General features: G+C 35.2%; 19 protein-coding genes, 1 long non-coding RNA gene, 4 other non-coding genes and 6 pseudogenes across 25 annotated transcripts; 20 read left to right on the top strand and 10 right to left on the bottom strand.

Annotated features, from left to right (window-relative positions):
• Positions 1-3,840: 3,840 nt before the first annotated feature.
• On the top strand, positions 3,841-9,592 carry LOC143600494 (serine carboxypeptidase-like 17). The gene is made up of 12 exons (XM_077078172.1): positions 3,841-3,992; positions 4,096-4,241; positions 7,034-7,110; positions 7,204-7,326; positions 7,405-7,545; positions 7,621-7,722; positions 7,841-7,927; positions 8,015-8,185; positions 8,265-8,336; positions 8,434-8,582; positions 8,666-8,837; positions 9,367-9,592. The coding sequence occupies exons 1-12, from the start codon at positions 3,862-3,864 to the stop codon at positions 9,448-9,450; spliced, it is 1,455 nt and encodes a 484-aa protein (XP_076934287.1). The 5' UTR covers positions 3,841-3,861; the 3' UTR covers positions 9,451-9,592.
• Positions 9,593-21,213: 11,621 nt separating this feature from the next.
• On the top strand, positions 21,214-23,255 carry LOC143601883 (uncharacterized). Its single transcript, XM_077079166.1, has 3 exons — positions 21,214-21,331; positions 21,402-21,583; positions 22,124-23,255. The coding sequence occupies exons 1-3, from the start codon at positions 21,214-21,216 to the stop codon at positions 22,637-22,639; spliced, it is 816 nt and encodes a 271-aa protein (XP_076935281.1). The 3' UTR covers positions 22,640-23,255.
• On the top strand, positions 23,036-26,099 carry LOC143601893 (uncharacterized; the record flags this gene model as incomplete). Its single annotated transcript, XM_077079175.1, has 4 exons — positions 23,036-23,152; positions 24,610-24,946; positions 25,764-25,963; positions 26,025-26,099. Coding segments are annotated over exons 1-4 (729 nt in total), but the record flags the coding sequence as incomplete, so codon positions are not given.
• A 2-nt stretch (positions 26,100-26,101) lies between these two features.
• LOC143600503 (uncharacterized) lies at positions 26,102-27,257 on the top strand. The gene is made up of 3 exons (XR_013147484.1): positions 26,102-26,279; positions 26,351-26,537; positions 27,183-27,257. It is a non-coding gene; the product is annotated as an uncharacterized LOC143600503 (long non-coding RNA).
• A 1,333-nt stretch (positions 27,258-28,590) lies between these two features.
• On the top strand, positions 28,591-30,712 carry LOC143600509 (oxoglutarate-dependent flavonoid 7-O-demethylase 1-like). The gene is made up of 2 exons (XM_077078183.1): positions 28,591-29,141; positions 30,129-30,712. The coding sequence occupies exons 1-2, from the start codon at positions 28,600-28,602 to the stop codon at positions 30,703-30,705; spliced, it is 1,119 nt and encodes a 372-aa protein (XP_076934298.1). The 5' UTR covers positions 28,591-28,599; the 3' UTR covers positions 30,706-30,712.
• Positions 30,713-32,718: 2,006 nt separating this feature from the next.
• On the bottom strand, positions 32,719-32,791 carry TRNAE-CUC (transfer RNA glutamic acid (anticodon CUC)). The gene has a single exon. It is a non-coding gene; the product is annotated as a tRNA-Glu (tRNA).
• Positions 32,792-38,374: 5,583 nt separating this feature from the next.
• On the bottom strand, positions 38,375-41,953 carry LOC143601912 (INCREASED PETAL GROWTH ANISOTROPY 1-like protein 1). The gene is made up of 5 exons (XM_077079198.1): positions 41,429-41,953; positions 40,859-41,175; positions 40,667-40,778; positions 38,591-38,722; positions 38,375-38,489 (listed from the first exon to the last, which is right to left on the bottom strand). The coding sequence occupies exons 1-5, from the start codon at positions 41,951-41,953 to the stop codon at positions 38,412-38,414; spliced, it is 1,164 nt and encodes a 387-aa protein (XP_076935313.1). The 3' UTR covers positions 38,375-38,411.
• An 11,719-nt stretch (positions 41,954-53,672) lies between these two features.
• On the top strand, positions 53,673-53,744 carry TRNAP-CGG (transfer RNA proline (anticodon CGG)). Its single transcript has one exon. It is a non-coding gene; the product is annotated as a tRNA-Pro (tRNA).
• A 3,615-nt stretch (positions 53,745-57,359) lies between these two features.
• TRNAP-UGG (transfer RNA proline (anticodon UGG)) lies at positions 57,360-57,431 on the top strand. The gene has a single exon. It is a non-coding gene; the product is annotated as a tRNA-Pro (tRNA).
• A 70-nt stretch (positions 57,432-57,501) lies between these two features.
• On the top strand, positions 57,502-57,573 carry TRNAP-AGG (transfer RNA proline (anticodon AGG)). The gene has a single exon. It is a non-coding gene; the product is annotated as a tRNA-Pro (tRNA).
• Positions 57,574-58,461: 888 nt separating this feature from the next.
• Positions 58,462-60,682, top strand: LOC143601922 (endo-1,4-beta-xylanase 5-like). Its single transcript, XM_077079202.1, has 4 exons — positions 58,462-58,513; positions 58,602-58,651; positions 58,789-58,869; positions 59,495-60,682. The coding sequence occupies exons 1-4, from the start codon at positions 58,462-58,464 to the stop codon at positions 60,662-60,664; spliced, it is 1,353 nt and encodes a 450-aa protein (XP_076935317.1). The 3' UTR covers positions 60,665-60,682.
• Positions 60,683-61,172: 490 nt separating this feature from the next.
• Positions 61,173-62,234, bottom strand: LOC143601932 (uncharacterized). Its single transcript, XM_077079211.1, has 5 exons — positions 61,896-62,234; positions 61,644-61,808; positions 61,496-61,561; positions 61,349-61,414; positions 61,173-61,265 (listed from the first exon to the last, which is right to left on the bottom strand). The coding sequence occupies exons 1-5, from the start codon at positions 62,232-62,234 to the stop codon at positions 61,173-61,175; spliced, it is 729 nt and encodes a 242-aa protein (XP_076935326.1).
• Positions 62,235-67,441: 5,207 nt separating this feature from the next.
• On the bottom strand, positions 67,442-71,378 carry LOC143601943 (uncharacterized; annotated as a pseudogene).
• A 15,774-nt stretch (positions 71,379-87,152) lies between these two features.
• LOC143600519 (zinc finger protein ZAT10 pseudogene) lies at positions 87,153-87,837 on the top strand (annotated as a pseudogene).
• Positions 87,838-95,225: 7,388 nt separating this feature from the next.
• On the top strand, positions 95,226-95,923 carry LOC143600530 (LOB domain-containing protein 37-like). Its single transcript, XM_077078194.1, has 2 exons — positions 95,226-95,409; positions 95,634-95,923. The coding sequence occupies exons 1-2, from the start codon at positions 95,226-95,228 to the stop codon at positions 95,921-95,923; spliced, it is 474 nt and encodes a 157-aa protein (XP_076934309.1).
• A 5,808-nt stretch (positions 95,924-101,731) lies between these two features.
• On the bottom strand, positions 101,732-104,891 carry LOC143600537 (QWRF motif-containing protein 2-like). The gene is made up of 6 exons (XM_077078201.1): positions 103,833-104,891; positions 103,617-103,736; positions 103,265-103,381; positions 102,411-102,506; positions 102,174-102,281; positions 101,732-101,921 (listed from the first exon to the last, which is right to left on the bottom strand). The coding sequence occupies exons 1-6, from the start codon at positions 104,889-104,891 to the stop codon at positions 101,868-101,870; spliced, it is 1,554 nt and encodes a 517-aa protein (XP_076934316.1). The 3' UTR covers positions 101,732-101,867.
• An 11,570-nt stretch (positions 104,892-116,461) lies between these two features.
• Positions 116,462-117,372, bottom strand: LOC143601344 (small ribosomal subunit protein uS14z/uS14y/uS14x-like). The gene is made up of 3 exons (XM_077078783.1): positions 117,216-117,372; positions 116,677-116,776; positions 116,462-116,586 (listed from the first exon to the last, which is right to left on the bottom strand). Exons 1-3 carry the CDS (start codon positions 117,275-117,277, stop codon positions 116,578-116,580), a joined length of 171 nt encoding a protein of 56 aa, XP_076934898.1. The 5' UTR covers positions 117,278-117,372; the 3' UTR covers positions 116,462-116,577.
• Positions 117,373-118,595: 1,223 nt separating this feature from the next.
• On the bottom strand, positions 118,596-120,258 carry LOC143600548 (leucine-rich repeat protein 2-like). The gene is made up of 7 exons (XM_077078209.1): positions 120,072-120,258; positions 119,818-119,950; positions 119,651-119,722; positions 119,191-119,334; positions 119,041-119,112; positions 118,870-118,941; positions 118,596-118,774 (listed from the first exon to the last, which is right to left on the bottom strand). The coding sequence occupies exons 1-7, from the start codon at positions 120,148-120,150 to the stop codon at positions 118,708-118,710; spliced, it is 639 nt and encodes a 212-aa protein (XP_076934324.1). The 5' UTR covers positions 120,151-120,258; the 3' UTR covers positions 118,596-118,707.
• A 4,574-nt stretch (positions 120,259-124,832) lies between these two features.
• On the bottom strand, positions 124,833-125,483 carry LOC143601954 (putative F-box protein At1g55070). Its single transcript, XM_077079223.1, has one exon. The coding sequence runs from the start codon at positions 125,481-125,483 to the stop codon at positions 124,833-124,835; it is 651 nt and encodes a 216-aa protein (XP_076935338.1).
• Positions 125,484-139,619: 14,136 nt separating this feature from the next.
• LOC143601961 (DNA-directed RNA polymerase II subunit RPB2-like) lies at positions 139,620-145,303 on the top strand (annotated as a pseudogene). Its single transcript, XR_013147751.1, has 23 exons — positions 139,620-139,889; positions 139,975-140,264; positions 140,330-140,592; positions 140,679-140,765; positions 140,858-140,978; positions 141,074-141,118; positions 141,201-141,338; positions 141,440-141,512; positions 141,665-141,741; positions 141,976-142,074; positions 142,142-142,258; positions 142,330-142,485; positions 142,577-142,681; positions 142,952-143,077; positions 143,166-143,243; positions 143,329-143,424; positions 143,498-143,613; positions 143,703-143,772; positions 143,916-143,969; positions 144,063-144,197; positions 144,264-144,563; positions 144,632-145,054; positions 145,160-145,303. The product of XR_013147751.1 is annotated as a DNA-directed RNA polymerase II subunit RPB2-like (transcript).
• A 3,668-nt stretch (positions 145,304-148,971) lies between these two features.
• Positions 148,972-151,277, top strand: LOC143600559 (photosystem I subunit O-like). The gene is made up of 3 exons (XM_077078215.1): positions 148,972-149,126; positions 149,282-149,461; positions 151,074-151,277. The coding sequence occupies exons 1-3, from the start codon at positions 148,972-148,974 to the stop codon at positions 151,168-151,170; spliced, it is 432 nt and encodes a 143-aa protein (XP_076934330.1). The 3' UTR covers positions 151,171-151,277.
• A 5,611-nt stretch (positions 151,278-156,888) lies between these two features.
• On the top strand, positions 156,889-161,343 carry LOC143601970 (DNA-directed RNA polymerase II subunit RPB2-like; annotated as a pseudogene).
• A 3,675-nt stretch (positions 161,344-165,018) lies between these two features.
• LOC143600569 (photosystem I subunit O-like) lies at positions 165,019-167,305 on the top strand. Its single transcript, XM_077078224.1, has 3 exons — positions 165,019-165,173; positions 165,329-165,508; positions 167,117-167,305. The coding sequence occupies exons 1-3, from the start codon at positions 165,019-165,021 to the stop codon at positions 167,211-167,213; spliced, it is 432 nt and encodes a 143-aa protein (XP_076934339.1). The 3' UTR covers positions 167,214-167,305.
• Positions 167,306-172,955: 5,650 nt separating this feature from the next.
• LOC143601325 (protein DWD HYPERSENSITIVE TO UV-B 1-like) lies at positions 172,956-178,226 on the top strand. The gene is made up of 10 exons (XM_077078769.1): positions 172,956-172,987; positions 173,053-173,119; positions 173,214-173,467; positions 173,855-174,434; positions 174,580-175,191; positions 176,076-176,516; positions 176,602-176,796; positions 177,762-177,818; positions 177,922-177,984; positions 178,058-178,226. Exons 1-10 carry the CDS (start codon positions 172,956-172,958, stop codon positions 178,142-178,144), a joined length of 2,388 nt encoding a protein of 795 aa, XP_076934884.1. The 3' UTR covers positions 178,145-178,226.
• Positions 178,227-179,673: 1,447 nt separating this feature from the next.
• On the bottom strand, positions 179,674-181,619 carry LOC143600581 (putative indole-3-acetic acid-amido synthetase GH3.1). The gene is made up of 2 exons (XM_077078230.1): positions 181,309-181,619; positions 179,674-181,153 (listed from the first exon to the last, which is right to left on the bottom strand). The coding sequence occupies exons 1-2, from the start codon at positions 181,617-181,619 to the stop codon at positions 179,674-179,676; spliced, it is 1,791 nt and encodes a 596-aa protein (XP_076934345.1).
• Positions 181,620-208,770: 27,151 nt separating this feature from the next.
• LOC143600592 (uncharacterized) lies at positions 208,771-212,242 on the top strand. The gene is made up of 5 exons (XM_077078238.1): positions 208,771-209,067; positions 209,172-209,318; positions 209,442-209,510; positions 211,055-211,165; positions 211,832-212,242. Exons 1-5 carry the CDS (start codon positions 208,771-208,773, stop codon positions 211,994-211,996), a joined length of 789 nt encoding a protein of 262 aa, XP_076934353.1. The 3' UTR covers positions 211,997-212,242.
• A 1,773-nt stretch (positions 212,243-214,015) lies between these two features.
• Positions 214,016-221,252, top strand: LOC143601981 (DNA repair protein REV1-like). Its single transcript, XM_077079244.1, has 21 exons — positions 214,016-214,239; positions 214,566-214,710; positions 214,787-214,902; positions 215,008-215,084; positions 215,178-215,572; positions 216,159-216,299; positions 217,058-217,190; positions 217,259-217,347; positions 217,431-217,481; positions 217,559-217,762; positions 217,976-218,095; positions 218,253-218,345; positions 218,520-218,579; positions 218,666-218,752; positions 218,881-218,961; positions 219,040-219,112; positions 219,176-219,244; positions 219,416-219,484; positions 219,572-219,823; positions 220,448-220,970; positions 221,132-221,252. Exons 1-21 carry the CDS (start codon positions 214,016-214,018, stop codon positions 221,250-221,252), a joined length of 3,123 nt encoding a protein of 1,040 aa, XP_076935359.1.
• A 26,710-nt stretch (positions 221,253-247,962) lies between these two features.
• On the top strand, positions 247,963-249,509 carry LOC143600601 (cinnamyl alcohol dehydrogenase 1-like). Its single transcript, XM_077078244.1, has 5 exons — positions 247,963-248,096; positions 248,167-248,280; positions 248,388-248,615; positions 248,697-249,136; positions 249,251-249,509. The coding sequence occupies exons 1-5, from the start codon at positions 248,008-248,010 to the stop codon at positions 249,454-249,456; spliced, it is 1,077 nt and encodes a 358-aa protein (XP_076934359.1). The 5' UTR covers positions 247,963-248,007; the 3' UTR covers positions 249,457-249,509.
• A 3,541-nt stretch (positions 249,510-253,050) lies between these two features.
• LOC143601990 (uncharacterized) lies at positions 253,051-262,703 on the bottom strand (annotated as a pseudogene).
• LOC143601666 (threonine synthase, chloroplastic-like) lies at positions 253,499-254,646 on the top strand (annotated as a pseudogene).
• Positions 262,704-273,572: the final 10,869 nt, after the last annotated feature.

The raw sequence follows: 273,572 nt of genomic DNA on the forward strand, positions 1-273,572 counted from the left end.
ATTCATCTACTGCTATTTTCTTTGTGTTAGCCTAATTACGACATTATATGTAGGCATGTAAATGAACCAATCGAAAACGAGCGTGTTCGTAGGTGTGTATTTAACTTTTAATGAAAACGAACACTTAATCGAACAAAATTTTTGAGTTCACGTACGCTCGTTTTAAAATTGAACATGTTCTTGTTCATTTAAAAAAATGAACACATTCATGTTCGTTTATGCTCTTTTAAAAATGAACGGTTTAAAGCATAAATGGCTTTATTGGAATAGACGAAAATATCCATCATGTGGGGGAGGTTTTAACGGTTTGGTTAACTCCGTATGGAACTTGTATACAAATGGATATAATTGGAATTAATATGTATTTAAAGTGTTAAAGGTTTCGAATTTGTATACAAATGGATGGAAGCAACAAACCACAGGTATACAAACAGAATTTTTTTCAATAATATAATTAAATCATTTTGCTAAAATATTTTTGCTTTTGTTTATTATAATTACAATTATCTAAATTATGTATGAGTAGTGTTTATATTCTAGGAACCATTTTTTCATGCCCAGAGAATTTTTTTCAATAATATAATTAGATCATTTTGCTAAAATATTTTTGCTTTGTTTATTATAATTACAATTATCTAAATTATGTATGAGTAGTGTTTATATTCTAGGAACCATTTTTCATGCCCAGGTCCTGGATTTTATTCCTTTATTTATTTATTTATTTTTTTATTTTTTTGTATTTTTGGGGATGGGCTTGACCCTCCAATGTAAGAATAAGCGACTAGTTTTGAGTAGATAAAATAAACATAAAGGAATTAGAGAATATATTGTGATTATCTCTTTCCTTTTGCCATGCATGGGTTAGAACGAATCATCAATAGTTCTAATTGAAGTAGTTAGTATCATTGTTGGATATGAGCGGTCCTCTTTGAAGAATATTTTCTGAGACATGTCGTCATCTGTTATAGTTTCGCATTATTAATAATCTGGCAGTTGAGGTCACGCCTTGCACATAACTTACTAGGCTCGCCCTTGTTTAATTGCATACTTTTACGCATTCCATATTACATGATTTGTCTGGTTGAGACGTAACCTCAATAGTAAATGATACTCATCTTGACTTAGAATTTTGAAAGCGACACCTGTTAAATAACCTAATTATATATATATCTACCTATTATAATAAAGTAAAATAAATTGTGACACTTGTCATGTTTTGGTTAATTCTAACAATTTTTTCCCTCCAAAACTAATATACCCTAATATATATAATAAATCAATAATTATTCACTTTTTTCTTTTACACTATGTTTATATAATATCTATATATATTTTTATAAATATAAATATTAACATGCTATTTTACTCTATATTTCAAAATACTTGGCGAATTCAAAAAATCAACAACAAATCATGTTTCTTAAATGAAAATTGTTTCAGGTTTTTTGTGGAAGTTAAAAAACTTGAATTTATGGGTCAAAAGATGGTAAATAGATTGTTTGGTATAAGTTAACTATATTTATGTCAAAATTTGTTACGGGTCAAAAATGAAAATTTTGAGTATTTTTAAAAGTTTGATAATGCAAAATATATTTATCGTCAAATTTGTTATGGATTCAAAGTGTTAACTTTAAAATGTCAAAAGTATGAAGGTTAGAATTTTAAACATGATTCGGGTTTCAAGTTTATTTTTAAGGGTGTTTTTTGAAATAATCAAAAGGTTCGAGATTTGACAGATTGACTATTTTTCCCTCAACTTTTAAAATTTAAGAAAAGATTGCAAACACTTTCGACATGCCACCCCCATACCTATCAACGCTTCTAACTTTTATCAAATTTGAAATATTTATGTCAACATTAATTTTTCCTTCAATGGTGATCAGAACGTTGTATGGGAAGCATGTCATGCAAAACTATGCTAAAATGAAACAAAATATTCAAAAAATTGAATGGGGTAACATATTATTTTTTATGTTGTTATTATGACAAAGTCGATAAGCCCTCTGAAACTTATCAAAATCTTTTTTATGGTGTAGCTCAGAAAAACATAATTCTTAAATAACATCCATTGCTACAATTTAATATCCTACTTTCCTTTGATGGGTGGTAAATTGATAAATATATCAATAAAGGTAACGCCTCTTTTGTATTTAGGCTGAGTGGTTAGAACTACTATCGTATTAAAAGTCTTATTTTCGAAATTGGTTCATAACCAAAATTCTTTCAATTATACATATATGACACCGAGAATGAATTGTTCAATAGAAAGAAGCATTATCGGGTACGATTTTGCACGGACATTTTTTTATTAAGTTCATTTAAAAAAAATCATTTTGTGATATAAATAAAATAAATTTATGTACACATTGTATAGATACAAGTATAGATGTAATACATTTTTTTCATATACGCTATGTAATTATTTGTTTTACTTGTAATTTTATAATTTGAATTATCACGTGTGTAACATGAGCTCTAAAACTAGTATATATATATATATATATAAAGGAGGATTTCTTTCTCCTCTCATATTTACTATTCAATTTATTATTCACTTAAGTTTTTTATTTTTTTAAGTCCACTATTGTATTTTAATTTTTTATTACTTAAGTTTTACTTTATTATTTGTAATTTATATATGTTTTAACTTTTAAAAATAGTATAAATCGGTACATTATTAGATGGTTCTTATTCCCTTTATTTTACCTTGTGTTTCAACTAATTATAATATTTAACAAACTATATTTCTTAACCTCAAATTTGGGCAAGTGTCGGCTTTACATGTTTTATTTGTCGGTTGAATTTTTTCTTAAACTTTGCTTTCGTCTTTGTTATGGTTGGCCTTTAAAATAACCGAAACTTTTCTCATGATTTAAAATTATCCAATCGTCACATGTTTTTATATCCGCATTTCAACTTTGATACAAAGCCCAATATGATTTTTTTGGCTTACTAATTCATGTTTACCAATTTGTGCTGGTACTGCTGATATTAACCGAATTTGCGTTAATTCGCAACTGTAACATGCTGGTTTTTTTGTTCCACGTATGATAATTTGTTTTATTTTGGCATTGACATGTTTATTTCTTTTGTTTACTTTCGATGTCATAACCCGATCCAAGCTGATTTTGCATCGACTCACAAAGCGTTCGTGGTTTAACGTTTTTATATATGTTTATTTGTTCGGTTTAACGGTCCTGTCGCGAAACGGGGTCCTAAATCCTAGTTAAAATCTAACTCTAAATCCTAGTTAAAATCTAAATAGAATCCACTTTAAACATCACAAACTTAAACTTGATTTTATTCTTGTATCCTGTGCTCCCCAACCACAGATTCTCTGAGCTAGGGATGGGTAAATTCGGTACTGGTACCGGTACCGGTACCGGTACCAATCGGCACCAAATTTTTGAGTTTCGGTATCAAAACCGGTACCGGTATTTCCCGAATTTTTTATCTTTGGTACCGGTACAAAAGATTTACGATTTTCGGGACCGGGACCTATCAATACCGGTACGGTACCGATCACATCCCTATTCTGAGCAACTAAGAAACTCAACAATCTTTGACCCAGCTAACAAAACATGTGGGTCGGGACTCGGGTCGCCATATAACTTGTCTTACAATTATATACAACTTAAAGAAAACAAACACGTTTTACTTGGGTATAAACATTTCATTTTTGACCTTGAAAAACACAGCAGCCAATATATTTTAAGTTTGGTCCAAGGCATACCTAACCCCAAGGCATACCTAACCCCCTCATGAGTCTCATTTATTTTCCCCTTATAAAACCAACCAACCAACCAACCAACCAACCAAACATTGCCACTCAAGAAAAAGAAAAAGAAAAACATTACAAAGATGCAGAAACAAAACATTTGTGTCCTCTTCATCCTCGTTTTGGCTTCTTCCACCATCCTTGTATCCTCTCAAACCATCGTTAAATCCTTACCCGGTTATCCTGGTCCTCTCCCTTTCAAATTAGAAACCGGGTACTTACAATTATCTTATCTCTCTCTCTCTCTCTCTCTTATATCCATATTCATATGTAGAATGTGCTTCTAACTAATAAGGCATGAATATATGATGGATCAGGTACATAGGAGTAGGGGAAGATGAAGCCGTGCAGCTATTTTACTACTTTGTTGAGTCCGAAGGGAACCCGGATGAAGATCCACTTATTATTTGGCTCGCCGGAGGACCCGGTTGTGGCACTCTCCGGGCATTCTTTTTTGAAATAGGTACGTACGTATTTCTTACGTCACTGCTACCTTAACTAGATCAACGTTAATTTAAGTATTAAACTAAAATACGCAAAAGCTACGTACTGTGCCCCATTATTGTATTTTGGTTTTAATCAATTATTTTATTAGCCTACTTGATCATGCATTCTATATAGAGATGGCCAAAAAAACCGGTTGGGGAACCGGTTTACCGGTTTAAACCGGAAACCGGTTTTTACGAAAACCGGTTTTTTAAAAACCGGTTTGACCGGTTTACAAACAGTCGGTTCGTCTTTCGGTTACAAGTTCTAGATCCAAAACCGGTTAACGAACCGGTTAATGGAAAAACCGGTTTTTTTTAAAACCGGTTATTATGAAAAAAACCGGTTATTAACCGGTTATTTTAAAAAAAAACCGGTTAACCGGTTATTAACCGGTTCTAACCGGTTTCTAAACCGGTCCTAACCGGTTAGACCGGTCCGAGTTTTGCACCAAAAAAACCGGTTAATAAACCGGTCCGGTTATTTAAAACCGGTTTTTTTCCAGGCCAAGAAAAACCAGTCCGGTTATTAACCGAACCAGTTTTAAAAAAAAAACCGATTTGTGCACCTCTAATTCTATATAGAAATCATTTTGTTTAATAATGCCTGCCTTGACTTTACAACGCTTACTTCCAAAATAAACGTATCTGTCATTAACTCATTTGACATGTGCCACAACTCACTAGTGCTAATTATTTAATAAACTAAACTTATAAAATTAAATTGTAATTTCATTTTTATTTAAACGAACCAGAAAAATTGTAACTTTAAGTTATAGTTTTCTTGCTATGATTAGAAACCCATATATAGATTGCGATCTATAGATAACGTTAGAAATGGAAACCCTCTCTTCTGTCCATTTTTCATCATCCGGTGATATTATTGAAACCCGGCCTTACTTATAACATGCCAAAACCATTTATACCATGGGTGAATGATGGGGTCCACCGTCCTCCATAAAAATAAAATATCCACTAAATTTCTGATTGCCCCATAAACTTTTTGTTAAGCCCCAATGGAAAAAATCCTACATCAATCGGTAAGTGATCTTCTCGTAGCACTCAAATAACATTGATATAGCAAGAATCTAAATATATAGTTTTTAACGTACAAGTCTAATTACAAATTAATAGTTGATTTAGCATTTACGTGATCATATGAATCAAACCTTTACCGTTTGAATGATATGCATCAAACATGTGCGAGACAGCAAGAGTATATTATATTTCACGTCTGATCACTATATATCCAACCTTTTGAATACTTTTGCATCCAACTATGTACTATTGTACGTGCGTAGCGTTACCCATAAATATTATTAAAAAGTTAGCCTTTTTCAGATATAACGTAGCAAGTTATTTATCAAATATTTAAGTCTATAGCGTATAATAAATTTGGTTTATGTAACTGTTTTTAATAAATCTATAAGTGCTCTCAGTGATATTTATTAGTTTATATAGCTGTTTTTAATAAACCGATAAGTACTATCAATGATATTTATTATTTTATATCAAACATAGTTATTGTAAATTTATTGTATTTAACAATCAAAATTTATGGGACGAAGACGTGATCTTTATCCATCTCTGAAACATCAGCTACCTCACGTTTGTTTCTTACAGCTTGTGTGACACAACTTGGTGGAAAAAAATCAACTAATATAGAAGAGCAAACTGCAGTTTTTATTTCTATGGTTTGTCTAAATTTGCGGTTTTAGTCTAATAGTTTCAAATTTGCGTTTTTCATCCCTGTGGTTTCATTTCACTTGCAATTAAACCCGATCACACTAACCCCGTTAAGTCTGGCCGTTCATGTGAGGGGCAGTTTTGATCTTTTTCTCCCCAAATAAACCCCAATTCTAATTCGCACGTCCCCTCACATAAGAGGCTGGGGTGTATTTGAGAAAAAAAGGACAAAAATGCCCCTCACGTGATGGGCACGCAGATGGGTTTAACGGTCAGACTTAACAGGATTAGTGGGATCGGGTTTAATTGCAAGTGAAATGAAACCACATGGACGAAAATCACAAATTTGAAACTATTAGACTAAAACCGCAGATTTAGACAGACCACAGGGATGAAAACCGCAATTTAGTCAATATAGAAAGAAGCATCGTCATTATTTAATGCTATGTAAATGGCAGCCTGTCTTTCTTCTTCAAGTTACCTTACCCCACCCTCTAGCACTGAGTCATAGCCAACGCATAATGAAAAATAAAAAGAAAAAGAGTCCATTTTGAAACAAGTTATGGAAATTACAATTATAGAGAATACTGTGAAGAGAAAGCGTTGAGTTATTTTGGGTACGGTATAGACCGAAGTTGTCAAACCTAACATGGGAGAGGATGGTGTGCGTTTAATTTTAATTTGTTGTAATGGTGGGGATTTAAGGTAGATGTGGCGTAATAGGCTTTAACGGTGGTTATATTGTCGTAAATCGTAATCATTAGCTCTAGCAACGTGTTAGGGGTGACTTGATTTTGTTATATAATAGAACTTTTTATTGTCGCTTAAAAAAATAAAATAAAATAATATTGTTAAAATGAAGAGGGTCATAGAGGTTAGAATTTTTGATAAAATTGAAGAGAGAGAAGATTTATTGACATTGTAATTTGGTGGGGATTTTATACACTGGTTTTATTCCTAAATTTGTTAAACAAGCACATTTATTATCTATCTGTTTAACCAAAACCTAAGATAACTATCTTAATCTGAAGGATAAGTCTTTCTAAGGATTAATATTCATATGTTTAACTTTGTGTATACATAGGTCCAATGCAAATTAAGTATGGGAGCTATATGGATAATGTCCCAGCATTACAACTGGATCCAAATTCTTGGACAAAGGTATATATGTTTCTCATTTAATTAAGATGTGATCGACCTGCCTTGTGCTGCACTTAATAAAATCATGTTTTTTTGTTATGCGATTTGTGAAAGGTGGCAAATATTATATATCTGGATGCACCAACATTAACCGGATATTCGTATACTACAACTCCAGATGCCGTGCGTTCCAGTGATACAGATTCAGCAGCACAAACAGCTGAATTTATGAGAAAGGTTGGTTAATTATATATACAGTATAATTTAATTAAAAATTGATTTTACTAATTAATTAAATTGTTATCGCGCATGCAGTTTGTTAGGGATCATCCAAGGTTTTTGAAAAATCCCATGTATATTACTGGAATTTCTTATTCAGGGATTGTCATTCCGATGATCACCGAGAACTTATATAGAGGTAACGATGAAGGACTACAACCAAAAGTGAACATTCAAGTAAGTAACAACCTAGCTACCTAAATAACCTACTTACTTTTATGCCAATATATCGACTAACATGCGAATTCGCAGGGATACATGGGAGGAAACCCGTTGACCGACAAAACTGGTGACATCAACTCTAGACTTGAATACGCTTATCGCGTGGCACTTATTTCTCGAGAATTATACGAGGTAACATGATCGATCGATATATTTAAATTCCCATTCATCCATTAGTTACACGTACCGTTTCATTCGTATATGTGTTTAATATAACTCATATTTTATGTACATGAACTTTTATATGTAGGCAACCCAAAAGGATTGCGATTATAACTACGCAGAAGCCAACTCTAACAATCTGCAATGCATGTTGGATATTGATGAAGTTAACCAAGTAAGCGTCCACAACGTATTGTTTTATAAATTATAATAAATGCTATCAATTTATTCGACGTTATTTAACTTATCTTTTTAATATTAGCGTGTCGGAGACATCAACATTCAACAAATCTTGGATCCTGATTGCGATCCAGCAACCAATTTGGTTAGAGGTGGAAATCCTCTTACAAAGGGTAACCGGAGAATTTTGAAGGAGAATGCAATTAAAATGCTTCCTGCACGATCTACTCTAACTGATGATACCTTTTGCCGAGTAAGTAATTTAACTCTTTCACTTTCCATGCAATTGAGCTGAGTATATGATTGATGAATATGTTGTTTTGTTTTGTTAGGGTGCATATTATGACTATGCAACTCTTTGGGCTAATGATAAAAATGTAATGAAAGCACTTAACGTACGCGAGGTAAAGTCAATATTGTTGATTACACTACATGTGTTTAGTTTGCTATATGAGATGAATATATAATTAATTAAGGATGAACGTGATTATATACTATTAGGGAACGGTTAAGGAATGGTTGTTGTGCAATCTGGACATGAAATATAATTACGGTAAACCTTCAATGCCGCAATATGAATTCGATGTCCAAAGCAGTGTTGTCTACCATCAAAAGTTAACACAGAGAAACTGTAGAGCTTTGATTTTCAGGTAATTATGTTTAATTAAATTAATTATTATACATATATTATATATTTATTTGCTTAATTAAAATTTACGTCCATATGATACAGTGGGGATCATGACATGATGGTTCCACATGTGGGCACACGCACGTGGATAAATTCTCTGAATTTGAGCATCACAGATAGTGACTGGGAGGCATACTATGTCAACGGTCAAAATGGAGGATACAAAACCACCTACGCCCGTGATAACTATACTTTGGCATTTGCTACCGTAAAAGTATGTATAATTATAAATAACTACGGTTTTATCTGGCGCGAGCAAGTCGGATATATTGATTAACATATAAAGAATTAAAATAATTAAAACATTTATTCGGTCAGTAAAATCCGGGCATTGGTAAAAAACCAAGCGTTGGAACTTGGGCGTTGGTAATACCCTGGTGGTAGAGAACATGTATTACGACGACGAGTCGACACGAATTCGGTCAAGATCAATTACGTTCATTACGATATCAAACAACATTTATTCAGTCAGTGAAACCGGGCGTTGGAATAATTCAAAACTTGATAAACACTGAACGTTGTTTGTCCCAGGAGTTTCAGTGATGAGTTGGTACGAGTACCCGTTTAATCATCAAATTAAAAAAAATGACTGTGACCACTTTGACGTTGTCACATGATTCAATAAGAGCTTAGCAGCACCAAAGTTGCCAATTATACTTATTAGTATACTCATAAAATTACTTATACTGGTAATCAATAGAGACAAATCGACAATATGTAATATTCTCTTGTGATCTACGCAGGGTGCCGGTCACACAGCTCCAGAGTTCAAACCAGCAGAATGCTTCGAGATAGTTAAAAGGTGGTTTGCTCATAGACCAATCTAGATTCTAGCCTAATTTGTCACCTTTTTATTTTTAATATTTGTGTTATTTCATCATTCATGCCGTAGTTGGCACATTTAGTTCGTTTTTATGTTTTGGATTGGATTATATATTGTAAATTATATATCCAGTCTTATTTAATACATTTATTGAGTGGGTTCTATGTATTTTTATATGGTTAGTTATAAAAGATTGTATAATGCATGAGAACACGTTTTTATTTTTATAAGGTTAGTTATAAACATTGTATATTTAATTTTAATTTAACTTTATAAAATCTTAAATATACAATAACTAAAATTATATAATAATAGTGTTAACGAAAAAGAAGGCCAAGACCAAAAGAGCCATGGTCTCTTTACAAAAACTAAACATCTCCTAAATTCTAAGCCAACAACTTTTGAACTTTTTTTCGTCCACCCTTTCACGAAACTGATCCATTCCTTGGACTTATGTCCCAACTATCTAAATGAATTTCTAAATTCGTTAAATCTAAATGAATTGCTTGACTAGTTAAAATTTTCAACTAATCATTCATGCCGAGTACAATTTAGGTTTATTGGTTTCATCATGAATTGAACTTATAGAAAAAACGATTATAAATCCTTGGCAAGTATGTGTTAGACAATGGTGAATATCGAATTGATCATCTTACTATACTATTAAAGCAATATAAATTTTTCACATAACATTCAACTAGCATGCCTACATAGGTTTCTAACTCATCAATTTTTCATTTATATAATTTTCAAATGTTAATTTGAACATTAATTTTAAACATTAACTCTTAAGTTGAAAAGAGTTTCAAAATAAATTATTATAATCATCATTTATTAAGTAATAAAAAGAATTAATTGTTTTCATTGTTATTTTTTTAAAATTTTGTGACTTTGTTATTTATTTATTTATTTATTTTTTGAAATTTGGCAAATTATTAATGAACGTTTGGGCGGATTGAAATGGTGGTTTAAGTTACGAGTTTTGAATTATATTGTTGTTTTATTAAACGCGCGGTTTAATAAAAATTATAATTATATCTCATTGTTATATTCATATTTTTAGCATCTTTTATGTTGTGTACTTAAATGTTTTATAATTTCAATAAAAATAGTTTTTATAACACACAACATATGTTACAACATTTACATGTTTACGCTTCATAGTTTACAACATATAAATTCAGTAGATGATGAAGTTTAACTAATATGTCTTTTTTTTGTTTCATATAAATTAGAAATATGTCGCATAACTTAGAATTATGTTTTAAATTGTTATTTTTCTCTATTTGTCTTTGCATGCTGGGTTCCTTTAATTAAATTAACAATGTGATACCTTATAATAATAATAATAATAATAATAATAATAATAATAATAATAATAATTGTTGGGACTTATATTTTAGACCGACGCATCGAATTATTATAATTATGGGTGAAAAATAATTAATATTTTTGGTCTCAACCAAGGATGGATGGCTTGAAGACCAAGACATGCTAGACTAGTATAAATAGATGTATTTGTTAATTTTTCTAGAAATGAGTGTATTGTGTGAGATCTAGGGTTTATCTCTTAGAGAGAGCCGCCGCCTCCAGGATGCTCCTGGAGGTGGCTGATCTTTATTGTATGTATGTGTGTATGTATGAGTGCTTTGTATGACAATCTTTTGGTTAATGAAATCATACTGCCACCTCTTTATCTTTGTGAATCGATTGCATATGTTTGTTCATCCAGTCTATTGTTAATTGTAATCGATTCAGGCTCTCTCCCAAACACACTCATCCGTCCAAAACCCCCTTTCAAGAGCGAATACGATTCGATCATTGCTCAGATCCGAGCTCCTCCGTTAATAACGACCATTATTCAAGCTTCCGCACCGGGGCTCGGTTCTTACAATTGGTATCAGAGCGGGTCGCCGAATCGTTCAGACTAACCGCTGAATCTGATTCATCTCGCTCTTGAATCCACCATGGACGTTAAGCCGATGAGGTTTGTTGAAAATTTTTTTAGGGTTTTGAAATTATTTGATGATTTGGGTAAAATTTATGTGGATTGATGTTTGGGTTGATGACTCGTTCGGAGATTCAACATCAATTTCATGTTTATCTGGTCATATCGGTCTAGATTTGATGTAACAGTGTTTTTAGCTCGTTTTGGCCTAAAACTGTTATTGAAGATGATTCTCAGATCTATAATGGCTGTTGATAGATTGAAGATAGATGGTTGATATTGAGATGACTGGGATATTGCTACAACAATTAATTTTAGATGAAGAAGCTTGGTTCTTGATCTGAAAATTAGGGTTTTATGTGCTTAAAATTGTTTCTGATATGAGTGTGCTGCTTGAACAGTAAAGGGAATGTTGAAGAACATTGCTGCTGGTACAATCTGATATGCAGAAGTCAAGAATGAATAGGTACCAGGAGCAATCTAATCATTGTTTGTAGCAGCAGATGGAAGATGCAAAGGGAATATTCAAGCAGGTTCTGTATTGGAAAATCATTGATTGATGATGATGCAGAAAAGAAGTCTGGATGTCTCGAGCATGATAAGAATGGTCTCGAGTATGTAAAATGACTAAGTGTTGCTTCGAGCACAGCTTATCTCGAGCATATCTTATATCGAGCACATCCTGGTTTATCTCAAAATCTATCTTTTGGTCTCGAGCACACTTTGTTCTACTCAAGCAAACCTTCTTCGAGCACACTTTACTTTTGTGCATGCTCAGGAAAAGAAAAGAAAAACTAAGTAATTTTCGAGCATGGCCTCGAGCATACTCGATGACAGAAAAGTATTTTCGAGCAAGGTCTCGATCAAGCTAGAGTAAAGACAGAAGCATGCTCGAGTAACAACAGAAAAATACAAGTGTTTTCTCGAGCAAGGGCCTCGAGCAAGCCCTCGAGCATGCTCTCCAGCATGCTCTCCACAGAAAAACTAAGTATTTTCTCAAGCAAGGGCCTCGATCAAGCCCTCCAGCATGCTCAATGAGAGACTTATTTTCTCAAGCAAGGGCCTCGAGCAAGCCCTCCAGCATGCTCGATGTGAGAAAAAGACCAAGTATTTTCTCGAGCAAGGTCCATGCTCGAGCAAAAAAAAATTGCTCGTGAAGGGACTTTGACTTATGTGTGCTCGTGAACCGATAATCCATGTTCTTGAATGAATTACACTTGAGATTTTTGGTGCCGTTGACCGTTTGACCAAGCTGATCTTTACGGAAGATATATACCAGGGGTATTTTGGTAAATTTTATCCTATCATCAACAAGCAAAAGGAAATCAAAGCCTTATCAATTTTTCACAAACTTCATCAAAGAGCTTTACAAGAACAAGTGTTGACCAAGCTTACGGATTTTATCCCTTATGCGTGTCAACCAACATAATGTTTTGTTTATCTTTGTTTATTACAGAATCAACAATCTTAATATGGATGGTCAAGGTTGTTTCACCCATACTTGATTTGAAGACACAATTTTCAAAGACAATTGCAACGAAAATGGGGGAGTAAAAATTCTTGAATTTCATTGCAAATTGCTTGCTTCAAATCAAGTGAAAAGATTCAAGTTAAGGAAAAGTTGATCAATAATCCAAGATTCTTTAGAGATGTTTCTTTGTTTGTGAGTATGGTACGATCGAGCATGGTTTTTACTACTTTGAGCAAGGTTCTGAACCTTAAATGGTTGGTTCTTCTAAGTGTTAAAGGCTTCGAGCAAGCTACACTTCAACAAGCAAGAGTATTCTTCTATCAAGCATGGATTGCCAATCGAGCAAACAGCTTGATCATACAAGTTCTAACCAAGTGTTACGAGCACAGGATGATCGAGCACATGGGGTCGAGCATGGATGCAATAAGAGGATGTCACGTGAATCAAAGCAAATACTTCGACCACAGTTCAGTTACCGAGCAAGATTTACATCCGAGCATGCTAAATATTGCTGAATAAGAAAAGCTGAAGACATCAAGAAGAATGAGCTTGCTCGATGGACTTATTCGAGCAAAGCTTGAACAAGTCAAGAGGAACGAAGCTTACTCAAAGGGAATATGTATTCTTCGAAAGAGAATATATTCCAAGCACAATCTGCTCGAAGACACTCATCGAGCATACCTAGCAAAGGAAAGGTTTGAAGATGACTTACAAGGAAAGAAACAAGAATGGAAGATTATTTGCTGATCACATAGAGTTGAAATTCGATGGCATCGGTCTAAGGGGGAGATTGTTGGGACTTATATTTTAGACCGACGCATCGAATTATTATAATTATGGGTGAAAAATAATTAATATTTTTGGTCTCAACCAAGGATGGATGGCTTGAAGACCAAAACATGCTAGACTAGTATAAATAGATGTATTTGTTAATTTTTCTAGAAATGAGTGTATTGTGTGAGATCTAGGGTTTATCTCTTAGAGAGAGCCGCCGCCTCCAGGATGAGCTCTCCTGGAGGTGGCTGATCTTCATTGTATGTATGTGTGTATGTATGAGTGCTTTGTATGACAATCTTTTGGTTAATGAAATCATACTGCCACCTCTTTATCTTTGTGAATCGATTGCATATGTTTGTTCATCCAGTCTATTGTTAATTGTAATCGATTCAGGCTCTCTCCCAAACACCACTCATCCGTCCAAAACCCCCTTTCAAGAGCGAATACGATTCGATCCTTGCTCAGATCCGGGCTCCTCCGTTAATAACGACCATAATTCACGCTTCCGCACCGGGGCTCGGTTCTTACAATAATAATAATAATAATGCTAGATTATCTGACGTTTATAATTCGTTAAGATGTATATAACGCACACGCGCGCGTGTACACACACACACACATATACGTGAAGTTTTATATATTTTCCGTCCGTGTGTAACACGAGATCTAACCTAGTTATTGATAATAATGCAATATAATATATAGAGAATGATATGAAAACCCTAATTACCTAAGACTGGCACGTGGGCTCACACTTATAATACCTAATAATATATAGTACAATACTCCCTGCAGTCGGAGTGGAAGGAAGCCGAAAGCTCAGTCTGGGAAAACAAAAAAAACATTAAACAATAATACTTAGATAAGCGTGCTTCGATCGACTTAAAATTCAAAACTTTTGCCAACAATCCTTATTTTGCTCGATTTTATCATCCATAGTCTTTAATAACAAATCTTGTAATCATGCAAGAGGCGTGCTATGCGGCGTCGTGGCAGGATAGAAATCTAACTAAATATTAGTGCAATGGCGGACCGTAGTCTACAGACAGCGCAACGGAGGACCGAAGTCCAATGTGCAGCAAACCTCAGCAGCAATTAGGGATGGAAATGGGTCCGGTTTAGCCATTCCCAAACCCATACCCGATTATGAAAGCTTGTCCCAAACCCGTCGGGTTTTAACTGGGTAATTACCCGTCGGGTTTTCCAATCAGGTTTCGGGTTTCCAATCGGGTTTTGTCAAAATACCCATTAGTTATACCCGGCCCAAAACCTATCGGGTTTCTATCGAATTTTGACAAAATATAACTAATCGATTACAAATAATAATTACCGTAAAATAAATGTCTCAAATAATTGCTATAACAAGTTTCAACAAATAATATATTTAAAATTAAAGTATACTATATATAAATATAGAAAAGGTTATGTCGGGTACATCGGGTATATAATCGGGTAAATGGGTTAATGTTATCAGGTAATCGGGTCGGGTAATCGGGTAAATTACAAACCCCAAACCCGTCCCAAACCCACGAAAAATTTCAAAACTAATCCCAAACCCTAATGGGTCGGGTATTACCCGTCCCATTTATCTTGGGTTTCGGGTTTCCCATCGGGTTCGGGTTTCATTGCCATCCCTAGCAGTAATATGAAGGAACCATTGATCAATAAGCGGCAGACCGAAATGGGCGGCAATAATAGGGACAGTAGTCCAATAAGCGGCGGACCCAAGCAATTCGCAATAATTAAAAAGCTAAGAGAGCGACGACGCGGTGAACCGTAGTCATGCAGCGGCTATGGAAGACCTGGCCAACCACGGCCACACTTAGGCAAAAAACCCAGCGGCGGACCAGATAGTAACTTGTGGTGGTAATAATTATTGAACGTAATTTCCAATTTGATAGGCACGTCACGTGCATATGACCAGGTTTGACCTATTGGGCCCATAGGAGTCATTAATTTGTAATGGGTTTATGGTGTTTCAATTAGGGTTTTATTATATTTGGCAATGTCTTGACTAGCAAGTTATGTTAGTCTATATAAAACGAGTTATGGTTAGACATTATAGATTGTGTACATGATGTAATCAAGTTAGGGTTTATCAAGCGTCAAACCGAGTTAGGGTTTGAGAGCTGTAATCAATTTTTTTAGTTAGATGTTTTAATTAATATAAACGAGAGTTATTCGTTAATTCATGTTTAATTATCGATCCGGGACTTGAATTGGTATCAGAGTCAATTTCAAGAAATTGATAATCGGTAGCCGGCTGGTGGTGACTTGAGGAGAAGCTATCATAGTTGCATTTTTCATTGTACTGTCATTTATCGACTTCCAACAACAATCAAAACGAGAAAAAAAAATGCTGGTGATCCTTTTCAAAGAATTGATCTTGAGATTTTTTATTAAAAAAGTTTTATTTTACAATAATATAATTAAAAAAAAAAGAAAAATAAACTGCATAAGTACATTAACTCATATTCAGAAATTACATTGGAAAAGACAAAAATTTTACAAATATATTAAACTAAGATGATTCTCTCGACATGTCCTTATTTTAGCCTATCCACATAGGATTCCATGTAATCACATTTCCATATCAATAATTTTCACATATTCACAATTATTTTTAATTCACTAAATTAAAATCAGCATTCTAATTTAATTCAGTTAATTCTACAATTAAATCTATTTATTCAAATTAATGCAATTAATTGCATGGTTAAGTCTATTTATTCCAATTAATAACCACATTGTCAAATGTATGTATTTCTTTTTAAGTTTTTGTTTCATTTAAATCTATTTATTCAAATTAATGCAATTAACTCAATGATTAAGTCTATTTATTTCAATTAATAATCACATTGTCAATGATTTAATTTACTCTTGAGGAAAGAAGAAGAGCCGGTGAATGGTGATCAAACCGAATGCTCTTTAAGTTTTATTTATTTATTTATTTATTAAGAAATGACATGAAAAATGCTATAAAAATATAGATATCTCTGAAAATTATTTATAAAAAACACTCTAAAAGAAAAAAAGAAAAAAACGTTCTTTAGAACAATTAGGAACATTTAAAAAAAATTAAATAAAGCTGTTTACAAAGAGATTTTTGGAAACTTAATTTGATACAGTTTAAAGCTGGTATGTATTTGTAAACTTAGTTTTCAATTAATATTACAAAATCTTTTACTAATATGTGTTTTTTATTTTTTTCAGGTCTAATGGTTCATTTATATTATATTATTTCTTATTCATTGTATTGTTTATTTATAAAGTATTTTCTTTTTATGTTACAGACATAGTTTAGCATCTTTTGTGACATCTGAGGGTAAAAAACTTATGTCAAATATTTGTGTTAACCAAATGCGTAGCACGGGTTATTATCCTAGTAATAAATGAGGCGGTGTACCTTTCCTTTTTTCATTTGTTTTTTTTAACGGGGAAAAGGACAAAATTAACAAATGAGGCAAGTGCACCTAACATCAATATTCTTCAGGAAATACTTTAATGTAACATTTTCTGTTTTTTAAAAAAAAAGAACAACTGGCTCAAGATTATAAATTTTGAAAACTTATTTCATACCATTGTTAAAAAAAAACTCTTAGCATGAATTTTCTTAAATCACCTCCGTTTATAAATGAGACGAGCCAAACTGGTTTGGTTTCGTCACGAGCTAAGCTCGAGCGGATGCTGGATTGTTCGAACAATTTAGTTTTATTTTTCTTAAAATATTAGGAGTCCAAAGGATCACATATTCCCATTTATTATTAGCCCAAAATATCCATAAACCAAGCCCAACAAAGCACTAAAAACCTACTTATGAAATCCAATAAGGCAAATCTTAATTAATAATGCTTGGTATTGAAATTGAATGACTTGAGGCGAGTAGATAGTAGCTTCCAGGTTCCAAGGATGAGAGAGATTAATTTAGGGTTTCTCTATTCAGACACCCTTTTTGCTATTCATATACCCATTTTACACATATTTTCTCTTTTGCATACACCCTCTTTAAAGAATGAGAGGGTGTCTAAATAGCAGCATTCATTTATTACTCTTTAATGTCATGTCATGTCAAACCAAATGCACAACTTTAATTTTAGTTTCAATATCAATTACATGATACACGAGAGAGGTCTTGTCTGACGATACAAAGTGTTAGATAACGCGTTGCCCGTTCAAATATTGAGGGTTCAAGTCATTTGGATGTAAAAAATATTTAATTTAGGAGTGAAATTAGACATTACGTGACTTCTTGTTTCTGAAAAATTGCATAAGATGTAAATGATCATGTATGACTTTTCCTGAATAAAATATTCATCCTAGACCTTGTTGTCTCTCTATCTGCACGATGATATTGTTTTTTCCATAATCATGCTAACCCTTTTATTTTAGCTTTGTAACTGTTATATAGAATGGTTTACTCTTAACTTAGAATAATCCTCGTTTGGGTTGCACGCCCTCTTAGTGATCTACCTAACCAATAACCTTTGGATGCCCATGAGAAGATACTTCTCAGTTTCCAACCGTGACATCTCGCATCCCAGAATCAATTTCAGTATCTGTACATTCATTTTTATCTGTCAAAGTTGTAAAAGAATGTTAATAAACATGGTCGTGGTGGGAGAGAGAGAGAGAGAGAGAGAGGGGGGGGGGGGGGGGGGAGGGGGGCGGTGATAGAAACTACTTGTTTAGAGAGAATGGGAATTACTAATGATATCATTTTATTGACCAACCAAACTAATACACATACCAGATATACTTGAGAATTATAGGATAAATCATAATCAACATATAATTATATAATCTTACACTAAATAAACAAAAATAAAGATCATGATGTGTCATAACCACATTAAATCTTAATTTATAATCTTCATTCTTCTTAATTCATGCTATCCATGAGTCATTCGTTGAAATCATTTTGCTAATTGGATTATAAAATAGTCAATTTTCATTCTAATATTCTAATATATCATCTCATTCACACTAGCTATCAATGGGTCATGGGTCACACCATTTTTGCAATTGAGTTATAAAATAGTCACGAAATTAAAAGTAACATATCGATTGAAGATCAAACAAGTAGAAAATAGTAAAGAACAATTGTTGTTTTATTCCTTCGATGTTTTTTCTCCTGAACATTAATTGTTGTATTATTCAGGGGTAACAAAAGAAATGGTCTAAATTTGTTTATATTGGATGACGATTTGAATACTTGTGATAAAACAACAAATGCTGTATATAAAAAGATTTTATCAAATTTATAATTTTGAGATTTCAGATTTCTTATTGTTTGTATAACACATTTCATTTCCTTTTTACATTTAATTTTGTTCGTTTATGTCAAATAACAAACCTTATTTTTTTGTCATTTAACAAATCATGTGTAATACATGGGTTCAAAAGCTAGTTCTATATATTTGGTATCAATTACAAACACTTTATATTTTTATTAGGGAAAATTCCCAAAATAGCCCTTTTTAGAAAGAGAGTCACAAAAATAGCCCTTTTTTCCTCAAAATTTTTTAAAATTTGGACTGCCAAGACGCATTTAGAAAAGATAAAAATAAAGAGGTAGGAGATCAAATTTCGAAAGAAAGTCAGATAGGAGACGAGATTTGGGGAAATAATGAAGGTAGAGTCCAAATTTTTTTGTAATCTTGGAGCAAAAGTTCAGATTTTTCCAATTTTTTTTTCAAAAAACCGTCTTGAGAGACTGTTTTTTTATATTTCATATCTTTCCCGTCCATATTTTCAAATTCTTGGAAAAATATATTTTTTACAGTTATACCCCTGAACCACCACCACCAAATTCTAAAAAATTTTGAGGAAAAAAAGGATACTTTGGGAATTTTCCCTTTCTATTACCTTGTATAAGTTAAGTGACATTTCTTTTCCTCCCTCATAACTTAATACTAAGCATTACCTTATTATATTATTTTCTTTGCTAAGTGGCAAAATTTGTTTATAGTCAATGTTTGACTAGCAAATAGCCCGATGCTTCGTGACAGTTTTTGCCTTGTGCAGTTTTCAAAGCATTTTGCTAATACACTAATAAATACCCTTCAAGCCCCATCATAATCTCAACCTGCAAATAATATTAAAAAAAAGAAAAAAAAGAAACAACTATGTCATATAAGTTTAGGTAAAATGGGCCCAACTGAAGCATTGTATGTGCCAAACAATCTGGCGGCCCAGTATCAATGGCATTTTTCACAAACCACGGAGCCCAACCCAAGCTCTTTTTCCCATCCTGAGATGTCATTTTCACCCGAACTAACATGCTTCATTGTTTCTTTCGGCGGGAAGCCTGGATGTCAGGCCCGTTTCACTTTCACCAACAACAGACTTAATTTAAAGCACATTTACTTTTTCATACTTTATCAGTCACATTCAAACACGTTTTCCCTTTTTGGGTCTTTTGTATTTTTATGAAACTACTTCGGTAAGAATGGTTCATACGTCTCCATCCGCAGATAGCCTAAGCCCAATATCTCATGTTCCGGAGTAAACCGTCGCCTGAAGTCCTAGTACAGTAAAACATGGTTGTGATCAAATTCAAACCAGAGACCTTGCGGCCGGGTATTAACTTTCAATATAGGGCTGTAAACGAACGTTCGGTGAACCGTTTGTGAACCGTTTGGCGGGAAGTTCGTTTAATAAATGAACGAACAGAATAAGAAATTTCGTTTGATTAGTTAAACGAACAAACATAAACAAATGTTCCGTTCGTTTATGTTCGTTTATATATGTTGTTTATGAAAGTTTTTTTAAATTTATTTATTTTATCCAAACATGTTATGTTTTTCTTTTTAATTTATTACCCCTAACATAAAATAAGAAATCAGATTCTCACATTGTTATTGCAATGTTCACATTTCCCGCCCAATTATTCAGATTGATGAATATGTTGACCTCAATCTCTAGGCTCCGTCAACTTTATTCGTGTTCGTGAATGCGTTCATTTCCTTAATGAGCGAACACAAACATAAAATCTCGTTCGGTAAGTGCTTATGAATCGTTAGTGAACACATTATTTCCTTAACGAATGAACATAAACAAGACCTTGTTCGTGTTCGCTCGATTTGTTTGCAGTCCTAATTGTATATATCTAATAAAAACAAAGTATAAAAGTATCTTATGTTTTATTGTAAATTTTTAATAAAACCAATATATATGGTATGGTATATTTGGAAGTTGGCTGCATGTGACACGTGTAAAGAACCAGCTATTACAAGTCTAGATTATTTTATAAAAACTCTACATATTGTAGAATATTTTGCAATTGTTTATAGAAAACCACAAATCTCGTACAACAATCTGCACGCTGTTGCTGCAACCTCTGCGTTATGTACAACCTTTAAGGCATCTCATTCCCTTTATATATATTTCAGCTTTTGGCACAACTTTCTTACGGTTAGTAACTTAGTACATCAGGTATGTTTGTTTCTTAGTTGTTCTTTTTGGGGGATTAATGTTTGATATATTTATGTTGTTGGGTTTGCTTTCATGTGTATTTGATTGTTTCTTACGCTAAGTGTTTGTTAATTATATTAGTCAGAGTGTGGATTAAGATGAGTAACTATCCTGGTCCATCAAGTGCTAGAGGTTTATGCAAAAGTCAACTTGGTGGTGTTATTTTTGGCTGCAAACAAACAACAATCAATGAATGCCTTTGCAAGAAACTCTTTGGTTAGTATTTATTTCAAATTATAATTACTTTTTTTCTTGTAAATCTGAGTTTTTTTTTTAATTGTGGCAGGTTTGCCAAGTCCACATTTTATGTATGTGAAGAACATCGAACCCGGTCTGCCCTTATTTCTTTTTAACTATACGGATAGAACACTACTCGGGATATTTGAAGCTGTTAGCTCAGGTCAAATGAACATTGACCAGTGTGCTTGGAGTTGTGATGGTTCACATCAAACAGCATTCCCTGCTCAGGTACACAAGTCTATTGTGACATGTTTGGACTTTTCATTGTGTTTGACAAAAATGCAAGTTTGACCACTTATTGACTTTTAGGCTGTTTGGATATTGTATTTAGAACTCATTAGTTATCTCATAGTTAGTTTAGGTTTGTAAACGAGCCCAACCCAACATGGCTTGGTTCGTTTACAAATTACAACCCTAAATTAGTTTTGGTGTTTGGATAAATAGATTTAGGGGTTGAGGCTGTGTTTGGGACGAACTTGTTACTTATCAACTTTTCTCCTCACACAATAAACAATCTTAAACACCTTTTTAATCTTTTAACAATTTATGAGTTATATGTAGCCTAAAATACCTCTGAATAGATGACTTTATAATTTAGTCAAATAATTGGTTTTCGTTGATTATGTATCTAATTTCATCACCCAATTTATTAGAGTTGTTTTCTTATTATGTTTATTAATATCATATGATAACTTTCCAAACACACTCTTACATCTATGGTGCTAAAGTGACAACTTACATATTTAAAAACCTTGATTTCTTAAACAGGTTCAAATACGAGCGAAGCTACAATGCAAAGAATTAACTGAGAATCAATTTAAGCCCATCATTATTGGCAATTATTATGCTCCACAACATTTCTGGTTCGAGTTAGACCACCCCCAAACGAATCATCTGTTGTCCCTAATGGCATCGCAAGCGTTATCATGTCCATGGACACCAATTCCTCCACATAAATCAACAAAGAAAACAACTTTCTTTCAATTGGTTGAAGCAAATAATACTCGCTTAAAGAACACCAAAAGTTTACCTTTTAGTACAAGACAAGTTAACACTTTCAATACACATACCGAGAAGGATGCTATTTGCATGAGGATTAAAGAATTGGCACTAAAGCGTAAACTAGCGACCCAAAACATATCATCAAATGAAAGCTATGTGGGACCTAAAGTTGCTGGCCGGGCCCCACTTTCTGCTGAATGTGAAGGCAAGTTTGTCTTGAACAATAACGATGTGAAAAAGAAGGGTGCTACAAATGATCCTATGCTAGCTAAGGTTATATAAACTTATAAATATTCGTATTTTGTAGTATATAAAGATGGCAATTTGGACCCACTTACTTATGAATGGGTTTATTAGTGTTGTGCTTTTTTCTCAAACGAGTCAAATACATAAGTAGCTAAAGGAATGGGTTAAATGGGTTGAAAGTTAGCCGAAGCCACATTTCTTATTATTTTAAAATATATTTATAATGATGGGCAAAATGTGATTGTTGGTCAACCCAACCCTCACCTGTTTTAACATGTACTAAATAACAACCCGTTTTCACTCCTTACTCATCCTTACCGAGCCTTATTGCCACCTTTCATGTTTATGTATAATCCTTGTACTAAGTATTAATATACAATTTCTTTTTGCTTTTTGTGTACGTATTAGTGGATCGAAACATTCAAAGGGTTGATGACATCTAATGCGGCGCAAAAGGACAAGATTGAAGAGTTAAAGGCATCTAATGCGGCGCAAAAGGACACAATTGATGATTTGAAACAGAAGATAGCTTTTTTGGAGAAGAATTTGGTATGGTTTTCCATTGTTAATGAATGTTGAAGTTAGATTTAAGTTTTTAAATGATTAGACATACAGGGTAGGGAACAAATAAAGACAACCTCGTGAAAACCACTTTTAAACATATTTTTTTTATTCTTTGTTGTTTTTATATTTTTTAGTCTTTGTCAAACCGAAAAGAAATAAAAAGGTATATATCTGGCTCGTAATCTACATATATTTACCTCGTATGAGACATATATATATATATAGGAGAGATTTCAATTAAGAACCCCTTTGAGTTTTAAGAACTCGAAAGAACTTAGTGTAACGATTTTTTTTTTTTGAATTTTTTTTACACATGCGTAATATATGTAAGTTACATACACGTAAAAAAATTACAGAATTTTTTACGCACTGAGTCGACTTTTTACACATGTGTAACGGATGTAAAAGTTAATGTAACCACCTACATATTTATTCTCTCTCCAACTTTGACTTTTTTGTCAGATTTAATCTCAACCACATATTTCAATCCATTTAATTAAATGTGTGGTCTAGAATTGAGTTCTTAAGTTCTTAAAACTCAACATAGTTCTCAAAATATCCCTCCTATATATATATATATATAATTTTTTATTTTGTCAAAAACTAATAACATATAAAAAGAATGAAAAAAATTATTGGTTAAAAGTGGTTTTCGTTGGAACCCGAAACACAACACGTACATGAACAGGCTTTGGGTAGGCTCACACAACCCGTTTTTTAAACACACCAACTTGAATACGACTTGTTTAAAAAGTGAGCCAACTTGAACATGGCCTGCTAAAAAGTGGGTTGACTCATTAACCCGTTCTAGGGTTTTTAAAGAAGTTAATTTCCCTTTGGAACCAATTTATTTCTTCACTACAACAGTTATATTTTATTACTTCTAACTTTCAATTCATAGGACGCCCATTCGCTTATTCTAATCTCGAACTAAGAATATAAACCCGAGTTTGTTAATAGGGAATGACAAATAAATACACTAAACAATTAAAATAGCACAAGTTACAAAAAGGTTTCATATGAATCGGAGTACTTAATTGTTTAAATGATTACACAAGCCAGTATGTGTTACTCATAACTCATTGGTAAATGAACATAAAACGAGATGACTTGAAACACGAACACGTCACGATTATGAACTTGTCAAAAGTCAACGAAACTGGATTTTTATGGCAGACAGTGTTTCTTTTTGAAAACATTAGACTGTAGTAACATAGCTTTCGTGATAAAATCTAATGCATTAATATTTTTTTATATATAGTTTAAATATCTAACAAAAATAATGGTTGGGTCAATGGTCATCCCAACCCGAATTGACCTGATTAAGAAACTACCCATTTTAACCAGTTATTCAACCCGCAAACCGGCCTGCATTACCAGATATAGTTTGGTTATCTTAACCATCTTTTTATTGTTGAAAGAAAACAAACTTACATGATTGAAGTGGTTTCAAACTTTTGACTTTTCAGGCTGAAGCACAATCTGAAATCAAGAATCTAAAAGGCACGTGTGTCACGTCAGAGTTAGAAACTTGTGTGGAAGTCAATGATATAGAATTAAATGAAGTTAGCTTGCCTGATGACCCGATACTTTTAATAGGAGGGTATGAATATGATGGTGAATCATGGCTGTCATCATTGGATTGTTACTCTCCGTCACAAAATCTGACCAAATCTCTTAGTCCCATGAATACGAAAAGATGTAATGCAGCCGTTTCAAAGTTAGATGGCGAGCTTTTCGTGTTTGGTGGTGAGTCCCATGGTCATTGGTTCGATACAGGTAGTCATTCGCATCAAAACTGGTTTTGTAAGGGTACTTTAAACAATATTACCAATTTACCCTTTCGTTTATCGTGCAAACGAATGGTTGACAAACACATGACCAAACGGAACTTGTTAATGAAATAACTTTGTTCGTGTCCGTTCGTTAATTTCATAAACGAATAAATGGACATATATTACCCAGATCAACATTCTTAAACTCAAGTGTTAGGTATCCAAAATAAATATAAGTTTAAGTACGTGACATAATTATATGAAGATAGTTCGACATAATAATAAACACAGTATAGAAATTATTAAGGTGTTAACGCTAATAAAAAAATAAAAAATACAGAAAGTTTAAGTGTTTGGATAGTAAACTAAAAGATATAAAATGCAAATTACAAAAGACCTTTAATAAGAGCACATAAACAAATATACATTAGTGAATGTATACGAACAAATCATATTAAACATAAACAAACACATTACCGAACGTTTACGAACATAGTTGAACGAACTCAACATATGTTCATGTTCATTCATTTATTAAACAAACGAACATATAGAACTTCCAGCCAAATGGCTCACGAATTGTTCGCTGAACGTGCAGTTCTTTTACTTACAACCCTACATATGTCTCTTTTTATAAAATTTTATATTTGTGATTTTGTCATTTTACATATTAATTCTACAAATAGACAGGATATGTCAAAAACTCAAAACATCTTATTATATCAACATGAAACAGCATTTATTTTGCAGCTGGTTATCATTTCATTTTTAAGTAACATTTGTTTTTGTTATTATTTATTTATTTATTTATTTTTGTGAAGTTGAATCATACGATCCAGTGGATGATCGATGGACAACATGTCCTCCTCTAAACAAGAAAAACAGGAATCTTGCGGGGGCCACCGTGAAAGATAAAGTTTATGCGGTCGGTGGTGGGTATGGTGAAGATTTCTATTCATCGGTAGAGGTGCTGGATTTTGATGTTGGAGCCTGGATTCCCGCCCGCTCCATGCTTGAAAAGGTTAGATGTTTAAATTACTATATATATCTTTTCTGGTTTGTTTAAAATTATGTTGTTGCAGCGGTTTGCTCTCGCTGCAGCTGAGCTCAATGGAGCACTTTATGCTATTGGAGGATATGACGGGACAAATTACTTGCGGTATTTAATCATACTTTTAAACTTTATTATTCATAAAAAGGTAAAAACATAAAATAAAAAACTGTTTTTGTTGCAGGACGGCTGAAAGATTTGATCCGAGAGAACATTCTTGGAAGAGAATCAAGAGCATGAGTGCAACGAGGGGATGTTCTTCAATGCTCGTTTTGAATGAAAAATTGTAAGTATAATAATATTTGAACAGTAAATAAAAAACTGCTACTTTAAGGCTGAAAAGTTGTTGATTTGCAGATATGTGTTGGGAGGATATGATGGTAAGGAAATGGTTTCAACAGTTGAAATCTATGATCCGAGACGCGGGTCATGGGTATTTGGAGAGCCCATGAACGAGGCTCGGGGTTTTTTGGGTGCGGCGGTGATTAAAGATTCTATCTACGTCATTGGTGGAATCAAAAGTGGTAATGAAGTTAATGACACTGTAAGTTGACCTGGCGCTTACTCTTTAATATCAATTAAAAATTTAGATCATTAGGCTTTTCATGAGCTGAACTGAGCCGAGCCGAACTAGCTCAGCTTGTAAACGAGCCGATTTCGAGCTGGTTTTTTCAAGCTTTTTTCAAACAAGTTTCAAGTTACGAGCTATTTAAACACGTCTAAACTTATTATTTGCAAGTGGGCAGCAATTAATATTGTGTATTGGATTAAAATTAGGACATAAAGCATATATAGTTATTGCTTTTACAGAGTGTCACAACTCACAAAGCATTTATATATATATGCAACTAAATTAAAAAATAAAATAGTCAAGACGAGTCGAGCTGGCTCGTTTTGTCAACTAGCTGATTTCGAGCGAGCTTTCTACGAACGAGTATAGCTCGAGCTTAGAGCTATTTAGACAGCTCCAATTCCAATTCTATAGTTTCTTTAAACATATTTAAATCATGAATGATTTATATAAAGTTAACAAACATTGCATATGGTCGGGTGGCCCGACCCGTTTCACATGTACTAAATGATTTTCCGTTCCACATCCAGCGTTGATTTTAGTTCTCAACTTAATCTAGTTTCTTTACTAATTGCGGAGTATTTTAGACATTTTACTTACTTTTTCCACCGGTGATAGGTTGAATGCTATAGGGAAGGCCAAGGCTGGGAGATGACAAACACCAATGTTGGCTCTCGAAGGTGCTTTTTTTCGACTATTGCGCTATGAGCAAGTGTAGGCTAATCGTCAATAAAAGGAGTTTAATCATCTCATGAACTATTATTTTCAAGTTGTTGTATGAAAACTATTATTGAATCTTTACTAGAGTAACATCTTAAAGACACTTTACTATATTATGTTTTATTTTCGAGTTATCGTATGAGAATGATCTAATTATCTAATGAATCTTTACTAGGATAATTAAGTTGGATAACATCTTGTAGACACTTTACAGTAAAATTTATCTTTATTCAAATGGAAACATGAAATTCTCTTAATGTATACATGTCAAAATCCATTATTTTCTTGAAAAATTAATACAACTCGGCCACTCGGGTGCTTGTGTCCCCAAGCTTGCACCGCGTAATCCACTCCAAATCTTACAACCATTGATCTCTTTTTAACCAAATCAACAATCTTTACCACTTCATCCATTTTAAACACATCCCACACCTAAATTAAGCCAAAACAAACTTAAAACATTTTTTAAAAGTATATTTGATATCTAAAACAGAACTTGGCTAACAAATCTTACTCCATCAGTAGCTAAGACCACAAATTCATCTTGGTCTGTAAGTTTATGATAATATACATTCGATATGGATTTAAGTCCATCATCTTTCAAACAGAAATCCCCAAAAGCACGTGACATTGCAAGTCTGGGGCAATCCCGACTTCCCGTACTCTCCCGCCACATCTCTTTATTCTTTCATATTCACCTACCAATGATGATGATGATCGACTAATAATCTTACGGATAGTTTGGAATGTAACAATTCTAGTTTAGAGCACGATGATATGAGCATATACAGACATGACATGACACTACATGATTTGTAAGTATTTCATTCTCTTCATGTGAAAAATACATATGTCAATCCATAAATATTTCTAACACCCAACAATTACATTTCTGTTTCGATGTAATCCAAACATTTTGAAATTAAATGAGAAATTGATCATGTGTAAAAAACTAAGTTATGCATTAGCACATGTAAATCAGCAAACAAACTTGAAAGTAATGGCACCAACCCTTTATCAAATGATCATTTTCAGTTGTCTTTTGTTCAGACAAAATGAAATTTAACACAACTCATTAATCCATGCAGCCATCAATTACATTTCTTAAGTCATTATAAATAATACACACATATATAGTTTAAATAAAGTACCAATAAGTGTCGTACCGTTCATTCATGCATGTGTGACTATTGGCAAATTAAGTTGTCATATGACTCATATTCAATTATGCAATGGGTCCCTTGGGATGCCATGACAAATTCATAATAATAATAATAATGCATCCCACTAAAACACATACCATCTAATATCAATCATGTCTACCAATGAAGCTTATCCCTGTGCTCACTTTCATGAAGCCACTTTTATCGACCAAAATGGTCAACTCAAAACCACAAAGATTCCAGTGGTTCAAGAACTAGCACGTACCAGCCACTTCCCCAAGAGGTTCATAGCCTCATCACCACCGGACCACCACCCCACCACCCTCCTGGAAACCCCGCCTGTGATTGACATAACAAAACTAAAAGGTAACGGCAGCCGGACGACAGAGCTGCAGAGGCTGGCGGAGGCTGCAAAAGAGTGGGGTGTGTTTCTGATAAAGAATCATGGGGTGGAGGGTGTGGTGTTGGATGGAGTTAAGGATGTTGTAAAAAGTTTCTTTGGGTTGAGTTATGAGGAGAAAATGGCTAACGTTGGATCGTATAAGAGTGTGGATAATATGGGATATGGTAAGAACTTTGTCAAGTCTGAAGATCAGCCTTTGGATTGGATTGATCGGTTGACTATGAAAGCAGCTCCTGTTGATGAATCAACTAATGGGATCTCTATTTGGCCTAAAAAACCAACAAATTTCAGGTAAAATTATAACCGATTGGTTTATTTAAAGGCATCTATGAGTCACTTTGGGTTGATTTTGGACTAAAACCGAACCGAAAACTGAAATTCGGGTTTCTAGGTTTTTGAAAACCATTCGGTGTTGGTTTTTTCGGTTTACACAATAAGATTTTTTGTAATTAATGAGTAATTGATTATTACATGTTTGAATATAAAATTATTGGGTTACACCATTTACTAATCTTATAAACTACTTAAAATAAAATTTTTCTGCTCTCGGTTTTTCGTGTTCCAATCGGCCCAGGTCGAGGCTTTTTTTTTAGCTTAACGAAACCAAAAAATCATTTTATTAAAAGACATAAACCAAACCGTGGATTTTTTATTTGGTACAGTCAATGCTGTAAAAATAGGTTCACAACCGAGTACTCGCTACAAGGTATGTCGTCAAGGCGAGTTTCTATAACCCCGCCTAGTTACTAAGAATTGGTAAAAGTTGGTCAACTATAGTCAGAATCACATATAGTCGGTGAACTTGAGCTAATTTTGACTTAGAAAAAATTGAACATTATTCGTATTTCTATAATATTAAAGAACAAATATCATTTTCTTAATTAATGATTAACAATTTCTAGAATAATTTATTATTTAAGAATGCATTTCTCTTATTTATATTGATATTCACATATTTTGTTATGAGTATTTATAAACTTATGATATTTGGCGTATACATAATATCCAAAAATTAATTTTCTTTATATTTGCCACGTCCGAGTACACACAATTCCCAATTCGGCCGCCTAGGTTCCGCTTTGTGACTTTTTCAACCTTGGGTACTGTTATCTCAGTTCAATCAAGTCGGTAATTCCTGTTATAGTTCGATGATTTCGGTTTCATGAGCATCGATCCCTAGCTAGTTGCATCTGTTAGTTTGTTTGTTTGTTTGTCTATGTTGACATAAGTTTATATCAGAATGGTACAAACATTGTATGTAATGCAAGTGTTAAACAGGCAAGCTATAGAAAAATATGTGGAAGAATCAAGAAAGGCACTTGATGATTTGCTCCAAGATCTTGCAGAATCTATATCACTAGATCGAAATGCTTTCTTGCAACACTTTGAGCCCGAACAAAGTGAAATCAAGGTTAGGGTGAATTACTATCCACCATGTCCCAGACCAGATCTTGCGATCGGATTAATGCCCCACTCGGATTCAAGTGGGCTTACCCTCTTGCTTGAGTTTGGGGCCATGGGAGCCCTACAGGTCAATAAGGGCTCGGGCTGGGTCACCCTCGAGTGGCCCAACAATAATAGTTTGCTGGTGAATATTGGTGATTTGGTGGAGATTATGAGTAATGGAGTGTTTAAGAGCATGTGGCATCAAGTGAGGACACAACTTGATGTGGAGCGGTTTTCACTTGTGTATTTCTATAACCCGCCTCCCCAGTGCGCAATCGGACCGGTGGTAGGAGGTAGTTTAACGGAGGAGATGTATAAGAAAGTGGTTGTGGAAGACTATGTTTCTAACTATTATAAAATCAGCCCAACAACTAGCAAGGAGGCCATAATGTATGCAAAGGTTAAATGATGAGAAAAAAACACACATTTTATGCGCACTGAGTTTAAATAGGTCAATACTAATGACAATCATAATACTTTAGGTATGTTTGGCAACTACCTTTTAGAAGCTTCAAGCTTTTAAAAAAAAACTCATACTCAATAAAAAGCTTTTAAGTTTTGAGAAAAGACTCATTTTTTAAACGCTACTACTATTACTAGCGTTTGAGAAAAATCTAGAAGCTTTTACATTTAAATTTACAAGTTTGGTACTTGAACTTTCATCAACTTTTGTTAATTTATATGATAGTTACATATTTTACACTTATTCAAAACTAACTACCCCATGACTCTTTAAAAGTTCATAACTTTTTCACACGCTAATATTTTTTTAAACAAATTAATCATAAAAAAGAGCATTTTATTCTCTTTAATTTGAGTATGATATTGCTATACTTCTTTACCGGTTATGATTGGCAACAAGTCGAGTCAGACGAGCTCGGGTCATGTGTAAGACCAAATTAGGGTCGGAGCGAGTCGATAAAAAAGGGTTAATTTAGTTCGGTTCGTGTCGGTACGGTTTTGAGTCGAAAGGGGCCAGTTCAGAACATGTTTCAGATTAAAACGATGTCGGGTCGGAAAGGGTTTCAGATCAAAAGAGGTTAGTTTAAAAAGTTATCTATTTGAAATCACTGTATATTTTAGCTTTGTTTCTTGATTTTCGCCACCGATTACACGCTTACTGCCTTTGCACGAAGTACACGTCTGCATTCGGGTTATGCGTGCAATATCATCAAGTGAATCACGTACCGACATTGATTATGCGGTTGATGTTAGGTTGCACGCACACTCCGCCGCATCGCGCTGGCACCCAATTAGTTTTATTGCCAAATACCTAAATATATCTAAAAAGCTACAGCTACTTTGTCAAACACCTAAATATATCTAAAAAGCTACGGCTAACAGCTTCCGGCTAACAGCCACCATCTAGTTTTGCCAAACATACCCTTTAATGCCGTATATACAATTTAGGGATGTCAATAGTAGAGAAAGAATGAGTATCGCTAATCTCAGTCTCCTTCCGGATTATAAAAAGGGGTCTTGTACCCAATTATAAAAACATGTATCTTATTAGATTACAAAACATGTCTCGTGTCCTTAACTCAATACCAATCGGGTATTCGGGCATACCCACAAATATCAAAATCTACAAGTTTATGATCTTATGTGGTTAAAAACTTCTCGGTAGAGTATACATTACCCGAAACAGCTCTTAAACTCAACTCAGTAACTGACTTAAAACATTAAATCCTTAACTACAGTACTCTAATAAAAGTAACGCTATAATTCTATGAATTTTAGTTTCTATAAACGTTAGCACGCTATTTGTTATATGTTTTATAAATTATATACTATATTGATATATTCGAGTAAACAGGTTATAGAATTTCATTGAAATTAATCAACAAATACAAACTAAAAACATTTACTTTTCCTAGCCAAACCTCACCGTCAGTCTTTGGCATCGGAGACCGTCAGTCTTTGGCCTGTCTCCGATGGGGGACTGTTTTTTTTTTTAAATTATATACATAAAGAAAAACTATTTTATACAAGGGTATGAGTTAATATAAAGAACCTAAAATTTATCCAAAAGGCCAAATGCAAACAAGATAATAGATTTCGGTTTTCTAAGTTCTAATAGATTAGTGATAAATAAGCCTGAATAATTGGACCTAAGTCCTGACAGTTCAAATAATTTGATAAATGGTCTTGGCCTATCCATTTGCAACATTCATAATGGTAATAAGACTTCTCATATTTTTCTTGGACACTTGAAATATCGGAGACGGTATGCCCGGGAATGTCAAAATCTTCCTTGTGCCTTACAAATTTGGCTTATAAGCCCAACCCCAAGACTTCCTAGAATTTCTTGTTGCGGTTAAAATTAAAAGGTTAATAGCTTTTTTAATGAAGGATGTTAATGCTAAAAACTCCAAACTATTTTAGGCCGGTTTTTGGTAAAATAAAAAAAAGCAAAAATAAATTCCGTTGCCGGGACTTGAACCCGGGTCTTTCGGGTGAGAGCCGAATATCCTGACCAACTAGACTACAACGGATTTATTATTATTTTAGCATGAAACTCTAAAAATACAACTCCTCTAGAAACCATACTAGGATTAATAATACTCCGTTGTAAAATTATTCCAACAATATTCAGTGTACATGATATCAAATCAGTAAAAAATTCGGGCGAGTTGTGCCATCACGATCAAAAATATACGTACGCAACACTTTCATGAACACAATCATCATGCAACAATTCTAAATTTGTCAATAAATAATTCAGTTCAATGTTATGCTATGTTTGGTTGTAATCTGGTTCCTGATAAAAAATTACAACATCAAAGGGCGGTTCGGTTGATCTTGAAGGGGTGGTTTGGAGGAGATCGAGATAGTGATTTAAATAATTGTTATCATTATGTTATTTAGTTGTTTGTGTTTGAGTCAATTATGTTTGCCTATCTTTTTGGTTACGAGATAAGGCAGTTACCAAAGTCCTAGTTTGCTTAGGAGTCAATTTGTATGGGTATATATATAGCCCATGTTCTTGTTTATTTTCTATGTATTCTGCTTTCTGTTTTTTGTTTTGTTGAATTAATAAAACAAAGAGTCGCTTGTTGAGCAAAACCTACGGTTTCTATTTGGTTGTGATTCTTGATCCACTTGTGAAAGTTGAACAAGTGGTATCAGAGCCTTGTCGATCAAGACTCGGTTCTCGTAGTACACCCATCAAAGTTCGCAGATTGATACCGATCGAAGGCAGCAGACTACCGATCGCAGAAAGTAACCATACGAGATGGCAGAGATGCAGCTAGTTGGTGGAATCAAGAAACTAAACAACCAGAACTATAATGTATGGTCTACCTGCATGATGTCCTATATGCAGGGACAAGACCTTTGGGAAGTCACAAACAGGGCAGATGTTATTGAGCCAAGGATCGACACCAACGGTGCTATTCACAAGTGGCGGGTTAAGGTCGGTCGAGCTATGTTCCTTCTCAAAACAACGATCGAGGAGGAATTGCTCAATCATGTTCGCAACCTAGCGACCTCGAAACAAGCTTGGGATACCCTCGCGTCATTGTTCTCCAAAAGAAACGACACAAAACTCTAGTTGCTAGAAAACGAGCTCTTATCGGTAAGTCAAAAAGAACTTAGTATACCACAATACTTTTACAAGGTGAAAGCATTGTGCAGAGAAATAGGAGAGTTAGATCAACAGGCCCGAATTGGTGATGCAAGAATGAAACGAATAATTGTCCATGGGTTGAGACCGGAATTTCAAAGTTTTGTAGCGGCTGTTAACCGAACTCGGAATTTCAAAGGGTGGCCAGCCCCGTTAACCGAACTCGAGAACCTTCTTGCGGGACAAGAAGCTTTGTCCAAACAGTTTGGTACAGTCACGATAAAAGCCGAAGAAGAAAAGGCGTTGTATGCCGGGAAATCCAAGAAGTGGCGGTATAACAAAGGAGGGTTCAAGAATCAAGAAAAGCCATGGAAACAAGATTACAAAAAGAACCGAGAGAACCGGGATATCTGTGATAACCGGGATAATCGAAATTACCAGAAAGACGAGGCATCGAGTAGCAAAAAGGGGAAATTTAACAACCAGTTCCCGTACCCTTGCTATAATTGTGGTCGAAAGGGTCACATAGCCAAGTATTGCCGCCAACCGACAGAAGAAGGAAACGCGGCTGAGGCAAAGGAAGAAGAGCCTTGGGATGTCGAGGCTCATGTCGCGTTTCTCCAAGATGAGTTCGCCTTAACAGCCACCACCGAAACTAAAGCAAACTCGTCTGTGAATGGATCGTTGACTCCGGGTGCTCGAACCATATGACCGGAGACAAGGATCAAATCATAAACCCGGAAAAATACAGGGGTAGTCAAGTGGTGGTAATCGCCGATGATTCGAGGCATCATATAGCACACGTGGGAGGTGTAAAACTTCCACGGGCACCGAACGAGAGGGAGTTTGTTATGGAAGACGTTTTTCATGTTCCCGGAATGAGAAAGAAGCTTTTCTCGGTTCCGCAGATTACGGCCTCCGGGTAGTACGTTTTGTTTGGACCGAATGACGTCCAAATTTTTGATGAATTTGAAACGAAATCAGTCCCGGTTTTACAAGGTAAAAGAAACGATACCATGTATGTTTTATCTACTGAAACTGCTTATGTGGAGCGAACCAAACAAACCCAGAATGTTGATCTTTGGCACAATCGGTTGGGTCATGTGGGGTATGATAAACTCGAGCTGATGATGAAAAGGAAACTAGCTGTCGGGCTACCGCAATTAGAAGTAAACAAAGAAGTCGTTTGTGCGGGATGTCAATATGGAAAGGCAAAGCAGCAACCGTTTGAAGAATCAAAGTTTCAAGCCTCTTACCCATTGGAGCTTATTCACTCCGATGTCTTTGGGCCCGTTAAGCACCCATCGATCTTAGGTACACGGTGTATGATAACATTTATCGATGATTATTCACGTTATGTTTGGATTGATGTTATGAAAGAGAAATCTCAAGCGTTTGAGAAGTTCAAAGTGTTCAAAAGCGAGGCAGAGACGGTAACGGGCCAAACCGTTAGGTGCCTTCAGTCAGACAATGGAGGCGAATACCTAGCCGCTGATTTTTGTCAGTATTTGAGGGATCACAAGATCAAGAGGCAACTCACCTGCTCCAATACACCCGAACAGAATGGTGTATCGGAAAGAAAGAACCAACACTTAGCCGAGACGTGCAGAAGTATCATGCATGATAAAAACGTGCCTGGGCGTTTTTGGGCCGAAGCCATGAAGACGGCAGCCTATGTAATTAATAGGTTACCATCGCAAAATCTTTCACCCTATGAGAAGTTGTTTAATATTAAACCGAACATAAGCCATTTAAAGGTGTTCGGGTGTGTTTGTTACGTGTTCATACCGAACCAACTTAGAACAAAGATGGAGAAGAAAGCTACAAGATGTATTTTTGTAGGGTATGATCAAGAGAAAACGAGGTGGCGGTGTTGTGATCCAAATACCGGAAAATGTTACGTGTTGAGACACGTCGTGTTTGATGAAAATTCATCATGGTGGTCAAGTGAAAAAGAATCTCTACCAGATTCTAAACACCTAATCGATAAACTCGAATCGTCTAATGTATTCCTCAATTTCAATGAAGAGGAATCCCAAACCGAGGAAACCGAAGCACCTCCAGAACAGAACCGAAGCCCATGGCGAACCGGGGTTCATCATCACCACACATCGAACCAAACCGGTGACTCGGAACAAGAACCGAGACGTTCTGGAAGAGATAAAAGACCTAACCCGAAGTATGTTGCTAACGTAGCTATAGTTGGGGATGATGACATCGAACCAGAAACGTATGAAGAAGCAAGTGGAAAAGATAAATGGGTCGAAGCCATGGAAGATGAAATTCGAGCACTAAACCGAAACGAAACTTGGGAACTCGTACCAAAACCAAGTGATGTAAAGGCTATTACAAATAAATGGGTGTTTAAATTAAAGTGAAAAGCCGACGGAACAATCGATCGGTATAAGGCAAGGTTGGTAGCTCGTGATTTTTCTCAACAAGTCGGAATCGACTATGATGATACGTTTAGCCCGGTAGCAAAGTTGAGCACAATACGAGTCGTTTTAGCCATTGCAGCAAGTAAGTCATGGAACCTTTGGCAAATGGATGTTAGTACGCTTTCTTATATGGCGACTTGGATCATGTGATTCACATGGAACAATTGAAGGGGTTCGAGAGCAAAGAATATCCTAACCACGTGTGTAAACTAAAGAAAGCTTTATACGGGTTGAAGCAGTCGCCGAGGGCGTGGTTCGGAAAAATAAGCGAGTTTCTAGTTCATAATGGTTTTGGCATGGCATCTGCTGATGCAACTTTGTTTGTCAAACTAATCGGAACCAAAGTGGTAGTCGTCCTCGTGTATGTAGACGACTTAATTTTAACCGGAGACGACGAAGAAACGATTAACCAATTAAAAGAAAATCTCTGTACTCGGTTTTGTATGAAAGACCTTCGTAGATTAAGCCATTTTCTAGGCCTGGAGATTGATTACAAAGTTGATGGGTTTGTTCTTAATAAAAAACACTACTGTTATAACTTGCTAGTCAAGTTTGGAATGCTTAATTGTAAACCTTTAAATATTCCTATGGACACAGTAGTAAAGTTGTGTGCAGATAAAGGTAAAGAGTTGGAGGATGCTACTATGTATCGGAAGATAATTGGTAGTTTAATTTATCTTACACTAACGAGACCGGATCTAGCATTTGTTGTAGGCGTCTTAAGCCGATATATGCAGAAGCCGCGAAAACCGCATTTGGAAGTTGCAAGACAAGTTCTGAGGTATATTAAATCTACTCTAAATTATGGAATTAAATTCAAGAAACACTCGAAACTAGAACTTGTTGGTTATAGCGATGCGGACTACGCCGGGGACTTAGATACGCGTAGGTCCACAACCGGTTATCTATTTATGTTGGGCGGTAGTGCTATTGTTTGGTGTAGCAAAAGACAACCGACCGTGTCGTTGTCTACTACCGAGGCGGAATACCGAGCGGCTGCTATGGCTACTCAAGAATTGGTGTGGCTAAGGTTATTAATGAAAGATCTGAACCAGGAGTTGGAAAATGATGAGGTAACTTTATTTTGTGATAATATGTCATCAATTAAGTTGGCTGAGAATCCAACCTTTCACGCGAGAACGAAACACATCGAGGTTCATTACCATTTTGTGAGAGAGAAAGTGTTGTAGAAAGAAGTGAACGTGGAGTATGTTAATACTCAAGATCAAGTTGCGAACATGTTTACTAAAAGTTTGCCAGGACCAAAGTTAATCGAGTTATGCATGAAATTGAAGATGGAAGTTGATGCTGAGAGGGAGTGATAAAAAATTACAACATCAAAGGGCGGTTCGGTTGATCTCGAAGGGGTGGTTTGGAGGAGATCGAGATAATGATTTAAATAATTGTTATCATTATCTTATTTAGTTGTTTGTGTTTGAGTCAATTATGTTTGCCTATCTTTTTGATTACGAGATAAGGCAGTTACCAAAGTCCTAGTTTGCTTAGGTGTCAATTTGTATGGGTTAGTTTATTTTCTATGTATTCTGCTTTCTGTCTTTTGTTTTGTTGAATTAATAAAACAAAGAGTCGTTTGTTGAGCAAAACTTACGATTTCTATTTGGTTGTGATTCTTGATCCACTTGTGAAAGTTTAGCAGTTCCATGGGTGAAAGATGTAGATTATATAATCTGGTTTTAATTGTGGTGTAGATTTTTGGTAAAGAACACATGAGAGACAGGGAATAAAGAATAACATGTTGATTTAGGGCACTAGGGGCGTCTTCTTTCGAGTAGTCCATGCGAGTAAGCTTTACGAAGCGGGTTCACCGCCGCCACCGTTGCGGGTACCCGCTGAAATTTACGATTTTGAATAATTTATTTTCAAGTACGTAGTTAAAATATTTAAAAGCTTTTGAAATTTATTTATTTTAACTTTAGTGTAATCTATAAAAGTATAATGTCCGAGCTATAAAAGGATTTATCTAAAATAAGTCAAATATATATATATATAAATAATCCTATGTATAGATCACAAGAAGTGACGTCGACGATATATATAGAATGTCACCTTTTCCACACAATTAAATTAAAACAGTACGTAATTTATCCATTTTTAACCGCAATGACTGCTTCCAATCTCCTTTAGTTCTTCAAAAGCATGCATTGTCTCTGTGTCAAACCCTCCTGCAAACTACAAGTTGAACCTCTTTTGTTATTACAATGTTGTGTTTAGACTATAGGCATTATGATCATGAAAGCAAGTTACATAATTACACTCTAATTCTTAATTACCTGATGCACTCGAAAAGCAAACCGAACGCCTTGGAGTAACAAATCCCCGTCTCGTGAAGCTTCGTTGCACTCGAGTTCTTTTGCTATCCTTTGCATGCATTCTCGTGCTAGCGTCAGTGAACTTAGTTTAATCTGTATTTGGCAAATCCAGCAATTTAGTCCCATGCACTCCATCTCATTCCCTAAATTAAGGATGAAACCTAGAGACTCAACTCACATTATCTATATTTAGGAACTCACTATTTATTCTCTATTTTACATTTTACAAACCCAGTGGGAGGAGAAAATAATAAGACTAATATAAAGATATTATTTAGGTAAACAAAAATAGATATAGGAAAGAGATGTAAAAGACTTTTAATGAACAAAATTAATATGAATTTAGTTAATTCATAAAGTAATAACCTAAATGTGAGTGCTCTTAGCCAATTGGTGAAAAATAGATCGATTGACAAAGTTAAGTTGGGAGAATCGGTGGTGTTTAGTTTGTAATGTTTGCTTTTATTTGAGGTGTTCTCTTTTTGTAAGTTTTTGTGGACTTTTTTTTGTAGTGGTGATGGGCCTGATGGCCCAGTTTCTTGCTGGGTTGGGCTTGTGTAACATAAATCACTTTGTTGGTTGTTGAAAATAACAAAAAAAAAAAGAAAAAAGAGAGGTGTCAGGAAAAGGAAAAGCATCAAATTAATTTTTTTACGACAGTCATTAAATTAATATTATTTTTTATGCATTGTGAGGTTTGAACCCTGTCCTCTTATTTATACTTTGACAGCTAAATTCTTTCCTCTACCAAGCATTTTTGTTCACATTTCCTATTATATGTTTTCAAGTATTAAATATTTTTTAATATTTTAAAAATTAAATTTTAATATCTTTAAGTGTTTAAATACTTTTTATAAAAATAACTTTCTAAATATTCTTAAAACTGTTTTAGTTTTATATATATTTTATAAAAAAATAATATTTTTAAGTTTCTAAATACTTTTATGTTATAATCATTTTAAGTATTTCACTATTTAAAAGAAATGAAGATATGATATATTTAAATTTTTAATTTTATAAAAACCAAGTTTTTATAATTTTTAAAATTAAAGTTTTAGTAATGTTGCGAAATAGTTTTGAAAATCAAGTTTTAATTATTTTACGTTTTTATTTTTGTTTAAAAATTATTTACTAATTTTAAGTTTCTATTTTTAATTAAGTTTTAAGAATATTAAGTTTTTAAATATATTATAAAACTAATTAAGTTCAAATTTTATTTTATTTATCTTAAATATATATAAGCGAAATCTTTAAAAGTTCTCTGGTTGCTTCCTACATTATCTTAAACTACTATATTGTTTATTTGTAAATGAAAGTTTCTCATACATGTGACCCGAATTCACGGGTATGGGTCTCACTAAACCCATATAGCCCTTAAACGGGCTATAACATCTCATTAAATTAAAATTCAATCTTACCAAATATTTGATATGAAAATCCTATAAAATATAGATATACTAAAAATTAATATTCGATTTTTTTATAAATATATTATTTATAATTAAGAAAAAAAAATTATATTAAAAAAATAAGCGGGTCATGGGTCTCATCAAACCTTGGTAGTTTTTAAACCGGGCTATAACATTTTATTTATTTGTGAAACTCTTTCGTACGTCATCAAACCCTAAGTATATATATATTAACTTCCAAAAATCCAAAAAAATAAATAAATATTAGAAATAAATAATGTAAAACAACCATACGGGAGATAAAACCTATTTATTTTGTAATCACGTATCATAGTTTAATTATATTAACTTTTTCATACCAAAAAAAAAGAAAAGAAAAGTGTTCAATGATTACTATTGAAAGTTAAAATAACCTAGGGATTTTTAGTAAGAAAAATCCAATATTCAAAATGTGGACTTCTAATTTTAATTAGCTTAATTTACAATCAAGATTTGTGGTTAACTAATGCGCTTTTTTTTTCTTTTTTCTTTTTTCCTTTTGTTGTATATTGTTAATCAAGTTCTAAAAAAAAGCCTTTGCTTGCTAATAAAGGAAACAAATTAATTGATGAATTTGCACCCACTATACCTTTCCAACGACTCCTGTATCCATCAGCCATTGCCATGGAATCTGTAGTTCTTTGTACCTCTTACTTGTTGCTTCTCTCGTTCTTTCCAGTCCACTAATACTTGACTCTAATCTGTATCATAATTACCAAAAAACATATATAACTAATTAATCCAGTTATATGAATATTAACTTTGGTCTAATCATATTTACCTGTCTTGAAGGGCTTGCATCTTCCTTAATGATTGAATCAAAGGTTGTTTCAACCCGATTTTGAAGCCTAAAACTTCAGATTCAAGACTCTTTAAATCTCGATAACTAAAAGCAGCCTCACGCAATGCGTCCGCTTTTCTTTCGGGCCATTGCGGGAAGTGTTTTAGCACCGCCCGCTCGTCCACTAGACATGATAGTTCGCCATCAACCCACTTCACAAACGCCTCAGCATCCGAAATCTCCGTAAACGCTGCACTTTGGACTTCCCGTATCAAAAACTTTAGTTGGGGACCATATTTCTCCACATCTGATTTTATCTGTCACAATAATTTTAAATATTATGATAGTTATTAGCGTTTTATTATCTTGCACGTGAACTATATTAATTATTATTATTATTATTTAATAGTACTTAATAATACACTTTTTTTCCAATTTGTTTAAAATTTCGAACTTTTTAATGTTTTCAACATATAAAATTTCAGTTATTGTGTTAAAATAAAGTTGTTTTACTACATGTTATTATTGTTCAAAGATTGTATACTTAACATTAGTGTGTTGAGAGCTTACAGAACTAAGATAAGTCGACCGATTTTCAATTTCTCCAATCATATCTCGAGAATAAGCCGGCAGGACGAAACTAGTGACCCCGTTTTTATTCTCTTTTTGCGTATCTCTTTTCATAAGCGATCTATAGAACTCCATAACCGCTGGAACCCTCCGAACCGTCTTTGATCCAACCGGTGTCATTTGAATAGGCGGTGGCGGCGGCGGCGGAGCCGATACCAGTCTTTGCAGCAGCTGCGGTGGCGAAGGTGGTGGTGGTTTTGGTAGACTCGCATTTTGTGTCTCCGGTACGTTTATTTGAAGCTTCGGTTTTTGCGGTGGTTCGTCTATAACTTTCCTGGAATCCATCGAGTTTTGTAGCTTCTTCCATAATAATGATTTCCTCTCGAGATCATGTGCTTTTAGTGTGGTGATTTGTGTCTTAAGACGACTTATTTCTTGTTTTAGTTCGTGGTTTTCTTTCTGTAATGAGCCAATCTCGAGCAACGCAGTCTCGAGTTCTTTTTTAATGTCGTCACCGGACGGCATTTTGTGGTGAGTGTGTAGAGATGGTGAAGGGTTAATGGATGGGGATCTCAAATCTTACCAAAGTGTGATGTTTGCTTCTGATATAAGGTACGAGGGTTTTCACCAACACCTATAGCCTATAATAGGTTGTATTTGACAGATTTACCCCTAGGATGTCTTGGAATGTCGGAAGTGAGACATGGGTCTTCTAGGTAATTCCACCTGATGATAATTTATCTTTTGAATTGTCCCTTTATTTATATTAAGTTTCCGAAATTACCCTTAGGTACTGAAAGTTAAACAAATAGTCTCCGTTTTAGTAATGACAATTTATTGTTTTTGAAGACCATTATATGATCCATAAGTGGTTAAAAAGATTGAAAAATAAAAACTAAAGAGAAAAAATGGCAACCTCCACTAAGACATAGTTGCATGCCCACCATTATTTAAAAACACACAATCATGTTGCATGTTATGCAAGGATAGGGAAACATATAACATTTAAAGGCAACATGTATGTAACACCTATGCATTTTCATGCATGAAATCACTATTCTTTTATACTCGTATTTAATAAGGTCCATGTATTAGTTCACCATCTATATTATTATGGAATCATATATTATTTATTTTTAGTTATTAATATTATTTTCATATGCACAATTACATGTTTCTATGTACATTTATTTATACATGGTTAATCGTTAACGTGACACGTTTAACCAGGAATGCCTAGATTTAATATTTGTCATTGTCAATTTTATCCTAAAGTAATTTTATTTATATCCTTAAATTCAAATTAAGAATAACCTTCTAGAATATTCTATCCTTGATCTCCAAGATTAGCCTTATCCAAATTTGAATTCAAGTCCTGGTCAAATTCTATCTCTAATTCATCATAATCTCTTCTCTAAACACTCCTATAAATAGAACTCTCTAGCACCCCTAAAATTCATTCCAAACCTGCATATTCCAAAGCCCCAAGGTTGAAAATTCGTGATCATCATCCTCTCAAAGATTCACAACTCGTTTCCTTCCTAGTAAGTTCTAATTTCCGTATAATGTTTTGTTCTTTCATTCTGCAGAAAAACCTTTTATTTCAACGCTTAGATCTCGGTCATAATATATCCAAATCACGAATTTCAAAAGCCTAAATTGGTTCTTTAGGTGTCTAGTATCTCTGTAATTTTTGGTGTAAAATTTTATAAACTTTAAAAACGTTTTTATTATTTTTCTTTAACAAAGGGTCTTGCTGAAAATCTTAACAGATAACTTTAGCCTCAAAACGAATGTAATAACTCACTCATGTTTACGAATTATGACCCAATTTTTTGGATATATTGTAGACCTTCTAATTATAAAAATTATCTAACTAGAATCTCCTCAATTTGTTAAAGTATCGATTTTTAGTTATTTTTCTACTAAACTGACTCAGAATCAGACCCCTCGGTAGTCTATGAATTTTATATTTTTTTTATAAACACTGAAATCTTATAAAAAATATACATGTTAAAAAACTCATACGGTTACACGATATAAAATTTTCGTAATCTAACTCAAAGGTTTACTATTTTTAAAAATTCGTGTCTTGAACAGTAAACAACATATTCTTTTCTAGAAAAGATAATCTAAAACCCTAAACCATAAAGTATCACTTGAAACCCTAAAATCCAATTGTACTTCCAAACAAACACAAAGTCTATAGATATTCAACCAAGGGTTCTGTCACCAAGGCTACGGCCTAAGGAAAAACCAAGTGGCGTGTCCGGGCGTGAATGGACCCACTTACCTTTTCCTGGGAACCTGAGGTCGGAGATTCTATTCCACCGAAATAGGGTCACATTCTAACAACTTTCTTGATCATTAGGGCTCTAAACAAAAGCGTTACAAGTCTCAATTCATCAACGAAGGTGAGTTCATAGCCCCTTTTACATGCTTTTAAACGTTTTATACTTCGGGGTGGAAACATGCATAATCAATTTGTTTTACATGTTATTTGATTCAAGCTTTATTTCATAATATTCGTGTGTGATCATTACAAATGTATACTTAATCGCATGTACAACCATTAACTTGCTAAGCCCGTGGTAGTATGATGATAGATCTATTGGCCCGACCCGCCCACGTAGGCCTCGGGTAGAGGCTTGTGTGTTCAAAATCCGAAGATCGTTAAACATTAAACATAATAGTCTAATCGTGGATTAGACGACTCGCTAAACGTGTCAGATGTTTGGTTGTAATCACAAAGTATACAAAGTAACTTAACACATATGGATTGCTTTCAACTTAAAACTTATTTTATTAAAACCTATGTTCTCATCAACTATTTTTAGTTGACACTCTCGCATGTTTTTTAGGTATTGGAAATTTGTTTGTTGAAGATTACTTGATGCAAGATATATGATTGCATGATTGGACCTAGATGACTATAAAACAATTCATTGTATCTCTGTATTGCTTGATATTAAATTAAATTTAACGACTATTGTAACACGTAGTATCATGTGCTATGAACAATCACCGTCTCACCTCGACGTATTCCGCCGTCAGTTGGGGTGTGACAGATTGGTAGCAGAGCCATGGTTATAGGGAATTAGGTTATTAGAATTTCACCGACCTAGTCTATAGCCGTCCCCTTATCTGTTTATATTGCATGATTGCATGTGTTACATTGTGTAGTAATTGCCATATTACTTGATCTATATTATATGCTACATGTTATATTATTTGGTTTGATTACATGCTTCATTATTCATTTTAAGTATTATATACTTCATTACTTACAATTGATTTTATGCTAAAAACATATGTTACAATAGGTTTCTTAAATCGTATTTGTTAAATTTAAAATTTGATGCCATATTATTTGTATTAAATTTTGAATGCTACACTATTAGAATTAAGATGACACTTTATTTGTGCTTAAATGTTACGCTTCATTAAATAAATTATATGCAACATTGTCTGTTCCAAATCGTATGTCATATTTTTAATTCAAATTGTATGCTATTTTGGTTAACTTAAATTATGTGCTACTTACTTGTGCATTATTTAGATAATAATCTTTGCCTAAATTTTATTCTTATATGTCCAGCACTTTCACTCATCATGCTAATTTTATTCTTAGTTTTAATACCTTCTACCAATTTCTTTAACCCTCATCAAAGTTTTAAATCTTAATAACTAGTAAAGAAAATGAGAAATCCTTACCAAATCTACCGAATGATCCGTAATGCTTTCATTGGATTTCCCGTAGTGAGTGTTTATATATAGGCTAAAGTAGGTCTTCCTGAACTTTAAATAGATTTAATTACTTTGATCTATCCAATGCATTTCCTGTTAATTATTTCAACTAAGATAATTTTTTTTTTCATTCTATCATGGCACAATTTGCGAAGTGTTTGTTTTAACTCATCCTTACCTTATCATTTTATCTGATTCTCAAATCTCATTAACACTTTGTAACTCTACTTGTTCATTTATTTTCTTATTCGTTAATATAATCGTTTATTGAATCTTGATTGTTTTCTTGTTTATTTCATTAGCATAATTGTCTGTTTAAGCTCGATTGTTTGTCTGTTTATTAAATTAACATAATCATCTTTTCAACCTTGATTATTTAATTGATTATCCAAAAACTTGATTGCTCACCAAAGAACTTAGTTGTCTAGCTGTTATATCAAGGAACTTAATCATCTATTTGCTTATCTAAGAACCTTTCCCTTTACTTACTTATTTAACAACGTGATTATTTACTTGAACTCGAATGTCTATTTGTTTACCTAAGAATTTGAATAACAAATTGTCTCTCCAAATTATTTATCTAAATACTTGATGTCATACTTGTTTATCTAAAGAACTTGACTAACTGCATGACTACCTAAGAACTGAACATCTATGAACTTAATTATTTTTATGATTACTCATGAATTCGATTTTGGTGTATCTGATTACACATGAACCTTTTTCAATGATATTCATTTATGAACCTATTTTAGCCACTGCTTATATATGAACCTATTTAACTGATAATTACTTGGGAGCTTACACGATTGATAACCTGTGAACTTATTAAATTGTGAAAACATGACTATTACTTATGCTTATTTGTTTCTTCCATAAAAACGTGAAACTAAATCCTACTTATGTTTATCTATAACCACTTGAAACTTGATTATTGCTTATGAATATTGTCTTCTTCCGTGAACATATGAAACTGGATTATTAGTTATCAATATCTCTTATTTTAACTCTTTCCATGAGCATAATTTCTCATAAAAACCTGATCACATGCGTGTTTACATATGACTATCTATGAATATTGTTTGATCTTGAATCCCTTCCATAAATATACTTCTTCATGAACTTGACTACATACGTGCTTATATTTTATTACCTATGATTGCCTGTTGGTTTGATGCATTCCATGATCATACTTCTATACATATGAAAACTTGAATAATACATGATTACGCATGATTACTTATGATCTCAATTCATTACACACGCATATTTTCTATAAAACTTGATTACATATATGTTTATAGCAGAATTGTGTATATGTGAACCATGCTTATATGTAAACTCTATTTTTTTTATCAAATCTTATTTACCCATAAAGTATTATTTTATTTACTTAGTGCAATTTGAGTACTTACAAGGTTATTGTCTAAGGTGGTTAGTCGTCTATAAACTTGTCTGGCTATAAATGTAATTGCCTGCGTAACTCGAAATCTATAAATCTATTTTCATGAACTTGATTTTCCAATATGTCTATTTCTTTGCATAGTTATCTAGTAGAAGAATTTTGTGTACAATACTTTGTGTTACGTTTCAAAGCATGATTGCATGCAATTTGGTAATTCAAATAACTAGTCATTCAAACTTATCATATTGTACCCAAATATTTTCACCATCTTTAATGTTTTCATAACCTGGTGCTCGTGTTTGTGTATTCTTATTCAACATCTCGGGGTTGACGTATTCTTGTTCAACCCGAGACAGGGCTAGATTATCATTAAACTTGCATTTAATATTCATATTGAACAACATTTTTATCATAATGATTATTTTATTTATTATTATTATTTTACATTTTTTTACCATACATAATTGGATGAACTATGTGGACCATGTGGTGAACAGAGTAATTGCAGGTGCACACGTAATTATGAAATTCAACGCATGGAACCCATAGCAAGTTCTGTTGTGTGTTATGGCATAGAAGTCTTTTAGTGATTAGGAAAACGAGACGACTGGAATATGGTAAGGACATGGTGGATACGCCATTGGTAATTCCTATACATAGGTGTCCCTGCAATATCGCCAATCGTAGTGTTTTTCGTGTCACGGGGAGTTTTGTGTTACCCTGAAACTTTGACCAACATTATTAAGATTTTTTTTTGTAACGAATTTTAAGCATGCTCAATTATTTTATAAGCATCGAAGTTTCACATTTCAGGTTCAAACCACTAATCGTTAGAATTGTTCTTTTCCCAGAAACTTATCTAAACAATTCAACTCTCCCTTATCGTTTACACTTAAACTCTCTATCTCTCAATCAAATTCTTGATCAAAAGATTATCGCTTGATATCAAAATAGCCTTTTGAATTAGTCTACACCGTTACTCAAATCTCTGGAACTCAACACATTAGACCATAATTTTTTTTATCATTTCAAATCTTCCTCAAGTATTCATAATATTATTCAACAATTTTCTCTTATAAAATTTCGGGACGAAATTCCCTTAAGTGGGGGAGACTGTAACACCTATGCATTTTCATGCATGAAATCACTAGTCTTTTATACTCGTATTTAATAAGGTCCATGTATTAGTTCACCATCTATATTATTATGGAATCATATATTATTTATTTTTAGTTATTAATATTATTTTCATATGCACAATTACATGTTTCTATGTACATTTATTTATACATGGTTAATCGTTAACGTGACACGTTTAACCAGGAATGCCTAGATTTAATATTTGTCATTGTCAATTTTATCCTAAAGTAATTTTATTTATATCCTTAAATTCAAATTAAGAATAACCTTCTAGAATATTCTATCCTTGATCTCCAAGATTAGCCTTATCCAAATTTGAATTCAAGTCTAGTCAAATTCTATCTCTAATTCATCATAATCTCTTCTCTAAACACTCCTATAAATAGAACTCTCTAGCACCCCTAAAATTCATTCCAAACCTGCATATTCCAAAGCCCCAAGGTTGAAAATTCGTGATCATCATCCTCTCAAAGATTCACAACTCGTTTCCTTCTTAGTAAGTTCTAATTGCCGTATAATGTTTTGTTCTTTCATTCTGCAGAAAAACCTTTTATTTCAACGCTTAGATCTCGGTCATAATATATCCAAATCACGAATTTCAAAAGCCTAAATTGGTTCTTTAGGTGTCTAGTATCTCTGTAATTTTTGGTGTAAAATTTTATAAACTTTAAAAATGTTTTTATTATTTTTCTTTAACAAAGGGTCTTGCTGAAAATCCTAACAGATAACTTTAGCCTCAAAACGAATGTCATAACTCACTCATGTTTACGAATTATGACCTAATTTTTTGGATATATTGTAGACCTTCTAATTATAAAAATTATCCAACTAGAATCTCCTCAATTTGTTAAAGTATCGATTTTTAGTTATTTTTCTACTAAACTGACTCAGAATCAGACCCCTCGGTAGTCTATGAATTTTATATTTTTTTTATAAACATTGAAATCTTATAAAAAATATACATGTTAAAAAACTCATACGGTTACAAGATATAAAATTTTCGTAATCTAACTCAAAGGTTTACTATTTTTAAAAATTCGTGTCTTGAACAGTAAACAACATATTCTTTTCTAGAAAAGATAATCTAAAACCCTAAACCATAAAGTATCACTTGAAACCCTAAAATCCAATTGTACTTCCAAACAAACACAAAGTCTATAGATATTCAACCAAGGGTTCTGTCACCAAGGCTACGGCCTAAGGAAAAACCAAGTGGCGTGTCCGGGCGTGAATGGACCCACTTACCTTTTCCTGGGAACCTGAGGTCGGAGATTCTATTCCACCGAAATAGGGTCACATTCTAACAACTTTCTTGATCATTAGGGCTCTAAACAAAAGCGTTACAAGTCTCAATTCATCAACGAAGGTGAGTTCATAGCCCCTTTTACATGCTTTTAAACGTTTTATACTTCGGGGTGGAAACATGCATAATCAATTTGTTTTACATGTTATTTGATTCAAGCTTTATTTCATAATATTCGTGTGTGATCATTACAAATGTATACTTAATCGCATGTACAACCATTAACTTGCTAAGCCCATGGTAGTATGATGATAGATCTATTGGCCCGACCCGCCCACGTAGGCCTCGGGTAGAGGCCTGTGTGTTCAAAATCCGACGATCGTTAAACATTAAACATAATAGTCTAATCGTGGATTAGACGACTCGCTAAACGTTTCAGAGGTTTGGTTGTAATCACAAAGTATACAAAGTAACTTAACACATATGGATTGCTTTCAACTTAAAACTTATTTTATTAAAACCTATGTTCTCACCAACTATTTTTAGTTGACACTCTCGCATGTTTTTTAGGTATTGGAAATTTGTTTATTAAAGATTACTTGATGCAAGATATAGGATTGCATGATTGGACCTAGATGACTATAAAACAATTCATTGTATCTCTGTATTGCTTGATATTAAATTAAATTTAACGACTATTGTAACACGTAGTATCATGTGCTATGAACAATCACCGTCTCACCTCGACGTATTCCGCCGTCGGTTGGGGTGTGACACCGTACAAATGCATACAAGTTTTTTAATTCTCATTTAAGTGAATTACTTGAATCATAAATCTTGTATGTAGTTGTAATACAAACAAACTGTCTTTGTGCACACTTAGAGATAAAACCAAATTCGACTTGAAGTATACTAAAAAATTGGTATAATTTAACTTTTATGTTACAAAAATAGTTGTATTAGACTTGATGCAAACTTTTTGTTACACGGCATAACTGTGTTTTTCACATATAACATTTTCAAGATGTAACTATTTGGGAAGATTTTCATTACGTTACAATAACATTGCATTAGGTTTAATGCAACTTTTTTTTTTCTAAAATAAGGGTTGTGTTAGGCCAATTGTTTAGTATACTCTAAGTTAAACCTGGACAATATAGCTTATAATACTTAAGATATTACGGTTTCGCCTATTTGTGGACTAGCGTTATAGACCATAAGTGTCATCTTAGAGAGTGACAAAAGAAATAAAACAAAAACAAAAAGATATTAAATAATCACTTGCATTAATCAATTGACTAAGAAGTGACGAGTTTCAAATTTTAAATGTTGATACTTCGTAACTACTACTTGGGCCATTTATATAATTTACCCTTTTTTTATATATTACACACCAAATAAATTAAGAGATGACATGCTTGGGTTAGTATTATTTGAGAACTCAAAAAAAGTTAAGAACTTTTTGAAACTCTTAAAAATCAAATAGTTTTTTAACTTTTTTTTATATTTTAACATTATTTGAGACTTGTTTAATCATATTTTAAGAAACAAAAGTTTGGTTACATATATAAATCACAAGTTACACATGTGTAAAATTTATGTGATAAAAAATTTACATATGTGTAAAAAAAACATAGATATATGTAAAAAACTAATTTTCAAAATTGTAATCGTAAATATAGATATCAAAAGTGATAAAATTACACTCATATAACATTAACATACAAAAAATTTTATAAAAAACGTTAGTTAATAAGAGTTCTTCAAGTTATTAAATAATTTATGAGTTCTTTAATGATACTCATCCTGACACTATATACCTTTTTTTTTAGTTTATTGTTTGTCTGCCGATTTACTTATAATAGATATTTTCTTTTTAACAGCCAACACTTCAAATTCTATAAGAAGTACAGATAAAATTCTTTTTTCAAGATTTAAACTCCCGAACTCTGTATAAAGAAAAGAAAACTTTAGAAAAACATTCATGAGGACTATGACCGTCCCATCAAAGTAATGATGGCTACTTTTACGACAGTAACTGAAGGTTATCACAATAACTATATTATTTTGAAACCATAAAGGAATGATATACATGAGCATCGTCTATATAGAGAAATTTTCTTTTCCACTATAACTATCAATATGTTCAAACTTAAATATCTGATTTTATTTTTTATAATTTTAATACTATATATCAAATGAAAGAAAGTTTTAAAAATATCTATAATATTCTTTCACTTCTTGTGAAGCAATAACCTATAAAGTGAAAAGGTGGAAACAAATTTATAAGCGATTACGATGTTTTATTAGAAAAAGGAGCCGACCTCGATTCATGGATCTTAACCAACCCCTAAATAAAACTATAAATAATATTATACTTTTAACTTAAAATCGTAATTAGACATTAGATGTTGAAGAAAAGTTTTTCAAAGAGTAGATCCCTCAAATAGTTCGCTTATAATACGAGACATGCATGACATTGTAGAAAATAGGATGAAGATTCTATTTGACCAGTGCAGAAACTATAAGATATTGATCAATGGTGTCACAGGTCGTCATTGTAGATGACTGTTGCATCTCAACAAATTAGGAATCACTAATAACAAGCTAGCTAATAGTGAACGATAAAACAACAATATTTGGGTTCTTATGATGGACCACATGCCATGTCACCTTAAAAGCTTTGCTCACATCTATTGCATGTGTGTGATCAATCCATAGATTTATTACACGATTTACAAGGTTAAAGAAGGTAATACGGTATGATGTTTTGATCCACAAATTTCTCTCACATTTTAATACAAACGCTTATTATCATGCATGTTAGAGTTTGATCGTAGAGAGACCATATTTACTGTGGCTAAGGCTAGCTAGTGCATATAACATGTGCAACTATTTGTTATCGGATCCGAAGAATATAGTGCACTTGAAGAGCACTCGAAGCTACACAAGTTTTTAGTAGACCAAATCTTGAATATGGTTTGATGCTTTATTCGTTTTTAATATAAAAACCAAGTATTACAACACCTAAGTTAACGATTATATAAAATCAGGGTCGACTCAATGATGTTGGAGGTCTAAATCAAAATGAGATTTTGTAACTCTTTCCAGACAATTGTCTTAAAAAAACAAAACAAAAGAAAATTGTTAATAACCATTCTTGAACTTGTGACCTACCAATAAGCAACACACGTTTATCACTAGACCAATAGTTATTTTTGTTTCTAATCCGCCGATTAAATGCATATCTATATATAATGCTTTTTTATATAATTTAGATGTTTTAATTAAGTATGGGTCTAAATCTCTATATTTATTTTAATGGCCCATATAAAATCCTAGATGTTAATTGTTTAACTATATGTATATATTAATAAATGTTAAATTGTTTAAACTTTTTAAATTTATTGGCATGTATCATTATTACAATATTCTATACCTAAAAGTGAACTTTGTTTTAGGTGAAATAAGGATTGATTAACCAAAGTAATGACCTTCCCATGTGCCTCAAAGTTTGTCAAAGCCACGTGATTTTATTTTGTTCCTTGTAAAAGAAAAGATAAAGTGAAAGAAGAAAATAAAAGGAGAAACTTGCACAAAACGTTTCTCGGGAGTGTAAAACATAATTTCATAACTTCTTGGCTGCGATAGTACTCGAGTTGTGGAGCTGATCAGAGAGAAATCGTTACTCTTTTTAAATAATCGTTCAAATTCTCTATTTTTATTATAATTTTGTCTGTTGTGTGTTTCATCTTTTTGTCTGTTGTGAGCTTAAAGCTTTTACGGTCCCTGTTATTTTGGCCTGGCTTTTGGTTCTGTTTATAATACACATGCCGATCAAACAAAATTTATGTTTAGTCCTTTCCAAATTATTTTAAATCGTATTTTCTTAATAATTATGCCTCTTTTATTATTATTTTTTTCTAGATAATTTGTGCGACAGTTTTTCAAATTCCAATTGGAAGTCAAATTATGGTTTTAATGCATGAGTGCTATGGGTCACCTTCCTAACATGGCCCATTATTTTGTGCCTATCATTATCTTGACATGAAATCAATTGCCTTGTGGTGAAGGAAACTCTTGGTAGAGTGATGCAAGGTCAAGTCTCCTCTATTTCTGGCCCTTGATTTGAATAGGGTATTGTTAGAGGGTTGAGCTAATTTATGAGGGACATTTAAGTGCCATATGCCCCAAGTCCAAAGGAAGGGCAGTGGCCATTCTTTGTCTTATGGTATATTGATATACTAAATCACATGATACATCATCACATCAAGCTAGTTACAACTAGAAAGGTATACTCAATGAGTTACAATCCCATTTAAGATTGGAGCATATAAGACAATCACACCGTGGGCTCTCTAAGAAACTTTGAAATTATAGATTGACGCTAGGACTTTGTGTCATATTTGAGTCTACAAGTTAGTGGGTTCCTAAAACACACAAACTATAAAGATTTGAACACTCCGCTAGAACATATAACATGTTGCAAAACCTAAAAACACAAAGTGTAACAAATATTTAAGGTGGTCACGTTCAAATGTACGTGTATACTTGAAACATGAGGTTTTTTCATAGTGAACCATTAATATTTAATTATTCATATCTATTGGAATAAATTTCTACATAACCTGACCAATAAAACCAATCTCAGTTGTTCTTATGTAAAGACTCGACGATTATATATACGTCCAGATAAAACAAGCACTGTCGGGCATTTGGTCTAGTGGTATGATTCTCGCTTCGGGTGCGAGAGGTCCCGAGTTCGATTCTCGGAATGCCCCAAAGTTTTTATCTTTAATTTAAATTATATTTAACTTCAATTTATGTAATATATTTTGTATTTAAAGTTTTTACTAGGAGAAAAAGAAATGAGATGAGCATCACTCCATGTCAAAAACACATATAATTGTGTTTATTAGTTTTATTTTTCTTCATATACTTTTATAAAGTTAAAGCTAGTGTTGTAAATTTGTATAATGCAGCTTGTTGTCCGTTTGCCAGCCACTTTATTGTAATTGTTTTGATTTTAATGAGAAATAGCAAATTTAAACAAAAAAAAAAGTTAATAAATAAAATTATAAATACAACATATTACAACGGTCAAATATATATGCACTATCAAATTTCCTAGAAATAAATCATAAATGTGTGCTTAAAGATAAGTAGTTAATTTATCTACCTACTAGTAGACGACAAAACTAAAAACCATCTAATTTTGAGTAAATATGTCATTTTACAATGAGTCAATGACAACTGACAAGTTGGGCAACATTGGACCACAAATAGTCAACTTCTCGTTTTTTTAGTGGGCGGAGCTGAGGTGCACTTTCGGTTTGAATTCGAAATAGATTCAAAACCTCTTATGAAACCGGTTTGGGTAGAACTAGCTTGAAACCGACTTGATTCGTTGGATTGGAGCTACTTTGGAACTTTTACCTATGGAATATGCTTGGTCAACAAGCTTTTAAAGCGGTTTGCGTCATTTAGAAAACAGAAAAATATTAATGAAAGCAAAACTATAAAATATTTTAAAGGAAATACCTCCCGTTATTAATTGTGCCACCACATTGAACTAAACTGTAAATGTTGGCGGGTGATATGCTTAAAATTACACATATTTATTGCTAGAATACACCCCCGTTTTATTGATGATCATTGGAAATTTCATGAGATTATACACTTATTTGTTTTGGTTGTGAAATTCTAGGTATGGGAGTCAAATTGTTTGAATTATAAAGATTTATGAAGAAAAAGAAATAAATTGAAGAACACATATCTTTTGTAGTCTGAAAGGTTAAAGAACAATCAAACAAATCATGGGACATGGTAGGATAGCTTAAGTCAAGACTCAAGATCTCCTGAATTTCAGGAGATGGGCATGTTATTTTGATTGATAAGAGAAGCATGGTCTTGCTTTATAGAAAGTGTTGCCATGCTTGATAAGAAGCGTGGCCTTGCTAAAACATAACATAAGCATGGCCTTGCCTATAAGAGCATGGTCTTGTTAGATTAGAAGCTAGGCCTTGAAAAGATAGAAGCAGGGCCTTGTCAAATTAGAAACATGGTCACGTTTAAGTTTTTCTTTATAATCATTAGCACTCTTCAGAATAGTGGGATGCGTAAGAGGAGCTCCAAGGGAGCTTGAACCCACTGTTCTAGCTCCAATATTTGGTGATTTCCATCCATCTTCAAGCATCCACCAAGGGTTTCAAAATTAAGAAGATCATCATTCATCAACCGCATCATCTAGCCTGGACTTTTGGTTTGATTTCTTGTTAAATTAGACATGAACCTTGTTATCTATTCAAGCTTGTATGTTGTTCTTGAGCTCATAATGAGCTAAACACTTTGTATCACTTTAATTTTAGGTGAAGTTTAGTAACATTTGATGGCATTTATGGGTTATTGGCAAGGATTGTGTTAGTGTTATAGTAATTTCATGATTATTCTTCAATGATATTTTGCGTGCAAAAGTTTGATTGTTGTTCAAGACTTGTAGATGTATGGTTGTGTTATGTTGAAAAACTCATGATTTATGCATCTATCCATGGATTTGTATGTCTTTGTGCTAATCTATACTAGGAATGGTGAATAAAGTCTTGTCTATTTATGAAAACTCTTGTATGTGTATCCTTATAATAATGTTTGGAAAGACATAGTATGTGTTATGTTTTTGTCATATTAGTAATTAGTATTATGCTTGTCTAGATTTGTTGACACGAATTGTTAGCTTGCACAATCTTAATATGAAAGATATAAGTTGAAAGAGTGCACGATTTTGCTTACTTTAAACAACTTAAGATGGATTTTATGTTTTTCATGTTATCTTTCCAAAGAGTTGTTAGAGTAGTCAACCGTGATTGAAAACTAGTCTATATCTTTATAAATATTGACATAATCATATCATTTGTTTTACTTAAATGGCTTCAGGTGGTTAGTTTGTATCTTTCATTCTAAATTTCCGATAAGTCACATGATTAGATATCTTTAGCGAGATTCTAGTTACTTATCCGTTTTGTGATATTGCCATGTATTCATGCTTATCATCATTTGTAGCTAAATTAATTCGATACTAAAGTGATATTTCTCTTTGATTGTTGTGTTTGTGTTCGTTGGCTTAATTGTAATATTTTGCATGTTAATTTAGTTAAACCCAACCAACTTCAGATTTTTAACTGGTTAAACGTTAGCAAAGATTTAGTATCGAAAAATCCATCGTATCCACAGATTGATATCCAGTTCTTTCCTTACTATAGTATACCCGATAGCTACACTTGTCTTTCGTGTGTGGTTTAGTCATAGGTGAGAAAACCTCTTATAAACCCGATTTGTGTGGAATTTTTCATTTATATATATATTCACACACGTCAACGGGGTTGAAGCTTCATTTGAGAAATAATTTTACGATTTGGAGTTATTAGATGAACACATGAATTTTGCAACAAATAACACTAAACTTATCTATTTTATTTTTCAAATATGTTTGAAATCTATCTGGCAAAATAAGGTTCAACAACAATTATACATGTCTCATTGAGAAATGCAAGAGCATCCATATGACTGTATCCAGTAGTCATAGTAATAACGAAACAATCCGACTTTATGATATTTTAAAATTGAAACTACTAAAGATGCTCGGGGTACCACCCGTTATGGTGAACTCATAAGGATATTGAAACTAAGTTTTTAGCAAATTTATATGTGATGCATAGGGAATGCTATTGTCGGTCAAAATAGTGCAATTGCTTGTCTAATTTTATTTAAAAAAAAACTCTGTTTTCACTCATACCCATTTTGATTAGGGCCATTCAAAATCGAACCCGATATGACTCCATACCACACCCAACCTAATTTGTATAATTGTATGTTTTGCCTGGTATTGTTACTAGGACCTTTTAGCAAGTGAGCCATGCCTAGCAAACTTCAGCTTAGGCTTGAAGTTAAACGAGTTAGCTTGGCTTGGCTCATTTATTCTTAACAAGTCTATGTTTCAGCTTAAGCTACTCGTTAACTTTTTCAAATTTAAAAAAAAAACTATATTCTACCTATATGAAAATTTTATAAACAAATCTAATACTTAAATCTAAACCAAACGAGTGAGCTAACAAGTATACATTGATATAAAACTCGGCCTTAGATTAACATTAGAAGTCTTCTTGGTTGTAACTTATAAACAATAAGATATATACTCAAGTTAAACAAGCGGTTCTTACCTTGACCCTTGATCTCTGCTCGTTTATAGACAAGCCTTTTAAACATCCATAATAGCTACTCAGCATACCTAATTTAGCGACACCCTTTGTTATGCGAGTAAAACAAGAAACAAAGCAAAAGATATGTAGTTTGAACTAAATGTGATAAGTTGAGGTAATTGGCTCATCCGGTGATTATCAGATGGGCATTTGGTCTAGTGGTATGATTCTCGCTTTGGGTGCGAGAGGTCCCGAGTTCGATTCTCGGAATGCCCCATACTTTTGTTTCCTTTTTCTTTTGTTAATGTTGTTCTTAAGAAAGTATGTATGATTAATCTTCATAAATGGGCATTTGGTCTAGTGGTATGATTCTCGCTTAGGGTGCGAGAGGTTCCGAGTTCAATTCTCGGAATGCCCCTTGTTAACTTCGCATTCTATTATATATATCTTGGCTTGCTTACTAAATGATCAATGATTCATTTCACTTATTAATTGCACTGTTTATACTAACGTCAAAGCAGGTACTTAAATGAATTTAATCAATTCTAGATGCATTTATTGTTTCAATTTACTCTCTGCCCACAAATAGATGAAATTTACACGTAACTTGTCATTTATTCAAGTGTCCATGGACTTTCTAAAATGTTAATATGTTGTACTCCTATGAAATTACATTCTATATGTATAGAATTCCATAACTATATTTCATTTTCCGCAATTTGCACTCTAGTTTTACACACACTGGTCATTGTTAAGCTACTATTAATCCCCCCACCCCCACCCCACAAATTTAAGCAAAATCACGGCACGGCATCCTGAAGTGTAAACATTGTATGTGTAAGATATTTACGTAATGAAATCATATAGAAATTAGTAACTTTGTTTTTATTGAGTTCATGCCTATAATTTTCAATATGAGGGTTGCGGAGTAGCTTGCTGCTTATTTACCTGCCATTTTATTGTAACTAGTTTGTTTCGGAACGGAAATGAAAATAGAGTATATCTCCAAGACTTCCTATAGTATGTAGAAAATTCTAATTACAATATATCTATACTTCCCATTCGGTCACATGTTTTTATGAATAAAAAATGTAATATATATTTTTTTCAAACATTAATAAATGTACAGGTCGTTATGGTTTGTAAAAGGTTTTCATAGTTCACATGCTGCCTTGATCTGGGGTCCAAATAATAAGAAAAAGTTGAGAACGAGGACAAATAAGCTGCTAAAATAATTCAAGTAAAAGATTCTTTCATAGAGATAAGATATTGAGGTACCCCATTGTCTTTGGATCACACTCAACTAATGAAAACACTCATCAATTTCTTTCTGCTTATATGCTTTTTGCTGGCATCAGGTATTACTTTGTGTCTGTGTATGCGCGTAATTGCTTCTTGTTTTATCATTCATTTATTGTTATTGCAATTATTCACTTTCTTAACCAGGTGATATAACTCGAGCCCTGATCAATGAGGATAGCTATGCAACAACAAAGGCAAGTTCAAGTTTTCTCTATCACTTCCAAGATATGATGTGGTTATAAGTTTTTTTAATAGTTATCCTGGTTTTATCAAGTTTTATTATTGTATAGTTACTTCAAGAATCTAATTTTCATATATTTCAACAATGCAGGAAGAAAACACGGTTAAAACGTTATTTAGTCCATACACCAAACAAGAATGGAGATCTTACCAACAAAAGAAGATAAATGAGGTAATATTCAATCATTCTAATCCTAGCATTAGTTTAGACTTAATTTACATTTGTCTTTCCACTTTTAGCAACCACATTCAAGTCCCGGATCGATAAAAAAATAACACAAATAAACGAATAACTCTCGTTTATATTAATCATAAAATCTCACCAAATAAACTGATTATACTATCTCAAACCTTAACTCGGTTTGACTCTTGATGAACTCTAACTCTATTACATCCAGATGAACCCTAACTCAGTTACATCTCGTCATGTGTCTCTAGATGACCCTAACTCGGTTGCATCCCACACCCCACAATATATTATGTCTAACCATAACTCGGTTTATCTAGACTGACCTAACTTGCTAGCCAATACATTACCTATGTTAATTACAATACAATTAGGAAACATATTTTAATTTGGAAACATAACCAACTATGTCCGACTTGTTAATATTGGTCCCTCAAGTTCACCGACTTGTAACTTGAAGTCTGAAATTACTTCCAACACACATTTCATAGAATACAAATCAATTTATATCACATGCTATTACAACTTATGTTTTTTTAGAACAGAGACTTTCTTTTTGTGTTTAGGCCACCGCACTTTACTTATGTTAATGTTACATTCCATTTATTAGGGACGTAAAACTCAGTTAAACTTCATCATAACTTACCCGAACAAAACCGCGGTTAAAGGCGCTAAGCTTTACATAAAGCAACTAACCTCAGATTTCCACTGGGGTTGTGGTATGACTCACAGGATCCTCAATAATTTGGCCTACAAGAAATGGTTTGCCTCCAAATTCACAGCTGCTGATTTCCACAACGAGTTAAAATGGTACTACACCGAACCAAAACCGGGCCAAGAAAATTACTCTGACCCGGACGCTATGTTAAAGTTTGCAGACGAACACGGGATCATCGTTAGAGGCCACACAGTTCTATGGGATGATGTTAAATACCAACAAAAATGGGTTAGAAAACTTCCACCCGAAAAGTTGTTACAAGCAGCAAACAAACGAGTCGACTCGGTAGTTAAGCGTTACAAAGGGCGTTTAGTCGGTTGGGACGTTATGAACGAAAATTTACACCACAACTTCTATGAAAAGAGACTCGGGAAAAATGCATCGGCTTTGTTTTATAACAGAGTTCATAATATCGACCCTCACACAACGTTGTACATGAACGAATTTAACACGACAGAAAACGTGAACGACAAGTGGGCCCGGCCTGAAAAGTATTTAAGAAGGCTTAACAAGATCCGGGCTTACCCGGGCAATAGTGACATTAAAATGGGAATTGGGCTGCAATGTCATTATGGTGCCGAGCCGATCGATCTTCATTACGTTAGAAACGTGTTGACTTTGTTAAGTCAAACCGGTTTACCAATATGGCTAACCGAGTTGGATGTTAAAATGGACCCGGGCCTCGATAATAAAACGAGAAGTGAACTTCAGGTTATTTATTTAGAGGAAATACTTAGGGAGTCGTTTTGTCACGCGTCTGTTAAGGCGATAATAATATGGACGGGCGCATCTATTGACGGGTGTGATGTCATGTGTATGACCAATGAGAAACTAGAGAACACACGGGTTGGGGATTTAATCGATCGGTTAATGGAAGAATGGAAAACTGGGAACACTGAAGTTGTATCGGATAGTAAGGGGATGTCTCGAGTTTTGGTGTTTAATGGTCAGTATGAGGTTACCGCGGTCGACCCCGTTACAAATGTTTCTAGTAGTGTCACTTTTAAGGTAGACAAAGTTAGCGTACCGGACAACATTGTTCATCTTCAAATCCTTGGTTAAGTCATGTATTAATGAGAATCAATTGTTTTTTTTTCTGGTTTGATTTTCAATAATGAAGCCCTAAACACAACACAGTTCGGGTAGGGCCTGAACACATAAATAATGATACCTTGTCGTTGCAACTAGTAAACTAAAAGCTACAATGAGGTTATGAGGTAATCAAGAACATAAAAAGGTAAACAACTTTTCAACAACCATTTAGAAAAGTAATAAATCAAATTGAAACTCATTTGTATTTCAGATGCGTCGTATACAGATTAATCTTTTCCAAGTAAGTTTAAAAAAAAACTCATAATCATGAAAAACCGTAATATATATGTTACATATAAAAATAAAGAATATGCAGGGTCGGTTGACGCCGCAAACTATATGGTGGGTCCGTCCATGCACATAAACAGGCTACCGTTTGCTAACCATTCTTTAAAGATGATTTTAGACACTATATGTCAACCAAAAACACTCCAAAAAAAGACAACCTTAAACATAATATTGATTCAAGAGGTGTGCATCATCTTGGTGAAGGTAGCTTCACATCGAGCCCGAGGTTCAGCCCGTTATACGCGATAGGAGCATACATCCATAAATCATCAGAGCTCAAAAGCTGCAAATTAATATCAAAAGCATTTATTTAACAAGTTGTTTCAGTTTAACTTATTTAAATTCAAATCAATATTGTTTTCTCACCTTGATTTGAAGTTGCAAGAATTTCACATACTCAACAGCTTCTTCAAGCATGGTGCTAATATCAACCTTCATAACCCAAAATTTAATTAAAAATTTTTCTTTCCAAATAATTATATTTTATAAAATATAACTCAATTAGCTGTTTACCTTCGTGCCATTAGGAACAAGGCTCTGTAAAATTCTTAACCTCTCATTAATTCTCTCTCTTCTTTTCTGCAAATGTTAAAATTAAACTATTAGATTAGCTTAAGAATAAAACATTTATTCATATGAAATTAGTTAATTAATTACCTACCTTAGCATACACGCTTTGACTATCATTTGCTGACCCGTTACATGCTCGTTTCTTGCCATTCGTGTTCAGCTTTGTAACATCATGATCAACTCCAGATACATTGGCTTTCGATACATTGGCTTTCGAATTCTTACTCAACCTTGGTTTTTTCCAACTCGTGTGAACCTACATTACACAACATTTGTCAGAACTCGTTACAAAATGATCGCATTTATATTAGTAATCAAGAAAATAAACTTAATTTAAGTGAACATACATCTCATCATTACAAGAATGTTTCCTTGTATTCGGGGACAAAGTGTTATATTCTGCAGACGGTTCAGATGCTGCTGCGATGAAAGGCATTACAGAAACTCCCTTTTGGGTGCCACTTGAAGAGGAAAGCGAGAGATAGCTTTCGCCACTTGAAGTGGGAAACATCACATTACCGCCATCTGAAACGGATAATGAAGGTTCATCATGGTGTGGCCAAAATGCAGAAGAATCTTGAGAAGTGGAAACATTTGGTAATTTAGTTGAAAAGGAAGAAAATAAATGTGACATAAAATTAGCTTCTTCTTCACTAGAGTATGTTCCACTAAAGAATTCCATTACTTCTTTTCTTGCAAAAAAATGGAAAGTGAAAAGAATTATTGGAGTTGATGTGTCAAAAGAAGCTATGCTTGAAGCACTGTAGATGGCTAAAACAGGTATAGAGATGTATATATGCAACGAGAATGTGGCAGTTGATTGGTTTTGTCTTTTACTGTTGACTATATGATGTATAATAAAATAGATTAGTATCAGACGTTTGATAAAACAATGATTATTAAGTTTGGTTACAGCTATCATGGCCTTCAAAATAGATTATTGGGCACGTTGACAAGGCTAAGTGTCAAAAGGTCATCCTTGACAGTTAATTATTAGTTTGTCCAGAAACATTGATTCTTTATTAAATCTTGTAACTAAGAACTTTGAAGCACTTGTCTATGTTTGATTAATCCATTATCGCGTTTGGATAATTATAATCATGTAATATGATTAAGAGTCCTAAAAATGATCCCAGTAAGTTGTGGTTAATGAAGGAAATTAAGTAGTTCTAGTTCCAAAGTATGAATAAAATACATCCATTAATGGATAGATTGAAAATATAGCAAAGATTGTATGTAGTATGAGGTAGGTGTAGATATTTTCTAGAACATACATTAAAAAGCACACCAACCATTGAAACCGCGTATTCTGGTCTGAGACATTTGAGATGGATGACCGCCCTCGTGCAAAACTCTGGCATTGACAATAACGGAATCTAGGGAGACCATGGCACGATCTCCATATAATATAATAAATAAATAATGTTTTGCAACTACGAATCCAACATAAGTTGTATGAGATGAGCTGATCCCTAATTCTGATTGGAGCCCAAGATGAGTATGTATGTATTCATTCATCCATCGCAGGGTTGTGTTGGCATGTTTTCACAAAACGACCCTTAGACAACAAATCTAACCACTCGTCCGTTATAACTTAAAAAATAAGTTCATGGATCCGAAAAGAAATAAACTACAAATGACAAAAAATACTCCTACCTCAAAATATTTATAAAAAAATCTTACCGAATTAAAAAAAAAAAAAAAAAGGCAAGGACGGCGGTGGTGGTGGTGGCAGCGACGACGGTGGTTTGGCTGTGGCGGCGGTGCTCAAGCGGTGGTGGTGGCGGCGACGATGGTTAAGTGGTGGTGGTGCGCAAGCGGGTAGCGGCGGCAGTCAAGCGGTCACAGTGATGGCGGTGGTGGTGATGACCAGGCAATTTAGAAGGTTGTAGGATACCAAAGCTCACTTTGAAAGACCTTTCCGGTTGACCATTTTTACTAGTCTATTTTCTTTTATTTATTTTTTTTTGATTGAACTCGATATATTTTTACGCTCAATCATCCCAATTTATAAAAAGAAGAGTTTTAACTTTCGTATGACTCTACGTTAATAATTTTCCATGATTTATCCCTTAAGGTGGGCAAAAGTAGCATAATCAAATTAAGGGCTATAATTTGTGACACGACAAGAACCAAACACGATATGTGTGGTTTGGGATTGGTCTAACACATTTTATGTAACCACTTAATGGCATCTTTTATGTGAAAATTTTGTTAGTTTTTAAAAAATGGCATAGTTTATACATAATTGCTCAAAAAAACATGTACATAAGTACATTTGTATATTTAAAGTAATAAGACGCAAAAACAAAATTAAATTATTAAACTTATTTTTGGGTTAAACGTGTTAAGTTCGTGTCAACCACAAATACACTTATGGTGCTTTGGCTCATATGCTTGACATGAAATTTGCATACGTGTGGTGTTTGCCCCGCCAACCTACAATATACGGAGCATATGGAGCGGATACTCATAACCGTGCCTTTCATGTCAAAAATTACTTACTTATTTGTTGCTTAATTAAGAACTCTAGGCACATTGAAGCTTCTTTGGTTGATCCATATGACCCCTCTTAATTTTCAACCAATCAATATAGTAAAAAAGAAGGTAATCATGCACAGACTCAGCCATGATATGGAACCATGATTCACGAAACTAACTGTAGTAATAGTACGTAACAATAGTTCATCTATAAGATGCTGTCATTTATTGTGGTTTTTGTTGAGTTATTCAAAGATTATGTTTCCCATTAGGATTTTACCTGTACTCTTTAACCCTGTTCATTTGAAGCCACAAGTGATTTGCATACCAGACGTCAACCTTAGCCATTTCACGGTATTGAACAAAAGATAACAGTTGTAAGGACAAGAAAGAACACGTCCATAGCCAAATATGCCACAGTCAACCTGCCATCATTTGGAAACAAAGTAAGAAAAAAAAAAAGAAGAAATTTAAACAACACCCAAAGGTTTTTGGACTGATATATCCTCTCATTGTTTAAAAGAAACACAAATTTCATTAGATTTCCCAAGAGACAAGAACCAACACATACATGACTGATCCTACTATTTTCATTATATTAACACCATAACCCCTACATGATCTCTCCTATTATACAACCCCTGTTGTGTCGAGCTTAAGCTCGGATCATTCATTGGCAGTAATTCAGTCCTAATATTTTATGAAATCCTCAACCACTACTTTTTTTTTTATTTAGAAAAAAAAGGCTTCTTAAATCAAATAGAAGTGTTTATAATAAGTTGTGAGAAACTAAGGCTGAAATAGCTTAAAGCATGCATCATTACAAACCTTTCTTTAGACTGTTTATGAAAGAATACAAAGCTATAATATTGGTTCAAGACATACCAGAATAGACATGGAGTGGCACTACTATTGTAACACATCATCAAAATGAATCCAAGCACCCACCACAAACAAGAGACCCCTGTATTAAGCAAATCCCATCTGAAAATATAAAACATCATTAGGCCTTAGGCATTTCAATCATAATAATCAACTGCTTCCATAAACTTTTGTATAGTGTCAAATAATGTTGTGATTCTTGTGGGAAAAGAGATTATCTATTTTTGCAAAAACATCAAGGATGACAGTTAATTCAAAAACCAGATTAATGGCCTTGCATAAACATTTAGCTTGCTTCAAAAGGCTAGGCTAAGACACAAATAGCTAGACTGTGAAGAGAAAAACTTAAGATATGCATCTGTTCCCTTAATCCTACTCAAATAATTGTGTTTCCTATATAAAATTCCTCCCATCTGATTCACTATATGACACTTGAAAACTCATGCTTAAGATCCCATTTTAAATTGTTTAAACTCAGCATTGTTAGTAAGACTTGACAAAGTAAACAGATGCATTGGGGTGCAAATATATTACTTTTCTAGGACATGCCTGAAGCATCATATATGCAATAGCTTACCAGCTTAAAGTGTTACTCTTACCACAAACACGCCTCTTAAATTAGTTTTCTGGCTTTATGAAGCATGTAAAATCTTAAGCAGTTAAACATGTATCATATTGAGAACAGAATGTAGCTTCTGAACAATAAACAATTAGCTTACTTATGCTGATCTTAACCAACCTGTTAACTTGGAAGACACTTAGTGATCAAGTCAGGAGTCTACAACCTTCTACTTAATTATTTCCTATATAAAATGACTTCAACTATTTTTAAAGACATGATTGCACTTTAACTTATGGATAATATTCAGATTTATGAAGAGTTAATCACATTAGTAATATGTGCAGTTGACAAATTATTACTTATTCTGAAACAGTTTCCATCTTAAACTAACCTTTATTCCCTGGCTACACTAGGAAATTATTCAATCTCAGAATCTCAATCAGCATAATCATCCATGGATGTTGTTTAATCCAATACATGTTCTAGCTTCTAACACAATCCTCTCTAATTAAGCGTAAATTATAAGCTTAACAATCTATAGTAGACCTAACAATCACAATCATATTATTGCATAATTACAAGAGATAATATCTCAAACTATTCCTAGAACATAACTTCTGAGATATACACTTATATTTAAATGAAATTATAACATAACTGTGATTGTATTCAATTAATCAGCATGTCATACTTCTAATTTCTCCAATAAATAGGAACAGAGTACACTTAACTACAGCAGGCAAATACAAATAGCAATTTCACATTAACTAATAACGCTAGATATGAAATATAAAGCAGAGTTAACTCATTATACTTAAAATAAACGGAATTAAGTTAACCTAGTCGGAGAAACTGCAGGAAGATCTCCTCCGTCACTGTTGGTCGAATAACCACTACTCATACCAGGAACTGATGCATTCGGATCCGTTGAGACTCTCCTCACATTCGTATAATTCCTCTTCACATACTCCATCACCAAAAGCACCACATTAACCACACAATGCACTGAGTAACCGCAGATCCAAACCCTAAGCATCACATTACTCTCTTCCCGCGCAATCCAAAACAACGCAACAACAGAATGCACCACAAGCAGAATATTCCACAGCGTCTCAACAACAACAGCCGGAAACATATAGCCGTAAGTGTTTCTGTAGTCCTTCATCTGCAACGCAGTGTTCTCGCTCACTATCAGCGACAAATCACGGCGGCCGGCGAGAAGAGCTCGAAGCATCGCGATTATGTTTAGGCCGGCGGGAACGATAGCCGGAGTTGAGAGTAACGGCGCGTCGTAGTTGGTGATTTCCGGTGCTGAAGCTTTAATTCCCGCCATTGAAGCAAAATGGTAGCAGCAGAACTGAGAACTGTTTGTAACTGATTCTGTTATGAAATGTAACCGCCTATTTAGCGAGAGGTGGGAAAACTATATAGTTTCAGTTTGCCCCCTGAGGTTCAGTATATAGTTTCAGTTTACCCCCTGATTCTGTTATGTCATTAGTGTGTTGATTTCTTTTTAGTGTGGTATAGATCTGTTAAATTTTTGGAAACAATAGTTTTTATTTACTTTGGTTTTAATAATTTTACAATTTAAACACATTTTAAGCTTACTTTTTTACCGTGTGTGATTATTTAAACAGTTGTATAATTATTTAATTTTCATAAATTTTTTTCTATAGAATTTGCCATTTGAATTATTTGCATTTCTTGCAACTCTAATTCGCTGCGTATCACATGTACGTCAAGGTATTTTTACACCATTATTAAGTTTGTATAGTTTTTTAAAATATATTTAATATTTTTATTGATTTATGTAGTATGTGTTGTGAGTTCAAAATTTAAAAAGTTATAAAAATATAGAGGGCAAATGCTATGTATTTTCATTGTTCTGAAAATGAAAATTAAAGCATTTGCGAACTAAACTTAAAGTGCTCAAATTGGTTTCATCATTACTATCACCATCACTATCACAATCTATAGTAGCCAAGTGAATCACTACTATTACTATCATCATCATTAGACCGTGTGTTGTGGAACCCCCATAACGCCCCCACGCTCCATCCCGGATCCGTTTGATTGGGTTGTAGGACTCGCGGCGGGTTGCAAGCATTTGGTGTCTTTACTCCAATGGCACTCAAGACCATTGCCCTTGGCGCCCTCTTCCTGCCTTCATGCTGGTGTTTAGTGCCTGGTGATGTTTGCGTGGACAAAAATGTTGTCTCCTTGAAGCTCCGTGCACATAGTCTTACAATCAACATTTTCAAGATCACAACTACCATCATGTATTGATCATTGTCAAAAATGATTACAAATACGGAATTTTGCAATTATTGTGATTTGGGATATAATAACTACTTATTTATTTATTTCAATTTCCGCAATAATTGTTTAGTTGATTTTTAATTTTGTTGTTGCTTGCTAGTTGCTATATTGTTATTTGTAGGGGAAAGTTATTGTACAAATTAAATTAACCTACTAAGCATACAAATAGCATAGTGTAATTCTTTCAACTAGAGTAATTATGTCATAAAAATAAATAGTGTGATAATAATTACACTACTAACACATATAATTACACTATACTATTACACCAAATTACACTACTTATTTAAACTAGAGTAATTGTTGTATCTGCTTCTTCTTCCTCAAATAGCATGCTTAAAAGTTACTCATTTAACTACAAACTGATTGGCAAATCACACCCTTTGCTGTTTCAATTGATTGATTTCTCATCTATGTAACTACAACTGATCAATTGAAAATAATTTCAAGCTCATCTTTGTATGTGAAATTGATTGCAATCGTTAATCGCTCTTCAATCTTTGTAATGAAATTGATTGCAATTGTTGATGATTCTTCAAACTCTGCAATTGAGCAAAGGTAATTGAGCAATCATTTACCGAAGTTGAAATGCCGCAGCACCTCCTCCTTCATCGCAGCCCGTCGCCGAAATCAGTAACACTCCAGCTACTCGTAAACATGGAGGTAGGTTTATTCAGTACAACATCTTCTGGGTTTTTGTTTTTGTATTGAATTGATTCTAAGTTTTTTGTTTTTGGTTTGCACGGTTAGTATGGAATTTCTAATTGTATTTGATCCAACCCTGTTATTTGTATATATGTAAGTGTTGTGTTAACATTAGAAAATATGAAAATGATTTATATTGAACCACCTTCGGAATCCTATACAAAATCACCCTTGGGCTTCAAGGACCCCACCATTAGTTTTTACATCAAATGTCACTCATACCAAAATACTAAAACTGCCATTAAAAACTCATACCAAACCTATATGAAAATCATATAGGTTTGCAAGCATTTGGTGTCTTTACTCCAATGGCACTCAAGACCATTGCCCTTGGCGCCCTCTTCCTGCCTTCATGCTGGTGTTTAGTGCCTGGTGATGTTTGCGTGGACAAAAATGTTGTCTCCTTGAAGCTCCGTGCACATAGTCTTACAATCAACATTTTCAAGATCACAACTACCATCATGTATTGATCATTGTCAAAAATGATTACAAATACGGAATTTTGCAATTATTGTGATTTGGGATATAATAACTACTTATTTATTTATTTCAATTTCCGCAATAATTGTTTAGTTGATTTTTAATTTTGTTGTTGCTTGCTAGTTGCTATATTGTTATTTGTAGGGGAAAGTTATTGTACAAATTAAATTAACCTACTAAGCATACAAATAGCATAGTGTAATTCTTTCAACTAGAGTAATTATGTCATAAAAATAAATAGTGTGATAATAATTACACTACTAACACATATAATTACACTATACTATTACACCAAATTACACTACTTATTTAAACTAGAGTAATTGTTGTATCTGCTTCTTCTTCCTCAAATAGCATGCTTAAAAGTTACTCATTTAACTACAAACTGATTGGCAAATCACACCCTTTGCTGTTTCAATTGATTGATTTCTCATCTATGTAACTACAACTGATCAATTGAAAATAATTTCAAGCTCATCTTTGTATGTGAAATTGATTGCAATCGTTAATCGCTCTTCAATCTTTGTAATGAAATTGATTGCAATTGTTGATGATTCTTCAAACTCTGCAATTGAGCAAAGGTAATTGAGCAATCATTTACCGAAGTTGAAATGCCGCAGCACCTCCTCCTTCATCGCAGCCCGTCGCCGAAATCAGTAACACTCCAGCTACTCGTAAACATGGAGGTAGGTTTATTCAGTACAACATCTTCTGGGTTTTTGTTTTTGTATTGAATTGATTCTAAGTTTTTTGTTTTTGGTTTGCACGGTTAGTATGGAATTTCTAATTGTATTTGATCCAACCCTGTTATTTGTATATATGTAAGTGTTGTGTTAACATTAGAAAATATGAAAATGATTTATATTGAACCACCTTCGGAATCCTATACAAAATCACCCTTGGGCTTCAAGGACCCCACCATTAGTTTTTACATCAAATGTCACTCATACCAAAATACTAAAACTGCCATTAAAAACTCATACCAAACCTATATGAAAATCATAAAAGGCATTCTAGTTCTATCAAATGAGAAAAGCAAATAGGAGAGGTGGTGAGAAGTTTGATAGAAATGGAAGATGGTGATCAAACTTGATCTAACCTTTGAAATGGAAGAAGTTTGATAGAGGGGGCTGACTGTGCACCGCCACCTCCTCCTGCTGCCCTCCTAGCGGCTTTTGTTTTGTGCAAGAATCTCATCATAGTTCTAAACGGTCAAAAAAGTGAAATACCAATCATCAAAACGTAAACTGTTCCGTGACACTTTTCCTTGTTAATAATTGAAAAACCGCACCACAAACAATAGACCCTACCAACTATTTATACTTGACCCAACCTACCTAGGAAGATTTAAACTACTAGGTAACTATCACATTTATAGACAAACAATAATAAACAAAATAAAACTCTTAACAGACTCTAAAATCCCAAACAGTAACTTGCACCATAAGTGTTTCACATCAGCCCACTTCACATGTGAATCCCATAATCAATAGCTTCTTGTGCGTAAAAATACTCTGGCCGCATAATATCTTTATTAATTTCATCCTTTCGTTTTCCAATTCCTTTTTCTGGAAGCTCCAAGAAGTAATCCGTGTTTGTATCCAGCTCTTTAGGTAGATATAACTTTGCTGCAATACAAAACACAAATGCAATTAGATAATACAGATAATCCAAGACCAAAAAACATTTAAAAAAGATAACATACTTGATAAATTTGGCTGTAAGGCGCGATAGCCTTTAGTTCCAAGGGATAATAACATTGCTGCTTGACCAAATGCCATACCACAGTTGACTGTGTACACCTCTGACTTGCAGTACTTGAGGTGGGTTGGGAAAATAAAGGATAAATATTTTTTTTAATTTTAATTCTTAATTACTATAAATTATAAAAGAAGTGCAAATAATGCTTACAGCCATAATGTCAGCAATCGTGTATGCCTCTGTTACAGATCCAACTGTTTCCATATTGTCATTCTAAGTTTCTAACCAATACATCAAAGGAAAACATCAAATCATGTAAATAAAGTTTTGAACTTCTCAAAATCATCAAAATAAAAAAGAAGAAAAAAAAAAGAAAATACGAAAGAGGAAGCACCTATGTTCCAGATGAATTAATGTAAAGAAATATAGGTTTAGACGGATTATCATAGCCAACCACATAAACCGAGCAACAAGAAGCTCGGTCACTGCTGGAACAATCTAGAACAACAAAATTGATTTCCTACAAAAATAAAGTAAATGTACATAAAATAAACTGTAAATAACTGTAATTCAAGTAGTTTGATTTAAAAAAAGAAGCTGCAAATCATACAAATTACAGACCTCTGTCATGAACATATCCATTTGTGAAGGACTATGACCATATAGATATTGAGAAACATTCTTGTAATTGTCCATCACTACAAACGTAGATTGATTAACTACTGATTCAAGTTCATAAATGTATCACAAGTGTAAAAACTTAAAACACAATTGCATCTTATATATATATATATCAAATGCAGATGATATGTAACTACAAGAATAAAATCCCAAAGTTAACTTTAGTTTATTATTCTATTGATATGTTATCTGATTACTATTCAGTTTGGTTTGTTTGAGTGTGACGATTGATGATGATGATGCTGCTGCCTGGTTTACATACAGTTAATTGCTAACGGACTTACTGTCTGTCATTATATGGGCTTAGCCCGAACTGGCCCTTATGCACTAATCAAATCAATGCAAGGCTTTTGTAGGATCCTATCCAATGATCCATTTTTTCTGAGGTTGTCAATGACTCAATCTAAAAGCCTACTGTACTAGTTGAGTTGCGAGAGAAAAACAAAACAAAAAAACTGTTCTAAATAAATAATATCAAAAAATAGTTTTAACTTTTAACGGAGGAGCCTGAATAGTTCAATGTGATAGCCCCAACTAAGCCAACCATAAATTTTTCTAATTGATATGCGCTACTTTTTAAACTCAATTCAGCGAGCTCACAAACCGCACCGGCCAAGGATGGCATGGCTTGTTCAAAGTTAACTCACTGACTAAGACGGTTAGGATTTAATCTACCCTTTGGCTAAGACAACCATGATCTAATCTATGCTTTGGTTAACTTTAACTATTTTAATACGGTTGACTTATTTTAACCATGAAGCGACGTGTTACGGAAAAGGACGTCAACTTTAAAGTTTGTGCTCGTTAAAAAGGTTGAGCCATTCATGTATTGTTATAGCCAGTACCTGAAATATTATATAGTGTGGAAGGACGAGCAGGGCCGGCTCAAGCTTTTTAGAACCCAAAGCAACTAACACAATCATGGCTCTTTTGGTAAAAGAAAATAAAATTGTTTTTGATCCTTTGGTTAATATATCATCTGTCATATGTCATAAATATCAGAACCAACAATCACAAGCCCAGTTAATCTAACCTCAATTTTTTTTTCGTTTTTTCTATAAAAAATTTATGAATTTTAATAAAGTGGACGCCTAAAGTTATTGCTTTATTCACTCCCTATTAAGCCATACCTATAGAGTATAGACGAAACTTTCTATTATACACTTATGCGTGTGTGGGGGTATATAACGAAGAGTGTGAGGAAATTGAAAGCAAGAGAGACAGTTACGTAAGGCATGACCTCAAATTACTTGTACCTCAAACCATACCTTTACTAAGGATTTGGTGTTACAACTTACACGTGCAACATACAGTGTTACCAGTCTTTGACCAAGCAATATATCATTTTTGACTTTCTTTGTAGACCAAATGCCAAATGAGATCCTTTTCAATTTTCCACATAAAGTGGTAGTAATATTCCAAGTATATTATATTTGTTCTTAAACTCATCAATTTCAATCAATATCCACAATGGTAGCCAAATATTAATCTTAAGTAGGCAGGCGCGTTTATAAATGATATTTACGAGGATAGTAACACTTTGAAGATTAATATAAGATTTAAATATTTCAAAAAATCATATAATACTTAAATTGGTCTCGACTGTTTATGTCCCGTAATTTTAAAGAGAGATAGTATTAATATTATTAGGAATGACATAACTAGACGGCATCATGGCAAATGCGACAGCAAAATCTGGTGATAAGAAAAGGAAAGAAAACAAAAATAAAATAAAGAAGGAAGCTAGGGACGTCAGCAAGCGTGTAGTACAACCAATAGGTTGCCGCCAAACAATCGATCGGCCTGCATGCTACGGAACTCATATGACGTGCCATTTTCTACCAAATTATACCTCCGCGTGTCATTGCACTTTTTCTCATCCTCCATACTACTATACTAGCATTTGCTTCCCGGTTCACTTTCTCACGTTAAACAATAACTAGTAAGTTACCTTCGCGCGTTGCGGCAGAAATTCGAACGATATCTACTCAATAAATTACAGTATTGATACGGTACAAAACTCAGTATAGCAATTGAAAGAGAAAACCACCCAAAAAATAAAGTTGTGATATATGCCACAATAAAAAAATAAAAGAATATCTTATTTATATTTCAAAGAAAAACGAAAAAAAAAACTCAGAAAATAAAATCCTGGTATACAAAAAAATATCTTGGCACGTGCTCGGTTTGTGATAAAAGGTAAACTAAAACCAAAGAAAGAGAATAATTAAGCAAAGACAAACAAAAATGAATTAAACTAGAGCCATAAGAAAACAAATAATTAACTAATGGCAAACAACAAAAATTAAGTTAAAGTTTGACAACTCTCATTGTTCAACTGTAGCAGTTACGTTTGCTATAATATATAGCTAGAGATTGCCCTCAACGCGTTATGGCGGTTTCTTTTAAAACTAGCTCAAGAAATTGAACACTACTTTACGCTTTTTACCACCACATCACCTTATTTTTCCGTTGCTTGATTAGTATGGAATATATAAATACATAGATCTTAAAAAAAATTAGTATGGAATATATAAATACATAGACCACAGGAAAACTAAAAAAACTAAAAACCAGCCAAGGCCAGATTCAAACTCAAGACTTAAGCATTATAACATCATAGCGAGACCACCAGACAAACTTTTCTTTTGTGTTAAACTATAGTCTCAAATCAATAAATAGTAAAGTAATACCATAAATATATAAAAAAAGGGAATTCCGTGGCTATCATGATTGGACCTCACCAAAATCACTGTAACAGCACATTTTCCTTTAATATATAGTATAATGGGTAACAAAATTCTTTTGCGTGAATTTGATTGATATCAATTTATTACGGTGAAAACAATAAATCCAAAAAAGAAAATTAGTAAACACTCAAAATAATACTAAAACTTTATAGCTTATGATAAAAAAATAAATTAAAATAATGTGTATTCGGTTGGTAAAACCTACACAGTGTTGGTATCGTGTTAAGGCGGAACAAATGATTTTCAACTGTTTGACCCATCTAAATAATTGTGTAGAATATGTTTTTTTTTCCTACTTTAACGGTGTTAGCTCGGTGGCAACGACATCTCTCTCACGGAATCATTACAGTTACCCAAATTAGATCCTAAAACAATGATGTTCTCTCTCTTTTAATAGCATATATTTATTGGATTTGAAACTAGGACTCCCGAGGAGGAAATGTAAAATATGTTAATGTGTCAACCGGACACGTTAAGATCTATAAATCAACTTGAGATAGTTTTAATTTTATAGATAATAAAAGTCAATTGAGGTACTTATAGACTTTGGAGACTGTGTAAAGTCAATTTGAAGTGCGTTAATAATCGAGCAAATTTATTCGTATTATCAAACGTCTATTTAAGTGTGTTAAATGTGGCATGACATTCATGCTATTTAGTTGGTTAAACTTAATCGTGATAAACCTATAACATCACATAATGCAATTATGTTTGAGTAAATGACACATTTAGCTAGTTATGTTGTTTTTTTTTTTTCCAATAAATGTGTCATGTGGGCACACCAAATTTTTTCACCTCTATATAAAAGGGAAGCTAACCCTCCCTTCTAAAGACATTAATCTCTCTCTTTCTTAGTATTCGCATGTATCATACTTATAAGTTATATGTTTTATAAATGCTTTAAACATTTTATGTGCGTATAGTGAGATGACTATCAAAGTGGTCCCTAAGACTACAAGCGGAGTATGAAAGAATGACCCAAATACATTAAGACTTAAGGTTACCTTTTAACCATTAAGAGTCTATGACTTATTAAAAGGCTATCAAACAACCCACAAATATGATTACAATTAGCCGAAATACACATCGGAAGGGTGTGTAAATATTAAATGGGCTGACAAATTAAGAACTAGTCAGATATATGCCTTCAATGGCAAGGTATTAATTGATTACTCATGAATAGGTTAAATGGTTGATTAGTCCCTTTAGCGCCTGCTGAACCAAAAATACCTCCCACAATAGACGTCAAAGTGCAAGCTGCCTCTTTCGCGCCAACTGGTAAATGGGCTAAGAGACTGAAAATCGTGGGGCCAAAACCAATTGCAACAAATCAAAATACCCCACCACATTTTTATAAAAATTTATTAAATGATTAATGTGTTTTCAGTTAAACTATTAAGCGTGAAAAGTTAAAAAGGCCCTGCATACTTACGTGATCATAGCATAACTCGACTTGACATGACAGAATGTTTTTCACTTTTTAGTCAACTACTACACGGTGTCATAGTCTTAAAAGAAAAACAAACGCTCCCTAGGTTCATCCGGAACAGAATAACTATTGTTTGGGTTGCTAACTTTGTCTTAGTTTTCTTGTAATATGCATAGCATATCGATGGCTATATACTTATATTAGTCTGTTAGAGGAAATTGATGTGTTTATTATAAAAACTTTATTTCCTGAAATTTCCAAACGTCAAATATATATTCAATACTTCAGTAAATGACAATTTGGCAAATTTTATTTCTATATTCGGTAAGTAATGTTTCTATACGTTTCTTTAATATTCTACTGAATAAAATAGTATATTTTGTCAGTATTCTTTTCTGCATAAATGATTGTTTAACCTTGTAAGTTACGAAATTTTAATACCATTACCAATTGTCAACTATGTCTTCCTAATCATGTTTAGTTTCTTTCGATTATCACAACAAGTTGTTGATGAGTTGACTATTAAGGAATGATTAGAACAATGACATGCCCTCAAGCATCATTCTTTTAAGTTTTATGTTTATCAATAATCTATCTCAATTCAATAAGTTAAATGAATAGCGATTCATTTATGATCAAATTAACATATTATTTTTTCAATTTAAATTTGTTATGATAATTTTAAAACTATTAAAGCATGATTATAGGCCACTCAACGCATTTTAGTACATAAACTGAAATTCAAACATTCGACCGTTTTCATAGAAGAAAAGGTTAACATAAAAGCTTCGTTGTCTGAACTCCGAATTAAGACCGATAGTGATAAATTGAGTTTGCAGTTGGTAAAACTTGTTAAGTTAGAGAGATTTTAGGTGAAAAGTTTGTTGTTAAAAGAAGTTCACATACGTCTTTAATATGGAATGGAGGATGGTAATTTTTAGGATTCATTAAAAAATCAAGAATACATTCCTAGGAGACAGTGGCGGAGCCACATCCAAGTCACCAGGTTCGGCCGAACCCGGTCCATTTTTGGTTTTTTATTTAACTTATAGGTACGATTTAATGAGCGAACCCATTATTTTTCAGCGAGCGAACCCAATGTCACAAAATCTTCGAAAACATTTTATCGTTCGCTAGTGAAAAACAAAAACTTGAATTTTAGAGTGACAACGATGTCGTTTTCTATACATGAAAACGCATAGTGAACAATTATAACATGTAAACCTTTTTATTTAATATGACTTTTATTTGTTAATGTTGTCAATGTACTTTTGTTATGGTAGTGATATTGCGTTTTGTTTATTTTGCCAAATGACCGAAAACTTTGACACCGAAAAATCACAAACCCATAGGATGAACTTCCTGACTCCGCCACTGCTAGGAGAAAACCTTCTCGTATTAGACACTAATATTATTTTAACGTCTAATGTATAATCAATGAAAAAAATTTAATGGTTAGATTACATCGAAACAGAAGGTAAGCGGGCGTTAGCTGCGTCGCTACCCCCTTTTGAATTGCAAAACCCAATCTTTTAAAAACTAAATTTGCTGAGCGCAGGTAAGTAACTCCACAGCTTCAGGCGCGAGGAAACCAAAAGTGTTAAAAGCAAAAGGAATAAACACATGTTGGTTGTCAAGACACGCCATCTCATGTTTTATCACCTTACTTGAAGCAGCTTTTAATGCATGGCTTGACCGACTGTGAAACCACTACTCCCTAAGCTCATCAAAGGAAAAACCCTTGTTAAATCCACACACACATGTTTTCCTCCTATCCATCCAACACCAAAATGTCAGCCGGTCGAAGAGATGATTTTTCCTCCGACGGGTCAGTCAGGAACTTCACAGGTGCTTTTTTCTTAACAGAAATTCCGGCCGGTCTGAATATATCAAAGAACACATCCCTAACCAGATCGTGTCGGTACTTGAACCTCGGGAGCTCTTTACAATGCACAACGTGCTCCCCATATGAGTCTAAACACGCCTTACGACAAACAAGACATATCTCATCAACCGGGAATGCAGGAAATTGGGCATTCATTCAAGTTAAGAATGGAAGCTCGTTGTTTTCTTTCCCTATAATCAAAATGAAATTAATTGAAGCCATGCGGCCCTATCCAATTATTAATTCGACCCAATTTAAAATTGACTTATATTTGCCCTTTGAATAATTTAAATGAAGGCTTTGTCTTGAGCCAGAAATAATAAAATATTCTCAGAACTCTTAATTGATACAACATGCTATTTTTTCCATTCATTCACTTGAGGATCAGTCGTGATCTTCCAAATTTTACTAATGGTATGGACGAATCCTTTGCTTCATCTAAATAAATATGTAAAAGATCTTAGCTGCACCTAAAAGCCGAGTGATCTTTGCAACTAGCATAAAAAGGTCAAAATTGTTGTCAAATTAAGGAGATAGAAGTATCTAACTAATATATCAAAGCAATACATGTTTCACATGGCTCTCAAATATTTCATCCACATAGGATGCCAACTAATCAATTTCATTTATACATATTCCACCTAATTAACTAATTTTTAAATTACCATTCGTTCAATTTAATTATTTTTTTTATGTTAAATGATATAACAATTAATGCATGTATTACTATTTAATATTTATTAATTACCTCAATTAAACCAATTATTACTTTCTTAAAATTATATTATTAATAATTTTTAATTAACTCAATTAAGTTATTACCTCGGAAAGAATGGCTAGTTTCAACAACTTGATTAATTGGCTTAATTTTTTTTAACAAAGATATTACATATTTATAGGTTAAAATTGTCTGGTACAATTTAACTACATTTGTGTATAAAAATTGAAGCATAGTTGAAAAGAAGTAATAACAGTTTGATATATTTTAGGTTCAAGGATACGGTTTGTTATCAAACAGTTCATAATGTTTCACAAATAATTTGCCCTTATACTATTTTTATGGTTATCTCAAAGTTTGTTTTTTTTAACAATTGTGATTAACCCATAATGGACAAAACAAATCCGCTCATAGTCGATAAACAACATAACCAATGGTGTTGTGACTAAGGTCATTTCTCTATATGTGAGTGAGTAGGCTTGACTAATTTCAACAAAAAAGATGGTTATGGTTATTTTATGTGTGTGTAAGAGATTCAACATCTTGTTTTACATGACTCTTAAAAACTAATGCAAATGTTACAATATTACATAAAAGTTTATATATAGAATCAAAGATAAATTTATTGTTCATGTCATCTTAGTTTTTATGTTAATTTAAAAGCGCGGATCAGGCTCATATTTAGTTTAAGTCAATAGTTTTTTAGTAAAATTAATTCGGCTTGAAACGGGTTATGAACGGAAAGTGTTCGGTTTGAAACAAGTTATTTTAAAAGAATATCAAATTGGTTAGGTCAAAACATGCGTGTCAAAAAGGGTTATGATTCGAATAAACTCGGGTCGAATCGTGTTGTTTTAAATCATAGTATTTTCTAACTTAAAAATAAAATTCATTATCTATGTATTCTTAGTTAATATTAATTTAAACAGACGGATCGGGTTCGTGTTTGGTTCAAAACAAGTTTAGATCAATGTGTTTTAAAAGTAAAACAAGTTCGGGTCAAAACAATTTGTTTTAAAAGAGTATCAAATTAGTTCAGGTATAAACGAGGGGGGGGGGGGAAGAGTTATGATCAAAATGAGTTTGAGTCGAAACGGGTTATTTTAAATGATAGTATTATCTAACTTAAAAGTCAAATTCATTATTCATGCATTTTTAGTTTTATGCTAATTTGAACGAGCGATTCTGTTTCATATATGGTTCAAAATAGTTTGTTGAAATAACCGATATTTTCAAACCCGATGGAAACTTTTTCATTGAATTATTTCCTTTATGAGCAATTTATGTTTAAATCCTTCATCACAATTATAATTAGTGTAATATATAATTTAATTTATGAGAAATTGTTATATCTTACTAAATTATTTGGCATTATGGATTTTTTTTTAAATAATTGTAATTGTTTTATATGCTTGATTTCACTTACAAGTAGCGTGTATCAAATATGTAAATATTTTTTTATTGACATTACATCATTTTTCAGCCCGTGTAATACACGCGTTATTAACCTAGTTGTGGATAATATTATTTGAAAATATAATATATTTGTTTTATGATAGTAGGGATAAATATGTGTCACGTTAGGAAACTACAATGATTTGGAATAAGTTATGAGAGTGAGAAAATTAGCATAGACGAGAATATACACGTGGCCAGCTGGAGATGCTTTCAATTTCATACGAGAGGCTGCCGTCGAGACAACAAATTAGTTACACAACCAACACCACTACGATAATCTAACTCACTTTTGTTACAAAACATTATTCAAAAAGCATAATCATTAGATATTCATTTAATTGAAAAGGAAATGAAACACGTAAAAGTTACACTTTTGTACTATGCTTTTCATGTTACACTTACAAATAAAAGCATACTTAATTTAAGATTAATTATAAGAAGATGAAAAGGAATTCTGAAGGCAGTGAAAACGTGTTTTTTATCAAACATCTACACATGTTATATAATTATATGTATTTATAATATATATCAGTGATAGTCAATAGAGTTATGTTCGTTAAAAACTCTCTCAACTAATTAAGATGTATTTAAAGTTAAACATTTAAAACAAAGGTGAAAGAAACAAGAAGAGAAGAGCGGGTTTGGCTTGTCCAGTAGAATAAGACTAAATCAAAGTTTTTGTCAGGGTAGAAAATGAAGCCACAATCATTTTTATGTCATAACAAGGGTCTAAAAAACACGTTTTTAAAAGGGATGATATATGTCAAGATCCCACACACCTTGTTCTTTATCCCTATCGATGCTCTTAGAAGCCACGCTGAAGATGTCATGCCCGTGCACGGTGATACTAAGTCATGCCTTACACCTTATATATTAAACATTAACCACACTCCATATGCCATAGAAATCAGCATTGATAATACTCCAAATGCAAGATGCCTTAGAAATTGTCCGTGATGATGCTATATTCCATACCAACATGTGTAACACCTTAAATGTCCTACCATACATCGAATAAGTTATGAATAACACCAGAACCTTGAATGTAGCTCCTAAAGGTTTAAAAGAAGACATAGACATAGAGGAAGGTACATAAATGGTCTATATTCCCCTTGAGGAAACTCTAGAAAACTGACTCGGACGCATGGAAGGTCTACAACTTGGATAGAATGCATTAGCTTAGAAAGTTGGGAGGGGCATGGGTGCCTTGTAGGCCTGTAAACGAACCGAATGTTCAGTGAACTATTCGTGAACCATAGGATGGGAAGTTCACTTATGTTCGTTTATGTCTGTTTATTTATGTTTTATGTATTAATAGAAAATAATAAAATATTATCTGGATAGGTCATCTGCTTCAAGATTTTATATTTGTTAATTTGTGTTCATTTAAGTGTTTTCATTTATATTCATTTACATTTGTTCATATATGTTCGTTTATCTTTGTTCAGTTATGTTCGTTTAGATTATAAACAAACAAACAAACACAAATGTCCATTTTTAAATAAACGAACATGAACATAAATATTTGTCCGATTAAGTGTCCGTGTTCTTTTAAGTTAAATGAACGAACAAGAACATGCCCTTGTTTGTGTTCATTCTATTCTTTACAGGCTTTCATTATTCACGCTGATGAATACATTGGTCTCAATCTTTAAGCTTTGCCGATTTTATTTGTGTTCGTTTGTGTTCGTGAACCATTCATGAACACATTAATTTCCTTAATGAACGAACACGAACAGAAAATCTCGTTCGGTAAGTGTTCGTGAACACGTTATTTTCTTATCGAACGAACATGAACAAAGCCTTGTTCGTGTTCGTTCGGTTCGTTTACAGCCCCAGTGCCTTGTAAGGTCTATAAACGTAGATTTAAAACACGTGCAAATCACATACGATATTTGAGAGCTTAAAAAATAGTTGATAAATAGTCTATGTTGTTGTGGGATGAGATATGCTTACTTATGATGGTGGTTTGTTTATTACAAAAAAATGAAAAATGTTGTGTGTGACCTAGAAGAGCAGAAGGCCATAAACCGGCATAAGAATTAATCTAGAGGGGATCAAGTCACTAGATTTTTTAAGTTGGCATAATATTGAAGTCATTTTGGTTTGATTATATTGTAATAAAGTAGGATAAGGATCTATTATGTTAGTCGATCAACTTATGCATTGTCACATTTATGCTCACACGTACATTTTGAAAACTATGTGCAATTTTATGTTATCTCTAGCTTTTAAACTACTTTCAACGTGCCGTAGATCAACAACATAATACTATTGGTTTCTATCTATGATGTTTTTAAAGAGAAAACTTTTAGTTAAGACCGATTAACGGAAGCAAATGAATTAATTAATATCAACCAGGATTGCTACAAATTTTGTGGTTAGTGTTCACATATTCCTCTAATCTAAATTTGTTCATTACTGACGTAACTACCAGCATCTTAAACAATAATTTCATAACAAAACAACCTTTAAAAAGTAATCATATATTTAAAAAGTAACATAATTATCATCTCTAGCTAGTTTCTTACACTAAGGCTAAGGGTAGTGGGGCGCGGATGAGGGAGCGCGGCCATCTGGCTCGCGAACACCACTACCACCTTGGCGCGGATGGGGGCGCGGATGGGGGGAGCGGGGCAGTCCGCGTGGGGTGACCGTTGGGGAGAGCCGTAAGGGTGGGTATTAAAATAAAAAAAAAATTCAAACTTATTATAAATATCACAATTCATTTTTTTAAATCACCTATCTCTTTCTCTCAATATTTCTACTAATACCTCCATTTGATTTTCCAAAGTTTGTTAAAAAATCATGTCTGGTTCGGGAAATTTCAACTACAACGCTCAATTTCAGATGCAGGGGTTGGACTACATGTCTGACGAGGCCTTTCAAGATCTAATGGCATCTCAAAACATGACTTTTTTCAACTCGGATACACAACCCGAGTTTTCCGTTCCGGAGACACAACCCGAGTTTTCCGTTCCGGAGACACAACCGGGACCGGATAAACCCACAAAACGCTCTCACAAAGGTAAGAAAACGAATAAAACCGGAGAAGCGGGCGGTTCATCGACACCAGCTGTGACGAAGCGAAAGTCTACTCCTTAGAAAAAGGATGAAAAATTAGCGTTGGCTAGAGCTTGGATAGAGATATCTCAAGATTGAAACGAGGGTAATTATTTTTTGGTGCATTTTTTTTTTAATTTAAATTTTTAGTTTTTGTTTGCAATTTACTAAAGTTTTGTTATTTTTTTTTAGCCGACTTTCATAAACGTCAAGTATTTTGGAGCAAAGTCCGGGAATTGTTTTATGAGCAAGTGGGGAGTAGGGACCGAACCGATAATATGATATCGGGTCAGTGGTCCGATATTCGTAAGTTTGTAGGATTATTTACCAACCTACATAACCGAAATGCAAATCGAATGCGACAGAGTGGGTCCGATGATCTTCAAGTTTTTCAATTCACTTGCGACGAGTAGAAAGCGGAGGTGTTAAAGAAATACGGGATGGTGAAGACGTTTGATGAGCGCTACTTGTGGGACGTGCTCAAGAAGTGCTCGAAATGGATTATGTTAGTTACTCTGGATGCGGATGTCAGAAAAGAATCGGCTAAACGTACGAAAACTAGCGAGTCCAGCTCCTACGTCTCTTCTAGCGGCTCGGAGACTCAAATTAACTTCGACCTAAACTTGTCCGAGGGCAATTTGAAAGAGCAAGGCTCTAGCCACCCCCCGGGTAGGGAACGTGGGAAAAGAACCACCGATCACGACTTCGGAAAAGAGATTGCTAGAATGCCAATTGGTCTCGAGTCGATTGGTCAAGCTAAACATAATAGAAACCGGATGAGGAGTTTGGAATTTCTAGCCAAGGACTTTAGCCACCTACCGCCATCCGACCAAGCGATAATTGAGGAAGAAAAAGATCGTATTCGGAAGGAATTGGCGAAAAAAAATTAAAAACGCTATTTTTATGTATTTTTTTTAGAGGTTGTTGCATTTTAAATTTATGTTTTTATTTTCCTTTTTATTTATGTTTTAATGAAATGTTTTAATTTAGTATTATTAATATTTATTTAGGCTATAATATTAAAAAAAAACTCAATCAAGCCCTGGCTCACCTGGACCATTACACCCTTTGAGGCTTGGTCTGGGGGCTTGGTTGGCATGCCTAGTTAGCGCCATGTGTCATGAAGATGTTGGTTCACTTGGGGCTCAACCAAGCCCCATTACCCTTAGCCTAAGATTATGAGTTATTGAGTTTGTAATTATTTTTTATGAAAGTGATTTATGCATGGTAATTCCGGAGACCATGCAATTATTAGACTTTTACGAGTGTTCAAAGCAATGCTTTAAAAACCGGTATTTTACTCGTACCGAATTTAGTTTAAAAATTATATAACCGATTGAACCGAAATATTCCGGGAGGTTCAACCGCATTGAATAATTTACTTTGTAATTTCATATATATAAATACAATTTCAACTCAAAAACAACCCAAAAGTATATTAATAAGCAACAAACTTGAACCAAATATCACATATAAACAATGGTTGTGTCAGATAGAAGTTTATACTTTGTACATGAAATTAGTCAATTACAAAAGATGTAAATGAACCAACATTGGATTTGCATGATACAAGATTGTTTAATTAACAAATCATCGTTTATCATGTTTACTCGTTTCAATTCCTTTCCGCTATAAAGTCTTTTTTTTTTAAATATGGGCTGCAAAAAATATAAAAATCTTTTAGATTTAAAGGCGGTTTGCTGGTTTAAACCAGTATATTTAAAAAAATCGGTGGTACGGTACGATGTTCTAGCAAACCGCCCAAAATACCGGGCTCTAAATACCGGTTACCTTACGAAAATTCGGTATAACCGGTTCAACCGGCCGGTATGTACCGGTTTTTAAAACATTTGTTCAAAGGATTGTTCATTAATTATTAGGCATGCAGTTGTGTATATTATGAGATTTGTCAAATAATAAAAATAAATAAGATTCTTCATTTTAATTGTGATTCTCGAAATACTTATTAATTAAGGTACCAAAGTTGAGTAGTTGGTAAAACCCCATGTATAAAAATGACCCTTAACTCAATATTGAATAAAACCCACTATGTTATAAACCAATTGACAAAATAGTTTTGGCCCATAACCTATCGATAGCTAGAATGAATGAGATGAGAGATTAGGAATTAGGAGAAATATATGTTTGACACCTAAGCTCCAATATTTTTCTTTTATTAGTGTCGTAAAATAAGATAAGATAAAATAATATAAATTTTGTAATGTAGCTACAATTCTTGTGTATATAACTTAAATAGTGTTAAAATCAGTTATAGCCAATTTTAGTTGGTATACTAATATAATATTTAAGTAAACTACGTATCTAATGGGTTGGTAACTTGGTATTAGTTAAGTAGAAACTAATTATAACAAAGAGTTGTTTCTAACGATAATATAATGTTTCCAACGATTTAGTCTCACTAAGCAATAGATGCATACAAGTTGCATGAATACAACTAAATAACTAATTATAACATAAGAGTTGTTTCCAACGATAACAACTTTCATTGTATAATTAAATATTCAGCAAACTAGTGATAAGAACGCTACTTAATTAACTTATGAAAATCATTTATTTAAATTGCATTTAATTTTACAATTTTTAACAAGTTGCTAAAACATAAAAGTATAATTGTTATTTAAAAAAAAAGTTGCATTTTCCACACACGTGAAAAAGCAAACCACATACCTCATATATGATTTTGTGTGATATGTGATTTTGTGTGAGAATGATGTAGCACCTTTATGCCAAATTCCACGTGTCTGGAATATGGGACCACAAGTAATGGTCTTACGGATGGTTGAGTGACCACCCCAAGGATCAAAAACATTGTCAAGCATGCTTCTAATCTACCTAGTTTGTAGACAGTAACTATGCAATTAACAAGTCATACGATCAACATTTATGCATGCCATCAACAAAACACTATGGTTATGTCAACGACCAAAAGTTTCTATATCAGCAATAGCTTACTGTCTACAAAAGAAGTCGCTCACAATTTTTTTATCTATTTCAAGTACGTTACATTTTAGAAGCATACATAAAGGTTTTTTTTTAATTATCTCGTTTATATTTCAAGGCTTCATTCTAAATTCATAATATGATCAACACAATAATTCAGAAAATTACATACAATATAAATGCACAATCTAGAAATTAATAGTTCTTTCCAAAGGGTTTGTTTTGGTTTATTGGTAGGAGGGGTCCGGTCGTATATGTGCCCAAACGTGGGTTACTTCTGAGATGACAAAAAAGCATAGTATGAAGAAATACATGTGGTCACGTAAAGGACATTTGTCATCCATTAGATACCTAGCAAAAGTCATGCTGAGGATAAGTCCTATATACCAAGCACTGAATTTACCGCACGTGTTATAAAAGAAAAGCACAAAACACACAAAGTAAAGCCCAAAAAGGACACGTTTGTTCTCTTTCCCCATTTCACACTCAAAATTTCATGTTCTTCGTCATTTAAATAAATAAATAACTTAATAATCCGTTTTATAGTTTGGTTTTAAATAAGCGGTTTGAATACCGGTTTATTTAACTTTTTTATTTTTAGTTATAACCAAAAATCAACAGATCCGAATTAAAAACATATTGCATCTAATCAAACCAAATTCAACCGATTTATGTTTAGATAGCCGGTTAAACTTTATTCGATTAAATTTGGTTCAATTATCAAAATAAGTAAAATTTGTGGAACTGATTCGCAAGTGTTTCATCAGTTCCGATGTTGGTTTATTCGATTTTAAATTTTATTTGTCCTAAACGAAAATCAAACTGATCCGAATAAGAAATATGCCTAACCTATAACCTATTTATCTGATTTAGTTATCCTGATTATTCTGTTTGATTATCCGAATAAACAAGATTTTTGAAACGAGTAATCAAACACAAAACTACATCACAACATTGTTTGATTTTCCAGTTACAGATACAGGTCGGTTTTTGTTCATTTCACAGTAGGGATGAGCAAAAATCGGTATGGTACCGAATTGGTACCAATGTTTTTAGTTTTCGGGATCGGTATGGTACCGATATTTTCCGAATTTTACCTTAAATACTGGTACCGTACCAGTACCGAATCGAACATTTCGGTACCGGTACCAAAAATTTGCAATTTTCAAGATCAGAATTTTCGGTACCGGTACCGGTACGATACCGAGCTCATCCCTATTTCACACCGGCCTCCAAACTTTTAAAGCCGATGGCTGTATCATAAGTTTTTTAAATTAAAAAAAAAAGAGGCCCTACTACACTCCTACTCTTATTTCACATTTTATATATATTTATTAAAATAATGTAACTACTCCTCCAATATTCGAATGATCCAACTAAGATTAACCTCTACAACACTCCCACCGCCACCCCTCACGCAACTTCAACTTCAACTTCAACCCCACACCTCTTATATAAATATGTGTCATCTTGCACTCTTTACTCTCATCACTTAAACTATCAAATCCTCTATTCCACTTTCCATTCCATTAAACAAATAATAAAACATGGCACTTGAATCCCTCAAAACCACCACACCACCACCACCGTCTCTCCACCACCCTCCAGTTCAAGACTCTTGGAACAAAGGCAAACGGTCCAAACGCCCACGCGCCACCGCCGATATGGAAACCGAAGAGGAATACTTGGCTTTATGCTTGATGCTACTTGCTGCCGGCAACCCCTCCGCCACCGTCTCACCGCCGCAGCATAACAACTCTCCGGCGAGTTATAACTGCACCGTATGCAACAAAACCTTCCATTCTTATCAAGCACTTGGTGGCCATAAAGCCAGTCACCGGAAAAACATTCCCGACGACCACTCCACCACCACCGCCACCACCGTGTCAACTTCTGCTTTGAAGCCTAGTGGCAAACACCACGAGTGTTCCATCTGCCACCGGTGTTTCCCCACCGGCCAGGCACTCGGTGGCCATAAAAGACGCCACTACGACGGCGGAAGCGGTGGCAGCAGCAGCGGTGTGACCACCTCTGATTCTGGTCAACGGCGTGACTTTGACTTGAACTTGCCGGCGTTCCCTGACAACTTCCAAATGGGGTTGAGCGTTGACTGTGGGAAGAAAAGTCAACTTTCGGTTAACGAACAAGAAGTTGAAAGCCGACTTCCGATGAAGAAACCGCGTTTGTCGTTGATAGCGGATTAGGTTATTATTATTTATATTATTAATTTATTATCATCAAATTCATTTGTTTTTATTAAATTATAGTTTTAGTTTAGAAAAGTAGAATGGATCATGCGTGTACATAGTATGAAAGAAAGATAGAATTGTTGTGTGTTAGTTTATACAATTGATTTGATTCGTTAAGTAATAAAATGCTCATTTATTTTTTTATTTTTTGTTAAGCTTTCCGCTGTAACGAGAACACGTCAATACTAACAGGTGTTAACTGTATTATTTTATTCACAAGTATAAGGTGGAAGATAAGTCGTATAATTTCAAATTATTCATATGAATGCTATTATATTAGTCGACTAGCCGTGTAGGGATGGTAAAAAAAATAATAAAAACAAACAAAACAAAAGCAAATTTTATGATATAGATAATAATAAGATATATAATGGATTTATAAGATATAACCAATTATATAAGCTTAAATAAAACATACACAAATTACAATTTCTAAATGCTTCCTTATATACAACGTTTGTAGTCGTATGCGTGACTTTACCGTCCTTATCCAATATATTAATACATTTTTTACCTTTTAATTTGGATAACCACAAAAAAATACTATATGCCAAGAATGTAATACAACCTGGAAAAGAAACCAAATACATATATATGTATAAAGACATGTTCCTTATAAGAACTGTATAATTAAGGTTTTTAGAAAGAAGAATAATAGAACTGTATAATTAAGGTGCATTCTGAGTAAGATAATACCTGCTCGTTGTGAGGAAAGTAACAGGTTTGACCTCATGCAAAAGTCAAATTCAGTAACTCTTCCTAGTATTTTGACCCATATGGTGCAGAATTTTAACCCAAAAAAGTGTAGAATGTTTGCAGATTTTTAATCCATCAGTGCAAAATATGGCCCATATGTGATGCCATAGATAACATTTTAGGTATGGTAAATTGTTAAATACCTGACAAAAAATATATAGCAAATGTAATCAAAACAGTTATATGTAACAAAAAAATATATAACAAATGCAAGAAAGAAAAACAGTTAATTTAAAAATGAACAAAAATCAAAACTGATATAACATGATGCAATCAAAACATGAAACTGATATAAAATGAAGCTTATGGAAAATACAAATAACTTATAATAACAGTTATAATCTAACCATAAGTGATATGAAATTTTGATTGTATGTATTACTGGCTGATCATTAAAAGAATAAAGTCAACAAATCTGTTATTTATAATTGTTATGATTTTTTAGAGTTTAGTTTCAAACCATTTGACATATAATAAAATAAATACTGCTAAAAACTTAAGGCAAAATAAATACCACTAAAAAGCAAACAAAATAAATAGCCTAAATCATAAACAAAATAAATAGCCTAAATCATGCATACAAATGGGGGTTAGCAATAAGAAGAGCCATACAAATTAAAAACGACAACTCCACATTTGAATATATGACACCATCATAGGTTTGGCTATCAGATTCAACAGAATTTAGTTTTTACTGAGACAAATAAGTGTTTTACACCTGTAAAATTAGATCACCTGTTTTTGGTTGTACCAATCCATGCTTAATTATTTATTGGCGAGCCTAAAGAGCTTAAGCTGTACCTTGTGGACAACACAGGTACTCCTCCATCAGTATCTTCACTCTTCAACTTGGTCCAACCACCATGTGACTCTGAAAATCATGCATAAAAACAACCGTAAGTAACAACCCATCAACCTACGAAACATTTAAAAATTTTAAACATGTGAAGTAAAACCTGTGATTATCAATGCATAGGTTATGACTGCCTTGTCCTCCAAATCTGCTAAACAAAACCAACTTGATATTAAAAAGCAATAGATTACAAAACAAAACAATGAAGGGGTGTCCCCAATGACATGTATTATAATAGACCAAATGAAATAAAGAGACAATTAGATTTCAAATTTCAATATTAACAATCAAGAAAAAACAAATGAGCTCTTTAGCCCAAAGAACCAAACATACCTTCACATTTTTTGCAAAAAGTGTTATCTTTATTCGATTAGAGCATAATTTTTCTAAAATTTTCCAAACATTTTTCTGTGAAATGTGTGGGCGTTCGCTTCGATTCCTAACGTATCGTAATCAAAATACCCAAAATCCTTACCGCTTATAAACAAAAACTGGTGTATGGAGAAGGATAAGGAGCAGGAACATATAAAGTCGTTTTATAAATGAAAGTTAATCCCATAAAAAATGTGATGTGAAATATAAGTAAACTTAAGGAAACTGAAATAAAAGACCTCAGCTGGATTCAAAACTCACCCGAAAACGCCAAGATTGCGTTTTATAGAACCAATAAATTTATTGTTAATATAGAATCAATAAATCGAGAAATAAAATTGCATACCTTGTCAAACTGATTAAACGTTGAAGAATGATGTTAATGGTTGCGGATAAATGGATCTATTAATCAAAATTAAAGATTTATTGAGATTAGGTGTTTAATGTTAGTATATAAAAAAATTAGCTAATTATTTTGTGAAAACTTACAAGTAGCATTTCTTCATCATCTTATCCATCTTCCTCCTTTGCAAATAGAACAAACCAACACCAGATCTAGATGCATTACCAATGAAACCTTCACCTCACTCTAACTCAATTTAAGCTTAAAAACAAAATAAATTGCATCACCTAATTCCTTTCTAGAAAAAAATTAATATAAAAAACATTTGTCATCTACTTTAGTCTCATTGAATTGAGCTATAGCCAATTGTCGTTTGCCAATACAATTGTATGATATGGCTGATGAAAATCCATTGATTTATTATATAGGTAGATAATTTTGAAGAAATGATATGTTTTCTTATTTTATATCTAATTATTTTTAATAAATAAAATCGATAAGCATATACATACGCTTCATACTCAGTAGAGTAAAGTGTCATTTTCGTCCTTGTGGTTTGGCAAATAATGCGAATTTAGTCAAAAAAGTTTATTTTTTGCATATGGACCCTCCACGTTTCCCAATTATTGTCAATTACATCGAAATCACTAACTTCGTTAAATTGAATCGTTAACTCAGGGATGGACATGTCTTTTCACTCTTTCTTTATTACATAAGTACAGTGCCAAAATCGTCCATGAAATTTGGTCACATTTGCTAATTTCGTCCAAAAATATTTTTTTTCGCAATTAGACCCTCGATGTTTCCCAACTGTTGCCAATTTTGTCCAATTTGTTAACTCGGACTAAATTTAACGTTAACTCAGGGGTGTTACTATCCTTTTACATATTTGTTTACATTGTTATTATTATTACGTTGAGCTAAACCCCTTATATGACTAAAAATAAAGAAAAATAAACAAACGGATAATATATTGGATTCAAACATAGGAATCGTGAAATGTTATATATGTTAGCGATGAGCAAAATTGGTACCGGTACCGATTTGGTGCCGTCAGTACCAAGGTTTTGAGTTTTCGGGACCTGTACGGTACCAGTATTTCCTGAATTTTACCTCAAATACCAGTACCAAACATTTGCGATTTTCAGGATCGGGATTTTCGGTACTGGTACCGGTCGGTACCGGTATGGTACCGAGCTCATCCCTAATATATGTCATCAAACAAACACATAATAAAAATAATGTAAACAAACATGTAAAATGACAGTAACACCCATAAGTTAACGTTGAATTTAGACCTAGTTAACAATTTGGACGAAATTGGAAACGGTTGGGAAAAATCAAGGGTCTACTTATGAAAAAAAAATTATTTTTTGATGAAATTCGCAAATATGACCAAACCTCAGGGACGATTTTGGTACTTTACTCATATAATAAAGAAATAGTGAAAAGACATGTCTACCCCTGACTTAACGATTAAATTTAACGAGGTAGTGATTTGGATATAATTGGCAAGAATTGAGAAACGTGGAGGGTCCATATGCAAAAAATTAAACCTTTTTGAACTAAATTCGCATTATTTGCCAAAACACAAGAACGAAAATGACACTTTACTCTACCAAGTATATATAATTAAAGTTTGATATATGTTAGTGAAAAATAATGAGTATGCATAATTTTAGAGGAGATATATATAATTATATATCAAGGCCGGTTAGGTTTTCCACCCCAAATGGTGATGTGTTTGTAAACCACCCATGTGGGTTCATGCCTAAATGCACATGTAAAACCACATATTCATGCCTGCCGCTTTACCATTAATCATTAACGGCTTTTAATTCTATGTTTATTTATTCCTGTCACGTTTCGTATTTTAATGTTTTATTTTTCTAAATTTTCTTTTATTAATTTTAAAGGGAAAACAATGTTTTGAAAAAAGAATCCAAGATTTGTTGGTTCAACAGGTTGGTCTGGTCTGGCCGGCCAACAACAGGAAGAGGCAACCAACTAACCAAGTTCGTTTTCCGTTGGTTATTTCACGGTTTTTAACAAGTTCAGTTAAAATCAAGATTTTTAATATACAACTATATATTTACTCATGAGGAAACCTATATCTCAAATGGTTTAAGTTTTTGCTGGCTGGATCGACATGTTTGGCCTGATTTCTTAGGGGGCTAAATGAGCCAAGCATCTAATGAGCTGCTAGCAGTTGGCTTGTTAAAAGCTTCAAACGAGCCGAGCTTAAACATGCTCGCTCCTAAATTAGAGCTCATCAAATAAATGAGCTCAAGCCCAAACAATCCTATTATTTATATAAATACAGCAGTTTTGTCTCTATTATAAATATAAATTACATGTTTAAAACTAGCTATAAGTGTATATAAATAGAAGTAATAAATATTCAATAAAATAAACAAGCCGATCTGGAACTTGAAAATTTATCGAGCTGGTCTTGAGCTTGGGTTTCACTCATTTATATCTGTATAGATTTCGCATCACGGGAGGAAGTGTGAATTGGTAACAAAACTTAAAATGGCCGCAGAAAGTAGTTTGTGTATGAAGATGGACAATGTGTCATTTGGACTAATCAGGAAGAAATGTATATTTCGTTCTCTCTTAATTCTCTTGTAGTGTTGGAAACGATTTTTAAGTAGCTTATAAATCAAGCAAATTACCCCAATTTCGCCCATGCATATGTCATTTTGACGTTGCAAAAACCACTACCGGCCTTGTCTATTGTCTAGCATTAATAATTTAATAGCATGCCTTAAAATGTACTATTATGCCAATTGCCAAGTAAAGAAGTCGGCCCAGTATATATCAATCGGCCCAATAGACTTTAATGACATGGATCCTCTAATATTATGTTTTTGGGGTTTTGTGCTTAGCCTTCCTATTTTCTCATGCTTCATATTTGAAGTTTAAAATAATCTAATATTTTAAATTTCTAATTAAGCACTAACCCTTCCTTTCCCACCAAGTTCACTCTTTACCTAATCTACCTTTGAAAAGGTCAAAAAGTCATAACCCCCTAAAGAGGGGTTGTATGAAGGTAACTGTTTGTCCCATCAATCATTTTGTCTTGTATCTATAAAAACAACATGTGCATCTGCAGTCGTGGTACATGAATGTTTAGATCTGATATACGGGCATATAGTTATGATATACAAACGTATAGTTGTTAAATGCCTCTTGCATGTGAGCGAATAGCCCTAGTATGCGGATCTATAGCCGTGTTATACAGACCTAGGGTCGTCGAGTCAATCAATGACTGCAAATCAGAGGAAACTAGTGTGCTCGTTGAGGTAATCAAAAAATGGCTGAACTGAAATTTCCAATTTGATCATAGCACATACGTTTAACTTTTATATATTATTTATTAATAAGATGTTTAAATATATTATGTTTTATAGGAAAAAAAGGGTTAAGTGGAAAGATGGATGTTGGATGTCTTATCTTAATCTTAATCTTAAATCTTAAATCTTATCTTAAATCTTAAAATACTAATAAAAGAAAATGTTAAACTTAGGTGTCAAGCCCATATTCCAACTAATTCCTAATCTCTCATCTCATTCATTCTAGCTATTCATGGGTCATGGGTCAAACCATTTTGTCAAATGGGTCATAACATAGTATGGATTATATTCATTATTGAATCAAGTGTCATTTTCATACTTAAGATTTGACCAACTACACAACTGCAAATCAACACCTGGTGTTTTCAAAATCATGCTATTTTAGTACTTTTCGTTAACTCTGTTTGTGTTTTCTATTAAGTCTACATTAAATTAATTCACAAGTATTTTGAGAATCACAACTGAAATAACAAACTTTATTCATCTTTATCATTTGACAAAACCCTGTAATACACGGGTTCAAAAGCTAGTAAAATATAAATGGAAAGAAAGTGAAATAAGAGTCAGAGCTAACGAGGACGATTGAAAGGGTGTAGTCTTTATCCCTCCATGGTCTCCAAAGGACGTATATATCCAAATTGTTTGATTTTAGTATATAAGTTTAGTCGTTTGTGGTAAATATTGGACTGACATGCCGTAGGTTTATCCAAAACAAATGATTCCAAAGACAGTGGAGGAACATAACTGAACCTACAAGTGCCCAACACCCTGGAGCGTTCACCCGCAGCACTTTATACATAACCATGGTTAACTTCATATATCATTTAAAATTTTTATATAATTAAATTAAAGTATTCAATGTAATATTTATTTAGCATGATATGTTGCAAACTTGCAATAACTCAAAGCTTCTATCTTTCCTCTCGAAAAAATATCCGAAACTAGCTTTTGAACCCGCGTAATATCAAATGATAAAGATAAATAAGGTTTGTTATTTCAGTTGTGATTCTCAAAATACTTGTGAATAAATTTAATGTAGACTTAATAGAAAACTCAAACTGAGTTAACGAAAAGTACTAAAATAGCATGATTTTGGAAACACCAGGTGTTGATTTACAAAAAGTACTAAAGTTGTGTAGTTAACTCTGATTCAATAATGAATATAATCCATACTATGTTATGACGCATTTGACAAAATGGTTTGACCCATGACCCATGAATAGCTAGAATGAAAGAGATGAGAGATTAGGAATTAGTTGAAATGTGGGCCTGACACCTAAGTTTAACATTTTCTTTTATTAGTATTTTAATATTAAGATTAAGATAAGATTTAAGATATCTAAAATTTATTCAAAATATTTTAAATTTCTAATAAATGTTCATTCTATAATAAAATTTTAAAAGGCATCTAGGTTATTTAGGATAATCTGAATATCCGAAAAATTTCAAAATCATTATTTGAATTCAATTCTAAAAATTCGGATATCCGACCTTTTCAGATAATTCATATTAGATTTTTGGATAATTCGTCTAGACATTTGGATTCGGATTTTTTAAACACGCCCTCCTCTATATATATAACATGTACACCTCCAAACCAAACTCCCTCAGTTCACACCTATGTGCGATTGTTACATGGTCAAAAGAGATCAACTTGTACCGAGTCATCATGAGTTGTAATGGCTGCAAAGTTCTTTGGAAGGGCTGCAACGAAAGTTGCATTCTCAGGCAAAGCCTCACTGCCATAGAAACACCACAAGGTCAGGCCAACGCCACCGTGTTTGTAGCCAAATTCTTTGGCCGTGCTGCCCTTATGTCTCTCCTTTCCGCTGTCCCTGACCACCAACGACCTGGTAACTATATTGTATCCTATCTTATATTTTAAAAATGAGGTCTTTGCTTCATAATATTGAAACCTATAATAATTTGAGTTCCAGTACTAAACCCCTAGTAATAATAATACTATAGGTTCCAATGCATAATTAATTGTTGAGATTCGAAAATTTAGCTAGCCTATAAATTATAAATAACATGACTTATTACATAGATTAATTTGATTGTATGTTTGCCTGTTCAGCTTTGTTTGAATCTCTATTGTTGGAAGCGTGTGGGCGGACGGTGAATCCGGTGAATGGTGCGGTGGGACTGCTGTCGACGGGAAAGTGGCACGTGTGTCAATCAGCAGCTGAGACGGTACTCCGAGGTGGAACCATACACGCAATGCCAGAACCGTTTTCAGTCAGACAGACCCCAGTTGGAGATGAAAGTAGAAAGCAGTGGATGGCGATGGACTCGTCGGATGTGTCGGAAACGACTACGAGGGAAAGTGTTTGTAGTGAAACAAAGCTTCTGAATCTCTTTGTTTAAGAGTAATTAGTTGGAATTTATATTTAAGAAAAAACATGTGATGTATATAACTAACTGTATATGCCGTTTAGATTTGTATTAAGTTTCATTTGAATTAATAGAGCATTTCATTAATTACAAAAACAATGAGCACATATATAGTTTTGTAACTTTGTGTGTAGGATGGAATATAACATAAGACATCCACGAGACCACTACTATTTCATTAGTTAAAGAAATAACCGAAGCTATGCAGTTAATTTGGTTTCGGGGTTGGGCTAGAGGTGTTCAAAAAAACCGGTTACGGAACCGGTTTGGGCGGTTAACCGGAAAACCGGTTTTTTAAAAACCGGTTTTTTTAAAAACCGGTTTGACCGGTTTACGTAACCGGTTTACGTATCGGTTATACTTTTTGGAGCCAAAACCGGTTTTATAACCGGTTATAAAAAAAACCGGTTTTTTTTAATAACCGGTTATTAAAAAACCGGTTAACCGGTTTTTAAAATAACCGGTTTATAGCCGTTATAAAAAAACCGGTTAACCGGTTTTTTAATAACCGGTTAACCGGTTAAACCGGTTTTCGAACGTTACCAAACGGCTTTATAGCCGTTTTTTTTTTTTTTGCCCGTTTTTTTAGCCGTTTTTTTGGTTTTTTTACCCCCACAAACATCTATATATAGTTTAGGTTGGGTATTGGTTAGATCACACTTGATTATACAACTCCAAAAGCTCTAAACGTTTATTTCATACGCGATTATAACTCCAAACGCTCTTCTTTCGTAGTCGTTTATTTCATACTCGAGTATACCACTCTTAATTCGTAGTCGATTATCATGGCCTCCCAAAGTGCTGCTTCATCGGTCAACATGGGTGCCTCGAACACGGGAGAAACCGTCGTTCGGGTCATCCCCACGAAACGAAACCAAGATATTTGGCAACATTTCGACCTATGCGAAATGTCTAACGGAACCCAAAAAGCTAGATGCAAACATTGTTTGAAGTTTTATAACAAAGAAGCAAACTCCAGTTTAAGAGCTCATGTAGAAAGGCCCTCTTGCAAGGTCTTGAAGGACGAATCCGGAAGTAGTTCGCAGCCGGAGATGACGAATCAAGGAACGGTGTTTACGTACGACCTTGAAGCGGTACGTCAACAGTTTGGCAACTTTGTGATTCAACAATCACTTCCTTTCAACCACTTCGACAACCCTCAATTCACGGAGATGATGCAAAAGTATGTTCAACCACGCTACCAACACGTAAGTCGTTCGACCCTTAGAAGAGATATGCTTAAAGCATGGAAAAACGCTAAATCCGAACTAATTTCATACTTTTCAAACTTACAAACTGGTGTGAACTTAACAACGGATGTGTGGTCGGTACCTAATGGTTCGCCCGACTCATACATTTGTGTGACGGCTCATTGGGTTGACCCCCGGTCGTGGCAAATGATGAAACGAACCGTTGCGTTTCAATTGTTTGATTACCCGCACACGGGTAGAAATATTTTTAAACTCTTGGATAAAGTCATTCGACAATACAAGATTGAAGATAAAATCTTTTCAATATCGTTTGATAACGCGTCCAACAATACGGCCGCGGTTGGCCATTTAAAATTAAAGTATAAACCTATTTGTGATGGAGCGTTTTTTCATAGCCGATGCATTGCACATATTATCAACTTGGCCGTGCAAGATGGGTTAAACGTGATCGAAACGCAAAGAAACAATTTTAAAAGAATGTTACGAGATGTTTTTAGCAACAATAAAACATTTTCAAGATACAAAAAATTTTGTGATGAAGCTAATTGTCAATGGTTGGGGCCCAATTGGGATTGTCCAACAAGATGGAACTCGACTTGTGATATGTTTGAGAAAGCCATCCAACAAAAAGAATCACTAGTTGCGTTTCATCAAATAATGTCAAGTAGGGGTAAATGTGCACCGTACGATCCTAGAAACTGGTTATTGATTGAGATCGTTACGGAGGTTCTTCAAATTTTTAAATCTTGCACAACTAGTTTATCCGGGGTTTACTATCCAACAAGTCCCATTGCTTTACCAAAAATTGCTGTCATGTGCACAAAGTTGACTGAAATTCATTGTAGGGGTGCACCTTATTTTGATATGGGTGCAAAAATGAAAGAAAAATTTATAAAATATTTTCAACAACTACCCGCTGTTTTGACCTGTGCGGCTGCGTTAAACCCTTGCATCAATGTTGGTGGTGTTGAAGCTTTAATAGAAAAAATTTGTGATGAGCTAGGGTTAAACGACGATCAAAACCCCTATTATAGCCAAACTTTAAAGAATGATTTCAACACCACATTGGCAAACATGTATGATGTTTACCTTACAAAACACGGGTCGTCTTCCCAAATTCATGACTCGTTAAGAGCTGTTGCCCAATCCCAATCCCAAACCGACCTTGAAATGGGGATGTACTACATGATTTGGGAAGACGCCGGTAAACGTCAAAGGGTAAACACCCCAAGCAGTGAACTTGGAAGGTATGGTGGTACCAACTTTGTGAAACACATGACTCCGGATGAATTTAGAAGTCTTGATTTGCTGGCTTGGTGGAGAGGTAAGGAGGATGAGTTTCCGATCCTCGCCGCCATGGCCAAAGATTTACTAACGGTCCAAGCTTCCACGGTAGCTTCGGAGTCTGCTTTTTCTGTTTCTGGCAGGGTTATATCGATTAGGAGGACTCGACTCACTCCAGCAGCTGTAGAGATGTCGATTTGCTACAAGGATTACTTGGACTCTTTAGACAGGGCACAACATCAACGCTCACTCGAGGGGGAAATGGACTATGAGGCGGCCTTGTATGAAGACGAGGTCAATCAAGGACACATTCAACCAATGACCGATGAAGAAGCCGCGTACGACGATTACCTAAGGAATAGCTCGGGATCGGGTAGCGAAGAAAATGAGTAACAAACATCAACTTGTTAATGTAATCGTGTCTAAGCATTCTTTAATGTTTGTATTTTTGAGTTACGAATATGCGATAACGATTTAATGTTTGTATTTTTAATGTAAAAGCTATAAATGAAAGTTATGTGTTTTTAATCTTCCAAGCAAAGAATGCTAACAACGAAACCCTAAACCCTAAACCCTAAAGAAAAGAAAAAAAAAAAAAAAAAAAAAAAAAAAAAAAAAAAAAAAAACCGGTTAACCGGTTAGACCGGTTATTAAAAACCGGTTATAAAAAACCGGTTTAATAACCGGTTCTAACCGGTTTTTAAACCGGTCCAAACCGGTTTGGCCGGTTTGAGTTTTCAGCAATAAAAACCGGTTAATAACCGGTCCGGTTATTAACCGAACCGGTTTTTTTCTGGACAAAAAAAACCGGTCCGGTTAATAACCGAACCGGTTTTTTCAAAAAAACCGATTTGTGCACCTCTAGGTTGGGCCATAAAATCTAATTGACCTTTGCATCCACCCAGGAGGCAACTTAGGATTCAAATGTGGGCCCAAGTTGTCTGTACCTCTTCTTAAGTGAGCGTACTTTATTATATATTGGGCTAAAAAACTACATCGCATTAAAGCCCATCCAGACAAATTACAACTCCGATTTTTACAATTTGGACCACAATGGCCGGGAGAAACAGTCACTCTCAACTCAGCTTGCATCATATGTATATAAATTTATGAATATTTATGAATTATTTTTATTTAATTCCCAATGGCTATATTTCCAAAAGAAAAAAAAAAACATTATATATATACAAGAAAAGATGTTTAATCATTTGGAAAACCTTGTCATGCAAGATTGGATGTCAAGAGAACCTTCGGACTTCAGTATCCTCCAAGCTAGATAGGGAATTATACGAGACCCAACAAAAACTTGGAGCTTGACTTATAATAAGTGATTAAGCGGCATAACGTATGCATGCATTATGTTAATTAATAAGATTGCATATAATAAAAATCATGTGATGTCTTATTGGTTGGTTGATGATGGTAACAAGGAAAATCCATCAATTTACAAACATGGAGCCCCAACCATGATTTCAACCAACTATAGAGGTTTAATGTTTACTAGACGGTGAAACTTATCAAGTCTCTTCATAACTAATTATATTTATGTTTTATAATTGAATAAATTATTTCATTTTTATTGTGTTCTTTTTAATTGTGTAACTTTTGTTATTTATTTCTAAAAGATATGTTTTTTTTTAATTTTAATATATAGTTTATTTGAAATAATAAAAAGTTAAAAAGCCGTTTAGCATTAAAAGAATTTTATCATAAAAATGATGATAATACGAAAAATATTAGAATATGTTAACAAAAATTTTATGGTTGCAAAAGAAATTAGTGTTTTTAACCCTTTGGATGGGAGATGACCGAAGATATCTATTTTATTTACTTATTACTATAACATTTTCTATTCATAATATACATACGTCCACAACTCACAACTATTCCGATTTTTTTTTCAAACTAGTACGTTTTACCAAAAGAAAGTGGGTTTTCGGTGTTGACATGAGTGTTAATAGGTTTTAGGTGTTCCTCTATCTGAGATGGAGGAACTGATCTAATGGCACGCCAAGTCAACGATGGAGTGTAAGTTGAAGATGACTGGATTCGTCATCTGAGATGGAGGGATCCAAGATGCATCATTTGCGCTTGCGCCACATGCCAGCTTAACAGGACATCCTCCATCCGAGATGGAGGGATCAAACTCCATATTTTCATTTTCAGCAAGCGTACGTATAACAAAAAAAAAACATATTAGATGCCATAGAAGTTAACTTGAAAATGAGTGAACCCTTCATATGAGATGGAAGGATTGAAGTCCATGTTTATGACATAGTAACAAGATAAAGATGATGATGTTCTTCAAACGGTTCTTTGCTTGAAGTACGGTACCTTCAAATTATAGCTTGTTTTTAGAACGCAAAAGTCTAGGAATAATGGCTACAGCACGATCGCATATGGGCTGGTCTATCCAACCTAGAAAGTTTTGACGTGTGGGACCCTGTAAAGCATATTAAATTTTAAAAAATGGCAAATGAATTAACAATGAAAATTAAGGTTCTTACAAAGCGTGGACATGAATAGAATCAACGTCCAAGATTGCGATTGGTCCAGGATGTGCAAACAACAACATACTGACCACAAATACAAATCGCCATTAAGAATTTATGATGTAAGGTTGTATACCATCAATTGAAAACTTAGACATATGTATGTCATAAAAGCTCACACTTATAGAATCTCTCGTCACTGTTCTTCAAAATAGTGTGTACGCCATGTGACCAAGACCACACCTGTGAGTGTGCCAAATTGAAATTTTGGAGTTCAATCCCACCATCTCATATGAAGGGTTTCACTCATTTTCAAGTTACCCTGTGACATTTCATATGTTTTTTTTATTATACATGTGCTTGCTAAAAATGAAAATATGGAGTTCAATCCCTCCAACTCAGGTGAAGGATTTCATGTTAAGTTGCCAAGAGATAGAAGGGAGGAATCTTGGATCCCTCCATCTCAGATGGCGGACCCAGTCATCTCCAACTTGCACGTCACCGCTGACTTGGCGTGCCATTAGATTAGTTCCATCTTAGATAAAGGAACACCTAAAACCCATTAACACTCTTATCAGACACCTAGAACCCACCTTCTTTTGATAAAACCTACTAATTTGAAAAAAAAAATCCAACTATTCCACTGCAGGTGCACTAGTGCAGATTGGTACAACTGCACCATTCCTACTTGTGTGTAGGGAGCACATATCTAAGGTTTTAGATACAAGAGGATCTAAAAAAATCATAAATTAAGATATATGAATGTTTATATATACATATTGCATACAGTTGGTTACATTTGTTAAAAGACGAAATACAACAAGCAACTCCCGCCAAAAGAAGAAAAACCAAACCACAAAGGGGAAAGCGGGAGATCAGCAAGTTATTAGTTATTACCGATAATTTTGATGGAATGTTAACGATTTTTCATCAGCAGCATCGACTCGTTTGTAACATATGTGTTCTCAAACTACAATCCTTTACCTGCGAAGGGTATTACTGTAATTAGACAAAGTAATGGATAATCATGAGAACCAAACTCATTCACATCATACACCAGATTCACATATATTTAACTTCTTATTTGATCCTAATTCTCTAAATGATTAATGCCAAACAGCAATGCGCTCCTGCAAACGTGCTACATCAAGTGGGCCTTACATATTCTAAGCTAAATATTTTTAACTATTTATGATTTCAAATCATCACCTATAATTAATACTTTTATAAATTTACCTTGAGGGCGGATAAAACGGATAAGAAATCTTTGCAAACCCTAAGCAAAGCACCCTCTTTTCCAGACACTTTTACAATTTTGGTCACCAATAAATTCACTTCTTCAACCTGAAAATCCACATCATGTGTTTATGTCCACCTGCTGCTACTTGGTTTGAATACGACTCCTCTAAAAATAACATTTTATTTATAACTTTGAATTGCAGTTGTAGAAAAGGTATAAGTGAAACACAAAACCTGTAAACAAAGAGAGTTCATTAATGAAGATGAACCCATTGCCTGCATCACATCCAGTGCTGAATTTATGGCATCTTTCATGCTTTGAAGGTCAACCTAGCAAGATCATCATCAATTCATCATCATATAGTATTGATCTTTTGAGATCTTGATAAACAACATCATAAAGTTCTGATCTTGTCGCTACTTGAAAAACACCAAATAACAAAGTTTTGGTCTTTGAGTTCTTGAAAAATCCCATAAAGTTTCAATATTTTTGGGTTTTTGAAATCTTTTGAGTTATTGAAAACACCATCATCAAGTTTTAATCTTTGAGATCTTAAAAAACTATCGTACAGTTTTGATCTTTTGATTTCTTATAAGTTGAAACTTTTTAGTTATTGAAAAATGTACAATCAAAGTTTTGATCTTTTGAGTAGTTGAAAAACACCGCCATAAGTTTTGATCTTTGAGTTCTTGAAAACTCCATCATATAGACTTGATCTTTTGAGTTCTTGAAAAATGTTTTATCAAGTTTTGATCTTTTGAGTTCTTGAAAAACATCGTCATCAAGTTTTGAATTCTAAATTCTCAAATCATTTTCATTGTTACTGTTCCGGCTGTTAAAATAAGGTCCGCTTGTCTAGGGCTCGATCTTGGTACTAGTCCATAACGATCAAAGTCGAATCGTGAGCCTATTAGTGAAGCAAATTCAATGAAGCAACAACTGGTACCATAGAGAAGCGGCCATAAACTAGAGAGTCTTGACCAATTTGAAAGATCATTTAATGTAGTTGAAATAACTGAATTTTGGGTTGTTCGATGAAATAAGGGAAATATATGTAATGATTACATAGAGTAGAAAAGGCACATACTGTTGCTCCTGCAGCAACAGGAAGACGAAGGGTGCTAGCCTTCAAAGCTTCAATGGCTCCAAGCCATGAAATCGAATGGTTTTTGTCTAAATAACCCCAATCTTCGAGAAAACCCATCTACATTTATTCAACGAAACAATTGCTAAAAATATACACTCTAAATTCATTTAATAATCCATGCTAAATTTATTTAAATTTCATGACAACAACAAACACTTTCTGAAAACAGCATAACTTTTGGGTATTTAGTATTTATGCATTTTGTTAACACTTGCATTTAGCCATTTACCAGAGCATGTTTATGATTAAACCTAAACGCATTGCATCAGATACAATACACGAATAAACTTACTTGTGCCTTAAGAAGCGATGCTAATTTCAGCTTTTGCCTCAAAAGTTGCAATCTATGTCTTTTTCTCGTCACCGAATCACGCAAACCCGAGATAGTAATCCACGCATTCCATAGATTTTCCTAAACAACATAAAACTGACTTCAAAAACAAACATCAATACATCCAAAAAAACCATTTTAAAACCAAAATAATATATCTTCTTAAAACGATCATACCTCAACGCCAAGTTTTTGCTTCAATACTATATCTTCATTCCTAGCATTCACAAAACGCCACTGCAATAGCCGATTATACAAAAGCCTCAAAACATGTGCATCAAGAAACAGATTTTGACTCACTTTTCCTCTTCTAACATCAACCGCAAAACTAAGTACCGATGGCATCTCACTAACATTATTGTCAATTCCAGAAACCGAACGTCTACGAGGACTAATCATTCTCTTCGGTGATGGTGTCATCACAATCTTATTTGGTGACGACGGTCTTATTCGATTCGGTGAAGCCGTTGTTCTTGCTGACGATAAAGGATTATTATCACTCGAGAATCTTTTCGAATTCAAATTTTTTGAAAGCGGTGAGCTTTGATCCTGCAACCTCCTCGTTCTACTATTAGTGTCTTGCCAAAACTTTGGTGACACAGTAATCCCACTATGCCCGACTCGTAAACGGGTCGGCCCGTTTTCTTGAACACCTGAAGTGCTACCAGAAGACACACTATCCGTATCCGAATACGAATCTTTAACCGAATTCCCATCTGGGTTATGTTTATAAGGGTTTAAAACATAAACCGACTCCCTAATTACCCCATTTGAACAATCTAAAGTGGAAGTCTTGGATAAAACGGTGGCGTTTGGTTGTCGGGTTCTACCGGGCCAGCGGTGGTGATCCATGGGTTTAGCATTCTCAACATGATCACCATTTCGAATAAAGGCAGGTGATTGATGATGGGTGATTTTGGTTTTAGTGATTGGTAGAGAAAAGGATGCACCTTGAAAAGAAACCGATACACTTCTTGTCGACGTGGCACCGGCACCGCCGTCCGGTGGCCGGCGGTCGACGGAAAGTGACCGTTTTACTGCCGGAGTAGTCGAGTTTCTTGAAATTAAAGGAGATGGGGACCTTCTGGAAGGTGTTACTGTGCGTAATGAATTTGAATTGGAAGAAATTGAAGGTGAAGGAGACAAGTATCTTGATTTGGGTCTGATTGCGGTGATATGCTTATCGGACGGCGACAATGTTTGGTTTCTGGTTGTTGTTGCTTCAGAAACCATCATTGACGGACACATACATATAATTGAATTGAATTTACTAACAAACTGACCTCAACCTCACATTGTCGAATTAAACCATGAAAACACCAAGCTGAGTTCCCGCAGTCAGGATGGAAGTCTACAACACTGATAATGCTTTATGAAGAATCAGTTAACCTAACTATTAAATTGTTATTTTTAAGCGGTTGTTTTCTAAGCCGGGTGAAGAGGTAGGTCCCAGCAGAGCCCAGTTGGACCCGCAAGACTCACCTTAAACAGGGACGTCTGCGCAGAGACCAACTGGATCCGCAAGACCAACCATGCTCAGAGACGTGACGTCCTTACGCGCAGTACGCAAGCTGGTCCCGCAGGAAAAGCCTCCCAATGGTGAAGGATTCCGCCTGTCCCCGCAGCCTCGGATACAAGCCATTAGGGAAGGCCACCCGCGCAGCATGGCTACACGCACAAGGCACTTAGCTCTCGATCATTCAGTGTCACCTGAAGGAATGAGCAAAGCCGGGAGCAATCCCGCACAGAGGCGGGAGGGGGAATACTCCCGCCCAAATAAGCCAGTCTGTATACTGAAGGATCTTTTACTGTACCTGACGAGGTATGGGCGAAAGATCTGATCAGAGATACGACAGCTCACTGATACAGTATGGCGAGCAGCATGCTCCTGTACTGTATCACTATTAGCCGCTGCCTACTCACCAACTACTGTCATACCACGTGCGTAGCCGGCAGTTGGTGGAAAGGGAATAGTATACAGCAGGCCTGGTCACTATCAGCCGCTGCCTACCCACCAACTACCAGCAGGGCACGTGCGTAGGCTACTGTTGATGAACAGGAACACTGTGGCAGCCGGCCATACCTCCTTGGAAACCTACCTTCGGCTATAAATACCCCAAATGGTATGATCATCTCAACACATTACATTATCTTATATCATCATAATATACCTGATATCTGCTCTAGCAATCTCTTAATATACTTTTATATTTAAAGAGCAATCTAGTCTGATTCTCACGCCGGAGGGTGGTCACAAGGAGGAACCCCCCCCCCCCTCTTCTCAGTGACGAGCTCACGGTGTCTGTTTTGCAGGTTATCAGAAGAACCATCTTCCAAGGGTCTAACCCCTCGTGGGAAACAGCTATCCAACCCCCAGGTTACCAGTAATCTGTCAGGGGTTTGGTTAGTGTTTCTTCATTGGCGCCATCCGTGCATAAAGCTAGAATTACATTTTCTCCAGTTTTTTCAAACTTTTACAAAGATGGTTAGAGAAATTCCGGTAACCACAACCCCAGCTACTGGGGGGAATACCGGCAACACAGTTTTTACAAACACTACCCCGGCTACCGAAGCCGGGGCAAGTGAAGTAAATTTTACGAACACTACCCCACTTACCAAAGCTGGGGCAAGTGCAGTAAATGATCACCTACTGGGATCCACCGATATCCAGTTTGAGAAACGATGACTCCCCCGCCAGACTCTCGATGAAGTTAAGGCATGGGCGGAGGCACGACAAAAGGAATTCCAGGCTGAATTGGACGAACGCATGCGTTCCGTCCAACAGGCCGACGAATTCGAATACTTTGACTCGGAGGAATCCGACTCCGACGCGAACCCTCGCCATAGGGCAAAAGGGAAGCGTAAGGAAACGGAATCCCAACCGAAAAGGCATTTTGGACAAGCCTTCAAACCAAAAAGCAAAGTTGGAAATCCACGAGACTTCTCTAAAACGTTCAGACCAAACATTGCAAATGCAGGAACGTCAAAGTTTGCAAGGGACATTGCGGAAGCAATCGCCCCAAAGAGTGCCAAACAGATGCCTAACATAGGCACATATGACGGTATATCTGATCCAGACGATCATTTGAACAGGTTCATAGCAGGGGCAACCGTTAGCAATTGGACGGAACCCACGTGGTGTTACATGTTCCAAATGACGCTTGTTGGGGCTGCTAGAGCTTGGTTTGATCGTCTACCGGTCAACCACATCTACGACTGGGCAGACTTCCAGCAGAAGTTTAGCCAACACTTCAGCCAGCAACGGAAGTATACCGAGGAACAATGGACAATCCTCAAATGCATACGAGAAGAAGATGAATCTCTGCCAAACTTCATTACTCGCTTCAACTCAAAGAAGCTAAGTTTGGGCAGTATCAGCGAAGATCTTGTTCGCGCTGCCTTCATCCAGGGCGCGCATGACCCAGAGCTCATCCGCACCCTAACGGGTAAAGATGGCATGCCATCCACATGGGATGGCATCATGACAGCAGCAAAACGCTATGCGGAAACGGAGAAGCAACTGGGTAAAGATCTCCCGCAGAGCACAAACCTCTACACCCAGAAGACGAGAGAAGACAACGTCCTCACCGCCCGACTAAATAAAAAGCGAAAGCTAGGCATCTGGCAGTCAAGGGTAAACTTTGACACCTCATCCGGCTTGCAACATCGGTTGGGCGGAAGGGATAATGTACAGTCGCACCGGAACTCCAGATGGACGCCACTCACCAAAAGCGTCGCTGAGATATTCGCCACTGAAGAGCTCCCGTGGCCAAAGCCTCCAATAATCCGACATCGTCACGATGCTGATCGGAGCAAGTACTGTGACTTTCACAGGACAAAAGGCCACAACACTGAAGAATGCATAGACGTAAAGGACATGGTCGAAGCATTTGTCAGAGATGGGACGCTCGCGCACCTCGTGGCGCAATAAAGGCTGAGCAGGCGGGTGCGTGTAGAACCCTAGTTGAAAAAAAAAAAAAAAAAAAAAAAAAAAAAAACCAATAAATATTCCAGCTTCAATATTGAGACTACATGCTGCGTAAAGAACGAGATCCCGAACAAGGTGCGTATCGGCTCGATGGCGCTCCCATCCCAACATGGAAGGGAGCTCATTTACACAGTTTGCATGTAAATCAATTCCAATTTGTAAAGGCCAAGAGCCACTTCTAATGGAAATGATTCTCTCTAGAACATCGAAGCTGATGATTTTACATTTATACTTTTCGGAACATTGGTAATGGCATTCACATTATGTGAAGTCGTTGCGTGGGAAGGCGGTTCTACCCGCACAAACCCAATAATGTGAAAAAAAACCTTCACGCAGGTCAGTTGAAGGAGAGGTTCAGCACCCAAAATGAAAGTGCAGGTCTATCCGCACGAATCATAATGGGGAAACTGAACAATAACCTATCAACAACCGCGCGTCGAACGGTTAAACTATGCAACACTGGTGACGACATTCACATTACATGAAGTCGTTGCGTGGGAAGGCGGTCCTACCCGCACGAACCCAAAAACGTGACAAACCTTCACGCAGGTCAGTCATTGGTAAATATTGGCTATCCCACTAAATGAAAGTGCCGGTCTTAACCGCACAAATCGTGAAAGGAAACCAAACCTATTGACATCCGTGCGTTGAACGGTTAATCTGAACTTAAAAAAGGATGAGAAAAACCTACACGCAGGTCAGATATGGGTAAAGTTTTGCCATCCTGCTAAGTGCAAGTGACGGTTCTACCCGCACAATCACGAAAGAGGAAGCAAGACTTCCTGTTATCAACCACGTTCAAAGGTTAACTTATCCTCAAAAGATGAGGAAAACCTACACGCGGGTCAGATATAGGTTTAAAGTTAAGCCATCCTACTAAGTGCAAGTGACGGTCCTATCCGCACAATCACGAAAGAGGAAGCGAAACTTTAATCCATTATCAACCACGTTCAAAGGTTAACTTATCCTAATGCCTTAGAAATTTCGAAGAAAGATAAGGAAAACCTACACGCAGGCCAGATGAAGGTTAAAGTTTAGCCATCCTACCAAGTGCAAGTGACGGTTCTACCCGCACAATCACGAAGGAGGAAGCGAAACTTTAACCCATTATCAACCACGTTCAAAGGTTAACTTATTCTAAACACTTGGAAAATTGCTAATTTAAACTAAGTATGCAAGTCATAAGTTTATAAAGCAAGGAACCCAAAGAAGGAAATAACAATCTTAGCAAAAAGATTCATATTTCAATAATATATTACAAGAATGGCCGGGTAACTACCCGCCTAAAAGAATAAAACTATACAAGTCTATCTTAGCAATGGGAAGGGATCTTCAGGATCAAGCTTCAGGGCCGCCTCCACTTGGACCCGCTCCGTCAGAAGAACGGGGTGGTTCGAGGAACGCTTTGAGGACAGCTAACCCATCATCAGCAGCAGCTACTTCGTCCACCTTCTCCATCACTGGATGCGGGAAGGCGGCATACTGGTTCACTGCTTGGTCATAAATAGTTTCGGTATCCACATTATACAAAGGGAAGTTGGAAGGCGGGACGCCTTTCTCAGCAAACCCTAGACCAAGCAGGAAGCCGGTCCGTTCCCCATCCTCATGAGAAGCGTTGAGGGCTGCGCTCATAGCATCATCGTAAGAGGTCTCTGAAAAGACCCGACGCACAACCTACAAAGAAAATACAAGTATTATAACCTTCTCTTACAAAGAAAAGCGTGAAGACAAAGCTAAACATACCTGAGGCAACGCTTCTCGAAGAAGCCATTGGAGGGCAGCTTGAGCTTCGTTACGGGCGCGTTCGGCTTCGCTCTTGTTGAGGTTGGCAAGTAGCACTTCCTTTGCGGCAGCCTCTTCGACACCCTTAAGCTTCCGCTCGGTGTGGTCAAGCACCCCCCTCTGGTCCAAGATTTCCTGGAGTTTCTTGGCATATTCCATTGCCAAGGCATCATGAGCGCGTTGGAGAGCCTCTAATTTGGCCTTGAGCTCCTCATTCTCCACACGCAAAGGCTCAGCAACGGCTTCAGCCTTGGCAGCCCTCTCGGTTGCGTTTCGCGCAGTCTCTCTGGCCAGCCGAAGCTGTTCATTCACAGCTTGGGCAGCCTTGGAGCGGGCCTCGAGTCGCGCCTGAACTTCAACCTCGAGGGCCTTGAAGGCCTTCTCCTTGTCGGCGGCAGCTGCCGCCAGCTGTTGGTTCTCCTCCCGAAGAGCCCGCGTTTCAGATACTTCCTTTGCGCGAGCTGCTTTTAACTTGTCATTTTCACGACAAAGCAGCTCGACGCGTGGCTGCATCCGGGCCAGGAGAACCCGAAGCTCATTGGTTAGCCTACCCTCCTGGTAGCTAACCATGGCTTCCCCCAACGCACCATGAGGAGCAGCGTGGCGAGCCCAGTCCACGCACTCCACAGGTGTGCGAAGGGTTGTTCCTCGGCGGATGTTCCATCGTGGAACATACACTTCATTGGAATCCGACACTGCAAAAGAAACAAAGGCAGTAAGGAAAAGATGATAAAAAACATAAGGGAAAAAGAAAGAAACCCTACGCACCTGTAGGGTCAATGACAGGCCGATAGCCGCCAAACCCATCACCTGAACCTAAAGGAAATCCATCCAACAGGTCAGGCAGACGGGAAGGTGGCAAAGATCGGCGGGAAGCCCTGCGCGTACCTGATGGTCCGGCCGTCGGTGCCGGTGGCGCGGGCATGGTGGCAGCCGCCGTGGTCGCCGTTGTGGTCGCCGCCGTGGTCGCCGCCTCGTAGTCAGCAGCAGCAGTAACCGCCGGCTCTGTGAAGGATGCAGTAAAAATCGCACTCACGGCCGGCGGTGACGTCATCTCGGCTGGAACAGTCTGCTCAGAGGGAGCAACTGAACCAGCGGAAGCAGGTGCAGGCACCTGGGTCGACGCCTCAGGTAGGCTGACCAAGCCTACCGTCATTGGCGGAAGGGTACTCCTCTGCGCTTCACCCTGGAATGCGTCAACATCCACGCCTGCACAAAGAAGAAAGTGTTAAATTTATAGTGATAAATCTACAAAGACAGAAATTATGATTGTACTTACGGGTTTTCTTGAGCCTGAACGTACGGACGGGCGGGGAGGAACCCGATGGAGCCGGCCTCTTGGTACCGGTCACCGTCGTCTTCGTTGGTTCTCCGGAGGTAACGGTCGTAGCCTCCGGAGTAGTGGTCTTCTCACCACAGGGGTTCCCCGCCACCTCTTCACTATCCGAGTCAGATAGAACCACCGGATCAGCTGTGGAGGCCTTCTCCTTCCCCTTCCCGCCGGCAGCAGCCTTCTTCTTCCGCACCAACGGAGGAGCATCTGAGGATTCCTCAGAAGACAGGTCAGGAATTCCAGCAGCGGGTACAGCATTGAGGGATTGAGGAAAGAATATCGCCTTACCTGGCCGCCGGTGGCTCAGGATCTCGTGGCCCAGCGGATAGACCTCCACGAACCGATCCGCCGTTTGCTCCAGGATGGGCAACTCGCCCTCGTCCAGAGCACGAGTACCCATCCGCGCGGGACCGTCGGTTTCCCGCGGGTACAGAAGCGACTCCAAATCATTTCCCTCTGAAAGAAAAGAAACAGTTAGAAGACAAACTCGTATCAAAAAGAAAGACAAGACATACCATAGGGAATAGAGTTCAAACCATATTCGAGAAGGATGGGAACCTGAGACGCATCCTTCCACACCCGGCTCATCCCTAACATGACCATCCCGGACTCCGCAAACCGGTAAACCGGAGATTGGACCCGGGATATCTTCGAAAACCATTCCGCCTCCTGGTAGTTGGGGGCGTGAAGGCTCGGTATCGCTTGGCCATTTTTAAACTTCATGGCAAAGGGGATGGCGCGGGCAGAAATGTAGAAGAATTCCTGCTTCCACGCGCGAAGACTGCGCTCGGTGTCGCAAATCTTCAGACCCTTAATACGGGTCGTCAGGGTGTACCACCCCTGGATGCACCTCCAGGTATAGAAGGTCATCAGGCGGTCCACATGGGGCTCGATGCCCAAAATCCGGCACACCCACTCAAAATGGCGAATCTTTGCGATCGCCATGGGGTGCAGCTCGGTCAAATGAACACCGTGCCTCTCAAGGACACGGTAAACAAATTTTGTCAATGGGAATCTAAGATTCCCATAGACAAAAAATGCAGCATAAACCCCGATCTTGCCTCTGGGGGCATCGTACACGGTCTGGTGGGATTCAGGAAACTCAGGCTCGAGATGATCGAGCATGAACTTCCTGACAACATACCGGTACTGATCGCCGGGCAGAGCACACTGGCACTCGCCAGCAGTACCCCTGTCGTCAGCTATAGCTTCAGCATCACAAGAAGACATCTTGCAGAGGAAGAAGAGAACGATTTCGAGAGAATGCTCGATTGAATGAAGGAGTATTCGCCGGAAATCGCCTTAAAGATGAAGAGAAGAGTGAAAAGTGTGGATTACAAAAAACCCTCTTCCCCTTTATATAGTAATCGCAATTAATGCGGTGAATTTAATGCGGAGGAGAGAGAAATCGAATGTGCAATGAAACTATGACACGTGGCAAAAAGCAAGCTGGCAACAGCTGTTGACAGGACGCGTGCCAGTAATTTCGCGGCCACGCGCCCGAAAAATCGCGCCGACGTGCCTGAAAAAGCGACTGGAATGACCATGTTCTGTCACGTCACCATAACTTCCTGCACGTCCTGACACAGTCAGAAGAAACCGTCGCACGACGTTTCAGAGGTTTGGACTGTTCTTATCCTTTCACCAACTCTTTGAATTTCAAAATTCAAAATTCGAAAATATTAAAAAGTAAGCGGGAAAATACCCCTTACCCCTTGGCAAGCAAGTAACCGTAAGACGGATGCGGGTACAGTGTAAAGGCAAAACCCTTCACATACCTAGCACCCGCAGGGAATTGAAGTCAAGAACCCTGGCAAACAAGTAACCGTAAGACGGATGCGGGTACAGTGTAAAGGCAAAACCCTTCACATACCTAGCACCCGCAGGGAATTGAAGCCAAGTAAACCTTGGCGAACAAGTAACCATAAGACGGATGCGGGTACAGTATAAAGGCAAAACCCTTCACATACCTAGCACCCGCAGGGAATTGAAGCCAAATATTCCTCGGCTACCAAGTAACTATAAGACAGGTGCGGGTACAGTGTAAAGGCAAAACCCTTCACATACCTAGCACCCGCAGGGAATTGACGCCAGGAATACCTTGGAAGTAAAGTAACCGTAAGACGAGCGCTGGTACAGTGTTAAGGCAAAACCCTTCACATACCTAGCGCTCCGCTGGGAATTGAAACCAGGAAGGATCTTCTGGGCAATGCTTGCGGAAACGGAAATAACATCCCCGCATAGCAGGAACGTCGAGAACTACGTTGTTTGAAACACCAGAATGGAATTAGTGGTTTTAACATAATTGATCACTATGTTCAAAACTACCAAAACCTCATGGAAAATCCATTCAACTGGGACTCAATGCTCCTGACTTGCGAGGAGGTTACAGACCTACCCGCATCATACCCAAAGACCAAGCAGGAAACTCGGGCATTTCTGCAAGTGACAAGGACTTCCGCGGAAAGAATCCCCATGGAAAACCTTACAAAACCCTTTTCAAAACCATTTGCTTAAGTCCAAAAGTTCACCTCACTTTATTAAACACGCATGAGAAGAACATTGGACTGGGGGGACTTGAAGAGGTAGGTCCCAGCAGAGCCCAGTTGGACCCGCAAGACTCACCTTAAACAGAGACGTCTGCGCAGAGACCAACTGGATCCGCAGGACCAACCATGCTCAGAGACGTGACGTCCTTACGCGCAGTACGCAAGCTGGTCCCGCAGGAAAAGCCTCCCAATGGTGAAGGACTCCGCCTGTCCCCGCAGCCTCGGATACAAGCCATTAGGGAAGGCCACCCGCGCAGCATGGCTACACGCACAAGGCACTTAGCTCTCGATCATTCAGTGTCACCTGAAGGAATGAGCAAAGCCGGGAGCAATCCCGCACAGAGGCGGGAGGGGGAATACTCCCGCCCAAATAAGCCAGTCTGTATACTGAAGGATCTTTTACTGTACCTGACGAGGTATGGGCGAAAGATCTGATCAGAGATACGACAGCTCACTGATACAGTATGGCGAGCAGCATGCTCCTGTACTGTATCACTATTAGCCGCTGCCTACTCACCAACTACTGTCATACCACGTGCGTAGCCGGCAGTTGGTGGAAAGGGAATAGTATACAGCAGGCCTGGTCACTATCAGCCGCTGCCTACCCACCAACTACCAGCAGGGCACGTGCGTAGGCTACTGTTGATGAACAGGAACACTGTGGCAGCCGGCCATACCTCCTTGGAAACCTACCTTCGGCTATAAATACCCCAAATGGTATGATCATCTCAACACATTACATTATCTTATATCATCATAATATACCTGATATCTGCTCTAGCAATCTCTTAATATACTTTTATATTTAAAGAGCAATCTAGTCTGATTCTCACGCCGGAGGGTGGTCACAAGGAGGAACCCCCCCCCCCCTTCTCAGTGACGAGCTCACGGTGTCTGTTTTGCAGGTTATCAGAAGAACCATCTTCCAAGGGTCTAACCCCTCGTGGGAAACAGCTATCCAACCCCCAGGTTACCAGTAATCTGTCAGGGGTTTGGTTAGTGTTTCTTCACCGGGCTCGAGCAAAACCGAGTTAAAACTTGAGCATAAGCTCTGCTCGGTTAGACGCGGCTACATAATTGGAACATAGACAAAGGATCTTGATGAGGGATGGATCGGATAATGATGAGAAGTTAATCTTAAAAAACTAAATGTTTTTTTTACATTATTTATAAAATATTTAAAGTTGGTGTAAATTTAAGTGAGTTAGCATTGAATTGGGCTCGGCTTGTTTATAAAACAAGACCGCTTTAAATATGCCATTTTTCTCCTTCTCTATTTTAAAGAACGTCTGATTGACTACTTAAATGAACTACTTTGAAGAAAATAATTTTGAACCAACAAAATAATTTGAATCTTAAATGAACGTCTGATTAACTACTTTGAACCAACAAAATAATTTTGTATAATTGTCACATATATAAAAGATATGTGAACCATGAGACAACTTTTTTAATAGTAAACATATTTAATTAGTACTTAAATGAACTTTGAAGAAATGATTGATAGCTTAGTCCCAACCCTTTCTGTGTCCCCTGGACTCATTTGTTGACCCGACCAACTAGAACATAGGCGTGGTCTTAATTATAATTATAAAATAGAAGGTTTAGTAGAACCTAGCATGGATATCAAGCAAGCATGGGGAAATTGGAAATGAAAGGAGAAGGGCTAACATCCCGAAAGGAACGATCTATCGTAACAAAAACATTGAACTAGGGGTATTTTCGATCTATCATAACAAAAACATCGAACTAGGGGTATACATGGTCCAAATAGATCATATATGAAGCAAATAGCAAAAAATGAACCAGTCAATGTAATAGCAAACCATGGACCATTATAGCCAACTTGAAAGTGAGGCTGCCAGCGAACCTAAAATCTTTTGACCCAAATGTCTTGTATAAACAACTCAGGTACAAGCGTAATCATCACGTCATCCATAACTCACTTCTCGCAATTAACATTTATCCTGTATATTCATCGAGAGTAATAATTCGGTTACTAATAACAAATTTAAAAATTGCATGGTATTATGGTATACCAAGATTTAACGAAAATACTATGCAGCTGGATTCAATAAACATAAAGTAAGATGAAAATTACATAAAAAAAATAGATTAGTTGCATACAAAAGTTTGGAGTGAGTGTGACATGGGATCTTATCAGAGTTAATAATCCTCCAATTTATGGTGATTTAATGGCATTTTCTTTAAGATGGGACGTCGTTCTAATCGGGCCATTACCTTGCTTTTAAGTTTAACTGTATTGTTTCTTCTTTGTAATTTTCACGTGTTTTTAGATACATTGGAAAATAGTAGCAAATAATTATTCATAAGTTTTATGCTTTTAGTATGAATACTATTGTGAAAAAAATATTTTAAAATTTCATTTTTCTATTAAGTGTTAACTCATTCAAAGTACTGTTTTTAACTACTCTTTTCATAATATTGGCCTTAAAAAGTCTACGCTTTTCATTAAACTCACATTTTCAATCGTTCTTTTTGCGACTCACGTATTACAAATTGAAGATTTTAATCTCATTGGTGTATTCACTTCACTTGTAAAAATTGGCCACTTTCACCAATGTGACGAGTACAGAAAAAACAAAGCCATAAAACATATACGGAGTATTATTTTACACCATTCTACTACCAAAATATTTTACTATCATTGTTTCAAATGTTTTTAGAAAATGAAATTCAGTGGATAAATTCATAATGGGACTATAAACAGGATGAAATGGTCGGTTGCTATTGCCATGTTTAAAGCAATAGAATTAATTGATATATGATTCTAGTACTTAAAAGCAAATAAACACCAAGCATTCATGTTTTCCTAAATTTGTGTTTATCTTTTGTTACTCAAAAGGTACTTTAGCAAATAACTCTACACAGCTAAATCAAGTTTCATTATCCGGCAAGTTCATAAAAACAACAAATTGTGCAGGATCCAAAACCACTAAAGCAATTTGATAACATTTGATCTTTAATTTAAGAAACCTTTGAAGTTAACATTGTACACCATTAAAAGAATAGGTGATAATGTTATATCTAGTCTGACTTTTAAACTAGCAAGAATCATTATCATCTAGCAAGAATGATTAAACACAAATTTTCTTGACTTTAAATAAAAGTTCTCATATGAAAAACTCAAGATGCAATAATGATCCAACTACAACCATTGTTAACCCAAAAGAGATCAGTTAACAAAACATCTAAATACTTTAATCATTATTACGAAAAACAAGCTTCGACTAATAAACCTTCAACTCCTTAGCGGTACTGCAAAGATAACAATTATGCAAGTTAACTTCAAAAGGTTTCAAATTCACAAGAAACAAGTAGGCAATAAACCTAAGACTGTTACCATACCTTAACGAAGCCAATTTCCTTGGCATTGCTGTGGAAACACTGTCTGCAGCACATAAGACCGTATTTCCTGATCAAACCATGAGAGTTCCCGCACACCCGACTGCAATCCACAATATGTGTATTAACACAATAATTAATTGATTACAAAAACCAACTTCATCAGCTACTTATCATGATAACGAAAAACAATAAATAAATTTCAGTGAAGAAATTGTTAAAAAAATGTAACTATAGCTGAAGAATAAAAAAGGTGAATTAAATATAGTTTCAAAATGCTCAATGTCATAACTTTACAAGATCATAATATACAGTTTCACAAATTGCTTGAACTATCGTGAATCCCTAATTTAAATTTATAAATTGCTCATTTAATAAATTAATTCTCAAATCACAGAAGTAAAAATAACAAAAATCAAACGATGAAACGGTTATTATGTGAAGCCACAAAATTTATTTAGTATAATAATAATAATAATAATAATAATATATGACACATAGAAAAAGAAAATCAATACGGTGAAGATGTACGTGGGAGTTACCAGGTGCGAGATCCAGGGCCGTAGGTCTTAGGATGAGAGTTCCAGATATTTGAGTGCCCCATGCTTCTGGTTCTGATGCTTCAAAGCTTTCCTTCCTTTCGATCGATATGAGCCGCAGCCGGTGTTTGTAAGGGCTTGGCGAATGCGACGAAAATTAGTATTTATGCTGGGAGCTCGTCAAAACCCTAATGGGTACCCTCCATTTTATAATTACTTTTATTTTTGGATTTATTATTATTATTATTATTATTATTCTTCACATGATTTCGTCTAGAATTTAATAATAAATATTAGTTACGTCCGTTATCATCCATTAACGGACGGACCCAGACAAACTAAGTTCCTTAATGGTCGGGCACCGGCACAAATTTTCGTTCGATAAAGTGTTCGGGAACTGTTTGTTTTTTGCTGACAAAAGCTTAACGGACGAACACGGGCAAGCTCTCGTCCGGTTTAGTTCAATCACAACCTTAGAAAGAATCAGTTTAATACCCTCTTTATGAGACGTGAACCACACAAATTTGGTGGACAGTGGCGGTAACAGATGCATGATGAGTTTTTATAGAAACCGAACTTTCGATTCAGTTTTGCATTAACTAAAACCAAACTGAACTTATGCATTTTTGTTTTTCTTATTTTAAATTTTAGGTAATTTTTAATAATTTAATGTATGGTGTAACCCGAATATTTAAACTCAAAAGTATCTCAATTAATTATCAACTTATACAATTTTTTTACCAATCTTTTTCGGTCCAAAATTTGCAACCCAAACGACAAAACCGAAATTAAACCAAGCCAAAAACTAAAATAGTAACATAAGAGAAACCATAAATGATAAATCTCTTGTTTTTCTCAAAACTTTGTGTATTTGTGTGAGAACTATGAAGAGAAACAATGTGTGTTAGTGCGTATGCGAAGGGAGAACAATGCGGATACTCGGTCTAGTATCAACTTCCGAGGTCAAATATCGGGCTCTTACTCATGTTGTTGCTAAGATCAAGTGGATCAGCTTATTACCAAGAGTATTACATGAGATTTATATTATTATATGTAGTGATCAAATCTTTCACACTTTAATCTTAACTTTTAAGAAACTACTCATCTTTGAAAACCGAATGCTGACTTTGGATAAAAAGTTAACTGTTAACCTGATCCGATAACCAAGTTGAATTGCAATTTTTCGAGTCTGATTTGAATATTAAACACCACCAAATACAGACATATACTTTTATATTGTAAATATGGTCCTACAATCATTTTACCACATACTTTCATATTCTTAATTCACCATATATACAACTTAACAACTCGGATAAGTTCACACTGAAATGAAAAAATATAACAAGTTTAAGAATAAAATTAGATCAATTCAACATACAATAAAAATAAGATCCTATAGGTGTCACCTATTTAGTATTTATGATGATATGTATAATACAGAGGATGTCAATATTTTGCTACAGCTTCAAACCACTTGCTCTGTATCAATCATTTAGCATCCAAAATCATAAGAAACTAGTCCTTGCAGCTCGGGTCCGTTCAATCTGTTGTTTTCAAAACTAAAAACAGCAACAAAAACAAACCATTAATTTAAAATCCCATTTGTGTGGTACGAGAATGAATCCATGAAACAAAAATCACTATTGAGATATACCTTTCCATTGGGAAACTTGAGAAAGGGCCATCGACAGGTATCGTGCCACAAAGATCGTTATTTGAAACATCGCTGCATGATCAAAAACATCAAATACAAATAATTAATTAATCATTCATCATCTAACATAAACTTTGTACATGCAAGCAAGCATGAATCCTTAAAACTTACAAAACTTTAAGGTTAGAGAGTTTTGCTAGTTCCCTTGGAATAGCGCCGGAAAGCTTGTTGTTGTTTAATCGCCTGCAAGTTACTATATTAGTTTATACAACTCACTAAAGATATAACATTATGCTATAAAGAAAAAAATTATATGCTTACAAAAATCTTAAAGACTTCAACTTAGAAAATGATTTTGGAATTTCCCCTTGCAAATTATTGCCATATAAATCCATGCTAATTAGGTTTTTCAAACCTCCTAATTCCTTTGGGATTTTGCCTTCAAAGTTGTTCCCATAAAGTTCCCTGCAATTTAACAACAAAAAAACATTTAGGTTTCTCATTAACCAAATTAAATAGGTGTTAACATTTTTTACCGAATACCAGCACTGTACCAACACAATCGTTACAGATACCACTTTTTTCATGTTTTTAACACTATTCGGCTTCAGTAATTCTGTTACTTTCAATGGTATCGGTACTCCGGTACTAATCAGTATTCAGTATACGGTTTTACTTGTTTTCCCTATTAATATTTTTATACCTAAAATAAAATTTCAAAAACACATGAACTTTTATCTCAATTAAAAAAAAAAAAGATCAATGATTTGTGAGAAAGTACAAGTATTGAAGATGCTTGAGTTCACCGAGTTCCGGACCCAAAGCTCCAGAAATATTAGAATTCCCCAAATCCCTGAAATTCAATTATAAAAAAAACAATTAAAATCTTAAAATTAACAAAAATATTCAGAAATTGAAAGCGGGTTATCAAGAATCATTGAATCTTACAAACGAATAACATGATTGTTCGGGTCGCAGGTAATATGAAACCATGTACAAGGATTTACAAGTGTCGGATCCCAGCTCTGTAACACATTTTTGGGGTCAGAAAACTTGGTTCTCAAAGCATGTAAAACAGTTACTGCAAAATCAACATCAACATCAAATATTAATAATTAAACACGAACCAAAAGATGGGTTTTCGATAATTTGAGTTAGGGATTAAAACCCATGAACAAGAATTGTTAAAGCTTTGGATTTACCTTCCGAATTGGTGGATAAAATAGGAGTGAGAGTGGACAAGATTGATAGCAGGAAGATCTTGAAGCTGAAAGAAACCATTTTTATGAGAATTAAGGAGTTTGGATTCAAATTGGGGTTATGAAGAAGATGAAGGGAAGAAATGGTCAAAGTCGGAAGTTTTGGTCAAACGAAAGACCATGGAAGATGCTGGGTGTTTGTTTTCTATTGGGTCGTAAGTCATACGTTTTCATGTTTTTGATGTTTGGTTTCACATGCCACTGACATGGTCAACATTTTCATAACCTAACAGTAAATCGGTTGGTTAACCGTCACCGTTCAACTCTTCAAATCGGTCTGACCGGCCAAATAATTTTAGTAAACATAAAAATATGACACAACAATTTCAACTGGTCCGGTTTTTCGGTTCGGACCAGTTGAACCGTTTCGGACCGGCCGGCTCTCTAGGAGCCGAGCGAACTATACATAACCAGACTGGTTAGTGAACCAAATTCCAGTCAGACCGCCGGTCCAATCCGGTCTCAACATGGCCGGCTCTAGGGTGGTGCAAGCCAGACACCCGCCCGGGGCACGGCTTTTTCGGGGGCACATTACAACCACTGGAGAGTTGACATCGTTATGGTAGTTTGATCTTTCAATATATTGTTGACAAAGTAGTAGAACTAAGAGGAAGAAAATGAAAAAGACAAGTCGGAAAATTTTTCGATGACCGAAGAGCAATGTTTTAAAAACCGGTACGTATCGGCCGGTTGAACCGGTATTATACCGTGAAAATAATAAGGCATATTATGAAAATGATAAGATATATTGTAAAAATGAAGTAATAATGGAAATGATTCTATCACCAATAAGGTTATAAACTATAGGCTATTATTCTTTACGTATTAAATAATATTTTAATGAAAAAAGGAAATGAGTAGGATTGTAATAAATTTTAAAATAAAAATTCTATTTGATTTTTATAAAGTATTTTTATCCTTTTAGCATAATAGAAAATTAAGAAATTTTTTATACTATTCATACTCGATTTTACTTTAACCATTATCTATACTTTTAACAAAATATATAATTAAATTATTAGTTAACAATATTTTTCTCATCAAAAGATTTCGCAGTTTTATTAACACGCATACATATTGTTATCATATCTTAATAGATTTGGAGTTCTAGTAATATGGCAAACAACTTGGCCAACCCTAGGGTAATGCGAGCCAGACGTTTAGCAGAGACCAGTAATTTTTAGGGGCCAAATTTATTATATATATTTAAAAACAAAATTATAAAATATGTATGAATCTTAATCATCTTAAATATATTGAGCCCGAATTTTTTTTTATCCATAACATTAATCGTCATTAAAAAAAATTAGCTTATATATTTCGTTATTTCTTATAGGGCATATGGGCCTTTTTATTTTTGCTCGATCGAGGCATTTAAATTCTCGAAACCGGCCCTGGGTCTCAACAACATTGGATATGGCATTTGGTTTCATGTTTTTAGTTTTTAATCACAATATATTTTACAAAAATTTATCATTTATGTGACTTTAACCCAAGATTTCTCGTATCACTTTAACCTAAGGTGTTTAAAAGTTTTACTTTTACCAATGGACCACCAACCGGTGTATTTGGCTTCATGTGAATTTAAATGCTTACATTAACATTTAAAAAAAGGGGATTTTTTAGTAAAGTTATAAAAAGAGTTAATTACGATGATCTATATAGCATGTTTGTAATACAAGTTTAGTTATTGATTTTGAGAAATCACATCTATAAGAGTTTAAATCTGTCACACCCCGATCAAAGGCGGCGAAACATGCCGAGGTGTAACGATTGTCCATAAGCACATGACACTAATTAAAGTGACAGTATTTAATAAACTCATTTCATTTCACAACATCGAAAATGTCACATAACAATTATCCATAAAATAACCATAAACAAGATATCACAAAATATGGCAAATTGATATTGTTCATTTTTACTAATATCCTAAGGTCTTTGATGTCGTTTTCTTCACAATCATAAATCAACCAAGATGCAAACCTGCAACATTTCATAAAATAAAGTTTGCCAACACAAAGGTCGGTGAGCAATTCATAAGTTTGATCATATTAGTATATAATAAAGATAGCCACAAAACTTGCATACGAAACAATAAATAAAAGTGGTAATTTGGATAAATAGATATCGCTAAACACATTAGCGACACCTAGCTATAAGGGGATGCCAAATAGTCTAGGATTTTATAGTTATCGTTAATTGCATTACGTTAACGACACCTTGCTATAAGGGGATGCCAAATAGTCTAGGATTTTATAGTTCCACCAACCAAAAGCGATAAACACATAGGCATATAAGCATAGAACACCAAATCGAGCAATTATTTAGGTAAAGTATACAACTACGTTTGTGGTTTAAGATTCAAATATAAAACATTTTGTTGAATAAGTATGAAATGTCACCCCCAAAATAAAAGATGGAAAATGGGGTATGAAGTACTCACCTTCAAGTGGTAAACTTGAAAGATGATAATTTGGAGATTTGTCGGAACGACGAGTTTAACGCACAATGCCTAAAAAGAAAAGAAGTCTTGAATTTAGAAAGGTTGTCTTGAAGGTCTTTAAACAAAATAAATGTTGAGAAATGTAAATAATTAAAGTTCAAGGTTTAAAATGTGGCTATTTAAGAATTTATAATAATAACCCTTTAAAAATGTAAGTTTGCTCGAAACCGGGTTAAAGTATCTAACCTTAATATTTACTTAACCTATGTTAAGTAATAAGGTGGGTAAAATGCAAGAATGCAAATCCCTTTGGAATAAAGATAATAAAACGGGTTTATTTTTATCGAGTGTTCGGGTTGTCGGTTCGGGTCTTGATAATTGGTCAAACCCAAAGTCAACTTTCCAAAATATTGAATGTTATGAGATAACTCAATAAAATTTAATAAGACTTAACCAAGTATGTAGTTCCATTGTTTTAGAACTAACAACGCACGTTAAGCAAGTGTTCGGTTTTGTCGGTCCAAACTTTGTTATGAGATCAAGTTTGATCCAACATTTCCAAGTACTTAAGAAAATATTTAAAAATCAATTTGTAACTATTTTTAAAGAAATATACAAGTCTTGATGGCTAAAAAAAAACACACTTGTGTGTCTTAAGCGAGCAAGAATCGGTTTGGTTCGGTTTCCATCTCACAACAAGTTCATAGATGGTTTCCACATGTCCAAACACTAAAGAACTTGTATAATAATGTACAAATAAAAAAATACCAAAAGTTAACAATAAAGTCTTTAAACAAAAGTTCGGTTTTCGGTTCGGATCGTGTTTCGGGTTAAGACCGAGGTAAGATTCTACAAACCCATAACCATAGAATTTGTAAAAATGATTTTAGAAACTTAGATCTAACACTAAGCATGTTTAAACAAACAAAACTAGTAACAAAGTTCGGTTTACGGTTTAGAGCTATTTACGGTTAAACCGAAGCATAGACTTTTAAAAACCCATAACCATGGAACTTGTAAACATGACCAACAAACTAAAATAAGCAAGATTAATATGTATGAACAAGTTATCTAGATGTATATATATCAAGGACACGAAGTCCTCCATGAAGCCTTGCCTTATGGGGTCCGAAACCTCACCGACCGGAATCGGAGAAGTAACTAGCAAAGGTAAACAAGGGGTGTATATTATATATATGTTGCACAACCATAAACAAGTCTTAATAAGGCTACATAAACTAATTAAGATGAAAGACCAAAATCCTTCAAGAACACTTAAGAAGATAACCTTGAATCTTTGATGTTTGAGAGAATTTTTTTTTTTTTTTTAGTTGTAGCAAGGGAAAATGAAGAGGAAATGTGGTGTATATATAGGGTAATGTTGGTGGTCAAATATGGGTGTGAGACACAAGAGTTTTCATGCAAAATGGATCAAGACAAAAACACAAAACAACAAAAAAAATAAATAAATAAATAATAAATACAAATAAAAATAGGATGTTTTCAAGACCCAACAAGTGTGAAACAACATTGTAACATAAATCCATCATTTTGATTATAACATAAGCTTCGGTTTACAAATCGGGTCGGTTTACATAATAAACAAATACAAAAACGAATACAAACAAGACCCGAAATTGACGAATGTCACAAAATCCTTACCGTCAAGTTTATAAATTTGATGTAAACTGTTGTGCTGCATTTACTAATTTCTGGTTAGTAACTTCTCTTTTAAAACATTTTGGGTAAGGTTCGGCTTTATTAATAACTTGAAACGTCTGGACTGAGACGAACATGAAACAATATATGATTGAAGAAGATAAAATGAGTGGTCAACTAACGCGGGTAGTTGATCACATGGTGGTTCTTGGTGGGGATGCAATGGCAATAGCAGTAAAACTCTTAAAATAAAAAAAGCTCTGAACATGTCCTTCTCGAATGTTTTATAATATAGTTTGGTATAGATGTATGTAACTGTTCTATAACAAATTACTGACTTTATCAATATTGTTTATTATTTTTCTCGTTGATCGGTTTCTAACCGAATAAGCACTTATGTTGGCAGCACAGATCGAAGACAAGCTGCTTAGGTACATTCGAATATCTGATTCGTATTGATCTTCCATATTGACTTGTTGCAAATCACCAGTTTTGAGGGTGTAAGCGAACAACTGACGTCCCACACCATCTCCATCGGAGGTCAACAATATGTCACCATTTTTGTTTAAGCAACCCGAAATCGCTACATTATGCATCCATTAATGCATATGAATGCAACAGTGCAACACCCATTCTTCCTTCTTTAAAATCCACAGCTCGACCAAGTGAAGATTAAAAAACGCATACCCAAGTTCACCCTTTAGATCAACCACTCGATCTTTCTTCTTAAAGCATAACAAGTTTTGTTTGGGAGGGTCTGTTAACCCGAACTCCTCCATCTTCACATCAAGCCACACTATTTTTCTTCCAGCATAATCAGGTGGTCTGTATTGTTGATCGAGACTAGCCAACCAATGCAAACGCCCGTGAGCAAATACACCTTCACCGCTTATTGGATAAGCAGGGTTCTGCGCAATCTCTCCCCACGACCTCATCCCCAAGCTATAAACCATGGTGCATAGCTGTTTCGGTATCACATTAATGTTATGTTGTCTTTTATGAATAACACACACCGTCTTTAAAGTGTTGGTGGATTCATCAAACACAACCCCTGCTGCGGGTGAATCGAAACATGTGCGAGTCTTGATGGGTGGCAAATTGTAGTATTGCTTACTAAGAGGATTGGTAATAGCGAACAAGATGCCGCGAATCACGTCTAGTTGGTAACAGACCAGGGTTAGACCATTGCATGAACCCAGAACAAGGTTATTTTTCACAAAGAGTGTGGAACCCTTAAACCACATATTCATGATGGGCTGCTTAGAGGAAGTACCTTGGGTCACACGCAAAAAACTGACTATCAGGCTCAGATCGTTTGAACATGGCTGGTCTAGGTTCTTCCTTGATCACATGAATGGTTTCAAGGTATGGATCGTTGATGTATTTGAACCATAGTTTGCTTACACACCGGAAGTGAGCCAAAGATTTGATCGACCGTCTTGACAAAATATCATACATAATATCAGGAGGAAACTGATCAGCCACTGATTTCAAAGCTTAGGTTGCAGGTTAAGGTTAACTGTGAGTTTATTATGAGTTTGATGAATGATGGTGTGACATTTGTCAATTTCGGGTTATTTTATACTTGTATTCTTAATGTAAACCCGACCCGTTTTGTATCCCGAACCTTTCGATATTATCAAAATGATGAATTGTATGTTAAATATTTGTTTTATAGTTGTTGGATAAAAAAAACACCCTTTTCGGTTCTTAAAATTCCCCGAAAAAACTCAAAACAAACTCCAGGGACTAAAACTACCAAAATGGAGACTTGAAGGACCCATTTGTAGTTTTTGCTTTCTTAGGTCTATAACCAACCCATTTTCATGAAACACCCTTTATGAAAGACCCATTCAACTTACCCTATATATACACACCCATCTTCTTCATTTGTGCTTGTTCATTTCTTCATTTCTCTCTCAAATTCTTGAATTCTAAGGTTGTTCTTCATAAGCTAATCTTTCATTTTAACTAACTTCTCAATACTTAAAGCTTGATGTTACAACATATATATAATATACACTCCTTGTTTACCTTCGGTCTTTCATTTCTTCGGTCTCGGCCGGTTGAAATGTCGGGCTAGTAAGGCAAGGTTACATGGAGGACTTTGTAGTCCTTGTTTATATATTTAACAAATCTAACCATATAACTTGTTATACTTGCTTAACTTCTACATATTTTAGTTTATTGTTCATATTTGTCAAGTTCCATGGTATTGGGTGTAACATCTGCCCCGATCAGACCCGACCCAGGTACCCGTTTCTCTGACCCGATCTCTTTCTTTTATGATTTAATATTTATTTATACTTATATTTTACTTTTAATAATAATAATATACTTTTCCTTCCCGCCTCTTTCTCTCTCTTTCTTTCTTTCCGCCGTCCCGCCCTTAAGCCTTGTTTCCCTCTTTTTCTTCTAACTCTTTGCTTGTCCTTTGTTCCTTCCCGCCTAAGGTTGTCTGCGCAGCTCCACGCGCCAGACCCCTTACAAGGAAGCCTGCGTGAAGACCACCTGTTTCAGCGATTCGCGAGACGAACTCTTCTCGCAGCGCGCTAAGGATCGTAGTTCATCCCTCGACGCGCGAAGAATTATAGTTCTTCCCGCGGCGCGCTAGGAATCTTAGTTCCTCCCGCGGCGCGCTAAGAAATGTGATTCTTCTCGCGGCGCGCTTAGAAATGAAGTTCTTTCCGCGACGCATTAAGGTTGTTTCTGTCTGCCTTCGCGCTCGCGCTCTCTTGACCTTCTGTGTCTGCCTTCGCGCCTTAGCTTTCTCGCGCTGAACCCTTTGAGTTTTCTTCTGTTGAATCTAGCCGTTTGCTTTTGTGTTGTCTTATCTTTTGAGCTGTTGACCTAATCTGCTTTATGTCTGAAAAGCCACTTTTGGCGCAGCATGCGCACCAACCCCATTGGTTGGCAGAAAAAGTGACTGACATTATCTTTTGAGATCTGCTTTTGCCATGCTTGACCAGTACCTTTATCTGATCCGCCCATGCTTTTTACTGTTCCCTGTCAGCTTTATCTTGCCTCTGCAGCTGCCATATCTTTCCATATCTTTTGCTTTTGGATTCTTATGCTTTTTGATATCTTTTGCTTGATCCTGTTAAAGATCCTTTCCCCTTTTCTAGGGATTATGTCTTCTAGGGTTTTCCTATAAATAATAGTAATATTTTCATAACACTACACACACAAAACACTTAATCTCTCATGTTCTCTTGCCCCTTGCTCTCTCTGCCGTCTTCCTCTCTGCCTCCGTCTTCCTCCCTGTTCTGCCCTGCTTTTCCGGTAATATATATATATAATAATTTACTTATTAATTATGCTAACTTGTAATCAAGACTTAAAACAAATCATTAAAACAATAATCTTATTTATAGGTTAACTTGTGCTTGTTTAAAGTTGGTTCTTGCTTTATCTTACACCGCATCGTTTATCAAGTGAGTAATCTCGTACCTAATCCCTTTTTGCTTTTAATGTTTTGGGATGTTCATGTGTTCATACAAACTTAGAGTCTTAAACTTGTTTATGAACTTTAGTCGCGCAGTATCCCATGTGTTGAGGACGTAGACTTGGCTGTTTATTTGTATGTGTGGATCATTAACCGTCTTGTCGGTCTATTCCGCAGTTTTCATGGTACCATTAGATGAACACGGGAGAACTATCGTTTATGATTTTCTCTTTTGTATACACATGCACAGTTTGTCTTGTTTGTGAGCTCAATTGTGAGCACTGGCAGTCTTATGAATCTTAGAGTTGGTCCCGATCAGATTACACCCTTGTTGAAAACCAGACATACACATGTTGCGCGCAGATTTATTGTTATCTATGTATTAACTATTAAACTTGATTTCTCACCAACACGCAAGTGTTTGACGTTTTATTTTAACACATGTTCAGGTTTGCTGTAGCTACATTTGGAGCTTGTGGACACATAGGACGTTTTTACTTTTGGACCTAGATTAAAATGTATCAAGACAAGTTATTGCTGTACGAATATTTTGATTTATAAAATATTGATTTATGTTGGTTTATTTATATCTTGTGTTTACCCTGCGCGTGCGCGAATGAATGTATTTATTAAATATTGACACCCAATAGTGTCGCGAGTAATGAAACAATATGTGGCGCCCCGATGTATAATCCGCCTTCGGTCGGGGTGTTACAGATTGGTATCAGAGCTCGTTGACTTTAGGATAGGTGGTTAGACGTAACGGCCTAGAATACCTAAGAGTCCCTTCTCGCGCATGAGAGAAATCTCATGTTTGCGCGCTTATTGTTAATTACTCGTTATTTATGAGTATGCTCGCGCTTGCGCAGTATATGATTTTAAGTTTTATTTCGCGATATTTCGATTTTTGTTGAATTTCGATTTTATTGATTTTACTTACATATTCGTTTGTTGGGTTTGAAGACTTGAAAAGTCATGGTGATACATGAATTGTCAACTTCCAATACTCATTTTCTTGTGTATTTTATATTGAAGATTGAAAAGTCATGGTGATACATGAATCGTCAATCTCCAATACTCGTTTGCTCGTATATTTTAAATTGGGAATTCGGAAAGTCATGGTGATACATGAATTGTCAATTCTTGATTCGAATTTGTTACCTTTATTAAGTCTGCATTTAGGGTCATTTATTTTACTTTAACTTTTGACTGTAACTGACTCCGTGAAACCAAGCTTTATAAGATTAAAACTTTGCGCTAAAACCAAGATATTAACTAAAATTAAAATTTTTATAGAATGCCTCCGCTATCTCGCCGATTTCAGAGAAGAGAAGCCTCGCGCATGCGTAGACAGCAACGTTCCCAGGAAATGGCCGCCGCAATAGCCCAAGCTTTGAGCCAAAACAATACCAACACCTCTAGTTACAACATTAAATCCTTCAACGCGGGTAACCCTCCAAAGTTCACAGGGCTTGAAGGAGCCACCGTGATGCTCCAATGGCTCGAGAAGATTGAAAACACTTTCCTCCACACCCAATGCCCCTCAGACAGACGAACCCTGTATGCTTCCAGTGTCCTGGAATCTAGAGCGCTTACATGGTGGAATGGAGTAGCTCATGCGCGTGGCGCAGAAGCTGCTTCTAGCATGACATGGGAGGAATTCAAGGAAATTCTTACGCGAGAATTCTGCCCTCCCAACGAAATTAAGCGCCTAGAAGAGGAATTCTGGAACTTGAAGCAATACAGCGGTGAAGCGCGCGAGTACGCGACGCGTTTCCATGAACTAAGTTTGCTTGTCCCTCACCTTGTTACCCCTTCCCGCCGAGCCATAGAGAAATTCCTTGGGGGTCTCCCCATGGAAATTCAAGATTCTGTATGGGCCAGAAACCCAGTTACCCTCTCTGACGCCATCGAGTTGGCCGCTGTGCTCAGCGACAACCATGTCAGAGCAGGAACCCTGTTCCTGCGGGGAGCTGAGAAGACCAAACCCACCAAAACTGCCCCTGAACCAACAGAAACCAAACCAGAACCCTCAAACCGTAACAACCTCAAGCGCAGGCGCAAGGCCTATGCGCTTACCAACCCGCCCATTGTCCAGCAACCCATCTACCAACCTCCAGTTTACGCGCCTAACCCACTGTCAACCTACCCAACACCTCCTGTAGCCCATAACTATGCCTTAACCAATCCCGCACTCCCTGCCCCGCCAACTAAGAAACCTTACACAGGAAACCATCCCTTTTGCCCAACCTGTAGATTTCACCACCCAACCCAAACCCCGTGTCGACTTTGTAACCGATGTGGCCGTACTGGTCACACTGCTGAGAACTGTAGAGTCCTTCTCGCCAATCCAATTGCGCCAACACCACCAGTCTACCCGCAGAACCCACAACCAACCTACCAAAACCCACGACCCAGATCGTGCTTTAACTGCGGTGATCCCAGTCATTTCCGGAACGCGTGCCCGAGACTACAAGTTCAGATTACGCAAGCGAATCCGGTGAACCAGATTTCAAACCAAGTAACGCGTGGACGAGCTTTTAACATAACCGCGCACCAAGCGCAAGCGAATAATGACGTAGTTAATGGTACATTTTTGCTTAACGGATTTTATGCTTCTGTACTTTTTGATACTGGCGCCGATCGAAGTTTTATCTCTCGCGCCTTCGAGCAGAAGCTTGCGCGACCGCGCAGCGATTTAAAAGAGGATTTTTCAGTTGAATTGGCTAACGGTGAAACTGTTTTAATTAACTCGGTGATTAAAGATTGCACGCTTAACCTTAACGAAAACGATTTTCTGATTGACCTCATCCCCATGCCTCTTGGAAGCTTTGATGTTATCATTGGTATGGACTGGCTTTCGCATAATCGCGCCGAAGTTATTTGCGCCAAGAAGTTGATTCGCATTCCTCGAGAAAATGGTGATCTTCATATCTACGGCGAGAAACCCTCCAGTGGTCTTAAGCTTATGTCTTGCGCCGAAGCCCGAAGACTCATGCGGAAGAAGTGTATTGCATTTCTAGCCCATGTGGTTAAACCTGCTGAAGAAAAGAAGCTTCGCGATATCCTTGTTGCGCGTGATTTCCCCGAAGTTTTTCCTGATGATCTTCCTGGTATCCATCCCGCTCGTGAAGTCGAGTTCCGTATCGATCTTGTCCCTGGTGCTTCCCCCGTGGCTAAATCTCCTTACCGTCTTGCGCCCGCTAAGATGCAAGAATTGGCAAGCCAACTTCAAGAGTTGACAGCTAAAGGATTCATCCGCCCTAGCTCTTCGCCCTGGGGTGCTCCGGTGTTGTTCGTTAAAAAGAAAGATGGATCGTTTCGCATGTGTATTGATTACCGCGAGTTGAACAAACTCACCATTAAAAACCGGTATCCTTTACCGCGTATTGACGACCTCTTTGATCAACTCCAAGGTGCCTCTTGTTTCTCGAAGATTGATCTCCGCTCTGGCTATCACCAGTTGCGCATCCGCGATGAAGATGTTCCGAAGACTGCTTTTCGAACTCGTTATGGCCATTTTGAATTCTTGGTCATGTCCTTCGGTTTAACCAACGCACCCGCCGTTTTCATGGATCTAATGAATCGGGTGTGTAGGCCTTTCTTGGATAAATTCGTGATTGTGTTTATCGATGATGTTCTGGTGTATTCTAAGACCAAGGCCGAGCATGAGCAACATCTCCGATTGGTGTTGCAAAAGCTTAGAGCTGAGCAACTCTATGCTAAGCTTTCCAAGTGTGAATTTTGGTCTGATGAAGTACAGTTTCTTGGTCATGTTGTAAACAAGATGGGAATTCATGTCGACCCATCCAAGATTGAAGCAATCAAGAACTGGTTGACGCCATCTTCTCCTACCGAAATCCGTTCCTTTCTGGGCTTAGCTGGTTATTACCGGCGTTTCATTTCGAACTTCTAGAAGATCGCTTTGCCTTTAACAGCTCTAACGCACAAAGGTAAACCGTATATTTGGGGCTCGAAGCAAGAAGAAGCCTTTCTAACGCTCAAGCGTTTGTTGTGTGAAGCTCCTGTCCTTGCGCTACCTGAGGGTAATGATGATTTTGTCGTGTACTGCGATGCCTCCAACCAAGGTCTCGGTTGTGTTCTTATGCAACGAGGCAAGGTTATCGCTTACGCATCAAGGCAACTTAAGGTTCATGAAAAGAATTATACAACTCACGATCTCGAACTTGGTGCAGTTGTTTTTGCCTTGAAGATCTGGAGACACTACCTTTATGGTACTAAGTGTATCCTTTACACTGACCATAAAAGCCTTCAGCATATCTTTGATCAAAAGGAACTTAACATGAGGCAACGCCGATGGAACGAACTCATCAGCGATTACGATTGTGAGATCCGGTATCATCCTGGTAAGGCTAATGTGGTAGCCGATGCGCTCAGCCGAAACCCCTGCCAGCTTAACTGTATCTTGCCGCGCACCCAGCTTCACTTCGCGCCGATTCAAAGCAACCTTGAATCGCGTATTCGTGACGCGCAGCGCGCATCCATCAGTAATGGTAACCTTCGCGCCGAGTTAGCGTGTGGCGCGGAAGCGCATTTTGTGCCTAATCTGAGTGGAATTCTCTGCTATCTTAATCGCATCTGGATTCCCTTTGATGAGAATCTTCGCGCTGATATCCTGAGTGAAGCGCACAAATCTCGGTATTCTATTCATCCTGGCGCTGATAAGATGTACAAGGATTTGCGCATTACTTATTGGTGGCCCGGTATGAAGAAGGATATTGCTGTGTTCGTAGCTAAATGCCTGACTTGTTCTAAAGTAAAAGCTGAACACCAACGCCCATCTGGTTTACTCGAACAACCAGAAATTCCTACGTGGAAATGGGAATGTATAGCGATGGACTTTATTACCAAGTTACCTTTGACAGCAAGCAAACATGATAGCATTTGGGTAATAGTGGATCGATTGACTAAGTCTGCTCACTTTCTGCCCATTCGTGAAAACTACCGTGTTGAGCATCTCGCGCAGCTTTATGTCAAGGAAATTGTCTGCCGCCATGGTACTCCTTTGAGCATCATATCCGATCGCGATGGCCGTTTTATATCTCGCTTTTGGAAATCTCTCCAATCTGCGCTAGGAACTCGCTTGGACATGAGTACGGCATATCATCCTCAGACTGACGGTCAGTCTGAGCGAACTATTCAAACTCTTGAGGATATGCTCCGATCTTGTGTTCTTGATTTTGGAGGTAATTGGGATTCACACCTGCCTTTGATTGAGTTCTCTTATAATAACAGCTATCATTCCAGTATCGGTATGGCCCCATTTGAAGCACTTTACGGTCGTAAGTGCCGCTCCCCGATTTGTTGGAGCGAAGTGGGTGAAACTCAAATCCCAGGACCCGAACTTGTTCAAGAGACAACCGATAAAATCGCCGAGATCCGTGATCATCTGCTGACTGCCAGAAGCCGACAGAAGAGTTACGCAGATCGTAGGCGGAAGCCTCTCGAATTTCAAGTTGGTGATCTTGTTCTCCTCAAAGTGTCGCCTTGGAAAGGTGTTGTCCGCTTTGGGAAGAAGGGTAAGCTTGCTCCTCGTTATGTTGGTCCATTCAAGATTCTCGCGCATGTGGGAAAAGTTGCCTACAGACTTGACCTGCCGCCCGCGCTCAGTAATGTGCATCCAACGTTCCATGTATCCAATCTCAAGAAGTGTTTAGCTGACGAGAACCTTCACATTCCACTTGATGAAGTTCAAGTTGATGAAACTATGCATTTCGTTGAGAAGCCTGTTGAGATTATGGATCGCGAGGTTAAGCAAACCAAGCGCAGTCGTATCCCTATCGTGAAAGTTCGTTGGGAGTCCAAGCGCGGAGCCGAGTTTACATGGGAAAGGGAAGATCAAATGAAGATCAAGTACCCGCACCTGTTCTCTGCGCAACCTACTTCGAGATAAATTTCGGGACGAAATTTCTTAAAGTAGGGGAGACTGTAACATCTGCCCCGATCCGACCCGACCCAGGTACCCGTTTCTCTGACCCGATCTCTTTCTTTTATGATTTAATATTTATTTATACTTATATTTTACTTTTAATAATAATAATATACTTTTCCTTCCCGCCTCTTTCTCTCTCTTTCTTTCTTTCCGCCGTCCCGCCCTTAAGCCTTGTTTCCCTCTTTTTCTTCTAACTCTTTGCTTGTCCTTTGTTCCTTCCCGCCTAAGGTTGTCTGCGCAGCTCCACGCGCCAGACCCCTTACAAGGAAGCCTGCGTGAAGACCACCTGTTTCAGCGATTCGCGAGACGAACTCTTCTCGCAGCGCGCTAAGGATCGTAGTTCATCCCTCGACGCGCGAAGAATTATAGTTCTTCCCGCGGCGCGCTAGGAATCTTAGTTCCTCCCGCGGCGCGCTAAGAAATGTGATTCTTCCCGCGGCGCGCTTAGAAATGAAGTTCTTTCCGCGACGCATTAAGGTTGTTTCTGTCTGCCTTCGCGCTCGCGCTCTCTTGACCTTCTGTGTCTGCCTTCGCGCCTTAGCTTTCTCGCGCTGAACCCTTTGAGTTTTCTTCTGTTGAATCTAGCCGTTTGCTTTTGTGTTGTCTTATCTTTTGAGCTGTTGACCTAATCTGCTTTATGTCTGAAAAGCCACTTTTGGCGCAGCATGCGCACCAACCCCATTGGTTGGCAGAAAAAGTGACTGACATTATCTTTTGAGATCTGCTTTTGCCATGCTTGACCAGTACCTTTATCTGATCCGCCCATGCTTTTTACTGTTCCCTGTCAGCTTTATCTTGCCTCTGCAGCTGCCATATCTTTCCATATCTTTTGCTTTTGGATTCTTATGCTTTTTGATATCTTTTGCTTGATCCTGTTAAAGATCCTTTCCCCTTTTCTAGGGATTATGTCTTCTAGGGTTTGCCTATAAATAATAGTAATATTTTCATAACACTACACACACAAAACACTTAATCTATCCTGTTCTCTTGCCCCTTGCTCTCTCTGCCGTCTTCCTCTCTGCCTCCGTCTTCCTCCCTGTTCTGCCCTGCTTTTCCGGTAATATATATATATAATAATTTACTTATTAATTATGCTAACTTGTAATCAAGACTTAAAACAAATCATTAAAACAATAATCTTATTTATAGGTTAACTTGTGCTTGTTTAAAGTTGGTTCTTGCTTTATCTTACACCGCATCGTTTATCAAGTGAGTAATCTCGTACCTAATCCCTTTTTGCTTTTAATGTTTTGGGATGTTCATGTGTTCATACAAACTTAGAGTCTTAAACTTGTTTATGAACTTTAGTCGCGCAGTATCCCATGTGTTGAGGACGTAGACTTGGCTGTTTATTTGTATGTGTGGATCATTAACCGTCTTGTCGGTCTATTCCGCAGTTTTCATGGTACCATTAGATGAACACGGGAGAACTATCGTTTATGATTTTCTCTTTTGTATACACATGCACAGTTTGTCTTGTTTGTGAGCTCAATTGTGAGCACTGGCAGTCTTATGAATCTTAGAGTTGGTCCCGATCAGATTACACCCTTGTTGAAAACCAGACATACACATGTTGCGCGCAGATTTATTGTTATCTATGTATTAACTATTAAACTTGATTTCTCACCAACACGCAAGTGTTTGACGTTTTATTTTAACACATGTTCAGGTTTGCTGTAGCTACATTTGGAGCTTGTGGACACATAGGACGTTTTTACTTTTGGACCTAGATTAAAATGTATCAAGACAAGTTATTGCTGTACGAATATTTTGATTTATAAAATATTGATTTATGTTGGTTTATTTATATCTTGTGTTTACCCTGCGCGTGCGCGAATGAATGTATTTATTAAATATTGACACCCAATAGTGTCGCGAGTAATGAAACAATATGTGGCGCCCCGATGTATAATCCGCCTTCGGTCGGGGTGTTACATTGGGTATGTGGTGACTAGCCTCGGTTTCATCCCGAGTTGAGAACCGAACCAAAAACCGAACTTTTGTTTAAAAGCATTATTGTTAACTTTTTGAATGTAAAACTTGAGTATTATTATTTATAAGTTATTTTACAAGTTCCATGGTAATTGGGTATGTGGTAACCATCCTCGGTCTTATTCCGAGTCAAGGACCGAACCAAAAACCGAACTTTTGTTTTAAAGCTTTATTGTTAACTTTTTGAATGTAAAACTTGAGTATTATTATTTATAAGTTATTTACAAGTTCCATGGTAATTGGGTATGTGGTAACCATCCTCGGTCTTATTCCGAGTCAAGGACCGAACCAAAAACCGAACTAAACCGAGTTCACTCGCTTAGGACACACAAGTGTGTTTTTAGCCACCAAAACTCATATTTTTCTTCAAGATTATATTTTAAATCACGTTTAGTTAATTTCTAAACATACTTGGCATGTCGGTAACCAACTTGATCTTATAACAAGTTCGAACCGATAAGGTCGTATACTCGCTTAACGAACGTTAAGGTTCTTCACAATAGAACTACATACTTGGTTAAGTCTATTTTGATTTTATTGAGTTATCTCATAACATTTATTATTTTGGGAAGTTAACTGTGAGCTTGGTCAATTATCAAGTCTCGAATCGACAAACCCGAACACTCGTTTAAAACTCGTTTTGGTATTCTTATAACCAAGGGTTTTGCAATATTGCATTTTAACCCACATTATTACTTAACATAGGTTGAGTAAAAAAAGAAAAAAACTAATGAATAGAATACCGAGACCCGGTTTCGAGTAAACTTATTTTACAAAACTCGTTTCTTTAATTTCTCAAATATTTACATTTTAAATCCTAAACTTTATTTATTTACTTTATTTGTCATGTATTTTATTTTAAACCCTTCCAAGACTACCTACTAACACAAGACCCGTTTAATATAGGTCTTGTTCGTTAAACAGATCTCTCCGATTATTCACAACACTATCTTTCAAGTTATTTATTAATGTGAGTACTTTTTCATCCCTTGTTTTCCATCTTTCGTTTTGGGGGTGGCATTGCATACTTATTCAAATTCAAATTATTTATACTTGAGTCTTAAACCACAACACGTATTGTATATGTTTACTTAAATAAATGCTCGATTTGGTATTATATGCTTTACATGATTATGTGCAAATTCTTGAATGCTAAGGCGGGTAGCATCATCAAAGTATGATCATACGTTAATTCCGAGTATATATGGTATCCCCATATAGAAAGGTGTTGTCAATGTATTCTTATTGACGACTTCATTATTGTCGTCAATGTATTCTTATTGACGGTTCGTCAATGTATTCTTATTGACGGTTTTATTATATAAATTGTTGTTATTATTTATTGTTTCATATACTAGTTGTGGATTTCATACTATATACTTATTGTCCAAAACTATGAAAATTGCTCACCAACCTTCGTGTTGACAAACTCTATTTTATGCAATGTTACAGGTTTGATGTTAGCTTGATTGGATTACTTGAAGAAACTTATTAACTTGGCTTTAGGATATTAGAAAATAAAAGAACAAGTTTTTTGTTTATCTATCTATTTGGCATTTTGTATGAACAATTGTTGTGTTATTTATGATGATATGGATTTAAATGAGTTGTTTAAATATTGTAACTTTATAGTGTCATTGTGCAATGAGCAATCTTGTCGCGCCTCGACGTTTCCGCCTTCATTGGTCAGGGTGTGACAGATGGTGGTGGTTATATTTACTGATGAAGAATGGAATGGATCAATATATAGAATGAACCCTACACATGAACCCAATATATAGAAACCCAATATATAGAAGATTTATCACAATGATATAAATTTATAATGAACTAGTGTTTTACCTTACACGTTGCGCCGGGACAGGTCGGTAAACCAAATGTTGTTGGTCCCAAGCATTGAGACGGTCGGTTTCGGTTACGTGCCGCGCTCGGAAGTAAAACAAAAAAAATATTATAAAAGTTGAGGTGGACTAATGGAGTGGCCTCGGTCGGTAAAACTCGATCATTGGTAAAACCAGACCTCCATTGATCCCTAGTGTTTAGGTGGTCAGTTTACTCGAATTTGGTGGGTTTTCGTCATGTTCGTTATGATAGCTGAACTAAAACAAAACATGTTGAGTACTTGAGTTTATGTGAATTTAGTCAGTTTCTGTCACGATCGTTACGACACTAGAACTAAAACAAAATTAAAAAAAATGACATTCAATCGGATTTCATTAGGGACCGACACTACATTTCCACTATTACACATGTAGGATTATAGGGGATATTCAAAATGCCCGTAGCTCATTCAAAATAAATACTCGTTCGAATTGGCTAGGCTAGTGAATTGATTAGATATGTTACAAGGGTAAGGTTAAAATGAAAATCCACTTGAGTTGTGAAAACCCTATGTAACATCGTTTTTTTTTTTGGTTACATGTAATGTATGTTGTAACATTTAATACAAAACATCGAAACATCAAAAAAAAATGTTTTGCTATTTTTTAACATTTTTTTACTAATTTTTATATATGTTTCCAGAAGAGAGAAAAAGTTATATTAATATTTATATTTTTTGTTCACTTTAATTGTGGACCACAAGATTTAATCTTTAATTATAAACATGTGATTGAAAATGAGTTTCTAGAGTTTTCACGACTTTCATTTTATAACTTGTGTATGTTACAATTTCTTTTGAAAAACATTAAAGTATTAAAAAGCTAACATTGGATCCCACATCGGTTGGTGTAAGGAACCATCGCCAAGGGAATCGATATAAAAGCAAGGAAGGAGGGACGAAGGCCATTATTATTATTATTATTATTATTAGCAACTCCAACCCTAATCCGCCGCCTGTATTACCACCACAAATATACTTCGACTTCAATTCGATCTGCTGAATTTGACTTGTAATTAGCTTTATCTCTGAGATTAAATCATGGACATGAACGAAATACACAACACTGAGGAAGAAGAAGAGATAACACAAGAGGATGCGTGGACAGTTATCGATGCTTACTTCGACGAAAAAGGACTCGTGCGTCAACAAATCGATTCGTTCGATCAGTTCGTTAACAACACGCTGCAAGAAGTTGTTGACGAGTCTCCGGATATCGAGATCCGATCCGAATCTCAGCAGAATCTAGGTCTACTGCCTGATTTTGCGGAGGTTTGTTTGTTTGGATCCGATAGTTATTTATAATTAGGGCTTGAATTCGATTTTGGAGTTCAAAATCGTTTCGATTGACTGATTCGTGAAAGTATTTGAGACTAATTGGAAATTGTTTGACTCAATTGGACCTTTGAAGACACTGTGCAAATAATTAGGGCTAATTTGAGTAAAACTGACTAAATTCCAATTTTAATTGGTCTACAGCCTGATATTGAGATCTGACTCGAATCTCAGCAGAATCTAGGTGTACTGCCTGATTTTGCCGAGGTTCGTTTGGATCCGATCGTTACATACTCTATAATTACGGTTTCAGGTTCGATTTTGGAACACAAGTTGATTGGTTTGACTGAATGGTCAAAAACTATTTGGATTTTATTTGACTCAAATGGACATTTGAAGGCACCGAGCGAGTAATTAGGAAACTGACTAATTTACTATTTGAATATTTACAATTTGAATTAGTTCAGTACTTATAATTAGGGTTTGAATTTGATTTTTGAGCACAAGTTGATTGGATTGACTGATTGGTGAAACTATTTGGAAATTCTTTTGACTCAAATGGAGGAGAGCCTCAGTCTGTGTTTGAATTGTGAACATTTGAAGACACTGTGAGAGTATTTTGGGCTATTTTGACTAAAACTGACTAAATTACAATTTGAATAGGTCCTGCACTTAGGGAACAATTTGTATATTTAACTGAAGCATCAAAGGTTATTACTATTAAAAATTGAATAACAATGATTTCTGGACTTGATTAAGATTCGGAATAACTTTATATTGAGTTTTGAGAGCTGGTTTTTAGAAGGAAACTAACTCAATACTTTTGAGGCACTAAACGAAAAATGCATACGCTTTCATGTTATGCATTTGATGTAATAAGTCACTTGCAGACCGTCTATAAAATCAGCTTCGGTCAGATCTATCTGAGTCAACCGATAATGACCGAATCAGATGGTGCAACCAGAGAATTGTTTCCAAAGGCAGCAAGGCTGAGAAATCTGACATATGCTGCGCCATTGTATGTTGATGTAACAAAAAGGGTGATAAAGAAAGGCCATGATGGTGAAGAAGTCACAGAGACTCAGGAATTTGATAAAGTTTTCATTGGAAAGGTAGTTAAAATGAAATGAATCGGTCTCTTGAAATATCTTGAAATGCAAACGTTCGACTTTGTTAACAGTATATCGCAAACTTCAGGTTCCTATTATGCTACGGTCCAGATACTGTAGACTGTTCCAGTATTCAGAAATGGACTTGACCGAGCGCGGAGAGTGTCCGTATGATCAAGGCGGATATTTCATCGTTAATGGGAGTGAAAAGGTTTTAATTGCTCAAGAGGGAATGAGCACCAATCATGTCTCTGTGTTTAAAAAGAGACAACCGAACAAGTATGCTTACATTGCAGAAGTTCGATCAATGGCAGAAAATCAAAATAGGCCACCCAGTTCCATGTTTGTCCGCATGCTTCTAGAACCAGTAGCAAAGGGGTATGATACATGAATCAAGTATTACATTTTTATAAACTTACCTTTAATATATTTTGAAAGTGCAGGGTTATTTGGGTCAATGTTTTAGTGTTACACTTCCATACATTCGAACTGAGATTCCTATTGCTATTGTGTTTCGAGCATTGGGGATTGTTGCTGAAAAAGATATATTACAACACACATGTGATGATTTTTCTGATACTCAAATGATGGAGTTGTTGCGGCCTTCATTGGAAGAGGCGTTTATCATACAAAATCAGCAAGTGGCCTTGGATTATATTGGAAAAAGAGGTGCTACTGTTGGTCTCACAAAAGAAAAGAGAATAAAGTATGATCTTTGTTAATAATGTCTTAGATAACAAGGTCTTTACCATTATTACACACTTTGTATTTATAACGGTTTTTAACTCACAGGTAAGCCCGCAATATTCTTCAAAGACAAATGCTTCCTCATGTGGGAGTTGAAGAAAACTGTGAAGGAAAAAAAGCATATTACTTTGGGTAAATCTTATATGTTTTCATTTGTGTTGGTATAGTCTATTTTTTCAATTTTATGTTTTTATGTGAAAGTAATTTTTTTTCACCATCATCAGATACGTTATCCACCGTCTTTTGTTATGTGCTCTTGGCCGAAGGGCTGAGGATGATCGGGATCATTTTGGTAACAAGAGGCTTGATCTTGCAGGCCCATTGCTCGGTAGCTTATTCAGAACGGTGAGCTTTATTGTTTAATTTAAAGCTAGATTATTGTATTTGACTATTTGTAGGTTTTTACATTTATTGATATGTTATCTATTGTGTTAATGCAGCTCTTTCGAAAGTTAACAACAGATGTAAGAGGATATGTGCAAAAGGTAACTAAAACTTCAAGTTTCTTAAAACACATACTCTCTCACATATATATTAATATCATAATCATATTTCATTCCTTTGTAGTGTGTAGACAAAAGGAAGAAATTTAATTTGCAATTTGCAATTAAAGCAAACACAATTACCAGTGGCTTTAAATATTCTCTTGCTACCGGAAATTGGGGACAAGCGAATGCAGCTGGGACAAGCACTGGTGTTTCACAAGTGGTTCTTTTACCCTTTTGTCTTATTATGACATTTTCGGCATTCTTGTAGATGTGGGTTGTTTACATTTATTTTCTTGCATATGTTTCTGGAATTTGTAGGTGTTGAACCGTTTGACATATGTCTCTACTTTGTCAAATTTAAGAAGACTAAGCTCTCCTATAGGTCGGCAAGGTAAATTTAGTGTGTGTGCGCGTATATATATATGTGTGTGTGTATTTTCCTGGATTTTTTTTATGATATGGGATATCATAGATTGATGTATGTTCTCTTTTCTAGCTTTATTTGTCTGGTTTTTAATAGTTTTTTTTTATACGTTTAAACAGCAAAACTGGCAAAACCAAGACAATTGCACAACTCACAATGGGGAATGATGTGTCCTGCAGAAACCCCTGAAGGAATGGTGAGTAAAAGATCTTTTACAGTTCTGCTATATATCTGGTAATAACAATAGTACTGAAATACACACTATCTACATTGCGTTCAACTATATCCTTTGATGAAACTGAACAAATTAAAAAGATCAAAAGAAGGGTTATATTAGACAAATGTAGCAATGGATCATCCGCGGAATCAATATTATTGAAATACCCACACTATCTATACTGAGTTTGATTTTATCTGGCTGCTTTTATAGGCATGTGGACTGGTGAAAAACCTTGCATTGATGGTTTACATAACCCTTGGATCGCCCGCAGAACCAGTTCTCCAATTTTTAGAAGACTTTAATATCGATGTAAAATTATTTAATTTATCATCTTTTTTATTGTTTTTAATTTGGTACATTTTTACTTCTGCTTTAGGAAATCTCTTTTGCTGTTACCTCACAAGCTACAAAAATCTTTGTTAATGGTCAGTGGGTGGGTATGCATGATGATCCGGACATGTTGGTTAGAAACCTGAGGAGGTTAAGAAGACAAGTGAGTATTAATCTTTATAATGCCATCAGTCTTGATCTGCTTTTGGTATTTATCATCTTTAATTTTTTTAGGTTTTTATGAACGCTGAAATTGGAGTTGTTCGAGATATTCGTTTGAAGGAACTACGAATTTATACCGATTATGGGCGTTGCAGTCGTCCACTTTTCATTGTTGAGAAGCAAAGACTTCTAATAAAAAAGAAAGACATCCAAAATCTGCAAGAAAGGGTATTCCAAATTTGTACTTCATTGAATTCTGCTTCCAGACTTAATTCATCTGTATAGTTAATAACTTGTTGTTTGTGTCCATTTTTCACAGGAAACCCCAGAAGACGGTGGCTGGGATGATCTTGTGGCAAACGGATTCATTGAGTATATCGATACCGAAGAAGAAGAGACTACTATGATTTCCATGACCATTAATGTAAGTAGAGAGGCAATTTCAACATTGGAACTGGTCAATTTGGGTTGTAAACGGTCAAAGGGCCGACTCTAAAAAAGTTAGCTGAAAGTTAAATGGATCGGACGTTTAAGACGTTACCCTAAACATATCTAATTTCTACAACCTCTTAACTGGATCATTTTTTTAATAACTTTTTTAATCACATTTAATATATTAGTTGTTTATGAAAACATAATTGGAATGTCCCATAAGTACCATGGTTAGTAAGTTATATTTTTTTAATGGATGTAGGATCTTATAAGCGCCAGGCTAAATCCAGACGAATCTTATACGGATACTTATACCCATTGTGAAATCCATCCATCATTAATATTGGGTGTTTGTGCATCCATCATACCATTTCCTGACCACAATCAAGTAAGCTTTTACATTGAAACTATACTTTAATTAGCACATTGATTTTTATGTTGGATAACTATAGTTTGCTCTTTTATGTGTAAAACAGTCTCCGCGTAATACATACCAGTCAGCCATGGGAAAACAAGCTATGGGGATTTATGCCACCAACTTCCAATTCCGTATGGTACACACCAACTTATCTTTTTCCTAAGAAGTTATATCCATGCGATTATTTTCTTACTATTTAGTTGCAATTATGTTTGCTTTAGGATACATTGGCATACGTTCTCTACTATCCACAAAAACCACTTGTGACTACTTGAGCAATGGAGCACTTGCACTTCAGACAGCTTCCAGCTGGCATTGTAAATATTTTAAATATGCATAATAAGATGTTCTAGTTTTATACGAACATCGTCCCTGAGTCTCTTTTTTCAGAACGCAATTGTGGCGATTTCATGTTATTCTGGATACAACCAAGAAGATTCAGTTATTATGAACCAATCATCAATCGATCGTGGGTTCTTCAGATCACTACTCTTCCGTTCATACAGGTCTCTTAATCAATCCAACTGACAGTGTTGTAAGTTTTACTAATGTTTTTTTGGCTCTTTAATAATTGATATATGCAAGTCTTGTCCAGAGACGTAGAACATAAATCAGGGACACTTGTGAAAGAAGATTTTGGCCGTCCTGATAGAGCTAATACCATGGTAAGCTTCATTTTTTTTTCCAATTGTTAACCCGTTTATGTTTAAACGGGTCTACATAGATATATGTACTCTTTCCGTCAGCCAACCTGCCCATTTTGCCACCAATTAAGGCTGTTTAATTTTTTTATAATTAATTTTTACAGGGTATGAGGTGTGGTTCGTATGATAAATTAGATAATGATGGTCTAGTTCCCCCTGTGAGTGCTTGTTTTTTGTGAATTATTAGATGGTATTTTCTTTCTTAGCTAGCTAAGGTTTGTTTTCCTGAAAACAACTAAATTATAATTTAGGGAACACGAGTTGGAGGTGAAGATGTGATTATTGGAAAAACAACACCTATTGCTCAAGATGATCAAGCCTCACGCTACACTCGTCGTGATCTCAGCACAAGCTTAAGTCACAGTGAAACCGGAGTGGTTGATCAGGTACGCTCCTGTCTTCTTTCTGGGTCAAACAGTCTTGACCTGACCTGCCCATTTCACCACTCACAGGTAATGCTGACTACAAATGGCGACGGGTTACGTTTTGTGAAAGTACGGGTGAGATCCATAAGAATACCCCAAATTGGAGATAAGTTTAGTAGTAGACATGGTCAAAAGGGAACCGTGGGTATGACTTACACGCAAGAAGACATGCCATGGACCGTTGAAGGCGTCACTCCCGATATCATAGTCAACCCGCACGCTATACCGTCCCGTATGACTATTGGTCAACTTATCGAGTGTATCATGGGGAAAGTTGCTGCACATATGGGCAAAGAAGGAGACGCCACGCCCTTCACAGACGTTACTGTAAGTCACCTTATTGTTTTTAATTTGATTATAAAGAAATTAATGGTGTGGCGTTGACGATGCTGCAGGTGGATAATATCAGTAAGGCGTTACACAAGTGTGGGTACCAGATGCGTGGGCTTGAGACAATGTACAACAGTCATACGGGTCGGAGGCTTCCAGCTATGATATTTCTCGGGCCCACTTACTACCAAAGGTTAAAGCATATGGTGGATGACAAGATTCATTCGCGTGGACGGGGCCCGGTTCAGATTCTGAATAGGCAGCCGACCGCGGGGCGGGTGCGTGACGGTGGGCTGCGGTTTGGGGAGATGGAACGGGACTGTATGATTGCTCATGGTGCTGCTCAATTTCTCAAGGAACGGTTGTTTGACCTTAGTGATGCGTCTCGGGTTCATGTGTGTGAACGGTGTGGATTGATTGCGGTTGCCAATCTTAAGAAGAATTCTTTCGAGTGTAGAGGATGCAAGAATAAAACTGATATCGTTCAGGTGAGTTATTGGTTTAGTTTTATTTATTTACTGTTTAAAGGCCATGAATCGACTCTTAACGCGTATTTGAAAATGGTTACTTATGGTGTTAGTGTATGTATGCAGGTGCATCTTCCATACGCGTGTAAACTGCTTTTTCAGGAGCTCATGTCAATGGCGATCATGCCTAGAATACTTACAAAAGATGCTAAACAGGCAGAAGAGCAGCGCTTGACACGAGAAGCATATCCTTTACTAGATGTGGAATGAGACATGTCATGAGCCGAGCTCGAGTTAGAAACATAAGGTTCAAGGTCACTTTGATTACTAATTTGATTTTAGGACAAGTACAATTCCAGTTCTTTAGCTTGGTTGTATGAAATACCGCATATCACTTTCACTTCTGTTTTCGATGATTACTTTGTCGCAAAATATATTTTAGTAGTGAACTTAAAGGGGAAACGACTTGTAATATAACAAGTATACTTTTCCTGTGTAAACTGTGGATTGACTTAGTTTTAAGACAGCAACACAAAGACACCTAAATCACTTATCGCTAGCATATTTGGGATGATTCATAATAAACAAAACGAATTCTTCTTTTTTTTTATCGCCTTATTTTGTCTAATCTACTCTAATATTTCAATTTGTATCTTTTTCACATAAAGTGCGCTGCCATAGACACGAATTTGATGAATCGAATGGAGCCCTCTAAACATCGCAAAACAAACTCTTTTAAATTGCGAATTTTTCTATCCTTTCCTGAATTCCAAATGTTGCCATTGTTCGGCATTGCTACTTGACCAGCGTCGGACCATGTTCATCACCTTGTATTACATATGTTTTTCAAGTTGAGCTTACATCCGCGTTAACACCACATTTCTTAAATCGCGCTTTCACATAAATCAAAATGTTGATATCTTTAAGTTTTTAGTTGAAGATAAAACCACAATAACTGTTAATTTGCTTTACAAAGACCCAATACCAACAAAAGTTTGTGATTGACCATGAAGAAGCACAAGCCGAATCCGGATAGAGTCAGATCTATGTTTCAACCAGAATGAACTATAACACGAACTACAAGTAAGATGAAATCAGATCTCAGCTGTGTTCCTACAAAACAAACAACGTGAGACTCGCTACGGGAAGGACAAGGGGGGGGGGGTCTTCCTGTAACCACCCTCCGGTGAGAATAAGTACTGTACTTTGAATGGAGAAAAGTACTAAGTACAAAGTAATTGATGTAATACGTGAGACTCAGCTGTGTTCCTACAAAACAAACAACGTGAGACTCGCTACGGGAAGGACAGGGGGGGGGGTCTTCCTGTAACCACCCTCCGGTGAGAATAAGTACTGTACTTTGAATGGAGAAAAGTATTAAGTACAAAGTAATTGATGTAATACGTGAGGAGTGAATAAATACCTCATGAAGATGATGAAGGTATTTATATTCGGGGATGAGGGAAGGTGATTTGTGGAGTTTTCACTATCTAGGATGTTCCTTTCTACCTGAATGGACACGTGTCGTGTGCTTATAGGACGTGACAGTCTGGCCACCCGTTCAGGGCGGTTACCAAGTGTCCAGCTGTCCTTCTTTCATTGGTTGATGTCACTGTCAGGGAATGTTGTGGTAATTTTCTAAAAACAATTTATTACAACCGCTCTTTCTTATCACATGGGAACTTTTTATTATTTCTCCTTCGTGTGAGGTTCCTTATGTGATCCGCGGATTCCTCTCACGGGTGTCTGTTGATGACCCGCGGGTTATATTGGTGATCCGCGGATAATTTCCTTAGCTTACGGGTTGTTTTACTACCCTACGTCTATGGACCACATCTAGATGCAATTAGATAACATATTTGTGAGATTAGAGGCCTTTTGAGTTTTGAGATATTAGACTGTCTTTCAGTGTTGCGATTAAATCAGCACATTCAACACTTATATATACTAGCAAATGAGGGTAAACATGCAAAACAAATATCAAAAGGATGTTAAAGGAGACAATTGAAGGAGCCATTAACATCGTCGGAGATACAATGGAACGATGCCCGAGGTGAGGGCTATTTAATTTTAACAGCATCTCATCCATTAGTTTTAGCGGTGTCTTGAAATTGTAAAATTATTGTTGTGTCCATTTAAAATGCTTTATATGTAATATATAAAATATAGATATAGATATAGATATAAAGCATGATTAAATTTGGAAAACATTTTTTTATCAAAATAAAAATGTTTAAGGCCGGTAAGTTTGAATGTATTTGTTGTTATGGACTGGGATATTTGCAAAACCATATTTTGTATTTCTTATTTTTGATGTTTATTTAATATTTTATGTTTATCTAGTTAGTTTTATTTTAATTAGCATGTATAAAAAAGGGGATGGTGGAGATGCCTACATCTCATGTACTTAGTGATTAGGATAGGTGAAGTAGTTGTTGCTTTTCATATAATGCTATAAAAGCCATTAGGTTATTTTATATTTTTATGCAGAAAGTTTGCTTCAATATTTCTAGTCTAGCTTATCTCTTTCTCTCTTTTCTTGTAAAGAAACCACATCATTTGTTAATATGTTAATTTTAGTAACTTATTTATATTTTTCATGTGAAAATTATACACAATTACGAGCTAACTTACGGTATTTTGTTTGTAAACTAGTGCAATTGCTCGTGTGTTACTGAGAAAATTCGTTCGGTTTCGGTTCAGTTTGTTAGTATTGATTAGAAGTGTTCAATATTTTAAATCGGACTCGAAAAGCTAGAAATTCGATTCTAATTGAATTCATATTTGAGACTTCGAATTCAATTTCCAAACATTCGAATTCGATTTAGAAATTGAATTACGAATCAAATGAATTTATGTTTATTGGATTTTAATAATCCCTATTGACTGGTATTGGCTGATAGTAATCCCTATTCATTTTATCACCACTAGCGGTCCCAAATTTAAAAAAGGTTGGCCCCCAATGGCCCCCGTTAAAAATGACTTAACGACGTTATACTTTTTTTTGAATTTCAAACTAATGTTTTAGGATTTTTGATCGGAAAGAGGATATGAGTCGATTGATGTAAAACTTCGTTTGAAACGGTGCTCCAAAATGACAAAACAATGCCTTTAATTCGGGTTTTTGAACTTACAATTAACAAATATCAAGTCGCCTGGATCACCGTTTCAATCTAAGTTTTACACCAATCAACTCGTATCTCCTTCCGATCAAAATCCCTAAAACATTAGTTTGAAATTCGGAAAAAAAATATAACGCCGTTAAGTCATTTTTAACGGGGACCATTGGGGACCAATTTTTTTAAATTTGGGACCGCCAGTGGTGATAAAATAAATAGTGATTATTATCAGCCAATATCAGTCAATAGAGATGATTAAAATTCAATTAACCATGAATTTAAGATTTTAAATTTGATTTAAAATTCAACATGAAAAGAACTTCTAGTGATTTTAATTATATTTGGGCTACTAATTATAACTCAAGCCCAAAGTCCATTATCCTAAAATCTAAAGTATATCTCCTAACCTATATCAAACAACGTTTTTCAAAGTTCTAGTGTTCTATCCTAATTTCTAACTCCCTCCATGGCCGGTTCCTATAGGTTTTCAACTCGTTAGTTCGCATTTTGCAACAGTAAGTTTGTAGATCACTGATTCGCAAATCGCTACTTTAGTAATGTATTAGCATACTTTAAAGAAAACGAAAAACCGAATCACCATAAAACAAGACAAAACTGATATTATCTACAAGGAGTCCACGTGGCAGTGTATGAATCCGACTGAAGATCTATTTTATCCACAGATATTCCACGTGGCAAGATGCTATTGAACGTCTAATAACCCATGCAATCCAGAGCCACTTGAATCTATCCTCCCCATCACAACATATATCAAAAGTCACAAAACACACCACCACCAATTATTGATTCAACATCACAATGGCCGCAGCAACCTCAACCATCGTGGGCTTGGCCACCTCCTCCCTCTCAGTTAACCGCAAGCAACCCACCTTAAATTCAGCCTTTTTGAAGCCTCCAACAACCGCTAGGAACCCTTTTAAGGTTTCACAAGCTTCAGGTGGCAAATATACCTGGTAATTATTTAAACAATAGATGCAAATTGACTTAACCGTACAAATAGCTAGCTAGAGTAATTCTAATTATTATTTTATGGTTTTTGAATTAGAGTAATTATTATCTGTATCGGATCCCTCTAACTATATATGTATATGCTATTTTATGTTGTTAGTTTTGAAAGAGACTGGCTACGCACAGACTTGAATGTGATTGGGTTCGGGTTGATCGGGTGGCTCGCACCGTCGAGCATTCCAGCAATAAACGGTGACAGTTTGACCGGACTATTCTTTGGGAGCATTGGAACCGAGCTCGCTCACTTTCCCACCCCACCTGCCCTCACATCCCCCTTCTGGTTAGTTCAATTCCAGTTTCATGAGTTATAGCATTTAGTATATGATCGTTCAAATGCGTTTTAATACTTAAATTAGGGAGGGTTACAGCGCGTAAACGAGTCGAGCTGGATACTTGACTTGCTTATTATCTATCAAATTTTTAATTACATTATTGATATAAATACATATATAACAATATATACAAAAATATATTTTATTTAGTTATTTTTATTACAACTTTATATTTTTCATATATATTAATACTGATTATGTAGTTATTATATTCATTATATAAAATAATTTATTATATTTATAAAAGTAATAGGCTTGTTTAAAATTGTGAGCCCAACTATTAAAGTTCTGTTTGGTACGAGGTAATGGAATGGACGATAGAATGGAATGAACGTGGTAATGGAATGGAATGAACGTGGTAATGAGTTATTACCATTCCAATGACATGTTTGGTTACTACATTGAAATAAAATGAATGATTGCTTTGTGTTGTTTGGTAGGTAGAATAAAAAAGAAAAAAATAAAATTAAAATGGTAGTAAGTGGTGGGAGGTAGATGGCGGTCGTGGCATTGGTGGGCAGTGATGGTGGTGGCGAGTGGTGGTGGGCGACGAGAGATAATGTTGGTTGGAGGTGGGTGGTGGAGGTGTCAAGCGGTGGGCAGTGGTGAGGGTGGACGGTGGGTGGTGGTGGTGAGGGGCGAGGGCAATGGTTGATGGTTGCGGCATGCGAGTGGAGGTGGTGGGGGGCTGGCATTGATGGCGATGGTTGGTGGCGGCAACGGCGGTGGTGGACGACAATGGTGGCGGCGGCGGCGACGGTTGGTGGTGGGTGGCTGGCACTGATGGCGGTAATGACGGCAGTGGACGACAATGATGGTGGCGGGGCTGGTGGTTGGGGGGTGGTGGTGGGTGGTGGTGGAGGGAGGGTGGTGAGGCTATCCGCTATGGTGGGGGGCTTCGAAGCCCCTTAACAGTGCCACGTCAACGCCTCGTAAAAAACGGGGCATCGAAGCCCATCCCGCTATGGTTTAATGCCCCTTGGGCGCCCCAATATATATGCATATATATGTATATGTGTATGAGAGAGGAGAGAGAGAGAGAGAGAGCAAGAAAAGCGCCGGTCGTCAGAACGGCTCCACAAGCCTCCGCGCCCGCCTTCACCGCGTCCCCTGGCGGTGTTCCACCTCCAACAGCGCCCTTTGTCCCCCTTGAAGGCGCCCATAGCGGATAGTCTGAAGGTGATGTAGGGTGAAAGAGGGAATGGAATGGAAAAAAAACATGGGGTATGGATGGAATGTGATTGGGGTGTTTTAGAGGGAATTGAATGGACTAGGTAATGAGTCATTCCATTTCTTTGATCAACCAAACACGCTTTTCTCCGTTCCTTCATAATGGGTCATTCCATTCCATCCTCCATTCCTGCATACCAAACGCTACCTAAGTTTAGTATCTAAAGTTCTAGCGGAGGCTGTTTATTTAAGTTTGGCTTTTTTTTAAGTTTTTAACGAGTGGATTTAAAGAAACTCACAAATGCTTTGGACGTTTGGTTCTCTTATACAGTTAGATCATCTTAGATTAGAAGGTTGAAAATTTAGTGTTTTGTTTTTGGTAATTGACAGGTTGTGGTTGGTGACATGGCATCTGGGACTATTTCTATGCCTTACTTTTGGGCAAATTGGGTTCAAAGGGAGGACCGAAGATTATTTCGAGAAGTAAAATCCATGTATCTGAAAATATTCTGTTTCAGTCCCTCATCTTTGTTGTTTGTGTAATATCCCTTCTGAAATTCATGGATTCTCTAATCTTAATTATGGTGTAATATATCTCGCCTGTTCCATTGAAATCGCAATGGCTTAGATGCAACTATATCCCTATATATCGTTGGCAGTTTTAATTAACATAATAATACAGACGTATATATATGAATAACTAAAATCTTATGATCAGTTATTGTTCTAGATTGGTGTAGACAATTTAATAATTTGTATTACTTCTTATGTAATCTTTAATTGATTATGCAATGGTTGTACAAAATATATGGTGACAATGAGTCAAAGAGTCAAGATTTGCAGTGTACCTTCTTAGTGTCGCTAGGATTACAGGGTATACAACGTAAAACTATATTTATGGCAATACAAATGCTAAAATTCACATTCCACATGACAAAGATGAATTATGCTAAAATGAAACTATAGATTCAAGTTTATACGTTATGGTAAGAAAGTAATATCCTAAGATAAAGAAGAAAAAGAAAAATGTAACACTAAACCAATATAGATAACATAGAATTATGTTATTCTTCATTCAGTTATGATTTTTATCGTAATTTTTTGTGTTAATGTTAGATTTTGTAAATTATATTATAAAAGAACAAATTCTTATTGTCATCCATAATTGTCTATAGTGACATTAAAAATATCCACAATCAATTACATATATACAAAAAAAAAATTCAAACTGCTAAATGCAACGTCATCAAAAAGGTCTTGGGTTCAGGTCTTTCAAATGATGAAAATTTGCAGCTAAACATATAAACAATAAAGCAACACATTAATAAACAAACATTTAGTTGAAATATAGTCTACTAATCAAAAGTAAAAGTCTCAAATAGATGTTGAAACCAACAGATTTAATTTGATCTAAATTGCAAAACCAGACAACAAAAATAATAGGCATATAGCTTGATCAAAAGCTCATCAATAAACTAATCGAAATTTGAAGAATTCAGTTCCCACACCCTAGTAGTCTTTTAAGCCAAGCAACAAAAACAACAACTTAATATATATACATATATATATATATCACCATACCTAAAAAAATAACATTAATCCAATAAGCAAACCAAAATACAACAGTGACTCTAAACACCCATAATTAGGTTAACATAATAATCTATAGTTCCATTAGCCTTTACCAAAAATTCAAAATCCAAGATTAAATCCAAAATAACCGATGATCAAGCTTCATACCTCACTGGGCTTTGGCACACACGTACTCCACGCGCTAACAAGTCGCAAAATGAAACATATCAGAGTGACTAATCCTAGAACTCCCAAAAGTGTAGAGCCCATTATTTTCCAAAGATGGTTTGTCTTCTTGACACACATGACACATAAGACCAAATAACCATTGACAAACAATATACTTGAGTTGCTTAGGATCACCACAAGCATCTTGTAATTTCTTTTCAAGATCCAGTAAACGACCATCGCTATAAAAATACCCGCAACGCCAATGATCACAAAAGTCGACCCCAAAACCAGCATCCATATCCTGCTTGTGGAATATTTGGCGAGGAACATGTTATACATATGCTCTAGAGAAAATATAACTAACTCAAGTTCTGCTACCCACATCGACTCAATAGGATCCATGTGGCCACAAGCAATATATAGTTGATGACCAATAATATTTGGTGGTCTCCGGCGAAGTTGAGCATGCATAGGGTGGAGTTCACGGCAAAAACCACGGTGATGTATATGACGTCAGCCAGCTCTTCATAGTTCTTGCGCTCCATTGCTTGATGGCTAGGTATATAAGCTTTAGTTATTAATAGATTCACAAAACACAAGACTATATATGGAAGCACGCGTAATATTAATTAGTACATTCGTATTTTGACAAGTTAATTATTATGAATATAAATAGAAAATATTCTTCTAAATTAAATCATAAGAGGATCTTGAAAATATGTGTGGGAGCTTTTATTTTAGAAAAGGAAAATATGTGTGGGAGCTTTTAAAATATTAGAAAATGTGTTTTATACTTTTTAGAGTATGATTCTCAGTGGTTTGAGTGGATAAGAGATAAAATGTTACTGTTCATTAGTAAATTTGAAGAAACGTTGTTCACCCTCTATAATTTTTTAATATTTGTTGAAAGTGATTGTGAGTGAAGGATAGCAAAAAGTTAATGACGACAAAGGTATAAAAAAATATAATTTAATTGTGTTTGTTAGTGTAATTATTAAAATGGAGGTAAGAAATCTGTCTGGAATGCTCTAAAGCAACTAGCTAAAGAGGCGACGGTAAAGAAACAAAAATTAAATCAAATTTACACAAATCATCATAGTCCAACATGCCCAATAATAAGTCTAGTGTAGGTGTTAGGCGGTGGATCAATCATAGGCATACTTCGACTCGGACCTTTAGCAATTAAGCATCTCACTTTGGGCTTAATCACTTACCAACTTACACCTCCCATCCCAACATCCTGTGCAACACCTTTTGGGCTCGTTGCTGATTCTCCAACAACTACAATCATCTTGATTCTGGGATCTTTGACTCGGAACTAGGGTTGGCATATCGTGTATACCCGTACACAATAAGACACGAACACGAAATGGGTATACCTGTACACGACACGAAAACTTTTCGTGTACTTGTATCCTAAACACGAACACGAACCTGTTAATACCTGTAATACACGATAATACACGATAAGAGCTGTTTAGTAACACATATTTGACAACCTGTTTAGGGAATAGTAGGTAGGTAAAGATTAATAACTTACCAAGTAAGAGGAAGCACCGGCGGGGGGCGGCGGCTCTGACAGCGGAGAGGAGAAAGTCCGGTGAGAAAGTGGTGGTAGCGGAGGAATCACCGGCGGGCGGAGAGGGGCAGCAGAGGCGAGGGAATCAGCGGAGAGGGGTGGCTGGCGGAGAGGGGTTTGTCCAGAGAAGTGTGGTGGCGATTGAGTGAATGTGGATATCTGAAATCTGAATGTGGAAAGTGGAAACGTGAGTTAGGGTTTGGGGATAATAATAGTTTATAATTATAATATTATATATATATTTAATTATAAAAATTTAACCAGGTACTTACAGGTACTGTTTAGACACGAAAATTAACAGGTAAATTCGTGTCTACCTGTTTAGTACACGAAACCTGTTAAGACCTTACTGTTACCTGTTAAGGTCGTGCAGGTACGTGTCGTATATTCGTGTCTCATGTATAAATTGCCAGCCCTACTCGGAACTGAAGCCACCACACCACATGTATGATATTTATGAGTTCAACTTTAGTCCGAACATGTTTAGGTAGAATCTCTTTAGCTAAAGGAAACATTCCAGAAAAAAAAAAGAGAGAGATTATAAACATTTCAATCAGAATTTAAATTTTATATTTATCCATTTATTAGCATGTCGTCAACTCTACGTTAGGAGTTCGAGACGACATGTTTCTTAACTCTTTGCCTTCCCGCCATGTTTAGCTCAAAACTCGTCGTCTCGCCGTCATGTTAGCTCAAAACTCGTCGTCTCGCCGTCATGATAGCTCAAAACTCATTGTCTCCCCGCCATGTTAGCTCAAACTCGTCGCCTCGCCGCCATGTTAACTTAAAAAATAATTTAATAAATCTTGTTACTTAAACATTATATCTAAACAGGTACACTTAAAATGATTTTGATGGTATGCATGAGTTCTCTTAATCGTATTATTACCCAAAAACCAATATACAAGAATTTAAAAACCAATAAAATTAAAAACATTTAGATATTTTTTAAATCAGTTTAGAATCCATGTTTGTAGTAAAGATAAGGTATATTTTTTTTAGCTAACATGGTGGGGAGACGATGAGTTTTGAGCTAACATGACGGGGAGGCAAAGAGTTTTGAGCTAACATGACGATGAGACAATGGGTTTTGAGCTAACATGGCAGGGAGACGACGAGTTAAGAAACATGTCATCTCGAACTCCTAACGTAGAGGCGACGCCATGTTAAAAAAGGGACAAATATGAAATTTAGAATCCATCTCTAAAAATAATGGACATTTTGGGAATTTCCCCTTAACTAAATGTGTCAATATGAGTTAGCGCGACGGGTTCAGTTATTGGTATCTTTAACTCATTTATCTTTAATTATTGTCATTGTTTTTTATGTTATTAAAAATTGGTTCAGCATTTTATGTCAAATTTTAAAATTATATAAATTATATATATATATATATATATATATATATATATAAATTATAATTTAAATAAGTTATTTTCATTCATTCGTATTTTAATAAATTTGTAATAGTTTTAACTCATTTGTAGTCTAGTGGTATGATGCTTGGGTTATCCGATGAAAACCCAAGTTCAATCTTCAATAGTGTTATTTTCAGGGGCGGATTTAGAATGGGTTCCCCGAGTTCACGGGAACCCATTGATTTTCAAATTTTACATTAAATGGATATATAAAAAGTATTAGTGAACCCATAAAATTTTTAGAAGTGAACTCATATCAAAAAGTTTAAGATGGTGTAGTAGTAAACTTATTTAAATCTTCCTAATCTTTTAGCTTGAAAGGTCTGAAGTTCAAGTCTTTCAAATGCCTATTTTGATTACATATTTTTTTATTTTTGTTAAACAATCATTATGCTATTAGTTTGGGGTTTATTTGAAATGTCTCAAGTTCAAGTCTTTCTAAATCCTATTTTGGTAACTTTTTTTTATCTTTTTGGTAAACCATTATTGTGTATTTAGTTGGGGCTTTTAATAGCTAAAAAAAAACGTTTTCGCTTCTAATTATTTCCAAACATATTCACACATCACGGATCCACAACCCATTTATTCTATTTTTTTTTTCATTTTTAATGACCTTACGTGTGTTTTAAATTAACATATTGTTTTATTATTGTATCGTATTATATAATATTCTTCGACAAGGCCCGACCGGCCCGAAAAATTTAGCGTTTGGTTGTGTGAAATTTGAACACCGAAAAAAGGTGAACCCATAGGAAAAAAATCCTGGATCCGTCACTGGTTATTTTGGTGGATTATGACAATGAAGAATATAAGTTATGTCTTGTGTAAGGTTGTTAGTTTAAATCTCAAGCCCATGCGGGTTTTCGTCTCACCGTGTGTTATGCTAGAGAGTTCTGTTCTTGTGGTAGCACAAAGGCTGTCAAGTGGCAGCGGCGGTACGGTTTCCCAGAGAACGCCCAAGCCAAACTTTGAAGCCAGGGTGAGTTCGGTTAAGACGAAACATAGTTTGACCATAGTGGAGCAACTATCCAAATTTGAAAAATGCGGTGACCCTTTTCTCAACGGTAACAAACAAAAAATTGCCTAGATAATCTGAAAAAAAATGTCCTCCACATAACCCAACCCAACCCTGCAAAACCTCCAAACAACTCCAAATTTTATCAAATGAGATAGGTTTTATATAATTTACTATAAAACGATTACAATAAAGTGGCAGGCAAACGGGCAAGAAGCTGCTAAAAATTCACTTGTGATAAAAGCCCAAACGCCCGTTAAAAGGAATCACAAAAAATAATACCGGCCCTTCATCAGTTAACATGAAAAATAAGTGTTGATGTAACTGAAATCCGATCCACTACACAATAACTTTTTTGAGGTGTAAGATTAAGAAGCTAAAATGAAATCTGCAAGTATTATAATTAGTTAGAGCTTTGATGATCTCATTCATTTGAAGGATCTCATCTCCATGGCAATCGATATCCGAACCCTAAAAGACAGGTGATATCCATATACGTCTCAATTTCTGTTGATTTACACTACTTATCTTTATCAGTTGTATGTAGGTATATTGAATTTTGCAAAGATGTGACTACCGCGCCAAACAAAGCAGTTTTATCAGCTTTCTTTAAGGTTTGCTTCATCATTTTTTGATTTTTTAACTTGTTAATTGTTTTATTATATTGTGATATACTTTAACCTCAATTAGTATTGTTATGTTACACAGGCTGAATTAAAGAAATCAAACAATGAAGACTCTACCTTTGTGATATTTCTGGAGGACTTAAAAGGCGTTGACGTTAATCCCCTTTACAATGTGCTTGTTCTAATCGACGGTTCGGAGATAGACTCAGTTGACCTTCTTCAAAAGTCAACCTGCTCGTTAGAAGCCGACTCGGTTTTATTGTTATTGCAGGCCGTAAAGCAAAAGCTACGGGTTGTTGATCTTCAAGACAGAACGTTTGGCAAAGACTTTTTATTGTATGTCTTACACTTTATGTCACATACATTTCTTATTACTATTATTACATGCAATGGCTGGCAATTCGTGTCTTAACAGGTTGGAAACGACGCGCTTAACACAAATATCAAACATGAATACGACTCGTTTAACTACTTGATATTTCATGACTATAAGACAGTTTTAAGTTTCATGTACCAATATGGGAATATGATGAAGTCTAGCATACTAATTTCAATTATTTAAGAAAATAAAAAAATCACATACCGCACTTTTTTGCTTAACAGGTCTTATCGTGTCTTTAACAGGTACCCAATTGCCAGCCCCTAATATGCATCATTACTATTAATATTATTATTAAAATCAGTACGCGAGTTTAAGGCTAATCTATGACTTGTTTTTGTTAGGGGGCTCTCGATGGGAGGCTCAACATGCCAAACTTTAAACTTAAAGTTTTCCCATTTCCGGAAGGTGAATATGATCGGGAAGTTTATGCAAATGCATACTCTCAATCTTGATTTCAGTGCATCGTTATCCACCTTTGGTAAAGATTGCTTTACATGTATGCCGAAGCTTAAATGTTTATCTTTATGCGATACAAAAATATCCAATTTATGGACTACAAGTGCATCACTTGCAAAAATCCCAAATTTAACCGAACTTCGTTTTCAAAGCTGCTTATGTTGTGATGACACAAAAGCGTGCCCTAGATCCTCAGGGACAAAGTCAGATGAAAGCACGAGTTGTAATCTAGTTCATGAAACTGTAAGAGAAAGCATGGATTTGTTTTCCAATGCGGAAGATGAACTTTTGCTGTTACCTCACAAGCTACAAAAATCTTTGTTAATGGTCAGTGGGTGGGTATGCATGATGATCCGGACATGTTGGTTAGAAACCTGAGGAGGTTAAGAAGACAAGTGAGTATTAATCTTTATAATGCCATCAGTCTTGATCTGCTTTTGGTATTTATCATCTTTAATTTTTTTAGGTTTTTATGAACGCTGAAATTGGAGTTGTTCGAGATATTCGTTTGAAGGAACTACGAATTTATACCGATTATGGGCGTTGCAGTCGTCCACTTTTCATTGTTGAGAAGCAAAGACTTCTAATAAAAAAGAAAGACATCCAAAATCTGCAAGAAAGGGTATTCCAAATTTGTACTTCATTGAATTCTGCTTCCAGACTTAATTCATCTGTATAGTTAATAACTTGTTGTTTGTGTCCATTTTTCACAGGAAACCCCAGAAGACGGTGGCTGGGATGATCTTGTGGCAAACGGATTCATTGAGTATATCGATACCGAAGAAGAAGAGACTACTATGATTTCCATGACCATTAATGTAAGTAGAGAGGCAATTTCAACATTGGAACTGGTCAATTTGGGTTGTAAACGGTCAAAGGGCCGACTCTAAAAAAGTTAGCTGAAAGTTAAATGGATCGGACGTTTAAGACGTTACCCTAAACATATCTAATTTCTACAACCTCTTAACTGGATCATTTTTTTAATAACTTTTTTAATCACATTTAATATATTAGTTGTTTATGAAAACATAATTGGAATGTCCCATAAGTACCATGGTTAGTAAGTTATATTTTTTTAATGGATGTAGGATCTTATAAGCGCCAGGCTAAATCCAGACGAATCTTATACGGATACTTATACCCATTGTGAAATCCATCCATCATTAATATTGGGTGTTTGTGCATCCATCATACCATTTCCTGACCACAATCAAGTAAGCTTTTACATTGAAACTATACTTTAATTAGCACATTGATTTTTATGTTGGATAACTATAGTTTGCTCTTTTATGTGTAAAACAGTCTCCGCGTAATACATACCAGTCAGCCATGGGAAAACAAGCTATGGGGATTTATGCCACCAACTTCCAATTCCGTATGGTACACACCAACTTATCTTTTTCCTAAGAAGTTATATCCATGCGATTATTTTCTTACTATTTAGTTGCAATTATGTTTGCTTTAGGATACATTGGCATACGTTCTCTACTATCCACAAAAACCACTTGTGACTACTTGAGCAATGGAGCACTTGCACTTCAGACAGCTTCCAGCTGGCATTGTAAATATTTTAAATATGCATAATAAGATGTTCTAGTTTTATACGAACATCGTCCCTGAGTCTCTTTTTTCAGAACGCAATTGTGGCGATTTCATGTTATTCTGGATACAACCAAGAAGATTCAGTTATTATGAACCAATCATCAATCGATCGTGGGTTCTTCAGATCACTACTCTTCCGTTCATACAGGTCTCTTAATCAATCCAACTGACAGTGTTGTAAGTTTTACTAATGTTTTTTTGGCTCTTTAATAATTGATATATGCAAGTCTTGTCCAGAGACGTAGAACATAAATCAGGGACACTTGTGAAAGAAGATTTTGGCCGTCCTGATAGAGCTAATACCATGGTAAGCTTCATTTTTTTTTCCAATTGTTAACCCGTTTATGTTTAAACGGGTCTACATAGATATATGTACTCTTTCCGTCAGCCAACCTGCCCATTTTGCCACCAATTAAGGCTGTTTAATTTTTTTATAATTAATTTTTACAGGGTATGAGGTGTGGTTCGTATGATAAATTAGATAATGATGGTCTAGTTCCCCCTGTGAGTGCTTGTTTTTTGTGAATTATTAGATGGTATTTTCTTTCTTAGCTAGCTAAGGTTTGTTTTCCTGAAAACAACTAAATTATAATTTAGGGAACACGAGTTGGAGGTGAAGATGTGATTATTGGAAAAACAACACCTATTGCTCAAGATGATCAAGCCTCACGCTACACTCGTCGTGATCTCAGCACAAGCTTAAGTCACAGTGAAACCGGAGTGGTTGATCAGGTACGCTCCTGTCTTCTTTCTGGGTCAAACAGTCTTGACCTGACCTGCCCATTTCACCACTCACAGGTAATGCTGACTACAAATGGCGACGGGTTACGTTTTGTGAAAGTACGGGGTGAGATCCATAAGAATACCCCAAATTGGAGATAAGTTTAGTAGTAGACATGGTCAAAAGGGAACCGTGGGTATGACTTACACGCAAGAAGACATGCCATGGACCGTTGAAGGCGTCACTCCCGATATCATAGTCAACCCGCACGCTATACCGTCCCGTATGACTATTGGTCAACTTATCGAGTGTATCATGGGGAAAGTTGCTGCACATATGGGCAAAGAAGGAGACGCCACGCCCTTCACAGACGTTACTGTAAGTCACCTTATTGTTTTTAATTTGATTATAAAGAAATTAATGGTGTGGCGTTGACGATGCTGCAGGTGGATAATATCAGTAAGGCGTTACACAAGTGTGGGTACCAGATGCGTGGGCTTGAGACAATGTACAACAGTCATACGGGTCGGAGGCTTCCAGCTATGATATTTCTCGGGCCCACTTACTACCAAAGGTTAAAGCATATGGTGGATGACAAGATTCATTCGCGTGGACGGGGCCCGGTTCAGATTCTGAATAGGCAGCCGACCGCGGGGCGGGTGCGTGACGGTGGGCTGCGGTTTGGGGAGATGGAACGGGACTGTATGATTGCTCATGGTGCTGCTCAATTTCTCAAGGAACGGTTGTTTGACCTTAGTGATGCGTCTCGGGTTCATGTGTGTGAACGGTGTGGATTGATTGCGGTTGCCAATCTTAAGAAGAATTCTTTCGAGTGTAGAGGATGCAAGAATAAAACTGATATCGTTCAGGTGAGTTATTGGTTTAGTTTTATTTATTTACTGTTTAAAGGCCATGAATCGACTCTTAACGCGTATTTGAAAATGGTTACTTATGGTGTTAGTGTATGTATGCAGGTGCATCTTCCATACGCGTGTAAACTGCTTTTTCAGGAGCTCATGTCAATGGCGATCATGCCTAGAATACTTACAAAAGATGCTAAACAGGCAGAAGAGCAGCGCTTGACACGAGAAGCATATCCTTTACTAGATGTGGAATGAGACATGTCATGAGCCGAGCTCGAGTTAGAAACATAAGGTTCAAGGTCACTTTGATTACTAATTTGATTTTAGGACAAGTACAATTCCAGTTCTTTAGCTTGGTTGTATGAAATACCGCATATCACTTTCACTTCTGTTTTCGATGATTACTTTGTCGCAAAATATATTTTAGTAGTGAACTTAAAGGGGAAACGACTTGTAATATAACAAGTATACTTTTCCTGTGTAAACTGTGGATTGACTTAGTTTTAAGACAGCAACACAAAGACACCTAAATCACTTATCGCTAGCATATTTGGGATGATTCATAATAAACAAAACGAATTCTTCTTTTTTTTTATCGCCTTATTTTGTCTAATCTACTCTAATATTTCAATTTGTATCTTTTTCACATAAAGTGCGCTGCCATAGACACGAATTTGATGAATCGAATGGAGCCCTCTAAACATCGCAAAACAAACTCTTTTAAATTGCGAATTTTTCTATCCTTTCCTGAATTCCAAATGTTGCCATTGTTCGGCATTGCTACTTGACCAGCGTCGGACCATGTTCATCACCTTGTATTACATATGTTTTTCAAGTTGAGCTTACATCCGCGTTAACACCACATTTCTTAAATCGCGCTTTCACATAAATCAAAATGTTGATATCTTTAAGTTTTTAGTTGAAGATAAAACCACAATAACTGTTAATTTGCTTTACAAAGACCCAATACCAACAAAAGTTTGTGATTGACCATGAAGAAGCACAAGCCGAATCCGGATAGAGTCAGATCTATGTTTCAACCAGAATGAACTATAACACGAACTACAAGTAAGATGAAATCAGATCTCAGCTGTGTTCCTACAAAACAAACAACGTGAGACTCGCTACGGGAAGGACAAGGGGGGGGGGGGGGTCTTCCTGTAACCACCCTCCGGTGAGAATAAGTACTGTACTTTGAATGGAGAAAAGTACTAAGTACAAAGTAATTGATGTAATACGTGAGACTCAGCTGTGTTCCTACAAAACAAACAACGTGAGACTCGCTACGGGAAGGACAGGGGGGGGGGGGGGTCTTCCTGTAACCACCCTCCGGTGAGAATAAGTACTGTACTTTGAATGGAGAAAAGTATTAAGTACAAAGTAATTGATGTAATACGTGAGGAGTGAATAAATACCTCATGAAGATGATGAAGGTATTTATATTCGGGGATGAGGGAAGGTGATTTGTGGAGTTTTCACTATCTAGGATGTTCCTTTCTACCTGAATGGACACGTGTCGTGTGCTTATAGGACGTGACAGTCTGGCCACCCGTTCAGGGCGGTTACCAAGTGTCCAGCTGTCCTTCTTTCATTGGTTGATGTCACTGTCAGGGAATGTTGTGGTAATTTTCTAAAAACAATTTATTACAACCGCTCTTTCTTATCACATGGGAACTTTTTATTATTTCTCCTTCGTGTGAGGTTCCTTATGTGATCCGCGGATTCCTCTCACGGGTGTCTGTTGATGACCCGCGGGTTATATTGGTGATCCGCGGATAATTTCCTTAGCTTACGGGTTGTTTTACTACCCTACGTCTATGGACCACATCTAGATGCAATTAGATAACATATTTGTGAGATTAGAGGCCTTTTGAGTTTTGAGATATTAGACTGTCTTTCAGTGTTGCGATTAAATCAGCACATTCAACACTTATATATACTAGCAAATGAGGGTAAACATGCAAAACAAATATCAAAAGGATGTTAAAGGAGACAATTGAAGGAGCCATTAACATCGTCGGAGATACAATGGAACGATGCCCGAGGTGAGGGCTATTTAATTTTAACAGCATCTCATCCATTAGTTTTAGCGGTGTCTTGAAATTGTAAAATTATTGTTGTGTCCATTTAAAATGCTTTATATGTAATATATAAAATATAGATATAGATATAGATATAAAGCATGATTAAATTTGGAAAACATTTTTTTATCAAAATAAAAATGTTTAAGGCCGGTAAGTTTGAATGTATTTGTTGTTATGGACTGGGATATTTGCAAAACCATATTTTGTATTTCTTATTTTTGATGTTTATTTAATATTTTATGTTTATCTAGTTAGTTTTATTTTAATTAGCATGTATAAAAAAGGGGATGGTGGAGATGCCTACATCTCATGTACTTAGTGATTAGGATAGGTGAAGTAGTTGTTGCTTTTCATATAATGCTATAAAAGCCATTAGGTTATTTTATATTTTTATGCAGAAAGTTTGCTTCAATATTTCTAGTCTAGCTTATCTCTTTCTCTCTTTTCTTGTAAAGAAACCACATCATTTGTTAATATGTTAATTTTAGTAACTTATTTATATTTTTCATGTGAAAATTATACACAATTACGAGCTAACTTACGGTATTTTGTTTGTAAACTAGTGCAATTGCTCGTGTGTTACTGAGAAAATTCGTTCGGTTTCGGTTCAGTTTGTTAGTATTGATTAGAAGTGTTCAATATTTTAAATCGGACTCGAAAAGCTAGAAATTCGATTCTAATTGAATTCATATTTGAGACTTCGAATTCAATTTCCAAACATTCGAATTCGATTTAGAAATTGAATTACGAATCAAATGAATTTATGTTTATTGGATTTTAATAATCCCTATTGACTGGTATTGGCTGATAGTAATCCCTATTCATTTTATCACTACTAGCGGTCCCAAATTTAAAAAAGGTTGGCCCCCAATGGCCCCCGTTAAAAATGCCTTAACGACGTTATACTTTTTTTTGAATTTCAAACTAATGTTTTAGGATTTTTGATCGGAAAGAGGATATGAGTCGATTGATGTAAAACTTCGTTTGAAACGGTGCTCCAAAATGACAAAACAATGCCTTTAATTCGGGTTTTTGAACTTACAATTAACAAATATCAAGTCGCCTGGATCACCGTTTCAATCTAAGTTTTACACCAATCAACTCGTATCTCCTTCCGATCAAAATCCCTAAAACATTAGTTTGAAATTCGGAAAAAAAATATAACGCCGTTAAGTCATTTTTAACGGGGACCATTGGGGACCAATTTTTTTAAATTTGGGACCGCCAGTGGTGATAAAATAAATAGTGATTATTATCAGCCAATATCAGTCAATAGAGATGATTAAAATTCAATTAACCATGAATTTAAGATTTTAAATTTGATTTAAAATTCAACATGAAAAGAACTTCTAGTGATTTTAATTATATTTGGGCTACTAATTATAACTCAAGCCCAAAGTCCATTATCCTAAAATCTAAAGTATATCTCCTAACCTATATCAAACAACGTTTTTCAAAGTTCTAGTGTTCTATCCTAATTTCTAACTCCCTCCATGGCCGGTTCCTATAGGTTTTCAACTCGTTAGTTCGCATTTTGCAACAGTAAGTTTGTAGATCACTGATTCGCAAATCGCTACTTTAGTAATGTATTAGCATACTTTAAAGAAAACGAAAAACCGAATCACCATAAAACAAGACAAAACTGATATTATCTACAAGGAGTCCACGTGGCAGTGTATGAATCCGACTGAAGATCTATTTTATCCACAGATATTCCACGTGGCAAGATGCTATTGAACGTCTAATAACCCATGCAATCCAGAGCCACTTGAATCTATCCTCCCCATCACAACATATATCAAAAGTCACAAAACACACCACCACCAATTATTGATTCAACATCACAATGGCCGCAGCAACCTCAACCATCGTGGGCTTGGCCACCTCCTCCCTCTCAGTTAACCGCAAGCAACCCACCTTAAATTCAGCCTTTTTGAAGCCTCCAACAACCGCTAGGAACCCTTTTAAGGTTTCACAAGCTTCAGGTGGCAAATATACCTGGTAATTATTTAAACAATAGATGCAAATTGACTTAACCGTACAAATAGCTAGCTAGAGTAATTCTAATTATTATTTTATGGTTTTTGAATTAGAGTAATTATTATCTGTATCGGATCCCTCTAACTATATATGTATATGCTATTTTATGTTGTTAGTTTTGAAAGAGACTGGCTACGCACAGACTTGAATGTGATTGGGTTCGGGTTGATCGGGTGGCTCGCACCGTCGAGCATTCCAGCAATAAACGGTGACAGTTTGACCGGACTATTCTTTGGGAGCATTGGAACCGAGCTCGCTCACTTTCCCACCCCACCTGCCCTCACATCCCCCTTCTGGTTAGTTCAATTCCAGTTTCATGAGTTATAGCATTTAGTATATGATCGTTCAAATGCGTTTTAATACTTAAATTAGGGAGGGTTACAGCGCGTAAACGAGTCGAGCTGGATACTTGACTTGCTTATTATCTATCAAATTTTTAATTACATTATTGATATAAATACATATATAACAATATATACAAAAATATATTTTATTTAGTTATTTTTATTACAACTTTATATTTTTCATATATATTAATACTGATTATGTAGTTATTATATTCATTATATAAAATAATTTATTATATTTATAAAAGTAATAGGCTTGTTTAAAATTGTGAGCCCAACTATTAAAGTTCTGTTTGGTACGAGGTAATGGAATGGACGATAGAATGGAATGAACGTGGTAATGGAATGGAATGAACGTGATAATGAGTTATTACCATTCCAATGACATGTTTGGTTACTACATTGAAATAAAATGAATGATTGTTTTGTGTTGTTTGGTAGGTAGAAAAAAAAAGAAAAAAATAAAATTAAAATGGTAGTAAGTGGTGAAAGGTAGATGGCGGTCGTGGCATTGGTGGGCAGTGATGGTGGTGGCGGGTGGTGGTGGGCGACGAGAGATAATGTTGGTTGGAGGTGGGTGGTGGAGGTGTCAGGCGGTGGGCAGTGGTGAGGGTGGACGGTGGGTGGTGGTGGTGAGGGGCGAGGGCAATGGTTGATGGTTGCGGCATGCGAGTGGAGGTGGTGGGGGGCTGGCATTGATGGCGATGGTTGGTGGCGGTAACGGCGGTGGTGGACGACAATGGTGGCGGCGGCGGCGACGGTTGGTGGTGGGTGGCTGGCACTGATGGCGGTAACGACGGCAGTGGACGACAATGATGGTGGCGGGGCTGGTGGTTGGGGGGTGGTGGTGGGTGGTGGTGGAGGGAGGGTGGTGAGGCTATCCGCTATGGTGGGGGGCTTCGAAGCCCCTTAACAGTGCCACGTCAACGCCTCGTAAAAAACGGGGCATCGAAGCCCATCCCGCTATGGTTTAATGCCCCTTGGGCGCCCCAATATATATGCATATATATGTATATGTGTATGAGAGAGGAGAGAGAGAAAGAGCTAGAAAAGCGCCGGTCGTCAGAACGGCTCCACAAGCCTCCGCGCCCGCCTTCACCGCGTCCCCTGGCGGTGTTCCACCTCCAACAGCGCCCTTTGTCCCCCTTGAAGGCGCCCATAGCGGATAGTCTGAAGGTGATGTAGGGTGAAAGAGGGAATGGAATGGAAAAAAAACATGGGGTATGGATGGAATGTGATTGGGGTGTTTTAGAGGGAATTGAATGGACTAGGTAATGAGTCATTCCATTTCTTTGATCAACCAAACACGCTTTTCTCCATTCCTTCATAATGGGTCATTCCATTCCGTCCTCCATTCCTGCATACCAAACGCTACCTAAGTTTAGTATCTAAAGTTCTAGCGGAGGCTGTTTATTTAAGTTTGGCTTTTTTTAAAGTTTTTAACGAGTGGATTTAAAGAAACTCACAAATGCTTTGGACGTTTGGTTCTCTTATACAGTTAGATCATCTTAGATTAGAAGGTTGAAAATTTAGTGTTTTGTTTTTGGTAATTGACAGGTTGTGGTTGGTGACATGGCATTTGGGACTATTTCTATGCCTTACTTTTGGGCAAATTGGGTTCAAAGGGAGGACCGAAGATTATTTCGAGAAGTAAAATCCATGTATCTGAAAATATTCTGTTTCAGTCCCTCATCTTTGTTGTTTGTGTAATATCCCTTCTGAAATTCATGGATTCTCTAATCTTAATTATGGTGTAATATATCTCGCCTGTTCCATTGAAATCGCAATGGCTTAGATGCAACTATATCCCTATATATCGTTGGCAGTTTTAATTAACATAATAATACAGACGTATATATATGAATAACTAAAATCTTATGATCAGTTATTGTTCTAGATTGGTGTAGACAATTTAATAATTTGTATTACTTCTTATGTAATCTTTAATTGATTATGCAATGGTTGTACAAAATATATGGTGACAATGAGTCAAAGAGTCAAGATTTGCAGTGTACCTTCTTAGTGTCGCTAGGATTACAGGGTATACAACGTAAAACTATATTTATGGCAATACAAATGCTAAAATTCACATTCCACATGACAAAGATGAATTATGCTAAAATGAAACCATAGATTCAAGTTTATACGTTATGGTAAGAAAGTAATATCCTAAGATAAAGAAGAAAAAGAAAAATGTAACACTAAACCAATATAGATAACATACAATTATGTTATTCTTCATTCAGTTATGATTTTTATCGTAATTTTTTTTCTTAATGTTAGATTTTGTAAATTATATTATAAAAGAACAAATTCTTATTGTTATCCTTAATTGTCTATAGTGACATTAAAAATATCCACAATCAATTACATATATACAAAAAAAAAATTCAAACTGCTAAATGCAACGTCATCAAAAAGGTCTTGGGTTCAAGTCTTTCAAATGATGAAAATTTGCAGCTAAACATATAAACAATAAAGCAACACATTAATAAACAAACATTTAGTTGAAATATGGTCTACTAATCAAAAGTAAAAGTCTCAAATAGATGTTGAAACCAACAGATTTAATTTGATCTAAATTGCAAAACCAGACAACAAAAATAATAGGCATATAGCTTGATCAAAAGCTCATCAATAAACTAATCGAAATTTGAAGAATTCAGTTCCCACACCCTAGTAGTCTTTTAAGCCAAGCAACAAAAACAACAACTTAATATATATACATATATATATATATATATATATATATATATATATATATATATCACCATACCTAAAAAAATAACATTAATCCAATAAGCAAACCAAAATACAACAGTGACTCTAAACACCCACAATTAGGTTAACATAATAATCTATAGTTCCATTAGCCTTTACCAAAAATTCAAAATCCAAGATTAAATCCAAAATAACCGATGATCAAGCTTCATACCCCACTGGGCTTTGGCACACACGTACTCCACGCGCTAACAAGTCGCAAAACGAAACATATCAGAGTGACTAATCCTAGAACTCCCAAAAGTGTAGAGCCCATTATTTTCCAAAGATGGTTTGTCTTCTTGACACACATGACACATAAGACCAAATAACCATTGACAAACAATATACTTGAGTTGCTTAGGATCACCACAAGCATCTTGTAATTTCTTTTCAAGATCCAGTAAACGACCATTGCTATAAAAATACCCGCAACGCCATTGATCACAAAAGTCGACCCCAAAACCAGCATCCATATCCTGCTTGTGGAATATTTGGCGAGGAACATGTTATACATATGCTCTAGAGAAAATATAACTAACTCAAGTTCTGCTACCCACATCGACTCAATAGGATCCATGTGGCCACAAGCAATATATAGTTGATGACCAATAATATTTGGTGGTCTCCGGCGAAGTTGAGCATGCATAGGGTGGAGTTCACGGCAAAAACCACGGTGATGTATATGACGTCAGCCAGCTCTTCATAGTTCTTGCGCTCCATTGCTTGATGGCTAGGTATATAAGCTTTAGTTATTAATAGATTCACAAAACACAAGACTATATATGGAAGCACGCGTAATATTAATTAGTACATTCGTATTTTGACAAGTTAATTATTATGAATATAAATAGAAAATATTCTTCTAAATTAAATCATAAGAGGATCTTGAAAATATGTGTGGGAGCTTTTATTTTAGAAAAGGAAAATATGTGTGGGAGCTTTTAAAATATTAGAAAATGTGTTTTATACTTTTTAGAGTATGATTCTCAGTGGTTGTGAGTGGATAAGAGATAAAATGTTACTGTTCATTAGTAAATTTGAAGAAACGTTGTTCACCCTCTATAATTTTTTAATGTTTGTTGAAAGTGATTGTGAGTGAAGGATAACAAAAAGTTAATGACTACAAAGGTATCAAAAAATATAATTTAATTGTGTTTGTTAGTGTAATTATTAAAATGGAGGTAAGAAATCTGTCTGGAATACTCTAAAGCAACTAGCTAAAGAGGCGATGGTAAAGAAACAAAAATTAAATCAAATTTACACAAATCATCGTAGTCCAACATGCCCAATAATAAGTCTAGTGTAGGTGTTAGGCGGTGGATCAATCATAGGCATACTTCGACTCGGACCTTTAGCAATTAAGCATCTCACTTTGGGCTTAATCACTTACCAACTTACACCTCCCATCCCAACATCCTGTGCAACACCTTTTGGGCTCGTTGCTGATTCTCCAACAACTACAATCATCTTGATTCTGGGATCTTTGACTCGGAACTAGGGTTGGCATATCGTGTATACCCGTACACAATAAGACACGAACACGAAATGGGTATACCTGTACACGACACGAAAACTTTTCGTGTACTTGTATCCTAAACACGAACACGAACCTGTTAATACCTGTAATACACGATAATACACGATAAGAGCTGTTTAGTAACACATATTTGACAACCTGTTTAGGGAATAGTAGGTAGGTAAAGATTAATAACTTACCAAGTAAGAGGAAGCACCGGCGGGGGGCGGCGGCTCTGACAGCGGAGAGGAGAAAGTCCGGTGAGAAAGTGGTGGTAGCGGAGGAATCACCGGCGGGCGGAGAGGGGCAGCAGAGGCGAGGGAATCAACGGAGAGGGGTGGCTGGCGGAGAGGGGTTTGTCCAGAGAAGTGTGGTGGCGATGGAGTGAATGTGGATATCTGAAATCTGAATGTGGAAAGTAGAAACGTGAGTTAGGGTTTGGGGATAATAATAGTTTATAATTATAATATTATATATATATTTAATTATAAAAATTTAACCAGCTACTTACAGGTACTGTTTAGACACGAAAATTAACAGGTAAATTCGTGTCTACCTGTTTAGTACACGAAACCTGTTAAGACCTTACTGTTACCTGTTAAGGTCGTGCAGGTACATGTCGTATATTCGTGTCTCATGTATAAATTGCCAGCCCTACTCGGAACTGAAGCCACCACACCACATGTATGAAGTCAGACACGTATGATATTTATGAGTTCAACTTAGTCCGAACATGTTTAGGTAGAATCTCTTTAGCTAAAGGAAACATTCCAGAAAAAAAAAGAGAGAGATTATAAACATTTCAATCAGAATTTAAATTTTATACTTATCCATTTATTAGCATGTCGTCGACTCTACGTTAGGAGTTCGAGACGACATGTTTCTTAACTCTTTGCCTTCCCGCCATGTTTAGCTCAAAACTCGTCGTCTCGCCGTCATGTTAGCTCAAAACTCATTCTCCCCGCCATGTTAGCTCAAACTCGTCGCCTCGCCGCCATGTTAGCTTAAAAAATAATTTAATAAATCTTGTTACTTAAACATTATATCTAAACAGGTACACTTAAAATGATTTTGATGGTATGCATGAGTTCTCTTAATCGTATTATTACCCAAAAACCAATATACAAGAATTTAAAAACCAATAAAATTAAAAACATTTAGATATTTTTTAAATCAGTTTAGAATCCATGTTTGTAGTAAAGATAAGGTATATTTTTTTAGCTAACATGGTGGGGAGACGATGAGTTTTGAGCTAACATGACGGGGAGGCAAAGAGTATTGAGCTAACATGACGGTGAGACAATGAGTTTTGAGCTAACATGGCAGGGAGACGACGAGTTAAGAAACATGTCATCTCGAACTCCTAACGTAGAGGCGACGCCATGTTAAAAAAAGGGACAAATATGAAATTTAGAATCCATCTCTAAAAATAATGGACATTTTGGGAATTTTCCCTTAACTAAATGTGTCAATATGAGTTAGCGCGACGGGTTCAGTTATTGGTATCTTTAACTCATTTATCTTTAATTATTGTCATTGTTTTTTATGTTATTAAAAATTGGTTCAGCATTTTATGTCAAATTTTAAAATTATATAAATTATATAAATATATATATATATATATAAATTATAATTTAAATAAAGTTATTTTCATTCATTCGTATTTTAATAAATTTGTAATAGTTTTAACTCATTTGTAGTCTAGTGGTATGATGCTTGGGTTATCCGATGAAAACCCAAGTTCAATCTTCAATAGTGTTATTTTCAGGGGCGGATTTAGAATGGGTTCCCCGAGTTCACGGGAACCCATTGATTTTCAAATTTTACATTAAATGGATATATAAAAAGTATTAGTGAACCCATAAAATTTTTAGAAGTGAACTCATATCAAAAAGTTTAAGATGGTGTAGTAGTAAACTTATTTAAATCTTCCTAATCTTTTAGCTTGAAAGGTCTGAAGTTCAAGTCTTTCAAATGCCTATTTTGATTACATATTTTTTTATTTTTGTTAAACAATCATTATGCTATTAGTTTGGGGTTTATTTGAAATGTCTCAAGTTCAAGTCTTTCTAAATCCTATTTTGGTAACTTTTTTTTATCTTTTTGGTAAACCATTATTGTGTATTTAGTTGGGGCTTTTAATAGCTAAAAAAAAACGTTTTCGCTTCTGATTATTTCCAAACCTATTCACACATCACGGATCCACAACCCATTTAGTCTAAATTTTTTTTTCATTTTTAATGATCTTACGTGTGTTTTAAATTAACATATTGTTTTATTATTGTATCGTATTATATAATATTCTTCGACAAGGCCTGACCGGCCCGAAAAATTTAGCGTTTGGTTGTGTGAAATTTGAACACCGAAAAAAGGTGAACCTATAGGAAAAAAATCCTGGATCCGTCACTGGTTATTTTGGTGGATTATGACAATGAAGAATATAAGTTATGCCTTGTGTAAGGTTGTTAGTTTAAATCTCAAGCCCATGCGGGTTTTCGTCTCACCGTGTGTTATGCTAGAGAGTTCTGTTCTTGTGGTAGCACAACGGCTGTCAAGTGGCAGTGGCGGTACGGTTTCCCAGGGAACGCCCAAGCCAAACTTTGAAGCCAGGGTGAGTTCGGTTAAGACGAAACATAGTTTGACCATAGTGGAGCAACTATCCAAATTTGAAAAATGCGGTGACCCTTTTCTCAACGGTAACAAACAAAAAATTGCCTAGATAATCTGAAAAAAAAATGTCCTCCACATAACCCAACCCAACCCAACCCAACCCAACCCAACCCTGCAAAACCTCCAAACAACTCCAAATTTTATCAAATGAGATAGGTTTTATATAATTTACTATAAAACGATTACAATAAAGTGGCAGGCAAACGGGCAACAAGCTGCTAAAAATTCACTTGTGATAAAAGTCCAAACGCCCGTTAAAAGGAATCACAAAAATAATACCGGCCCTTCATCAGTTAACATGAAAAATAAGTGTTGATGTAACTGAAAGCCGATCCACTACACAAAAACTTTTTTGAGGTGTAAGATTAAGAAGCTAAAATGAAATCTGCAAGTATTATAATTAGTTAGAGCCTTGATGATCTCATTCATTTGAAGGATCTCATCTCCATGGCAATCGATATCCGAACCCTAAAAGACAGGTGATATCCATATACGTCTCAATTTCTGTTGATTTACACTACTTATCTTTATCAGTTGTATGTAGGTATATTGAATTTTGCAAAGATGTGACTACCGCGCCAAACAAAGCAGTTTTATCAGCTTTCTTTAAGGTTTGCTTCATCATTTTTTGATTTTTTAACTTGTTAATTGTTTTATTATATTGTGATATACTTTAACCTCAATTAGTATTGTTATGTTACACAGGCTGAATTAAAGAAATCAAACAATGAAGACTCTACCTTTGTGATATTTCTGGAGGACTTAAAAGGCGTTGACGTTAATCCCCTTTACAATGTGCTTGTTCTAATCGACGGTTCGGAGATAGACTCAGTTGACCTTCTTCAAAAGTCAACCTGCTCGTTAGAAGCCGACTCGGTTTTATTGTTATTGCAGGCCGTAAAGCAAAAGCTACGGGTTGTTGATCTTCAAGACAGAACGTTTGGCAAAGACTTTTTATTGTATGTCTTACACTTTATGTCACATACATTTCTTATTACTATTATTACATGCAATGGCTGGCAATTCGTGTCTTAACAGGCTGGAAACGACGCGCTTAACACAAATATCAAACATGAATACGACTCGTTTAACTACTTTATATTTCATGACTATAAGACAGTTTTAAGTTTCATGTACCAATATGGGAATATGATGAAGTCTAGCATACTAATTTCAATTATTTAAGAAAATAAAAAAATCACATACCGCACTTTTTTGCTTAACAGGTCTTATCGTGTCTTTAACAGGTACCCAATTGCCAGCCCCTAATATGCATCATTACTATTAATATTATTATTAAAATCAGTACGCGAGTTTAAGGCTAATCTATGACTTGTTTTTGTTAGGGGGCTCTCGATGGGAGGCTCAACATGCCAAACTTTAAACTTAAAGTTTTCCCATTTCCGGAAGGTGAATATGATCGGGAAGTTTATGCAAATGCATACTCTCAATCTTGATTTCAGTGCATCGTTATCCACCTTTGGTAAAGATTGCTTTACATGTATGCCGAAGCTTAAATGTTTATCTTTATGCGATACAAAAATATCCAATTTATGGACTACAAGTGCATCACTTGCAAAAATCCCAAATTTAACCGAACTTCGTTTTCAAAGCTGCTTATGTTGTGATGACACAAAAGCGTGCCCTAGATCCTCAGGGACAAAGTCAGATGAAAGCACGAGTTGTAATCTAGTTCATGAAACTGTAAGAGAAAGCATGGATTTGTTTTCCAATGCGGAAGATGAACTTTTGAATGTGTTTCCTTTTGGTAGTTATAATAATCCGGCTCATGATATGGTGAGTGAATCCGATGAGTCAACGGATAGCGAAGTTGACTTTTCAAATACTCGTCGGGGTGTCAGCTTGTTGGAAGATTTCGCTTATGGATCAAGTGCGTGGAACGGGTTGCTTGATCTTCCTAACGAGGTAAGTTGTACTTTGTCTAATAATCGGGAAAATTGCACGAATAGTCTCTGTGGTTTGACCATACTGCAAGTTTGGTCCCCGGATTTTTAATGTTGAAAATATATTTATCTTATATACAATGGTAAATTGTTTTATAAAATATCAGATTTTTCCTTGGGGATCAGAAGATACAGAAGAATCATGGTCAAATTCATCCATATCAAGGCCTGCTTCACATATTTCCAAAATAAAACATATTTCTTATCACCCTTCACCAATATGCTATGAAAAACATTATAGAGACTATTTAATAGCTTCATTTCCCAATCTTAAAACGCTGGATAACCGATCAATCACAAAACCTGATAAAGATGGAGCTGCAATTATCTATTCAGATAACTTTGAATATCTACCATACGGAAGAACAAATAAACAGAGTGTTGCTACAATCCTGCAAAACCGTGAGATTAAAGGGAAAAAGTCGAATAATTATTATACAAGATCTCTCGGTGCTTCAAAAGTTGGTTGTGCAATATTGCCTTCTTTGCATCCAATTTCTATTACTGCCAGCTCAGTATCAAGTAATAGTGTTAGAAAGTTTCGTCCCCGACAATTTGAGTACCATCCTGCTAATGAAAATCTTATGGCTATTGGGACTTTGGATGGTGAAGTTGTCGTTGTTAATCATGAGAGTGAAAAAATCGTACGGTATATTCCGTCACATGGTGCCATGAATAGTGTTCTTGGATTATGTTGGCTTAAAAAGTATCCAACTAAGGTAAGTCTTGGACATATTATACTTCAAATAGTTTCAGGGGAAATTGTGAAAAAAAAAATTAAGAACTTTGGTGAAATTTGCACTTATGTCCCTCTAAAACTTAGAAGATACGGTACGTGGATTTATCATTACAAAAAAAGTCCTTTTTTGCATGATTAAATCCTTCGACTCTTTCAGATTTAACAAAAGGCCTTTTTTTATACTTGTGTATGCATTAAATGTACATCTATTCAATTTCTTTTCTTCTTTTTGTAAGCCTGTAAACAAACCAAACAATGAGCATGTTCGTGTTCGTTCATTTAACTTTAACTGAACAAACATTCGAACACGAACAACTAAACGAGCGAGGTTTTCTTGTTCGTGTTCGTTCGTTAAGAAATTAAGTATGTTCGTGTTTATGTTTGTATTCGTTTATGTTGTTCGTTAATAGTATAATGAATGTGAACGTAAACGAACAAACATAATTGAGTATAGATGAGCGAGCATAACTAAGCGAATACCGGTTAAAAGTAAACATGAACATAAATATGTTGAGCCTAAAAATTTATTAAAACTAGACTAAATTGTAATGAGCCTAAAAAAGATAGATGACTGTAAATAAATGAACTTAAACAAATGTAAACTAACAAACATAAGTGTAAACAAGCTAAGATGAACAAACATAAACGAACAAGTGAGGCATGTGTTCATGTTCGTTCTTTTGACTAAATGAACAACAAAACTTGTTCATATTCGTTCGTTTGTTAAATAAACGAACATAAATGTACTTCCCACTGAACGGTTCACGAATAGTTCACTGAGCGTTCGGTTCGTTACTTCGTTTACAGGCTTGTCTTTCTGTCATTTGATAATTTAAAAATGTTAACAGTTCTCTCACTTTCCAGCTTATTTCAGGTTCAGACAACGGTTTACTAAAATTATATGATATTCAACAAGTTCCTTCTACAAATAATGGCATTTACACAAGTGGCACTTCGGTTTCCTTTGATGAGTTTGACCAGTTGACTTCTGTCCATGTCAACTCATCGGATGAATTGTTTGTTGCCAGCGGGTACTCAGAACATGTTGCTTTATATGACATCAGCACTGGTAAACGCGTGCAGGTGTTCACTAACATGCACCAGGAACATATTAATGTTGTTAAATTTGCAAACCATTCCCCGTCTATGTTTGCCACATCATCGTTTGACCATGATGTTAAAATGTGGGATTTAAGGCAAAAACCGATTCACCCTTGTTACACAGTTTCTAGTGGTCAAGGAAATGTAATGGTTTGTTTTTCTCCAGATGATCATTATCTTCTTGCATCAGCTGTTGACAATGAGGTAAATAATTTCAGCATTTATAAACTACATATTGTTAAATATGGTTATAATTTATAAAGATTAATTTGCTTGGTAATTGTTGTAGGTTAAACAACTGTTGGCTGTTGATGGAAGGCTTCATCTGGACTTTGGTATACCTGCAACGGGTAGCTCTCAAAATTACACTCGTTCCTATTACATGAACGGGAGAGATTATATTCTCAGTGGAAGTTGTGATGAACATGTGGTGCGGATTTGTTCTGCCCAAACGGGAAAACGGCTTAGAGATATATCATTAGAGGTAAATGCTGATGTGGATATTATTATCGTACTGCTAGTTATAAACTTATTGATTTATTAAAAGTTGATAGTTTGGCATCTTATTTATCATGTTAGTTTACATGCACATGTCATGTCGTATTTAATACCTGTTTTTTAATACAAGTTTAAAAAGATCAGTTTTCGAAATTTGTAAATAGTCTTTTTTTTACATTTGGCACATCGTATCCCGTAGGTGGGTTGATTAATGAACCTAAACATGACCCGTGTTACCTATTTATCTAAATGAGTCAAATGGGTTGACAGGTCTAAATGGGTTGTAATGAAGTTGTAAAGGGATTGTAAATTGGTTGAATTTATTATAAACCTTAATATATGTTTTGTTATAAGTTTAAATGGTTTACATAGGTAACCCAAACATGACCTGTTTAATTAAATACGTTTTAAAGGTCAACCTGAGCACGACGGCCCGTTTAATCAAATGGGTTAAGATTTAACCATTAAATAGGTCAACCCAAAGAATCAAACGGGTTAAACAGGTGAACCTGAGCACGACCAGTTTAAGTAATTGGGTTAAACAAGTCAACCCGAATAAAACGGATTTGACATCACAACCCAAAACCTGATTGTGTTTGTGTTGGGTTTGTGTTAGGAATTGACACCCTAGGTAAAGGCACATAAAATGAGGTTGGTTGCTAGAATCGATGATAACTTGAAATACGATATCTATTTTGCGCGTTGTTCAAATAAACTTTAGGGACTTTATAGATAAATAAACAAATTAAGTTTGATGACTTGAATACACACGCAAAACATATGTTCTGTATTTTTTTAATAAAATTGAAGTTTGACTATTTAATGAATCAAGGAATTAACTTTAGGATGTGAAAGCGTGCAGGGTTTTTTCATAAATTACTATTTATGAAAAACAAACATGTTTTGTGGTTTGTTATTAGTTTTAATGTTTGCTTGGTTGCATGTATGCAGGGAAAAAGTTCTGGGTCCTCAATGTTTGTGCAGTCTTTAAGGGGAGACCCGTTTAGGGTGAGTTTTTCTTTTTTTATTTTTGATGTTAAAATGTTAGGAAAGTGTATACAGAAATAATGTTAATTTTCTTGAATTGGAAATTTATGTCTTCTGTTTTCAGGATTTCAACTTGAGTGTATTAGCAGCCTATTTATCTCAAAGCTCAAGCCCTGAAATTGTGAAGGTTGACCTTTTTTGTAAACTTATTGTATTATCTGTTGACATATGTATAAGAGTTTTGACTTGGATAATCGCAGGTCAACATGTTGACATCCAAGGATGCTGATAAAGAATCCTTGAGTGATGAGCATTCTCCCTCAGCACACAGTTTGGGAGGAGCGTGAAATCAAATCGTGTAAATCTGTTGTAGGATTAAATCATATACCGTAAGTATGTGAATGGCGTGTTTTGTTTGTACAATTAGTTAATGATTCATGTATGCATGTATGTATATGTATGCTTTTAAGAAGGTTGTATGTTGCTTATGTAAATCCTTTACGTTATGATTGTTTTCATATCAACATCATTATTTTGAGCATAGAATGATGAAGTTGAGAATGGGAAAAGGAATATAGATCAAAGTTCTTCACATAATTGCAATGGCATAGAAATGTTGGATTATATGGTGATCCTAATTGGGGCGGATGTGGGCTTCTTGGGTTATAAAAGTCCTTGGGTTGGCCCTAAATGGCTCATTTTGTGTGGCCTTTTCTATTCTAGTTCATTTGGTTCATAGGCCACCAAAGTGCCATAATAAACACATGAGGTTACTTTATAAGCTCTCTTGTAAAAGTTATCAAAGCAATGCAAAAGCATTCATTGTTTAATAATCTTGCAGTCTTATAGGAGTTTAAGTGTCGCCCATGGATTCATTGGAGGGCTACTACGTTAAGCAAAAATGTAGGTATGAAGGGTGGGGAAGGAATCGTAGTGAGTCCATCAAGGAGCTAAGTAGCATTGAGGCATGTTCAAAGATTTGGCAGGATAAAACGCAGAGCTGTTTATAACCCGAGCTAGGGACACAAGTTGAAGATTTTTTTCATAAGTTTTAAGTGTTGGGAATGGAGTTTGGGGATCTAAGGATGACTTCAAAACTATATGTATAAGAGCTAAAACCGATGGTCGGAAGTGAGATCTCTAAGCTACGGTTGGAGGTGGAGAGTGAGTAACCAAAGTTCAAGAATGATCCCAAGTTAAAAAGTGGATGCCAGTCACAAAGATAATAGAGCATGCATGCATGAGGATAATCACATTCCCCTAATCCCTCTTATCTTAATAAGGTCAAAGTGTTCCTTAGGATGCCCGTTTAATACAAGTGTATGCAGGGAAATATTTAGCACACACATGTATTTTTTATTTTTAAACGGTCATTTGGATATGCGACATGTACCTGTAAACTAATTTACTATATCAAATCATACCGTTTAAAAATATTTTCTGTTGTAATAAGAGGGAATGTTTAATATTATGTTTTGTAAGGAGTTAATATATAACAGCATATATGGTCAATAGCTGTTGATACTATTCAACTTTCTGGAACAACTAGGTTTCGTTATTAACTTTACTATATTAAATCATAAATCACATTAATTTATACTATGATCTTTTGTAGTTCGAGCAAACATTAAATATTATGTTCTTTATAAGTACTAAAGAACAACATATATGGTCAATCGATCATTCATACGCAACCTCCGAAGTCTTATTAATACTACCAAGCATTCTATAGAAACACTAGTTTTATTATCATATAACATGTCAAATGAAAACACATTATTTATGGTTAAACTTTCATCATAATATTCTGCTTCATCATCCACCCTAATAATTTTCCAACAGATTACGTCACTTGTTTCATGTTTGACTTTGATGGTCAAACCACCACCTCACCGGCGGGCTTCCGGCCCCACTGCGGCAAACTCTGACTGAAATACGACGCCACCACCCTAGTGTCCAGCAACTCCATTATCGGAGCTGAGGTTACACACCTTGACACCATATACTGATTAATCGATGCCCCTTTTTCGAGCGCAAAATCCATAACTTCTTCGAACGTACCGTTTTTCACCAACCGGAGCTCCAATGGCCCGATTGAGTTGCACTCGACCCGACCCTGTCGGTACACCGAGTTCAAAGAGTTCTCCATAACCAAACAGCATTGTTCAAGCACTTCATTTGTTGGATAGTTGTTTGGATTCTTCACTAGCAACTCCCAAAAGATCACATAATGACCGGGTATGGTTCGGGTATCCACATAGCTCGTGTACTCGACCACATTCGTGTCGAACCGGTTCAACAACTTGGACGCATTGTTGATGGCGTGTTGCAGTTCGGGTTCGGTTGTTTTATCCGAATCGATGCTGAGCAGCGCATCTTTCCGTCTCACGAAGTGGAACTTCGGAGCGGAGTTGTGGAACCCTGCCACACGGAGAACGTCACCTACGCGGTATCTGTATAGCGCGTAGGTGGTGATCACCAGTTCGTATTCCTTCCCTATTTCCACATTCACGAGGTCCACCAGAGAATTGTTGTCACTGGTCAACCCTGAATGTGGATCACAGGGAAGGAACTCGAAGTAGGCCATGTTTGGCAATATGGTGTAGGAAACTTCAGACGGGTCACACAACGGGTTCAAGTTGATGCCGAAGTAACACTCGGAGGATGCATACATGGTGCAAACTTTCAGTAGCCCGCCGCTATAATAATCTAGAGTCGGAATGTATTGAGCCATTGCACCGGTCACAATTACTTCTAGATACTTCGCATTCGGCCAGATTCGAGGGATAATTCTTTCCCAATTTTCCTTTGAGCATTCAGATTCGATTATGTTAGCGAGATCATGGTCCGGTCTAAGTATCCGGACCATGCATTGCTGGATATCCGGATCAGATACCTTTGCATTAAGGGTACCTGTCCGGATATCATGACAAAGTTCCTTCCAATTAAGTTGAAAGAACCGAATGGCCCGCAGTAGACCGGAAGCAAAGATTGCTCCAATACGGAGCACTTGCTTCCGGTCATACAAGCCACAGAGCATCTGAGCGTACATGCTCTGGAACCAATCCGGGCAAAGAATCGCCTCGTTTGGGCTTGTATAGTCATTATACGGGTCGTTAGACCGCTCCTTGAAGAGGTCACTCTTGTAGTAGCTCGTGAGAACCGGCCGGGCCATAAGCCCGCCCGGAGTTTTGGTTTCGGATTTCACAAACAGAAAGTAGAGCCCTTTTCCCTTATCCAAACCCGGCATGTACATGCTCATTACCGGCATCAGTAAACTGTAAATCAGTTGACGTCGATCCAAATCTTCTTCAATCGCGGGCATTAGCTTTCTTTCACTGGCAGAAGTACCCGAACTAGACCCAAAAAAAAAAGCAGAAATTAGCATAAATTATCGTAATTAAATTGCCCGCTTGTCTTTTATTTCGACGTAAATACTACGTAATGACAGGTTGAATATATAAAAAAAATAAAAATAAAAACTAGTGATAAACGATTGATAAATAATAACCTTGTGAGAAATTCAGTGATCGGGTAAGCCGAAAGAATTGGAGAACGATCGCCATTCACGATGCGTTGGATAATCGGCTCGAGATCCTCGTAGCTAATGACAGGAACTTTCGATTTGAAAGTTTCACGGTCGGTAGCTCCAGCAAGATTGTAAAGGCGGAGATACTCAGTGTCAGCGTTCTTGGTGAGTATCTCCGCCAATACGTTTGCTTGAACTGCGTCGGCGATGGTAGTTACTTTCTCGATGAACTTAATCGCAGACGCATTTTTCTGGCAAAGAGGAAAACCTTTCCCAGCATCATCAGTTGCCATTTTGTTTGTTAAGTTTTGAGTTTTGAGGTGATGAGAAATGGAGAGGGGATGATGGGTTTATATAGGGTGGACGGTGGGGCCCAGAAGTGGTCACATGATATGTCACGGCACGGGTGGGGTGGCTCATAGAATAAGGTATAGTCAACTAGTCAAAGTAGAATCGTTTGGATGTAGGCGCGTTGGGCCGGCTTTAACTCACGTGACCTCAACGCGCCGCTATCTCGCGGTGAAAGTTTTGTCGGTGATCACGACGGTTGGCCGGCGCAGTTGGTGGTTTCCTCCGGTGAAAACGTGGACCAACGCAATAAGATGTATAACTTCCTGCTTTAATTTGCACTTATATTTCACTATTGGCAAACTAAGTATGGTTTATTAATGTGTAAAACTTGGATTTTACTAACTTAATACTTAATAGTGTAATAACATAACACATACAATTTGACATTTCAAATTTATACTTGAATTTAGTGAATAATATACGAATATTGCAAATGAAATATGGTTCATGCATCTACATATACCTTAGATTTAACATGTAACGCCGTAACGTAATAATATGACACTTAATAGCATACGGTTATAATTTAGACTTAAATTTCTTAGTTTTAGACTTTTAGTCAAGAATAAAATACGAATATGACAACTGAGGTATGGTTTTTCCATATAGCAAGGTTTATGATATAAAACTAAATTATTGCGAGAATAAAACTGAATCATTTCAACTTTTTTATCGATGCATCTGTTTTTTAAATTTATACTTTTATATACAAATTTGTATGTTATATGTGTAAAATCCCATTACATTAATTTGTTTATATGTTTTATTTCACTATTAAGCATTTAACTACACAATTTAGATATGTGTAGGAAATATACCTACATATAATGCACATAACTTTTACATATGTACGTTTTATAAATAAATGAATTTTATTTAAACATATTATTAGAAGTTAAAAGAGATGAATAAAAATTGCATTTTAACTATATTCTCAAATTTTAAAAGTTTTAAAACTAAAAAAAAATACATAATTTGATTTGTTGTTTTCTATGTAGGTAAGATATAAATATGACAAATTGAAACCTTGGATTTTACTTACGTAATAATATAACACTAACAACTTACCAGTTACCACTATAATTTATACTTAAATTTAAATTCGATAGTTTTAGTGAACAATAAGATATGAATATGGCAAAATCAAATGGTTTGTTTATAAATACCATAGATAAGATATGAACATGACAAATGAGGTATGTTTTGTATATACAAACCTCAGATTTTATTGACGTAATAATAAAGCACTAACAAGTAACTTGCAATTGTAATACTGTATATAATTAAAATTTCATATGTAATTCTAGTGAATAACAAGATATGAATATGACAAAATTAGATATGGCCGGTTTATAAACACACGCAAGGGATGATTATATGCAAAGCACAGCTTTTTCTTGTAATAGGGAAAAAACAAATAATTATTCAGTCTAATAAAAGGTGGTTATACCAAAAATGATTGATATTGCTTTAATTTTTTAAAATAACATTTTAAAATGCTTTATAAATTTACTGTTCCCAACATATTGTTGATAAAGTTTTAGTTAAAAATATTTTGGTAAAGAAATTCAAAACCAATAACTCTACTCTTTTTTTGTTTTTTTATTGAATCAGGTAATAAGTTATTTCAGCGCAAGTAACATCTTTAAGACACTTGGTTACCAGTCACATCACGAATGTATTTATCCTTCAAGCGTATATATCCGATTTTCTCAAAGTTAATTATCATCCTTATCAAATATTCTTATATTTACACACCCACACCAATCTTTTTTTTCTTATGGTGAATCTCTTTCAATATTGTTTGGTTTGCAAAACTTGAATTTGTGACTTTCCCTTCTCAAACATAGATGTTTGATGATTTATCTTTACCAATAGACCATCACCTCATTAATACATGACACTGGCCATCCATTATTATATTTATAGTTCATGATCACTTTAGTTATTTATTAAAAATTGCTAAAAATAAAACCTAATAATATAATGATGCAAATGAAATAGAAATGTAATATAAAATAGAAATTAATGAAAAACAAAAAAGATAAAATAAATTAGGTCTAGGTCACATGACTTTCTTCTTTGCGACCTTAGTCTCCACCTTTCAAAAGAAAACACCCATGCATGCGTTCTTCACCATGGATGCCTCGTCACATTCGGCTCATGGGCACTGTGTTAGGGTGCTAAGCTCTAATAAGTATAGCGTAGAAGCTAAGTATTAACTAATGTGAATATATGGAAATGGTCATCTAAACTATTATAAGTTGGTTGATTGAAATAGTAAAAATAGCTTAAGATTATAACAGTAATAACGAATTGGAGATCCCGCGTATTTGAGGCGCCTCGAACTTCATTCTCAAAGAAACCCTGATGCCTTCGCTAGTTATGTCGCCTGAAACCCGAATGGATCCAAGGAATTCAATCGGTATCGGTTCGTTTCGTTACGATACTGTCAATAGAAATTGTATAAAATGTTGAAAATTTGTGGACAAAGTATAAAAAGGAAAAGTTTTGAATATGGTTTTGATGAGTTTGGTGGCTAAAATATAAAAAAAAAGTAAATTTAATGAGAAAAGTTGAAAGTTTGATGGTTAAAATATAAAAGAGTAACACCGAATTTGATGACAAAAATATTAAAAGCAAAAGTTTTCTGTAATGTAAATGAAACTTATGTGGCAAGAGTAAGAATAATAAGTTTAAAATAAATTAAACTTATTGATAAACACCTAGTGGTGCCGTCTCCGTCCTTGCTTTCTAGCTCTGTCGTCCTGCCTACTCTCTCTTTGGATGGGGACTGTGTGCTTAAATGTATCCGATCATTTCCTAAAGGGAACTCATGCGGGAGAGACGGGATGCGGGCGCAACACTTGTTGGACGCTCTTAGTGGTGAGGGATCAGTGACTTCCATGGGTCTGCTCTCAGCCATCACTGAAGTCGTCAACTTATGGCTAGGGGGTCTGTGCCCCAAGGTGCTCGCTGAGTTTATTGCTTCGGCCCCCCTTACCCCTTTATTAAAGCCGGATAATGGAATTCGGCCCATTGCTGTGGGGGCTATCTGGCGTAGGTTGGTTTCTAAAGTGGCTATGAAGATGGTTGGGAAGGAAATGACTCAGTATTTAGGGGACTTTCAGTTTGGGGTGGGGACCCCTAATGGGGCAGAGGCGGTGCTTCACAGCGCGAACCGGTTTCTTAACTCCTTTCACGCGGACGGCTCTTTAGTTATGCTTACCGTGGACTTCTCCAACGCCTTCAATATGGTCGACCGCACAGCCCTTCTCCGAGAGGTTCATCATCATTGCCCGTCTATCTATCTATGAGTCCAGTTCCTTTATGCCCAGCCGGCTAGGTTGTACGTTGATGATGACTGTATAGGGGCTACTACTGGGGTTCAGCAGGGAGACCCCCTTGGGCCCCTCCTCTTTGCCTTAGCATTACACCCTCTTGTTCTCCGGGTACAAAATGACTGTAACCTCCCATTTCATGCTTGGTACTTGGATGACGGGACTATTATTGGTGGTGCCAACGAAGTCGCTAAAGCCCTAGACATTATCAACCCGGAAGGGCCATCATTGGGGCTGCAACTTAATATTAAGAAAACTGAGGTTTTTTGGCCAGCGTGTAATGGGGTGAAAGTCAAAGATGGGCTATTCCCTAGTGGGATTAGTAAACCAGAGAGAGGGCTAAAGCTCCTTGGAGGGGCTGTTAGTCGAGATCCCTACTTTATTAAGGAGTTGGCGAGGCGGAGAGCATCTCGTGCGGTTGATCTTATGAAACTCTTACCTTGCCTTAGGGATCCCCAAAGCGAACTCCTCCTGCTTAGGTCTTGCATGGGGGTTGCTAAGTTGCTTTTTGGGTTACGAACATGCCACTCCCATATGATGGATGATGCGGTATCGTGTTTTGATAAGGGGCTACGAGAAGCCATCGAAGACATAGTTGTATGTGGAGGCCCGTTCTTTGGTGATCTTCAGTGGCGACTTGCATCTTTACCGATGCGCTTAGGGGGTTTAGGCCTTCTTTCGGCTTATGATGTTGGGGTTTACGCTTTTGTAGCGTCGAGGGCTCAGTCTTGGAAGCTACAGAATCATATCTTAAGGAATAGCGGAGTTGTCGACCTGGACCCAGACTACGTGCAGGCCCTGGAACGCCTAAATGGCGCTCTCCCAGACTTTGACGTTGGCGGTTTCTCTAATATGGACACCGCCCCACCAAAGCCTCAAAAAACTTTGGCGAATGCCCTTTTTGGAAAAATCGCTCAGAGCCTGTGAGAAATTTTTGGATTGTCCCCCCGAACAGAAGGCGGTTTTTGAATGCTTACAAGGTCCTCATGCCCAAGATTTTCTGACCGTTATCCCGATTGATGGCTTGGGCCAAAGCATGTTTGCGGTCGAGTATAGGGCCATTCTTAAGTACCGTTTGATGGTCCCAATGTACACAGAAGACGAAACATGTCCGATCTGCCGTAAGGCCTGCCTGGATAAATTCGGAGAGCATGCGGTTCATTGCAAGGAGATGCCTGGGTTCAAATACCGACATGATTGGGTGCGGGACGTTCTTTGGGACATCTTAAGGCGAGCTGGGATATCAGCTAAAAAGGAAGCCCCCGTAAACTTCCTTACAGACCCCACGGAAGGGAGATCCACTCTACGACCGGCAGATTTGCTCGTCTTTGGTTGGGCCGGGGAAAAACACGCTTGTGTTGACCTCACAGGGGTATCTCCCTTAGCTGGTTTGAGGGATAATGGGTTTGTAGCTGGGCAAGCAATGAAAAGGGCTGAAACGAAGAAGGTGGAGAAACATGCTAAAGCCTGCGAAGAGAACCAACATGTTTTTGTCCCTCTGACTTTTGATACATTTGGCTCCTTGGCACCGGAAGCTATCCGTTTTCTAACCAGGGTCCAACAGGTTGTGCATAGCAATGTGTCGACTCCAAAGGGGCAGGGGTATGTCTTTAGCAGGTTAGGGTTTGCAATTCAGAAAGGGGTGGCGGCGCAGCTTGTTGCCCGCCTACCTGCTATATTGATGTAATATCTATGTTTCTACATATTGGAACCCAATTTTTGACACATCTAAATAAAGAAAACGGAATTAAACTTTGGTGTAATAATCAAACTTGAGGGCCAATCTCTAAAGGAAAGTTATATCTCAACAAACGTGAACTACCCCTCAATACCGGATTAATCAAAAAGATATAATTATTTATAGTTTACATAAAACATGTAAAATTAAATCAAAGTTGTTAACCTTGTCATTCTTTAAGGGTACTCAAGACACATTCGTATCAATTCGGTTTCATTTTTGGTTCGACAACATCACCCCTACCGATTTTGTTTCTAATATTGGCTTCTACTACGCTAATGGATGACTAATCGTGTGCGATAAAACACTATGTGATTGGTTGAAACACATTCAGGTAGGTTGGGTACAAATTGAACACCACACCTACCAATTTGGATTTATTTGTGTAGTTTTGAGTTATCTCCATATGAGTTGTCGCCTTGTTGGTTTGAAAAATTTGGGTTTTTTGGTTGTGCCCCTAGTATTCTAGGTGCTCTTTACTGCTTTGAATGTACTAAAATGCATAAAAGCGTGATAAAGTCGAACACATTATGAAAAAGGAGATAAAAATCAGTTATGTTGAAATTCAATATGTAATAACAATAGGTTCTAATTAATTAAAGGTGAAAGTGAATACTATGCTATTAGGCGTGCAATCTTACACTAAACCAATTAAAACTATATGTTTTCATTAAAAACCCTACATTTATTTAAAATCATTTCCATGTTAAATTTGCTTAGCTGTAACTTTTTTTGAAATTTTACCAAAGAACATAACTTACGTTTTTGGTACATCAATGGCTTGGTATTTCGCTACTTCTCTTTATTTTTCTGCTTTCGAATTCTAAGTTTGTCATCTCCATGACTCTTCAAAATAGTGGTTTGTGATTTCTTGGATATTATTTTTTTTTTGGATTTTAAGTTATTTATTAATATCAACTAGCACGTTACAGTTGTGAATCGACGCAAATTCAGTTAGTATCGGCAGTTCAACATAAATTGGTAAACATGAATTAGTAAGCCAAAAAAATCATATTTTAAAGACGTGGTATCAAGCATTGAGACACGGATATAAAAACATGTGATGATAGGATAATTTTAAATCATGTAAAAAGTTTCGGTCATTTTAAAGACCAACTATAACAAATACAAAAACAAAGTTTAAGAAAATTGTTTAACCGACAAATAAAACATGTAAAACCGACACTTGCCCACGTTTAAGGTTAAGAAATATAGTTTGTTAAATATTATAATTAGTTGAAACAAAAAGTAAAAAAAAAAAGGAATAAAAACGATCTTATAATGTACCGGCACTTAACCAAGTTTAAGGCTTTGATCCTAGGTTCGAACCCGATAGGGGCCGAGGGTTTACAGATCTCATCCGGTTTCCGCGCATTAGGGGGGTACGATGTCATGACCGTCGAGGAGTCAACTTTGAACATAGCCTTGAAAAAGTAGGTTTACACGTGAAATTCTTTGCCGTTCAGAAAATTAGTAATAAAAAGTTAAAAAACAATATATGTAAAAAGTAGTGGAATTAAAAAAATAAATAGTAAATTGAATAGTGTTACCTGAAGAGTAAATATCCTTTTTTTTAATAATATATATAATAATAAGGTTATATATTATACTCACATAATAAACAAATGAAAAACAAATTGAACAGATAAAATCACAAAAACCCATTTTTAAAACCTGCAAAACTTCTCTTTAAATCATAAATCATAAAAGCCAAATTATTTCCCTCTAAAAGCTTGGTCGAGCCTTTGGATTTTTGGAATAGAAATCTCTATAAACATTGGATTATTGTAAGCATGGAAAGGATTTTGAATAGCTGAGGGTTTTGTGATCAAAACTACTTGTGATCAAACTAAGTAGTTGATTGATTTCGCGTGTAAAGTTACACACCTAAAAGCATCGTATTCACTTCTCTCTAAGGGTTAGATATGAACATGCTTAGCAAAACATCATAATGTATGCGAGTATCAATTTATTTCAAAATTATGTTTAACGCGATAAAACATATTTATAGCTATACAAGAGTTAATCTGTACCACAACTAATTTGGTGTAACATATGTTTTTCCACCATTATTTGTCAAAATCATATGCAAGTAAAGATTGATACGCAACCACGATATAATCATATAATGTAATAACAAAATAATTAACTATAAACGTAAAATTGTTAAAACCCTCTAAAAAGTATATAAAACATGAATCCAGAAATGAAAGCTGATTTGGTTGATCTGACCATGTTCATTTTCAATTTCAACCACCGTGACTTTTGGGCTTCTTATATTGTCAAATCACATGCATTAGTCAAAATGCAATTCATATATTTTGAGTCATTACTTTTTTTAGGAAGCCGTTATTTTTTGGTTAACTTTCTTTATGAAAAATGCATTTGTAATAGATTATCCCACACATACAAAGCAACTTGACCATATTTTGTTTTTTCATTATAATCAAAATTGCACACGCATATATATACATATTAGTATCGAAGCCCATGCTTCATAACAGGGTTGAAAGTGGTTTTTGGGCTATAGAATGTATTTGCTAGCTGGTATGTTGATAGGTAATACGTTAACATAGACCATGGAAGTTTTAATCGAAACAATCATGCTCTATTCTTATTTAAATATATTGTCTTTATATATTATTTACTTTATATATAAGATAAATAAAAAGAATAAATTATGTTATTAAATACCCATTAATAAGTAAAACTCATATTATTAAGTATGGATTGAATATAGTGAATTGAATGTAAAGTTGATTGCTAAGAGTGCATTTTACCCTTTTTAAAAGTTGTATTTACTTAAAGCGAATGCATCAAATGTGTTGTACTATGTAATATCCGAATTTTTCAGATAATAATTATAATAGCTAAATTTTATGATAATAAAATAAGATGATTATTTAAATGATTATGGTTTAATGGAAATTGTATTGAATTTAGAATTTCGTTGGGAACTCAAATTTGATATGTAATCAAATGGTATTAGAGGTAAGATAATATATATACGTGGGTTAACTTGTTAACGATATATATATATTTATATATATACATATATATATATTATCACTTATGATTTGAGTAAAGATACCATTAAGTAGAATTTGAATATTATTATTGTAGTATATCGTTGCAAACTCATATAAATAAACAATTTAAATAAATAGATAGATAATAAGCACACCTAATCCTAAAATTTCAAGATATAATTTTTGAACTAGTCTTATCACCTACAAGTACATCATTAATTAAAAGTGTTAGTATCTCGTAAATGGGTAGAAGGTTAATGAAATATAAGCTAAACTTTTTAACATAAATACTATTTTAACATACACATGAGTAATAATAACCAAAAGTAAAAGGTTACTTAAAACAAACACTAAAGTAAAATGTTTGCTAAGTAAATATGGAAATAAATTATGAAACAATGATAAGGGTGAATTTTGCTATATCTTGAAAGTTGATTTGAAAACCATGCATTAGCATTATCTCTTCCGCTATAACTTCCGAGGAAAACGAGTTTCATCCGTAACTTAATTCTAATCCTATTAAAAAAACAATTAAAGCGAGTTTTGGGATTAGCCAACCGTTTAAATACATATAAAATCCGTTCCTTCCTCCCTGCCATATTGACACAGCCAACCATAACCTCTACCGCCACTGCACGGCCACCATCTCCTGCCGCCGCCGCTTGTCACGCCACTACGGGAGGTTGCCGCCAGTCACAACCACTACCGCCGCTGTTTCTAACCACCTGTTGTCCTGTGCCACCATTTGAGGTCGATGAACCACCACCGTCGCACTCCTCCTTCTTAGCCATCAGCCTGAGCTAGCTGCCACCCCGCACTTGTGCGCCATCGCTCGTCTCGCACTCTTAACTGTTTTGTTGTAATATTAAGGTACCGAATCATAACCTCCGCTTGATTTGATTTTAAAGATAGAAATTTCAGCATCGTTTTGATTTGTTCTGGCGACCGCGGTTCGTTTCGTTTTGGTTCCGCGAAGAATATAGTCTCGTATGTGTGTGCTGTGTGTGTGAGGTGTGTGATGCATGCTTATATTGTATGGTGTGTGTGGTGAAGAGTGCATGTGGGCGGTTGTAGGTGTACTTTGTGTGGATGTGTGTGTTTGTAGGTGTTCTGTGTGAATGCTTGTGAATGTTAAAGATTTTATTATTTAATAACAATCAAGCTTATTTATTTATTTTCTATAAATTAAACAGTTATTCACCAAAATAGGTACTTTTGAGTTTTGACTTTGGATCAAATTTAAGAGTTTTAGTAAGGGTTTGTTTAATTAAATAAAGAGTGTCGTTTGTTTTTTTTTTTAAATGAGAATTGGAGCTTTATGTATTGTTCTTTTTATTACTTCAAAACACGAATAAACAAAGCTAAGTAAAATTTTGATTATATGTAAAGTTGTCACCTTTTGGAAACTTAAAGGTTCTTGATAATAATTACTAAAACAAGCATGACAATAAGTTTCTACAATAAATAGTGAAGATTATAAAAGCCCTGTCGCCGGAAAATCAGCAACCAATAAAGTTTAGTAAATTTGATTGAAAAATAAATAAAATGTAGGCGTTAGTACAACTTAGCGTGACTCGACTTCACTTGCTTGCTCATCGTTAGCTAAGGTACGGATTCTGGTTTCTGTCACTCATAGTATAAATTATATTCTGTTACTTGGTAGTACGGAATCTGTTATCGTTTACTCTTAGTATTATATATACATTCCGTTACTTCGTAGTACGGTTTCTGTTTTTGTTTTCTCTTAGTATTAATTATATTCTGTTACTTGGTAGTACGGAATCTGTTATCGTTTACTCTTAGTATTATATATACATTCCGTTACTTCGTAGTACGGTTTCTGTTTTTGTTTCCTCTTAGTATTAATTATATTTCGTTACTTCAGAGTACGGATTCTGTTTTTGTTCACTTTTAGTATTGACTCTATTCCGTTACTTTGTAGTACGGATTTTCGTTACGCGTCGGTTATATTTTGAGTTCAGTTATTTTATATAATATAATTTAGTTATACGACTTTAGTTCAGTACTCTGTTACCCGAGCATTTCTGACTTGTCGTTGGGGCGTCAACGACATGGCACTTATCATGACAGTGCGTAATCAAAGTTCACGGCGTCTCTAACTAGTACTTGTGAAGTATTAGGGCCACTTAGAGGCGTATAGATCGATCTTAGCTCCGACTCCTGACTCCTGACTCCTGACATGGCACTTATCGTGACAGTGCGTAATTAAAGTTCACGGCGTCTCTGAATGTACTCATGTAGTACCTTGGCCACTTAGAGGCGTATAGATCGATCTTAGCTCCGACTTCTGACTCCTGACTCCTGACTCCTGACTTCTGTTTGAGATGGAACAATGTGTGCACGCCACCCACACCGTCTCTTTGGTGCATGGACTAGCTAGCTGTATACCCCTCTGTTTAGGCTCTGGGTGCTTCCGTATTACACGACCTATTTATTTTAACATCATCGTCGTGTATTTTAGTAATTATATTTTGTTTCGCTATATTTCTGGTCCGTTTTGATATGTGTATATGCATTTGATTAAATTTGAGTATATTCAGATTACGTCCCGATCGTGTATCGGATTATGTTTCGCATTTAGTTATAGTTCAGTTAAATGTTACACGTTATATGTTACACGTCACACATTATATGTTACAAGTTATATGTTTCTGGCTCTGGGTGTTTTTGTTATAGTTCTGATATATTTCCGCATGCGTTTGACCATGTTCTGGCCAAGTGTCGGATCATACATCCGAATTTTATTAAGTATATGTTTAGGTATAAAGGGTTGGTTTCGAGTTTGAATTGAAGTTCGTATATTTATTCTCTTACGTCTGTCCTTACCTATACTATTGTTCTTTCCGTTACTGGGCAATTTTTGGCTCAGCCGTGTTTTCTTGTTTTGTTTTTCTTATTTTGTTTTCAGGTAATCCGGGACTCTGGGAAATTAGTGATGAGAGAGAATAACGAAGTTCAAACTTTTAGGAGTAAATTCATTTGGTTTAATAATACGACATAGGTTGCATTAATTTTTGTTGTATTTTGGATTGTGGCGTTGATTTGATATCTGTAATAGTGACACGTCAGCTTGCTCCGGGTTGGGGTGTTACATACTATATGAATAAAAACTTAAAAAATTATTAAAATAAAATAAAAAATCTTAGCATGTTCTTGCCAATTGTTTTATAGTATAGTAATAAATATATATAATACTAAAATTTGGCAGATATATCGAAAATGATTTTTCATAAATATATAAAAGGACTTTGGACAATCTGATCATTATTTAAAATATATATCATTAAGGCATTATGGAAGTATTAAGTTTTCTTATAAAAAAAATATCCATAGCAAACAACTACAGTTGTATAAAAAGCAATATCAATATCATATATCAGGGTAAAAAAAAACCTTAAAAATAAATTCAAAAAAATTAATAAAATAACATAACTCAAAAGATATTAAAAAACGAAAAAAATTAAAAAACTAAAATGTTTCATCCCCGTCATTCTCGTTCAAAAAAGAAAAGAAAAAAAAGAAAACTGACGAAAAGACACAATGGCTAGATCAAAGACACAATGACAAAAATGAACAAAATACACGGTTATAACTAAAAAAAGACACAATAGGTTGAAAAATATAGCACAATGTTGAGTAATATAACACAATATCAAGAAAAAATGACACAATGTCAAGAAAAAAATACACAATCAACGATAAAAATAAACACAAAACACAATGATAAACAAAAAAATACAATGATGTTTTTCACTCAACATGTTTTTTTTAAGAACGAGAAAGACGGTGGAAACATTTTTTGTTTTTTATTAAATTTTGAGTTATGATTTTTTTATTAATTTTTAATTATTAGTTTTTTTGAGTGGTTTTTTTTTTTTTGATATTTTTGTTCCTCTTTATATAATAACTTGCCCTCATATATCAATGTTAGACTCATCCTGATTATGAGGTTATTTATGTCAAACTTATAATATATTTTGTACAGATTATTTCTTATTTGCATATTAAATTATGTAGTGATTATATAAGGCTGAGGGGTGTGGGGGGCTCTAACGGGGGCGCGAGTGGGGGCTCCAGCCAATAATATTGTGACGTGTGGCAGAGAGAGAAACTAGATAAGGGGGGTGTTGAAGCCCCTGGCCCTGGTGTGGAGGGGCTCCAGCAGGGGCTCCAGCGGATTTTTTTTTATTTTTTTATAAATATATTCAAAAAACGTATTATTAAAAAAACTCATAAATTATTAAAAAAAACACACATTAAAAAAAAACACATTAATATCTAAAAATAAAATAAAAATTAAAGTACTAAAAAAACATTATTCTTATTCTTCGGCTTGGTCTTCTTCGATCAACCTCTTTCGGATACGTTCCTTTTGCTTTTCCATCAGCATTTGATCGACCGGATTTAGGTTACTGAAGTCTCTTGTAAGGAAGTCCAAATCTCTCATTCGACTTTTTTCCTTTTTGTCATTAGAGACCACCTCCATAGTTTTGTTGAATTTATTGAGGGATTCAACAAGATCGACGATGTTTACGGCTCCCCCCTCAGCCGGTTTTTTCCCCTTGGCGTCCCTTCCCAATGGCCGCCTCCTCGGCGGTGAAGACGTTTCCTCCCCCGCAATGTTTAGGTCGAATCCAACGCGGCAATCCGACCCGACGGAAGTGCTATACGCTCCAGACGAACTAGTTTTAGTCCGTTTCGGCCCTACTTCCGCATCAAGGTCCGGCGCCACCAGCTCAACCCACTTGGAACACCTTTTCAACCTCTCCCACAACTTTAAATCGTCCCACGTCTTCACCATCCCATACCTCCGCAAACACTCCTGCCTCCACTATTCGACAGTGAAATTGTAAACCGCCAAATCATCACTGCCACTTGGTCTCATACGACCGGCGTTCCTGTTGAAAAGATTAGTAAACAAGCCGACAAATTTTCTGATTTCGGACCACCGACCCGAAATCATATCGGCTTTTCGCTCTGTACTCCCAACGAGCGTATAGAACGTCTCCCTAACCTTTGTCCAAAAAACCTTGCTTTTTTGGTAGTCGGCTGCAAAATGAATAATTAAATTAGATTTCCAGTTAACTTTTTTATTTAACTTTTTTATTAAAAATCATTTTTAAAAACGTTAAAACAATTACCGCAACGCCGATCCTCAGAAATGACTATCCAAGCCCGACACAAGGCTTCCTTCTCATCCGATGACCACGGAGTGGTTTTCCGTTTCGTCCTCGGAGTCGAAGCCGGTCCCGGCCAGTCCGTTGCAAGTTGTTTTTTTCCGGTGGACGCGTCTTCCTGCTCCCGTAGCATCATCGTGTGATTCTTGTGTCTCTGGAACAACAAAGTTAGGAGACGGTTGTATGTTGGATGGTTGAAAGCCGGATGTTTCTTGCGGCCCCGAATAAAACATCGGTTGGTCTGGTGACGACCATAAATCGTCGTCAATATAATCTGAATCTAGGTTTGGGTACCAATTTCCAGACATTTTTGGGTATTATATAGGAGTTTGGGATACTATATAAGGGTTTGTAAGGTGAAATTGTGTTTTGATATGGTTGAAATGGGAGTAATTTGGGATATTATATAGAGGTTTTAAGGTTTTTTTTTTTTTAAATAATGAGCTCCAACGGCTCTTTCTTCTCCCGCGACCACACTCACGCCTGCCTGGGGGCTCGCACTCGCGCCCCGGTTCGCGCCCCGGTGGTGTGGGGTTAGCGCCTGGGGGCGCGAGCGGAGGGGCTCTCGCGCCCAGGTTAACGCCCCACACCCCTCAGCCTAAGTTATATTCATGTATGTATGTATTGAATCTTTAAATGATCATCGAATCTCTACTCTATCCCTATAAATAATAAATAAAAATATTTAGGAATGCTTGTCATCATTCTAAACCATTTAATTTTTATTCTTTTTTTGTCTTTCTTATTAGCTTACAAACAAATGATTGTGAGTTCGATTCAGATAGAGTAAAATAGAAAGAAAACAAAAATTTTAACTGTTTAATAAATAATAATAATTAATTAATGATATCAAATAATAATGGTAATAAAAAAATTATTTTATATATTTAGTAGAAATTTAATTATGGATTGTTATTATTTAGTTATGTATATTTGTTATCCCATTAACCAAATAAATTTAATATGAAATCGTATATGAGTTTTATGAATAACTTTTTCACTCAAAAGGTTCTCTATCTAAGTCTCCAAATATCACAAAGTTCAAATTATCTTCGCTAAGTTTTTCTTAGGAAAAGGAAGAGAAACAATAACAACGAGTGTTTCTAAAATTTATCAAATATTTATATGTGTTAATATATTTATAATTGCAATTTAAGTTAACTTAATGTTCTTAAAAGAATTAAAAGATTAACTATACTTTAATTGAATTAACATTTGATTAGTTACATAAAAATGTAAATATGCAATTGAAAATAATGTTTTAAAAATTAACTTAACATAATTTATACCTGTCACCGTGGAGCCATATGTATTGGTACAGGTTCAAGCAACACCAATGAATTTTAAAATTTATATAGAGCATATAATTAATAATTCTGAAATTTAGATCGACCCTAATCTTTATGGTAGAGTGAACCCTTAAATTTAAGGAAAAATCTCATAAAATAGTAACCAACTTTCAAAAGTGTTTTAATTAGGTCAATGATACATATTTCCCCAAATCGGGTCACTAAATCTTCAAATCAAGTCTCACCGATTTTTTTGTGCGTCAAGAAAGAAATGAAGGATAAGATGTGGGGGTCAGAATTTGCAATATATTTAGTTAAATTAAAAAAAACATTAATTATATTAAAATTAAAAATAAAATTCACGTCGCCATTCAACGCCAAAATAAAAAAAAAGATAAAAAGATTTCCTATGCGAAACAAAAATAAAAAATGTTTAAAAAAACATGTTAAAACCTTTAATTCAATCAAACATGAAATTTGAGTAACTTAATTGAAACACTTTTTAAAGTTTAATGACCTAAATTAAACACTTTTGAAAACTGGTTACTATTAAAATAATTAATTATCATATATGCTGTGGTAAAATCTTGTTATTCTCTCCGGGTTCGAACCACATTTCTTAATAATTTTGTTACTTTTTGTTTGCAAGACATGAACACCGAGTTTTTTTTTAATATTTAAATAACTGGTGTGATTTATGTTTTACCAACTAACTACATGGCCTTGGCCCAACTCTAATTTTCATTTGTAGAATCTGGCCCAATATTTTTGAGAGGATAACAGTATCATTATTTATTAAAAGTAGACTTGGGCACAAAATCTGGTTCCAGACCTGACCTGATGATGAAAATCAGGCTCCAGTAGAGATGGACAAAAAAAAGTTAATTGAATCGTACCCGACCCGGTTTAAAATTGATTTTACTGAAACCGGTTTTGAACTGCTATAAACCGCCAGGTGAGAAACGGTTTGGAGTTTTTAGCTATGATAGGTTTGAACCCAACTGTTAGAACCGCTTAATCAATTATGAGTTTCCAAAGCTTCAACTTGGTTCGATTTGTAACTAGTTTGATACAAAGCCGATTTTGACTACTTCGACTTGAATCAATTTGTGCACCTCCAAGTTCCAGTTCCTCAGGCAAACTGTGCCTGGACGCAGAACCGAACTACACCCACCAGAACTGGTTCCACCTCTACCAGGTTAAAACCCGGACCTTGCCAAAACTCGATAATAACCTGGCCAAACCAGTAAAAAGCCTGACAATACCTGGAACCAGATTGTTAACCTTGTTGACTAAACCTGGGACCGATTCCGGTTTTCAAGAAAACCCGGTTTAAACTGAAATAGTAGCCTAGTCACTAATGTGATGTGTTACCCATGGTGAACAAGAAGATAAATTTCTTTGATTTAAATTCTCTTTCTTTAGTTTACTCTAATCCTCTACTGCTCGAACCTTTTATATTAATGTCATTTTACTTTTTCAACACTTCAATAATGTCGAAATTAGATGTCAAACGTAATACTTCTTTGAAACGTGAAACTTGATTGAAATTAGTTGTGATACTTGAGTGATATTAGTTGTTCTTAATTATAACTTTAGTTATAAAAACCCAATCCGAGCCAAAAGTATTTAACGTCAACATAGAAATCTTAAAAATTAAAATAGCAAACCTAGTGGAAAAAAATAACGCCTTAATCACTATCACGTCAAAGTTTATTCTTTCAAAAACATATCTTGACGATTGCATACGTTAACAAATTACTTTATATTTTTATTCAACTCGTGTAGTATATGGATTTTTTATTATTATTAACTATATTACATTATATTTATTCAGTTTGTGTAATACACAAGATTTTAATCTAGCTATTAAAATAAATAATCTAGGTTATGATAACATAAGTTGTGTTGCTCGTTCGACATGTTCGTGGTGGTCATCGCATCTTTATTCAACTCAACGGATGTATTTCTAACGAAAATCCGTAAATTAAAATTATCTCTAATTTAGGACATATGTTTTATGTGAACTCTCAAATAATAATAATAATATTTAGTTACTCTGACTTAGGTTGCCCAGAACATTCACGATTACGTGTACCTATATTATTATTAACTAGATTTTATCCCCCGTATTACAGGTGTTGTTTTATATTATTCGTTTTTAATATTTATATATGTATATTTGGATTTTAATTTTATTTATTATAAGAAAGTAAATAGTTAATATACTTGAGAATTGATGATAAAGTGGTTTCACAAATAAATGATATGTTATAATCCGGTTTAAAAGCTATCTAGGTTTGGTGATACCCATTACCCGTTTATTTTCTTTATTATAAAATTGTTTCTTAATTATAAATAATATCTTTTTAAATAAAATAGGATATTAATTTTTAGTATATCCCTATTTTATAGGATTTTCATATCAAATATTTGATGAGATTAATTTTTAATATAATGAGATGTTATAACCCGTTTAAGAGCTATCTGGGTTTGGTGAGACCTTTACCCGTGAATTTGGGTCAAATGCTTGAGAAGCCTTCGTTTACAAATAAAGCAATCTGATGGCTTGAGATAATGGTTGTTTTACATTTTTTGTTTTTTAATATTTATTTTTTGAATTTTAATTTTCTTTATTGTAAAAAAATTAATAATATACTTAGGGTTTGATGATGAAAGGGTTTCATAAATAAATGATATGTTATAATCCGTTTAAAAGCTATATGGATTTGGTGATCCATGACCTGCTTATGTTTGTTACTATAAAATTGTTTATTAATTATAAATAATATCCTTTTCTTTTTAAATTTGATAGTAAATTTTAGTATATCCCTATTTTATAGGATTTTCATATCAAATAATTGGTAAGATTAATTTTTAATTTAATGAGATATTGGTTTGGTAAGACCCATACCCATGAATTTGGGTTAAATCAATGAGAGACATCTATTTAAAAATCAAGCAATCTGGTGGCTTCCATAAAAAGAGGAAGCGACCACATCGCGACACGCAGGATTTTAGGGGTTTCGTTTATATATATTACTAGATTTTATCCCCCGTATTACGGGGGTTGTTTTATTATTCATTTTAAATATTTATATATGTATATTTGGATTTTTATTTTATTTATTGTAGGAAAGTTAATAATTAATATACTTGAGGTTTGATGATAAAATGGTTTCACAAATAAATAATATGTTATAATCCGGTTTAAAAACTGTTTGGGTTTGGTGATACCCATTACCCGTTTATTTTATTTATTATAAAATTGTTTCTTAATTATAAATAATATCTTTTATTTAAATAAAATAGGATATTAATTTTTAGTATATCCCTATTTTATATGATTTTCATATCAAATATTTTATGAGATTATTTTTAATATAATGAGATGTTATAACCCGTTTAAGAGCAATCTGATAACTTGAGAAAATGGTTGTTTATATTTTTCGTTTTTTAATATTTATTTTTTGGATTTTAATTTTCTTTATTATAAGAAAGTTAATAATATACTTAGGGTTTGATGATGAAAAGGTTTCATAAATAAATGATATGTTATAGCCCATTTAAAAGCTATCTGGATTTGGTGACCCATAACCCGCGTATGTTTTTTACTATAAAATTGTTTTTTAATTATAAATAATACTTTTTCTTTTTAAATTGGATATTAAATTTTAGTATATCCCTATTTTATAGGATTTTCAAATCAAATAATTGGTAAGATTAGTTTTTTTTAATTTAATGAGATGTTATAACCCGCTTAAGAGCTATTTGGTTTTGGTAAGACCCATACCCATGAATTTGGGTTAAACCAATGAGAGACCTCCATTTAAAAATCAAGCAATCTGGTGGTTTCCATAAAAAAAGGGAGCGACTACATCTCGACACATAGGATTTTAAGGGTTTCGTTTATATATATTATAGATTATTATAGATATATATAATTTACAAGTTTGGTGCCGCAAGTGGCTTATTGGGCCACTTGACGGCACCGTATTGGTTGGTGATTCTTTTAGTTCAGTTACCATAATAAACGTAATGGAAACCGACCAAACACCATTTTTTTTTGTTTTGTTACGGGACCATAACAAATCTGAAAGGAACCGGTTGATTTCGCGCAGACTCGCAGCTTATTTAAAGCCCATGACGGACAACGCTACCGACCGACCCCCCTCCAAATTGGTCGTTGGTCCACCTCAAGTTTTATATTTTTTAGTTTTTTAGTTCTGGTACCGTAAGGTACGTAATCAAAACCGACCGAATTCGTGTTAAGTTACCGCCTCAATGCTTGGGACCGACAACGCTTAGATTTTACCACCGCCCGGGTTTGCCAACCAAATAAATATTTTAAATATATTGTTTTTCTTATATGCTAATGTTTTTTTATATTAATTTGACGAATTAATTTTTTGGGTTTTGACCCTCAAATTTTACCAATGGTGTCTATATCGTAACGAACGCAACTGGTACTGGCCGAATTCGTGTTGACTAATCGTCGTAACGCTCGGGTTTTACCAATGGCTGGGTTTCAACCCTGGGGATTTATCAGCTGCCCCGGCGCAACGCGCCGGTAGAAAAACTAGTTTTTATATATGGTTTATTGGTTTATTACGTAATGTAATTTTCGTTAGTTATACAGGAAGAACAATGAACAATGGCTATGTTTGGGCTTAGAAACCCACGAGAAGTTTGGTCTAAACAATAGATTGGTGGTTTCCAATTAAAACAAGCTTAACAGAATCATGCTACCTTAGTCTTATTTATCAGAAAACTGGATTTTAATAATTCTAACTATTACTACTGGTCAATAATAATTCATAGTTACAATTTCATAAATTATACTAAGTTTCACTTTTGTTGTCAAATTGACCCTAATAGCATAATCATCATAGAGTTATGCTTGATTTTTACTCGATTTTCTCATAATGACTATGAACGATATATATAGGGAAACATATAAACAAAATCAAGTATAAATCAAATATAAATTGTAGTAAAAAATCTATGATGCTGCTATTGGGATTGTTTTTACATCAAAAGTGATCTGACTTTGTTTCAAAAAATAAGACGTTTTCCTTGGTTTTGTAACATTACTTTTGATCTTAATTGTTATCATCGTTTGTTATTATTTATATAAAATCAATCAAAATTGTAATAAGTTTAAATCATATTTTGAACGTGGCTATTATAATAATATGGGTATTATAAATAATATTATATACGACTAAAAAACAAAAGTGAAAACAAGCATGCAAATACAAAACCCAATTGAGATCCAAGATATTGGAATATGGGAACTTAATAATGTTTGATTTATGTAATTATAAAGTGCAAAAGATTAGAATTAGTGAAGGGAATTTGATTTGTATAACACAACATTGTTTCGAAATCAGATCGCATGTTAAACGGTTAAATCAGAAACATTGGCACCATTCGTTTCGTTATGAGCTAATCAAGTAAGCACAGATAAACGGACGTTTACAAATGCATAATTAAATTTGATACAATAATAATAAAAGAATCCTATCATTCCTACTATCGTGAGATGGTAGCAATAATAATAATGATAAACCGATGGAAAACAGAAACTTATTTTGTAAACAGCTAGTTGATATAATATACAGGGATTTAGAGGTGGGCAAATAAACTGGTTAACCGAACCGACCCGACCGAAACTGAACTGAAACCGAACCAACTTGAAACGATTATGTAGAAAATGGTTTGGAACCGATTGAAACCTTAGGTTCGAAACCGGTTTGTAATTTTCTCCACCAAAACCGATTCCAAACCGGTTAACCCAACCGAAACCGGCCAAAACCGGGCAATAGCGGGTCATAACCCGAACTGAAACCGGTCATAACATGATAAGAAACCGGTTTCAACCCGAACATAAACCAATCATAAACCAATTTTGATTTTTGCTGATTAAACCGAATCGGTTTTAACCCAAACTAGTTTTGAGTTTTAAACCGATTTATGCACCTCAATAAGGATTGAACTCTTAAAGTTTAATTTACATTTTAAACATTTTACCACCGCACCAAAATGAAAATAACAAACATAAACGGCTAAAGCCAACAAAATTGGTTGCCATATAAAATTTTAAATGAAATAAAATACGAAAAACAAAATGAAAAAGAAGAAAATAGACTAATGTGATTTGTTATTTTCCTTAAATAGAAAAAGGTTGGGAAAAGACGAAAGTTAAAGGTCAAAAGTGTAACTAAGTTGAGAAATGTCGGAATGCATGACTGTTATTTTAATTTTATTTTATTTTAAAACGAAGACAAGGACTTTGGTGTCAGTCTTTACACTTTTCCCCAAAGATTTTCCACACGTGGCTTTCTCCTTCCACCTGCCTTTTCTTTCTAAATCATGCAATACACCAACACCAACACCACTCACCATTCTCATGAGTGGTGAGAAGGTTTTATTGAGGTTTCCTTCTAGGCTTTTAACTTTGAATTCCAATTTATGTGTGTTTTAAACCATGGACCACACTATTGTAGAGGCATTCAAACTTAGATAATGGGGTAAAACGTTGTAATTCTTTCTAAGAGATACCGCTATCAATGTGCCATTACAACGTACGCCGTTAAAACAAACGATACAGTGCAAATAAAAAGAAAGAAAGAATTACATTGCTATTTTTAAATGTGGAAGAGTGATCTGACTTTTACTCAAACTATATATTTAAAATATCAACTATCATATAAGGCAAAAATGTTATTTTTAACGTGAAAGAGTGATTTGATTTTTACCTATAAAGGTTGTGGCGTGTTCTCAAAATACCAAAAAACCCCCAAACACATGTTCAACACAAAACTATTATTGTGGACGGCTTCATGAATCAAAATGTGAAGCTGAATTAGGGGCGAACGTACCCCTATGTTATGGAGGTCGAGCGTTCACTGTGAAAAAAAATATATTGTTATAGTGTTTAAACCATGACCGACCTTTCTATAATTTAGAAATTCAATGGGTGATGAAAGAAAAGGGTAAATTATGAGAATACCCATTCTCGGAAGAGGATTTCAACTTTTGACCACACTTTGTAAATGCCCACCCAAGTCTACTCGTAACACCTAGATTCTTAGAGTAAATGAGCAGTTTATAAAATACTGGCGCATTCCACCAAAACTGGTCGAAACGAGTACTTTAGGATAGGAAAACTGTTAGGACGATTCTTAGAGTAAATGAGCAGTTTATAAAATACTGGCGCATTCCACCAAAACTGGTCGAAACGAGTACTTTAGGATAGGAAAACTGTTAGGACGAGTGTTTTATAGAACAAAATGTAAGAGACGACTAGTTTAGGAAAGAAAATATCGGGACGACTGTTGTAGAACAAAAGTATGGTCAAAGGTTGAAATCCTCTTCTAAGAACAGGTATTCTCAAAGTTTTCCCAAAGTTAAATAGAAGAAATATGGTAGATGACTAGAAAAATGTTTATCTTTTCCATAATCGGTTAACTTCTGATTACCACCCACAATCATCAACCTCCCTTTCATGTATCAACCACCATCGTCACCTATATTAACTGGCCCGTTTTTATAAGAGAAATATATGTGTTCATGTTTGTTCGTTTAAAAAAATCAACATGTTCGTGTTCGTTTATGTTTATTCGTTAAAAATATAAAAACACCTACACATCTCAATTGAAGGAGCCAAACATTAAAAGATGTAATGACCATAATAAACTAATAAATACGTATTAAATCAAAACAAAACTACGATAAAAAATAAAACAAATTATTACAAAATATAAAATAGAAAACAATTAAAAGAAAAACTTAAATAAACTCTTACAATACGGATCTTAAACCACCATGCATGAAAATTTGTATATTCACAAAAATTTTAAAGAAATTAAAAATAATCCGCGTGACATGATGAGATAAAACTGGTTTGATTAATAGTTACATGGGCTTTTTAAATTTACTTTATGGCGTAATTAAAAAGCTAACAAAAAATACTTGAATTTATTGAAAGTGTTCGTTAGGCTTGAAGGCGTTCCATAATGGTAATATTTGAGAAACTCCGTCTTCTTTGTGCAAATCTATCAAAAAGCAAGAAATCTCTTAACTTTATTTATTTATATACTAGTTTTTATGGAAAAGTTAAAATATAAAGGGATACAAAAATGAGAAGGGTAAGAAGGATTTGTGGTCATACAAAAAATTCTTCAAAAAATTAATAAAAAAAAATAATAACTCAAAATATAAATAAAAATTAAAAAACAAAAATATTTCCCTCATCATTCTCGTTTCAAAAAAAAAAACCGAAAAAACACAATGCAGAGACAAAAGACATAATAAATCGCAAAATATAACACAATAACGAACAAAATATAACACACTATAAAGGAAAAAAAAAGACACAATGTCAAGAAATAAAGATACGATCAATGACGAAAATAAACACAAAACACAACGATAAACAAAAAAATACAATGGTCTTTTTCACTCAACATTGTTTTTTTTGTTTAAGAACGAGGAAGACGGTGGAAATATTTTCGTGTTTTTACTTTTTTCATTTTTTTATTAAATTTTGAGTTGTGATTATTTATTTATTTATTTTAAATTTTTTTGAAGGGTTTTTTTGTGTGGCTATAAATCTTTCTCATCTTTCTCGTTTTTGTCTCCCTTTATATAATAACTTGACCCCTAGTTTTTATCTCTTGTATTACGATAATTGTTTTACATTTTCCATTTTTAATATTTTCATGTCTAATATTATTAATGTATTTTTTTATTTTAGTTTATTTATTGTAAAAAGTTAACAACATAATTGAACCTATTTTGATTCATTTATGTTCATTTTTTAACGGAACATTGAAAGAATATCTACTTAATTTATATTTTTTCATTTATATTCATTTGTTATAGTTTGGATATTATTTATGAAACTTTTCATGTAAGTTAAACTTAAAAGAGAAAAGAACGCTAATGCAACTAAATCCATACTGAGAAATTCAATTAGGGTTTGATGATGAAAAAGTTTCATAAATAAATGAGATTTTATAACCCGCTTAAAAGTTATCATAGTTTGGTGAGACCCATAACCAGCTTATTTTTTTTACTATAAAATTGTTTCGAAATTATAAATAATATCCTTTTAAAAAAAATATGATATTAATTTTTAGTATATCCAAACCCTATTTTATAGGATTTGCATATCAAATATTTGGTTAGACTAGTTATTATTTTAACGAGACGTTATAACCCGTTTAAGGGCTATCCAGGTTTGATGAGACCTATACCCGTAAATTCCGGTCAAATACATGAGAGACCTCCATTTACAAATAAAGAAATTTGGTGGCTTGAGAAGGAATGAGAAACGACCAAAGAGCTTTTAGATGTTTCGCTTGTATATATTTAAGATTATTCTATTTAATTTAATATTAAAACATATAAATTCTTTTGGTTCTTTATCGATTACATTCTATTTAATTTCACTTACTTGTTAGTCTGTTACCGTCATTCTATTTGTTAGATTATATGTAATTTTCATAACTTACTTCCATACAAAATCCTTAAACACAAATATTGATCTATATAAATGTCTAGCCTAGAGTTAGTAACTTATAATAAGTCAAGTGTTTGTATATCGACTAGAAAAAACTATATATTTATATACATTTAGGCAAGTAGGAATTATGTTTTATGTGACCCGCCCAATCAGAATAGTAGAACCGGACTCACATATAAAATTATATACCGATTTGACTTGACCTGATCCTAACGGTCGAACTCGAACAAATACACACACACACACATATTGAGTACAAAATTTATTACTCTTGTAAGAAAAATTCCTGGGTCCGCTACTGAGTCGAATGCCAAACCCGAATTAGTTGTTTATGGTTCCCCAATGAACATGAAACTACCCGACCAATTTGCTAAGTTATGTCTGAACTTCAAATTAATATTTTAAGACTTTTGATCGGAAGAAGGATGCAAGTAGATCAATGTAAAACTTATATCAAAAAGATATTAAATTCGCTTACAGCCCTACATTTGTTAGTTGAAATGATATAAAACGTGATAGCTTTCAAAATGGATTTTTTTGAACAACTTCCCAAATCGATTAATATAGTTTTCAAACTAAAGGGTAAATTCCATCATTTGAGTAATTAAATAACAAACAAAAATTGTAATGTACTCTTTAATTCTTTAAAAAAACTATGTAGACATCACTATATTTAAATTTAAAATCTTACTAATATATTAAAGCAAGATGATTCTCTCCACATATCATTATTCTAGCCTATTCACATAGGATTCCATGTAATCACATTTTCAAATCAATAATTTCTACATATTCACAATTATTTTTAATCCACTAAATTAAAATCAACATTCCAATTTAATTCAATTAATTATAGAATTAAATTTATTTATTCAAATTAATGCAATCAACTCTATGATTAAGTCTATTTATTCCAATTAATAATCACATTGTCAAATGTATGTCTTTCTTTTTAAGTTTCTGTTTCATTTAAATATATTTGTTCAAATTAATGCAATTAACTCTATTTTTTCCAAGTAACAAGCATCTTGTCAATGATTTAATTTACTCTTGAGAAAAGAATAAGAGCCGGTGAATGGTGATCAAACCGAATGTTCTTTAAGTTTTATTTATTTATTTATTAAAAAATGACATGCAAAATGCTATAAAAAATATAGATATTTATGAAAATTATTTATAAAAAACACTCTAAAAGAAAGAAGAAAAAAACGCTCTTTAGAACAATTAGGAGCATTTTAAAAAAATTAAATAAAGCTGTTTAAAGAGAGATTTTCGAAAACTTAATGTGATACAGTTTAAAGCTGGTATGTATTTGTAAACTTAGTTTTAAATTAATATTACAAAATCTTTTACTAATATGTGTTTTTTATTTTTTTAGGTCTAATGGTTCATATATGTTATATTATTTCTTATTCATTGCATTGTTTATTTATAAAATATTTTCTTTTTATGTTATAGACATAGTTTAACATCTTTTGTAACATTTGAGGGTAAAAACCTATGTCAAATATTTGTGTTGACTGAATGCATAGTTTATATTTTATATTGTTTGTTGATATGTTTTCCACCTGTGTATAACACGGGTTATTATCCTAGTATTCAGTATACCAAAATGTTTTATTAAGAAATTGAAGATTATAATGATAATGATGGATTGAGTTATTCTATAAATTCTAACAAAAACAAGAAGTATAAGAAGTCATAATTAATTGAAATGTGTTAAGTGGGAATCAAATGAAAAATTGTATAAAAGTAATGGTATATATATTTTATCTCTCTACATGCAAGTCACATTTTAATTCCCTAATTATTTTAAAACGTTTGTAACATTTTCATATGCTATTTTTTTCAAAAAAAAAAAAATCTCCATAATACAAGTGTTTTCTTATATTTAATATGAGTATGATTTTGTTATATAAAAATTAAAATAAAAATTACATTATTATGTCTTTTTGCTCACAATTGTGTTTTTTTCGTCATTGTGTCTTTCAATTCATCAATATTGTGTTTTTTTTAAATAATAATAACACCGTTGTGTAATAATAATATGTAAATATAACGATAAAATAACAACAAATTATCTAATACCTAAAACACAATTATAAATACATATTACACAATAACCTGAAACGTAAAACATAATGACGAATACATATAGCACAATGATCTGAAGCATAATACGCAATGGTGAATACATATAACACAATGACCTGAAACGTAAAACACAATGTAAACCTCATATTATACAATGACTTGAACGTAACACACAATGAATGTAATACTATTTTCTCAAAATAAGTGAATGGCACATATCAATCCCGAACAAAAGACCATGAACGTATTACACAATGACTACAACAAAATGATAAGTAGAAAGCCAAATATTAAGCACAAAGGCAATGATTAACAAAAAGACACAAGGACAATTTGTTTTAATTTTTATTTTTAATATGAGTACCACTTGAAAAATACAATGACCAAAATCTATAACATAATGTATAGAAAAATCTAATTAAAAAACACAATAAACAACCAATAACACGATATAAAAAACCCACTTATTTTTATTTTTATATAACAATATGGTATTCATATTAAAGATAAAAAACATTTGTTATTACAGTGAATTCGTTTTCTAAAAAAATATCGTATGAAAAAGTTTTAGACATTTTAAAATAATGAAGTAATTGATATGCATATTTGTATGGAGAGAGAATGTCATCTTAAATAAATATACATTTATCCTCTTATAATTAATTTTTATTTTTAAATTAATCTCCACTTTGAAAATATAACATCAATCAGCTTCTCATTTTCGTTATAATATGTATTTTAACCTTATCCTAATAATTATATATCAACATATTCACACTAATCTAAACATCATGTAATATTATTGTGTTTGGACCTTCAAAAAGACCTTTATATATCACACTCAAAACCCACTTCTCCATCACTCTCAAAAAATGGCACAAAACGAGGCTGCCACCGTTGACCCCACCACCGGCGGAAGCTTCTCCCGCCTTCTATTTTCCGGCCTTGAACCCGAAGACACCATCACTCTCAATCACCACCCGAATAACACCACCGTCTTCACATTTTCATCCGATAAAAAAACACCCAAAATGCTGTCCTTCGGTCCAGATTCCAAACACCCTCAGAATCCCAACACCACCGCCGGCGATGATAACAACAACAACAACTCATCATCGCCGATGACAATCACCACCACCACCACCAACTCACTTTCATCTAATTCCAGTGTCAGTATCAGAAACTTTTCATTTCATTAATGCTTTGTCATATAAAGTCATTTGTTTTTTTATGATTAATTTTTTGTTTTTTACTTTTTTGTCTTTTTTTTAAGATTAAAAAAATTATGGGGTGTGATTACTACCAACCGGTGGTTGTTCCAACTACTTGTTTAGCCACCGCACTGCCGGTGAAGACCACCGGCCGGAGCAATAAAAAGACGAGGACTGAAAACAGTGCCCCTCCAGCTAGCCATGCAAAGGTCTGATCTCAACATTAATTCAAATATTTTGAAATAATAATTAATTTCAAAACTTGACCGACAACAACATTAATTATTTATTTGTCTTTATTTTTTTGATTTTGATGGTTTGGGAAATTGTAGGTGAAGAAGAAAGAGAAGCTAGGAGAAAGAATAGCAGCACTTCAACAGTTGGTGTCACCTTACGGCAAGGTTGGTTGGTTTTTTTTTATCATTATATAAAAAATATTTTCAATTTAATGCTAATAATTAATGCTTTCAACATGATCAATGATACCCTTAACCTTTTATTTTCAATTTTCATGAAATAAAACAAGTATTCGCACACGACACGAAATAATTAAGTTTTGGGTTAATATAGTATAGTATATTAAAACAAGTCTGATTAATGAATTGGTTAACTTAGACACGCCTCTGTAAGTTTATGAGTAACAATATTAATTAATAAATTTAAGAGAGTGTTATTTAAGAGTGTTGAAATATAAAAGTTTTGATTTTCTTTTATTTCTCACAAGCTGCTAATTTTTTCATGATTTTGATGGTCACCGGGGATAAAAAAACTTTCTCATGTAAATGTAAAATGGAACATTATTGTTTTATATTATAAAATCTCGATAAACAAAATTGGGCTAAATTTGTACTAATATTAATTGTTTAATAAAACACCGTTATGAGAATGTGTGTGTAGTTGGGGTTTGGGATAAGTTCAGGCCCCACAGTATGGATGTTTGAGTGACTTCGTAAAAATCGTCATATGTCTACTTTGACCACAAGTCAAATTCTTATCAGCTGTATCAGTGTATTGTACTAATTTTCATTTTGAAACGTATTTCGGTTTGACCAGAGGCCAAAACATGCTATAAATACTTATAAATATTATAATAGTCTTTTTAGTCTAATAAAAGGATGATTTCTTTATAATTATTATTGTTATATTATTATATTAACATTACAATTTACAAATAAATAACTTCTGTTGTCCCCATTTAAGAAGAGTTAAAATAAATATTAAGATAGCAAAGAAAACATATTGACCAAAAATTTATAATATGCATAACCTTATCTTTGCGTAATATTGTTACAAAATCACTAAATGTTTGTAGGTTTTATGCCATGGACTAAAATTACATTATTTTAGTAAATACAACCAATTAAACTTAACACGTCTTACATAGGATTTAGGCAATTTAATTAACCTTTTACATAATTGTAAATAAGAGCGTGACATGTCATGTGTTAATAGTTCTCATAAAAAGTCAAATCACACAAAAGATGTGATTAGATTAAGACATCTCATGTTCTTATTGCTTGAAAACTCGAATGACGTATAAGAACATGTCATATAAGATTAAAAAGGTTTAATATTGTCTAGCTCGTGTCGACGAGTTATTGCTTGGCTAGTTTATCGTCAATAATATGCAGAGTCAAATGCTAGCTTAGCCTTTTGGTGAAAAGTCTGTTTTTATTAAACTTGTTGGTCAAGATGAAAGTGTGCATTATTTTCTATAAAAGTTATACAGGATTTTTTATTTCACTGTTGCTTAAATATCAATTAGGCTTGTGCACACAAAATTGTGTGGTCTTTTTCACTTAGGCCTTAGCTACAATTTAAGATTAGTTTTAGTTGTTAAATACTTCTGATTTCTAAAGTAGATTCTTATGTAGGCCTCTGCTTGTGTTAATTGATGTTTTTTAGAAGTAATGTGTTGACTGTTTTTGTAACTCACGCATTACAGTCGGACACTGCATCGGTTCTGCACGAGGCGATGGGCTATATAAAATTCCTTCAAGAACAGGTGCATGTCTTGTGCTCTCCGTATTTGCAGCGTCTCCCGCCCGCCCAAAATGTAAGTGTCACTCTACTAATTATATACCTCTTTTTGTTTATAAATCTTATTGATTGTTTATTTATTTATTTTTTTGCTTTGTGTGGTCCTTAGTCTCTTTTCACATTTTAAGCATACCTCTTGTCAAACAACAAACACGATGTTTAACTAATTTGGTAATCGATAGTCAAATATGAAAGCCGTATTACATTTTTGATATACTAACGACCATCAACCAAAATTCATTCACCAAAATCCTAATGATACGATTTAAAGCAATGAAGTAGAAAAAGACATGTCCTCAATATCATTTTTGTTAGGGTTTTAAACCAAAGAAATGCAATGAACTTGTGTATTTTTTATTGCCATGTCATGAAATGGACTTTAATTTCGTTATCCTTTTATGCAATTGACTAGGGATGAGCTCAGCATCATACTAGTACCGACTGGTACCGGTCCCAATTTTCATAAAAACTCGGTACTCGTTCTGGTTCGGAACTGTAGGCAAAATTCGGTAAATACCGGCACCGGTACCGATCAGTAGTGATCCCGAATTTCCCAATCCCAATTTTCTTAAAAACTTGGCACCGGTACCATTTGCTCATCTCTAAAAGTTCGTTTCGTGTTAGTGTAAACTTTTGTTTATTACTTGGATAAAATATGGTTGATGATCTGTTACTTGAACAGGTAGGAGAAGAAGGTGGAGTAGGAGAAAGGAAGAAGGATCTGAGGATCCGTGGGCTGTGTCTGGTCCCTGTTGACTGCACCCTCCAAGTGGCAGAAACTAATGGTGCTGATATGTGGTCACCAGCCATGGTCAATCGTCATGGTTCCTCAGCACTGCACCAATGACTGAACCCACCTGACCCAACCAAAATGAACCAGTGTTTTGATGCTAAAATGCCAGACTTAACTGCAGAAAAGCAGACAGTAACTGTAGATCATGTTTTTTTTTTCTTAAAAAAATTGTAGTTTGAAAATTCTTTTTGGGTAGTGGATGTGAAAGGTGTCTGGCTCCTTTGGAGATGGTCATTTTGAGTAGTTTTTGATATATATAAAAAGGAAAGATTTGATAGTTTACCATCACCATTGCACTACTAACTGTTTCACTTTCACATAGCAATATTTTAATTTTTTAACTGTAAGCATTCCTTGTTGAACCGCGTGATAAAGTTTTATTCCGACTCATGGTAGTGTCGACTGCGTCTTCTTATGTGTAAGAGCATTCTCATTCAACCCCTCATATTATGTGAGGGATATTTTTATAATTTAGAGAGTGATTTAGGGTGTTGTGAGTGAAGAGTTTTTATATTTTAGAAAAAGTAGTGATTTTTCTGTATATTTGAAAAGTTATTGTTCATCCCCTATAATTTTTTAATATATTTTGAAAGTGGTTGTGAGTGAAGGAAAGAGAAAAGATATAAAAAGTATTATTTAATTGAAATGGAGAGAGAAAATAAAACGAGTTTTAGTGTAATTTTTTATTTTTAGATAGAGAGCGGGATGAGAATGCTCTAAGACCTTGGTTATGTTGTTTGTGTGACACCTTTGCTAACTAAAATGTTGCATGATTTTTTTATAAGCCTTCAAAACTTGTGATTCGGCCAATTGGTAAGTTGAACTAATGAACCACAAGTGCTTCCTGACAGTGTTTGCACAAACATATGGCATAAGTGCATAACGCTGGAATTGTCGATTGTAGTCATTGCTGAAATAATCTATTGTTGGATTGCCCCGTGTATGGATATAGGCGTATGGTTTGGTTAAGGCATCATTTACAATTGGCATTGGGCTTTCTTCGTATGTTGGTTTTCCCCATTAAAACGCTTATCTCATACACTTCTTTGAGGAAAGGTGTGTATGGAGTTATTGTGTTGCGTGGTGGCGCTAGTGTGATTATTGGGTAAGGAGTAGTGTGAGGTAGGTTTTGAGCAGTTTGAGTAACTGAGGTTATTTTGCTCTTAATAATTGATGTGATGTTTGTTGTCATGCTTTATCAGAAGAAAATAAGGAAGCAATGCTTAGTTCGTTCGGACACGGATGGCGCTAATGTAGAAGAATTATCAGATGAAGACTTGATCTTCGATAATAGCTTCCACAAATGACTTTCTTCTCGTCTATCTTTGACAACCGTTTTTAATCATTTGGAACCTACAAACCAGATGTTGTTAGCCTCGCCATATAAAAGGGGTTCTTCCTATGACCATCATCCGATATGAGAATACATACTAGGTTTCTCAACTGAAAATGAATGATGAAAAGCTAAGCACAAGCGAGAGTGTGAGTGAGTGAGTGAGTGAATAAATGATTTAGCTCATGGCAATGTGCTTATATACCAGGAATTAAAAATTTGATATCACTATCACATGGCGTGATCTCCAATTCAGGTATCCATAATTTGATACCGACATTTTTAATTCTATTGGAGAAAATAGAACATTCTTTTTGTCATGTTGTACTATTTCTGCCATGTAGGTATAATAGAATCACAAACAGTGTTAACCCGAACCAGCCATGTCAAATTAGGTCTTGTGGGACGAATCCACTCTTTTGGTTTTAATAATTTCTGTTCGGTTAAACCAGGTAAACTAAATTCACACTTTTAACTCATTATAAAATCAAGAAAACCTAACCAAGCAACCATAGAAACCCGAAACTCAAACCGATGAACACCCTTCTTGTTGAAAACCATGCCTTCGATTCAAAACAAAGCCGGAAAGGAAAAGACAACCAAACCGAAATAAAAAGCCGTTAAAGAAAGAATTCTAATTGATTTGGTCAGTTAGGAGGGACCGACTCAAGTAAGTAAAATCCGAAAAGGGGAAGAAGAAGATCGATAACACAACAGACTGCAAGCGCGCCAAAACTAAAATGAGTTTGGATTCTGCAAAATCAGCACCTTCCAATTCCAATTCCAAGAGAAGCTTCAATTCAACAAACGGTAATCAATCTGGCAAGAACAATAATAATAATAATTATAAGAAGAAGAGAGTTGGAGACGGTGGACAGAAAACCCTAGGCATGGCCTGGGGTTCCAATTCTCGATCATCCTCTCATTCTTCCTTTCGTAGCTCACCTTTCACCGATTTCGGCAGGTCCTTTAATTACATCCTCCTTAATAGTTTATCTAATTACATTTCCTGTATTTCATATTGTTTTAAATTGACGTGGTGGATTTTGAAAACAAATGAAATGACCTAAAATTTTAAAATTAGGTCATGAATTGATTGTGTCCTACTCAAATTTTAAAATCAGAGAAGTAATTTTGAGTGTTTGATGAACAAGTTATGCATATCCAGTTGTTTTAGGCTGAAAATAATCTGTTTCTAATTATAAGTTGTTTTCAGTAAGCTAGCTGATTATATGCTATAAGCATACACTGTTTTATATATTGAGAATGATGAGGTTTCCTTGGCTTTAGTTATATGGAAGTGAAGAACAGGAAACTACATGAGCAGTTTGACGCTGAAGCTTCAACTTCATCTCATAGCGGTTCTGGTGCTAAGAAACCTATATTTCACGGGGTTGCTATTTTCGTCGATGGCTATACTGTCCCTTCTAGTCAGGTTTACATTTTTTTTTAGTAATTTCAATGTTATTTATCTATGTGTACCATTAGTTGTGAAAGCCGGAAACTTTCAGGAGTTGCGTGGGTACATGTTAAAGCATGGAGGAAGGTTTGAAAATTATTTTTCAAGGCAGCGCGTTACTCATATAATTTGTAGTAATCTTCCCAACAGCAAACTCAAGAATTTGAGGTCCACGCCTTATCTAATAAGCTTATTCTGTAATTTTTTAATAAACACTTTTTGTTACATTTTCTGAAAGCATATGACTGTTATTATTGGTGATAAATGTTATAGGTCTTTTAGTCGTGGGCTTCCAGTAGTGAAACCTACATGGGTGTTGGATTCTGTTGCAGCTGATAAGCTGTTAAACTGTAAGTTCTACTAGTTATTTTAAACGCAAATGTCATAAAGTAACACATTATTAGTTATTTTAAGGTACATTGTCTTTCGTTTTTAATGTGTAGGGGTTCCATACCAACTCGACCAGGTAGCTAGTGAAGCTAACAACCAACCAAAGTTGTCAGCTTTTCTAGGTTCGAGAAGCAACCCGGTACCTTGTGATCTTGCAAATGCTCCTAGTACTTCAGATATTATTATTTCTGAAGTAGGTGACTCTGCAGAAGATATAAAACAACCCAATCAAGAACTTGAATTATTTGAGCATGATATATGTGATGAAGCAAAAGATGAGGAACCATCTTGCAGTAATAAACGTGAAAACAATGCTGTTGAAACAAATGATGACAGCTGTTATTCAGATATTCAAAATACTACAGAATCTTTATCGGTGATTTCAGGTTCTACTGACAAGGGCCAATCAACTTCTTTTGATCCAAATTTTGTAGAGACTTACTTCAAGGTAGGTTGAGTGATATGGTATTAGAATCATTCATTAGTTAATTTATCATCTTTCGTTCTGTCTGATTTCCAATTTATTAAGAAAAAAACTGCACGTAGTAGAAGCAAATCTACTTTTTCTTGAACTTTAGCAACCCACTTTAAGTTGATGCAACATCTTATTGGCCATTACAGTGTGTACATGCATAAGGCATGCGGCATTTGATGTGACATTTTCTAATTGTTTTTAAATATAATTTTCTTTAAAAGAGATAGTCAAATGTGTGAATACTTTGTTTGCATAATCATGTTTTTGCATGTGTCAACTAATGTGGCGTCTGGCATGCATCAAACGCATTTTCTGAGCAAAGTGAAAGCAAAAATAGAAGAAATGAAGTACAAAACTATATGCTATATCTTCATTTGTTAGTTTGATCTAGGAAGTTGATTTGCTCACTTCCCAATCTGATTTTATATTTTCAAGTTGTAGTTATCACTTCTATAACGCACATCCAAACATCCACCTTGTGAAATGAAAGTGAATAAATCTTTAGTCATGCTTTTTACATTTTATGTTATTCTTATTGCTTTTTTTTTTGGTGCAACAGAACTCTAGGCTACACTTTATTGGTACTTGGAGAAATCGGTATCATAAGCGCTTTCGTAATTCAGCTGATGAGTTTAGACCTTCAAGCTCCATCAGTGCTTCATCTACATGTCAAAGAAATACAATTCTTCATATTGACATGGTATTTCAACTCTCTTTACGTATAGGGTGGGTTATTTAATCTGATAATCTGCACAAAATAGAAGTGAACTTCAGATTTTTTTCACACTTTTAGCCACCAACTTTAAACTAGGGGCAAAATAGAAATCAACTTGGCAACTTAGATTATGTTACTATTTTTATTGCAATTACATTTTTTACTGATTGTAGCAACGAATGACCTGTTTAACTGGTTGCATGTCATTTTTTTGCTGGTTTTCAGAGAGTGCTAATGTGACATCTTATTTGTCATTTTAGTGTATATGTGTTTAACCGGTTGCATGTCATTTTTTTTGCTAAATTTTTGCTTTGACTTCAACAACTGCTTGGCATCTTATTTGTCAATTTAGGGTGTGTGTATATATGTGCCCATCGAGCGTGACATCTGCTATTTCTTTTAGATATACTTTTTAAGGAAAATATAATTTTTTTGTAAATATATTGATTTTTTGACTTGCTCACATAAGCATTTTTTGCACATGTGGCGTTTGGCATCATGCCAATCAGTGTCACATCATTAATTTGCATGTAAAGTTGAGTAAAATGAGGCTAGTTTCTGTTTTGTGTCTAATTTGAAGTTGATGGCTAAAATCGGGGGAATAAGCATAAGTTTATTAGTATTTCGTGCAATTTTCTCTATTTTATCTAAATATTAACTACATAGCAATATTTCAACTATCATACTAAATAGTAGTATTTATTTAAAAGATTTATATATGTAATAACAATATTACTTTCCAGGATTGCTTTTTTGTATCAGTTGTAATCCGGAACCGCCCTGAATTATGGGATAAACCAGTTGCTGTTTGCCATTCTGATAATCCTCGTGGTACTTCTGAAATATCGTCAGCCAACTACCCTGCACGAGATCATGGTTAGTTGAAGTATTTCATCAATCTGCTAGTTTTGTTGAACCCTAAGTGGCGCATTGTGTGTTTGCAGGAGTTAGAGCTGGAATTTTTGTCAGAGATGCTAAAGCATGTTGTCCTCATCTTGTTATTGTTCCGTATGACTTTGAGGCTTATGAAGAGGTTTGTTTACCAATGCCCCCTATACTATTTTTATTATTAATATATTCATTTATGTTCTAAATACATCAATTACATATTATCAGGTGGCTGATCAGTTCTATAGCATATTACATAAGCACTGCAACAAAGTGCAGGTTTACCTCTTGATTATAGTATTGGAGATCGCTTTATGTTATTTTGTATATTTTGAATTCATTGTTGCTGGATGCAGGCTATGAGTTGTGATGAAGCAATTTTAGATATTACAGATTTAGATGTTGATGATCCTCAAGTTTTAGCTTCATTGATAAGAAAAGAAATATTTGATACCACAAGATGCACTGCGAGTGTGGGAATATCAAACAATATTCTCATGTCCCGATTAGCTACTAGAAGTGCCAAACCAAACGGTCAATGCTTCCTTTCTCCTGAAAAGGTATGCCGAAAAACGGGTAGTTATATTTTTCATTTTATACTTAAACGTTATCATTGAATCGAGCAAGTTTCAAGTCAATTGGTTGAATGATAAAGTCTGGTTTCTGTTTCTTTAAATAAATAGAGTTGTATACCTTAATCACGCCTTTGAACTTCATAAAGTGTGAACAACTGTCATATAGTTGGTTAATGTTAATCTGTGTTTTTGTTTCAGGTGAACGATTTTTTAAAGGAATTTCCAGTTAAGGCACTGCCAGGTATTGGTCGTGCTTTAGAGGAGAAATTGAAAGGGAGACATGTTAAAACGTGTGGAGAGTTACGCATGATATCCAAGGTTTTTAGATGTTTTTGCAATTTTATTATTTTTTTTAATGTGAAATGCTATATATAAGCTGATAGTAATTTTAAACTTATTATATGCATATGTATATCTTATTAGATACATACAATGTAGTTTGTATGTAACTTTTGTTATTTCCCCCCTTTTTCAGGATTCTTTACAAAAGGATTTTGGGCAGAAAACTGGTGACATGTTATGGAATTACTCCCGAGGGATAGATAACCGTATCGTTGGCATCATTCAGGTATTACAAATAATCTTGGTTTTTATCAGTTTGGTATCTTTTTAAAAGATTTGAAGTGTTGAGAGTTACCTGTTAAACATTTTGTTTGTAACTATGAGTCTATGACAATTAGCGAAACATGTTTTGATTATATGTTTTAAAGTGGGTCCTTTTTACACTCGTTTATTTATGCAGGAAAGCAAGTCTGTAGGCGCTGATGTAAATTGGGGTGTAAGGTTCAAAGACACTAAAGATGTTAGTAAGCTAACTCTTAAAGATAAATTAATTAAAAAGAAAGAAATAAAGAAATCATTTTTATTATTGACATTTTATGATTTTAGAGCCAAGTTTTTCTTCTGAGCCTATGCAAGGAGGTATCTTTGCGTCTAAATGGATGTGGAGTGCGCGGACGAACTTTTACTCTTAAGGTTGTTTCCAATTGTTTTTTTATGATGGATTAATGTCATATGCATCTATATGTGTGTGTGTATGTGCGCCGCGTGTGCGAGCGTGCATGCGTTTTTGAGATTTGAAACTTATTAACATGATAATGTAGGTTAAAAAGAGGAAGACTGATGAAGAGCCAGCAAAGTATATGGGCCATGGGGACTGTGACAATCTAAGTCATTCATCGACAGTAGCTACTTGAATCCTTTCTAATTTGTTAATGTTTGGTCTATATATTCTGAATTGGAAAAAATAAATATTTTATCAGGTTCCAACGGCTACTGATGACGTGGATGTTCTTTACAGGATAACCAAACAGCTCTTCAGCCATCTTCATTTTGGTAGGACAGTTTGCCGAGTATTTGTGCAGAACGATGTTTAATATTTATAAACTCTTTTTGCAGATGTTAAAGAGATACGTGGAATTGGCCTGCATGTTACAAAACTTGAAAGTGCAGACAATTTTAAGCAAGGTATTATTACAATGGCATCTCATTTCTGAATTCGAACTCTTATTGACTTAATATTTCATATTTGAGTACTGATGGGTAAAACTTAAGTTGTATAATATTGTTGAAAGACACTACTATCATATTTTTGGCCAGTGCATAATATTATATTTGTTTGATCATGTGGTTTTGAAGGGAATGAAAAGAGCTCTATTCGCTCTTGGCTTGCATCTGCTTCACCATCTAAACAGAAGGAAAATAAAGGTACTTCTATAATACATATGTTGGACCTTTTTGGTTTGTAATGATATTATTTAGACCACAAGCTTGTTAACGGAGTACATATTGTAGATACAAAAGAGCAAGTTGGTGGTCCCCACCATCATCAGCCAAGAAGTAATTCAGACGTCGGTAATATTATGTCCAATCACAGTTCAGATGTCCCACCTTTAAGTGATCTTGATTCTGATGTTCTTGAGAGTCTTCCTCCTGAAATATTTTCTGAAATAAATGCTTTGTATGGTGGGAAGTTAGAGAATTTAATTTCAAAGTGCAGGTCTGAAAGTATTGGTGTTTCTTCTGCTTTGCCTGCAAATGGTAAAGGTAAACTCTTACATACAATATTAAATAAAGTGAAAGCTTATGTTTTGTTATAATAAACCCACTAAAGTTACACTAAAGGCAACTTTTGACCCATTTTCCCCTTTGATCCATTAGAAGTCGAAGACCTGTTTCGTTTTTGGCTGTTCTGTTCGATTTTATTATTTTGACCGGCTTGAGGCAATTGACCAAATCATTAATAAATCGGTTCGAATGGGGCAATTTCTTATGTATGAAAAGTTCAAAGTTTCATGATTTTGTATATACCCTTTCAAAACATTAAAAATATCCTCATATATACTCTATTGATAGTAAGTAAAAGACTTATAACTGCTTCACTGAATAAGCATACAAAACATCATGTATTGAGATGATCAACGTTTTTTTTTTTCTGTTCATTTATATAGTGAAACACAATCTTATGTGTTACAAGTAGCTAATTTATTTAATTTATTATGGATTAAATAGTTATGATACTTTTAGTGTTTTGAAATGATAGTAATAATATTAGGAAATTTAGAAAGATATATTTGGAAATTTGAACTTTTAGATTGATGTGTATAATATATACAGTTATTCTGGTTGCCACATCCTTTGAATTTCTAACATTTATGTTGATGTTCTTAGGTATTAGATCGCAGTCAGAACCAGAAACATCAGAAAACATTGCTGCTTCTTCAACTTCACAAAATATTGATATGATGCCATCATCATTGAGCCAAATAGATCCATCCGTTTTACAACAACTCCCTGAAGAAATTAGAAACGACATAACTGGCCTTCTGCCTGCACACCGGGACCCACAAACACCGTCTCATGACCATCTTGTTGACCAGGTCAAACCAACAGACCATAGCTCAAGCCACCAGCTTTGGATGGGGAATCCACCGCAATGGGTTGAAAAATTTAGGTCAAGTGATTCTCCGATACTGCGATATTTTTCCGATACGTATAGTGTGTTCGGGTCGACCAGCGGGTTATCTTCAGTATTACTAAAAAGTGTTGCTGCAAAAGAGGTATGTGTTGGTGAAAGCACCGTTGAATGTGATGACGTCATTAGTTGCTTATGCCAGCTTTTGAAAGAATATGTGGATCTGAAATTAGAATTAGACCTTGAGGAGATACACACGTGTTTTCGTCTTCTGAGAAGGTATATATCTAAATTCTAAACTATACTGTTATAAAAGAGACTGATTTTTGCTCTTTTAAATTTCATAATATCATATATACCATTCAAATAACTATAATTTATTATTACTATATCTTTTTAGTTTAATGGCTTTATGTTTTCTTTGTTGGTTGTTGCGTCAGGTTGAGTGGCAAATCTAAACTTCTCCTAGAAGTGTATAATGCAACCCTTCCACACCTTCAGGTAATATGTTTCCATATGCATGTCTTAAAACATTGTATATCAGAATGGATCGATCTTTGAGGGGGTGTTTGTGATTGATTATTAAAACTGTTTTTCTGTTTATTGTGTTTTGATACAACCTTATCTGATTGATAATTTGTTTACATAAGCAGTTTAAAGCCTTTTCTTATTCCTTTAATTTTTGTTTTGTTTTTGGATGGAATGACAGACGTCTGTGAGCGAAAAGTATGGTGGAAGTCTCCGCATCGAAGGTTGAAAATGTAATTTGAGATGACAAATGTCAAGGGTATATTTATATATATTTTTTTCTAATTAGTTAGTGTATTTAAAGTTTATTTTTGCTAGGTTTTTATTATTTTTCCATTCTGGATGTACTTCAAATGCGATGTGTTATAATTAATAGAGTGAAAGTTATATAGTTTCATTAAAATATGATTCTCAACACAGATTTTATCACCATGACCCGCCCCCTGAAAGACAGATTTTTTGACTTCCAGATCGACCTCTTTCTAAACAAATCAACGACAGGATCCCCAGACAATCAAATTCATGTTAGCACCGACTTGTAGGCTTGTAGCCCAAGATGCCTAAACGGGAAAGCATCAACTTAACACCGAAATAAATCTGCCAACTGTGAATGTTCGGGTTGGAATGGTTTTAACTATGTTACTAGGATCTGGTTTTGTTCCAACCCGAACTGGTTTAGGTTTTATAACCGGTTTGCGCACTTCTAGCGAAGGCTGAAGAGGTTGATAAACATACCTACAAATTATGCTAGATTAATTAGACACTGATAATACGACAAGCATTTCCAAAAATGTATCGGCCATTTCGAAAGAAACAAAAAGGAGCAGTTACCAAAAACCCTTGGGCTCAGGAGAAGTCACTTTCCACATGCTACAGACTAACGGTGGGATTTCATGTTTGTATTGAAAAGCCACGGGCTTTACTAGTTAGCTTAATAGCCTCAGGATATCATCCTACCGACTAATAAAGACAAGCAACATGCTCACTGTTTGCTTTTCAAGACCACTAAAAGCACTAAAACTAAAACAAACAAACTTAGTTATTATTTGCAGATTTAAATATAAAATACTGAAAATATTCAATAATAATAATAATAGTTCCCAAATTGCAAAAGTATGACATAAGTGGCAGACAAAATGACAAGTATTGGATACTTGAGATATCACAAATCAAGAAAAGAAGGATGGACATCTGCATTTTGTGTGTACTTATCAGTTAGCAGTTAAGACAGCCTCTTTTCATACTGTTAAAACAAAGTTACAATTGCCAAATTACGAATTGGGTCATTTAAAAGAATCACTTTCACTGGACATCCTTTTTATGGATTATTGCCTAGCTTGCTCTAGTTCTTTAACTTAACGCCCAACTTATTATTAAACACTGAGGCATACTAAGTATCCAAATAGTTTAAGTTGCTACATGAAACATATTTAAGAAAATTAAGAGAGTAACAATGTGTTAATTGGGTCAACCCGTGAACATGTCGGGTTGACACAAAAACAACTCGTTAAGGTAAACGTGTTCGCAGTTTCGCCTCAAAAGTGACTTGGTTAACCCGTTTAAACTACCCAAGAATTTCATGTTAGCCAAAATCGAGTGATGTTTACGTTTCAGGTCATAAATTCGCTAAGCTAATTGTCTCTCTTAATTCTTCTGAATATATATCTTTCGTTTTGCATAAATATTCGGTTATTTAAACTTAACCATCGCAATTGACAATGAAGATAATGATCATGCTCAAAGTCTCAAATCTCTCTTTGTTTTTTAATTACACATTTTCCATTTTCGTTTGAAACCATGTTATAGGATTCATATGTCAAAGAACAAATGAATCCATTAAAAATAAGCACACATCAGAAGAAATCAGGTGGAGGGTGAAATTAAAAAAAGTGTCTTCAACAACCTGTGCATATATATATTATTATTATTTTTTTCAACCCAATGTGTTATACGGGCATATAGCCTATTAATTATATATTAAATTTAGTTCCAGTGGTGTTTCTGAAAACAAAACAAAAGATGAATAGTTGGATCTAGAAAAAGCACTAGACGATAAGGAAATGAAAATACACAAATTATGAGCTTCAAAAGTAGGGCAACAGTAAACTGACCCTTAGCTACAACAAAAGATGAAACACAAAAATCATTCATTATTGATTTAAAATTAAGTTACTGTTACTTATATATGGTGCTTGCTCAACATATATGAACATCATTCCTATCTCATTAATTAATTATTCTTCAATCAATTCCGAGATGAATAATACCAGAGAATACGCCGCAGATGGTCATGAAAATGGGGAGCTAGATCTTAGCCTAAGACTATATTCACCGTCAAAACCGACAACGCCTCCTATCATGAAGATGTATGCATGCAGGTTATGCAATAGAAAGTTTCACAATTCACAAGCACTAGGAGGACATCAAAACGCGCACAGGAGGGAAAGAAACGCAATAAAAAGATACTCTACATTCACAGTCCATGGGCACTCGCACTTCATCCATACCGACCATGCAGCGCCAACCGGAGGGTTTACTGACAATGCATCCGGATATGGACCTCGGGTGATCTTGAACTGGGGAGGAACTTGTTCTTCAAGTCAGCAACTTGATGCCAGTGTTCCTGCAGATTCAGCAGACTTGGATCTCAAGTTGTAAACCAAGCTGGCATAGACATGTAACTATCTGAATCGCGATAAATTACCTTTTTCCTGTAATGCTCAAAACCTGAATATACATATATATGGGCTATCAGAGGTTATCTGCATATTGTATAGTACGTAATTTTGATGGTATATTTGTGTGTCATTGTAAATATTCCTGCCAACTATACAAACCATAATAAAGAATAAATTAATCAAAGAAAGAAATGAAGAAATGAGAAAGAAAAGAGAAGAAGTAAACGGAAGAATGGAAAATGTAAAGGAAAATTCCATCCCACATTGGTGGAGAGAAGAAAATGAAAGGCTTCCACCATGGTATAAATCGGATTTCTAACTCTTGTCCCACATCGCTAGATTACAAAACTTGTAAGCTCTTTATAAGAAAGAGAGTTCACATATAATATTCTTATGTGCCAAATCACACCCAGTAGTCCTAGCGGAGACGCGCACGGGTCGGGCGCAATTTGGCGCTTTGATGGCGCGCATCGCCGCGAGCCGCTTAAGGGCCGCCTTAGTGTTTTTGCATCTTCGCGATACGCGAAGAAGTATGCTTAAGCTTCTTCGCGATACGCGAAGATGTGACGTGAAAGCTACGCAACATTGACACGTAGCCTGACACGTGTCACGCCACGTGGCATAGCTAGGGCTGACTTGGCAACCCTACTGCAACTTTGCGATACGCGAAGATGCTCAAATTCAAGTATAAATAGGGCAGCAATCTGGATTTCACAAACTCGTCCCAAAAATCATACTTTCTCTCGTATTTCTTATATATAAGGCGATACGCGAAGAAGTATGCTTAAGCTTCTTCGCGATACGCGAAGATGTGACGTGAAAGCTACGCAACATTGACACGTAGCCTGACACGTGTCACGCCACGTGGCATAGCTAGGGCTGACTTGGCAACCCTACTGCAACTTTGCGATACGCGAAGATGCTCAAATTCAAGTATAAATAGGGCAGCAATCTGGATTTCACAAACTCGTCCCAAAAATCATACTTTCTCTCGTATTTCTTATATATAAGGCTAGTATTATACCAAGTAATTGTAACGGTACCTCTCCGATTGAAAGGAACTGTTATAACACTAATCCAAAAGCTCTACCTAACCAAGGTATGACATTATGCTATCATGTAAAGTTTCATGTCTCGTGATTATCGTTATGATTATGGGTTTATACTAATAGAAATATACTACATTATGTTTAATCTAGGTGTTTAACACCAGAAGGCTTGTTAAATATAAACTTGCAAGGTGAGACATTCGAGTTTTTGCACAACTCACATTTGCGTGAGACAACTGATTTTTCAATGCTGTCATGATGCTTCTCTAAATCCATTAAACTCATGACAGATAGTCCAAATATTTTCAAACGATTTTAAATACATTACAGTGATTAAGTCTCTGTAGACTTACAAGATGGTTACTACTGGTATTGTGGGGTTTTGTATACAAGGCTTGTTTACTGGGCTATTACACGTTACTTATTGGACAAGTGTTAGCCAATAAGTAATATGACCACAGTCACAGATACGGTCGAGTGACAAGTACATTTTGGTAATTTGTAAGCAGACAGATGTAAAAACATCTTAATGTTGTAACTGTAAAATGTGTCATTTATAAATGAATGTACTCACCAGTATTTCCTGCTGATCAAATATTTTTAAACATGTTTTAGGTGACTTGTTAGAGACAAAGGAATGATGCCTGCAGGCTTCCAGTTTAAATAAGTGGCTTGTCACCAGAATAAAGAAACATGTTTTGTAAATTAGGGTTTATCCCTATAAAACTTTTGTTTGTATAAAAAATGGGTTTTTATCCCAGTTTATGAAATAAGAATTATGGTGCTTTATAATTCTGATTAATTTTCCTAACTACGGTTCTGATGAAATATTCCGCTGCAAATTATTTTAATAAATATCGATACGACCACTCAACGTTCACGGCTCCCCTCCCGGGGTATAGGGGTCGGGGCTGTGACAGCTGAAGTGGTACCAGAGGCACTGGTTTAAGCAATGTAGGTATTTTAACAATACCAATTAAGTGTTGGGATATAAATGTACTAACCTATGTGTTAACTTTATGGATGAAATTTTAACTAAACATAAATATAAATAATATTATTTTTTTTGGAGGTCGTTGTTTTATTGTTTTTGATTAAACAGCATGAGTGAGCTTATAGAGGCTTTTGAGAACATATCGGTCAGTACGGAAGAGATGGAGACAGTAAACCCAACAACTGAAGAAAAAACCAAATGAACCAATGATATTCATTGCCCAGTCCTCGACTTCAACCCCAAATCAACCAAAAAGAAGAAAACGATATATGGACTGGAGAAAAGGAATGAGAAAACAAAAAAGAAAGGTTATGACTCCAGTACCAAAACCAAAACCAAAACCACAAATTCAACCACCAACTGAACCACAACCCCCTCCAACACAACCCATCGCTGAACTTCCCATGGAAGAAAGGCTAGGCTGATGCCTAGATCAGTGTGAGTTCTTCCAACAAATAGTTAACAACATGGGAGTAGGAACCTCAACCAACCCAAACCAAAACCAAGAAAACCCGCTTCCCCCTGATGATCTCATAAACCAATCTCAGTTTGAAGAATGGTGGACAAACGATTGGCAATTCCACACAATGACCACAAACCCGTACGCACCATTCTAGCTGGAAACTGCCAACTACCCCACGATGACACCGGAGCTGACCACACAACTCCGTCAATACGGGGAAGAACTAAATGAAACCGCTAACCGACTGAGAAACATCGGGGATAGCATGATCTGGCGATTTTACGATAGAGAACCCTATATATAATATAACTAATATATTATATATATGTGTGTGTGTTTATTACCGTAATTTCCTCTTTGTATAAAAAAAATGGTGTGTAAGTAAAAATTATAGTGATGCATATATATAGATTAGATATAGAATATAGTGACGCATATGTATATATATATATATAAAGAGTAAATGTCGCAAAGCTCGACGATTTTGACATATTCTGTGTCTATGTGTTAACATGTTTTGTGCTTATGTGTGGATAATACCTTGCTTATTTTATTATTTAATTATGATATTAATATTCCTTCTTATTTGAAATTCAGATGTCAAATCAAGTTTCTGTTAACAACCGTGAAAATAATCACGAAAATTCCAATCAAGAAAATGCTCTGAATATGAATGCTATTGACGATATGATAGCCCAAAGAATTGCTGAAGCAATCCCACAAATTGCTGCAGCTATTAGACAACCAGTAACTGCCATTAGAGATAACACCGAGAGCAATAAACGAAAATCTGACACTGAAGCCAGCAATAGTATGAATGGAGGAAATAAAAATAAACAACCTAAAAAGTTAAAAACTAATGGCTGTACTTACAAAGATTCATGGGCTTGTAAGCCAACTGAAATTTCTGGAAATAAAGGAGCTATTTCAGCACTACGCTGGTTAGAAAAGACAAAAGCTGTTATAAGAATTAGTAAATGTGCTAAAGAAGATAAGATATTATATGCTTCTAATCTCTTTATTAATGAAGCATTAGAATGGTGGAATACAATCCTCCAGGCAAAAGGAAGCAACATAGTTTACATTATGACCTGGGGTGAATTCAAAGAAATAGTAGAAAGAAAATTTTGTCCTCCACATGAAAGAGAAAAGATTGCTACTATGTTCTTGAACCACAAGATGGAAGGTGTGAAATGTCGTGAGTATACGACAAAATTCTTTGAATATGCAAGAATGGTACCGGCTCTGGCTTCGCTTGAAACAGTACTAATTTCTCGTTATATTTCGGGATTAGTAAGTGAAATCCGTGATTTGGTAAAATCGGCTAGACCTCAGACTATTGAGGAAGCAGTTGAACTAGCCAATACCATGATAGACGGATTAATCCGAACACAGGAAGAAAACAAAAAGAAGGATTTAGCCCAGAAGATTTCTCAAGAATTCCGAAAGAAAGGGACATGGCAATCCTATACTCAGCTTTTCTGTAAGGTTTGCAAAAAGAGGCATTCAGGAAGATGTGCTTTTAAAAAGACCAAATTCTGCAACTACTGCAAGATGGCTGGTCATGCAGATGAAGAGTGTAGAAGAAAAGAAACCCGTGTTTGCTATAATTGCGGAGAACCTGGCCACATCCGTCCAGAATGTCCCAAGGTGATATAGGTTCCTGATAGTAAAGCTAAGAATACAGATGAACCTAAGAGGAATGCACGAGCTTTTCAGCTTACTGCACAAGGGGCAGCAATGATTCCGGACGTCATTACGGGTACGTTTCTTCTTAATGACGTTTACGCTAAAGTACTATTTGATTCCGGAGCAAATCAAAGTTTCATAAACAAGAATTTTTTCCAAGTCCTAAACCAACCATTAACCAAACTTAAACAAGTTTGCATAGTAGAAACAGCCGATGGAAATTCCACTTATATTCATGAAGTACTTCATGGAGAAAATATAGACTTATTAGGTCACAAGTTTAAAGCAAATTTGCTTCCAATAAATTTGGTCGGATTCGATGTTATATTAGGAATGGACTGGTTAGTAGCCAATCATGCTCGAATCCTATGTAATAAGAATTCTGTTGAGATTCGTACGCCAACAGGAGAGATTATTACAATTCAAGGAGACAAAATTCTTAGACCTACGAAGTTTATATCGATAATGAAAGCGGCAAATTAATTAAGAAAGCAGGGTATAGTATATATGATTTCTGTAATCACTAAAGCCAAAGGAAGGGAGCTAAAAGAAATTTCGGTAGTATCAGAATATTCTGATGTCTTTCCAGAAGATTTACCGGGACAACCGCCTGATCGTGAAGTAGAATTCAGAATTCATGTAATCCCAGGAACATCATCAATTGCTAAAGCTCCGTATTGCTTAGTGCCAACATTAAATGTTAGAATTGAAAAGGTAATTAGACGATTGGCTAGAAAAAGGTTTTATACAACCAAGCTCATCACATTGGGGAGCACCAGTGTTGTTTGTTAAAAAGAAAGATGGATCGATGCGTATGTGTATCGATTATAGAGAATTAAACAAGGTCACAATTAAGAATCGGTGTCCCTTACCGAGAATTGATGATCTATTTGATCAACTTCAAGGAGCTCGATATTTTTCAAAGATCGATTTACGCTCAGGATACCATCAGTTAAAGGTACATGAAGAAGACATTCCTAAAACTGCTTTTAGAACCGGGTCACTACGAGTTTACAGTTATGCCGTTTGGTTTAACCAATGCACCAGCTGCATTCATGGATATGATGAATCGGATATGTAAACCGTATTTGGATAAATTTGTGATCGTTTTTATAGACGATATACTTATTTATTCCAAAACTAGTGATGATCATGTCAAACGTCTTCATACACTTTTAACACTATTGAGAAAAGAGAAGCTTTATGCTAAATTTCCAAAGTGTGAGTTTTGGTTACAAGAAGTGCAATTTCTAGGTCACTTGATTAATCAGGAAGGTATTCATGTTGACCTTGCCAAAATAGAAGCGATCATTAAATGGGAAATTCTTAAAACTCCTACAGAAATTTGAAGTTTCTTAGGATTAGCAGGATATTATAGACGCTTCATTCAAAACTTTTCCCGAATAGCAGTTCCGTTAACAAAGTTAACATGTAAAAATGTTAAGTTCGAATGGGGATATAAGCAAGAAGAAGCTTTTGTAACTTTGAAACAAAAATTAACAAATGCCCCAATACTTGTATTACCAGAAGAAACTGAAGATTTCACAGTTTGTTGTGATGTTTCCAAGTCAGGATTGGGATGTGTATTAATACAACGTGAAAAAGTTATTGCTTATGCATCCAGACAATTGAAGAAGCATGAAGAAAATTACATAACACATGATTTAGAATTGAGAGCAATAATTTTTGCCCTAAAAATCTGGAGACATTATTTGTATGGCAGTAAGTTTACTGTATTCACAGATCATAAAAGTTTAAAGTATTTAGGCAAAAGGAGCTTAACATGAGGCAAATACGCTGGATGGAAATTCTTAGCGACTATGATTGTGAAATCCAATATCGTGAAGGAAAGGCGAATGTAGTAGCTGATGCATTAAGCAGAAAATAGCACGAGAAACCTAAAAGAGTACAAGCTCTAAGATTAGAACTTCAAATCAATTTAATTGATGAAGTGAAAAATGCTCAAAAACAAGCAATGGAAGGAAATAACATCGCTGATGAAAAAAGAAATGGTACAATTGACCAATTGACCAAAGGAAATGATGAGATCCTCCGAATGGGGAATAGAATTTGGATACCAATCATTAGAAATTTACGAGAAAGGATTCTCGAAGAAGCTCATAAATCCAAGTATACGATGCATCCCGGAAAAGATAAAATGTATCAAGATTTAAAGAAAACCTATTGGTGGATAGGAATGAAAAAGGACGTAGCTAATTATGTTTTGAAATGTATAACTTGTTCGCAAGTTAAAGCTGAACATCAAAAACCATCAGGATTACTTCAACAATTAGAAATGCCAGAATGGAAATGAGAATTAATAACAATGGATTTTGTTACTAAATTACCTACAACGAGAAGAGGTATTGACACAATCTGGGTGATTGTGGATAGATTAACAAAGTCAGCTCATTTCATAACAATGAAGGAAACTTTTAAAATGGAACAATTAGCTAAACTGTACGTAGACAAAGTTGTCTCAGTACATGGAGTTCCATTATCCATTGTATCTGATCGGGATAGTCGTTTTACTTCTCATTTTTGGAAGAGTTTCCAAATAGCCATGGGAACAAGGTTAAACTTGAGCACATCATACCATCCACAGACTGACGGTCAAAGTGAAAGGACCGTACAAACGTTGGAAGACATTTTAAGAGCTTGTGTGATAGATTTTGGTGGAAATTGGGATAACCATTTGCCACTGATAGAATTTTCTTACAACAATAGTTATCATACAAGTATTAATGCTGCCCCATTTGAAGCACTTTATGGATGAAAGTGCAGAACACCAGTGTGTTAGGCAGAAATAGGAGGAAAACAATTATCAGGTCCTGAAATCATACAAGAAACTACTGACAGATAATTCAAGTCAAGGAAAGATTAAAGACCGCACTAGATCGTCAGAAGAGTTATGCAGATCATCGATGCAAACCATTAGAATTTCAAGTTGGAGATAAAGTGCTACTAAAGGTATCTCCATGGAAATGAGTATTCTGATTTGGTAAGAAAGGAAAGTTAAGTCCAAGGTTTGTTGGACCATTTCAAATTATTAAAAGAATTGGACAAGTAGCCTATCAGCTGGAGTTACTAGAAGAAATGGCCGGTATACATGATGTATTTCATGTAAGCAACCTAAGGAAATGTCTAGCTGAAGAATCATTAAAAGTACCCCTTCAAGATATAAAGGTAAACAAAAAATTGAAATTCGTTGAGAAACTATTACAAATTGAAGATAGGAAGATCAAGAGTCTCAAGCATAAAAGAATAGTTCTGGTCAAAGTAAAATGGGACTCTTGATGCTTCTCTAAATCCATTACACTCATGACAGATAGTCCAAATATTTTCAAATGATTTTAAATACATTACAGTGATTAAGTCTCTGTAGACTTACGGGATGGTTACTACTGGTATTGTGGGGTTTTGTATACAAGGTTTGCTACTGGGCTATTACACGTTACTTATTGGACAAGTGTTAGCCAATAAGTAATATGACCACAGTCACAGATACGGTCGAGTGACAAGTACCTTTTGGTAATTTGTAAGCAGACAGATGTAAAAACATCTTAATATTGTAACTGTAAAATGTGTCATTTATAAATGAATGTACTCACTAGTATTTCCTGCTAATCAAATATTTTTAAACATGTTTTAGGTGACTTGTTAGAGACAAAGGAATGATGTCTGCGGGCTTCCAGTTTAAATAAGTGGCTTGTCACTAGAATAAAGAAACATGTTTTCTAAATTAGGGTTTATCCCTAAAAAATTTTGTTTGTATAAAAAATGGGTTTTTATCCCAGTTTATGAAATAAGAATTATGGTGTTTTTATAACTCTGATTAATTTTCCTAACTACGGTTCTGATGAAATATTCTGCTGCAAATTATTTTAATAAATATCGATACCGCCACTCAACGTTCATGGCTCCCCTCCCGGGGTATAGGGGTCGGGGCTGTGACACCAACAACTTAATTAATTAAATCCTATTTGCAATGAAAATCTATAAGTATTAATCTAACTCTTCAAACAACATTATGTATGTGTACGTCTTAGTTTTTAATTAGATATATCGAGTTGTAACATATATATATTTGAAACCCTGGCCAGATATATGTAACCCAAATGAAGATATATCCTCCAAAACCTGATCGAATAGGTGATGCGAGTACACAAAAATTTGAAGATCCATACTTCCAACATCGTCTAATTAATGCTCACACGCTACCCACTTAATTAAGATGGCATTGGGCGAAAGGATGACTCCCCGTTTATGGTTCGGGCGTATATATGATCCAGACGGTGGTTCTCGATCGGTTGTGTCATCCAATTCCCTGATTCTAAGTTATGGGCTGGTGATTAATTAGTTATGCTTAATTACCTGACTACTGATCTGACATGATCAGTATGCTGAAAGTGGCATATGGATGGTGGTTTAATTATTGTTCAAGAATAAAGAAACCTTTGAGCATGAAGGAAGATAAAAAGGTAATGTTTATAGATCAGTTTTGTAATTTCTTATTTGTTTACAAGATAATAAGTTTCGGTAGTTTAAGTATAGATGTAGGACTAGACTTAGCTAGAGCAATTATATTTTGCCATTTGATATGATATTAATTAAAGGAGTTGGGGTGAGTCAAAATCTAAACTGTGTGTGTGATCATTGTCGATTTAAGAACTTGACATTCATGGTATCAGAGCAAGGAGATTGGTTCTGCTAAAGCGGAACCAATGCGATCGTCCAAGCCAAAAGAAACAAGAAGTTAATTCAATGATGAATGAACGGATTTTAGTGAGCTTTAGAATGAAGAATTTTGTGTTGAATTTTATCTCGGTGAATATTAGTGAAGATTTGATTTGTCTTTGCCAGCTCGATTTTGGCATCTCGAGTGGTGTTTTTAGACACAGTTTCTTGTGAATCTATCTGAAAATGAGCCGTTGATCTATCCAAGTTTTACCATTTCATTTGAATTTCTATTACCCTAGCTACCGGATTGATTTACAACAATGTACCACCATCAAACCTGAAGCAAGCTCGATCTAGCTAACTAACATGCAACTTCAATGCTATTGTGGAGATTGTGTGCAAGTGGCGAAGTACAAAGACGCAATGAAGATTTAGGACGATATAAAGGTAAGGAATACTGGAGCTAGCTAGCGGATCAATTAAGTCCAGAATTGAAATCCGGTATTCAAAGTCTAAGGAGTGAGTTGAATTAATCACTCCATATTAATGAAAATTGATGGTTTCTACTTCTAGCTAGCTATAGCTCCCCCAAGATAAGTTGCATCCATCATGTCAAAGTTCAGAAGTCTTGTTTCTGATATATATTCAAGGCTGAAGAAGAAACTGCTTGATTGAGTGCCTAGCTAACAATTTAACTACTTTCAATTAGTGGCTTTGATCGAGCAGTATGTTGATCTCGGTCGCAATTGGCATATATACTAAAGCCTTATGATCAAGGAACGAGAAACCACATGCATACAACGGAAACGCCTGCTAAGCTTTTTGCTCAGTCAGGTTGAAATAACTATACATATATATATATATATATATATATATATATATATATATATATATATATATATATATATATATATATATATAAGTTGATCAAGTGACAAGTAGAGTCATGGCTTGGCCGTGGACGCATGTGGCCATATATAATACCCAGGCCGAGGGAGGAGGAGTCGACGGGGGAATGGAACGAAAGAACTCGTCTCATAACATGTATGAAGACCGACAAAAAAAGGGAAAACCAATGTGGTAAATTTGGACACTTCGCATGCGTGCGTGCAACCGTTCGGATCAAAGGAACAAAGAAACAAAATTAGTTTAGCCTATGGTAAGAGATCGAGGAGGAACCATCCCTTCTTATGGTTTAGTTGATACATGGAGATGTGTTCCTTAAAAAGGAAAAAAATGCATAAAGAAATTTAGTTCCAACATTTTTAAATCATATATGACTTTTCTATGTTCCTATATTAAAAAAGAAAAAAATACATTAAAAAATTTTATTCTCTTTGAGTTGATCATACATTGTTATAAACATAAGTTAAAACCATAGTGTATAATCATAGCCATATGTATATTATAATATACGTTCCATATAAACCGTGGGGTAAGGAATTCAAGCCCATAAAATAAATCAAGTCTATGATAGATACCAATATTCTTTATGACGCGCTTACCCAGTATACAAAGCATCAATGACTTTGATCTTCTAATTGATCCATCTACGCTATTCCTTAATTGAAGAAAGTTATAAAGCCTTCAAAGCCCCAGTCCCAAATATATTATATGGTTATTATATACGTACTGCATAATACTTTGTTTGTTAATTCATATATGTTGCGTAATTGGTATGCAATCATTTAATATTTGTACACAATTAATTATGACAAAAGCAAAGTTACTCATCGCTTAAGGACACATGTTGCGTTCTGGAAACATCATACACGCTTCATGTTATAATGACTTTGTAAAGTAAATCATGCATGCTCAGTCTATATTTGTCGTAATTTTTGATAAAGTAAATTATGCAAGAACTATCATTGTGGTTTGAATTAAAAACAAAATTAATTCATTAAAAAGGAGAAAACAACAACATATATATATATATATAATTGCAGGAAACATAAATCAGTATGAAGATTTTTCGTGAAAAGCGAATCCCATACCGTGACAAATATGCTGCTTTGAACATTTTGCACTTAATATTTAATACAAGTTCTATTCTGGCCAATATTCTAAAAGCAGCTACAACTGTAGTATCCATTTAAAGAAAGTTTGACGTGAAGTATTCATTCATATGATTGATAATGAAAAGCAAAAGCGATGAAAGGTCATAGAAAGGGAAAATTCTCATAATAACCATTTTAGAAAATGGTTTTCTAAATTTGTCCATAGTTTACAAAGAAATTTCCAAAATGTACATTACGAAATAGGCGGGACGACTTTTTAATAATCCAAGACGACTAGTTCGTAGAGCCAATGAAAAACGAAAATGTGTCCATAAAGCCGACGTGACGACTGGTACGTGAAGACAATCTAAGCGCCAACAAAGCAGTCGGGCAGACGGCTGCATTCATGTCTATGTCGGGCCGACTAGATCATGAACATGCCAACTAGATCGTGAAAACGCCAACTATATCACAACCAACTAGATCACGTTGTTAAAAACCATTTACAAACCATATTAAAATGATAATCTAGCCGTCCCGGTGTTTTTGTATCATGATCTAGTTGTCCTGATTTTTTGTATCATGATCTAGTCGACATGTTTACGATCTAGTCGTCCCTGATTTTTTATAACGCCTTTTTCAAAATCTTCATTTGATATGATCTAGTCGTCCAACATAATTTACAGTCGGCCCGTGTTTTTTAACAACGTGATTTAGTTGGCGTTTTCACGATCTAGTCAGCCCGCCATAGACATGAATGCAGTCGTTGGGCCAACTGCTTTGTTGGCGCTTAGATTGTTTTCACGAACCAGTCGTTGCGTCAGCTTTATGGACACGTATTCTTTTTTCATTGGCTCTACAAATAGTCATCTTGGATTATTAAAAAGTCGTCCCACCTATTTTGTAATGGATATTTTGGGAGTTCTTTGTAAAAGATGGACAAATTTAAAAAACCATTTTCTAAAATGGTTATTATAGAAATTTTCTCTTATAGAAAACTCACTAGGGGTAAAGAAAATTTTTTTTTTTCTTTTTTGAAAGGTACTGGTGATAGAGAAATTAATATATAGCCAGCTAAGTGGAGTCAAATAATGAGCTTGGGCAACACTAAAATGACCCTTAGCTACATCAAAGTGTTCCTACCAAACAAACACCAATCTGAAGGTAGATGGGCGAAACCGGAAATGTATAGGATTGGTATTCAGGTATTAGATGATGACCTATTGCCCTGAGTAGGCCTCTAAACGAACTAAACGCTCAATGAAATGTTCGTGAATCGTTCTAAGGAAAATTCGTTTATTTAATAAATGAACGAACATGAACATAAAACTTGTGTTCGTTTAGTTAAACGAACGAATACAAAAACATGTTCCGTTCGTTCATGAACGCTCGTTTATTTATGTTCGTTTATATGCGATTATTTATGTCCGTTTATGTATTAGCAGAAAATAATTAAATATTATCTGGATGCACTCATCTATCTGAAATGTTTTATATTTGTTAATTTGTGTTCATATAACTGTTTTCCTTTATGTTTGTTTGTTTTCATTTACATTTGTTCATATGTTCATTTATGTCGTTTAGATGTTAAACAAACGAACATCAATGAACACAAATGTTCATTTTTTAAACAAACGAACACGAACATAAATATTTGTTCAATTAAGTCTTGGTGTTTGTTTAAAGTTAAATGAACAAACATGAACATGGCCATGTTCGTATTTGTTTGATTCATTTACAGGCTTTCATTATTCACATTGATGAATGCATCGGTCTCAATCTCTAGGCTCTGCCGATTTTCTTTGTGTTCGTGAGCACATTCATTTCTTTAATAAACGAACATGAACATAAAATCTCGTTCGGTAAGTGTTCGTAAACCGTTCGTAAACACATTATTTTCTTAACAAACGAACATGAACAAGGCCTTGTTCATGTTCGTTTACAGCCCTAGCCATGATTAGATGACCCAACCTGAATATTTAATTTATACATACTTGTTTACTTAAACCGTATCTGTAAAAAAAATTATGTCTAGAGTAATCTTCTAATCCACTATTATTTTTTTGTTTTTATATTTCTTTGAATGATAATAGTAAGAAATGTATTTAAAATCTTAATCGGTAAAGTTTAACAAACAAATAGGTATACAATTAGGTTGGAACACGGTTTATGATCAAGCATGAGACAAAAATTATCAACACTTACCAAGTATATCAAGTACAAAAATCATAATGATTCTTGTAAAATTAACTAGCTAGCTTGTTTTCATTGTCGTGTTTGCTCTATATATATTGATCTAGTTTGTTTATATAATTCATTATTCACCCAACACAGTAGAGTTTGAATGCGAACTGCGAACTAAACTTTGTGCGATCTGCCTCTTTTGTTCTTCATGTCGGATTGTGATGGTCCAGCACTTCGTTTACTTTTCAGCCCAACATCACATTCTTGATTTATTGAAGCCCACGTGATTTACTAACTTGACGGCCCACTTCATTATTTGCATTTAATTGTAAATATTAATCACACTTTTATTCTTCTTTCCTGCACCACTGATTACCTAGGTTGGTTACAGTTAATGCACACGATATAGGAATGGTACTATATCGTGTTAAAGCAACCATAGAATATGGAGTGAGGTGTGATCAAATGTAAAAGATGAAACTCGTAGGGTTTTGTGATGCCGGCTATGCGGGTGATATAAGAACCCGACGATCAGCAACAACAAGAAGCGGTATGCTAAGAAAGATGTTGGAAGAACTAAAATAGAACGTTGAAGAACGAAGTTTTATTTTATGACAATATATGTCAACCATTAAGTTAGTCGAGAATCCACTTTTCATGACTAAACTAAGCACATAGAAGTCAACTATCATTTTGTTAGGGAGAAGGGGCAGAGAAATGGATCTTAAGCATGTTGACACAAATAATCAAGTTGCGGGTGTGCTCATCAAAAGTTTGTCCCGACCAAAAATAGTAAGTTGTTGCCAAAGGATGAACACGAGGGGTGCAAGTTGAAAGGGAGTATTGAAAATTATCCCAACACTTAAGAGGCATCGAAAATTAGTCACCGTCACCACTGACGCTACCACCATCACCATTGCCTACCACCTATATGGCTATATGTTGACGTGGACATGATTGTTGTCGACGTTATTACCATTACTCGTTGGTGTCGCCACCATCAATCCATATGCGATTATAAAAACAAATCTAGTGAATGGAGTCATTTTAATGTTTTTTTCTCATATTTAGCACATTTAAATTTTTTATTATAACTTGTCTTTATCAAACCAAAATAATATTTTTTTAGCACAACTTGTTATAACCAAAACCTGTTTTAACCTATTACCAACGCGACTCGTTCATTTACCAAAATTACCTTTTTAAGAATAAATTTATTAACTAAATTAAAAATGAGAAGCGTAGGCCATCCTTTTTAGCTGGTAGAGAGCTTTTTTACTAAAATTTCCAAGAGCAACAAAGGGTGGTAGTCTGGTAGACTACTTTCACTATAAGAAGTCGTTTACCTACGACAATGATGATTAAATGTTATGTGTTATCAGAGGAGTAAAATACGAGGCTTGAGTTCTTCACGTAGGTGACACATAGACATCACATATAACATTCAATAACATGTTTTATGATAGGGTGAAATATGAAATGTAGTTGTGAGATGAGGTAGAAATAAACGATTGGTTAATATGCTAATCAAAAATTAAAAAAATAATGCAATCAGGGGCAGACTCAGTATTGAGCTAGGGGGAGCGTAGGCATCCCCTCAAATTCGTATTTTCATCTATAAACTTCTAATATATTAGGTTCAAAGACCTCCAGTGTTCCATCCGTGTTTCTTTTAGTGCCCCAAACCCAACTTTCCAAGCCAACTTTTCAAACGCAAATTTAGTTTTTCTTTCACAAAATACCAATTAAGCTTAGATTGTCTAATTGTCTAACCACTTCATCATTTAGTTATTAATATAGTGATATATTTTGTTAGTTTAATCGGACCATTAAAAAAATTAGACCAAAATATGATAGTATTCAGAGTATCATCTCTTTGTTATAATTCTACACTATTTAACTTTAATTTTTTTTATTTGTACATAAGAGTTTTGTGCCGTGACAATTATGTAAAGGTTTTTATCAATTGTAATATGTATTTTGTTTATTGCGTTTTGGGAAATTTATTGCTTACATTTCTATACGTGGTTTATTTAATGTAATTTTGTTTGACCCGACCCATTTTGGTTTGACTCGTTTTAGTTTGACTTGACCCGTTCTAGGTTGACCGTTTCTGGCACCTACTGGCAAAATTTTCTAGATCCGTCACTGAATGCAATGTGTCCTTAACACCTACTAGCCCTCTCACCCTCACCCTTTCACGCCCCCAATGTCGTGGTGCTTCACGCCCTATCACTTGAGATGGCAACGGCTTACAAACCTTTTACATTTCCATAACACATATCCTAAACAAAGACTAGAGATTTCTTGTTACGCTCTTGTTTACATTCTCCTTTATATATATATCGTATACATATAATACATAATGTGCCACGCATTATCTTTTTAATGCATATAAGAATTAAAAGTATTTTATGAGGCTTGCTTTTATTAAAGGACAAATTCACCGACTAAATTGAAAATAATGAGATGCGTGGATGGTCTTATTAGTTGGTAGATAGCTTTTTTACTAAAACTTCCAAGAGCACCCAATGGTGGTAGATTACTTTCACTACAAGTGGTCATTTACCTACAACACCAATGACTAAGAGGAGACTTGGCATTTCTTATCATACTTCTTGTGTTATATATTTATAAAAAAAATAATAAATAAATTATTAAAACTTGCATAGTTGCATGGGTACCTTGGTGATCGAGGTTTCAAAAGATGATGTCGGGAGAACTCGACGTCGCCCTTTCCAAAGTGTTAGCGACGAACAAAAAAATGTTAATCATAACCTGCGCCTGATTTAGTAGAACATGTCATCACACTTCATCCCAATAATTAAGTCTAGTTTTAATTGTTAATGTATTTTATTTATGGTTTTTACTTATTATAGTTTCTGACCAAGCGAATCTCTCAACCTTGCGACAAATTTGAGTTAATTCGTATGGCTGGTTAAAGCTTACCGAATCCAAAAACAAGAACAAACTCAAAACAACGTAAATTTACAATATCATCTTGCTCTTTTTGAAAGGCTAAAAACTCGTTAAATTTCAGAAAAAGAGAACCATTCTCCTTTTCAAAATTACAATAACTGATGAAATCATGTTTCTTTCGTTTAGTTGCATTAAAAATAGATCTAGAGTTTGCAATTTAACATGGATGAATTAGTGGTGTAGTCTAATGCGTGTTGTAATTTATAACTTCATTCTTTTGCCTATCATCCTGCCATTCGTTTAGTTGCATTAAAATAGATCTAGTGTTTACAGTTGACGTATTAGTTTCCTTTTGTCTATCATCTTGTCATTCGCTTCAAACGTTTTGTAAGATAAAATGCTTGGTACATTAATTCACCCTATACAAATAAATAAACGATTTTGATTGATATTGATAGTTATGTAAAAAATTATCACACGGAAAACCAAAATAATAGATCCTTGCTAGATAAAGATAAATGTTTTTTTGTCGTTAAGAATTACAAGTGCTTTTTTAATAAAATTTAATAAAGAAAATTTTAGAGTAATTGATTTGAAATTTCGAATATTAAACACTATAAGATTAAAATAGCCTTTTATTTGCAATAACTATAAAATAACCTATTAAAAGAAATTAGGTTTCGCGTCACATCTACAACACCACGTTGTTCGTCATTGAGGAATGGAGGTAGGTATTTTTTATTTTTATTTCTGTTTTTCTACAAATACATAATTAGACATCGAAGACCATGAATGGAAATTGGAACTTCAATTATTCATGTCGATTTATTATCTTTTAATAAATTTAAAAATATTTAAAGGTGTGAACAGTAATCAAGTATATGGGGGATAATTTCATATAATAGTAACCAAGTTTCAAAATTGTTCTAATTAGATCACTCAACTTTAAAAAGTGTTTTAATTAAGTCACTCAGCTTTCATATTTTATTAAACTAAAGGTTTTAACATGTTTTTTTTAGCCTTTTCTTTTTTGTTTCACATAGGAAATTTTTTTATCTTTTTTTTTATGTTGATGTTGAGTGGTGATGTGGATTTTATTTTTTATTTTTAAATTTTAATATAATTAATGTTTTTGAAATTATTTAAATTTAACTACATATACTGCAAATTTCGACTCCAACATCTTATTCTTCATTTCTTTCTTGGCGCACAAAAAAATCAGTGAGACTCGATTTGAAGATTTAGTGACTCAATTTGAGAAAAAATTGCATGAATAACCTAATTGAAACACTTTTGAAATTTGGTTATTATTTTATGTCCTTTTAAAAAATAATAAACTATTATTTCGGTCTCTTTTCCATTTGATGTATGGTTAGTTGGTTATGTTGGTGAGAACACACACAAAATACAAACTAATTAATTAAGCATTTAAACGAATGATGTGTATGGTAAGGATATATTACATAAACTAGCTTTTGTACCCGTGTATTACACGGGATCTGTCAAATAATAAAAATAAGTAAGGTCCGTTATTTGAAAGAAATGAACAAAATTAAAGGTAAAAAGTAAATGATATATAAATAATAAGAAGTATATAATCTCAAAGTTACAAATTAGAAAAAAATATCCTTTATATAAAACATTTGCCAAAATTGTTTTGACACATTACCTATTGATAGCTATGATAAAGGAGATTAGTGATTAGAGAATGAGAAGGAAAATTATAACCTATTTGTCAAATTGTTTTGACCCATAACCCATGGATATGCATGAAAAAATAAGATGATGAATTAGAAAATTATGAAGGAATTTATACTAATTAGTCAAAATTATTTTGATTCATGGCCTATGGATAGATAAGTTGAATGAGATAAAATATTATAAATGAAATTATAACCCATTTATCAAAACGGTTTTGCCCCATAACTCATGAATAGGTAGAATGAATGAGAAGAGGGATTAGACAAAGAATGAATGTGAGATTGCCAAATCATCCTTATTATTTTCTTTTATTAGTATAGTTAGATTACGTTTTAGTATGAAACTTTTTTTTTTGTTTTCTTCACTAGGTAAACGTTAAATATATTAAATTCAAATAAAATGATCATTATCATGTTTACTTCAAAATTAAAAAAAAAAAAAAAAACAAGTATTCAAGACCCTACTCTTCATCGCCAACTCCCGCCCGTTATTCTTCATATGGTCTGCAATTAAGTTTGGTCTAGGCATTGATTCTGATGGTCACATGAGAAATCAATGGTGGTTTGGATAACCCATGTCCAGTTACTAGCCTTTAACGACAGAATGAACAATTGGGTGAAACAGTGTGGACAGGTTTTCACAAAAACAAAAAAATAGAAGAAAAAGAAGAAGGTTCGGGGACCTATGCTTTCAGATAATGAAAAAGGAGGAAAAAAGGATTATTAGTTAAAAAAAGGTTCCGCCAAGAGCAATGGGAGAAATACGAAGCTAGAAACTTGTTATATGTTTTGAAAAAGAAAGATGATAAAGTTTTACTCTCTTACCACTATTATTTTTTATTAAACATTGGAAGAAATGTCTAACACATGTGGACTTCACCATCTCAATTTAAAAAATGATGTTATTAAAGCATACAAAAGTAAATTATGTATATTTTCTTTATTGGTTTGTTTAATTTAGAATGTGTCAAGATTGACAACCAATACTCAAAAAATTTTGACTCCTATAAAATAAATCCTGAGTCCACCACGAGAAGAAGAAGAAGAAAATTGAGGTTATATTCACTCTTCCGTGGGCCACACAACAAAACCATGACTATTTCTCACTATCTATCTATATGCATTTTCATCTCGCCCTTTATTTTGATATTGGTGGCGTCAAACTAATGTGGTTTACGGACAATAACAACAAAAGGAAGGCAGGGTTTCTAGACATGGCGCGACTTCCACGATAGAGATGGATCGGATGTACATCATGTGGGTGCTTTTCACTTTTTTTTTACCAATACTGTATGTATGCAGGTTCTTGAGGGAATTGAAATGGGTGACGCTGCAAGGGGTGAAGCAATGTTCGTGCTTGCAATCCTGAGTACGCATGTGCAATGTGTTGCAGTGTCGCTTACACTCCATGTACTCTAATAGTTGCCCAAAAATATAATGTCTTTTTTAATTAATTTTTAAATTATTATTATTTTTGTTATTATATATTGTTGCCCATAAACGTTTGCATTATGTTATGATTGATTTTTTATATATATACATTGTTGGAGGCTTTATAACTTATAAGAGGGGTCACGATGACCGTAGGCTGCTATGACTCGGGATATGTGATGGCTGGTGGTAGTCAAGGTCTCAAGGAAGGTGTTGCGCACAGTCAAGGGGACCGGACCCACCAAAAATAGTATGACAAGAACTAAACCCATATAGCATCAATTTGATACAAGTTTAGATAAATTACAACATGAAAGACTTAGTTCACTAAAACAGAAAAGAATTGGTCGTGTTTGGTGTGAGTGTGACCAGATTAATCATGTGTATCGTGTTTAAGTTGACATGTTTAACTGCTGAATTAAACAAGTCAAGCAATAATCCGTTTATGCCCCGTTTGATCCATTTTTGTTACAACCCATCAATCTGATTAACATGTAAACAACTTGATTATTGCCTCCGCAACCTATTTGACACATTACAAGATTTTTGATGTGTGAATTATGGTTGGTATTTTACACAACTAAAAATATGGTCGGTGTACAAATTATGCCACAACCCACCAATCATAACTCATCAACTCGATATGAATGGCGCACTCACACACCCAACCAAATATATGGTAACCAAATGCATCCCTACGCTATAGAGATCAGGGACAATAATGCTTCATCAACTTTATTTGGGTTATTTAATGTCCGAGACTGTCTGCAACGCTGGAGATCATCCTTCCTCAGCATACCGCATCAACTTTCCACTCATATTCTTTCCACATGCTCGTTTTACCCGCAACATCACAATGCTCATCCTTCCCATATAAAATCTTATTATTTTCACATCACCATTCTTGTTTTTATTTAATTAATATTAAGTAATTAATTTAGTAAGCAATCAAGTAACTATATGCATACACCATTAAGTAAATTAAATAGTTTTATAATTTCATTACGGCTACTTTTAATAACTATTTTTTATAACAATTAATTATTATCATAATGGCTATTTTAAATTAACCTTATAAAGACCAAAATATGATATTCACTTCCGAGTGACTTCTCAACCTTCAAGAAAATCCGTCGACGCCTAAAAGCCCATCATTTGTTGTCTTGTTGACCCAGTAGGTGGTGGTGATGATGATGATGATGATGATGATGATGATGATGCTGATGATGATGATGATGATGATGATGATTGTCACACCCCAACCTAAGGCGGAAATGCCGGGGCGTGATCTGATTGCTCACAGCTCGAAGATACTATCATAAATAAAATGTGACAATATCTAGTTAATTATTTTAATTCAAATGCACACACAATAATCAAATACAACAAAACAATTCAATTAAATAAATACAATCAATTAAATTTAAGTTTGTCTTCAATATAACCTATGGTCTTGACTACATATCCATACTTCAATCTAAACAACCTGCATATGCGTAGAAAATGGAGTTTGTCAACAACACATGTTGAGTGAGATGATCACCAATTTTGAAACATTAAATAATAGCATATATATATATATATAGTTGATAAATGAAAAATGCGCAAACCAACCATGTGATAATAATCAATCGAATCATAACAAACATGCATATAACCAAATCGTGTGTGCCAATGAAATCGTTGCCAAGCGAATCGGGCATTGATTACAATGACTAAGGTTATCGTTTTACCTTTGCCAAGCGAATCGGGCTCCGGTTACTAAGACGGTCGTATGATCATACTAATGAGAACCCTATACAAAAGGGGATATGTTGGACCTCTCTGAAACGTTATCAAGTAAACAATTAAACTGATATTCACACAATGATTATATTTGCGATTTTGTGTATATATATAGATAGAAAATATGAATAAGTACGCATATGTCCTCAAAACATTTGAAAACAGTATATAAAAAGGGGAATGATCAAACTCACCTTAGACGTAGGGCAAGTGATTAATAAATTCGACAAACAAACTAATGATTTAAGCGAGTCGTCCAATACACGTCCAACGAGATTAATGATCAGAATCTGAAAATTTGTGATATGAAACTATAAATAAAAATGAACTTAATTCCGCTGGAATCAATCAAAACGGATGAGTAGAACTCTAGTTATGTTGATTTTAATATTTAAACGAGTCGAGTCTGACCAGAATCCGAACTTCGAGTCGGGAGTTGGGTTTTGGTCAGAACCCTTAAAATTTAATTACGAGAAGAAAAGTCTTCTGGACCGAACATTGAGTCCGACCAGAAGTATGAGAAAATGAGAAGTCAAAGTTGTTGACTGTTTTACCCTTTATCGGGTTTTAAAGCAATTGACCAGTCAATACCCTTCAATCTCAGAAATTGATTGAAGGTTATTGACTAGGGAATATGTATGAACAATTTTACAGTTTACAACTTACCCGGAAAGTGAAAGGATCAAGAGATATAACGAGTCAAAGATCAATGTAAAAGCAAAGTCAAACGTCAAGGCTTGTGTCTTTAACGAATATGCAAAAACCGAAGGGTTTGAGAATGAGCAGAGGTAGGTGACTGCTGGAGGAGATGTAGTAGGGTTAGGTTAAGGTTTACAGCAGGGAATTATGATGTGTTTATATAAGAATAGCTAAAACGAACAAAATATGGGCTTTTTGGCCCGTTTAAGCAAGTATATGCGATTTAAGGAAAGAATCTTCGATTTATTCACAAAGATCTGATATTGGAGAAGGGAAAACAAATTAGGAATGGTATTTTAGTTGTATGATGTTTACTTGGACGTTAATTCACTCTAACATGCCTAAAATAAACGATTTTATACCTTAAACGAACTAAGGCTTAAACGATCTGTGCAGGTACCCCGTCGCGCCGCGCGGCCACCTAGGGTGGTCCCGTCGCGCAGCGCCTCGGGCCACAATGGGGAAAGTTTCATTTTTTTTTTTTGCATTTTTAGTCCCTGTAGTTTGATATTTGGTCCATTATTGAGCTTTTTATGTTTTAAATAAGGATTTAGACATTATATAAAGTATGAAGGGTATAAATTGAACATTAGAAACTTAAATATATTATTTTTGTTTAATAATGAAAATCTAAATTATTCCCGGTCGGTTTAAACGTAAACGAAAAATCCGAGATGTTACAATGATGGCATCGATTGGATTTGGGCCTTTAATTATCAATTCTTGAACGAGGAAAATGACGGAAGGACAAGCATATTCCTCACAATTCATGGCAAGACTAACACGATACTGCCTTGGATGATCCATGGCATAACCAATGGTAAGGCGAGCATGTTTTATCTAGTTTTTCTGGTAGATCAAATATGTTTATGTCATGTTGCAGTTGTGTATTATCGTGGCCCGGTTGATTAACATATAAAACATTAAAATATAAAAAACGACATTTGTTCGGTCGATCGGTAAAACCTGACATTGTCGATATTGGGCGTTGCAACAATGAGTCGGTTAAACTCGGGTGTTGGTAAACCTAAGTGTTTCCAGGCATTGCGACGGTGAGTTGATGCAAATGCGGTCGGTTTCGGTTACATTTGTTACGATACCAGAAGTAAACAAAAATGTCGGTAAAACCCGGGTGTCAGTAAAAACCTAAAGTTGTCCATTCTGGACGTTTCATCAATGCATTGAAGCGAATAACCGTTTAATTATCAAATTAAAAAAATACAAAATTACGTGGATCACTTTGGTGCCGCCACTTGGCCCAATAAAGGCTTAGCGACACCAAAGTTACAAATTATATATATGTATAATTATATTTTAAATAATGTTTTAATTATTTTTATATCATTTAATATTTAAATTAAAACTAAATTATGTTTTTATTTGAAATATATTACATTAAAACGTGACATTCCACGCCCATAAATACAAAAATCTTCACTTCTCAATTTTCATCTTTAGTTATGCTATTTGCAAATCGATGAAGCAGGATTCATCTTCACATTCATCACATGCATGTTGAATTTAATTATATATTTAGTTTTTTCAATTAGAAATCTTACTTAACTTATAAAATTTATGTAGTTTTTTAAAAATAAGAAACCTTTATTGTTGAGAAGAAGATTTAATAAAAAAAATTAGTTGGGTATTAAACTTATAATATTTAATTTAATTTTAATTAATTTATTTATTCAAAAAAATTACCATTGGACGAGCCTTAGAGGCCGTCTAACAAGTCAAATGTCTTGTTATAGACATAGTATTACTTAAAACCGGAAATAACTTATGTGCATATGTATTTATTGATTACAAAATGAAATTATAGAAATTTTCACACTATCAACAAAATTTGTTTTCTCACCTAGACCGCAGTAAATATTATGAGATAAGAGTACAGTAGTAGGTGAGATAGCAACTAGTCAACATATTAGTCCGATGGCATTGTTTTTTAATTACACATGTGACATGTGTTTTCATGATTTGTGCCAAGATTAAAAAAAGACACATTTTTCATAAAGCTAAATTAATCATATCAGGTTATACTCGTATTTTGATCCGGAAAAACCCTTGTCTAAGACTAACGTCCATGAACACTCGACGCATGACAGTGTGGTGAGATAAAATTCGTTCAGTTTAAAGATTCAACTAATGAACTTCACCCATTCGTATAGCTACCATCATTACCAGGTGCCGCTGAAACTAAATGATAAGAACAAGAATCAAACCAATACCATATGAAATGTCAAGTTTTTTTTTTTATCACTGCACCTGCTGGTGGTTTACAAGAAATATACACATCTAATTATAAGAAATTAATAAATGACTTATTTAATCATCAAATAATTTAAAGACGTATAATATTTCATTTCCTTTTTTTATTCGTATTCAGCTGTTTACACACATATATATAAATCCCTTTCAGTTTCATCATCCACCACAAACACACTCACATTCTCTCTCTCTCTAAAAAACATATCAGTGCTTGCTTCTGTCAGTAACCGCCGCCGGCTGCCGGAATCTGAAATGGGAAGCATGAAAGACGAGAGAAAGACCACCGGATGGGCTGCTAGAGATCCCTCCGGCGTCCTTTCACCCTACACCTTCACTCTCCGGTACATATATTACATATACATAATATTACATATACATACTGTTAACTGAAATATTTTATGTATCCGACAGAAACACAGGAGCAGAAGATGTGTTGATTAAGGTTATATTTTGTGGAATATGCCATACTGATATTCATCAGATCAAAAATGAACTCGGAATGTCAAATTACCCAATGGTCCCTGGGTCAGTTATTATTCTAATATATATATTCATTAATCATTATTCAATCATTTTCCTTTCTGACAAGATAAGATTTTAATATTACTTTTGGATTTTGGTGGTGGATGCAGACATGAGGTGGTAGGTGAGGTAGTGGAGGTGGGACCCGAAGTTACTAAATTCGCGGTAGGGGATTGTGTCGGTGTCGGGTGTCTCGTCGGTTGTTGCGGCAGCTGCCGCCCGTGTAACGCCGAGGTTGAGCAGTATTGTAACAAGAAGATATGGTCGTATAATGATGTTTACATCGACGGCCGCCCTACTCAAGGCGGCTTTGCCGGCTCCATGATCGTCCATCAAAAGTAATTTCCAATTCCAATTCCAATTCAAATTATAATTTCTTAACGTTTGAATATTCTAATATTTTATTTTTATAAATATAGGTTTGTGGTTAAGATACCGGAGGGAATGTCACCGGAACAGGTGGCGCCACTATTATGTGCTGGGGTGACGGTGTATAGCCCATTAAACCACTTTGGGTTAAAAGGGAGTGGGCTAAAAGGAGGCATACATGGGCTTGGTGGGGTCGGGCACATGGGCGTGCTAATAGCTAAAGCTATGGGGCATCATATGACTGTGATCTCTTCTTCTAACAAGAAGAAAGAGGAGGCACTTGATGTCCTTGGAGTTGATGATTATCTGATCAGCTCGGATGTTGGTAAGATGCAAGAGTTGGCTGACTCTTTTGATTATATAATTGATACCGTGCCTGTTCACCATCCCCTGGAGCCTAGTTTATCATTGTTAAAACTTGACGGAAAGTTGATCATCACCGGCGTCATTAATCAGCCATTGCAATTTGTTTCACCTCTTCTCATGATTGGTTAGACTTTTTTTTAATGATTATTATCATGTTCGTCATATTGTTTATCATATATTGATTAATGCTCGTGTGATGTACCAGTCGATCTAACTTCTATTTTTGTGTGTTTTAAAGGGAGAAAGTCGATCACAGGCACGTTCATTGGTAGCATGAAGGAGACACAAGAGATGCTTGAATTTTGCAAGGAGAAAGGAGTGAGATCTGCAATCGAGGTTGTGAAGATGGATTATGTCAATACCGCGATGGAGAGGTTGGCCAAGAATGATGTTAGATACCGGTTTGTTGTGGATGTTGCCGGTAGCAATCTCGAAAACGAGTAAACTATTGTGTTTGTTGAAAACAAGTAGAAAGATACGGAAACAAAGAGTTTTAATCTTGTATTCGCGTGACAAATGCTATAAGTTTCTATTGCTTTTTTGTAACTTGAAGAATACATAAACTTAATGGATGTTGAAATATTGAATTTATATACAATTTTGGTGTGTGATTGACAATGCGTGGTACCAAGTATTGGCAGCCGGTCGTTTTTTTTATCCAACTAAATAAATGAATAGATATATAAATAATAAAATTTATAAAAATTCCCAAAAGTTAGCAAGCGTGACAATAAGTCAATAACACGCCATTACGATACGGTAATAATGTTCTAGAAGATGGATAAATATCTTTTGTACTTGATTTAAAAGATGGCTATAAAGACCTTGTAAACTTCTAAATTTTTTTATGTGGTTAATTATTTTTCTTTCTTTCTTTCTTTTTTTTTTTGCAGGGGGGGGGTTTGTTTGCTCGATATTAAGTTTTTTTTCGTACATATAACTCAATAATAATTTAGATCCTAATAATAGTTTGATTAAATATGGGCATTCGATAAGTTTATGAAAAAATGGCTAAGTGGTAATAAGGACTTTAATATTGACCAACGACGAAGCTTGAACGAAAACATTAAGGTAGCCGGACGAAAATATGTATTAAAACAAGTCCATAAACGAGAGAGGCTGGACCCAAATTTTCGGCCGAAAACGGATAAAATTACATATGTATACAAATTTTTGGCTGGAGCCGGGTAAATTTACACTACTTAGCAAAAAAACGGAGGTGGCCGGGGCCACCCCTAACCCTTGAGAAGCCTCACCCCTGATAGTGACATATATAAGTTTCGAGACAAATAGTTATTCCTTGTTAGCAAGTCAGCAACTGTAATCAAGTCAAGCTGAGTCGGTTTGGGCTTGGGGTTGAATTTAAGCAACTCAGTTTGGCTCAACTCATTTATCTTAACAAGCTGATATGTTAAGTTCGATCTTAGTTCTTAAAAAACTCAAGTCAGTTTGGCTCAACTCATTCAGCAGTTGCATCTGATGTGTTAAGAATATGCAAGATCTAGTAGAAGTTTTGGGTTGTGGCGTTTTGATAAATTTGCCTACAACTATATAAATACAAGTATACAACATGCCAAACTTATCACTCGGTATTGACCAAGATAAAGGATCAGTTTGTGTTGACAATATCGGATTGTTTAGTGTTAAATCGTTGCGTGCATTAATGAAGAAAAATAGGGTCCGTTATTCCCAATTGTCTATTTTTGAGTTGAATAATTGGTATCCTCTTAAGGTTAACATCTAGCATGGTGAGCAAAATTGGAATGGATCCCTACTAAATAAGGATTACAAATAAAGGAGTTGTTATAAGTATGCTTTTCTTTTCTCTTTGTGGGATGGATGAATTCTTTTCAGAAGTATGGTCTTTTCATGCTGGTAATCCCTTGGGGCTGGCTTTATCTTTAAATCATAAATATGATAGTAGCAATTAGTATTGACGAAAAAGTTTTTTTTAATGTGCGTAAGTGATGGTTTAAAGAACATAAGAAAGTGTGTCGGTCAAAACCTTAATTCTATATCGTATTAACGAATAATAAGGGATTGATTGTAAAAAAAAGTATAGTCATCGTTCAAATCACTACAAAAGACACTCATGACCATTAGCCCATGAGACAGAGAGACTTGTCAAGAAAGTGAAACCTCTGCTAATTTTCAATTGTAATGAATGCATCTCCACGACTCCACCCACTAAACTTGTATACATAATCATGACGTCTTCCATGATATCATCTCTACATTCATTACATAAAAATAAAAATATGTGACACAAGTCTTTATAAAAGCAATCATGAGGTGTATTAAGGATGAGGTAAATGCGTCAAAACAAAAAATATAAAATCAGGCGGCAAAGACACGTCACACAGTAATGGAACCAGAAATTATAGTCTAGAGGGTAGTAATAGAAAACTTTTATGTTTGTTAGAATAGAAAAACTTCTTATGTTATGGAGAAATAAAATGACTAGGTTACGGTTATAATCTTCGAATAGCGTATATGAAATTATTATAGGTAACTTTACTTTTAAACACAAAAATAAAAGTTTTTAGAATAAAAAAGAATCTTTATAAAAATACATTATTGTATTAAGCATATTAAGTAAATAGCAATAAAGTTGAAGTAATAACTATAGGATTAATTCTAATAATAAAATGAAAACAAAATCTTCATATCAAGGAGTAAAAAAACAGGTTAAAGAAAAAACAAGGAGTTAAAAAATTGAGTAGAGAGTGGCTATAGCCATTAAGTTGTACTTGTGTTAATTGGCAATCCACCCATAAAGCATTAAAAAAATATAAAAATAAAAACAATCCTTCAATGATTTTTATCTTCTTCTTAACTCCGCTTCATGTGAATTAGCAACCACCGCCTCATCGTCGCTTTTGGCCGGAAAAAACCAACAGTGATGTTACTCTACTTTTCTCTCCTTGCTTTAACCACACTACCGGTAAGAGTTTGTAAAGGTTCCAACTTCGTAAACCAAATTGTGATCGAGAACACCGTTAACGGAAAACCAGGTCGGCCGGAGGGTCAATGGACCCCCTGAACCGTCCTGCGGTTCGGCCACTGCTGACACATATTATATGGTGTTAATTAAGACGTACCTGATGGGCGCTTCAATTAGGCACGCAATTTAATTGAATACTACCGTTGATGCAGTGGCGAAGCTTGGACTAAGAAACCGAGGGGCCGGACTCAAAATGTATACAAAATTTCACAAACGAAAGGGGCCGTGCTCAAATTTTCGGCCGAAAACGGCTAAATTTACACTACGAATAAGGAATTTCGGTCGAAAATGGCTAAATTTTACACCACATATAAAAAATTTCGGCCGAAAAAGAATAAGTTTTACACTACGTATAAAAAATTTTGGCCAAAAACAACTAAATTTACATTACGTATAAAAATTTTCGGACGAAATCGAGTAAATTTACACTACTACGTAAAAAAACAGGGGGGGCCAGGGCCTCCCCTGACCCTAAGTATCCTCCGCCATTGCGTTGATGCACCATTGTTCGCGTCCAGTTCAAACGCTTTAAAAAGGTTTTTTTAACGTAGCAATGCTTGCATGTGTTAAAGATAAAAAATAACTATTTTGATTTTATAGTATAATTTAAAAAATGTATATAAAAGTATTTTGCATATTTTTTAAAGGTGAAACTACATAAAATTCAATAATGATATATATCACTTATTCTAAGAGACGCGAAAACCGAATACTTATAAATTTCAAATGCCCCACTAATTAAAAAGGCAGGCCCAAGCGGGAGTTCATGTTCCAACTCCCAACATGTGGTGAAGTGTGAACCTCAAACAAGATTCGTATTGACATTAAATTCCACAAATCAGAATACTCCACATACACAAGCCAAAATCTTCAAAAAATATTTTGTTAAAACCCAATGTTGTCCAAAAATGTGGCCCACGGGAAAGACATTGTCTACCCTGATATCACCACATATACAACTCAGAAATGGCATTTACAAATGTATGGTGATCCTAGCTTTCCTTTCTGCATACTATTCAAAACTCGTCTATATATCATGATTGTTGACTGAAGTAAACGTTCATCAAATATCTCGAAGGATTAAACCCGCCTAACATCACTGGAAAACAAACACGGCGATTAAATAAATAAAGAAAACCGAGTCGATAAAGTCATATGAATGTAACACTAACGGATGGGTGCAAGCATGATAATAATGCCGATCGGGTATAGACTAAACTGTAAGATTAAACTGTAAACGTGAAAGTTGTTTTCTCTAAAAATGGAAGCACTGCAATATATATGGAGCTAGTAAGATTAAACTATAAATGCGGGCCAATTTCATTCATATACATCATATAAGAAGTTCAGAACTATATGCATAAATAATTGGGATGCACAAAAAATAAAGGATTATTGGTTTTTATTGGTCCCAAGTATTTCATTTTTGCCGGCGCTGGTCCCAACTATCACTTTAACTGCCAACGGTCCCAACTTTCACACATGTGTCTGCCACCAATCCACGACTAACTGAGTACTAACTCCGTTATGTTTTAGATGACGTGTCCATCCTACGTGTTAAAAAACCTTGACGTTGCTGCCTGCGTGTATATTAATAACAAAAAACCCTTCTCCTCCTTGAATATATAATAATATCAGCAGATGACAATCGATCGATATCTCCAATCGATCGAGAACCCAATCGATCAAGAACAACCCAATCGATCGTCTACCGCTCACGCTACAGCGGCTTTCTCGACGTCCAAGACGACATCGAAGCGTTAAAAGCCTTCGACGGATCCTACTGGAAGTCTTTATTCGATTCACGCATCGGCAAGACCACTTGGCCATACGGGTCGGGTGTCTGGTCCAAAAAAGAATGGGTCTTGCCCGAGATCGATTCCGACGATATCGTATCGGCTTTCGAAGGTAATTCGAATATGTTCTAGGCCGAAAGGTTTGGGAAACAGCATTTGGGTATGAATGATTTGTGGGTTAAGCATTGCGGGATTAGTCACACGGGTAGTTTTAAGGATTTGGGTATGACTGTGTTAGTTAGTCAGGTTAATCGTTTGCGTAAAATGAACCGGCCCGTTGTCGGGGTGGGCTGCGCGTCGACCGGGGACACGTCGGCCGCGTTGTCGGCCTACTGCGCGTCCGCAGGTATTCCGAGTATTGTTTTCTTGCCTGCGAACAAGATTTCCATGGCGCAGTTGGTTCAGCCGATTGCGAATGGGGCGTTTGTGTTGAGTCTTGATACGGATTTCGATGGGTGTATGCAGTTGGTTAGGGAGGTTACGTCTGAGTTACCGATTTATTTAGCGAATTCGTTGAATAGTTTGAGGTTAGAGGGGCAAAAGACTGCTGCGATCGAGATCTTGCAGCAGTTTGACTGGGAGGTGCCGGATTGGGTTATTGTTCCCGGGGGTAATTCGGGGAATATTTACGCGTTTTATAAAGAGTTTCATATGTGTAAAGAGTTGGGGTTGGTTGATAGGATTCCGAGGCTCGTGTGTGCGCAGGCTGCTGGGGTTGTTCTTGATCGATTGGGTTCTCGATCGATTGAAGATATCGATTTGGGGATTTGTATTAAATTGTCATCTGCTGATATTATTATATATTCAAGGAGGATAAGGGTTTTTTGTTATTAATATACACGCAGGCAGCCACGTCAAGGTTTTTTAACACGTAGGATGGACACGTCATCAAAAACATAACGGAGTTAGTACTCGGTTAGTCGTGGACTGGTGGCAGACACATGTGTGAAAGTTGGGACCGTTGGTAGTTAAAGTGATAGTTGGGACCAGCGCCGGCAAAAATGAAATACTTGGGACCAATAAAAACCAATGGTCCAAAAATAAATATGAACAAGTTAATATGATTGCTCGTTTATGTATATAACCTACACATGTGTAGGTAAATGTTACAAATGCAAAACATATATGACAAATTAGTTTGATCATTAATGATCTTTTATGTACATTGCATATGGATGGGTCAAAATATTAAACAATTAGATTTAATCTCGTAATAATTTAGTGTTTTGTAATGATCCTCACTCTATATATAGATCCTTCTAAATATGATATATCTATAGACATAATATATATATATAGGATTATATATTATATATATATATATATAATAGATATATAGAAAATCACTGATGTATAAAACTATGTTTTACTGATTTGAGTAACAAATAACCGTTTTTATTTTATTTACAAAAGATGGTTTTTTTTTTTTTTGATAAATTTACTGTATAATGAAATGCAGAAAGATACAGATAGATATGTAATTTCCAACTTTTAGGACAATATATATGAAAATAATCCACTAAAGGTCAAATGAGGCTTTTCAAAGTAAATCAATGGCTACCATCAAAGTTAATTACAGTTGCCACTTTTTGAAGGAATTTATATTATATGTGAATATCACCTGTAAATATTGTGGATATTCAATGGTAGCTGTATATTTGCCATGCTTTTTAAACTCGGATTGACAAGAATAGTGCAGAAATGTTGGTTGGTTGCATAAAAGAAACAAAAATAATAAAATATATATTTCAAAATTTTGAAGTTCAAAAGTAGGTTTCAATATCTTAAAGTTAGGCACTTTTTGTCTAAGGGAACAGTAAAAAATAAGTCTTGGTAGTGGTTTTACTTAAAATGTCAAATATCCACTCTGCTACATTATTTTAATGGCAAGAAACAAGATTAATATGTGCTTGTGTGCGCGTGTTTGACCGCTATAGAAAAGTTAATAATCGTTCACATTGATTTAAGAAAAATTGTAGTGCTGTAAGTTGGTCTTCAAATTCAAACACGTTTGACATACTACCATTTAGCATTTAGGGGTGGCAATTTTTGACACAACACGAAAATAACTGGTGTTGGAGTTGGCATACATAACCTGTTTGGTTAAACATGTTGGCTCACCAATATGCTCAATTAAACAAGTCGGTCCACTAACCTGTTTTATACAAACCATCCATCCTATTAACACGTTTACAACTTGATTATTATCCGCCAAGGCACCAACCCATTTGACGCATTTAAATGAATGAGTTAAATGGATCGTGTTTGGGTTACACGATTAAGTGTGTACAGGTTATGATCAAAACTGCATGATATAAAAACATACTTTACATGTTTACCTAATTTTAGCAACCAACTTTAAATTTATCCGTAAAATAGAAACAAACTTTTTATTGCTTATTTTAGAAACCAGCCTCATTTCAATTGATTTTACCTCTAAATTGTTGGTGCAACACTTGTCGGCGGCATGGCATCCGCCACATCAAATGCCACATATGCAAAATATGTTAATGGAAAAAGATTTTTATATAATAATAATAATAATAATAATAATAATAATAATAATAATAATAATTTACAAGAGTACAATTAGTTGCTAAAATCAGGAAAAAGAGTAAAGTTAGTTTCTAATTCATGCCATTGGCCCTATTTTTCATATTAGAGGATTGATGTTAGAAAAATACTTACTGTCATAACCTAAAAGGTTGAGATAATGATAATAAGACATGGTCACCACAAAAATCAGATTTGACAGTGGAAGCGGAATGAACTCATGTGCCACCAGCAGAGGAGATAAGAGAAAATGTATCACTGTTTCAAAATCCACCAAAAATATTCTTACATGATTAAGCAAATTTAGGATAATGTACGTGAAGAAGCATTTGATACAATATACATACCATACAACACAATGAACAATGGAAAGGAGTTACAGTGCACATCAAATGTTTACAACCTGCAAAACAAGCATAACATTTAAAAGTTTATTTTCAAGAGAAATATTTCATATAACTTAAAAAGTATATAAAATTTCATGAACTAGCCATTCAACGCGTTGTTCAACCACGTTACTGTTTGAGGTTTCTTCCCGAAGATAAGTATTTGATACAAACCTTCAAAACAATTTTTGAATAAAATGTACATAGTAAAAAAGGCAATGGGTTGTATCTTCACAGAATTGGAAGAGTATTAATTTCATATACGATTATACGTCCCTTTAAAAGTTTCACAATTCACAGACATATATATCCATTTGAAGATTACAATCTAGAACTTATCCTTTTAAAACACTAAAAAATATAACATTTACTCATTCTATGGTAAATAAAATAAACTCAGTTACTTGACAATTAGTTTTATTGAATCAACGAACAAGAAAACAACTTTATCGCTACAAAACCATTACTGCTACATAACTGGTTTTATTTTATTTACTATGAAATGGGTAAATATGATACTTTTAGTTGTTTAAAAACATGGCTCACGATGCTTACCATAAAAAAGTAGCTAAAACTGATACTGTTAACAAAAAAATGAATACATTTTGCTCATGAAACCACAAAAACTGCATGTCCTATGCTATGATCATACCTAAGACCATAAGACATAACAATATAGTAACTGAATCACAATTCTAATATTCAATGCTCTACTAACTTTTGGCACCAAAAGCATTACATTGGGTAACTTTGTTGGGAAATATTAAATTATAACCATTTTAAAATCTCTTCGTTTGCAAGCCCCAATTGGTTGACAAGTAACTAACGAGATGGCATAACTTATGCGGCAGAATATGCAACAGCTGAAACCGCCAAGAGAATAAGCAAATTACAATAAAAGTTGGATCATCATGTGCCCACTGATTTTTTGTTTCTGCGCATAAAAAGTTACAGCCTCATGAAATGTATTTATAGAATGACTCCAAAATCATGCCAAAAAGACTTATATGTAAATAATAAAGCTAGGGACTTTATGTTGTGTGTTAGAAATTAGAAAAAAAAAGTCCAGGGACATGTGTGCAAATTCAGCAAAAGTTCATTGGTTTTCAATGATTGACGTTTTTAAAAATCGACATGGGATTTGCATTTTATACCTATTTTTAATTTGCAATCAACTTACAACCAATGTAACATGATGCTGACTTACGCTTATGGTACTTGGTGTGCTGATTGCTGCATCCAGTTCAGAATTCCATATGCAAAACAATAAATTGTTAGTCATTAAAAAGTTTACACAAATTAAATATCCATTTCAATTTCATTTTGCAACACTTAATTTATATGAGGACATTAGCAAACGTAGTTGAATGTAATATTAGATGTTTCCTCCACTTTATTCTAACACATTTACGTAGAGTACAAGAGCAAATGTCAAAAAAGAACCCTACGGCTTAAATTCGCGCATGGCTCCTAATTATTTTTATATGATTAAATCACTCAACATTTAAACCTAAATAGAAAGCCCTTGCACAGTTGCACACTTGTACTTCATTATTAGCATAAAAATCCTTTTATACATGACTACATCCCTTTCAAAAACTAAAAATATGAAGGCCCTTTGTTTGAGATATTAAGTAGCAGAATGCCAATTTTACCCCTAATTCATTAAAGAAGCCAATTGGCATGAAAATTGAAAAGCTTGCTAGACTTATGATAAGGTAAATTAAGGGTGAAATATCTGGGACAGATTAAACTAGAAATGTGAGCAATAATTTTGTGACAGATGGGAGTAATACGGGACATAAATCATTTCCTAAAAATGAAAACCCTGATTTTCTTGAAATTGCAGATAGCCACACAAAACACAAAAGTTTGACAAATGACAAGCTCATATAAGTTAAAAAGATACTTTTGCAAAAACTAAAGAAATATACAACCTGGATGTACACTGCATTGAACATCTATAAGCTAGCGAAAGATGTAATTTATAACAATATAGTAGCATAAGAAATTGCAGGCAGTTATTTAAAGAAAACTTACACAACTTTTGGTGAGGTGCATAAATGAAGCATTTGCCAGAAAGTGTATTAAATATCCATTTGTTGCCACTACAATGACCATTGTAACAATAAAAGTATTTAAAAAACATAAATGTGTTAAAACAAAGAAAAAACAACAAAGCATTTCAAATAAGCAACAAATGACCACAACTCATCCAAAAAGTTTTACTACGTACCAACGTAAATTGACAATACATTTTCATCCGTATAATATGAATTCAAGCAAGATAAAAACTTAATGCCAAAAGCAAACATAAGTTTCTTATCACTGTTGCTTAACCATTAATATGCGTATACAGGAAGAACAGTGCTTCAAATATATGGATAGTTAATATACATGTTTAAGCTCTAACATCTTAGCCAAAGATTTTTATTAATAAGCTAAGAAGTCATTGTTGAAAACTTCATGGTTCAATATCCATGTTTTAATCCTTCACTATTCAATGTATATCATGACCTTTTACTCTTACAAAAAAGTGTAAATTTGTACCCTTTTTTGTTTTCAATCATAAAAAAAGTTTGCTGATAAGTTACATCCATGCTTTAATCTTTCACTATTCAATGCATATCATATCATGACTAACTAACGGATATACGGTTTGTCATGTAATAGTTGATGAAAACGCATAGAAATTCAAGCAATAGCTTATTCTGGAAGCACACATTATCACAAAGGTTTTCTTAATATGTAATGTTATGTATCATATTTCCCAACCTAAAGTTACAGCCCATATCATTAAAGAGTTAAAGAGGCACATTGGGATTGCTTATTTAAACAGCTTATGTGTACGGTTATAAGCTTGTTGAAAACAGATGATCAGTTTGATAAGCACATGCAAAATTTCTTATCAAAAACCAACTCATTTGACCAATTTACGCTATAATAAGCAGAGAAGCATAACCACTTTTCTTCATTCAACCATTTGCACTTAACTCTCCATGTATATTGTTCCTGGCTTTGAACCAACCAACCAATTTCAATTCTAATTTTATAATGAATAATGATCCTAAAAATAAGTTTCAAATGCAAAAGAGTCAAAATGCATCAAGTAAATTGAATATAAGTATTCATGAATCAAGAAATAAGTCAGTAACTACAAAAGCACAGTTTACTACTTTCACTAATAAACAGTTGAGCATCAATTTATTTCCCTAACTCTAACCCTCAAACTTACAATTAGAGTGAATAAGTAACATACGAAAAGAATAATGAGCAATTAGAACCTTGATTATTCTACGGCAGTACTGAGGGGAATTGGGACTGCTGCGAGAGGTTTGATGACGGAAGCCTTCCGGCAACAAATTCCGATCCACGGTGACTCCCGCTTTCCTGATCGTCGATTTCTTCAATCTCACAAATATCTGGTGCTTCCAGACTTTGACCAGTTGACCACCCGGTCTACAAATATAAATCCCTTGAAAATGAAATAGAAGTCAAACTGCTAACGTTTTTTATATTAAAAACTAGCTATGATGATCTGTTTGACTCGGCTTACTAACTTCAAAATTTTAGGCGTGAGAAAATCAAAAACATCACAAATATAAGTGATATAAATGTGTGTTGGTTGTCAATATACACTTCTTTATATTGAGGATTTAGGGAGTGACTGAGTGTTCTGAACGGAAGCATACTGGTACAAGACCTTCAGGTAGTTCTCTTTATTACCACTACGGCCGATGCGGTAGTTGTTACGGTGGCTGAGGCGTTGTTGGGATTATCGTACAGTAAGATTTGAGAGGCAGAATTTAAAAGTACACGTATACATGGTCAAATTTTTTTAAAAATATGGTCAACATAATTATTATTTAGCCTTTCTTTTTTTTAGTGTGTTGATTGGTTGGAATAACTTTGGCTCCACACTCCTTGCACCTCAACCCGTTAACTAGTTAGCGCCTAAGTTTCTTGTTTGGTCCAAGTGTTTAAAGATGGTTTGGATGAATAATCGTTAGTGAGGTGGCAGGGAGCCAGGCCAGGGACGTAGCATACCACAACCAATCTTTTAAGTTAATATCTCCAAGTGTTGACAAGGATAAATATTAGCTTCAACCGTGCAGTTACGGGAAAAAAAACATTGATTTACTTTTAAGTATCACAAGTGTGTATCCGCCATATAACGTGTGTGTGTATATATATATATATCTATCTATCTATAATATATAATATATATAAACCAAAACCTTAAAATCCTACGTGTCACGATGTGGTCGCTCCCCCCTTTTATGAAAGCCACCAGATTGCTTGATTTTTAAATGGAGGCATCTCATTGATTTAACCCAAATTCATGGGTATGGGTCCTATCAAAACCAGATAGCTCTTAAACGGGTTATAACATGTCATAAAAATTAATCTTACCAATTATTTGTATGAAAATCCTATAAAATAGGGATATACTAAAATTTAATATCCAATTTAAAAAAAAAGATATTATTTATAATTAATAAACAATTTTATAGTAAAAAACATAAGCGGGTCATGAGTCACCAAATCCAGATAGCTTTAAAATGGGTTATAACATATCATTTATTTATGAAACCCTTTCATCATCAAACCCTAAGTATCTTATTAACTTTTTACAATAAAGAAAATTAAAATCCAAAATATAAATATTAAAAAACGAAAAATGTAAAACAACCATTCTCTCAAGCCATCAGATTGCTATATTTGTAAATGAAGTTTTCTTATGCATTTGACCCGAATTCATAGGTAAAGGTCTCACCAAACCCAGATAACTGATAACTCTTAAATGGGTTATAACATCTCATTATATTAAAAATTAATCTCATGAAATATTTGATATGAAAATCCTATAAAGTAGGGATATACTAAAAATTAATACCCTATTTTATTTTAAAAAAAGATATTATTTATAATTAAGAAACAATTTTATAATAAAGAAAATAAACTGGTAATAGGTATCACCAAACCCAGATAACTTTTAAATCGGATTATAACATATCATTTATTTGTGAAACCATTTTATCATCAAACTTCAATTATATGAATTATTAACTTTCTTATAATAAATAAAATTAAAATCCAAATATACGTATATAAATATTAAAAACGAATAATGTAAAACAACCCCCGTAATATGGGGGGGATAAAATCTAGTGTGTGTGCGTGTGTAGGGGAGGGTTATAGTAAAAAGAGTAAATTGCCAAAATTGTCCATGAGGTTTGGTCAATTATGCGACTTTGGTTCAAATGGTTTTCTTTTTGCAAATTTGATCATTGAGGTTTACAACTTCTTGCCATTGTCGTCCAAATCAATAACCCCGCTAGTTATTTAACGTTTGATGAGGGGCAAAACAGTATTTTTATTTCTTTGTTATTTTAATAATCTTTTTAATATATAATAACAAAAGGTGGGCCCCACACATCATCACCTCCTTTGATTGAAAGTTGAAACCCAACCAAATCCAACGTCACAAACAGCACTTCATCTTCTATCTCCAGCTCCTCCCTCCCAAGCCCACCTTAATTGACCTTTCTAGCTTATCTAATTAATCACTGATTACTTTTCAGCAGAAGCCAAGTCCGACTATCGCAAGCCAGTGCGATATGCTATCTATCTTGATCTAACTTAAAACCAAGCCATTGTTTAGGGTGGGGTTCAGATCTAAAAACGAAGTTGAATAGAAAAAACGAAGTTATTATGAGGTTGTTCAGATCTGAAAACATGGATGGCTGGAAAAGACGGTAGTGCCAACGGGTTTCTCGCTGGAGAAGAAGACTGTGCCGGCGATACTTTCTGTCGATATCCTCCCACTCTAATTAGCTACTGATTTCGATCCCGGAGACGACTGTGATGTGGTCCAGTGATGGTGGTGGTGTTATCGGAAATGTTAAACACAACGCTGGAGATGGGGTTCCTCAAACTACCTGTCACCATTTTTGGTGTCTTATCGAATTGGTGGTGTTCCCGATCTAGGTTGTAAGTGAGGTGGTGGTTGTCGACGGTTATGGTTGTGGTGGCTGTGGTAGACGGTAGTGGCCTTGCCCCTCGTGGTGGTGGTTGGACTTGCAAGCGTCACAGAGTTAGGAAAAATATAATACTATAAATTAATAGATACAAAGACAAAAATGCCCTTAGTTAGCGATTAAATTAACGACGTTAGTAAAATGGACGACTTCGGCAGCAAGTTGTAAACCTCCATGATCCAGTTGTAAAAAAAGAATTATTTGGACGAAAGTTGCATAGCTGGTCAAATCTTAAGGACGAATTTGGCACTTTACTCTAATAAAAATAAGTAGTTTACTGGGAAGACTAGGAATAAATCAAAGCCATTGGATCATGTTAATCAATGGTTGAGATTTAAAATTACCAAAAACCGATATAGTTTCCTATAATTACTTTTTCACCATTATAACCGACATAGTTTCTTATAATCATTCTTTCACCATAGGTTATAATGTCACATGTCAAAAATCTACTGGTTCTTATCATTCCTAGAAAACTATTTATTCTTATTTGAACCCTTTCTATATATATATATATATATATATATATATATATATATATATATATATATATATAGGGTGGGTTATAGTAAAAAGAGAGAGTTTTCTAGGAATAGTAAGAATAATCTAGGCCCTTGGATCTAGGATCTAGTGGTTAAGATTAGTAGTTTCAAAAATACCAAATAGTTTCATATGATCTAGGATTTAGCCTACATAGTTCCCTAAATAGGCTCACATATTTTCCTAACTCTAAATTTTATGTCCTTCCTATTCTTCCTACAAAACTATGTATTTTTATTTAACCCTTTTCTATATATATATATATATATATATATATATATATATATATATATATATGGTTAGGTTAGAATAAAAACCGACTTGAGTTGTGAAAGCTCTAGAAACTCATTCTCAACCACATGTTTTTAATTAAAGATTAAATCTTGTGGTACAACAATTAAAGTTAATAAAAAAATGTAAAAGTTAATTTACATTTTCTCTCTCCTGAAAACATATATAAAAATTAGTAAAAAAATGTAAAAACATAGCAAAATATTTTTTTTTATGTTTTCGATATTTTGTATTAAATGTAACAACATATATTACATGTAACAAAAAAAAACGATGTTACATAGGGTTTTCACAGGTTTTCACAACTCAAGTGAGTTTGTGTGTGTGTGTATGTGTATGTGTGTGTGTGTGAACACTCGGATATGTAAAAGTGAAATTGCACTAATTTTGACTTTATTTTACTAATCTCGTGAAAATAACGTTAAAAGTGACGGAAGGTTAATCAGGTATCATGTGATGTCGTTGATAATCGAAAGACAAGGATAATGCACTAATCGGCTGGTGTCCCCGTGGCTGGGGTGCCTTAGTCCAAGGCTTGATGCAAAACTACTATTGAGCCGGGGGTCTCACTGGAAACAGCTTCTCTATTTCTACAGGGTAGAGATAAGGCTGTCTACATTTTATCCTCCTCAGACCCTACCATAGCTTTGCTATTTGTGGGATATACTGAGTACGATGATGACGATGATGATATATGATGAAGTGTGTATCCGCCGGTTGGAGTTTGGGGTGAATCGGGTTAAATTAATGTATTGCATGTTTGAAAGTTATTGTACATTACGAAGAGCACATGATGGGAAGTCGGTCGATATCTGTTTGATTTGTAACCGTTGTATGGGCACAGCCATTAGTTCTTGTATGGGCAACCTGGCACAATTTTCTTAAGTTGTCAAATTGTATCAAATCCTGGGGTTGGTTGGTGTGCTATCAAGGACGCTAGGCTTTATAAGGGGGTAGAGTGTAAATATCACATCGGATGAGAGGGAGAAAAGAGGCTTCCATATAAAGGGATGATAACCTTCTCTAGCAAAATGTGTGTTTGCCTGGGTGAAAACTGAAAACAAAATCATAAGCACCTAGATAGACAACAACTCATTAATAACAAACGAACAATATCATGCCACACTTTACTTGAGTTGTTTTTAGGTACTAAAAATTTTATTATAAAAAGCTAATGAAATACTCAATAGTCTTTTACTCTTAAAACATAATCTTTAAAAAAAAAAAACAATGATATGAATGAATTGATTGTATCAAGGTATGTGTTGTGTTGTGATGTCAAAAAAGGACCCTCTTAAGGGGTTGGTTGCCAACTTGTGATTCACAAGGGGAGGTCCCATGCAATATGGGCTCCACTTTTTTTGTGAGGTTGTACAGTTTGACCTTTCAGAATAGATTTACGAATCCCTTTAATTTCATGTCATGCAATAACCGAATTTATTACTTGGTCATCAGATTTGTTACATTGTATGGTCCATCGATTTGTCTTTTGTATTAGCTTCTTACCTATATTATGTCTCCTAAATCATGGAACTGTCACTATCGATTCGTCATGGTCTAACGATTAAACAGATAGATGATAGCGTTAATTTTCGGTTGACCTCCCTAACAAAGTTACAACAAGGACATCATTAGAGTGTCAAGAAATTTGGTTGAAAATAATCCTTGATCGATCCAAAGTAATTTCTATTCAAAATTTTGTCTCTCTTTTTTACTTTTTAATTTTCATTCACTTTGGAATATGCAAATAACTATTTCTGTGTTTGTGCTATTATTGAGAGCTGTCATGCAAACTAAAATATGTCCAAAATGGAGAAAATTTGAAAGAGAGAATGAAGCTCGAAGTAAGGTTCTTGAAATAGAATTTGATCACAGTGCTTGATTATTCATATGAAACGATTGCACAAGGTGTTTAACATTGAAATATTGATATCTTATCGTGTTAAATAAAAACAATTTACTACTCATGAGGGAAGCGGTATGCTTTGAAAGTGATATGTTACTTTTGGACTTTTGAATTAGAAGAGTTCCAAATAAATAGCACTCAAATTATTCAAATTTAACGAGCTAATAGACTGACACTTCTCACTTTTGAAATCACGATACTTGAGCGCTTCATAGACCTTTTTCTATTTATATTTTAATATATGGCACATTTTGTATAATAAAATAGCATATATGTTTTTTTTTCTTTTTCTTTTTTTGTTTAAAATGTACTGTTGGAAGACCTCTTACTAGCAATGACCAAGTCAAAATTTAGTTATTAAGATCTCCAACATGATAACATCATATAATGATACAGTTATTGTCGTGGGGGCATATCGAGTCATCTTTTTAATAATATTTTTCTTTTATAAAAGTTTTTGGAGGATAGCTGTTTCCGATTTGTATTCAGAAAAATCCATAATATATCTATTACCTAGACTTGGAAACATAAAAACAAAATGTAGGACCATTTTTTTCTTTAAATTTGTCTCCCAATTTCCGGTTTTCAACGGTTTTTTTCCAATATTCATTCTTCCCTAAATTAATTAACTATTTATTTTGCAATATATACTTTTATAAAGTTTTAAATATAAATATAAGCCCATTTATCCTTGAATCGATGTTATGTTAGGGTGTGTTTGCTTTCAGATTTCTTCTTGGCAAACAGGAATTAATGTTATATGTTAGGGTTTTCATCTCTAGGTTGTCATCCCCACATTTCCGTCATCACTACCCTAGCCTTTCAAGTACCACCGTCTACTCGTCGTTGCCATCGTCACCTACACCGCCAATATCATGTTGGGGGGGATGCCTAGGGTAGTAGCAACAATGATGGTAGCCGAGAAGTTTTGGTTGGAAATGGACAATATTAATGATAGTGATCAAGGAGTACTGGGTGGCAATGACACAACTACGGGTCGGAGATTCTAGTTCATTTAGTCATCACAATGTATAGAAATGTGATTTTGTTATTGAAGAGGTATGCACCCGCCTTAAAATCGAGCGGGGCGGGTCAACCCAAAAGATATAGACAAGAGGCTTGAAATCAGGATGTCATGAAGACGCAAAGCCAAAACCTATGTGCGTGCCGCATATCACATATGCTCACGCATATCACATCTGCGCGTGGCGCATCTGCGCGTGGCGCATATCACATATGCTCACGCATATTACATATGCTTGCGCATATCACATGCTCACGCATATCACATCTGCGCATGAAACATCTGCGCGTGAGAATAAAGAGAAGACCTCGCGCATCCCCAGGATAGGCGCATATCACACATGCACACAATCAACCACGTCCTTATCCAAATCAGGATAAGGACAACCATGATTGTGCTCATCAGACAACCTTCCAGAAGGTATCCTTTAAGGAATAAAGAATATGCTGATGTTGACAGCTGCCAATGAAGGGTGGACAACTCAGCAAAGCCCATGTGCTACCACGTGATTGCACATGGGTCAGGTGAAATACCTTGGTCAGAGAATAATTAATGAAAAAGCACCAGGTGTCCTAAGTACACGTGGCGCGAAGCAATAAGAGGAGGCCAAAAAGGCCCTAATTGGGTCTGAGCCCAATCATTGGAAACCCTAATACTATAAATACTACACCACCTCCACAGTGGGAGGTAAGCAAGAAAATATATTCTAAGTCCTTACTCACTTTCACATTCTTATCATCTTCTCCTACAATATCTTATTCTCACACCGGAGGGTTACCCCAAAGAGGACCCCTCTGTCCCTTTCTGAGGGGTAAGTTCACGGTGCTGCTCATTTTGTAGGTGGAAGAACTCATATTCCGGAAAACCATCGGTAATACAGCACACTCATACCCGAGGAACGTTGATCGTATATAAGTAAGTCGATCCACGCTTCTTCATTGGCGCCATCCGTGGGACGACGACAACAAAACCACTATTTCACCAATTTTCTCTCTGAAAATCTTCACCATGGTTTCCGGTGTTCGAAACAGCGATCAAGTTCTGGAGGATAATGAGCTTGAGGATGTTAATGAGGGACATCAGTTTCTAAGGGCGCCGCGTGATACTGCGCGCACCACCAGTAACCATCCCTTCATCACAACACCTCATAGCCAGACTGAAACTCCTCCAGACGATCTCACGTTCCAAAATCTGACTGGTGCAAAACAAAAAGGACCAATGGGTCCGGAAGTTGAAACCAATGACCCTAAAGAATGGCTCATAAACGAACAACGGCGTTTAATGGACAAATACAATGAACTGGTAAAACACAAAAAAGTTAGCCGACTTGACACAAAGGCTCGCATTTGATAAACAAACCATTCAAGGAACAACAAAAAAGGCGCGCGCGCCGGAAGATGGTCACTCTGTTCACACCGAACACGCTGATATTAGTGATGAGGAAGAGGTGCACAGCATGAGGAAGACGCGAGATACTCATGCAGGAGGGTCACAGCTCCGCGCGCACATGAACATAGCGCCTGGAGCCAAAGCCGATATGGATCTATACACACCATACAACCCACAAGCGAAAGAGCAAGTGGACGTAACCACACCATATAAGCCAGCCATCTTGGTAAAACATTCAAAATTCACTGAGCGCATCGCGAAGGCTCCCATTCAACACAAAACCAAGATGCCAAGTGGTTAAGGAAGTACGATGGCACAACAGATCCAGACGATTTTTTACAAGGTTTTTACAACACTGGAAACCTAGAAAGCTGGACGATGCCAACATGGTGTCACATGTTTGCTCGCTGCCTCACGGGCGCAGCGCGTGTCTGGTTCGAAAGCTTGCCGACAGGAGCTATTGGAAAAGTTCCAGGCTCACTTTGTACAGCAGCGCAGACACACGCGCGACCCCGATAACATCATGCACTGCGTGCGCAGGAATGATGAAACCATTGAAGACTACATAACTCGTTTCAATCAGGAATCTCTTGCAATTGGAGGTATCACTGAACAAATCTTGCGCGTGGCCTTTATACAATGTGCGCGCAGTGATCAACTCCGCAGAGCTCTCGTGAGCAGAGATGGCATGCCAACCACTTGGGCTAAGCTTATGGAAGCATCGCGATTCTTCGCGCGAAATGAAAAACAAATTGCCCAAGACAGAGCAAGAGATAGGGGGCATCAAACAGAAACACCACGCAACAATGAAAGGAGGGGCAAACAAAACTCTGTATGGTCCAGGTTGCAATAAACCAATTATTCTCCCGCAGAAACGCAAGCGCAACAAAATTCACCCCAGCCCCAAAAAGACATGCTTAATCGCAGAGAGGGGGACAGGAAGGAAGGCGCCAGAGAGCCTAACAGACCTCTAACAAGAATATGGACCCCCCTCACCAAAACGCCTTCGCAAGTGTTAAACACAGAGAATGTCCAGTTTAAAAGCCCCAGGCTATTACTCCATAAGGGACCATCAAACAGTGGCAAGTATTGTGAGTTTCACAAATCCACAGGGCACAACACCGATGCATGCCACCATTTGAAGGATGCGATCGAAAAAGATGTAAAATCAGGCAAGTTGGCTCACCTGGTAAAAAAATCCAAGACCAGAGAATGAACAACCAGACGGAGCCCCAGCCAGTAAAAAGTTCAAAAGAATCTGTGTAGCTGAAGGAGGAAGGCAAGGGCAAAGATCGAGGAAGAGAAGCGCGCAAGTCCAAGGGGATTGGCGCGAGCAACAAGTAATCTTCCCAAGAATCAGAGGAGGCCCGTCTATCAGCAGTCCTCTAGTCATCACTGCACACATCGCTCATTATGAGGTGTCAAAAGTCCTGGTGGACACCGGCAGTGAATCAGACATCATATATGAGCAATGTTTCAGGAAGTTGGATCCAGCAGACCAAGCAAGGCTCGAAATTGTGAATGCACCAATCTCGGGTGTCTCAAACGAAATTATTCACCCCCTAGGTCAGGTACAATTCGAACTAACTATGGGGGATGAGAAACACAAGCGAGCTGAAATTGTCAACTTCTTGGTCTTGCCCACCACTTCATGCCATAATATGATCTTGGGTAGAGGAACGATTGCCCAATTCAACGCCATACCGTCACCAGCGCACGGCGCGTTGGGGTTCCCAACACCAACAGGAGTAACATTTGTATACCGAGATCATTTGTGCGCAGTAACAAGTATACCTCGAGAAGGGAGAATGAAGCTTCCAATGGCAAACAACGCGCCAGAGGAATGGATTCTCAACCCAAAATTCCCAGAACAAACAATCACAATTGGAGCTACGATATCAGATGACACAAGGGTGAGAATGAAAAGATTGCTCACAACGTATATATCGGTCTTCGCGTGGCAACATTCTGATATGACTGGGGTTCCGCGAGACCTGGCGCAGCATTCTCTCAACACATTCAAGTCTGTAGAGCCAATTACTCAAAAGAAAAGAGTCATGGGAGATGAGAAGGCAAAGGCCATGAATGAGCAAGTAGAAGATCTACTGCGCGCAAATATCATCCGCCCAATACGATACCAAACATGGGTAGCCAATCCTGTGATGGTAAAGAAGAGCAATGGGTCATGGAGAATGTGCATTGATTTCAATGACCCCAACAAAGCATGTCCAAAATATTGTTACCCCCTCCCAAACATTGACGCGAAGGTGGACTCTGTGGCGCCATTTAAGCTTAAATGTTTCCTGGATGCCTATAAGGGCTATCACCAAATTCAAATGGCACCACAAGATGAGGACAAGACTGCTTTCAGAACTGACAAGGGTGTTTTCTGTTACACAAAAATGCCCTTTGGTTTGAAGAATGCAGGAGCCACTTACCAAAGACTCATGGATGCAGTTTTCAACGAGCAAATTGGAAGAAACTTAGAAGTCTATGTGGATGATTTGGTGATTAAAAGCAGGGAGGAAAAACAAATGCTCAAAGACATCGAAGAAACCCTTCGGCGCCTAAAGGAAGTAAACATGAAGCTCAACCCGAGTAAATGCACATTCGGCGTAGAAGAGGGGAAATTTCTCGGTGTAATGGTCACCAAGGATGGTTTCAAGGTGAACCCAGAGAAGGTGGAGGCTATCCTCGACATGCCCTCGCCATCCACCATGAAGGAAGTTCAAAAGTTGAATGGTAGATTGGTATCAATTAACAGGTTCCTAGCGAACCATGCAGCAAATCTACCCCATTCGTTAACACATTGAGAAATTGCTTAAAGAAAAGCCAATTCAAGTGGACGCCTAAGGCCGAGCAAGCTTTCAGTGAGATAAAAGAATGTCTGATAAATCTGCCTGCGCTCACAGCTCCACTACCTGGCGAAACTCTAACGTTGTACCTGTCAGCAGGAGAGCGCGCCATTGGCGCAGTGTTGTTGGTGGATCGCAAGGGAATCCAAACACCAATCTATTTTGTAAGTCGGGTGCTGACAGATCCTGAGACGCGCTACACCATCATAGAAAAGTTAGTTTTATCACTAACACATGCGTCGCGCAAGCTTCATAGATATTTCAATGGTCATCCCAGTGAAGTCCTGACTGATTACAACATCCAGCTAGTCTTGCGACGTCCCGCGCTCTCAGGAAGGCTGACAAAATGGGCGCTGGAATTAAGGGAGCACACGATCACCTACAAACCTCGTCCAGCAATCAAGAGACAAGTCTTAGCTGATTTCATTGCAGAAATCCCTGAAGGAAAAGTCGAAGAGGCTCAGCGCGAAGTATTATATACGATCAACGTTCCTCGGGTATGAGTGTGCTGTATCACCGATGGTTTTCCGGAATATGAGTTCTTCTACCTACAAAATGAGCAGCACCGTGAACTTACCCCTCAGAAAGGGACAGAGGGGTCCTCTTTGGGGTAACCCTCCGGTGTGAGAATAAGATATTGTAGGAGAAGATGATAAGAATGTGAAAGTGAGTAAGGACTTAGAATATATTTTCTTACTTACCTCCCACTTTTTTCATCTCTAAATTTTAGAGATTTCATCAATTTTCTTCTTTATTTGAATCTCCAACTTCATCTCCATCTACAAATTATAGAAATTTTGTAATGGTGATTTTATACAACACCATTTATCCGGGTTATCACCTCGATCAGCATACAAGAGTTGATGAACATTCTACACATGCTCCCTCTTTATGTCTTTGGAGTTAATTCGCTATTAACCCATTGCACAATAAATAAGGACATAATATATACTCGCCTTAAAATAACTACTATCCTAAAAACATCTATCAATACACATAGTTATAAGAGGGGTGGGGGTGGTTTAAAAACAGTAACTTGCAACCACCAATCACGGTGTGCCACCTCACCCCACCACTTTCCATCACTACTGATGGAATTTTGGTGGGGGTGGTGGTGTGATGAATTTTTTTATTTATTTTTTATTTTTTTTAAAATAAATACTAAAACAAGGTTAAATTAAATAAAAAATAAAACAAGATTAAATAAATATTACAAAGATAAATAAATTAAAAAAACCGACAAAAAAAAAACCTACGGCGCTTCCCAACCCCACTTCTCGCATAGCTCGCGTTTGCGTTGAAGTAGGATCGATCTAAAGGGTTTGTTAAGATGTTCGTGCGGTTGTACGATGAATGTTAAATCGGCGTTTTTTGGTTTTCATTCAAATGGTTGATATACGCCTCGTCACGCTTTAATTTTGAAGCAAGAGCTAGTTGCTTTCGCTCCTTCGTCTCGACCATTTCCGCCAACTTAGCCGACTTGTATTCGTTGAAGTCCTCGGCCACCGTTTCCTTTCCTAATCTTGATGATTCCCCACTTTTCTTGCGATGCGGCCGTGTGGGTGTGGGTGTGTCTTCGTCGGGATCGTCTCCGGGTTGATCGTTCAAGTTCATGTTCGGCGTGTTGCTTGACAAGCCGTCGGTAGACGTCGTGTAGTTCCCGAAATCGGAAGTTTTTGATCTTTTTGAAGAAGATCCTTTTTTCCTTGGAGCCGTCGGTCCGTCCATGTCGTCCACGGGAACCGGTTCCCACTTCGGGTGGTGTCTCGCAATCTCCCACGCATCCAAGTTGGGAAAAGATTTATATCGGAAAATCTTGATATAATTGCTCAAGGCGTTCTTTATGATAGTTGCCTCGCTCGCTCCGCTTTGTGGAGCTCGGCTCTACAAAATTTCGAAAAATATATATATATCAAAATTGTAAAAATAAAGTAATAAATTATATAAAAAAATTAACTAATAAATTTAAAAAAATAATTACCAATTGGATGTAGCAAGCATTAAATTTTGACATTTTTCTATTCAAATCTCCCCACTTGGAAGTCATTTTATCCATGTTTCGATCGGTTGCACCGGGAAGTTTTCGAAATGTGCAATAACACGTCTCCATAACAACTCTCGTTTTTGTTGGTTTCCATGTTTTTTTTGTTTCGAAGGCGTGTAAATAAGCCTTGGTCAAGGTGACCTCCTCCGCGGACGACCAAGGTCTACGGACGATGGCATCCTCCTCTGCGGGTTCATCTTCATCCACATCGTCGTCTTCATCACGAAAAGCACGTGCAAATTGATGTATAACATTGTTATCCTCTAAAGGATCGACGGACGTTTGTGGCGGTTGAGATTGAAACGTTTCGAAAGGATTATTTTGAAATATTTGGCTAGAAAAAGGTGGAATAAACGGTTGATTTTGATACGGTGTCGATAAAAACGGTGAATTAAATGTTTGAGATTGAAATGGTTGGTTTTGGAACGGCTGTGGTTGAAAAGGTTGTGGTTGAAAAGGTTGTTGTTGGAATGGTTGGGTTGTGTCGGGTTCATCTTGTAATCGGAATCTCGCCGGCTCGCCAAGATTTTGTCGAACCTTTGGTCGGGATTGGGTTTTCTTTGAACCCGAGCCACGTTTCTTTGAACCCTCCATTTGTGTGATGTTAGAATGTTGTTTGTAGTAGAGGATTTGAAGATGGATTTGATTATATTTATATAGGTTGATTAAGTTTTTTTTTGTTTATCTCCTCTCAACGGTCACATTAACGGTCAGAATTGGGAATTGAGTGC

This window comes from Bidens hawaiensis, unplaced genomic scaffold (assembly GCF_021521415.1).
Source record: "Bidens hawaiensis isolate Kalapana, Puna unplaced genomic scaffold, B.hawaiensis_p1.1 tig00001960_1, whole genome shotgun sequence".
NCBI classification, from domain to species: Eukaryota; Viridiplantae; Streptophyta; class Magnoliopsida; order Asterales; family Asteraceae; genus Bidens; species Bidens hawaiensis.

Excerpts from the sequence above, each read along its gene's own strand:
- LOC143601325 (XM_077078769.1), top strand. The coding sequence starts at position 172,956 with ATGGCAATCGATATCCGAACCCTAAAAGACAG. Across the intron at positions 175,192-176,075 it reads TTAAAAAGTATCCAACTAAG|CTTATTTCAGGTTCAGACAA; the intron begins GTAAGTCTTGGA and ends CTCACTTTCCAG. Across the intron at positions 176,517-176,601 it reads CATCAGCTGTTGACAATGAG|GTTAAACAACTGTTGGCTGT; the intron begins GTAAATAATTTC and ends TAATTGTTGTAG.
- LOC143600494 (XM_077078172.1), top strand. The coding sequence starts at position 3,862 with ATGCAGAAACAAAACATTTGTGTCCTCTTCATCCTCGTTTTGGCTTCT. Across the intron at positions 8,186-8,264 it reads CTGATGATACCTTTTGCCGA|GGTGCATATTATGACTATGC; the intron begins GTAAGTAATTTA and ends TTGTTTTGTTAG. Across the intron at positions 8,583-8,665 it reads TGTAGAGCTTTGATTTTCAG|TGGGGATCATGACATGATGG; the intron begins GTAATTATGTTT and ends CATATGATACAG.
- LOC143600530 (XM_077078194.1), top strand. The coding sequence starts at position 95,226 with ATGAGTTGTAATGGCTGCAAAGTTCTTTGGAAGGGCTGCAACGAAAGT. Across the intron at positions 95,410-95,633 it reads CCCTGACCACCAACGACCTG|CTTTGTTTGAATCTCTATTG; the intron begins GTAACTATATTG and ends TTGCCTGTTCAG.
- LOC143601981 (XM_077079244.1), top strand. The coding sequence starts at position 214,016 with ATGAGTTTGGATTCTGCAAAATCAGCACCTTCCAATTCCAATTCCAAG. Across the intron at positions 219,113-219,175 it reads CTTCAGCCATCTTCATTTTG|ATGTTAAAGAGATACGTGGA; the intron begins GTAGGACAGTTT and ends CTCTTTTTGCAG. Across the intron at positions 219,824-220,447 it reads TTTGCCTGCAAATGGTAAAG|GTATTAGATCGCAGTCAGAA; the intron begins GTAAACTCTTAC and ends TGATGTTCTTAG.
- LOC143601932 (XM_077079211.1), bottom strand. The coding sequence starts at position 62,234 with ATGGAATTCTTTAGTGGAACATACTCTAGTGAAGAAGAAGCTAATTTT. Across the intron at positions 61,415-61,495 it reads TTGTTCCTAATGGCACGAAG|GTTGATATTAGCACCATGCT; the intron begins GTAAACAGCTAA and ends TGGGTTATGAAG. Across the intron at positions 61,266-61,348 it reads TCTTGCAACTTCAAATCAAG|CTTTTGAGCTCTGATGATTT; the intron begins GTGAGAAAACAA and ends ATTAATTTGCAG.
- LOC143600548 (XM_077078209.1), bottom strand. The coding sequence starts at position 120,150 with ATGGTTTCTTTCAGCTTCAAGATCTTCCTGCTATCAATCTTGTCCACT. Across the intron at positions 119,951-120,071 it reads TTTATCCACCAATTCGGAAG|TAACTGTTTTACATGCTTTG; the intron begins GTAAATCCAAAG and ends TTGATTTTGCAG. Across the intron at positions 118,942-119,040 it reads CTCTCTAACCTTAAAGTTTT|CGATGTTTCAAATAACGATC; the intron begins GTAAGTTTTAAG and ends TTGATCATGCAG.
- LOC143600581 (XM_077078230.1), bottom strand. The coding sequence starts at position 181,619 with ATGGCAACTGATGATGCTGGGAAAGGTTTTCCTCTTTGCCAGAAAAAT. Across the intron at positions 181,154-181,308 it reads ATCACTGAATTTCTCACAAG|TTCGGGTACTTCTGCCAGTG; the intron begins GTTATTATTTAT and ends TTTTGGGTCTAG.
- LOC143601912 (XM_077079198.1), bottom strand. The coding sequence starts at position 41,953 with ATGCCGTCCGGTGACGACATTAAAAAAGAACTCGAGACTGCGTTGCTC. Across the intron at positions 38,723-40,666 it reads ATACAGGAGTCGTTGGAAAG|ATTAAACTAAGTTCACTGAC; the intron begins GTATAGTGGGTG and ends TGCCAAATACAG. Across the intron at positions 38,490-38,590 it reads TTGCTTTTCGAGTGCATCAG|TTTGCAGGAGGGTTTGACAC; the intron begins GTAATTAAGAAT and ends TTCAACTTGTAG.
- LOC143601954 (XM_077079223.1), bottom strand. The coding sequence starts at position 125,483 with ATGAATATGTGGTTTAAGGGTTCCACACTCTTTGTGAAAAATAACCTT.
- LOC143600592 (XM_077078238.1), top strand. The coding sequence starts at position 208,771 with ATGGCACAAAACGAGGCTGCCACCGTTGACCCCACCACCGGCGGAAGC. Across the intron at positions 209,068-209,171 it reads CACTTTCATCTAATTCCAGT|ATTAAAAAAATTATGGGGTG; the intron begins GTCAGTATCAGA and ends CTTTTTTTTAAG. Across the intron at positions 209,511-211,054 it reads TGGTGTCACCTTACGGCAAG|TCGGACACTGCATCGGTTCT; the intron begins GTTGGTTGGTTT and ends CACGCATTACAG.
- LOC143601883 (XM_077079166.1), top strand. The coding sequence starts at position 21,214 with ATGAGTAACTATCCTGGTCCATCAAGTGCTAGAGGTTTATGCAAAAGT. Across the intron at positions 21,332-21,401 it reads CCTTTGCAAGAAACTCTTTG|GTTTGCCAAGTCCACATTTT; the intron begins GTTAGTATTTAT and ends TAATTGTGGCAG. Across the intron at positions 21,584-22,123 it reads AAACAGCATTCCCTGCTCAG|GTTCAAATACGAGCGAAGCT; the intron begins GTACACAAGTCT and ends TTTCTTAAACAG.
- LOC143600601 (XM_077078244.1), top strand. The coding sequence starts at position 248,008 with ATGGGAAGCATGAAAGACGAGAGAAAGACCACCGGATGGGCTGCTAGA. Across the intron at positions 248,097-248,166 it reads CCCTACACCTTCACTCTCCG|AAACACAGGAGCAGAAGATG; the intron begins GTACATATATTA and ends TGTATCCGACAG. Across the intron at positions 249,137-249,250 it reads TTCACCTCTTCTCATGATTG|GGAGAAAGTCGATCACAGGC; the intron begins GTTAGACTTTTT and ends TGTGTTTTAAAG.
- LOC143600569 (XM_077078224.1), top strand. The coding sequence starts at position 165,019 with ATGGCCGCAGCAACCTCAACCATCGTGGGCTTGGCCACCTCCTCCCTC. Across the intron at positions 165,174-165,328 it reads TCAGGTGGCAAATATACCTG|TTTTGAAAGAGACTGGCTAC; the intron begins GTAATTATTTAA and ends TTATGTTGTTAG. Across the intron at positions 165,509-167,116 it reads GCCCTCACATCCCCCTTCTG|GTTGTGGTTGGTGACATGGC; the intron begins GTTAGTTCAATT and ends GGTAATTGACAG.
- LOC143601344 (XM_077078783.1), bottom strand. The coding sequence starts at position 117,277 with ATGGGGCACTCAAATATCTGGAACTCTCATCCTAAGACCTACGGCCCT. Across the intron at positions 116,777-117,215 it reads GGCCCTGGATCTCGCACCTG|TCGGGTGTGCGGGAACTCTC; the intron begins GTAACTCCCACG and ends TGTGGATTGCAG.
- LOC143601922 (XM_077079202.1), top strand. The coding sequence starts at position 58,462 with ATGAAAACACTCATCAATTTCTTTCTGCTTATATGCTTTTTGCTGGCA. Across the intron at positions 58,514-58,601 it reads ATGCTTTTTGCTGGCATCAG|GTGATATAACTCGAGCCCTG; the intron begins GTATTACTTTGT and ends TTTCTTAACCAG. Across the intron at positions 58,870-59,494 it reads AACAAAAGAAGATAAATGAG|GGACGTAAAACTCAGTTAAA; the intron begins GTAATATTCAAT and ends TCCATTTATTAG.
- LOC143600509 (XM_077078183.1), top strand. The coding sequence starts at position 28,600 with ATGTCTACCAATGAAGCTTATCCCTGTGCTCACTTTCATGAAGCCACT. Across the intron at positions 29,142-30,128 it reads AAAAAACCAACAAATTTCAG|GCAAGCTATAGAAAAATATG; the intron begins GTAAAATTATAA and ends AGTGTTAAACAG.
- LOC143600559 (XM_077078215.1), top strand. The coding sequence starts at position 148,972 with ATGGCCGCAGCAACCTCAACCATCGTGGGCTTGGCCACCTCCTCCCTC. Across the intron at positions 149,127-149,281 it reads TCAGGTGGCAAATATACCTG|TTTTGAAAGAGACTGGCTAC; the intron begins GTAATTATTTAA and ends TTATGTTGTTAG. Across the intron at positions 149,462-151,073 it reads GCCCTCACATCCCCCTTCTG|GTTGTGGTTGGTGACATGGC; the intron begins GTTAGTTCAATT and ends GGTAATTGACAG.
- LOC143600537 (XM_077078201.1), bottom strand. The coding sequence starts at position 104,891 with ATGATGGTTTCTGAAGCAACAACAACCAGAAACCAAACATTGTCGCCG. Across the intron at positions 102,507-103,264 it reads CTGTTGCTGCAGGAGCAACA|GTTGACCTTCAAAGCATGAA; the intron begins GTATGTGCCTTT and ends TGATCTTGCTAG. Across the intron at positions 101,922-102,173 it reads CCGTTTTATCCGCCCTCAAG|GTAAAGGATTGTAGTTTGAG; the intron begins GTAAATTTATAA and ends TACCCTTCGCAG.